The sequence below is a fragment of the Vigna unguiculata genome, chromosome 7 (assembly GCF_037176805.1).
Source record: "Vigna unguiculata cultivar grain cowpea cultivar isolate G323 ecotype 2 chromosome 7, ASM3717680v1, whole genome shotgun sequence".
In the NCBI taxonomy this organism is placed as follows: domain Eukaryota; kingdom Viridiplantae; phylum Streptophyta; class Magnoliopsida; order Fabales; family Fabaceae; genus Vigna; species Vigna unguiculata.
This window is the reverse complement of record NC_140798.1, coordinates 5,480,249-5,741,429: the sequence shown is the minus strand read 5'-3', so window position 1 is coordinate 5,741,429 and position 261,181 is coordinate 5,480,249. Positions and strand designations below refer to the sequence as shown.

The 261,181-nt window shown below is 30.7% G+C and overlaps 18 protein-coding genes, 1 long non-coding RNA gene and 1 pseudogene across 28 annotated transcripts; 11 read left to right on the top strand and 9 right to left on the bottom strand.

Annotated features, from left to right (window-relative positions):
• Positions 1-17,901: 17,901 nt before the first annotated feature.
• On the bottom strand, positions 17,902-19,092 carry LOC114192746 (F-box/kelch-repeat protein At3g23880-like). Its single transcript, XM_028082543.2, has one exon. It carries the CDS (start codon positions 19,090-19,092, stop codon positions 17,902-17,904), a length of 1,191 nt encoding a protein of 396 aa, XP_027938344.2.
• Positions 19,093-34,737: 15,645 nt separating this feature from the next.
• On the bottom strand, positions 34,738-36,222 carry LOC146884565 (F-box/kelch-repeat protein At3g23880-like). The gene has a single exon (XM_085675455.1). The coding sequence runs from the start codon at positions 36,191-36,193 to the stop codon at positions 35,003-35,005; it is 1,191 nt and encodes a 396-aa protein (XP_085531581.1). The 5' UTR covers positions 36,194-36,222; the 3' UTR covers positions 34,738-35,002.
• A 10,439-nt stretch (positions 36,223-46,661) lies between these two features.
• On the bottom strand, positions 46,662-48,027 carry LOC146884564 (F-box/kelch-repeat protein At3g23880-like). Its single transcript, XM_085675425.1, has one exon. It carries the CDS (start codon positions 47,846-47,848, stop codon positions 46,676-46,678), a length of 1,173 nt encoding a protein of 390 aa, XP_085531551.1. The 5' UTR covers positions 47,849-48,027; the 3' UTR covers positions 46,662-46,675.
• Positions 48,028-56,070: 8,043 nt separating this feature from the next.
• LOC146884563 (F-box/kelch-repeat protein At3g23880-like) lies at positions 56,071-57,228 on the top strand. Its single transcript, XM_085675587.1, has one exon. The coding sequence runs from the start codon at positions 56,071-56,073 to the stop codon at positions 57,226-57,228; it is 1,158 nt and encodes a 385-aa protein (XP_085531713.1).
• Positions 57,229-61,141: 3,913 nt separating this feature from the next.
• On the bottom strand, positions 61,142-62,320 carry LOC114192771 (expansin-B15-like). The gene is made up of 4 exons (XM_028082584.2): positions 62,107-62,320; positions 61,872-61,984; positions 61,584-61,768; positions 61,142-61,518 (listed from the first exon to the last, which is right to left on the bottom strand). The coding sequence occupies exons 1-4, from the start codon at positions 62,282-62,284 to the stop codon at positions 61,197-61,199; spliced, it is 798 nt and encodes a 265-aa protein (XP_027938385.2). The 5' UTR covers positions 62,285-62,320; the 3' UTR covers positions 61,142-61,196.
• Positions 62,321-64,261: 1,941 nt separating this feature from the next.
• Positions 64,262-69,479, bottom strand: LOC114192810 (putative expansin-B2). Its single transcript, XM_028082631.2, has 4 exons — positions 69,267-69,479; positions 68,597-68,709; positions 68,112-68,302; positions 64,262-64,815 (listed from the first exon to the last, which is right to left on the bottom strand). Exons 1-4 carry the CDS (start codon positions 69,454-69,456, stop codon positions 64,491-64,493), a joined length of 819 nt encoding a protein of 272 aa, XP_027938432.2. The 5' UTR covers positions 69,457-69,479; the 3' UTR covers positions 64,262-64,490.
• An 8,639-nt stretch (positions 69,480-78,118) lies between these two features.
• Positions 78,119-85,260, bottom strand: LOC114189658 (guanine nucleotide-binding protein-like NSN1). Its single transcript, XM_085675602.1, has 9 exons — positions 84,972-85,260; positions 82,510-82,754; positions 82,073-82,178; positions 81,795-81,968; positions 81,549-81,703; positions 80,003-80,264; positions 78,948-79,133; positions 78,617-78,828; positions 78,119-78,499 (listed from the first exon to the last, which is right to left on the bottom strand). The coding sequence occupies exons 1-9, from the start codon at positions 85,258-85,260 to the stop codon at positions 78,119-78,121; spliced, it is 2,010 nt and encodes a 669-aa protein (XP_085531728.1).
• Positions 85,261-88,596: 3,336 nt separating this feature from the next.
• On the top strand, positions 88,597-89,749 carry LOC146884562 (uncharacterized). Its single transcript, XM_085675599.1, has 2 exons — positions 88,597-88,920; positions 89,000-89,749. Exons 1-2 carry the CDS (start codon positions 88,597-88,599, stop codon positions 89,747-89,749), a joined length of 1,074 nt encoding a protein of 357 aa, XP_085531725.1.
• A 14,209-nt stretch (positions 89,750-103,958) lies between these two features.
• LOC114192477 (AMMECR1 family) lies at positions 103,959-107,243 on the top strand. Its single transcript, XM_028082212.2, has 5 exons — positions 103,959-104,255; positions 104,933-105,052; positions 105,183-105,297; positions 106,524-106,617; positions 106,796-107,243. Exons 1-5 carry the CDS (start codon positions 104,152-104,154, stop codon positions 106,996-106,998), a joined length of 636 nt encoding a protein of 211 aa, XP_027938013.1. The 5' UTR covers positions 103,959-104,151; the 3' UTR covers positions 106,999-107,243.
• A 31,327-nt stretch (positions 107,244-138,570) lies between these two features.
• On the top strand, positions 138,571-142,250 carry LOC114192653 (putative disease resistance RPP13-like protein 1). The gene has a single exon (XM_028082427.2). The coding sequence runs from the start codon at positions 138,793-138,795 to the stop codon at positions 142,027-142,029; it is 3,237 nt and encodes a 1,078-aa protein (XP_027938228.2). The 5' UTR covers positions 138,571-138,792; the 3' UTR covers positions 142,030-142,250.
• Positions 142,251-144,983: 2,733 nt separating this feature from the next.
• CTF18 (P-loop containing nucleoside triphosphate hydrolases superfamily protein) lies at positions 144,984-173,143 on the bottom strand. 2 transcript variants are annotated; one of them, XM_028082513.2, is made up of 23 exons: positions 172,489-173,143; positions 171,801-171,862; positions 171,489-171,626; positions 171,087-171,362; positions 167,567-167,653; positions 164,906-165,007; positions 164,752-164,817; positions 163,881-163,988; positions 163,729-163,790; positions 162,773-162,817; positions 152,692-152,765; positions 151,926-151,993; positions 149,490-149,558; positions 149,294-149,388; positions 149,127-149,208; positions 148,957-149,035; positions 148,789-148,876; positions 148,547-148,700; positions 147,782-147,970; positions 147,629-147,688; positions 146,684-146,946; positions 145,564-145,669; positions 144,984-145,288 (listed from the first exon to the last, which is right to left on the bottom strand). In XM_028082513.2, the coding sequence occupies exons 1-23, from the start codon at positions 173,006-173,008 to the stop codon at positions 145,235-145,237; spliced, it is 2,847 nt and encodes a 948-aa protein (XP_027938314.2). In that variant the 5' UTR covers positions 173,009-173,143; the 3' UTR covers positions 144,984-145,234. The 2 variants fall into 2 exon arrangements, with proteins under 2 accessions (XP_027938314.2, XP_027938315.2); XM_028082514.2 differs by having other exon boundaries at positions 171,788-171,862; positions 172,489-172,646.
• Positions 173,144-177,565: 4,422 nt separating this feature from the next.
• LOC114192721 (putative vesicle-associated membrane protein 726) lies at positions 177,566-180,340 on the top strand (annotated as a pseudogene). The gene is made up of 5 exons (XR_014996603.1): positions 177,566-177,934; positions 178,603-178,744; positions 178,926-179,046; positions 179,199-179,261; positions 180,031-180,340. The product of XR_014996603.1 is annotated as a putative vesicle-associated membrane protein 726 (transcript).
• Positions 180,341-181,899: 1,559 nt separating this feature from the next.
• On the top strand, positions 181,900-191,534 carry LOC114191687 (Protein kinase superfamily protein). The gene is made up of 13 exons (XM_028081032.2): positions 181,900-182,212; positions 182,359-182,508; positions 183,486-183,656; positions 184,001-184,144; positions 184,590-184,695; positions 184,817-184,965; positions 185,123-185,248; positions 186,098-186,241; positions 186,596-186,683; positions 187,676-188,049; positions 188,722-189,048; positions 190,729-190,959; positions 191,302-191,534. The coding sequence occupies exons 1-13, from the start codon at positions 182,012-182,014 to the stop codon at positions 191,434-191,436; spliced, it is 2,346 nt and encodes a 781-aa protein (XP_027936833.2). The 5' UTR covers positions 181,900-182,011; the 3' UTR covers positions 191,437-191,534.
• Positions 191,535-192,847: 1,313 nt separating this feature from the next.
• On the top strand, positions 192,848-196,393 carry LOC114190770 (uncharacterized). Its single transcript, XM_028079796.2, has 3 exons — positions 192,848-193,223; positions 195,448-195,548; positions 195,694-196,393. Exons 1-3 carry the CDS (start codon positions 193,188-193,190, stop codon positions 196,331-196,333), a joined length of 777 nt encoding a protein of 258 aa, XP_027935597.2. The 5' UTR covers positions 192,848-193,187; the 3' UTR covers positions 196,334-196,393.
• Positions 195,263-196,915, bottom strand: LOC146884561 (uncharacterized). Its single transcript, XR_014996646.1, has 2 exons — positions 196,691-196,915; positions 195,263-196,088 (listed from the first exon to the last, which is right to left on the bottom strand). It is a non-coding gene; the product is annotated as an uncharacterized LOC146884561 (long non-coding RNA).
• Positions 196,916-205,081: 8,166 nt separating this feature from the next.
• Positions 205,082-209,786, top strand: LOC114191002 (Ankyrin repeat family protein). The gene is made up of 3 exons (XM_028080117.2): positions 205,082-205,621; positions 205,767-207,628; positions 209,068-209,786. Exons 2-3 carry the CDS (start codon positions 206,015-206,017, stop codon positions 209,404-209,406), a joined length of 1,953 nt encoding a protein of 650 aa, XP_027935918.2. The 5' UTR covers positions 205,082-205,621; positions 205,767-206,014; the 3' UTR covers positions 209,407-209,786.
• Positions 209,787-214,499: 4,713 nt separating this feature from the next.
• Positions 214,500-221,742, top strand: LOC114190923 (uncharacterized). 3 transcript variants are annotated; one of them, XM_085676193.1, is made up of 4 exons: positions 214,502-216,441; positions 217,527-218,802; positions 218,960-219,417; positions 220,979-221,742. In XM_085676193.1, the coding sequence occupies exons 1-2, from the start codon at positions 215,068-215,070 to the stop codon at positions 217,863-217,865; spliced, it is 1,713 nt and encodes a 570-aa protein (XP_085532319.1). In that variant the 5' UTR covers positions 214,502-215,067; the 3' UTR covers positions 217,866-218,802; positions 218,960-219,417; positions 220,979-221,742. The 3 variants fall into 3 exon arrangements, with proteins under 3 accessions (XP_085532320.1, XP_085532319.1, XP_085532318.1); XM_085676194.1 differs by lacking the exon at positions 217,527-218,802 and having other exon boundaries at positions 214,500-216,441; XM_085676192.1 differs by having other exon boundaries at positions 217,527-219,417.
• A 590-nt stretch (positions 221,743-222,332) lies between these two features.
• Positions 222,333-226,262, top strand: LOC146884560 (uncharacterized). The gene is made up of 2 exons (XM_028080000.2): positions 222,333-224,296; positions 225,407-226,262. The coding sequence occupies exons 1-2, from the start codon at positions 222,893-222,895 to the stop codon at positions 225,752-225,754; spliced, it is 1,752 nt and encodes a 583-aa protein (XP_027935801.2). The 5' UTR covers positions 222,333-222,892; the 3' UTR covers positions 225,755-226,262.
• Positions 226,263-232,602: 6,340 nt separating this feature from the next.
• On the top strand, positions 232,603-241,651 carry LOC114191682 (RING/U-box superfamily protein). 6 transcript variants are annotated; one of them, XM_085676244.1, is made up of 10 exons: positions 232,628-232,803; positions 233,068-233,101; positions 234,785-235,674; positions 236,922-237,555; positions 237,668-237,751; positions 238,534-238,731; positions 240,317-240,408; positions 240,810-240,909; positions 241,079-241,177; positions 241,256-241,651. In XM_085676244.1, exons 3-10 carry the CDS (start codon positions 234,788-234,790, stop codon positions 241,316-241,318), a joined length of 2,157 nt encoding a protein of 718 aa, XP_085532370.1. In that variant the 5' UTR covers positions 232,628-232,803; positions 233,068-233,101; positions 234,785-234,787; the 3' UTR covers positions 241,319-241,651. The 6 variants fall into 6 exon arrangements, 2 of the variants coding, with proteins under 2 accessions (XP_085532369.1, XP_085532370.1); XR_014996809.1 differs by lacking the exons at positions 233,068-233,101; positions 241,079-241,177; positions 241,256-241,651 and adding exons at positions 239,522-239,641; positions 239,788-240,064 and having other exon boundaries at positions 232,603-232,803; positions 240,810-240,840; XR_014996807.1 differs by lacking the exons at positions 233,068-233,101; positions 241,079-241,177; positions 241,256-241,651 and adding exons at positions 239,522-239,677; positions 239,788-240,064 and having other exon boundaries at positions 232,603-232,803; positions 240,810-240,840.
• A 5,051-nt stretch (positions 241,652-246,702) lies between these two features.
• Positions 246,703-251,462, bottom strand: PKT4 (peroxisomal 3-ketoacyl-CoA thiolase 4). The gene is made up of 14 exons (XM_028082482.2): positions 251,235-251,462; positions 250,323-250,399; positions 250,093-250,177; positions 249,777-249,903; positions 249,593-249,691; positions 249,436-249,503; positions 249,203-249,310; positions 249,025-249,102; positions 248,811-248,943; positions 248,628-248,724; positions 247,798-247,921; positions 247,602-247,710; positions 247,059-247,142; positions 246,703-246,975 (listed from the first exon to the last, which is right to left on the bottom strand). The coding sequence occupies exons 1-14, from the start codon at positions 251,322-251,324 to the stop codon at positions 246,869-246,871; spliced, it is 1,386 nt and encodes a 461-aa protein (XP_027938283.1). The 5' UTR covers positions 251,325-251,462; the 3' UTR covers positions 246,703-246,868.
• Between the last annotated feature and the right edge of the window lie 9,719 nt (positions 251,463-261,181).

Here is a 261,181-nt window from a genome sequence, read left to right as displayed (position 1 = left end):
TAAAATGTGGACACAAAAGAGAGAATCCCCTTTATATATAGTTATAGATGATATAATAAGGTTTTGCCTTTTCATTGGGTCTTCACATATTTATTAACCTTCAAATTTCTATAATAATCTTCTTCAAAAATTTAATAACGATACATCTCTTAAAATCCACTAAATTGAAAGGTGATATTAGTTTTTCAATGTTTATAAACTACGTTCAAAAATAGATAGGAAATTCATATTCCATCAAACATTTGAGTCATGGATTTTAACTATAATGTGAAATGAAAATCCAAGACCATTAAGGTAAAAAGAAAGAAAATAGACGAAGAGAAAAGATATAGAAAATTACGTTATTTGAAACAACTTAAAAGATAAGCGAAACGTAAAATATTATTTAAAATTTTAGAAATTAAGATAAGATTTCATGAAAGAGAGAGTATTACGGTATTTTAAAATTTCACGTACTTCTAAAAATATAAAATTGATGGAAAGGGATAATATCTCCTCGTAATAGTTAAACATTCAAAGTGAATCAGAACTAAAATGTCAAAAGGTTCTACTTTAAATTACTCCTATTTTCAAATTTGAAATGAACTTTTAGAATTTTGTCACGAACTGTATTTCTGCCCGTGCAACGCACGGGATATCAAATTTTAAAATTATAAATTATAGTATATTTATTAAATTAATTTGAAATTATAAAAGTATAACTAAATTTAATATAAATTTTATTTTATAAAATTCAATAATAATATTTTAATTGATTTTATAATAAAAATGTATTTAAGTTATTTATATATATTTTTAATAAAATGTATTATATATAACTATTTTAAATAATATATTAAGATTTAGTTAATTAAAATTAAGAAATCAAATTTAATTTTGAATGAAATATTGAGTAAAAAATGCAGAAAAATATAATAGTTGTTTTTCTAATAATAAAAATGATGGACGATATAGAAATTGTTGAGTAGACTTAATAAAGATACAAACATTAGACGATACAAAAAATGTGAAGATTAAATGATATAAAGTTACAAATGATAGATTGTGCATATAAATGTAATATTTAATTAGTCAGATAGTACTCACTCTCTTCAGATGTGTCAGTTTGATACTCACTTAAAGGAATGTGTCAATCGAATCCCAACTTTTGAAAAAATGTATCGATACCATTAATGACATTAATACTTTTTTTCTCAAATGGACCTGATTGAGACATCTTTTCCAAACTTAGGACCCAATTGACACATTTTTAAAAGTGAGTATGAAACTGACATATCCAAATAAAAGTGAGTATTATCCAACTAATTACACCTAAATATAAATAGTAGATTCTTTAAAGATACAAATGTTAGACTGCAAACAAAATATAAATAGTAAACAATCAAAACTTACAAAATATAGACTATGTAGACAAATATAAATAGTACACTATGCAAAAATACAAAAGTTAGACGTTTGATAGACTCTTCTATTATAGTCCTTTTTTCACAATTTTTTTGGATTTTGAATTTCAAATTTTAACTTTGCTCCCATATTTTATAGCTTTTAAAATTTAGAATTTAAATTCAAACTTTATTACTATATATTTTGAATTTCAAATTTGACAATATATATCCTAATTTAGAAAAAAAAAATTGAAATCGAGATCATTAATGATTTTTATATCTTTAAAAATTTTAAGAATGTATAATTTTAACTTGTAATGATATACCAATGTCTATATTATAAAAATTATTTTTTAAATTATTGTTTAAGTTTGTATAAAATGTAAAAAATATGTGAAAATTATTTAAAAATTCATATTTAAATTTTACAATTATTTATTATTTTACACCATATTTTAATTATTTTTACTATTATTATTATATTAGGACTAATATGTTAATATATTATTTTATTATTAAGAACCATGGAGCTTTTGTTCCTAAATATTATATTACTTGTTTATTTTATATATCATATTTTTAACTTTTATTGTTTTTAATTGTAAATATTAACGTATTTCCATTAAATTTTTTAATTTATCATTTTTCAGATTTTGATAATATATAAAATACGAACCTTTCTTATAAGTTAAAAATATTTGAAAGTTGTTTAGAGACATTATAAGAATTTATTGAAAAATCTACACTATTTTACAATTTTTTTTTGAATGTTAAAATTTAAATTTTATTGGTATATTTTTGGTTTAATTAGTCAAATAGTACCCATTTCATTCTAAAGTTTCAGTTTGGTAATTGCTTTTAGAGAAAATGTTACTGTATATATTTCGAATTCCATTTTTCACAATATATGAATCTTAATCTTGCAATAATATTGAAATTGAAATAGTTAATTATTTCCATATCTTTAAAAGTTTAAAAAATTTATAATTTTTATTTTTTACCTTATTTTTTACCTTATATTTTAATTATATTGATATTATTATATTTTATATTTACATTGTTACATATTATTATATTTTATAATATATTATTATATCATTATGGGTCATAATATTTTTTGAATATTTGAATTTATATATTTTTATCAGAAATATTAAAGTATTAACTACAAAAATTAACTTTTTGTATATATTTTTCATTTTAAATGTTAAATTTAATTTTTATTATCACATTCTTTTTCTTTTATTGTCTGTTACGATTTCAAATTTGAATCCAAAATTTATTAATATTATTATATATATTATGATTAATTTTTCACAACTTAAAAACAATATTATTTTCAATGAATTAATTTTGAAATTTATTCTAAAAACACACGGAAGGAATATATTATCTAATATTATCTACTTCTTGATGTTTAAAAAAATCAACTATAAGAAAAGTTCAGTTTCGAAGGACATTAAATGAAAAAAAATAGTTTTCAATGTAAATTCAATGTAATGTAATATTATATAAAAATATAAAATGATAATATTACATTAATCCTACATAAATGTAAATTTATTCTGAAATTAATATTTAAATTTAATCATAAATTGATATAAAGTTAAGAATACAACCATAATCACTACTATTAGATCAGTCAGTTTTCAAACACATTAATAGAAGAAGATTTTGGTTTCCAATGCAATATTTTAAAACCATAATTGATATAAAGTTAAGAATACAACCATAATAAGTAATATTAGATCAATCGGTTTTCAAGCACATTAATAGAAAAATATTTTGCATTTTGTATTAATCATTAGCGATAAATAAAGAAGCATATAACATCTCAAAAAACAACATGATGATATAAAAATTTTATATACTTAAAATTGATAAATAATATTTTTCGTTAATGTCTTAAACTCTAATTATGTGTTTGATTGATATTTCATGATTCATTGAGTCCCACAAATCATGATTGTTGTTGTTCATAATAAATAGTCATAATTCAAAATGCAAAATTCTTGGAAGACAAAAAGTTTTCCATTTATTCTTTATATTTTTGACATTTAGATTGAAAGACGTAAGTGTTGATTTATAAAGTTTATTTAATAAGTTAAGAAGATTTTTGAAAATTGTATAAAGCTCTCTTAAAAAGGTAGGTAGATTTTTAAAATATTTTCCATTTAAAATTTTAATACAATAAATTCATATATAACATTGCAATGAGAAACACAAAAAGTTGTTGGTTTCTAATATTTAATGTTATTTAATGACAAAGACATTCATCTTTGAGAAGCCGTAAAAATATATCTTGGAAGTAGCTTGGAAGAAACTGAAAAGTTCTTTGAGAGGTTGAAAAAATATACCTTGGAAGTAGTGTTGGAAAAAACTGGAAAATTGTTTTAATTCTTCTTAACATCTTTATATTTTTGGAAGATGAAAAGTAGATTTTGAAAAATATAAATATATTTTTCAGTAAGTTAGATAAAAAAAAACAAAGTCTTAATTTTTAATTTGGTAATTAAATATATTTAAGGTAAGTAATTTTATTTGCATTTATTAATATTGTTATTAATTATTAAGAAACTATTAATTGATCAGATTTTAAGAAAAGTGTAATATGTAATGACTATTTTTAAAATAAATTAATAAAATATATAATTTTTCTGTAGAAGAGGAGAAAATATTAATACTTATATAAAAAATATTTGTTAGTTATAAATTTCTCTTCTACTTTGAACTTTTTAAAAGTCTATGTTATCATTAATGAGACAAATTCATGGAGTCAGAACTTTATTTTAATTTTGTTTGTTCAAAAATTTAAAAACTTGGATTATGCCTTTATAAAATGTAGTTTATGATTTGCATTTACTTCACTATAAAAATTCTTAAATAGTAAATATTATCTCATCAAATAAGATTTAATATTATATTTTAAAGTATTCACTCTCGATGCTACAAAATATTTCAGTCGTGTAATATCCGTAAATTTCACACAAAATCCTAATTAATTTATTATATTACAATTTTTAATTAGATTTATTTTATAAAAATTAGCTACCTTCTCCAAGAAACTTTGTAAAAGTTTCTAAAGTTGTTATTTTGTCATATTTACTTCAAAATATTAATTATGAAAACCACCAATTATGTATATTGTGGGACAATGCACATTAGAACTCAAAACAGTATTGTTAGCTTTGCAATTGTATATAATTATATATTAGATTAGATACAATTAGAGATTTTGGTCATTCAAAATGACTTTTACTCTATGAGAATGTGAGAAGATTTTTGGACCCTGTATAAAACATTTTCAAGAAGGTATGTAGATTTTTTAAAATATTTTTCATTTAAAATTATAATACAATAAATTCAAATATAACATTGTATTGAGATACTAAAAAAGTTGTTGGTTTCTTCATAATTAATGCTAATTAATTATAAAGATGTGTTGGAAGAGACAAATTTTTATCTTAAAAGTAGTGTTGAAAGAAACTGAAAAGTTGTTTTTATTCTCCTCAACATCTTTTAATTTTTGGAAGATGAAAATTATTTTTTGAAAAGTATAAAAAGCATATCTAACAAGCCAAGTAAAAAAAATTTTTAATTTTTAATTTGGTAAATAAATGTATTTAAAGTAAATAATTTTATTTGCATTTTTTATTAATAATAAATTATTAATTAATCAGATTCAAAAAAAGTGTAATATGTAATATTATTTTTTAAAAAAAATTTAAAAATAACTAATTTTGTCTATAAAAAGGAGAAACTATTAATATTTATATAGAAATATTTGTTAGTTATCATTATGTATTCTTTTAATTTTAAATTATAAATCTTTTTTGTACTCTGAAATTGTTAAGACGTGGGACAAAGTCCTGGGATGAGGAAGCAAACGAATATATTTCATTCATGGATTTAACTAATTAAACTTTAATAAATATTTATTGAAGCATGAACTTTATTTCAATTTTGTTTGTTGAAAAATTTAGAAAATTTAGATTTTACCTCGATTTGCATTTATTTTAAAAATAAATTGTAATTTATAATTTCCATTTACTTCACTATTATAATTCTTAAACAGTAAATATTATTGTATCAAATAACATGAAAATTATATTTGAATGTATTCACTCTTAAGACTACGAAACATTTTGTAAATTCCACACCAAATCCTAATTAATTTATTGTATTACCATTTTTAGTTTAATTTATTTTAAAAACAATAGTTACATTCTCTAAAGAACTTTGTAAAAGTTCCTAAAATGTCATCTTATGATACTTACTAAACCCTAATGGCTCCAAAAATTTTCAAAATGCTCGTTATTTTGATTTTTTTTAATTTGAACGCAGAGGTTTATGCTTCGGTTTTGAAGGAACCGAAGCATAAAATCTATTCTATTTAAGTATTCAAGTTTAGTTGAGTTTGTCTGTGACCTAAGAGTTATGGGTTTGTCATGTCTTGCAGGCTTAAGTATTCAAGTTTAGTTGAGTTTGTCTGTGAAACCAAAAGTATTAAGAATAGAAAACGTCTTGATAAAATAATGAGGGTGCACACTCATGACTAGATCAGAGGTTGTTTTCCTTTCTTAATTCTAACTTTTAGAAAAGAAGAGTGATAGATAAAAGGTTATGTTATCAATAGATGATGGAGATTTGCTTTATATATCCTTGTGTATCTTGTTTGTACCTCTGTGGTTTTTGTTTAGTATCTATAGTGGTAGAGAAATCCAGATTCAAGGTCAACTTGGCCTGCTTACCTTTGCAAGGTTGGATGAGGCTTGTAAGACCACTTATTGCCTCAAAGATGTGGAATTGTTGTATGATGTATACCGATGAGTGAGGAAAGCTAAGTTTTGGGATAGTAAACTAGGATAAGATGCTAGAGTTCATAAACAACGTTCAGATAGAGGGAGCTTTAAGGATAGGTTCTTGGAATCAGATATTACAAGTTTTCCAAAAAGGAGTTAGATATTAGAACAATAGAAGATATAAGTGCATGCAAGTGTAACAACATTTGAGAAAACCAACTTGGTTATACATCCCAACAATTTCGAGGTTTAGAAATATGTACATACATGCAGTGTTAGGAGAAGTGTCATTGGATATATTTATATTGTCATATCTAGTGCTTTCTAGGATTTGTGAAAGAGAAGCAATTGGCATATCCTGGGTTATAAAAAACAGTGAGATTGCTTGGCATCTTGAAAGCTAAGAAAGATAAAGACCATAAAGACCATGGAGTAGAGCTTAAGGATCAATCAGGTAAGATGATGTTTCCTATGTAGAGGGAAAAAAAATATATGGATGAGAAGGAAGTGGCATAAAGGTTTCATACTAGGTTCAATAGTCAGAAGGAGATGATTGAATCTTTTCAATTGATAGCAAGATGTTTTAAGGAAAAGTAATTTACATGAGCAGAACAATTGACCTTGGGCTGAGGTAGAGGAATTTAAGTGTTGGAAGAAAAAGCATACCGTTAAGTTTTATCTTGTGAGAATGACAAAAGCTAGTGAAGGCAAAGAACAATAAAGAATGAAATGAGAAGAAAAGTCTGAAGTAACTAAAATGGAGTATGCGATAGTTGGTGCTGGAGTAGTTAGCGCAAATGATCAGATTCAAGGATACAAGGTATAAAGGTGGTGCTTGAACTAAATGTTTTGGTTTTTTTTGGGATCGTATACCTTTTGGTGTCGCCAATATGGTAAATGAGTCAGGGTTAACTACAAGGAGGAGTTGGTGTTGAGCTGGTAGTTTTGCTACAATTGCAGCCAAGTGGAGTTTTTTTCTTGGATGTGTGGTATGTCTCGTGGTGATTAAAGGATTCAAATTCAAAGTCAATTTGAATTGTCTCCTTTGCAAGGTTTGGAGCATAACCTCAAGGGCAACTTGGTTTTTTGTTTCAAGCTCATTCTTGTGGATTGTGGTAGTATAGGAATTGATGTTCCTTGTTTTAAAAGGGCAAGTAATTGGTTGTGCATCAAGTGGAACAAGTTGAAAAGAGAAGACAAAATGCTACATGTATGAGTGTTTATATATAAACGGTCAACGAAGAACAGAAACAAAGGATCTCGATGGTGGAGAAGTTTTTTGGTTTTGTTCTGGAGCAGATACTAGAACTATCACCTAGAAGCGGTGAGGTTTACTATTGCATTTGTGTCTGAAGCATAACTAGTGTCAATATTTCCTTATTGGATGGTTCTACTGAAAGTTTGGAGTCAAGACAACAAGTGGAGGAGTTGTTAGAAAAGCAATGGCTTAATAACAATGTGTCATCGTGAGTAATATAGTCTAACGAATTTGGAAAGAGAAGTAGTTGTATGTTAAGATATACGGGAGTAAGTGAGTTTAAAGAAGGGGAATCTTCTAAGATGGATGGTTAAGATGAGTGGAAGCATGATGAGGGAAAGGAAGTTCTAAGAGTGACTTTAAGTCAGGTTGTTTTTTTCAAGCAAGTTGTTATCAATGCGAAATACTGGGAAAATTTCGTGAAATTTTAGATATGTTTATTAAAATTAATATGGTTCAATAAACTAAAGAAAATGAATCTTCTTGAATGGGATAGGGTCACACCTTGAATACAAAAGTGAGGTGATAATTCATTTAAAGATTATTGAAATTGTTCACACAATTTTAGTATATATACGTATACGTCGAGATTGGATTAAGTAATTCACCACGCATCAGTGTTGAGTATGAGAAAGGAATTGAAGAATTTATACAATTTGTGCAATGTAATGAGGATAGAAGTGATGATGAAGTGAAGTTTAGATGTCCTTGTGTCAACTGTTTGAATAAGAGAAAGTTGAATGCAACTACTAGTAGGGAATACCTTAGCTGTGATGGTTTCCTTCGAAGTTGTACAACATGGATATGACACGACAAATTAATAGACTTTCCAACTGTCCCCAGAATTGAAAATGTTGTGAATTCCACTGTGGAAGATCTACTTGAAGAAGACAAATTAAATGACATGATCCGCGATGTTGGCACTAAAGCTTTTGTCCAGGTGCATGTGCATGAGACAATGTCTACTGATGTGGAGACTTCATTGTATGTCGGTTCAATTAAGTTCACAAGGTTGTTAATGGTGTTAAGACTCATGAATTTGAAGGCGACTAATTGGTGGACCGATAAGAGTTTCATAAAATTGTTGGTTTTGTTGAATGAAATGCTTCCAAATGAAAATACACTACCCACTTGCAACTATGATGCTAAAAGTATTCTTTCTCTTATGGATATGGAGTATAAAATGATATATGCATGTTTTAATGATTGCATATTATTACTACAACAAAATTGCTCGTTTGCGAGAAAAATTAACGTGAAAATATATTTTTCACTAATTTCTCGCTTTCTAACTAGGGGCGACAAAAACATTCCGTTTATTAGTGTATATAAATAAAATATATCAACCACCAAGTAAAGAACATAAAAATAAAAGAAATTCCAAAGTATAGGAAATAATTCACCGAATAAAAAATAGAAGAAGACTCTTTGACAAGAAGAAGGAGAACTCAAGCTGAATTACATTTCTTCTAATTGCAATAATATATGATTGCGAGACAAAAATACAAGATCGGGGAATTGTTAAAAGAACAAGAGTTATGAAATCGGTAACCCATGTCCTACGTTTAAAGAGAGAAATCGTTATAAGAGAAGAAAAATCGTGAACAACTTTAAAATTATTTTATTATTTAATTATATTTTAATTTTTTTTATCAAATAAATTATTAATTACAACTGTATAATTTATTTATGAACTTATTGAAGTAAAAACTTATTTAATATCATGAATAACAAATTTTTGTAAAATTAAATGTTTATTAATTATTTTAAACCAATAAAAGTTAAAAATTATTTTCTCTATTCTCTTACAAATAACTCTACCTTAAATTATCTTCTCATCTTTAAATAATTTAGACATATTTTTTATTTATTTTGTGTACGTGAAGAGAAAAAAAAGTTAAAAATTTGTAATTAATTATTTTTTTTATAAATTAATCTTAAAAGTACAAACAATAAGTATTTCAATATAAAATAATTATTCACATGTCAAATAATTGCATATTCTAATGAAATCTTTTTTCTTTTTACATTAATAAAAATTATAATACATCACTTAATCAAAATCACAAGAAAACAAAGATTAAACTAATAATAACTAAAATTTAACAAAGATCTTTCATCTTTTGAATTTCTATATGTTGGATGGTGATAAAAAATATTCATGACAATTACGTAAAATTATTATATTACAGTAAATAAAATTTACCTATACAATTATAGTGATAAAATTACACGTATGAAAATAAATTAGAAAACAAAAATAATTATATAAAAAATATTAATACATGATAAAAATGAAAAAAAAAACAAAAAAAAATATTAAAAAGTGATCAAATGAAACAATTTTACAAACCGTTGAATGAAATCGCATAAAAGAAAGAAGTATATACTTAAGGGTATGATAAGATGAAAAATATTTTAGGGATAATAAAAATTGATTTAGTAAAACAAAATAGTTCTTAAAGTGAAACAAAAATCAATAATAATATAATAAAGAATATAAGTTTTTTATATTAACTAGTAAATGAAAGATTTATGATATTGAATTTCATGACAAGCTGAAGAATTCGAAAAAGTAAAAATAGAAAGTGTGTCTGTGTATATATATATATATATATATATATATATATATATATATATATATATATATATATATATATATATATATATATATATATATATATATATATATATATATATATATATATATATATATAAATTGAATTGCCATAAAATTCATTTGCATCTCCAATATATTTTCATCTTATCATAACTTTTGTGCAATTATGTTCAAATGATGTATGTCAATTAAATATTTTTTATATCTCACATTTGAATATTTTTATTTATTGTATATTTTCTCTTCACATGAGAACATTTAACACTCCCAATTTAAGTGTTCAATAACATAAACTTATAAAAAAATTATCTTTTTTACTCTATTATTATTAATGTTTTCTTTATTTGAAAAATTATTTTTTTTTTCGCTAAAACAATTTTCGTTATTTCTCAACCATTGAGTCTGATCATATTTGAAAAATTTTCTTAGATCTCAAAGTATTTTTCATTTTATCATATACCCTTCATTATATATTTGTTTTCCTTTATGCGATTTCATTCAATGGTTTCTCAAATTGTTTCTAAGACACACATTTGATAATTTTTTAATATTTTTATTTGTTTTTTATTTTTATAATGTAAAATACTATTTTGATTCATTTTATATAATTATTTTTTATTTTTTAACTCATTATCATACTTTGATTTTGTCACTATAATTGTATAAATAAATTTTATTTACTATAACATAAAATTTTAATGTAATTGTCATGAATTTCTTTTTATCACCATGCAACATATATTGAAGTTCAAAAGATATAATATCTATGTGAAAATTTTATTATTATTAGTTTAATATTTGTTCTTTACATTATTTGGATCAAGTTATTTATTATAACTTTTATTAGTGTATAAAAATGATATCCATTAGAATTTAAAAAATTGAAGTAAACATACATTTAACATATATTTTAATTTGAATATTTGTTTTCCTTTTATATTGTTTTTTTTTAAAATAAATTTGATCAACTACAATTCATTAATGTTTGTAAAGTTAATAGATGTTTCGATTATCGTAAAATTTGATTTTGTATTTTAATTTGAAATGTATACAATTATCATATAATTTCTTTATAAATATTTGATATTGAAGAAATAACCATCCTCTCAGTGTTGAATATTTGATAATATTATGTTTCATTTGTCGTAATTTTTTATTATTTTATAAAAAATAATTAAAGAATATTGAAACAGTAAGAAAAAGGGTATGGGGTATAGGTATGAGTATATATTTGTTACCCGGTGGGGATGAGACAAAAGTTTGATATATGTTGGGTTTGGGGATGAGGATGAAGATCCATTTTTTTCGATGGGAATGCGTATGGAATAGCGAAACCCGTCTCCACCTGACCCCGTTGCCATCCCTAATTATGACGGGTATGAGGACATGGACGGGGCAAATATGCACATCCCCATATCCAATTAAAAATTTCGGGTAGTCCTCATAACCATGCCACACCTAGTCAAAACGAAGAATCCCGTCAAAATGGGGATGGGTTTGGGCAATACCCAAGGGGGGCAAGTTTATTTGTCGTTCCTAATTTTGCAAAAGGAAAAAACCCACATAGGAATGACAAAAATTCTCGTGTCCGCGAGTATCCGCAGATAAAATTTATGACGGATAGTTGGTAATCATAAGTATTTATTATTCACATGTAACGAGTATTTTGGTACCTGTTCATAAATGGTCGAGCATGGGGTTCATACTATCTGTACTTGTGGTAATCCCTTACCCATAAAAAATTGTAAATTTAATTTATATTCTATTAAGTTAAATTTAATTAAAATTAAAATTTAATATATATTTTATTACATTAAAGTTAATTAAAATTAAAATTTAATTTATATTTAATTTTATACGTTTTGTAATTTTTTTTTAATTTATAAAATATTTTTTTAAATATTTGCGATTATTCATGAGTACCTATGAGTTTATTCCGTAGGTATTTTTTTAACGGGTACTTGACGAATAACAAGTAGATTTTTTCTGTTGCAGGTCAAGTTGTGGGTAGGCACTATCCGTGCCTGACCTAACTCATTGTCATCCCTAGACCCACATTACACAAACGTGCAATTGTTTAATGATTGAGAAAAAAGTTGTAAGACCCGAGAAATTGTAATAAAGTATAATAAATAAATTACAAACAAATGTGGGTTGAAAGTACTCTAAGAAAATTTATTGACAAATCCTAGGTAAGGAATAATGCTAGCTTAAGTGGTTAAGAGTACTTGGTTATGTGGAGAGGACTTAGGTTCAAGTCTAGTGTGTGCCATTAGTGTGATTTTAATTGTGTTTTATATTACCAAAATATTATGAATGCGGAAACATGGTTTAACCTTGTATGAATGTGTGAATTGATAAGAATAATGTGATGGTTTGTTGGTGTGCATGTGTTTGATGAGTTGGAAGGTTGTGGGTTTGAATCTTGGCTAGAGTAATTATGCCTTTTATATTTTTATATTTTTGCTAAGTGGTGGAAAAAAAAAATCTAGAAACTGTAGAAATTCCCTGAGAAACAAGAGAGGTAGCAGTTTGGGGTGCAGTAATCAAAAGTAATGATCATAAAACCTTGAATTTAAATTAATTTCATTTTTATTATTTGTATTATTTATTTTAGGCTGAATTTGAGGGGGAGAGAGAAGGGTGAGTGGGGAAACAAAGAGTGGAGGCAAGGAGGGGAGCTTTGGGAACAAGGAAGAATTCATTGAAAATTGTTTGAAGCTAAGAAACCGTGTAAGGGAGCTGTATTTTCGTGCTTATCTTTGTTGTTTGTCTTCTCTTTGGTGTGTATTTTGTGTTCCTTGTGGTTGGTGATTTGTTGAACCTATGACCAAGTTGGGTGGCAAAATTGTGATGTGGACACATGATTTTTGTGGCATGAACCTTGTTTATGAACTTTTATTTTCTTTCCTCTCTGTGAGTATTACGATGAATTGGTTTGATGTGTGATTCAAACGTTGTGATGGGAGGATTATAAAAGAATATTACTTTTCGTTTCTATGTTAGATGGTAAAAATAAATATTTGATTTTTATCGTGATTGTTGCCTTGACTAAAAATATACCATGCACTGGTTTTTTCTTATAGTGGTTACTATTATACATACGACATGCCATCTTTCTTCTTTTTTTTTATATTTTATTTTATGTGGTGGTAATAGTAGGGTGTTGGATGTAAGGGGTTTAGAGTTGAGTTTTTCATTGACAATCTTTTAGGTGAACCATTATAATAATAGTGTTATATATATTATATATAAACTAGACTTCGCGTGTGGGTTGTCATTCAAGTATGAAAAGCAGTCTTTTTATAGAGAAAGTTTGGATGCAGTGGGGTTATGATGATTATAAAAAGTAAAAGAGGCTTCCTTTTTGGTTTTGCACTTACGTATTTAGTATGAATTATAGGAAGTTTGCAATTGATATCATGATAATATATTACATATAGAAATATGTCTACATGGAAGAAATTAAAGTAAGGAGTATTGATATAATGAAATATTAGTATATTAAATTAGTTATTGTTGGGTATTATTATATTGTAACATACATAGATTATTACCTAGCTTTATATGGATATTATTTATATCTTGATTGATGATATTCTGTTTTGGTTTTTAGGTAATATTTATGATATAAAGTTTTGACGTTCGAAGATTGTCAGTTATATTTTATAGAAATGAGTTGGATATAAAAGTTACTTAGGTTGAAAATTGGCAGAGTATCTTTTATTTTATTTTAATTGAAATGTTTAACGTTTTTAGGTAATTGTTCAGTTTGTGTTTTTTTTTTTCTTTTTCTTGTTAATAAGGGTTCCTTTTTTGTAAGAATTGTGAATTTGAGATAAAGAGGAAGGGTTCTGTGATTGGAGTGAGAGGCTTGGTGTCGTGTTAAATACCTTATTACGGTTTGGCATTTAATAAATTTCTATTTATACTTTATAAGTTTGGCAACTTTAAGGAAAACATGGAAAACTTTAAGTAGCGGAAATGTTTTCTTTACATTGTATGTTAAACTTTCAAGTTGGAATAGATACAGGGAATTAACTTTTATTATCATTATATTTATAGAATTTTTTTTACATCACATTCGATTGTATAATCGTTTGATATATATATATATATATATATATATATATATATATATATATATATATATATATATATATATATATATATATATATATATATATATATATATATATATATATATATATATTCTCGATAATTAAAATACTTAACGTATTTTAATGTGGCTTAGTTTCTTAATCTATCCTTCTCTTTATTTACTCGGCGGTAGAATAATCATAAATTTTGAATTCTGGAACTTGTAGCCCCCAAAAACATGTTAAGACCGTTAGGCAGTGCATAGTACAATTTCGCCTGGTGGCGCTTAGGCAGCGCCAGGTAATAATGAAGGGGACAGGGGTCCATTGCAGATGAATTTGCATGGATGGGTTTGATGGTTTGGTCAGGGATATGCTGGATTAGTTACGAGTGGGGAGGTTCGTAACGGAGATTTGAGATGCATGATTGATACGGGCGGGAAGGTCCGTATCTGTTGTACTCTTGTGTGGGGATACAAGCGGGGAGGTTCGTATGTTCCGTGCTCACACTTGAGGTTGCTATGAGCGGGGAGGTTCATAGTAGGTGTTCACGCATGTTGGACTACGAGCGGGCAGGTTCGTAGAGTTGGACTACGGGCGGGGAGGTCCGTAGAGTTGGACCACGAGCGGGTAGGTTCGTGGAAGTATGATAATCCCTAAGGACCAAGGTTGTGAATGGATCTTTCTCATATAGGTTATGAGATTGGGGTGTAATGTTATAAAAAGTCAATAAACTAAAAATTGGCTAAGATAGATTGGGTGAGGCTTAATGTTTATTATTTTATTGTTTGTATTATTTTTCTTTCTCAGCTCACCCTGTTTGTGTGTTTGTGTTTGGCGATGATCACGTGACTTGTCACGTGGGAGCAGATGTGAATCTAGGTGAGAACGCCAATGCATAGTGACAGAGCGAGGCAGACGATGGGGGATTTTTCTCTATGTTTTATTTCATGCATTTTGTAATAAATTATATGATGTTTTTTCTCTATTATGAACATGTAATAAAGATGGAGTAGTGTGATTGAACTACAGCGAGATAAGTTTTAATTTTTTCCGCGCTCGGGAACTTTATATAATATCTTAATTTCAAAAGAAATTTTATGATGTATGCTTTATCTAGTAATATCCATCTAGGGTGTTACAAAAGTGCTTATTGGAGAATGAAGTAACAAAGAAGAGGGAAAGAGAAATGGTAACAAAGATGAAAAAATGTTTTATGTTGCAAGTGATGACAATGGGTCAAGTCGGACACAAATAGTGCCTACCCGCAACTCGACTTATAACAAAAAAATCCATTCATTACCCACCTCGTTACTTGTTGGGTACCCGTTTAAAAAATACTTGTAGGTTTAATAAAACTTGCGGCTACCCGTGGATTCCCATGGATATTTAAAAAAATATATTTTATAAGTTTTTAAAATAAAATTTAAATATAAAATATAAAATAAAATATTAATTAAATTTTTATTTTAATTAAATTTAACTTAATAAAATATAAATTAAATTTGAATTTGAATTTTTTGCGCGTAACGAATACTCGTGGTATAGTTAGAATGATACTTGCACCTGACTCGTTTATAAACGGGTATTAAAAATACATGTTACCTACGAGTACATATTTTCTATCACAAATATTATCTTGCAAACAATTTTATAGAGAGAATAGATGCACACACTTTGAGATGTTTAAATTTGTAGGTCTCACACGTTTTCATTAAATTTTAAATAAAATGACCATTTAACATTAACTACAAATAAATACAAAAATTTTAATTTATGTCACTCTTTAATATACATTAGGATCACACATCTTTTATTTATTTATCAAATAAACAATGATATTATAATTTAATGATCTATCTATAATTTGACTGTGCATGACTCTCTTGGGTAGAATTCTTCGACCTTGTGTTAATGTTGTGTTAATGTACTAGTGAGTCAAGGAAGAAGATACATAGGCCTGCACATCCACATTAGTTAAGGAGGACACCTTGACTTGCATGTCCACATGAGTCAAGGAGGAGGATGCCCTATTTACACTAGTGTAGTGGTTGGATGAGGACACCTAGGCCAACACCGAGGATATGTCAACTAATGCACATTGAACACCAATGGATCAGGATACCTCAGCCAATGCACATTGAAGACCTAAGGATGAGTACACCTCGGCCTGTACACAAAGTTAAGGACATGTAAGTCACTACTAACGGGTCTACATAAGCAAAAGGATTAAGGATAAGAAAATACATTAGGAAATCCTAAAAGCAGGTAATATGAGGAATCCTAGGTCTAATAAATAGGACCCATCCTGGTACTATATATAGTCATTATTCATAAGGTATGTGAGAAGAATCAATTTTGTTATGTATGCACATTTGTATCACGTTTCTAACTTGAACGTTGGAGTGTCTTTGTAGGCACTCCCTCCATATGGGATACCCCAATCATTCCAGAAGATGGCACGATGACACATCAAATTAGAGGATATATCAACACCAGGAGTGCCCCCTACAAGGCTCCCTCGTCGAGGTCACATTATCCTCGTAGGAAGAGAACATCCAAGCATTTGTACTTGATAATCAAATTTTGTTGATATTTTTCTTAATTTTTTTAATATTTTTACTTATATACAAAATAATAAATATATAAATCAAATACTTATTTTTTCCAATTTTATTGAAAAAATCAAAAATATCTAACAAAATAATAAAAAAATAAAAAAATAAAATATGATAATGTCAATTATCAACTTTAACTTTATTATCCGAATAATAGAAGCAATAGTGAAAACCGAGACTATATGTCTCAGCCTGGACTTATGTACCTCTATACATACTTAGGCGAACAAGAAAACAATACAATATTCTACAAATCACTTCAAAAGATACAAAAATCTCTTTCCCACTTTTAGTTTTATTTTTTCAAATTAATTCATTTCAAATATCTTTTTCTCGAAAGCACGCGGATAAAAACAATAATATATTCTGTTAAAACTTGAAATTAAAAGTGGTTTAAAAGGAAAATGAATATCATTATAAGGAACTACTTTGAGATGTTTAAGAACAATGAATACAAACTTTCTAATTTATGTCATGTCTCTTTAATATGAATAGAGTGTATTAATTGCAATAATTAATGCTTTTAAAGAAATACTAAATGAAAACAAAGATTTAAAGTTATAAGAAAGAATATTTTCTTCTTTACCAAATTTTGGTTTCCTTTTTATTTTTTGTTTTAAAAAGTTAAATATCATGTTCATTATTCTCTTCCAAGTAACTCTACGTCGAGTTATCTTCTCATCTTTAAATTATATATATATATATATATATATATATATATATATATATATATATATATATATATATATATATATATATAATTAATTAATTATATTTTTACAAATTAATTTTAAAAGGATGAATATAAATAATTTAATATTAAATTAATGGTTAAATATGTTTTTAATTTTTAAATTGAGTACATAAAATTAAAATATATCACTAAACTCTAGAAGAGATCCTTAATTTGTTCATGGTGGATTTAATCATGTATTGCATAATTTAAAAATTATTAAAAATTATGCAATGGAAAATTAAAAATACAGCATGAATTACATAATTCAGAAAGACAACTTACATTCTAGAATTCATAATACATTTCCAGAAAGACTATGGAACTTCATATCATCCTTAACCTCATATGATGTGATAGCCTTATCAACATCAATTAAGACAACTTAATTCATACACGGAGAAACCAAGCTGTGAGCATACTCATGAGAGAAAAGATACCATTTGTCATCCTCGTAGCGTTCATCCCCATCTACTCTATTATATCTGGTGTTATACCACAAAAATCTCGGTTTAAATATATAAGTGTTTGCAAGCAGCAGAACCTCATCATCCTCCCAAATTATCGACAACTCTAATGGAAATTCATCATTGACATATTCCTCATAACTAAAAGTCAGTAACTTGGACCAAGATTTTTCATCGTTAAACTCCCTCTTCAGCCAAATAATTAAGTTATACTCATAATGATGAAAAAGACACAAACAACCCTTCAAAACCTCAATCTCAGGACCATAAACATAGACTTCTAAAATGCCATCAGGCATAGGAAAATATCTGCATGTCTCATCCTTTAGATGGTAAGAAAATATTTCAAGCTGATTCATTTTAACTCCATCAGAATTATCAAGGTAATTTTTGGGAAATGCTAACCAGTTTAAAGTAGCACTCACAAAAATTCCGAAAGTTCGAAGACCTCCATACGCATACCCAGTAGAAACAGGGTCACAAGTTAACGTATTCCTCCAACAAGTATCTCCTAAAGACCAAACTCTTACCTCCAGTGTCTGCGATTCATTCTTATTATTATCCAAGAACACAACTTGGTAAGTGTCACTCCATTCATCATATCCAAACCCAAACCTAAACCGGGAAACATCTTTATAATCGCTGTTTCTAAAACGAATATGTGGAGAGTCTTTAGACATGGCCCTTATGGCCGGATTCCAAATCCGAAACCAGTATTCTGAAAATACCTCTTCAGTAGAAGAATCCTGTAAGCATACTAAGCCATTGCAGACACCCAAGACAGTGTAACTGCGATTGAATGGGCGATTGTTGCGATGTAAAGTTTCAAGGGTGGATGATGGGTTGTCTAGTAAATCTTGTATAGGGCAAATTACGGCATAATCCCTGTCCTGTGCTCCGTTGTCAGCGGTATCTACAAAGGTCAATAGGATGTGAGTGTTTTTTGGAGACCTTTGAAAATGCAGTTTCACGAATGCAGGATCAGAGACAAGATGGTTCCACGCTTTTGAAACGCATCTCAATTGCACGACCTCCTTCGGCGGAAGCCATGAGAAAATTTCCATGAGCATATTCTCGGGAAGAACACAACTATTCTGAGTAGAAGACATGTTGAGAAAAAGGTGCAGATTGGAAAATGAAATAACAGATAAGAAGGAAAGAGAAATGGTCACATTGATGATGAAAAGATGTTATGCTTAAGAAGCTTTTATAGTGAAGATGCGGAACACACGCTTCAATTTTCTAAAAAATGTGAGGGCAAGAGTATATAAATAGGATTCTCAATTCCTTCTACACATTTTAACCAATTCTCCTATATTAAAAAAACTTATACAGCCACTAATTTTAACACTACAACATTTTTCTAATCACTCTTATTATCCTCATTTCTTTTTGTATTTTCTAAAACAAAAATAAACATCATTTCTTTTTCTATTATCTAAACAAAATAAATAGATACAAAAAGCCTCTTTCCCACTTTTAATTTTATTCTGTTTAATTAATTCATTTCTATTTTTTTTTTCCATAGGCACATAAATGAAAATAATAATATATTCTGTTAAAACTTGGAATTAAAAATGGTTTAAGAAGGAAGAAGAATACCATTTTAAGGAGTTGATCTAACTAAGACGTTTAAATTTTAGTCCCACGCGCTTTCACTAAATATCAAATATAAATGACCATTTAATATTAACTGCATAGAAATATAAAATTTCTCGTTTATGTTATTATTAGACTATTTAAGAAAAATAGAGTGCATTATTTACAATAATTAATGCTTTTAATGAAATACTCAATTAAAACAAATATTTAAAGTTTTAAGAAAGATTGTTTTCTTCTTTCCACAAAATTTTAGTTTTCTTTTATTCATTATTTTTAAAAGTTAGAAATTACGTTCATTCTCTTATAAGTAACTATATATTCTCCTTTCATCTTTAAATAATTTACATATATTTATTTTTTTATACGTAAAGTGGAAAAAGAAAATAAAATTACAACTATTTAATTAAATATTTTTCTTTTTATAAATTAATTTTAAAAGAGTAAATAAAAATAGTTTAATATTAAATTAATAGTTAAATATATTTATAATTCTTAAATTCGAATACAAAATTAGAATTTATCAACGTGGATCCATACACATTCGATTTTTTTTTTTTGTAATAGTTTCTGCATCATTTTTTTATTCTCTTTATATCCTTCTATTTATGGACCCTATTTCTAATATTTAAAAAACTATATTATATAATTATAAAAATTAATAATTGTTAAAATGTTTATACTTGTTTTATTGTGAGAATTTTACTACTAATAGCCTTTTTCCCACTTTTAATTTTAGTTTTTAATTAATTAATTTCAAATATATTTTTTCCTTAAGCACACCGACAAAAATAATAATATATTTTGTTGAAAGTTAGAAATAAATGTGGTTTTAAAAGGAAGAAGAAATTTGCTTTGATATGTTTAAATCTATAGGTCCCACGTGCTATCACTAAATAAAAATAAAAGGCTAAAATATTTTTTTTATCCCAATTTTTTTGTCAAATAAGTCCTAATTTTGGTTTTGTGTTCAAATAGATTTTAATTGTTGTCAATTTTGTTCAATGGGGTCATTTTTTGCTAACACCATTTAAATCATTAAGGACCATGAACAATGACTGTTACGTGTCACTTTGTGATTTTTTTGAATTTTTTATTTTTTTTATTTTTTTTTAAATGCCCACATTTCAATCAGCAACTATCACGTGTCAAAGTCAATGTTCTATATTCAATTTGGTCCCTATATTTATTGTTTTTGTTCAATTTAGTCCTAATTTTTGTTAACATGAACCAATTTGGTCCCTCTCCAAATTGAAATCAAATTTAATTTTTATATTAAAATTCACATTTTTTATTAAATATTTTTATATAATATATTAAAATTCACATCATTATAACTTTGATATAAAAAATAAATTTGGTCACATCTTCGATAGGAACAAAATTGGGACTAAATTGAACAAAAATAATAAATATAGGAATCAAATTAAATATAGAACATTGATTTTGACACGAAACACGCCATTGGATTGACATGTGGACATTTACAAAAATAAAAAATAAAAATATAAAAGATCTAAACGGTGTTAGCAAAAAAGATCTAATTGAAAAAAAATTGACAAAAATTGTACCTATTTAAACACAAAACCAAAATTAGAACTTATTTAACCAAATTTAACAAAAATTGAGACAAAAAGATATTTTAACCATAATAAAACCGTGTTAAAATGTGTCAAAATTTTGTGTTAAAACATGAAGGAACGAAGAATATCAATTCAAGAAGTTGCTCAGAGATGTTTAATTATGTGGTCCACGCGCTTTCACTAAATACTAACTGCATATCAAACAACCATTTAATACTAACTGCATATCAGTACATAGTTTCTAATTTATGTTATTATTAGATTCTTTAATATAAGTAGAGTGCATTAATTGCAATAATTAATGTTTTTAAACTTATACTCATCCGTTTAAATTATTAATTTAACTTATATTTATCCCGTTTAAATTATTAAAATATTCATAATTTTTTAACTATCCTAAAGAATATATATTCAAATACCCTTATTTTTCTTTATCTTTGTGCAATTATATTCAAATTGTATATTATTAATTATGGTCAATTAAATAGATCTATTTTTCATATTTGAATACTTTTACTCCTTTCTGATATTTTATTTGTTGTGTTTTTTTTTTCAAAAATGAAAATATTTAACTCACAATTTCAAATGTTCAATTATATAAACCTTTTATTTAGTAGGTAATATAAAAAACTTATTTTTTTATTATCTTCAATCCTTAATTTTCATTTCTCATTAAGAACTTTTTTTTTCTTAAACATTTTTCATTATCTCTTACCGGTTTGACTACTATGATATCTTAAAGTTGCTTTGTTTTAGATTTTCAAGGTGTCTTTCATCTTATAAGACCTTTAATTATATATACACTTGTTTTCGTTTGAACATTATCATTTAATGGTGTATCAAATTGCTTTTAAGACACACATTTTATCATTTTTACTTATTTTTAATATTTTTATTTGTTGTTTATTTCTATCATATAGACTAATTGTTTGATGATTTTTTATATAATTTCTTTTATTTTCTATCTCATGTAATAAGTTTAATTTTATCACCACAATTATATAAAATTATTTTATTTACTATAATATAATAACTTAATGTTAATAACTTAATCTTGTTTCTCACTATCCAACATAAGTTGAAGTTAAAAAGATGAAAGATCTATGTTAAATTTCAATTATTATTAGTTTAATATTTGTTCTTTGTGGAATTTCATTCAAATGATGTATTATAATTTTTATTAGTGTATAAAAAAGATTTAATTAGAATTTAGAGAAAGTAAGGAGAGAGACATTTAAAATATTGTTAAACTTAGATACTTATTTGTTTTTTATATAATTTTGTAAAAGTATTTGTTACTTTTATCAACTTTGTTTCATTTATCGCAAACTTAATAAATATTTCGGTAAATATTTTGGTTCTGAGAAAATTTTATTTGGTATTCTAAATGGAAATGTATACAATTATAATTTATTGATAAATATTTGATATTAAAAAAACAAGAATACATCCTTTTTTATATTGAATATTAGATAATATAATGTATCCTTTACTATGATTTTTTTATTTTTGTTTATAAAAAATAATTAATTGATATGCAATTAGTAAGGAATCGGTACGGACATAGATATAAATGTATACTTGTTACCTGGTGATGATGAGGATGAGATAAAAATGTTATATCCATTGAATATGGGTATGAGGATGAATGAAGATGAATTCTTTCTTTGAACATGGGTATGAGATACTGAAACTCATTCCCGCTCTCCCATTGTTATCCTTAGTTTAACTGTTAAAGTAATTATCCTTTGAATGACATGTCAAATAATTACACACAATATATATCAATCACAAAAGTTAGTTTTATCATTAATTACTCTTTTGTTATTATGCCATTTTCAATCAATTGACATATACATATTTATTTTTATGAGAACCTAGAAAATGGCTTGAGAGGACTGATGATTTTTTTATAAAAAGAGAAAACTATAATATTTTAATAATAAAAGGTTAAGTTATATAAAGATTTCTAAGGGTTGAATTTCATTTTGTATAAAATCACTATCTCTCTAAATCATATATCTATAAACCACTTTTTTGTAGGATGAAGATGAAGATTGCTTGGACATGAGGACTCACAAAATGCAGAAATAAATTTAATATTTTTCTTAAATATGAGTTGTAATTTCTTTTGAATTTCAAAGTATATTAGGTGACATTGCATTAGCTTTTAATGTTTTCAGTTGTACAATCATGATTTCACATATACATTATCGTATTTGCATATTTACTTTTATTACCAAATGTTATGACTTTTACTTATGGTTTCTCCAATTACAAAACTTATGAATATGAATTTAATTGTCTATTATCTTATTTATTTCATAATTTAAAATAAATAAGTTTTTTAATAATTTATATGACTGGTTATATTTTTATCTTGCTCAAAATAAATTGGAAGAATAAAAAACTAATTATTTTTTATAAATGCTATAACTTTAGTCCAAAATAATAAGTCACATTCAAAAAAAAAAAGTGTTCCCTAAATATACAACTTATAAGAATAAATCACATTTTTAAAAATGTTGCTTAAAAACTATCAAAAGAAAAGGTAGCATATAAAATGTGTTGCTTAAAGAATAGCCAACATTTAAAATGTATTACCAAAAGAATTGGCAATGTCTAAAATGTGTTGCCTAAAAAATATGCAATGTTTGAAATATGCTGCCTAAAACTATGAATAAATCGTTGCCTATACACTCATAAAAAAGTGTTGTCTATTGTACTTGTCTAAGACAACGATTTTCAAAACATTGGTGGCCTTAGAAAAAAAAATTGTTGCCTTTGAGCAATGGCCACGACTGGAAACTCCACGGTTGAAAAATCGTTGCCAAATCGTTGCGTAAACTTAAGGCCACAAATATATTGCTTTTGGGCTGTTGTCTAAACTAAAAAATGGTGTAGTGAGTAAGTCATTTTTCTACCCTTTTCTTAGGTCAAATTTGTTTTCTTCCTTGCATGCAATCTTCTTCTATTGCATGTGTCATCTAAATCATTAATGTGAGTCTCTACTAATCAATGATCATAATGATATGGTGTGATCATGTTTGTGAAGTTTCTGTGTGTAAATAGAGCATCTTGTGGGGTTGAAGGCATTTTGGTTTTTAGAGCACCTTTGAGAACAAAGGTAGTTTAATCAAGGTAAGGGAAACTAATCTTAATCTTTGCACGCTTGAATTCCATTGTTTGATTTGGTTGTTTAGTTCTCTATGTGTTGATGGTCAAATTAGTATATTAGTTCGGATTGATCTTGGCTGAATTAGGTGAGAAATTGTATGATAATGTGAAATTGTGTTGATTGATATAAGGATATATGATATGAATTTGGGGTTTATCTGTAGCGGTGTATCCTTAGTTCAAATGGGTCATTTTTATCAAATTGGTGTTGTTTATGACTTGTTCGTTGAAGGAAAACTCCCATTTGAGCTAAAGATACCACTAATTATGTAGATTTATGTGTCTGCGTTATTAAGACTCGTTAGACGAGTGAACCGCTCGCTAAGCGAGTGCAAAAATTGATTTATGGTAGAGAGGGTAGGGAGGCTTTCTCGTTGAGCAAGTAATCCTCTCGCCAGGCAAGTTGGGTTTTCTTGCTTTGAATCATCCAAAAAAAATTAGGATTTCGCTTCATTAACCGTTGAATTGAGCTGAAATTTTGACAGCTAGTTCTTGACACATGAATCTTCACTTTGACGTTGGGATCTTTGGCTTGAAGTTTGTTGTTAGAAAAGGCAGTCACTTAAGATTGTTCTATTTTAAGTTTCTCTTTTTGTGAAGAGTATTTTTACTTGATGCGTTGGTGGGTTGTTATGCAATTATTTTGTTATTTTGGTTTGATTTTGGAATAAAAAAAAAGTATATTATGAATGATAGATGTGTGTGTCTTGAAATGTAAAGTGTAAAGCATGATAATGTGATAATATATATATATATATATATATATATATATATATATATATATATATATATATATATATATATATTGTGGATATGTGACATGAATGTGAAGGAATTGTTGAGAAGATTATATTCTACGGAACTGTAATGCTATCATGAGTATGAAAGTGGAGGCATGGAATGGAACAACGGAAATTATTGAATTTTTTGGTTGTTTGAGGGTTGTGCTTCTAAGGAAGAAGTGCAAACCCTTGCTAGTGTTATGAATTGACTACAAATATGTGTTGGTTATAAGTTATCCTATACTCTACGAAACTTATAAACTCACATAGAGTGTTGTAGTCTAGGTGCAGAGAGTTGAAGGAGGTTTTTATGGAGAGATTAGGGGTGAGACCCCTTGTCTGGGGATGCCATAAGTTAACTTAAGCTGTTAAGGGAAATTTGATTGGTTTGTTAGGCTAAGTGGAGTCAGAGTTGTTTGTGCAATTCAATAAGAGGTTTTATGACAGGTGCAAGGCTTCTTGTGTCAAAGTCAATACATAAATCTGGATATTGAGTCTCGAATACATGTGTCTATGCTTCTTTTATTAAATCTTATTTGTTGAACTGAATGCACGACTAGTTTAAATGTTTGCAGGTTATTTGCTCAGGGTGTGATATTGATTCTAAAATGTTCAAAATTATAATTAACGTACCTTTTCTTTTGATTTTGAATTAGATAGAATAACTTCTTTAGATAAATTTTATTACCTTTTCTTTTGATTTTGAATTAGATAGAATAACTTCTTTAGATAAACTTTGAATAAAAGGACTCTTTTTACATCTTGGATATATTTAATAATGTCTCATGTTTGTTTGGTCACTTTTGCTTAATATCTATGATGTATGCAACCTATGAAAGAATTTCTCTCTATTTTTAGGGTGTTACAATTTCGATAAAAAATAAAAAAGAGAAACTTTTATAAATATTTATAAAGAAGTTATAAAAAATTATGAATACAAAATATTATTTTAAAAAAGAATGGTTTTGTAGATGTATATGTTATAATTACATATAATTTACTTTTTGTTATTATTATAAGCATACAATGAAAATACTTTTAATATGATTTTATATATATATATATATATATATATATATATATATATATATATATATATATAATATAAAAATGATAAAATTAATATGTATTAATTATTCTTTAGCCACGCATTTTTTCAATTTTTTATTGTTTTGGTTTTTTAATGGGGATGTGTGATGTATTTATTGTTGAACTATTTCTTTAAAAGCGTTACTTATCGCAATTAATTCACTCTATTTATATTAAAGGGTTTAATAATAACAAAAACTAACAACTTTGTATTCATATGCAGCTGATATTAAATGGTTTAAATGGAAATTTGTATTCAATATTTGAAAGCGTGTGGGACCTACAGTTTTAAGATTATACTATAATTACTTGTACAGTACCCAGTTTGGGATTTTGGTATAATTACTCGTATAGTATCCAATTTAGGGCTAGTGTGTCAAATAGGTACCCGATTTAAAAAAGTGTCAATTGCGTCTCTAAATTAGTTTATGTGCATCAATTGAGTCCATTTATGTTGACGTTGTTATAAAGGTTAACGTTGACTAATATTGGTTGGTTTGTGAATTAAATTTCGTACACGTGAAGAATTTATACTAATGACGTGGATATAGGATATGTTGGCTGGTAATGAAAAATTAAAATACAAATGCACGAGAAGAAGAAAAATAAAATTGGGGAAAGTTGTCGAAGTGGAGACGAAGTGGAGGAAGAACTGACGTGATCAGTGGTTTTGCTGGGACTGGGATCTGAAATCAAAGTTCGAAGGCGACATTGAGAGCGACTTGCGGGCCATCGTTCACGAAAGGTTGGTATTCGCTTTGTTTGTGATTTACTGATTAGGGTTTTATGGTAGAGGTTAAATTTTGAACTGGTGTTGATTTATGTGTTTAGGCGCGCTGTATTTTATGTTTTTGTAGTTTCAATGTTTTGTATTTTGTAATGTTTGAGTCAGTATTACTTTATTAGTTTGTCCCCCATTATATGTGACGATGACGATGTGGTGTGGTCCCTCTTTCTTAATTGTTATCGGTGTCTTGGTGTCTTGGTGGTATGGAATGTAAATTGTGGGTTACTGTTTGGGTTTTTTTATATTTGGCAGGGATATAGAGTTAGGCATATAATAGTTAACATGGACGACGAAAATTTTGAAGTGGTGTATCACCATGGGGGAAGAATTGTCAATGATGGGTCACTGAAATACGTGGGAGATAGTAGTACTTTATTTTGTGACCTTGGCAGATGGAGTTTCTTTGAGATAATGTCTATTTTGAGGGAGATGGGGGTATGTGAATGTGAAGGAATTATGGTATTCAGTAGGTGGGGGTTTTGTGTTGGAAGGAAGGTTGGAGTTGCTCAATGATGATAGAGGTGTATGTCATATGGTGAACATAGCCACTCTGAATGGTCAAGTGCACCTTTATGTGGTACACTTTGTCTGTGAACCTCAAGTAGTTCATATGATAGAGGACCAACCTGCTGTGGAGGGGGATGGTCAGCAAGAAGCAGTTGTGGGGGCTGAGAATGGGGGAAATGATAATGTGGATGGGGATGCTTTGGAAGAAGTGGCTGTTGAGATTGACAATGAATCACCCAATAATGTGGATGGGGTTACTGGGGAAGAGGTTGTTGTTGAGGTTGGTATAGAGGCACATGATAATGTGAATGGTGTGGTTAATGAACAAGTTTCTGTTCAGGGTGAGGAGGACTTAGTTGATAATTGTGAGGCTTACAAAGACTCTGGTGTTGAGTGTGAGATTGAGGCTGAACATGTTGTTGGGGATGGTGAGGAGGAAGTTGGTGGAGAAGACCCTATTATTGAATGCGAAATTTAGGTTGAAGACATTGTTGGGGCCAAGTGGGAGTACTCAAACAAAGTCACAAGATACAAATGTGTATGTCAGAGGATTTCTGATAATGAGTGGGAGTTTGAAACATTAGATAATGATGACTATAGTGATACAACAGATGACGATAGAGACAACTATGGTCACTTTGGGATTTTTTTTCAATGCCTAAAAATATGGAGGACTACAAGTGGGAAGTTGGAACCTATTTTGCTGAAAAGGAAGAATTTACGGAGGCACTGAGAACTTATGGTGTGCATGGTAGTAGGAAACTTAAAATATTTAGAAATGATAAAAGAAGAATTTGTGTGAAGTGTTTGGGTGGCAAAGTTAAAATGCATTATTGTTTTAAGAAATGAAATTAATATAAAACTTATATAAAAAGATAATGAGTAATTTGTAGTATATTAATTAGTTAAAAATATAAATTATTAAAACTGTGTTGTCTTGTTAAAATGCGTGTATAGTTACTTTTAAGGTTGAATAAATTCTTTTAATTTGAAATATAATTAGGAGTAAAATATAAATGTAATATATATATATATATATATATATATATATATATATATATATATATATAATAAATAAATTTATTTATATATTTTAATAAATATTATTTTAATTATTCTTATTGGAAAGGTACACAGTATAGAAAATAGTAAATAGATTTTAATATATTGTGTTGTTAAAATAAATTAGCTAGTAATTTGTAATGCATTATACATATACAATTACTTTAAATACATGATAAATTTATGTAATTTGTTTAATTTTAATTTTATATATATATATATATATATATATATATATATATATATATATATATATATATATATATATAACAAAAAGAAGAAGAAAAATATATGATGAATAGAGATGATTTATGATACGTTACAATTATATTGTTGAAATAAATTCGTGGTTTGGTTATGTGTTCTTCTTATGTTTGTTTTTAATATGAGTATTGATTAATCTATTACATATTAAGAAAAGATGATACTACCAAAATTATTACATTATCCATTTTCTTTTATTGACACGTGTCATAAAAATTAGTTTTTTCGTCGTTTTAAAATTCTAGTACAAAAAGACCCGGGTTCAAATCCTACAAAAGTCAATTTGCTTTTATTTTTTCATTATTTATGATTTCAACTATAATATTAATTATAAATAATATTATTATTTGTAATATTTTTATAAGTATTAGTATTTCTAATTATTAATAATATTATTATTATAAATATTATTTTTAGTGATATTAGTAAAATTATAACAAATATTAGTATAATAATAATAATAATAATAATTGTTATTACTATATGTTACTATTATATATTATTACTATTAGTATTATTAACATTATTAGTAGTAAAGTTATTACTCTTCTTTGTAATATATAATATTATTACTATTATATATTTTTGTTAGTAATTAGTGATAAATTATTTTTTGTCTTAAACTTAAAAAAAAAGGTATATTGATAAATATATGATTAGTTTAAAATTTCACTCCAACATTTCATTGTTGATGTTCATACCCATTAAAATTTGAAGGATTTGTCGACAATTATTAAATTATGTCAATCTTTGACAAAAACAAACAAATTAAAGATATTTTACTTGATTGGTAGTCTAATTCATTTTATTTAACTCTTAATGTTTCATTTTCTAGAACGAATATTATCAAAACAAAATTCAGAATAAGATGAAAAATAAATTTATTGAACACAATATGGTTATTTACATTCAAAAAGGAATAACTATAGATTTTTCTTCCGAATAAATTATTGATGAGTTCAAAATTTTTTATTATAAATTATTTTGGCTCCTCTAAAATTATTGGTTAAGATCCGTCACGGATTATTATTATCAACTATAATTAATAATCATTATTACTATCAACTATAAGTATTATTATCATTATTATTAATTATAATTATTTCTATTATTATATTACTAATATTATTGTATTACTATTATTATTATTATTATTATTATTATTATTATTATTATTGTTAGATACATATTTTACTTTTACTTACTGTGTAGGAATCATGTTTCAATTACTTGTCATTTTTATTTGTTTTGTTATTCATTTATCTTTACATTTGAACAATTATTTCAATTTAAAATAATAGTTACTAATAAAATAATAAAACTGAAAAATATTTTTTTATTATAAATAATTATTTAAAGTTAAAATATAATAATTAAGAGGATAAAGTTGATAAAATAAAAAGGATACCAAAGATGTTTATCTCTTTATATATGTAGTTGTATTAATATTATTAGTATTAGTAGTAGTATTGGTATTATTTTTTTTATCACTACGCGATATTATTATAGTGATATTATTATCATTATTATTATTATTATTATTATTGTTGTTGTTGTTGTTGTTGTTGTTGTTGTTGTTGGACACATATTTTACTTTTATTTACTACGGGATCATATTTTAAGTACTTGCTCTTTGTATTTGTTTTGTTATTCATTTTATCTCTATATCTTGGTATTTTTTTGAATGAAAAAAAAAATAGTTACTAAAATTAGTAGAATAATAAAACTGACAATTTTTTTTTTATTATGAATAATTATTTAAATTTAATAAATAATAATTAAGAGGATAAAATTGTAAAAACAAAAAAAGGACATAAAAAATGTGTATCTCTTTATATATTTAGTTAGTGTATTATTATTATTATTATTATTATTATTATTATTATTAGCACTATGAGATATTATTATAATGGTATTATTATTATTATTATCACTACAAGATATTATTATAATGGTATTATTATTTGTTTTGTTATTCATTTGTCTTTATATTTGAACAATTATTTTAATTTAAAAAATTAGTTACTAAAATTAGTAAAATAATAAAACTGAAAAATATTTTTTTATTATAAATAATTATTTAAATTTAAAATATAATAATTAAGAGGATAAAATTGATAAAATTAAAAGGACACCAAAGATGTTTATCTCTTTATATATATGTAGTTGTATTAATATTAATAATATTATTATTAGTAATAGTATTAGTATTAAATATATTTAATTTTTAGCAACATTAAAATATACTTATTTTATTATTTAATTACTATTTTATTTTTTATTGGTGAGTTTTAAATAAAATATTATACACACAAGTACAATATTTATGAGTATTTTTATCCTTTAAATAAAATAAAATTGCATTAATGGTTATTAGGTTAGATTTTATTTAATATCACACTTAATTATATACTTTTGTAGGATTTAATACATATTAATTATCCTTAACAAGTGTCAGGTACTCTGGTTAACAAGAACCTAACAAATATGAGGTTATTTTATTTTTTATTGGTGAGTTTTAAATAAAATATTATACACACAAGTACAATATTTATGAGTATTTTTATCCTTTAAATAAAATAAAATTGCATTAATGGTTATTAGGTTAGATTTTATTTAATATCACACTTAACTATATATTTTTTAGGATTCAATACATATTAATTATCCTTAACCAGTGTCAGGTACTGGTTAGCAAGAACCTTATGTTTGTCACTCTTTTACAAATACTTCGATACATTTATCTCTTTTCTCATCCTTAAATAACCTGTCCAAAAAATATTGATATTTGTGAAAGTTAAAATTATAAATTCTAACGATTATAAATCTATCACACATGAAATTTTCAACAGTTAAAATAATTGTCATAATTATACATATAAAAAATGGTTTATGACAAATATTTTAATTGTTAGAATTATTGTCAGAAAAGAAAAAATAATAGCAGTTAAAAATTGTTACACAATGTAAATTAATTTGATAATATTTTATTATATTTTAACAATAAAAAGTCGCTAAAAATATATCAAAGGTAAACTACCACCACAAAATATATATATTTTTTGACGGTGTACAAATTACACAGAAGGATACTATTCCATCTTTGTTCTTGTCCCAAAATATTCAAATAAATCTTTATTATGATTTTTTTTATGTTTTGCTCTCGTATTATATCCAACTCTTTCTCACAATAAAGGTGGTTGCAAATTTTAATCTGATTGCAAATTCTAATCAGTAATACATGCCAAGCTAATAAAAGAAACATAAGACATATTAAACTTTTGATTTTAAAACTACCAAATATAAAATTTTGAAGTGGAATTGATAATAAATGATAAAAAAATATATAATGGACAAAATATCTTTTATTATAAAAACCAAAAATGTGATTATTGAGCGGAAGCTACCTTGAGCATAAGCTTCTTAATTCCCAGAACAAAACCAACATCACTATTTCCAATCCCAGCAGCAAATTCACCAAATGCTCCCGCAATACATGTTTGAGAATCAGTACATAAGAGAATCAATACACTAGATCATAAGGTAATGTTTTTCTAATTATACAGAATGTTAGAGGAAGAGGTGATAATTAAAAAAGAGAACTCAAACTTTTTTACTTCAAAATGTCAAGTACAATAGGGCATTTATAGGAGATAATAGAAAAATCTAGACTCATTTCTAAGAACTTCTCTAATTAAAACTCCACTATAAAATTTTCTACGACCTTTACTGGTTAAGACATTCTAGAATTTCTAGACTTTATTAGGAAAACTCAAAAAACTTCTAAATATTTCTATTATTTCAAATTACAATAACACTAAACAAAGTCTTGGAAGCAAAAAATTTTTGCACTTCAAACTTTCTTCTTGTGATGTTTTGCTCAATCATTGTGTATTTGATTGGTTTTAGTTATCATGATTTTGACCAGATTTTCCTTTTGGATGAGTCTTAATTCTCTATTCATTTTCCAGGAAAAAAAATTCTCTAAATTAAATCTTCTGAAATTTGTTAGTCTCGATTAATTATGGCTTTTATGTAATCTTTCAGTTTATTGTTCTATTATCCAAGTGGCTACTTATAGTTGGTACAAAGTAATTTGTGTAGGTATCTTATAACGATAATGCAATGTAGAGGACTTAAATACCAATCGGAGTATAAGAAAGATGATGTTTTATATTTGTTCTTATCCAAGACCATATCCTCATATGAACCATATATATATATATATATATATATATATATATATATATATATATATATATATATATATGATTTTTTCTTCATCTACCTTTTTTTTTTCGAGAAAGAATGATATTTCTTTGCTTCCATCATATACTCTATATGATAGCTATCCACATTCCTTAAATGTTATTTCCTTTTTTATTTAATTCCATTAAGTGAAAGTGATTAAAATTTGATTCCATTTGAGTGTTGTATTTTACTTTTGTTCTTTCCTTTTTTTCTAATGTGAAATGTATGATTTATTTTTCTTAAAATTTTCTACAAGAGTATGAAAGTTTGACAAATACCTTACTCCCACCTCTTTTCTTTATCTGAATATCAATATCTCTCTAATATTTTGCACTGTTTTATCTCTGAAGTTTCATATATATATATATATATATATATATATATATATATATATATATATATATATATATATATATATATATATATATATATATATATATATATATATATATATATATATATATATATAAAGATACTATTGACTTCATTTAGATAAAGTTTTTTACGAAATGATTTAAAAAGAAGTTTAGTTTTCTTTTTATCTTATGGTAATGTTTAAAAAGACCGCATAACTTCTTCTTTTGTTCAGAGTTTAATTATATTTTTAATTATGATATTTATATTGCATATTTCTGATTAAAAAAGTGTGTTAACTAATACAATAAATTTTAGACATTAGAAGGATCATGTGATAGTTGAAAAATATAATATAATATGAAAGTTAATTGAAATTTTTTGCTAGTTTTCTTAACTAATATTATACTTAAATTTGAATTTTAATGTCTATATTTGTTATACGCTGATATAAATTTAGTTATTTATATATAACTTATTAATTTGATGAATATTATATCTATTTTTGTATAACCCAGATATAAATAAACAAATACAATAAATATAAATAATTATAGCTAAAAAATATATACAACTGTATTGTATAAATGATAAATGAGTAAAATAAAATAATATTCATAATTTAAAAATTTATAGTTAGAAGTTTTGAGACTCATAACATTTTACATTTTACGGAAATTTCAAAATTTTAGGTAGTTAACCAGAATTTTTAACACACAGAAGTTTTACGACCGACCTCCGTTAAACAAAGAGGATAAATTTGTATAATGCCATTTTCGATTAATTGATATAAGAAATTAAAAAATAGAAAATTTATAAATGACTACATAGAAGTTATAAAAAATTACGAATACAAAATATTATTTCAAAAAATAATTGTTCTGTAAATGTATAATGTTATTAGTACATAATTTACTTTGTTATTATTATTATAAATATACAATAGAAACACTTTTATTTAATATGAAAATTTTCTGTTTGATATATACATTTTATAATTTTATTTCACCATTAACTGTATTTTAGAAAAAAAATCTATATAAAATACTCTCTTACATTAAAAAGTAAGTGCACATATTACAAATCATTAATTTGTTTTAACACAACACATTATGAACCATCCATTAAATTTTATGCTTTTTATAGACTGTTTTTCATTATTTTCTAAGAAATAGAGGCATGAATATATAATGCGATTCTGGTTCCTCTGCACATTTTATACCATACATTTTAAGAAGAACACATCACAGAAGCACTAATTTATTTCAACAATATAATTCCAACATCATAAATCATTTCTATACATCATGTCTTATGTCGTTCCTCTTGGCTTCTGCACTGCATTGTCTTGGGAAACACTATTTGATAGAAGTTGGAAATTGATTACCATTATGTATTGCATAATTTAAAAACTTATTATCAAATATTAAAAATGCATTACGAATTACATAATTCAGTAAGACATCCTACATTCTACAATTCCAAATACGTTTCCAGAATGACTATGAAACTTCATAGGAATGTTTTGCATTGAAGAAACAAATGGTTGGTGCCTTCCTCAACATCAAAGAAAATAACCTAAGGGTTGTTCTACATGCGGAAAAACCAAACTTGGAGCATAATCATAAGAGAAAATATTTGAACTTTCATGTTTGTAAAGTTCACGACGATCAATTCTATTATCTCTGGTGTTGTACCGAATCAAGTCCGGTTTATCTATATATCTGTTTGCAAGCAGCACAAAGTCATCATCATCTTCACACATCCAGATAATCCACAACTCTAATAAAAAGTCACGACTGAGATATTTATAATGATCCTCATACCTTAAAGTCAGTAACTTGGACCAAGATTTTTCATGGTTAAACTCTCTCTTCAGCCAAACAGTAAAATTACCTTCATGATGATGAGAAAGACACAAACAACCTTTCAAAACCTCAAGCTCAGGCTCACAAACATTGATTTCTAAAATGCCATCAGGCATAGGAAAATATCTGCATGTCTCTTCCTTTAGATGGTAAGAAAATATTTCAAGCTGATTCATCTTAACATTATCAGAGTAAGAGTAGGATTTGGGAAATGCTAACCAGTTTAAAGTACCACTCACAAAAATTCCACGACTTACACTTCCACGACTTACACGACTTACAGGACAAATGATGGTGGAAAAAGCGTCACAAGTTGAAGTATTTCTCCAACAAGTATCCCCTACAGACCAAACTCGTACCTTCAGTTCCTGCGATTCATTTTTATTATTATCCAAAAACAGAACTTGGTAAGTGTCGCTCCATTCATCATACCCAAATCCAAACATAAACCAGAAAACATCTTTATAATCGCTGTGATCAAAAGAAATATGTGGGGAGTCTATAGACATGGCCCTTCTGGCTGGATTCCACATATGAAACCAGTGGTGTTCAAATTCATCATCAACCCAAGAAAATTGTAAACATACTAAGCCGTTGCAGACACCCAAGACAGTGTAACTGCGATTGAATGGGTTGTATGGGAAATCGTTGCGAAGTAAAGTTTCAACTGTGGATGATGGGTTGTCAAGTAAATCTTGTACGGGAGCTATGGCATAACCACCTCCTCTTGTGTCAAATGTCAATAAGATATGAGTGTTTTTTGGAGACCTAAGAAGGTGTAGTTTCACAAATGCAGAATCAGATACAAGGTGGTTCCATCCTTTTGAAATGCACTTGAGTCGCACGACATCCTTCACAGGAAGCCATGACAAAATTTCCATGATCATATCTTCGGGAAGAAGACAACTACTCTGAAAATAAGACATTGTGTAGATGGATGGAGGGTCTTTATCATTGAGTGTGGGTAAAATGTTAAAAAAAGTGCTTAACTAACCTTAGAAGATACAAATAAATAGACCTAAAGCACAAACGATGCAATTGAGAAAAAGGTGCAGATTGAAGAATGAAATGACTGAGAAGAAGGAAAGAGAAATGGTCACATGGAAGATGAAGAGATGTTGCATGCGTATAGAGAGAATGTGGACCACACGCTGCAATTTTCTAAAAATAAACAGAGAAATGGTTTTCATTTTAGTTCAAAATTCTGTTTCCGAGAAAAACTGAATTTTGAGATAGTATTTAAAAAAAATGTATATGTGTAAAATGAAAAAAAATATTATATATAAAATGTATATGTAATTCATTAATTAATATTTAAAAATGTGTAATTATATTGGGAAAATAAATTAATTTTAATATTATTTTGTTTTGTAGTTCCAAAGTAGGCATTGATGATTTTTACGGCATTGAAGGCATTAATTCTTAGGTAAAAATTGATCTTCAAATTAAGGTATGGGAATGAATAATTACATTGAATAATTAATTTTTTTGTAAATGAATATTTATAGTTTGATTTATTATAGAATATGATGTGAGAATAAAAATTAACAACTGAACGTGAATAGTTTAAAGTAATTTATCGAAAAAAATATAGTTTGTAGTATTTGTTTGTGTGTAGTTTTTTTTTTCAATATAATTTTTTATTAGCTTATTTGTGGTAATGAATTTTAAAATGCTTATTTAAGCCAATAAAATTGATGTAGTATTTTTTATTATTAATTTCAATTATATTATTGTTACAAATATTTAAATTCTACTATTTATATAACAAATAAATGATTTCATTGTAAAATAAATTATTGTTCAATATAGATTTTTAAAATTTATATTTTCAAAATAAAAAAATAAATAATTGATTGAAAATTTGTTGTTGAAGGAAAAAAAGATTTCATTATAAAATTATATTGTAAAATAAATTATTTTATTGTAGTTTTGTTATTGAAAGTTTATAAATTAGGCATTCATGATTTGTGATTAAATAATTCTTTTCTTCTCTTTTCTTTTATGGTATCATAATTACTATGGACAGTTAAATCCGACTTCTGTTTTTTTTATAGATGAAGAAATTAAAAATAATAAATTGTTTTTATATAAATTAAAATTAATTAATACATATATTAAAAATATATTCAATAAATTAAATAAGACACTTATTTCATTTCTCTTTTTTATTTTTGTTTATTTAGTGTTTATATAAAATTGTATTTACTCTAAACAAACTCTGATAAAAAACATTTATCCATAAATAAAAATCAAAGCTATTCCCCTAATTAAATGTTTCAAATTTGATGTGAGAAGTTTTAAATAATCAAATTTTTTTAATATAATTATTTTTAGTTTGATTTATGTTCAATTAAATATTTTTTCCTTCAACAAATAATTTTCAATCAATTATTGATTCTTTTATTTTATTTTAAAATAAAATTATACATTTTAAAATGTTTAATTTTTTAAAAAAAACTGCATCAATTACTACATCTATAAAAGTTTTATTTTTTCCTTCTAATTTAAATAAAACGAAAAAACATCTATAAATAGGATTCTGAATTCCTTCTACACATTTTAATTGATACTCATGTATTAAAAAACAACTTAATTAATCATTTGTCCACCAATTGATCGGAACATTTTAATTTAGTCTCACTTTTAAATAAGTTTTAATGGCACACTAACTTTTGAAAAATAGTTTCAATTAAATTATTTAAAAAAAAAAAAAGCAGACCACTTGTCAATATATGTTTTCTTTTAATTTTTTAAATTTACTTTTGCAAAAAAAAAAAATCGCTCAGGTCTATGGCGTGAAATATGGGCACATCACTGCCCTCTATTATCTTAATTTTAATTTAGTTTATATATATATATATATATATATATATATATATATATATATATATATATAATATTATATTAATAGGTAATTATATTTATATTTATTAATATACAAAATAAATTTATATTTATTAAAAATAAAATGAAATAAATAATAAAAAAAAATATAGGTTAATGAATCAAAATAATATATGTTAGAATAGTTTTATAGAAAACATGTAAAAATAAAAGTTAGTTTTTAAAAAATAAATAAATAATTATCTTGTAAAGGGTAAAGTAGAAATAATTAATTGTGGACACAATAATCCTCTTTATATATAATAATTATAGATACATGTGTCTCTTTGATTCCATTTTGTTCCCATTATTCTTTTCAAAATGAAACTATATTGTCCCTTTCCAAATTGAGAATAAATGTACTATTTTTACAAATGTTATACTTATATGTTCATCAAAAATAACTTTTCAACATATTACATTATTATATATTATTAATTCCTATTTTTTATAAGATTGAAACTAATTAAGTATAAACATTTTTACAAAGAAAGTAAGTATTTAAAACTAATATATAATTAATCCATGTTCTTTTATACAAATAAATCAATTAATATTTATATTTATATTAAAATTTGGTGGTAAAAATTAGGGATGACAAATAAACCTGACTTCGTGGATATTGTCTAAACCCGTCCTCATTTTTATGAGGATTCCCCACATTAAATAAGCATGGGTATGGGAAATACTCGATTTTTGAATTTCGGATGGGGATGTACATATCTGTCTCATCTTTGTCCTCGTACCTATCATCTATGATACACATATACGATACATGTATTATATACGATACGTATATCAGATACGACATGTATGTGATACGTTGATATACGTTGATTTTTCAAAATAATAGGATACGATACGTGATATATGAATATTGAGACATGTACAATAATTCTTTAAAACATGATAAATTTAAGATTGTTATTGTGTGAATCCAAATTAAAACTATATGTAATAAACAATGACCAATTTTAGTAACCACAACGATAAAGATGTTACATACCAATTTACTAATTAAAGACCAATTTAGAGACCAATTATTCTCGTAGGCAAAACCCGATAGCTAATGTCAGTGACCGATTTATAAACCAATTATTTTGGTAGTCAAAACTTTAGTAGTTAATAGCAGTGACCAATTTAAAAACCAAATCATAATTGAAACTATTTTAATTATCAATTTAGAGACCAATTATAATTTTTTGAAACTATTTTAGTTGTCAATTTGGTCATTATATAATGACTAATTATTTGTTGTCACTAAAATTGATCATTATTCAAATATTTTATTGTGGTGTACTACGACTTTATAAATTAGATACTTCATTTATAAGTATCGAACACAGATACGTGTTGGACACAGATACGTGATTCAAGTTGATTTATCAGTACATCATAGCTTGTCATAATATTCATCCTCGCCTTATCTTATCCCCTTTAAATTATTAAAATACTCATATAAACCTTTCTTATATTAGGAAATATAAAAAAACTTATATTCTTTATTCTATTATTATTATTATTATTATTATTATTATTATTTTTAATTTCTGTTTGACATAAAGAACTCTATTGCCTTGCTAAAACAATTTTTTATTATCTCTCAATCATTCGATTAGGTTGATATTTGAAAAGTTTCTTAAATCTCTAAGGTCTTTTTCATCTTCTTATATCTTTAACTATACAAATTTTTCTTTGTGATTTCATGCAACGGCCTATCAAATTGTTTCCATTTGATTATATATTTTAATATTTTTATTTGTTTTTTTATTTTTATCATGTAGAACACTATTTTTATTTTTTTATATAATTATTTTTATTTTATAACTTATTATCTATGTGTAATTTTATCACTATAATTATATAAATAAGTTTTATTTACTATAATATAATAATTTAATGTAATTGTGATGTATATCTTTTATCACCCTTCAATATATATTGAGGTTCAAAAGATATGAAAGATCTATGTTAAATTTCAATTATTATTAGTTTAATCTTTGATGTTTGTGTGATTTGATAAAGTGATGTATTATAATTTTTATTAATGACAAAATAAGATATTTTATTAGAATTTAAAAAATCGAAGTAAACATTTAAAATATGTTTTAATTTAAATATATTTTTTCTTTTATATTTTATAAAAATAATTATAAATTTTATCAAATAGTTAACATTAACGTTTACAAATTTAATAAATATTTTTTGTTCTTATTTTGTATTTTGATTCGAAATGCATACACACTACAAAAATAATTGAAATTACCGACGGAATTTTACCGACAGATATACTTCTGTCGGTAAATATGAATTACCGACGGATTTTACCGACGGATTCTCAAATTTTAATTACCGACGGAAAAATCCGTCGGTAAAAAAAATTTCATTTACCGACAGAAAAATCTATCGGTAAAATCCGTCGATAATTCAAATTTTTTTTACCGACAAATTTACCGACGGATTTTTCCGTCAGTAAAAGAAGCGGGAAATTTCCCGCCCAAATTTGAATTACCGACAGATTTACCGACGAAAAAATCCGTCGGTAAAAGAAGCGGGAAATTTTTTGTCCTAATTTGAATTACCGACGGATTTATCCGTCGGTAAAAGAAGCGGGAATTTTCCCGCCCAAATCTCACCTTATAAGAAGACGAGGAAAAGAAGAAAAGAAGAAAAAGAAGGAGAAGAAGAAGAAGAAGAAGAGAAGAAGAAGAAGAGAAGAAGAAGAAGAGAAGAAGGAGAAGAAGAAGAAAAAGAAGGAGAAAGAGAAGAAGAAGGAGAAGAAAAGAAGGAGAAGAAGAAGAAGAAGAGAGGAAGAAGGAGAAGAAGAAGAGGAAGAAGGAGAAGATGAAGGAGAAGAAGGAGAAGAAGAAGAAGAAAGAGGAAGAAGATGACAACGGCGGCGGCGGCGACGGCGGCGACGGTGGCGGCGACGATGGTGGTAGTGGCGACGGCGACGACGGCGGCGACATTGACGGCGACCACGAAAAAAAAACGAAAAAAAAATTGAAAGAGGGAGGAGGAAGAAGATGAATAGTGTAACTAATTTACCGACGGATTTTTGGTAATTACCGACGGATATTTAGGTCGGTAATTACCGACGGATATTTTCCGTCGGTAATTACCGACGAATTTTACCGACAGATTTTTTCGTCGGTAATTACCGACAGATTTACCGACGGATTTTTCCGTCGGTAATTACCGACGGAACATGATTTCCGTCGGTAAAATTTTACAGACAAGCATTTTACTGACGAATTTTTGACCGTCGATGATCCGTCGGTAATGTTGATTTAGCGACGGATTTTGGCCATTACCGACGGATTTTGACCGTCGGTAATAATGGTTTTTCTTGTAGTGACAGTTATAATTTCTTTATAAATATTTTATATTGAAGAAACAAGAAAACCCTCCTTTTAATATTTAATATTTGATAATATTAATTTTCCATTACCATCATTTTTCAATATTTTATAAAAATTAATTAATTAATATTAAAACTGTAAGAAAACGAGTACATGTACGGACACGAGTTTATACCTGTTACTTGATCATGAGGATGAGGATAAGACAAATTTAATACTCATTTACGTTTGAGTGTGGGGATGAAGATGAAGTTTTTTTGTTTTTTTTCTGGGAATGGGCATAGAATAGCGAAACTCATTCCCCCGACGCATTTATCATACCCTATGGACAATGTCTTCTTCTTCTCAAAATAGTTGTGTTCTTCTACAATGGTAAAGGCGTGTGGTACTTAAAGATATAAACATATCAAAGTAACATATATGATATTCTTCTTTATAAGTTTTAACAGAATATATTATTATTTTTATCTACGTTCTTATGGAAAAAATATATTTGAAATGAATTAATTAAAAATAAATAAAATTAAACGTGGAAAGAAACTATTTATCTCTTTATTTTTTTTTAGGAAATAGAAAAAGAAAATAGATAAGAGTGATTATTAGAATGTCTTATTGTTAAAATTTAATTCCTATATAGTTTTTAAGGCTTAATTACTCGTATAGTCTCATTTGTGTTGAAACATTTTAATTTAGTCTCATTTTTTAAAAAGTTTCAATTCTATCCTAACTTTTTAAAAAAATTGTCTCGATTAGGTTCTTTTAAAAAAAAGTCAATAACAATGTTGTCGACATGTCATGTGTCAATATGTGATTTTTTATATTTGTTTAATATATTTTTTTCAATTTTTTTTTTGTAATTAGTTTTTTGTTGCCACATGTTACGTGTCTGAGGTGACACGACTATAATTGCCAATAAGGGTGACAACTGGGGCAGGACAAAGACGAGGTTTTCTATCCCATATCCATTTTCATAGAAAAAATTCATCTCATCTCCATATCCATTTTCATAGAAAAAATTTATCTCATCTCCATATCCAAACTTAACAAGTATCAAATTTTTATCTCATCCCATCCTCACCAGATAATGGATATATACTTGTATCCATACCTGTTTTCTTACTATTTCAATATTAATTAATTAATTTTTATAAAATAATAAAATATTACGATAATGAAAACATAATATTATAAAATATTAAATATTAAAAGGATGGTTGTTTCTTCGATACCAAATATTTAAAAAAAAATTAAAATTGTATATATTTGAAATTAGAATGCCAAATAAAATTTTATGAGAGCCAAAAAATTTATTAAATTTGCAAACATTAATGAAACTTAGTAGATAAAATTAAAAAATATTTTTTAAAAAAAATATAAAAGGAAAACAATTATTAAAATTAAAATAAATTTTAAATGTGTGTTTACTTCAATTTTTTAAATTCTAATGAATTTATTTTTTATATACATTAATAAAAGTTATAATATATCACTTGATCAGAATAATAAAATTTTAACATAGATATTGTGTATTTTGGACTTCAATATATGTCCGATGATGATAAAAAAAAATTATGACAATTACATTAATTTTTCATATTATAGTAAATAAAATTTTTTTATACAATTATAATGACAAAATTACAGTATGATAATGAGTTATAAAATAAAAATATTTATATAAAATATATCAAAACATTATTCTACATAATAAAAACAAACAACAAATAAGAAAGATTAAAACATTAACAAATGTATGTCTTATAAACAATTTAATAGACAATGAAATTGCACTAAGGAAAAACAAATATATAATTAAAGGCATGATAAGATGAAAAATTTTCTTAGATCTCTAAGAAAAGTTATTTAAATGAAACAAAAATTAATAATAATAGAGTAAAGAAGATAATTAGTAATGAAAGGTTTATGCTATTGAATTATTTAATATAAATAGAGTGCATTAATTACCATAATTAATGCTTTTAAAGAAATACTCAATTAAAACAAATAGATATGTGAACTGGTGTCTTAAAAATAATTAATATGTGTTACAAATGTTTATAGTTAATTATGATATTAAATGAATTTTGATATAATAATTATTAATGTAATTTTACTCTATTTAAAAGACAAAAAAATACTCATAGGTATTGTTCAACTTTATTTAATATTTTATTTGATGCACACCAATAAAAAGTTAAAAAATAATAAAATAATTATATTTTAATGTTACTAAAAATTAAAATATAACTAAACATAAAAAGTTTAAATTAACAAAATTAAAAAATAGTGTTAAACATATAAAAATTTTATAAAAAATAAAATTAAATATGAATTAAATAATAAATAACTATATTTTAATGTTTCTAGAAATTTAAAAGAGATTTGTTTTTTCAAAAAATTAAAGACCGTACCTTTTATACGTTTCAAGTCTTCACATTTCAAGCTTTTACTGAAAGACTCTTCAATTGTCAGAGAGATATTTCTTCGTGGTTTTTAGCATAGACCTTAGAAATTTGGAAATGCTTATTTTGTGTAAGAAGGATATGAAATTTCAAATTGTATTTTTGTCTTTGAGATATGTTATATGAATTTATTATATAATTAAGTAGTAGAGTTACTTATTCCTGGTTTGGATGTAAAATAATAAAATTAAGGATCATTAATTATACCTTAATCAGTGTCATAAGGCATTGGTAAACATTCTGCAAACACATATTTAAAGTTTTAAGAAAGATTATCTTCTACCCATAAAATTTTGGTTCCTTTTATTTATTATTTTTAAAAGTTAAAAGTTATGTTCTTTATTATAAGCAAGGGATGGCAACAGGCTAATGAGAAAGGGTTTTGCTATCCCATACTTATCCCTACAAAACAAATTTATTCTCATCCTAATATCCAAACTCAATATCAAAATTTTTGTCTCATCCCTATCCCACCGAATAACGAGTATATTCTCGTACCAATACTCGTATTCATTTTCTTACCACTTTGGTATTAATTAATTTTTATAAAATAATAAAAAATTATGGTAAATGAAACGTAATATTATCAAATATTCAATATTAAGAGGTGTTTCTTCGGTATCCAATATTTAGAAAGAAATTATAATTGTATACATTTTAACTTAGAATACCAAATAAAATTTCATGAGAACCAAAACATTTATTAAATTTGCATACATTAATGGAACCTAATTAATAAAATTTAAAAATATTTTTAAAAAAGTTTAAAAGGAAAAGGAAAACAAATATTCAAATTAAAATATACTTTAAATGTTTTTTTTTATTTCAATCTTTTAAATTCTAATGAATATTTTTTTATACACTAATAAAAGTTATAATACTTCACTTGATCAAAATCACACAAAGAACAAGTTTTAAACTAATAATATTAAAATTTTAAAATTTTAACGTAGATCTTGTATCTTTTGAACTTCAATATGTGTTGGATGGTGATATAGAAATTTCATGGCAATTACATTAAATTTGTATAGTATAGTAAGTAAAATTTATTTATACAATCATAGTGACAAAATTACATTATGATTGATAATGAGTAGGAAACAAAAAATAATTATATAAAATATATCAAAATAGTATTCTACATGATAAAAATAACAACAAAAAATATTGAAAAAAATTATCAAATGTGTGTCTTAGAAGCAATGTGAGAGACTATGGAATGAAATCGCTCAAAGAGAAATAAATGCATAATTAAGGTTATGATAAGATGAAAAATACATTCGAGATTTAATAAAACTTTTCAAATATGAACATGGTCAATGGTTGAGAAATAATAAAAATTGATTTAGCGAAATAAGGGAGTTTTTCAAATGAAACAAAAATTAATAATAATAAAGTAAAGATAATTTTTTTATATTACCTAATAAATGAAAAGTTTATGCTATTAAAAACTTAAACTGAGAGAGTTTAAACATTTTCATGCGAAACGAGAATACACAATAAATAAAAATATTCAAATGTGAGACAAAAAATATTTAATTGACATGCATCATTTGAACATAATTACATTAAAGTTATGATAAGATAAAAAAATATATTGGAAATACAAATTAATTTTATGACAAACAAAGAAATTATAAGAAATAAAAAATAGAAACTGTGTAGTATATATATATATATATATATATATATATATATATATATATATATATATATATATATATATGGCTTAAATACCTTTGTCGCCCTCATTTTTATAGTATTTGTTGCGGATGATCCTCATTTTGACAGAATGTTTAAAATGGTCTTCATTTTCGCAATTCATGTTTTATTTGGTTCTTTTCTGTGACGCCGTTATCAGTAACATAACACTCTACAAGTGGCATTGTTTGTATTACGTTGCATTAGGGTGTGTTACGTGTACTGTACAAATGGCTAATTAACGTTAACTTTACAATTTGGGAGAAAGTTTGCAATTAGGGCTTGAGTTGGATTGCAGTCGCACTCTTCATCGTTGGAGGCGATTTCTTCATCTTCGTCTTTCTTGAATTGTTTGTGCTTGAATTGTTGTGATGTTCTGCATGATTTCTAAATTATCACATATGTACAGTAATAAAACACACCCAATGCAGTGTAATAAAGATAGTGCCACCTGTACAGTGCTCCGTTACTGATTTAAATGACGTCACAGAAAATGACCAAATAAAACACAAATTGTGAAAATGATGACCATTTTAAATATTTGGTCAAAATGAGGACCATTTTAAACATTCTGTCAAAATGATGACCATCCGCAACAAACTCTACGAAATTGAGGACGAAAAAGGTATTTAAACCTATATATATATATATATATATATATATATATATATATATATATATATATATATATATATATATGATTTTAGAGAAACTTTTCAAAAATTCAATTTGATCTCTTGATGTTTTGAAAAATCTATTTTATTGTTATTCAACAATGTTAGAAACCGTTATTCTACCAGAAGCTATGAGAAAAAGTCTGAATTGTTCAAGGGTTGAAATCATTAAAAAATTATTATAAATAATGTTATCCAAATTTAAAAATACAATATGAATTGCATAACTCAGAAATACATCTTACATTACAATTCTAAATACGTCTCAAGATAGACTAGGTAACTTACTTCCTACACGGAACAACCAAACTCTGAACATAATCATAAGAGAAAAGACTCCATATGTCCTGGCCGTAATATTCACGACCCTCTCTTCTATCATCTCTACTGTTGTACCAAATAAAGTTTGCATCAAAAACTGTGTTTGCAACAAGCACAGCACCATCCTTTTCATGCATACAAATTACGTTCATGTAGGATGGACACTGGTCAATATCATCCTGGTAATTTATATTCAACAACTTTGACCAGGATTTTTCATCAATGAATTCCCTCTTTAGCCACACAACAAAATTATCCTCATGATGATGAGAAAGACACAAACAACCATTCAAAACCTTAAGCACTGGCTCAAACGCACGGACTTCTAAAATGCCATCAGGCATAGAGAAAAAACTGCGAGTCTCCTTTCTTAGATCGTAACAAAATATTTCTAACTCGTTCATTTTAGGTCCTCGTTTATCATCACAGTGGGATCTGGGATACACTAACCAGTTTAAAGTACCACTCACAAAAGCGCCACAAGTTCCACGACTTTGAAGCCCAATCATAAGGGTAACAGCATCACAAGTTAAAGTATTTCTCCAACAAGTATCTCCTAAACAACAAACGCTTACCTCCAGTTTCTGTGATTGATTCCTATTATTATCCAATAGCACAACTTGGTAAGAGTCACTCCATTCATCATAACCAAACCCAAACATCAACCAGTAATCCCTGCGATTAAGACGAATATGTGGGGAGTCTTTAGTCATGACTCTTGTTGTTGGATTCCCAATCCGAAACCAGTATTCTTCAAATTCATCGTCAATACAAGAATCTTGTAAGCATACCAATCCGTTGCAGGCACCCAGAACATTGTACTTACGGTTGAATGGGAGATGTTTGTGATGTAAAGTTTTAAGGGTGGATGATGGGTGGTCAAGTAACTCTTGTACAGGACAAACTACGGCATAATTCCTTGTTCTGTTAATATGGTAATCTTCAAAGGTCAATAGCATGTGAGTGTTTTTTGAGGACCTTTGAAGGTGAAGTTTCACAAATGTAGAATCAGAGACAAGACGGTTCAACCCTTTTGAAACGCACTTTAATCGCCCGATATCCTTTATCAGAAGCCGTGACAAGATTTCCATCAGGATATCTTGGGAGAGAACACAATTATTCTGAGAAGAGGACATTGATGGAGAAGAGGAAAACCTACTTTGCACAAAGGTGGAAATATTTAACTATGAGAAAACAAAATTACAGGTCGAAAAACAAAGAAAGAGAGAATGAAAAAGAAGTGATGACAGTGATGATGAAAAGTTGTTGCATGCCGGAAGATTTTATAGACAGGAATTGGACCCACACGCATTCAATTTTCTCACAAAGATGGAGAAATAGATTGAAAATGAAATTTTAACACCAAAAAATGTTAACAAATCACTAGTAATATATTCTATTAAAATTTGGAAATGAAAGTGGTTTAAAAAGAACCAAGAATACCATTGTAAGAAGTTGCTTTGAGATGTTTAAATCTGTGGTCCCACGCGCTTTTACTAAATGTTGAATACAAACGACCATTTAATACTTATTGTATATGAATACAAACTTTTTTAATTTATGTCATTATTAGACTCTTTAATATAAATAGGTGCATTAATTGCAATAATCAATGTTTTTGAAGTAATACTCAAATAAAACAATTATTGAAAGTTTTAAGAAAGATATTTTCTTCATTCCACACAAAATTTTAGTTTCCCTTTATTCATTATTTATTTATAAAAGTTAAATATTATTCTTTATTTACAGAGTAACTCTACTCTTATCATCTTTAACTAATTAATGCATACGTTTATTTGTTTTGTATACGTGAAGAGAAAAAAAGAAAAAAAATTATTACAATCGAATTAATTATTTTATGTTTATAAATTAATCTTAAAAGGATAAATAAAATTGTTTAATATTAAATTAAAGATTAAATATGTTTGTATTCTTTAATTCAGATACGAAATTAGAATTTACTATTGTTTTAAACTTTGATATTTTTTTATTCTCAAATTAAAAAAAAAAAGTGGATATAAAAACCCTCTGTTTTATTATTTCATGTTGCACCAAATAAAATCTGCTACATTTGTGTTTGCAAGCAGCACGACACCATCGGAGAAGGAAGAACCATTAAAAAGAACGCGCCACACACCTTAATTCCTCACATTGGTCACTTTGTGATTCACTTTTCTCTTCATCTCATTTCCCTATTTCCTTTTTATTTGTCTATATTACAGTTATAGACTTAACTTAACACGTCAAAATTTTACTTATTTGTTTTCTTCTAAAAATAATTATTTTTCCACGTAGTGGTGTCGTATAGGTATTTTTTCACATATCCGTGTTCATTCATCGGTGTAAAGAATGAAAGTATAAGATTATATTCATTTAGTAGCGGATCTTCAACAAATATATTGGGATGACAAAATTTTAGTTGAATTATTCTTTTAATCTTTTTTTTTTCATAAATGTTAAGTTAGTCTTTTAATTATTTTAGTCTCAATTTAGTAATGATTTTTTAAAAAATTGATGCAATTTAGTTTTTTTTCGTTAAATTTATTGAAATAGAGTTCAGATTTTTTATCAAAGTTGACACTAGGATTACGTACATTAACAAAGCATATCATCCTTATTCAAAACTTCAATTTTGATGAAAAATCATTGATCCGATTCAAGAAATTTAATAAGAAATGACCAAATTGTATCCTTTCTTAAAAAATTGAGACCAAAATGAGACTTAAAAGAACTGGAAGACTAATGTAACATCCCGTTTTAATAGTTTTTATGCTATCAAACAAAACATTATATCATGATAATTCAAGCAAATGATAGGAATAGGCCGGTATAAAGTATCAATGCAGTCATCCTTAGTTAACCATACATGTACTGCCTATACATACAACCTTAACTAAGAAAGGGGTTACAAAACACCCAATCATCTAAGCAAAACAAAGGGTGTAAGTCCCCTTCACGTCTATGACAGATCGGGTCCATAGACTAAGACCTCCTGCTACTCCTCCCGACATAATCCATTATACTCTATATGAGTCTTAATGGTTATAGGAGCGTCAGGATACCACCAAATTGAGTCCTCATGTCCTTACATTCACTAAAACCATCATCTTTAGAATTTCCCTTGAAATCCTATTTCCATCACATTCTCATACAGACCAAATTCACACAATTCCATCACATTGACTATTATTCATAAAACTCACGTACAGGATAGACAATTATCACATCAATCCACTTAGCACAGTTTCATTTAATCTAAAACAGAGAAGGAAATCAAATTCTGCAGTGAATCTCTCTCAAGTTAGAGGATCTCGCCTGAGCTAGAGAGTTGTCTTGCTTAGGCGAGCTGCTCTCGCCTGGGCGAGACCTCTTACAGTGGCAACTCAACAATTCTGAGCGAATTCTCTCTCAGGCTGAGTTGGTTCGCTTAGACGAGAGGATCTCTCGCTCAAGCGACCCCAGCTCGCTTAGGCGAGTCCTCGCGGAGTGACAGATGCGACCCTCTGATATTTTCACTCAGGCGAGAGCTGCTCGCCTGGGCGAAATTACCAGGATTCCCATCTGTTCTTCACATGCAGAGCCACGCAAATTCACCCAAAACTCAATTTCACCCAACAAGCAGTTCCAAACATTAATTAAACACATGATCATGCAATCCAATCACTATATGTTACTGTTTTACATAGGACTGTCTAATGGGTGTTTACTTTACTTACATGTGAACGACATGTTTCTTCCATCATGCAGATTTATGCGGTCTCTATTACAATTCGTATTGTGGCGAATGATTTTGCAACTTCAGTGTTTATTTTCTATCTGTCATGCCATTTTAGATGATGACTATTCGACGGCTCTAATAACATTTTTTAAGTGTTATAAACATATTAATTTTGTTATAAGTATAAGTAACACTTTTAAAGTGTTACAAAAAATATTAAATTCGCAATATTTCTGTGATGATAATAAATATGCTAATACGTAACATTTTTAAGAATGTTGTTAAAATCTTCTAGTTTGCAATGACAATATTTTTCTAGGCTTTATCAAATTTTTTAAATGTTATTAAAGTTAATATATGTAATAGTGTTTGTCATTTGAGATTCAATAGAAAATTATGCTCTCTTTCCAAGTATTTTGAAGAAAAAAAATGTATATAAATTCATATAAGTTTGTTCTGCGCTAAAAGAAAAACTTAAGAATAATTTATTTAAAATTAAATTTTTGTACGATTACATTTTTGTATGTTTAATCTAATTTAGAAATATCAAATCAGATTTTTATATATAAATTATTTTTTCTAATAAAAAAAACTCTTCATTTTCTCTACTTAAACCCTTTTCATGATGTGATTCACTTTTTTTTCAATTTTTAATATGTCTAATTCATTGAATTCACGAACATGACACGATTATTATAATTTATATTCCAATTCAAGGATATTAAATTAATTCATCATTGCAGCAGAATTCGTAATGTAGTCTACAATACATCCATAAAATTTTATAAATTTTATCATATGTAACGGAAAATACAAAATTCCTAAATTTTATAATTTAGAAGTATACTAAGTCGTGAAAAATATAATTATGGTTCAAGCTAATTTCACAAAAGAATTTTAAAAATCATAATTACAAAAGAATTTCGAAAATCATAATTTGAAAAAAACTTAATTTGACATAAACATGGTAATAGGATAATAATAAATCTAATATACATAAATCTTAATAGAATAGTAAATTCTTTTATGAGAAATGATGTGAGAATATGCGTTATTCAATCTTCCTTTCCTAATCAATTTATTTCTTTGTTGGTTTTTTGTTCTCTCACACGGTCTTTATTATATACTAGCGTAAAAACAGAAATAAAGTAAAATATATATAAAAAAGAATGAGAGAATAATAGTTGATAAATAAAGAAAAAGAAAAGGAGTAAAGATAAATAATTTTATAAAAAACTTATAAAAATAATGGTCAATTTTAAAAAATTTAATAATAATTATATTTTAAAGGATAAAATTGATATTTTAAACTGTGGACACAATAAAAAATCTTTTTTATATATACTAGCGTAAACACAAGCGCTATCGCGCCTGTGTGTACGTATTTTTTGAATTAACGGATCCCTTTATATATATATATATATATATATATATTTATTTTTTTTATTTTTTTGGAAAAACATCTCCAGATCTCTTTGTTTCTTATTGGGCTTACAATGTTTCTTTCGGACAATTAAAGTTGGCACGTTTGTGTAAAAGTATATATATATATATATATATATATATATATATATATATATATATATATATATATATATATATATCGAAATATATAAAAGCAAAGATATTTAAAATTTAAAAAATATTTAATAAAAGTATATGAATATATTATACTTAATGAATACTTTATATTTAAAATTTTAATATAAAGTACATCCACTAAAGTATATCAGTTATTGTATTTTTAAAAATATAATATATTTATAGGAAACGAAATTGATTAATATAAGTATAGATTATTAATAAAGTTTATTAATTTAGCTTAAAAAATGTGATTTTTATATTCTTTTATACGTTAAAGATATTTAAAATTTAAGTGTCCGTGTCTGATAACTAAAATAATTAGTCATTATAGTAATCATTATATGTACCGATTTATAAACTAAACATTATTTGCAACTAAAGTATTCAAAAAATTATAATTGGTCTATAAATTGATAATTAAAATAGTTTCTAATATAAATTAGTTTCTAAATTAGTCACTAACACTAGCTACTAATTCACGTTAATAAGAGAATTAGCTAATCTTTGACATATTGAACACAAGACTACAACACTAATGTTAAAAATTGGATGTCTTCATAATGCCCTGCGTAGAGATATCAATTTCTTTACTCCAAGTGTATGTTTTAGATGTAATAAATATAATAATAATAATTAATAAGAAGCAATAAATACATTTAATAAATATAACATTAACTAATACCAATCAATAAATAATTCATTAAATAAATACATTGAGTCTCAATGTACCTGACATTTGAACCTTTCTTTACATTAATAAAAGAATGTTCTATATTAAATGAGTATACATCTTAAGATGCTATAAAAGTTAGAATTGGGCTTCTGATTTTCTCATCTAGAAATCCAAAATGGCCACTGCCTTAATTCCATTTCTTCTACTCATTGTTGTTTCAAATATAGTGATAGCAAATGCTACATTTGAATCGAATGAGGCTAATAATGTGGTCATAGATTCTGCACAACAACGTCTTATTAGTAACATTAAAAACAAAAGATTTCATGTTCTTCCGAAAGGACCTGTTCCACCTTCTGGACCTTCACATGGTTGCACTCCACCTTGTCTACCTTCAAATGTTGTTAACAACATTAAAAGCAAAGGATTTCATGTTCTTCCTAAAGGACCTCCTCATCATTCTGAACCTTCATCTCCATGCGCCCATCCACCTTGTGGAGGTACAGTTGCTCACAAAAATGGTGTTAGCGACATTAAAAGTCAACAATTTCATGTTCTTCCCAAAGGACCCGTTCCACCTTCTGGACCTTCACCTCCATGCACCCATCCACCTTGTGGAAATAAAGTCAACTAATTCACTATAAATTGCACCAACTCAACATCCTCTTTAGATACAAATGTGTGACTTTGTTTTCATTCTCCAAAATCAATAAGGGAGGATCAAGATACCTATTTGTAATAAAACCATTTAATAATGTTAATATTAAATAATTTAATATTATCGACAGAGAATCGTATCCAACATATATTTCCAAGCGTCTTTGAGGATCCATCATGGTCCTTTTTGGTGGGGAAATTGGAACATATATTACACACCTAAAAATTCTTAAATGAGAAATATGAGGTTGCTGACCAAAAACCAACTGTAGATGAGATTATTTGTGATAACTAGTTGGTCTTATGCGAATCAATACTGCAACATGCAGAATTGCATATCCCCAAGTAGTCATTGGAAGATTAGTTTTCATAAGTAATGGTCTTGCAATCAATTTTAGACATTTTATCAATGATTCTACAAGTCCATTTTGAGTATGAACATGTGCTACTTGATGTTAAACTTCAATTCGAATTGACATATAATACTCATTAAAAGCATGAGATGTAAATTCACCAACATTATCAAAACAAATTTTCTTAATTGGATAATTTGGGAAGTGGGCTCTTAACTTGATCAATTGTGCTAATAACTTAGCAAAAGCCTGATTTCGAGTTGATAGTGAACAAATATGTGACCATCTAGTGGATGCATCAATAACGGACCCAAGTTATTAGCAAGAGAAATTCAATTTCTTTTGTCTTCGTTCTAAGAATTTTAATTGATAAATCAATCCTTCGTAAATAATTATTTCTTACAAAATTATAAAATTTGTTAGTATTTTATATAATTTTTTTTTCAAAATTTTTTATATACAAATATTTTGAAAATAAATTTTTAAAAATTTCTTATAATTTTTTTACAACAAAATTTATAAATATTTAGAAAAGGAAAATATATTTTGAAAATGCGAAATTTAGTTCAAAAAACGCAAATTTTTTTTGAATTTCTTCCCTCCCTTTAATTTTAGACTAAAAACGCCAAGAGCTCACAATGTTGAAAATGTGAAATTTGAGAAGACACATACATCAAAACCGTTCACTTTTATGAGAATTTTAAGCAACAATTGTTGCTTTACTGAAAATCGTAGCCTATTACCTACAGTTACACTTACCTAGACTACACCTAAAAAATTATTGTCTAAACTTTAGCCCATTGTTTTTATAGTTTAACTCACAATTATGTTATTGCCTAAAGTGACTTTTGTTGTAGTGATAATGTAAATAAGGTTAAAATACTCTATTGGTCCACGTTTTTGTTCAAAAATCATAATTAGGTCCTAAGATTTTTTTTAGTCTCAATTAGGTCCATGTTTGAAAATGCGTAACAATTAGATCCATTTCGTTAGTACGGTGATAACTGTGTTAAGGATGTGTCACATGTCAGCTCCTATTTTTTTGATTTTTTTTTTGATTTTTTTTAAATTATTCATGTCACATGTCATGTCAATATTGTGCCACATGTCAAGTCAGTAAAGGTGACACGTGTCAAGTCATTGTCTGAATCTCAATTTGGTCCATATATTTGTTATTTTGATTACATTTCAGTCCATTTATTTTAAAATTTTAAATATATTTATTTTAACTTTTTACAAAATATTTTTAAAATTTTATATTTAAATTTATAAAATTGTTATTTTTAAACCAACTATAACATTTGTATATAAATTATTTAAAACAATTTTGTAACAAGTTAAAATAAATATTTTAAAATTTTAAAACAAAATATAAGTAAAGTTTAATGTAAAATAAAAATTTAAATAAACTTAATATTATTAAAATGTTTAATACAAATATCATTATAAAATTTATATAAAGTTAAATTTGGTCTCAATTTAGAGAGAATGAAATTGAAAATTAAAAAAAAAATGTATTGAAATATAATCAAAATAACAAATATATGGACCAAATTGATGATTCAAACATTGACTTGACACGTGACACAATATTGACATGACACGTGACATGAATAATTAAAAAAATAAAAAAAATCAAAATAATGAGGAGCTAACACGTAACACATCTTTAATACAATTACCACCATTCTAACGGAATGGACCTAATTATTACGCATTTTCAAAAATATGGATTTAATTGAGTCTAAAAAAAAATATTAGGACCTAATTGAGATTTTTGAACAAAAATGTGAACCAATGGAGTATTTTAACTTATAAATAATATAATCATAATAAAATTAATAGCCATAATGATAGTAATTAGTATATTAATAACAATAATTATAGTATTAATAGTTAAAATTACAATTAATGTTATTATAATGAACATTAACACTAATTTAATTAATAATATAAAATAAATTATTCTAGAGAATGATTTGAAATTTGTTTCAATAAATTTGAAAGCATTGTGAGGGATGATTTACTTGCTGAAATTAAATTACGTTCTCGCAATAAATGCACATATTTGAAAAAATTTAATGTTAGTGTAAGAAAATGTTTTATTAACAACCAATTTCAATGATCAGTTACTATTATAAGGTTATATATTTACAATTTAAGTGACCCAAGTTATTCATCAATAACGGATCCCTTTATATATATATATATATATATATATATATATATATATATATATATATATATATATATATATATATATATATGATCTCTATTGGTCTTGCAATGTTTCTTTCGGACAATTAAAGTTGGCACGTTTGTGTAAAAGTAGGGTTTCTCACGTTCTTCTTTTGTGTGCATCTCATCACATCAATGTCTTCATCTCAATGTTCTCCCGTTGTTCCTCAAGAACTCATGGTAGAAATTTTATCAAGGGTTCCAGTGAAGGATCTCATGCGACTCAGGTGCATATCAAAATGGTTGAACACCCTCATCTTCGATCCGACATTCGTTAAACTACACCTTCAAAAGTCTTCCAAAAACACATACATCTTGTTAACCTTCAGAGACTACGAGAACGATGAAAGCAGGTACTGTGCAGCACCATGTTCCTTGCAAAATTTACTTCACAATCCATCCTCCACTGTTGACGTTTGTCACCGATTCAACCACGATTACACAATCTTGGGTGTCTGCAACGGCTTGGTTTGCTTGCAAGATTCTTACCGTGGAGATGAATTTGAAGAATATTGGGTCCGGTTTTGGAATCCATCCACAAGGCTCATGGGCGAAGATTCTCCACACATACGTATTCGTTCCGGTGATCACAACTACCCTTATTTGTTTATGTTTGGGTTTGGCTACGATGATTGGAGTGACAGATACCAAGTTATTTTTTTGGATAATAAATTACAGAAAATGGAGGTTAGGGTTTATTATTTAGGTGACAGTTGTTGGAGAAACACTTTAACTTGTGATGCTTTCCCTGCGTTGAGTGTTCATGGAGCTTATGTGTGTGGCCATTTAAACTGGTTAGCACTTCCCAAATGCGGTCCTGGGTATCGCTGGGGAACTGTTACAATCAACGAGTTAGAAATTTTTTCTTACGATTTGAAGAATGAGAAATGCAGTTATTTATCTATGCCTGATGGTCTTTCTGAAGTGCCTCCGGATGTGCCTGTGCTTGAGGTCTTGAAGGGTTGTTTGTGTCTTTCCCATCATCAAGGGACTTGTTTTGTTGTTTGGATAATGAGAGAGTTTGGAGTTGCAAAATCATGGACACTGTTGCTGAATGTAAGTTATGAAGATCTTCATATTCGTGTTCTTCATGGCTTGCCAGCTCTTCCAGTGATTTTGTGTTTGTCTCAGAATGATGATGTTATGTTGCTTGCAAGCTACGATACAGCGGAATTTATTTTATACAATAAGAAAGACAATAGTATAGATGGTCGTGAACTTTTCAATGACGACAAGTTTTTCTTTTTCTCGTATGACTTCGTTCAGAGCTTGGTTTTGCCATATCGGAATTAAGTTGTCTTATGTTTTCTCAGATGAGTATGTTAAGTTTTGTCAGAGGTTTCAAAACCTCATCATTTTCATGTGAATAGAGAGTGGTACTAGTTTGGGTGGTTCATTCGATCTATCATTGGTTATGAATAACATGTTGCATTAGATTTCTAAATCCTCTACTTTTGTGAAACTAGTCTCTAGTGTTAAGAGTGCTTAAAGATTTTATATCCTTTCTAAGAGGTTCCTTGTAACAGTAGTCCTTTATGCACTTGGAATAACCAAGAATGACTTTTTGTACTTGGGTTATTTTAGGAAAAATAAGGGGATATAACTACTTCTAGCTAAGTAAACAAATTATAAAGGTAAAATGATATGAAAGATCACATATATGTGCACTAAAAGGGGAGTCTTTTGGCTCAATGATCGCATAAAGATTTCAAGAATAACCTTTCTTCTTCAGCAATATCTTCTATTTATAAGATTAGAAGAAATAGTCATCGAGAATCTTCATATCCATTTTGTGCTTCAGAGAATATATTCTTCTTTAAGTTGCTTATGTCCATGTCCAAGTGTAGAGATGCATGTCTCTTCTTCAAGAAACATTATAATATATGGCATGACTTCTCAGACCAAGGTAAGATAGTTTTTATGCTCTTCACATAGTTGACATTCAATTTTCTAAGGTTATTGGTGGGAAGCAAGTTTAATGTGTATTTTAAAAGATCTTTGAAAGAGTCAAGTCTTCGCGAGATTCTCTTGTAAGACAAACATAAGAAGCATTCTCTGCAAACATTTTTCTATACCTAGGCATAAAGGTAGGGGCAAATCATAGAAAGAAAGTTTTTTGGAATGATATGATAATAAATATAAGAAAGAGATTGTCTAAATGGAAAGTAAGACATCTATCTTTGCAGGAAAGGTAATGTTAATAAAATCTATAATTTCTACCATTTCTTTGTATACTTATCTATCTTCAAAATGTTTGTTAGTGTGGGGAAAATTAGTAGAAAATTACAGAGAGTTCCTATGTGGATGGGACCACGAAGGTAGGAAGATTGCATGAGTTAGGTGGGAGTTTATTTGTAGAACTAAGGAAGATGGTGGGTTGGGAGAAAAGGACTTGGACAAGTTCAACATAGCCTTGCTAGGAAAATAGAAATGGAAACTAGTTAAGGAAGAATCTAGACTTTGGAAAGATATTGTGCTCTCCAAATATGAGTTTTGGAGAACATTAGACGATAAAAAAGTTTGTAGTCATGACTCATGATAGTGGGAACTTATTACGAAAACATGTGAAGGAGGGTATAAGGAAAATTGGTTTGATAGAAATATAAGATGGAATATAAGGATAGGTAATAAAATCAATTTTTGGGATAATCTATGGCCAGATGAAATCCCCTTAAAAGAAAAGTATACGAGGTTATATACAAATTCAATCTCAAAGAAAGCAAAGTTAGTGGAGGCCGAATATTGGAATGGAGAAAATTGGGTGTGGAACTTACAATGGAGAAGAGAATGGTTTGAATGGGAGAAAGATATAGTGGCAAACCTCATGAGAAAGGTGGAGGGTACAATAATACTTAGAGATAGAAAGGATGAGGAAATATGGAATGGTGACAAAATAAAGGTGTAAACCGTGAAATCTGCATATAAGAAATTATATAAGAGTAATGGAATATAACAAGAGAATTTGTTTGAACTCTTTTGAAAAATGAAAGGATTACCATCATCCATATACTTTGCATGGAAGGTTAAAATTTAGAAGCAATAGTGTCTGACCCAAACTATTTAAGTAATTATACCATTCTAGATCAAACGAACTTCCTTACTTATTAGAGCTCTCAACAAAAACCTCAATCCTTATGTTCAATGTTCATATAAGCCACCAGATAATAGAAATCCAGAGTAAGCCTCATTGTTCAAATATTAGAAAATAGTAAAAAACTTATATCATATAGTTTTAGAATAAACATGAACCAAAAATTACAAGAATACAAAATTAACAAGTCAAATGTTTTTAATTGAACAACTACTTAGGACTTGAAAGTGGGACAGCTTGAAACCAACGAGTTGAGGTAGAAGCCAACTACTAAGGGTCAAAATGCCGTATAAGAAATTGGATTTATGCAAATAAAATATACAATGTGATATTTTATAACCCTAATTTATTAGTCTCGTATATACGTTAATACATTTAATTATCTTTATTAAATTCATTTATATCAGCATTATTAGCATTGTATATATACATGTGAAAGTGAGTCGGTGGGTTAAAAATAAGTGAGTCTAACCTGTCTCACTTTATGATGAATCATAAATTTTGCAACCCGACTCAATCCATCACGGGTTGGTGGATTAAGTAGGTTGGCTCAACAATCCACATAAAAAAAAATTTATTTATTTTTAAGTATTCAATTTTTTAAGCAATTCATGAGATGACAAAATCACAGTAAAATCAAGAACCAATGTCTTCATCATGCTCACCACCAATATATGATGAATTGTTTTTAAGAAAGTCTCCATATAGTCCAAAAAAACATGACTAATATTACACATTTTCTGTCATGCTATTCAACAAAATATAAATGAAAAAATTACACATCTTTGTCATGCTAATTTAGAATTTTTTTTATAAGACGGTTGCTTAAGTAATTTATTATAAAAATTATAGTTAAAGATTAAAGTATCAACATTTATAACTTGACAATCAAATTAATTAAACATTCACACTATTCAAATATTATTGAGCAACATTCTATTATTTAAAAATATGAAATTGTGAACCTATATATTTAGAAGTAGTAAATAATTATAAAAAAGTTTAAAAAAATGTAAAAAAATGTTTGTGGGTTAAGTGGGTCAACCTACCTTCAACGCAGCTCGAACCGTTTAACCCATGGATTAAGTGAACCGGGTTGAGTTCAACCCACCTTTAAAAAAACTGAATTTTTCTCAATCCAATTTGAGCTGACTCACGGGTTGGAATCCATTTTGACATCTTTAATTGTATATATGTTTCTAACATTTAATTCTCTTAATTAAATTCATTATTGAAATTAATGAATTTTAAAATACATTAAATGCATTGTAGAAATTAATTACTTGGTAAAAGTTAAAACATTTGTTTATATATTACTTATTATACTAACCCAATTCAGAGACTACGTGAGAATGAATTACAAGACAAATTACGTACAAGGAGTTACTTTTGGAATATAGGGGTGAAAAAAAAAGTATACCTTAATCCAAAATTTATTTTTTTGATAATGACATTCTAATAATTGAACAATCAACTTTTATAATAAATAAAAAAGTAAATGATGATTTTGTTCATTGAAAGTGTAATAGGTGTTAACTTAGTCTTAAAATGAATAAAAATTCTTATTTAGTTCTTGGATTTATAAAAGGTGTAACAATTGTTTCTTCCGTTTCTTTCTCGGTTTTATGTTCAAATTTTATTTTTATGTTGATTATAAAGTTTAAGATTATATATTAATTATCATTTTACTAATTATACTTTTATTTGTAAAAAAGTTCAGTAAAAATGTAAATTAGTGTCACATTCATCCATAAATATTATAATAAAAAGAGTTCCCAGGAAACTTAAGGGCAAGAAGATATATAGCATAGCTAGTAACATTTACACATTTAAACAGTAATTAAAACTTTCTTTCTTCAATATAAATTGAGTTATTACCAATAAATATTTAAAGAAAAAACGGTAATTTGTCTAAATCATAATAATAAGATAAATTGGTCTCTAATTATAAAAATTTGTCCAGGCCCTTGTAATTATCAAAATATAGGCATTCATTTAGGGTTTTCTCTCAACTCTCTCAATGATCCAATTCAAACTAATGAACACTTTTTTCTTTATCAACAATAACAAATAATAAAATAAAATAAAAGTATCTGAAGATAAATTAATGGACAATTTGTTTGATTATATCATAGATTAAGTAATAGAGGTACAGGGAATGAAGAAAGATTCAAAAATTAACATTTGATATATAAGTTTGACCAGGTGTCCACCCAGCAGGGATGACATTGGTAGCCACAACAGTCTTAGACTTAAAGTTGGTTAGCCTTATAGAGAATGGTGCTTTGAGTTGTGACCCTTTGTTATATTTCCAAATTGCACCCCAAGATTGTTGCATGGCTTCCCATGAATTTGAAGAATCTTCCTTCAGTTCAACTCTCTCAAGTTCACCATCTCCATCTTCATATTCAACCATCACTGCAAAATAGTCTTGGTTTGATCCCGAGTCCACATGAAAAACTATAGACGTACGAGGATACTCGCATGCAACCCTGCAAAAAGTTAGACGTTAATTTTTGTTAACATAAAATCAAAGTATAGAAATTAAGATACGTACCTGTTATACTGAACGGCTATTCTGCCAGCGTTGCGTAACTGATCGGCTTCACCTGGACCTGCCATTGCACCAAAAGCAGCACCACTCAAATCAAAATGTGCGTCGGAACCACAACCAGGACACTCATCAGTGATCACTACCCTCACAGGGTTGCCGGAGCATGCTTTATTCCCCGTGCACTTCACCTTAATATTGTAACAAAATTCGAATGCTAACTATTAATAACATGTTTAGTATATAAATGATTATTTATATTAAGTATCTAAATACACATGTTTTAATTGGCACCTCGAAACAAGAACCACATCCTTTGCCTGATTCAAACAAAGGAGGGCTTCCTGCAGCTATCATCGATGAGAATGGAGGTTCCCCAACAGTTCTGCCATAACCACAAGCACCACCTGCATATATAATACAAAATATTATTTGGTATCAAAGTACTATTGTCCAAATATAATTAACAAATTTTATTATTTAACCCTTTCAAAATAATTGTTAAAGACTAATCTATTTTTTGTAATACCTTCACTTCCATCCCCATTGGAAGGTCCATACCAAGTAGCCACAGCAGATGACCAATATGAATCAATGGAGGCATTGAAAATATTTTTGGGGTTGAAACAAGACGAAGGGACCACTAGGAATATTGAAAATGAAGCTAGAACAGCGAGTGGATGAGACAATGCATGTTTATAAGACATGTTACAGTATCACTGTTACTTCCCTGGGTGGTGATAATTTTTGGTATATGTAAGAAATATGGCATCGTAGTATGGTATTTATACGAGCAAACTAGGTAAGCTGAACTACAATACAACTAAGAATATAACATACCATATAAGAAAATCCTCGATTAAAAACAAATTTTAGAAATAAAAAATAATTAGTTATTAGAGTGACTAATTTAGATATCAATTTATAAAATTTAAAAAAATTTATTACTAAAATAGTCACTATTATAAATAAAAATGTATAATTGGTCACTAATTAATTAAAAATTAGTTTAGAAACTAATTTATTTTGGTAATCAAAATTTAAGTAGCTAATGTTTATTGATCAATTTATTTTGATAGCTAAAATCATGGTAGCTAATTTTAAAACTAATTTAGTGACTAATTATAATTTTTTATTCATAATAGTGACTATTATAGTAACCAGTAATTTTTAGTTTTGTAAATTGATATATAAATTGGTCATTGTAGTTACTAATAATTATTGGTCAATTGGTCACTATTCAACAATTTTCTTCTAATGATATATTTAAGGAGAATTCTAATCAGTACCTTAAGGGCATTGGTTAATAATAATTAAATACATTAATTAAGATAGTATAAATGCATATAACAAATTTTATAAAGACAAAAAACATCCTTTTAAAGTTTTATAATAAGATACTGATACAAAATAATCATTTTAAAATTTTTAAGGTCTCTACTAAGACATTTTATATAGTTATTTTTTTATAAATTTATTAGATGTTTAACACTATTTTTGTTTTGTTGCTTGTTCTATTAATTTAAACTTCCTTATGTCTAATTATATTTAATCTTTAATAATATTAAAACATAGTAATTTTATTATTTAATTATTTTTTTTATGAACATTAAATAAAATATGAAATACACATGTACAATAATTATGGACATTTTTGTCTTTTAAATAAAATAAAATTGCATTAATTATGATTAAGTCATATTTAATTTAATATTACACTTACTTATATATTTCTTATAGGATTCAATACATATTAATTACCTTAACCAATGCTCTTAGAACAATGGTTAGCAAAATACTATACTTAATTCATAAATAATATATTTAATTCATAAGTGAGAACTTTAATATCTCTTTAATGTATCATTCCAATAATAATTATGATTTATTTGTAAATTATCGTTACATATAATAATTATCATTTATTTATAAATTATCGTTACATATTCATCATAAATACTCATAAGTAGCATTTCAAAATATAAGTAAGGAAATAACAGCAGTTACAACCCAAAACTTGAAGGTAATAAATTTATAGAAAATTATTGTTTGAAAAAATTCTTTCTAATAAATTTAACAAAGTTTTTAAAAGTGAAATTAAAGTAAATTAATTTTTTATTTTTTAATTAAAATAAAGTAACATAATAATTTTTTTTTACCTAAATAAAAAAGTTTGTCAAAATTTTGTTAAAAAACTTTGTTAACATATAATAACTCTAGATACTATACTTAATTCATAAATGATATATTTAATTCATAAGTGAGAACTTTAAGTATCTCTTAAATGTATCATTTCAATAATAATTATGATTTATTTATAAATTATCATTACATATAATAGTTATCATTTATTTATAAATTATCGTTACATATTCCTCATAAATACTCATAAGTAGCATTTCAAAAATATATGTAAGAAAAAACAGCAGTTACAACTCAAAACTTGAAGGTAATAAATTTATAAAAAATTATTGTTTGACAATTTTTTTTTAATAAATTTAACAAAGTTTCTAAAAGTGCAATTAAAGTAAATTAAATTTTTATTTTTTAATTAAAGTGCAATTAAAGTAAACAAAATAAGTTTTTTTACCTAAATAGGAAAGTTTGTCAAAAATTTGTTAAAAAACTTTGTTAACATATAATAACTCTAGATTTATACATAAATTCGTCCTTATATGAATTTACATAATGCTTTCTATATGGCCACCGCTTAAATCAAAACCTCATACATATATAGTGGCATGTACAAGTTGATAATTTTACATTCCAAAATATTAAAGATTTAAAAGAGAGAACAAAAGAAAGGATAATTAAAAGAAAGAAAAAAACAGTGAAATAGCATAAACTGATTTAAGTTTTATTTAGCAGAGTAGAGGTAGAAGGAGATGATCCAAGCAATAGAAAAGTTTGGATTCAGAAGTTGACGATTGATCTATATGTGTGAGCCAGGGTCCAACCCTTAGGGATGACATTGTTAGCGACAATGGTGCTGTGAGATTTAAGAGTGGTTAGTCTGATAGAGAATGGTGCATTGAGTGGAGACCCTTTGTCAAGTTTCCAAACTGCACCCCATGATCTCTCCATGGAATACCATGCACCTGAATCTTCCTCCTTCAGTTCAACTTTCCCAAGATCACCATCACCACCTTCATATTCAATCAGTATTGCAAAGTATTCATCGTTCGATCCACTGTCCACACGAAAAGCTATTGACACACCTGGGTAACTGCATTCAACTCTGCAAAAGTAAATTCATTCTAGTGTTAGTATTTTATAATTTGTTCCGTGAAATATATTTTTATCTCTTAATTTTCAGTGAAAATGGAAAATAGTCTATTCTTGAAACTTTTGATTAATTTAGTCCCCCAACTCTAGAAATGTGTGTATTTAATCTTTTTAATCAAATATTTTTTTTAAGTTGATTTGACGTTTCAAACGCATCTTATTATAATATTTGAGTTGTTTATATAATTTATCTCACTTTTACTTCAATATTACTAAAAAAACGCGTATAAAATGTCAAATAAACTTAACAAAATTTTGTTAAAATAACTAAATTTATCCAATTTTTAATTTTTAATTTTTTATATGGGTTGAAAAACATTCTAATTATTCCGTTTCATAAAAATCAAGGAGAATAGTGTTTTATAAATAATCTTATGAGTGAATAAACAATTTCCTCAACGTAAAAGCTGACGAAGAGGAGGTTTTTATTGTAGCTCAAGTTAAAACATGTTAATAAATATTCAAAGAGTAACATTTTTATATTTTGATTGGTGTTTGTGTCCGATCATAATCATTTATTTAAAAACTTTTATTTTTTAATAGAAAAGAAACATATGTTAAAAGATCTTTTTAATTTGTATAATTCAATTGCTTAAAGGGTACTTTATATTAAAAAAAATTACTTTGACACCATTATTCCTAAACAAAACTGTGTGGGTTTTGACAATAAATTTTGTAGATATAAAAATCTACAATAACAATGGAGGACCAGACTATTTTAAAGCACTTTCCTTTAATAAAAGTAAAGAATTTTGATAATGACTATTACTTGTATGGATGGTGGTGTTTTGTTTAAAAACTTTGAAGATGTCACCATTTTTCAGGAAGAATAAAAAATTCTAAATACTTAATTTTCAAAGCATAGAGCTTTTAAGGTAGGGAAAAGAAATACAAGAGTCAGGGAACTTTTTGCATTTGTTGCAAATTTTTTCTTTCTCTTTATTGTATATGATTTTTTTATATAGATCGAGACAGCTCAATTATACTTTTAATATATATATATATATATATATATATATATATATATATATATATATATATATATATATATATATATATATATATATATTACTAATAAAAAAAGCAATATCTTCACCTTAGACATTGCGAATTTATTTTTAAGAAAATAAAATAAAATATATAATTTGGATAAGGTTAAGGTGAAATCTGAGTTAAAAGTTGCATATTTAATAAAAATCACAAAAGTGGTAATATGTAAGAAGAACAACACGTCAACCCATATTTTTATATTTTTAGAATTAGATCGAAAGTATTGCAATGATGTTTTTTAAGATTTTTTTTTTTGTTTATTATTATTTGAATTTATCGTATGTCTTGTTATGAAAACTCAATTTAATAATAAAATAATTTTTTGTTTACTGTCTGATTAATCTTTGACACGATATTATAATGGTAGTTTTCAAAACTTTTAAGGAAAACATAATTATATAATTTTCTTACCTATTTAAAAAAACTAGAATAAATATATCGTTTTTGCTTAATAAACTGGTAATGCCTCAATTAATATATTTAAAGATTCAAATATAGTTTTTGCCATAAAATTTGTTAAATGTAGGTCAAAATAAGAAAAATTATAAATGGAAAGTCAAGAAGGTTGAAATATGTACTGAAAATATAATAAAATTATGGGAATGTTGTCACATTAAAAATATATAGTTAATTCTCTTTATCACGTGGTTTAGTTAGTTAGATAGTTAATTAATGGTTTAATTATGCCTTTGGTCCCCATTTTGGAGTCAAAATCTCAAAATGGTACCCATATTTTTAAAAGTCTCAAAATGATCTTTTTTTTTTGAAACGTCTCACGTTTGTCCTTGCCGTTAAGTCAACGTTGACGCCGTTAGAGGGAGTGCCACATGTCAGTTCCTCGATTTTTTAAATTTTTTTATTAATTTTCTTTTTATTTTTAATTTTTTTTTTGAATTTTTTAGAAAAAATTAAAAAAATTGCCACATGTCAAGCTGTCATCATGCCACATGGCAGTGACAGTGACACGTGTCAGTATTATGCCACGTGTCATTTTGTTAGTCTCAATTTGGTCCTTTATTTTAATTTGTCTCAATTTAGTCCCAATTTTTGTAAAAATTAGCAATTTTGTCCCCCTTCAAATTTAATAAAATTTAATTTTATATAAATGTTATACAAATATTTTTATTAAATTTGATATTTGTATTCAAATTGATATTTTTATTATATATTTTTAACATAGCTAAATTTAGTTAAAATTATGTTTCACATTCAACTTTACTTAAAATTGTTTTAAAATTTTAAATTTATATGTGTTTTATTGTAACATGAACTAGGTAATTTTTGAATTTTTTTCTATTAACATTATTTTCTATTAACAACTTTTAAACCATTTTAAATAAAGTTCAATGTAAAATATTAATTAAATGAACCTAATTTGGTTAAAAATATTTACTTGAAATATCAATTTTGATGGAAATATTTATGTACATTTATACATAAATTAAATTTGATTTCAATTTGGAGAGGGACAAAATTGCTAATTTTTACAAAAATTGGGACTAAATTGAGACAAATTAAAATAAAGGGACCAAATTGAGACTAACAAAATGACACGTGGCATAATACTGACACGTGTCACTGTCACTGCCACGTGGCACGATGGCAGCTTGACACGTGGCAATTTTTTTAATTTTTTCTAAAAAATTCAAAAAATAAAAATAAAAAATAAAAAAATTCAAAAAAAAATAATAAAAAAATTCAAAAAGTCGAGGAACTGACACATGGCACTCCCTCTAACGGCGTCAACGTTGACTTAAAGGTAAGGACAAACGTGAGATGTTTCAACAAAAAAGGGGACCATTTTGAGACTTTTAAAAATATGGGTACCATTTTGAAATTTTGACTCGAAAATGGAGACTAAAGGCATAATTAAACCTTAATTAATTAACAAGAAGCTAAACATCACCGACACTATATAAGAATGGAATGATAGATAAATAGAAATAAAAAGAATAAAAAAATTTAATCAATATCACGTCTTAAGAAATAAACTTTGAAACTAACTTATTGTCACAAAATCGAATTATAAAATAATATTTGTACTTCATTTATATTATAAAATTATCTTATATAAAATCCAATTATAAAATAATATTTGTACTTCATTTATATTATAAAATTATCTTATATATTGTACCTTCGATAAAATACTAATGCACATAGATGAAAAATATTGTGGGTAATCTTAAAAAGCCACACCTTCTATATTGAATGTTTATTTTGCCAGCATTACGTAGTTTCTCATCTTGGCCTGAAACTGCCATGGCACCAAAAGCAGAGCCACTCAAATCAAAGTGGTATTCAGCATCTGAGTCACACCCTGGGCATGCATCACTGATCACTACTCTCACAGGGTTCCCTGAGCATCCATTATTTCCTGTGCATTTCACCTGAAATTATAACAAATTTCCATGCAAATCTCAATTAGCTAATATATTAAATTTTGACTTTCTGAGTATTAATACAAAATTAATTATTTTTTAAAAAAATGTAATGCATAAATTATTATCTATCTATAAATTTAAGATGACTTTAGATTTGACCCTTTTTTTTATCAACAGACTAATTTAATAATTTTACTTGTGAAATGGACTGAATGACAGACACGAATTATTTAACAGTTTCGAGCATTGAAAAAGTGTTTTATCATTTTTCTTTTCTAATTTTATATATGTTGTGCTTACCTCATAACATGAACCACAACCTTTGCCTGAATCATACAAAAGAGGGCTTCCGGCAGATATCATTGACGAGAATGGAGGTTCCCCAACAGAGCTTCCATAACCACAAGCACCACCTACATATATAATTAACAACCAACCATAATAACCGAAGCCTTTTCGACCATATTTCAACCATTGCTTTCACAGTTTATAAAATTAGGAGACACATAAGATATGACTTAACCCACCTAGAGGATCAATGTCGCCTTCAATTCAAAACTTTAACAATGAGGTATGAATCTTTCTTTCGGTAGGATATTCAATATTTTCATCGCTAATGTTATATGACTTTGTTACGAAGTGAACTTTAAACGTAACTCAGTCCCACAAAACTGGTTTGTAAGATGAGGTTTGCACTCCACTTATACACTATGAAATTATTTTATCTTTAATCGATGTTGGACTTCCAACAGACTAAGATTTACACTTGAATTATTAGTAATATATAGTTTACGCCGAAAGTTAAGAAGTATACTTTAAGTCTAACTTAAACTTACAAAATTTTGTAAAATAAGATTTATATTCACTTATATATTATGAATTGACGTTATTTTTAGTCGATATGAGACTTTTGATAACATGAGATATCACCAAATGGATTGTCTAAACATACTCTAAAATTTGTTCTTACCTTCACTGCCGTCTCCTTGGGCAGGTCCATACCAAGTGGCTAGAGCAGGTGACCAATCCGAATACAAGGTGTATGAAGCAAATGAAATGTTTCTAGGGTTGAAAGAAGAGGAGGGGAGAACATGGAGCGTTGAAAGTGAAGCTACAATGGTGAAAAAATGAGAGAATGTACGTACAAGTGTAAGAGCCATATTATCACAGAGTGTTGCTAATAGTTGCTTATATGGTGTGAGAAATATGGCATGGATGATGCAGTATATTTATAGAGGAAAAGAACGAGAGTGTGCATAGTTTCCTAACTGCCAAATATTTGAAAAATATTGCACATGGCAATTTAGAAAACGTATGATATTTAAAAAGAGTATATTGCACATGACAATTGAGTCCGACATTTTGTTTCTTTAAAGAACAAGACAAGTGGGATGTTTGAATTTGATGTACAAGACGTACATTCCCTCACGCATTCTAAAGATATGCTTTTATTTCTTTGTTATATATATATATATATATATATATATATATATATATATATATATATATATATATATATATATGTTTATATTCGGAGAACACTCACACAAAACATTCATGTAGGGTTATATTACATATTAACTTGTTAGCCTATATATGGGTCAAACTATTGCTTGTGTCATTTTTTATCAACAAATTTAAAAAGCCTAATTATTGATTTAGTCTTCCAAATTATTATTTTGATTCATTTTAATTCCTTTATTATTATTATTTTTTTGTTTAATTTAGTCTTTTAAAAATGTTCAGTTCAGTCTCCTTGTTATTTTTAATTCAATTTAATCCTCTTTTAAAAAAAATCAATTTTATCCTCTTTAATCTCAGACCTAATAAGTAATTAAGTTTAATTACAAATTATATGTAATGTTAAAATAATTTTGTAAACTTTATATACCAAATCACTCCACCTAAATGTAATAAAGTAAAGTATTTAGGTGTGGTGTAAATAAATAAATAATTTCAATCTTTAGGTAGAGTGACTTGATATATACATTATAAAAAAATTATTTTAACATGTATATATAAATTGTAATTAAGCTTAATTATTAATTTAATCTCAAATCGAAAAGAAAAACAAATTAGATCATTTAAAATAAAAGGACTAAATTAAATAAAAAATAATAAAAAGACCAAATTAAAAATTAAAAATAAAATAAAAAAACTAAATTAAATAAAAATAATAATTAAAGAACTAAAATGAACTAAAGTATCAAATGTAATAAATGAGAGGACTAAATACTAAATCATTGATTAAGCCAATTTAAAAAAAAAAATGCATTTATACAATTTGTTCAGTTGATTAGCCTACTTTAGATTTCAGATTTAGGATACCGAGACATTATGACACAAAGTTCCATATAGAACATAATAACACAAAATTCCCCAACTCTTAGAGATTAATTCTCATCGTCTTTCATCTTTCACTATACAAAATTTCAAGTTTTATTTATTGAGAAACTACTTACAAAAAGAAAATTCTAGTTTATGTTGGTAAGCAGTTTTTCTATCGTTAACATTAAAAAAAAAATCTTAACAAACTTGGTGTCATCGATAAAGAAAAATCAATGGAAAAATTAAAAAAATTACTACATAAATGTCCATTTAAAAAAAAAATCTAATTCGCATGTGTCAAAAAATAGCCTGGTGTTATTTGACGAGAAAATCCTGACTAATATCAAATAAGAAATAACATAATTTAAAAAGAAAATATTTTACAACGTGAATAAAAAATAATTCTTATTAGCATCGATAAAAAAAATCATAGCCAAATCAACCTAAAAAAATATTTTTGTGTTGGTCAGGAAAATTCCAATTAACATTAATAGAAAAATAATTTTAACCTACAATGTTTAAAACCTAATTTTAATTGATATTGGTTGAAAACCATCTCAAATGACATCAAATTAAAATAATCTTAATTTACACAAATTCAAAAAAATGTGAATGATATAAAAAAAATTATTATAATGTTATCAAGAAAATTTGAACTAGAGTTAGTTGATAAATAATGTTGACCTAATTAATATTAACAATAAAAAATAACTTTTATAATGTTGTCCAAAAAATAAATAATATCTACTTTAATTTGAATTAATAAGTTTTCATGATTGATAAAAATATATTAAAATTACAACATCAAAACATGGATCAAGTTAATAATGTCTCAATTTTTTTAAAGTCAACGATATTCTAAGCAAAATTAAACTTTAAAAAATATATAAAAGAGAAGATACATTAATGTAACAATATAAAAGTTTTAAATTCTTATATCTTAGATAAATTTTGAAACTATATAATTTTAAATAATTTAATTATTTTAATAAAATTTTAAATTCTCTATTCTACTGACATGTTTTGTTCCAAATTGTTTTAAATAATTTGCAAAAATAAATTAATCTTCTAAAATTGTCTATCTAAACATCATTAATTCTGTTTAAGGGGGAATCTAGAGAAAAATTAAATTGATTGGTACTTCTTATTATTTTGCAAAAGAAAGAAAAAACTTTCATCTATCTCAATTTTTTTTTTCACAGTGACGTAGATATGACAACTAGATTCGATTTTTCTGTCTTTGTTTAATTTCCCTATCGATTGTATTCGGTTGATACATGTAATTAGGGATCACAACTAATTTCGTTTGTTTAGGTATTGTCTGATGTTGTTTATATTTTAACGGAGAATCTCCAACTGATATAGAAAATATCTTACTTTTTCTATTGGAGATAAAGATGTATATATTCATCCCAAATATTAATTTTCGTTATTTTTTTTTTATTTAAATTATTAAATACTCATTATCTATTATCTATATATATATATATATATATATATATATTATTTATTTCTTTTAATCATTTGACTTGTCATAAAATTTATTTTCATCTTCGATTCAAGATATTTTTCGTCTTATATCACAATATTTATACAATTATATTCAAATGATATATGTTAATTAATTTTTTTTTGTCTTAATTTGAATATTTTTACTATTGTTTAATATTTTTATTTATTGTATATCTTCTTTTCACATAAAATTGTTTAACATCAATTTAAGTGTTCAATAACATAAATTCTTCATCTACTAGGTAATATAAAAACTTTATCTTCTTTATTTATTATTAGATTTTGTTTTATTTGAATAACTATTTTGTTTCGCTCAAACAATTCCTATTATCTTTCGTATAAAAATGGTTAAATTTTAAAAAATAATCACTAAAAATATAAAATTGAAAAATTAATTATTTTAATTTAAAAAATACTTATTAAGAGTAAATCTTTTATATAATACCATAAATGACATTGTAAACATTCAAAAATGATTTTTATTTTCCAATTTTATACTACATCGCATTCTCTCAATCACCTTAACATAAATCTAACAAATATTAACTCATTTCATATAAAATTAAAAATAAAAATTAAGAATGACGGAAAAAATTTCACAAATATTTAGATAAAAAGTCAATTAAACCTAAATCTAAAATAAAAGGTAACAATTGACCCAAAGAGTAACAAACAAAAATTAACGTTCCATATATATTTTTTTATATATACTTTGTTGTTTTGTGTCTAATTGCAACTAACATAGGTAACATGGGAGATTCCGGAAGTCTGGAACGGTTGTTAAATGATCGTAATATGGCCATAGAAAAACAATTTTAGATTGAACAACGATGTAACAGGTTAACTCTGTGTGTATCATTATTTTTAATTTATATTTATTATGCTCACATTATATGTGAAGACTTATCATGATTTTTTTTTATGCCTTAATTAATTTTTTTCAACGCCATCGTAATTAAATATAGTTTCTATACGAACACAAATTTTGGGTCTTCACTACTGGAGTCTAATTCTGTCGGTTATATTATATTGCCTATAATAATCTTTTGTCAAATTTCTTTAATGGATTTCGCCTATATTATAAATTGAAGTCCATAGTTTAATTAATTATTTTATCACTAAAAAAAATGTGTGTCATGACTTAATTTCTCGATGACTTATACTTCTGAAGGACACTTCTTCAGGAACTCTTACGAAAAATACAATGCCAATCTTTTAGAAAAGAGCAATTTCCGAGTCTTTTTTCAAACTAAACTTTCACCAAATGTGATATGCCCTCCTATTAAAGTTTTTTATACTTAAGTTTATCAAATATAAAAATGTCAAAATAGGTAACTCAACTCGGTTTATCAGATGTTTGAATAGTCTTTAACTATTATTTTTATAATAATATTTCAAAAGTTAGATGAACACTTTCATTTCATTATTATAAAATATAACTTAAATCAATTCATTTTCATTGTAATGTAATAATACATTGCAAAAAAATATAAATTTATAAGTGAGTCAACCCACCAATCCGTGATGGACCAAACTGAGTTGCAAAATTTTTGACTCACCAAAGAGTGAATCGGATTGAACTGACCCTTTTTTTAGTGCAACTCATTGTGAATAACTTGTGTGAGCTGGATTGACTCATTTTGACATCCCTACTCAAGTGTTAATATGGTTGAAATTATAAAATAAAAACATGTGATATAACATTAAATGAATTTTAAATTTTTTTTATTTGATATTCTTTTATAAATAATTTGTGTAAATTATATAGAGTGAATTTTTTATTTATTTATTATATAAGTTGAAGTACTATCTTCGATTTGAATTTTTCCTTTATTTGTTTTATATGAGAATATAAAAACAAGAGGATGTTATTAGTTACTAATTCTTTTATAGTTCAACAATTTGAAAAAAATAATTAGTTTTTAGTATTTCATTACACAACTGTGGGGACTTTCATGACAATACTGATTAATTTTCTATGCCAATTAAATAATAATCGACATAGTATAATTTAGTTATTATGTCGATTACAATTTTAACTATTGGGGTTGTTAGTTGATCTTGAGGTTATATAGCACTTTGTTCTTCTATATAAGATGTCTAATCTTTGTTTGTTTTATAGCTAAGAAATAAATTGATTCACACTTTGACAAACTTATTATTCAAACAAAACTTGATATTTATTATTTGTTATCATAACAACTTTGGGTAACTTGTTGGCAAACCTTTATGTTGATTTATGTCTTACTCATTTATGTGTTAACATTAACATCCACATGCATTCATCATTTACACAATTTTTAAATTAAAATAGAATTCTCAAATTGCTATGAAAATAGAAAACAAAATTATTCCTATTGTTTAAAAATAGAATTTACAAAAACTAGCCAAAAATTTGTGGCAGAATCAATAAAGTTTTATTTATAATTTCCTCTACCAAATCTCAATAGAGTTCAACTCGAATCGATCTGGTTTGAAATTCAACACAACTTTTGACTCAATTCGACCTTCGACTTGAACCGCTCGTCTTAACCTTTTTGCTTGGCTCAACTTGAATTTTTAGACTTGTGGACATTTTATGTCATAAGCAATTAACAATTCCATAACTTAGGAAATTTTAATTTCTTTTTTTGAATGAATTTTAAATTCTACTATTTTAGCTATTTGAAATACCTTCTTAAAATTTATCAATTTCAATTTTCTTTTAATTTTCTCATCCAAATATATCATTTTTCATGAAAGTATTTCAAATTCTTCAAAATAAATGAATTACTCTCTTAAAAAAAATTCCTCGGAAGGGATCAAACAAAAATAGCTCAACAAAAATCTTAAGGAATAAAATACTAAAATAGGTTAAGAAGACTATTTATAGAGGTAGGACGTAACATGAAATAAAATTTAATACCCAATTAAAAAAAAACTATTTTCACTAAAATAACTACTTTCTTGAAATTTGGAGAGAGAGATTGGAAGAATATAAAAATAGAACTAATCTTTAATTAAAGTTTGTCCCAATAATAAATAGTGAACATTGTAAATTGGGTGATCAGTTAATCCAAATATTAAAGTATAAACTAAATCATTAACACATGAATAATAAAAATTAAATATATAAAATTGTAGTAGTACAAACAATTAGAGTAAATTACATTCAACCTCAATACAAAACAATTATGTGGACCATTCTCGCTACAAGCATATAGAGTTGATATATCTCTCTCATAACTCTCTTAAAATGTTATATAAAATAAAGATTGATGTTCAACTCAAGTCTTGAATGTCCAACAATAGGGATTTCCTCCTATTCATGATTTTCTTCTTATTCAAGTTTCAGATTTGGTATTTAACCTTGAGGTTTTCTCTCTAAAAAGATTCATGATTAAGTTTAAAAGAATATATTAAATTAAGTAAATTGAACATTTATCGATGCAATGTAATTCTCTGTATAGTGTGTGAGTTTAATTAACTAGTATATTAATTTGACAAACGTATAATTATCATATTCTTCACTGTTTCTTATTTGACTGCATGCTTATGATACACCATATTCATTCTTTCTTCTTTGATTCTTATCTCCTTCCATCAACAATGTAATGGAGAATTTTTCTTTATTATACTTTACCTTTCTTTAGACGTTATTTTACGAGTATTTGATTATCTTTGCTAAGGTTTTTGTGTTTATAATCATGATAGAGCAATACTAATTAACACTTGTACACAAGTTAAATAGATAAAATTATATTAGAGAATCTTTTCAAATTAGTAAATAATTAACTAATTTTAACTTATAAATAAACTAATTTTAATTTATAAACAAATTTATTTATTTATTTTTCTAACGTGAAAATTTTTATATAGAAGTTTGTCTAAATATACCCTAAAAATACATTTTATTTTTTAGTTTTGATTTTGATTTTCAATCATAAAATGTGATCACAATCTTAAGGCACCAACGTGAGCATTATTAGTATTGAAATTTTCTTTCACTAATTTCATTTTCACCAGGTTTCGCGGTGCAACAGCGTGATTTGGATTTCTTCCAAAACGACGACGTCCTTCTCATACCGTCACTTTATCACCTAATATATCGCAGTGGGTCCCAAATACCCCATGTGCCTTTCCTCGTTTTCCGTAGGTTTCTGTTTCTCCCATGAAACACGACCATGATTTTACTTTGTAAAAATAAATTTAAGTACTATAAGAGAGAAATACGAGAATAAAAATTTAATTTAAATAGTCTAAGATTGTAAAGATTTTCTATGATGTCAATGATTGACTTTTACCGCAAATATATTTATATTTTGACTGCTTTATAGGTAAAGTAAATATAAAGAAATGTAATATTATATGAACAAGAATGGACTTCTCAATATATTTCCTTTTTCCAATGCAAAGAAAATGTAGTTTATTTCGTTTCAGGTTGACAAATTCTCACCCAGTTTTTTATTTTATTTGTCATAATTTATTTTTTAAAATGATGCTTCTATACTTCAGAATTCCAGACATTCTTAATTATATCAAATTATATTTTTACATTGACTACAATTTTAATTATTTAATTTATTTATTAAAAACTTTCCATTTAAATTTATATTGAACCATACATTTTTTTTAATTCCAAAATAAATATTTTATGAGGTAAAATGATCATATGTATTTAAGTTTTTTCCATTGAAATTTGACTTTGTACTTGAGTAGCGAATTTAAGTCTTCACAATACTAATATCATCACGGTTTTCTTTACCTTTCTCTTCTATCCTCTTCCATTTATCATATATTTAGACAATCAAATACTTCTATAAAAATACAATAAAAAATTACACTTGCATAGTAAGAAACATATAATCTTTCCCTACCTTTTAAATATACACAATTTTACATTTTTAATAAAACTATTTTCACTTATTTTACATTTTCTTTTGAGGATCAAATTCAGTACATATATTAACTTTTAAATATACATATACACAATTGAGAAATGAAAGACTAAATTTGCATTTTCTTTTGAGGATCAAATTCATCTATATAAACATATATGAACCTTGATATGTGTAACTAGAAGATGGGGGATTATTTTCAAATATTATATTATGTTTTCAGTAGAAATAAATTTCCTTATCTGTAATAAAATTATAATTTCCTTTTCTTATAGTTTTTAAAATTTTTGTTGTTACAAATTTATATTTGATTGTAATGTTAGTATAGGAAAATTTGATTTAAACTTTAAGAAACTTTTATATTGTAATTTTTGAATGAATTTATTTGGTAGTAGTATAAGAACAGGAAATGAAAAAGAGTGTAGACAATATACAGAATTATGCAGAATCTTTTCAAATGTTGCAATTTGAACAGTAAAATAAAACATTAGCCATTGCTTCCTGCATTCCATCGATTTCTCTCTGTGTTCATCAATATAAGGAAAATATTTAAATATCCTTCACCATCATACCCACACTTCCATTTTCACCACCACTCCCATAGCTGCAACAGTCACCTAAAGGCTACTGCAGAAGAAGAGAGAAAATGCTAAAAGAATTAATTTCAAAATGTTTTTTTCAAAAAAATATTTCATGTTTTTCAAATCCCATTTCATATCGGAAGTTTTATTCTGGGAAACTTTGCTCCGAAAATATTATTTCAAAATTTTCGGAAAGCCTAGTCCAGAATTTATAATTCCAAAGTGACTTTTATACAAATAAAATGGTCATATTAAAAAATTGAAGAGATGCTGGAAGCAATTACCTAAAACCTTTTGCAAACTTAAGATAAGATCAAACACACAATAAAAATAAAGACAAGGGCGATGCAGCTCAATCGAGACGAAAATTTCTAATTAGTGACAAAATTCTTAAAGTTGATTTCAGATTTGAAAAAGGAGTAATTTGAAGTAGAAGCTTTAATGTGTGAAGACTGGTATTGTAACAATAAACAAGAAAGTGCAAAAGTATGTTGTCTTAAAGTTGAATATAATTTAATAATGGTTTAAATAATGAATGTGCTGGCTTGTTTATAATCATCAATTTGGATAGCAGACATAGGCACTTCAGAGTTGACTGGTTCATCATCAGAATCCTCACTCTGGCTGTTTTCAGAACCCATTGATGCTCCTCCCTTTTGGAAGTAATCAGTTTTGAAATCATAATCACCATCCATTGAAGCTTTCTTAGCCTTTTTTCTTTTCTTCTTCTCTGCGCGCCACATTTTTGTATTATGCATACCGTCCGCAGTGTATAATTTTTCATTTTGCCTACTTGATGCACTGTTATCTTTGTTCTTCCCACCATCATCTTCCATGGATTCATCCACCTCACCCACATTTCCGGGACCTTCGCCTTGGTCACCTGACTTCGCTTCTGTCTCATCCTACAACAGAATGCTTTAATTAGTAAGTCTGAAAACACTCAAATTCCCAGCATACGATTCATATCAACAATAGTCAATTCCTTAGGAATTTTCTCTAAACGGTTTCAAGAAACAAACCTCCAACATCATTTCAGTAAGATTGAGAGGGTGACTTGAAGGAATTTCAACAGCACTGAAGTCATCAACAGATTTAAGGCTCCCAATATATGAAGATTCATTGTTATAGACTTCATCAACGTTAAACTCTTTTGCAAATTCAGAAACTATCTTCGCCTCTGAAGGTTCACCTTGATCCCTATTTGGGGGCATGGTATAATACTGGATTTTACCTGAAACATACAAACAGAAAGAGAAATTTTCCGTTTAGTTCTTTCTCAATTTTAACTTCAACACACAGAAAAGTAATCGATTCTCTGATCATAATTTAAGAAATTCCATGTATGCGTACCCTCGTTCCAATCACGAAGAACAATTCTTGCAGCAGTAGCAACGTCAAATATTCCACGCTTCGTGCGCTTGCCCTTAGCTTCAGCTACCTTCAGCAGAAAGTCGTCAACATCACCTACATTGAAACTGGGAATTTTGTACAGAGTTACCAGCTGCTCAGGCAGACAGAGCTTTAGAATTTCCTTCACTGCGTTGTCCAAGTTAAAAGAAAAGAAATAAGTCTTTCAATTTACTTAACAAGAGTCAGTACAGCTTAAATCAGGATTTTCCATAAATAAAATAATTGTATCATGCAAACTTCTAAGTGTTTTGGAAATTAGAATTCTCATTACTGAATCAAACATTAATTTATATCTAAAACAAGATAACAGGAAACATAATCCAACAACCCGCACATAGAAAAATCCAACGTTCTACTACATCACCTATCAGTTGCACTTTTAAAACCTAACAGAACTCCATTTTATAACTAGGATAAGTGACAAGATCTAATGAAAGGGTGTTATTATCACCGACATCCTGAGAATGGTTAGATCAAACCACACACAACCATATAGTAAAATACAATGTACACACCCAGCGACCCACGGACTTACCTCATTCACACCATCATTGTTAACACAAAAGTAAAGGGAAGTTGTAAAGAGGGAACGATTCTGAAAATTATTGAATTTATAATTGAAAGTCATTCTATTTGAGAAAATGGAGGAAAAGGGGACAAGAAATTTACACAAAAAAACCAGATGTTAAATTAAAATGTACAATGGACCAATAGCACTTATGCTTAAAAACAGACATAACATAACACGTTTAAAGACAAAAAACACCCTTATATATATAGCTACTAGTCAAACCAAATGCACCAAAAAATAGCAAATACTTCAAACTTTTGTAGAATTGAATAGAATTTCTTCAATTTCACAAGTTCATTTTCTTTTACTATTTTTTCATGTAAAATACCTATAAATCTTCTACCATTCATTTCGAACTGAATTAATGCAAATAAACAACCTGAATAACCAGATAATAAGAGGAGGGAGGAATGACTTGGTATACCTGGGCTAATAGGATCTAACTTCTCAATCCTCTTGCAATTTTTTAAGGCAATGGAAGCATCATTTTCTTGAGACTTCAGCATAACAACACCAGGACAATCTAGCAACTTAACATTTTTGTCCAATTGAACCTCTTGCATTGACCTTGTTAACCCCGGAGTAGATCCAACATTGACAACATGAGACCTTTTTAAACTATTAATAAGACTACTCTTACCCACATTGGGCAAGCCAATCAAACCCACAGTTATTGACTTCTTGATCTGTCAAGACATGGAAGGAAAACAACAAAAAAATCAATAATTTACAATTAAAGGACAAAAGCAGAAAAAACAAAACAATTAATAGATAAGCAATAGACATTATAAAGACTAGAAAAAAAAAATTACACCAAGGAAAATAAAAATTAAGTCATATGCAAAATCCCCAAAAGGTAGCAATGATAACCCACGAAGATCCACACTAAAGCATATTCTTCCAACTTAAAAACTGTATATTTAATTTTTCCTGTGATTGACCAAAAGTTGGCACATTCATGCACAAGCAAACAAATGTCAGAGATCAGTGTCACCTAGATGACTAAATATGTGTGTTTGTTGTGTGTGTGCAAGCTTTTAACTAGGCGCAAACTTCACTTTTTTTTTAGAGTTAAATTAGACCTAAACAGACATTTCTATTCTGATTCTAAAAATAAAATATATTTGGATAATAAAATCATTTTCAACGGATAAAATAGAACCAACACTACAACAGTAAGAAAAAATCCTATCTAACAGAATTGATACTTATCTTACAGTAGAAACTATGATTCAGAAAAAGGCATCAACAACATAGAGAACACCAATGCCAACAATTCTCAAGTCCCAACAAGAAGTGATATTATTTTAGGAGCAAGTACCATAGACATAGGGTTTAGTAATAATTTAATTTCTACTGACATGTGAAAAAAATAGCGTGATCTACCACTTTATTTTTCTTTTTGATCCGGTGCACACGACACATCCACCTGCAAAAGTTGCTTCAAATTGACTCTAAATGTAAGAACAAAAAATGAAAACCAACTCACTTAGGTTCTTCACTTCTCCCTAAGTATATATACTATGAATTATTTGCAAAACCTTCTGATTTTATATTTGGTTCAACATTTAGGTTTGCCAATTTGACAACATTTAAGTTGGTTTTTCAAGTGAAGGCGTCCCTTATTGTATAATTTTCATGTCAAGACAGTGTATCCAATGCACATTAGATCATCACATCACATCACTAAAAAAAATAAAAAAAGATGATCTAATGGTGATTAAAGCAATGGGTTAAAAGTGGGTCAAAAAAAGTGGGTTAAAGTATCATTGTCCATTTAAAATATCCCAGGCTAGAATGCAGGGAAACACATATACAACCACATCCTTACGTACCAAAAGAGGATCAGCAGTGAATACATAAAGGTTTCTCAATCATATATCAGATAAAATTCCATGAAGGGAAGCACAATACCCGAACCAAAATTAAGTTGCAATTTTACAAACAACTATCATCATTAAATCTGTTACCTCATGACTTCTTGAGTAATTCTTCAACAATTTGAGTAGAGTATCAGCTCCAACGTTTGATCTTTGTTGTTGTGTGCTACACTTGAAGGCCACAGTAGGTAATTCTTCTCTAAGGTATTTGAGCCACTTCTCTAAAACTTCTTCAGGCACAAGATCTATTATATAGGTCAAATGATTAGACAGCACAAAAATAAATATACCAAAATGGAGAAGGGAGACAAAAATGAAATGTGATCAGTAAACTACCAATTTTATTTAAAACCAAAACAAGACGTTTATCAGGACCCAATTTCATCACCATGTTTTCCATCTCAGGACAGCGAGTCCCCAAAGGGTTCCGGGCATCAAGGACCTCCAGTAAGACATCAGAGGCTTCAATGACCTTAACAAGATCCTTGTAAAAGGCTCTATCTGAGCTATCTATGGAATAAGAAAACCAAAAATAACAATGGTCAGAACACAGGCAAGTAAGCACTTAAAGTCAAACTAACCAAACTGTCAGGAAAGTACAAATAAATGCACACCTCTGGTCTTTGCAGCATTACCAAAATCATTAGTATTTTTTTTAGAATCCTCTAGCAACTTAGAGTTATCTTCCTCCTCTAGCAAGCCCAATTTCCTTTTACGAGCCTGAAACAAGGAATGAATAGTAAGTTTCTAACTGCAAGGAAAACAGAGATCACAAAGGGCTCTTTTCTTAGTAGCACTCCTCTCTTTCCCACCCCATTTTGAAGTGGACATCAATCTTCAGTGATACAATAATACAAAAACATTTTAATATACCAACAGTCAAGCACCCTCATTATCTTCTATCATATATCTTTCTTCCTGTCCATGAACAACTTTCTACATGAACAAGGTTTACATAAAACTTCTACCTGACATTTTTTATTTATTCATTCATTTAGCTTATCTCGTAACATAACATGAAATGGGAGTTCAATAATGATAAAACAATTACCCTCTCCTTGCGTTCAGCTTTCTTTTGCTCCAATTCCTCAATGGCCCTCGCTCTTCGAGCTTCAAGGGCTTTGAGTTCATGTTCCTTAAAGGGCCAATCATTGGGAATACCAGGATCCTTCTCAACCTTCTTTTTCCCACTCAGCCGAAGCTTCTTCGCTTCCTTCGCTTTTTGTCTGTTGTGCTCTTTCACCTTCCGTATCACCTTGTACTTCTTCTTCAATGAAACTCTCTTACTCTTACTCTCTGCAACGCACAAAATTCACAACAATAATAAAAAATTAAACAAACAAAATCAATGCGTACTACTGATATCAAAGAACTCTGGTAAAAAATAGATCAATATGTAAATTCCTGAGGCATGTAAAAAACACTGCCCTTAAGGATTTATTCACAATATATGCACAAATCCCCAGATATGATAGGAACATCTCGGATATATTCCGAGGATAACAGAAACTAGCAAGAAAAAGTACTCTTTAAACAGTAAATAACCCAGGATATAAGAGAAGAGAGAAAAAGAAGAAAATAAGAAAAGGAGAGACCAAAACATGGTTGTGTGTTGAATGGATTTAAAAATCCATGCTCTGTAATATCCCATAAAAAGTGGATGTGGGATCAACATGTGGAGGAGATCTCGATGCTATCATCCTAAAAAGGAAGGAGCCTTGCTCACGTTGTAACAACTGCATCGCTATTATTTTTGCAATATTATTATAAATATATAACAATCCCCCACATATTACAAAAGATAAGATATAGAAAGAAAGAAAGAAAATTTTGGGTTTCACATAGAAAGTAATGCATCTGAGCTGGTATAGCAAGCTATATGAACCAATCTTAGATTGGGAAACTTAACACACAGTGTAGTTGGTATAGCAAGCTATATGAACTAAGGACACTTTATCATTAAAATAAGGGATATGAAAATCATTAAAATTTTGTTTAAGTTAAAATTCTTACACCTCAAAGAATTTTAATTACAAAGTTTAACCTCTCAACAATGCAATCTCTAGCACTTTCACATACACTATAGGAATGGACATAATTGATTAAAATCAATCAATTAATTTAGTGCTATCAGAACTAACAAGCGACTTGTTCTTACCCATATGAACCTTATTCATGGGATCTCCAATCACAAAGGTTGGGTTACCATCACTTGTTTGTTGCAAGTGGCTCAACTCTCATTCCCCTCGATGTTTCTATAATCATATTTCATCCTAGGATTTTGTCAGAGGATCTACTAGATTCCATCTTGACTTCATATACTCAATGGAAATTGTTTCACTAGCTACTGTCGATTGGCAATCACAATGTATTTTCATTCCTAGTGGAATGTTAGCTAAGAAGTTCGTCAACTACTCAGCTTCACTATCAGCCCTTTTCAAGAATAACATACTCATATATATTGTTGATCTAGCAATATCATTTGCCTGGCTGATCTCCAAGGAATCACACTAACCCAAGTGTGAATCTATTAGCACTAATAGATTTGTATCGTCTGAATCAGATATTCAATTAGCATCACTGTACCCTTCTAGTACAATGAGAAAATCCACTATATTCAATGACATATTCCATTGAATCTCGTAAGCATCTCATAAGTCTCAATAGTCTTATTTAGAATATTAAGTATCTTCTTAGTCTACTTACTGCATAAACAACACCTGGTCTAGAAAAGACCATCACAAGTAGTAAGCTCCTAATTATTTGGCATACTGAGATTGAGAAAATAATTCTCCTCTATTTTTCTTTAGTTAGTATCATAAGGGATATTCACTTATTTATAATTTCTAAACTTCCTAAGAAGTTTCTAAATAACACTTTTGGGATAGTAATTAATACTATCACCCTTCCTTATGATCATATTTTAAAAAAAAAATAAAAATAAAAATCACATGGCTTCATATAGAACAACTTATATTTTAGAATAAAATTTTAAAAAACTTAATTCTAGAAACTATCAAATTGCATATATCAATCATCAGATGAAAAGCCATATCCCAAATAGTTATTTTATTTTACTTTGAAAATGGGATTAGATTCACTCAATTTTTTTTTTCAAATCCTTCGAGTAATCGAGTAAAATTACCTACACCCCCACAGTCTTAAATATTCATGATAGGCAAACAAAAAATACCTGATGATATCATCCGCCGTGTATAACTTCATCATTGAATATAAGCTCTCACGAAAGTTCATTTTGATCTCAAAACATTATGGACCAACTTCACACCTTAATATTATCCGTAGAATGCACATCCATGGCGCACCACCATTTTTTCAAACAATTAAATTTATTCAATAAAGGGACCACCAGTTCAACCATGATTTCAAATCCTATCTTGATGCATTAAAACCTCTCTTCTTTTTTTCGTAGCTTCTCCTTTTTCTTAGAGACGTGAGGAGGGGCAGTTTATTTTTCATCTCTGGCGAACTCATGTTGTAACCGTTCATCACGTTTCCCTTCTCTCTCCTGGGCACAAAAACACAGCAACCACCGCAATGCGCCTCCGCCGACCACCGTCCTCATTCGCACGACCACCACGCCCGCAACACCAACACTGTCGGTGGCGTCATCCTCTCTAGTGCCTTCTTCATAACCGGCGCCTCTCCTCGTCTTCCCTCTGGAACTCCTAATTGGAAGCCATGGAAAACCCATACCAGCTTGCTGTCGCATACGAAAAGTTGTGCAACCGAGCACGCCGCCACGACGACACCGAAACCACCAATCACGCCACCGTGACATTGCTGCAAAAAACTGCCGCAGCCCTCGCCTGAGCCGCACGTGATTCGCATATGTTGGACGCTGTCAAAGATCTGGCGGGCTTCTTCCAGCAGATGAAACTGAGAGGGTTTGAAGGAAACACAATAAGGGTTTGAGGCAAGACATCGCTGTTTATGCCTGTGCCCTCAGCGAGAGGTTTTGTTGTATTGGATTTGTGAATTGAGGAGGATAGGTTTGGTTGGGAATTGTCTTGGGTTTGGGGTTTATTCCCCTTTCGCCACCACAGTAAACCCATGCTTTGATTTTGGCTTCTCTCTATGCTTGTGCTGTGTTATGTGTAATGTAATGGCTAGAATAGTGCTTATTTTTACAAGATAGCTCTTTAAGATCGTAGGAAAAAATATATCAGAAAATAAATATGTAAATTCCTTGCTTGCGTAAAAAACACTTCTATGTAATTGAAACTTGACGTGAAAAATAATATTCCATAAAAATTGATCCCATTGTAACAAGTTACATTATCCCAAAAAGAAGAGAGATTTTTTTGTAACCGCTGCAAAACTTTGCAATACTATTATAGATATATAACAATAACAGGGATTAGAATTTCCTTACTCTTGCTCTTCTTCACCATAGTGTGTTCTCTACCGTCAGGAGAAAAGAGAGATGACAAGTCAGAAGACAAAACAGAGAGGGAGAGAAGAAGCCAACAGATTTTGGAAGAGGCGTGGAGAGAATAGAGAAGAGGGTGAAGGAGTCTGTTGTATATTTTGTTATTTAAATTTTAAAAGGTAAAACTAACCATATTAAATTTGATATTCAAAAAAATCTGTTATTTTGATTTTATTATTTGTTATTAAATAGTGATATAAGATAATTTTTATTAACATTAGTATTATTTTTAACATTATTATTAAAAATTATTTATTATTATTATTATTATTTTTCTGAAATAAATATTATTTATTACTAAGAATACTTGTGATTAGATATTTAATTGTTTTTATACTATTACTCTTTTTTACATGATCCATAATAATATTATTATTATTTGAATTATTATTATTGGTATCAGTGGTATTAGTGTAAATATTAGTACTAATAAATATTAGTATTATTATTACTTTTATTATTAATATTAATGTTATTATTAATAGTATTATTATTTTGTACTAGTATTACAACAATTATCATTATTATTATTATTGTGATTGTTATTCTTATTATTATTTTGTTTGAATCCCTAAAATATCTTATGTCTATATTTTACATAGAAAAGTGTAAACTCCACCTCAACCTTTCATATGTTTAATTACACATTACTAATCAATTTTATAATTTAAAGCAAATAAATCTACATATAAATATTATCAAATTATTTATTTAGATATTATATATAATTATACATAATTATAACACTTAATATAATTTTTCTATTAAATATAACAATAATTATACAAATATTGAATTAATGGTCGTTTTCCAATCCAATGCATTTTCATATTATATATAAACAAACTTATTTTTTCAGGATGAAATCATGGTAACGAATTTTGGAAATAAACTTATGAAATCACGGTAATGAATTTTGAAATTTTTTAGTGCACAATCTTCTTGATACGGTCTTCTTTGAATGCAAATAAATCCACCAAACAGTTTTTTTCCCTCTTAAAACATCATTTTTTCATATATAACTTTTTGTAATTTTGTATCCCAAAATATTAAAAAAAAAAAACAATTCCTCACTTTTACAACTATATTTAAACTTTTAATTAATATATCCTTCCAAAGATTATAGTAACCAATAACCATGTGACATTTTAATACATAAATATTACAATGATAATAACCATAATATTATTTGTAACCAATTTATTTATAGTAAGCAATTAAAAAACATAATATTTTGTTTTTCCATCTAACAAAATATCTATGATTATTTGTAAGCAATTTTAAAATAATATATTAAAAATATAATATTTTTTTTATTTCAAGTAACAAAATATAAAAAGATATTTGTAACCAATTTTAAATTACTCCATTAAAAACTATAACTAAAAATATTAAAGTTACATTAATCCATCCTAATCCTAATAATATCTGACTCTAATATTTATTATTCATATAAACAATAATATTTTTATTTCAAGTAATAAAATATATAAATTTATTTATAACCAAATTTGAATTAGTTCATTAAAAAATATAACACAAAAATTAAAGTAACATTGATCTATACTAATTCTAATAATATTTAATTACAATATTTATTATTATTATTTGTATAAACAATAATATTGTATAATGATATGTATGAAATAATCATTCATTATTTTATAAATATAAAATTAAAAAAAAAAAAAAAACACAGCACCCGTGCGTATGCACAGGTATAGCACTAGTTTAAATTTTAAAAGGTAAAACTAACCATATTAAATCTGATATTAAAAAAATCTGTTATTTTGATTTTATTATTTGTTATGAAATAGTGATATAAGATAATTTTTTATAACCTCATCGATTAATTTGATATACCAAAAAGTGAATTTTAATATGCCTAGATTTTTTTTTATAAGAGAATGTACTTAAATATATTATAAAAGGAATCTTAATGTACCAAAAATTTTAAAAGGGATTTTCTTAGGCTACTTTAAGCCGAATTTTTTAATATTTTGTGCTTAAATAATTTCTCACGTGCTTTTGATAAATACTAAGTTAGTAGCAAGCTTACAATTTATAAATTTTTTTATTATAATTTAGTGTATAATTATCTTCTACAATTTAATATTAAAATATATCTATCTCTCTCTATATATATATATATGAATATTATTATATTTTAAAATTATGTTACAAAAATTATTATATGAATATTATTATATTTTAAAATTACAAAAATATATATGAAACCTTCTATATATTGCCACCTTCGTTTTGCATGTCATGCAACACAGAAAAAATTTTCTCTTTTCTCTTCCGTTTTTTGCTCTTCTTTACTCAGGTTCGTTGTTCACCGTTTTCTTAACTCTACGTACTTTTTTTTTTCACTTTCTTTTCATGATATCAGCATTTGTTTCTCAACGAATTTTTTACTTTTTTCAGATTCACTCTCTTAACTTTTCTCTCATTTCTTGGCTTACTTGGAATTCAAGAAACAGGGGAGATATCTCGACTTTTCTCTCATTTCTTGCTAGGAGTTCAAGAAACTGGTATACTCTATTCTCTCGATGCATGTTTTCTCTTACATTTCTAACCTTTAATTCATGTTTTCTTTTACATTTCTCACCGTTTAGTTGTGTTGTGGAGTTTCATTGGTTCTGAGTTCGTTTCCATATACATATTATAGTTAGGTTATCAATGTCTTCTTGTCGCCTTCAAAAAGATGAGTTTATGAAAATTTTATCGTGGCTTCCTGTGAAAGATGTCACCCGGTGCAAGGCAGTTTCGAAAGACTGGAATCGGCTTATCACTAATTCTGCATCTGTGCAACTACACCTTCAAAGGTCCTCAAGAAATACTCACATTTTATTGACCTTTGATGCTGAAATACCAGATAGTTATGCCGTAATTTGTCCTGTCCAAAATATATTTGACAACTCGTCTTCAACTCTTGATCGTTTGTATCAAGAATATAACCCAATGGAGCGCGATTATTGGGTCTTAGGTGTTTGCAACGGCTTGGTATGCATACAACAAGTACTAGGTTGTTTTGGGAAAACAAGAGAATTTGTAGAATACGGCTTTCATATTCACAATCCAGCCATTCAAGTCATCTCTGAAGAAAATCCCCCACCTGTTCGTCTTCATTGGGGGGCGAATCATGGTTGTCCATATATGTTTGGTTTTGACTACGAGGAAAAGGAGTGTACCTATCAAATTGTGTCTTTGGAAACTCACAAATGACTATAAGAAACAGGATATAAGAGTTTGTAGTTTAGGGGGCGCTTGGACAACTATGTTAACATGTGAGGCTATTTCCGTTGTCTTTCCTGATGGTAGATGTGTGAGTAGTACTTTATGTTGGCTGATATGTCCCAGATTCTTTCGTGGTGATCCAAGAACAATCTTTAAAGTAAAGGAGTTAAGGATATTCTCTTATGATCTCAAGAACAAGACATGTAGGTATTTGTCTATGCCTGATGGCGCCTCAGAAGTGGAACATACTTATTGTCGCTTTGAGGAGTTGAAAGGTTGTTTGTGTTTTTCTTATCATCATGAGGGTAACTTTGTGATGTGGCTAAAGAGGAAGTTCAATGAAAGTTCTTGGTCAAAATTATTTAATCTTGATTATCAAAATGGTCCTCATGGTTTCGGTTACAACTTTTCACATTTTTTTGCGATCATTGGTATGAGTGAAGATGATGATGTGCTGCTTGGAGACATGGATGAATCAAAGTTTATTCGATATAACATCAGAAACAATACTATAAAGGATCGTGAATCTTATCGAGATGACATATCACATTTTTTATCTTATGATTACGTTGAAAGTTTGGAATTAGGTAGTTAAGATGTTGAAAATAAGGCTACTATGTTCTGTGTAAGCAATGGTTTCATATCCCATCTTGTTTCTTCAATGTAACATGTACGTGCTCTCAAGGAAGACGTTTGTCCACATAGATTTTAAATTGATTCAAACTGTGAATGGAATGGTTGAATTGTGATCGAAAAGGTTTCAGTTTTATGGTTGGTGAAGTCTTATCTTATTTTAATTTCTAAAAGTTTGAATAACATTTTTCAATTCCCTTATTTATAGGTCATTTGACGATAATAAATGTGTGAAGACCAGTATTGTAAGAAAGTGCAAAAGTATGTTTTCTTAAAATTGCATATAATTTAATAATGGTTTAAATAATGAATATGCTGCCTTGTTTATCACTCAACCCGTGAGCCAACCTAGCTCACCACAGTTCGAACCATGTTGGATTGAGAAAAATTCAATTTTTTTAAAAGTGGGTTGAACTCAACCCGGCTCACTCAATCCATGGGTTAAACGAGTTTGAGCCGGGTTAAAGGTGGGTTGACCCACTTAACCCACTAACATTTTTTTAGAATTTTTTTTTATAAATTTTCTTTTATTTTTTTTATTTTTTTAATAATTATTTATTACTCCGATTATATTTGTTCACAATTTCATATTTTTAAAAGCTATAATGTTGCTTAATTATATTGAAATAGTTTGAATGTTTAATTAATTTGGTTGTCAAGTTATATATGTTGATATTTTAATCTTTAACTATAATTTTTATAGTAAATTACTCAATTAACCGTCTTATAAACATTTTTTTCTAAATTATAAATTAGCATGAAAAAAATGTATAACTTTTTTATTTATATTTTGTTGAATAGCATGACAGAAAATTTGTAATATTAGCTATGCTTTTTTAGACTATATGGATACTTTCTTGAAAATAATTCTTCATATATTGCTATATTGCTGGTGATCATCATCAAAACATTGGTTCTTGATTTTATTATTTATTATGAAATAGTGATATAAGATAATTTTTTATAACCTCATCGTTTAATTTGATATACCAAAAAGTGAATTTTAATATGCCTAAATTTTTTTTATTAGAGAATGTACTTAAATATATTATAAAAGGAATCTTAATGTACCATAAATTTTAAAAGGGATTTTCTTAGACTAACTGAAGCCAAATTTTTTAATATTTTGTCCTTAAATAATTTAGCACTTGTTTTTGATAAATACTAGTCGGTAGTAAGGTTACAATTTATAAATTTTTATTATTATAATTTAGTACAATTTAATTTTCTAAAAATATAAATTAATATATATATATATATATATATATATATATATGTATATATATATATATATGTATTATTATATTTTAAAATTATGTTAATGAATAATTATATATATTTATTATATATGTGAATTCTTTATACTAATAAAAACACAATTTTAACCCTTCTACTTTTTTATATGGCATGTTATAGAACCGGTGGTCTTTATCGTTTCTAAAATAAATTAAAACAAATCACTTTTAACCTATATTTAATAGTCATAATCTTAAATAAAATAAAATAAAATGAACAAAAGTTTATAAGATATGGTGTAACTATAATTCTACTTTCTTAAAACTAATACTTTAATTCAGATTTATTTTGAGTGTAAAAAATATTTATTTACGCTATCATTATCATAGAGGAACTTTTTTATTCATAAAAAAACCGGTTAGGAAAGAAAAATAGAACAATAATAATTAGAACTGCGAGATCTCATCAATTATAATAATTATAAAAATATATAAACAGAGATAAATATTTTAAGAAAAAAATAAAATAGTTTGTTAATTATAATTTATATATAATATAATACAGATAATATATATATATATATATATATATATATATATATAATATAATATAATATAATACATAATATACATATAAATGCCTAAGTTGTAATGACATATAAATGTATATGTAAACTTTATATAATATATATATATATATATATATATATATATATATATATATATATATATTATGTAAATTAGAATGCATAATATACATTTCACGAAAATTTAATTTTAAAAGCTAAATTATTAATTACTAAAATAATAAAAATAGTCACTATTTCAATTAGTGATAATTTAAAATTCAATAGTATTACATAATTAATATTATTTATCAATTTAATTTCTAATTTAATAATTAATTATGTTAAAACCAATTTAGCAATATCAACTTAATTATCAATTATATTAACTTAACTATCAATTATATTGAAACTAATTTAGTAATCAAATATATAAAAATTAATTTAAAAATAAAATATATGAAAATGAATTTGATAACTATTTTATATAAAAACTAATTTAGTGTTATTTTATATATAGATCAATTTGGTGACATATTATACAGAAATCAATTTAATAATTACAGTACATTCTAAAGATCAAAAGATCATTATAGTGGTCTCTAAATAATGGTAATTTGTTTGTAAATATTTTTTGATTTCTTATTTGTCTACCAAATCTTTCATATTTTATATTTATTTTTAAATTTGATTTCATAAGTTTTAAAATAAATTATCAATAATTAAAATTTATTTTTACTATAATTTAAATTATTTATTACAAATTTAAAATATAAATATTCCTTTCTACTATTCCTAGTCCATCATTAATTTCAATAATTACCAACAAATCACGGATCATAATAGGAAAAAAAAAAATCTATGTATACCTTAGATTTAACTCGTTCATTTAGCCAATTTCAATGTCATTTATAATAAATCTTCCAATTATCTTTTAAGAACGAAGATCGCAAAACTTAAAACAAAAGTTATGGTAGCTAAAAACTGCATTGTTCAACATGCTGCATATCCTAGGATACCATCATCTATCCAAATTTAATACAAAATTGAGAAATGTAATTGTTACAAAAAATTATGATAATCGTGTCCCGGAACGATTATGAAAAAAATATATAATACATAAACTTTTATTTTATATTCAAAAAAAAATACATAAAAAATTCGTGAGATAAAAAAATATTATTTATTAAACAATATTCCCCATCAATATAGACAAAAAAGAGTTACCTTTATTATTAGAACATATGAAAAATTAGAATACAAAGATGAGTTTGTGTCTGTCTAACTTTTTTTTTTTCATAAACAAAAGGAAATATATGAGAGTAAGAGATAAATATGTGTAATCAAAACATAATAAGAGAGATCATAAAAAATATTTTAATAAAATTGTTTATTCCTTATTCCGTAATTTTATATTTTATTATTTATTAACATTAATATTATAATTTATAAAAGAAATAAAAATATATAATTTAATTTTCATAAATAAAATATATATTGTATATAATTTTAAAAAAATTTAAATTTTTTGGAGGGCCATGGCCCCATACGAATCAACTAAGATCCACCAATGACAATATAGAGCTAATCATTCATGAAGGAAGTAACTGCAAGTAAGTAACTAATTGTAATTAGAAGATAATTAGGACTATTGGATCAAGGCCCAACCATATAAGGCCCATAAAACTCATTATAAAAGGCATGTTTTACGAAACATATTATTACATTAGTATTTTGTCTCGAGAACCTATAAGCTCTGACTAATTTAAGCATCAAAGTGTCTTTTGCAAGCACCCTCCTCCATGTCCAAGAGTTGTAGATAGACTACCCTCGTAGAGAAGACTGTAGAGACCTGAAAGATAGTACGAAGAGCTTCATATGGTATATATTGTCCCTGTAAGAACAATTGTCGTCATTGTGGGGCCGATAAATATCCTGTGAAGAGAAAACTGTGATAGAAGACCTGAGAAGATTTGAAGATGGTGTCCAAAAGAAGTACCTGTGGTATAGAAGCTAGGGGAGCCAGCCATTCCGTCAACCTGACAGTCATATTGGAGGCTCAGGCCAAAATGCAACAAGAGTTTGTCGATTACAAGAAGAGGAATGCGGAGGAAATGGAAGTGCTACGGGAGGAAAACACAAGGTTGAAGAAAAGAGTTGAGATCACTAAAGGAAAACGAGTGAACAAATCTAGGCATGCAGGCCCAAGAGCCATGATCAACGATACCGAAGAGGAAAGTGAATATAATCACACCCAATCCACCAAAAGGGTAACCAACAACTCCATTGCTACCCACAACAAACGTCGCCACCCTTTCTTCAATGGGATCACGAAAACCCCCCTCCCAAAGCAATGGAAGGCACCCACAATAAGCTATGATGGCACGGCCAACCTTGACAAATATTTGTTCATGTACACAAACCATATCAACCTATATTCCACCTACGACGTCATTTTATTCAAGGCTTTCTCGTTAACCTTGCAGGGACTAACCTTAGACTAGTTTGCCAACCTGCCCCTTCTCTATAGATTACTTCGATACATTAATGGCTTCCTTCACCATGTATCTTAAGACAATTCGTTGGCACGATGTCATTTCCATCTCCCTACTCAACATAAAATAGGAAGAGGGAGAATCTTTAAAGGCTTACATCGATCGCTTTAGGACCGCGACACTTAAGGTGAAAGACCTAGACTCTATGAGAATCCTGCATGACATGGTTAACAGTTTGCAGATAGGCCCATTCGTAGATGAGATGTGCATAACCCCCCCCCCCCCCAACATGAATGAATTAAGGCAACGCGTCGCCAAGTTTATGAGGGTGGAGGACATAAGGAAGTATAAGGCGTAAGCCAAAATTATAGTCACCGTAGTGGAGAAGGTGGAGATCAATAGGTTGCCACAACAAGCCTCTAAGGGTATGTGACAAGTCCAAGCACGACCAAGGGAAACAAAGCAAATTAGATACACTAGATATGCTCCTATCAATGCGCCCAGATCACAAATTTTAGAGGAAGCATTGCAAGCAGATCACATCCCACCCCTAAGGAAGTTTCAGGGCCTGCTAGATGCAAATATGAATAAATATTTTTGATACCATCGTAATAACAAGCACACCATAGACAAATACACAACCTTTAAGGACAAAGTAGAGGAACTTATCAGGGTTGGCCATCTCAGGCGTTTAATAAAAAGAGAGAATGAAGGATCAACAAGAAATGAAAGGATAAAATTTTGTAAGGATGATGATAGGAGCGACGAGAGACGACCAATTTGGCAAGCTAATAAAAGATAAGAGCAGCGGGTCAGGGTACACCAATGTTAGAACGAGGGAAGGCGAGACTGGCACGACGAACGGCCTTCGCTAAAGGGAGTCATTAACACCATTTCAGAGGGATTTGCTAAGGGCGACTCATCATCCATAGAAAAGAGAAAGCACCTCTACGCGGTACAATCAGTGCACGACGTGTCCAGGGATTACAGGAAAATGATGCCCCCTATAACCTTTACGAATTCGGATTTCCAGGGAGTGGACCTTGAGCAAGACGACCATATGGTCATCACGATAGAAATGGAAAACTTTACAGTAAAGAAGATTCCGGTTGACCGATGAAGCTTCATAGACATACATTATCGAAAGACGTACAAGAAGCTCCAACTCTTGGAGGATGCCATGATCCCTTACAATGAACCTGTGTCGCAACCAGAATCGCGACGGGACGGCGAACCAAAAAAAGAAAACAAATTTTAAAAAGAGATTTGGAGTCGCCACCATAATTATTCTGGAAAACTATGAAAAACCATAAAGATAAGACAAGTCTGAGAAAAACTAGATTTTGGATCCGGAAGTCGGTTACGCATAGGGAAGGTGTTAGCACCCTACAACGCCCGCCCGAGGACGGTACCTTTAATTAATTATGCAAAGTTGATGTGATTTTCAAAATGTTATTTTTTCCCCAAAAATAATAAGACAAAAATACTAAAAGAAACAAAATATTTTTTAAAATTTTTTGGGCCTGACAAAGATTGACCTTGGTCCTACGTATTCTCATTCAAAATGAGAAATCAGGGTTACGTAGTTCTTTAAAAGATATTTGGAACACTATTTAAGAAAATGATTTGTTTTTTTGGAGGTGAACCTGACAAAGACTGACCTTGCTCCTACCTATCTCACAGTGGAGAATCACATATCACGTAGTTCTTAAATGATATTTGTTGGAAAATGTTGATATTTTGTATTTTGAAATTTTTTGTATTTTTTTGTTTTTAGATTATTTGAGAAATGGTGTCACACGACGTGAACGGCCGGACAAACACCAAAAGAAAATAAAATATTTTTAGTATTTTTAGAAAATAAGTGTCACACAATGCGAGCGATCAGACAAACATAATAAAGAGAAGGAAAACTTTTTTTTTGAATTTTTTTCTATATTTGTAATTTTTATAATTTTCAAATATATTTATTTATTTTTAAATAATAATAAAATAAACAAATAAATAAAAGGATGAAATTATATTAAGGAGAATAAAAGTGGAATACAAAAATATGATGGTGCGTGAATATCGTGGGAGGTGCATGAAGTAAAATATAAAACAAGCCCAAAAGTGACAATAAAACATGCAGGGGGAGTGGAGTCAGTAAACATGATGGTGTGAGAAGTAGCCAGGGAAGAGCAGTGGTGTTTGTAAGCAATAAAGTCCAAAACAAGACTTGTGGTGTATGTATCAACTTGAGGGGTGCGACAAAAAATATAAAACAAGCTCAACAACATGTGCATAGCCACTTTTTCAATCAATCCATTCATCTCTGGTCAGTCACCATGCACAGTTTCCTTTTTTGCATTAGTTCAGCCAATGTACGAGGTAGGGCACCAAATGAGGAAATGGCTAATCTACCATGTGCAGAAAATTGAATGCTCCACACCTTTTTTTTTTCTTTACTTTTTTTTCCAAATAAATAAATATGAAAAAAATTGAAAACAAAGAAAAAAAGAAATAATAAAAAAAAGAAAGATAAATAGACATAATAAAATCAAAGTAAAATAAGATAATAATAATGATAATAATAATAAAAATAAGGTAATAAAAAAAACAATTCGGACGAAATTGGGTGTTGACAACCTGTTTATGGCTTCTCATGAGAAAGAGTAGCCAATAGAGAATACATTAATTTGCATACAACATTTGGAGAAAGAGACCTGACCAAGACCATCCTCGTCCGTTATTTAGTTATCGATGCTCATACATCGTACAACGTATTGCTTGGGAGACCCTTGTTGAACTTGTTAGGAATAGTGGTATCTACCCTGCACCTCGCCATGAAATTTCCCTCTGCGTCAAAAGATATAATAACGATGCACAAAGATAAGAAAACGACCAGGGAATGCTACATTACAAGCTTGAAACTACCTATTCCTCGCTGACAATGAATAACGTCAAAAGAACCCAAGTAAATGATGTTATGATAGAAGGAGAGGACTTTGATCCCAAGGTGAACAACAACGCACATCTAAACTAGTGGGGGAAACAAGGGCTTTAACCTTCCCCCAATATGGGATAAGCTTGAAAATAGGGTCCACCCTCGACGAAGCAACAAAGAAGGTGATTGACCAAACTTTAGTTAAAGAATCTATAAAACAACTTTCAAGTGGTGAAGGTTGTTAGTCCATGTTGAAGGCGAATTATATTTGTCCATATATGTTTGGTTTTGGCTACGAGGAAAAGGAGTGTACCTACCAAATTGTGTCTTTGGAAACTCACACAAATGACTATAAGAAACAACATATAAAAGTTTGCTGTTTAGGGGGCGCTTGGACAACTGTGTTAACATATGAGGCTATTTTCGCTATTTTTTCCTTATGGTATACGTGTGAGTAGTACTTTATGTTTGTTGGCATGTCCCATATTCTTTCGTGGTGATCCAAGAACAATCTTTAAAGTGAAGGAGTTAAGGATATTGTCTTATGATCTCAAGAAAAAGACATGTAGGTATTTGTTTATGCCTGATGGTGCCTCAGAAGTGGAACATACTTATTGTCGCTTTGAAGGGTTGAAATGTTGTTTGTGTTTTTCTTATCATCATGAGGGTAACTTAGTGGTGTGGCTAAAGAAAACGTTCAATGATGAAAGTTCTTGATCAAGATTGTTGAATCTTGATTATCATAATGGTTCTGATGGTTTCGGTTACAACTCTTCACATTTCTTTGCGATCATTGGTATGAGTGAAGACGATGATGTGCTGCTTAGAGACATGGATGAATAAGAGTTTATTCGATATAACATTAGAAACAACACTATAAAGGATTGTGAATCTTATCGAGATGACATATCACATCTTTTATCTTATGATTACGTTGAGAGTTTGGAATTAGGTAGTTAAAATTTTAGTTCCTCGGAATGGCCAAGAACCTCGGCCTGAAGTTCCTTAAGATGGGTGTTTTCAGCCATGTCGTCAATGAAAGCACCAATGTAACAATATGCACAAAAATGATTCTAAAAACAAAATAATAAAAATGGTTAACAAATATATAGGTATCAGAAAGGATAATAATGTGGAAGCTAGATGAGGAAAGAAGACAAGTTATTTAGACTGAAGCGAAAATCGATACCAAAAAGTTGATCAATATTTCAAAAATGCCACTATGGTAATATTTGGTCTCGAGTGAAATTGAATGGGTTCCAAAAAGGGTTTTTTGTCTCGGTTAAAAATTGAATTGAGGCCAAAAAGTTGACCAGTATTCTACTCCGACGAACGTGGCCACTACTTTGACGAGCCTCTGTGATGCCTTCTACCCCACTTACAAACACCGTCCTGCCGCCATTTCTGTCAATGGGTGAGTTGAAAATGCGTTCTTTTTTTTTTCATTTTGAAAACACATTCCACTTCTTTATTTCTTCCACCATCAATAGCCAGCTCCTGCACATCTCCGTGATTTTCAAGCCCATTGGCTTGGTTTTGGACAATAATAAAGGACTGGCTTGGCCTTCGGTGCCGCCTATATTGAAGTATTTCTTACGGTGGTGGTGACTGTTATGGTGGCATAACGGTAGCAAAAAAAAGCAATATATGATCTCGATTCTCTGCAGAATCGAAGCAGAAAGATATAGTATATGTCCTTGATTCTCTGCAGAATCGAGGCAGAAAGGAGTTTCTTGCCTCGAGTAACACCCGAGGTCAAAAGCTTATCATTTTTTGCCTCGATTTTATATGTCTCGGTTCTGAAACCGGAGAAAAATAGTAAAAATAACCACGATCAAATACCCTTTTTGCACTTGTGTGAAAAAAACTTATAATATACCGTTTTCAAATTCACAATTTAGACATTAATGTCATTTCTAAAGACAATTCCCACATGTTCGCCTTTGTTACAGGGAGAATTATAACTGTCAGTATATGTTTTGTTTTGGGTACAAGGAAAAGAATTGCACTTACCAAGTTGTGTCTTTGGAAACTCACACGAATGGTTCTCAAAAACAACATATAAGAGTTTATTGTTTATGGAACACTTAGAGAACTATTTTAACATGTGATGTTGTTCCCACCATTTTTCCTAATGGTATATGTGTGAGTAGTACGTTAAGTTGGTTAACATATCCCAAATTCTATCATGATGATTCAATGAGTTAGAGATATTTTCGTATGATCTACAGAACAAGACCTGTAGATATTTCTCTATGCTTGATGACATTTTAGAAGTGAAGCCTATTTTGTATGTCATTGAGGGTTTGAAAGGTTGTTTGTGTCTTTTTCACAATCACAATAGTAATTTTTTGGTGTGGGTAAAGATCAGAATGGGTTTGAAAGGTTGTTTCTGTCTTAATTAAAATTATTGAATCTTGATTATCAGAATGATCCTCATGGTCTCTGTTACAACTCTCCATATATCTTGGAGATTATTAGTATTAGTGAAGATGATGATGTTTTGTTGCTTGCAAACATAGATACATCAGAGGTTATTCGATACAACATTACAAACCATACTATAGAAGATCGTGAATCTTACCAAGATGACAAATCGCTTCTTTCCTCCTATGATTATGTTGAGAGCTTGGAATTAGGTAGTTTTAACTGATGTTGAAAATAAGGCTATGATGACTGGTCGAAGAAAACATTATATTTCTTCAATGTAACACTGTATATCATCTTAAGAAATGCGTTTGTTCAAACACACATGTTTTTACCAGATTCAAACTGTGGAAGCAACGGTTGAAGAAAAATATTTTTGGGCGAGGACACGCTTCATCTACTATCTTATCTCTTTCTTGACATTAGTACCTACCCTAGTGACCTAGGAGGGTCCTGAGCCTAGGGGAACTTCTTGCATAAGCTCATTGAAAGATGGTCGATTGTCGTCCTAAAGTTCGACATTGGGGTCGAGCTCTATACTAAGTTGTTATGTCCCCATGTCAGGGGTTTCCACTTGGTGGATGTGTTCACGCACCTAGCCTTCAAGCAATGTTTGTGGGGGATCTGTGAAAGTCGTCGTTAGCAGTGTTGTCGAGTTGGGTGGTGCATACAGGCCTCATTCATGTCTATCTTAACGATTATGATCGAGGAATGGTCTTCAAATGGGAACTTCATGGCCTTGTACGGGATAAATACCATTACTTCGAGCTGGTTGAAATTTTTCTTCCGATCAAGATGTTGTAAGAGGTATCTACCTTAACTACGAGATACATGACCGTTATGATACAATACACTTTTGTGGCATTAAATGTTGTTGGAAGGTCGATGTAGCCCCTAGTGTGAACTCTAACTCCGACAAACCAGAGGAGGAGGGGCTTCAAGTGAGGTTGGACGAGCTTGACATCAACTTGGAGTTTTTGAAAGCGTACCAAAACATATTGTTAGCAGAGTTCCCCTGGTCTATCAGTATCTTATGAACTCGCCAGTTGACAATTGTTGGTGTGATGACAACTAAGTCGTCCTGATTGGAATCACTAGTACTGAAATCGTCATAAAAAAATGTGACAGGTGGCACGCCTCGAGATGAGAACCTCTAGGCAGCCTTGGAGCTTTCAACTCCGGTGAAACCTCCCGCTATTGTGTGGATGATTTTTTCTGGTTTCAATAGCGGGGTTCAATTGTATGATTTGGCTACGTACCACCTACTATGCACTTTGTTGAGGTTGGACATCATGTAACTCACTTACTAGTGTTTGTACGACCATGTTAGGCTGTTCCACTAGTCCTCAACCTCGACCTTGGTATCCTTGGCATCCCTTACCTCGACCCTGGACTCCTCTGCCTTGTCCCCGACTTTAGCTATTCCGTTGTTGTGCAAAGCGAGTTAAGGCCCTGAAACAGACTAGATCTTCTATAAGGTCTTTCAAATATCTGCATTAGTTAGTGGTGTGGCCTATAGCTTGATGATACACACATACCTTGTCAAGGTTGGCGTGACGAGGGGGTGGGCGAGGCTCGGGAAGTTGGATGAGCTCCAGGTTGCATGTCTCTCTCAAGACGGTATCCTGGTTGGCGTTGAGGAAGGTGCACCTTGGATAATGTGATGTGGCTATTTGCCTTGGGGGTGTAGAACCTTTCATGTCTTTAACGTTTGCGGCTGAGGTTGAAACCCTTCTAGCTCGTTCGATTTTCCTCAATGGCCATGTATCAAGTTACACGCTCTCGAACCTCATCCATGCTCGTTAGCCTGTCCGTGAAGAGGGAATTTGAGAAAAAACCCGCAAAGTAAAGCGTGCATGACCACAAAAGTGGTGAGGTCATGTATAGATGTAGTGGCTGTCGTGAATTGCTCCATGAAATGGCAGAGAGTCTCTACATCCCCTTGCTTTACATATTTCAAGGCGGTAGAGGTACTAGGCACAACTTTACGATCAATGAACCTTGCTTTAAACCTGTTGCTTAGAGTGCTAAAATAATTGGCTAAGCTTGGAGGCAGCGAGTAGTACAAATCTAGGGAAGAGCCATGCAAGGTAGTGGGAAATAACCTACAAAAAACTCGGTCATGTTGAGTATGGATACTAACCTATATATGATACACCCAGAGATGTGTCGTTGGGTCAAAGGTTCCTTCATATTTGTGAATATTGAAGGTGATTCCTTTAGGGATTTTGGCTCGAGCTACCCTAGTTGTGAATGGATGGAAACCATTGGTAATTGGAGAGTAGGCTTGCTTAAATGAAGCTCGTCGTCGATCTCGTCGTTGTCCCTGCCATGAATGCGCTTTGTAGTGACGGGATTCAACCGAATTTCAACATCTTTAGCGTCGCTCCTCTAGGCTTCTCCGAGAGTGGCGAGCGCGACGCGAGCTTCTCCTGTCCCCCGAATGAGGGGACCAGGTTCAGTCCCCTCTACCTCTCCTTGTTGGAGAGTGACCCAATGCATGTTGATGGTTACTTCGTGGTGGGGGGCTACGCTCATCCCCCTCATTGTCCCTATTTCTATGGGGACTAGGGGCTGGATACGGGGTGGGACATTATGTTGGGACTGGCAAGTGGACTTGGTGCTGTTTGACGACTGCCAAAACTCCACCATGGGTGATGGGGCCCTTAGAAGAGGTCGGGACCCTCAGTTTTAAAAGTTGGCGAGCTTTTGGTTGATGGTTTGCAGCTCAGCCTGATGTTGCTCCTGCAAGGAGTGGAATGCCTCCTCGTGACACTGTCCCTATTACGCACTCGAGGCTATAGAGCTTGGATATGGCTATAGAGGGTGGCTTGTAGGTTAGACTTCATCTCGTGGGAGGGTTGTGCCTGGCTATGGATGGTTACCTTGAAGGGCCTAGGTCGAGGAAAACCTTCACTGAGGCCCCATGGTGGGCGCTAAATGTTCTTACACAGATCCTGAGGTGGACGATCTTAGGATCTTCGAGTGTCACACATGATGATTCCAATGAGGAAGAATCCACTTGCAGAAAACTCTGTTGACACTCAAGTCTTGTGGATCATTCTATGCAAGTAAAGCTATGCATTTTTTCAAGATGCCTTATATATTAAAATAATGCCTATATAAATAAGGATTACTTGTTAATCTTGTAATTAAGTTCTAATGATTACAATAATAATCGCTTCCTTTGTGATTAAGACATGTCTAAACTTTCGTATTGCTTATTAATTCAAGATCTTAACTAATAAGAAAAAGTCTTAATAACTACTTAATTATAACCATTTTCTAATTAATCTGAACATGTAAATAAATAAATAAATAAAAATGTTTCTGTCGTCATGTCATATGTAACACTAAAATTAAATCAATAATATTTTAAACTTTTCTCTCTCTTTCTCTTTTTCTTTTTCTCTTTCCTTTTTTTTTCTCTTTTCTTACTACCTCTCTCTATTCAACTTTTTACACCTATTTATACTATTTTCTATTTCTTATTTATTTTAACAGTAGGTAATTATTACTTTATGATTTTTTTTTTATTTTTGTTTATGTCTTCGTATGCTATCCATTATCTCATTTTGTTTTCTTAATTTTTTGTCATCTTAAGAAAATAAAAAAATATTCAAATATTTTAGATGATAAAAAAATGTTATCTTAATTTAATGCATTATGTTTAGAAAATATTGCATTATAACTTTAGAGATTTACACCAAAGTTATGATATTATCTGTCGAATCAAACACATGCCACTATCTTATTACTTTTAATGTGCTTTAAAGTAATGTTGTTAGAGTTTGCGTGAGTTTTTACTAGCATTCTCTACTAGAAATATGATGAAGTGGTTAAAACACACGTTTCTAACTATAATTTTTTTTTTATCACTAGCGATGCCAAACGGAGCTTTTAGACATTTATGTTTAGTACTGTGTCAAGATCAACATAGTTAATAATATGTCACAAAGATATGTATACATGGGTTGCATCTCTTCTACTTGACTTAGGTTGTCTAATCTACAATTGAACAAGATTCATTTTCGTGGATATCAAATTTTAATAAGTTGTGCTTACTTATTCATACATTTTTGTTTATAAGTTTTCTTTTGAAAATAAGATGTTGTTTTTCATGGATAGGATGTGAGAAATAGTTCTTTGTCTATTCTTTGTAAAAGTCTTATCTTTTTTACCATATCTTGTTTCTAAACAAGTTTCTTCATATTGTCTTTGATGAGACTTTTATGTGAATTTTTATGAAACATTTTGTCATTAAGACTTCAAATTATTTTTCACACTAATCAAACATAATATCATTTATTATTAAATATTTCAAAAACTCTGCGTTTAAATATACAATGTAATATATGCTTAACATAGTATATATAAGAAACCGACATTATTAAGCTTAAAAGTGTTGAAAATTGGCCAAACTTGTCAACCTTATCGTTTACACCTCTTGATAAAATGGAATAAAAAAAGAAAGAAAAATAAATTGAATAATTTAACCACAAAAGTTAGAGAGGTTGAATATTTTTTTCATTAATTTATTTAAAGTGCTGGTTGCTTGCAAGCAAGAAGCTGGGAGAGAGAAAAAGGAAAACCTTCTTTCCTTCTCTCTGTTAAGTTTATTTCATCCAAACCTAAAATCCCCGACAACCACCGATTATTGATTTCAATTACACAATAACGAATCAAGAAGACCCTTTTCGGAGAAATACACAAAAATGGTGTCGGCGAACCAGGAAATGGTTGTTTACTGCTTCGACACCCTCGTCGCTCACTACAACAACCAGGAAGCTCCTCCTCCGGCCTTCGATCAGGCTCAGCAGTAATTCCTCTCTCGTTTTTTTATTTTTATTTTTTATAAATAGTTTTTAATTTTTTTTTCTTTATTGGCATAATATGTATTTTTCTTTGTGAATGGGAAGAAAATCGTTGTGGTTTTTTGACGAGTTACTGTTTAAATTTTGTGATGTTTAAAAGTTTCTTAATTTTTGCTCGTTCTACCATGGGAATATGCTCAAATAACGTCATAAGTTTCTTAGTCACTTCCCAGAGAAGAAAAAGGTGAAATAAATTGAGCTTTGTTCTAAGTTAAAAATCAATCCACGCACCTCTTGGAGGAGTTAGATAAGATAACTGCTGTAAAGTTTAAGTGCATGGGTTGATTTTAACTTGTGGGAGGTTTTTTTCTCTCTTGTTTATAGAGGAGTTGATCCAAACAGAACTTAATTACAAATGGAGGAACAAATATTTCGTCTTTGGTTTAGAGAAAGAAAATATTTGTTTTCTGTTTAGTTAAGTCAGAATTTATAGCTGAGCTGTGGTATGGAGAAGAATATTTTACAAGACGTATTCGTTAAGAAATTTATTTGCCTTGTAAGGGATTAATCTATGATTTCTGATTGGGGATATCCTTTTTTGCCAAACAAAATTCTACTTGTGAGTTAACAACATGACATGATATGGTGTCCTTGTTTGAAGCAACTGTGTTTTTGTTTTTAGCCCATTGTTTGTTACATGGAAGAAAGTGGTGAATGGAGGAGATCCTCGACTTCGAGGATGCATTGGAACTCTGGAAGCACGCAGCTTGATCAATGGAATCAAAGATTATGCACTGACCAGGTTTGTTGATGTTATAGGTATCTCATGTTGTGTTGACATTTATTTGAACTAACTACGTTGCTCCTCGTACTTGCATCATTAATATAGTACTTATGTGTTTGTGTTCTGTGCTTGCATAATCATCTTGCAGTGCCCTCAGGGACAGAAGGTTTCCACCCATACAGGCTAACGAGCTGCCGTTTTTGGAGTGTACAGTGTCTATTCTTACTGACTATGAAACTGCTAACAATTATCTAGATTGGGAGGTATGTGCTGATTTGCTTGTTTCGGTTTCTGGTCTATTTTACCCTTTGTCTTTATTTTGCCCCAATTTCTTTGAGCTTTTAAAAAACTTGCCCCCTATGTGATTTCTGCTATTTGCATATAATCCTATGTTATTCTTGTTCATCTTTGTTCTTCCTCTTTCTCTATTTTCTCATGTGATTCTTGGATAATCGGACGTCTAACATAACTCTTTCTTTGTGTTTATGAACTATGTATTTGGATTACAAATCTGGATCTGTAAAATTTGTAAATAAGTTTTGCCTTCTGTTAGAAGTTTGTGTAAATATTTGTAGGGTGTAGTTATTCCCTGGTCAGGTTGCCTTTGTTATTGTAACCAAATAACTATTTTCCCTTGGCTTTGATGTTTCTTTTGGAAGTTTTTGGCATTTTCAGTAGTTGACATAATCTGATTAAATGCTAGCATCATCCTTGTCCACAATAAATTTGGAAGAGAAAATTGGTCTTGAATCATATGTATTAATGTTCTAATTTATCTTCAGTGATTCGTTTTGTAAGGAGAAGAACATTTGAGACTTTAAGAGAAAAGTGAATTAAGTAGAAAATAGTTTTATTAAGAAAGGATAGAGGAAGACTGAAGTTTACTTTGGAAGAAAGAAACTAAAAATGACCTTGATTGAAAAATGGATTCTGGAACATTTGATGAGGCCTAGTTTTATTCTTTTTTTTTATTAGCAATAAAAAAATATGAATAAATTGGGACAATAGGGTTGTCCCAACAAAAAGGTTGAAAGTGAGAACAATAAAATGGACTTCTGGAACATTTGATGGGGCCTAGTAATGTTGTGTTAGAAACAAGTGATCCAGAGGTTACAGATTCAAATTTTGGAATCAGCCAGCCTCCCTAAGACTCAAGCATTAGGTCTGATCCTTCCCTTTGAACAGAAGGAGCTCTATGGAACCTAGCTGCCCTAATAGTGTCATGCAATGTTTTTTTGCAAGCAATAGACTTCTGATTTTGATGATTTGATAGGAGTTGCTGTTGGAATGTTCAAGAAGGTTTTATCACTTGCTGAGAAGGTTTCCTCTGCCGACCTGTCGTTTCTTATAAATTTGTTGTTTGCAAATGTTTTGGTACAATCTATGAAAGGAAACAGTATGTGTGTTTGTTAGATAATGCACAATTTTTAGTGATATAAAATATTTATTCTATGACACTTTTAGACTGTGTGTGTTTGTTTATTTGCAGATAGAAAAGCATGGTATAATTATTGAATTTTCTGATCCTGTGTATAGCACAAGGCGTAGTGCCACATACCTACCTGAAGTGGCTGCCAATGAAGGTAACTTATGTTCTCTATTGAATATTCTTTTTACATTTTGGAAATGATATCTGAGATATACCAAATTGAGATGCCACAAATAAATTTACATCATCTTTTGAAAATTCCGTGAATTTGTTTCATCCATGGTGGAAATGAAGATGCATTATTCCTTGTTTTTCTTTGCTTGGGGTTTCAGGATGGACAAAAACAGAGGCCATTGATTCTTTGATACGTAAATCAGGGTACAATGGTCCTATAACCGATGAACTTAGGATGCAATTACAGCTAACAAGATACCAAAGCACCTTGTTTACCATGCATTATAGTGAATACGTCTCCTATGTGAAGGAGAGAAGAGGTGAAGCTCCTATTCTTGCAGCTAAATCACCTCACTACTAAATTCTGCAGCCAAACTTTCTAAAGGCTGCATAATATATTTGCTGAAAAAGATTTCTATTTACAATAGAATTAAAAAATAAACAAGACAAAAAAACCCACTTGCCTAGGGTTGGAACCAATGTTTGTCTAACCCTAACTACTGAAGTGATTGGTGTAACTTTTCTATACTCTTCAAATTTGTGTGATTTTGAACTTATTTCATGTGACTTATTTCAGCAGTTTATGAAACTTCTGTATGCTTGAAATGTTGTCCATCAATCTTATTCATTACAGGAATTTCATTTTCTCCTATGTTCACAAATATATCAATATATTTACAATGTTGAAAAATAAAAAAGTACTTTATTTTACGTCAATATATAAACAAAGTTAATGTATTATTATCTCAGCACCTCTCAGGATTAGTAAAGTTTCTCGAGTTTTTCGTAGATCTCTGTTACTTTGGAAAGTAATGTACTATATCTTTGCCTTTCAAAAACAACTGAAACTAATTTTATAAAAAGATAAAATGTGAGTAATTATTTTCACATCAAATATCAAAATTAGTTATGGCTAATATATTTTTCTATAAATTCTAAAATCCGCATCACATATATTAAATCATAACTATATAATAAGTGAATTTCACAATATTACGCATATAGAGCAGTTCTATATATTCTATTTAATCATTATGTGTAATTACTATAAACTTTTTATGTAATCACAAAAAAATTTAACAAAGTTGTAGATTATATATATATATATATATATATATATATATATATATATATATATATATATATATATATATATATATATCATTATCTTAAGATGTCCCAACGTTTGGACAAGTGGGGAGTAAACATATAAAGCAATCCAAATGAAAGATAAATGTAGAAGAAAAATCCAACATACGTCAACCTTATTAATCCTTTGTCCCACACCTTTAAATACCTTCAATGATTGAGAATGAAGACTTGTCCTTCACCCTTATCCCAATTAGGGTTGAAGGGGTTCACATGCAAATAAACTTAATTTAGCTTATAATGAGGTAAAATTTTGCAATTTGACTAAACTCATCATCATAGTTTAGTGAGTTAGGTGAGTTAATTTATTTAAATATGTTTTGTTTTTCAATTTATTATATATATAATAATATATTCAAAATAAGTTGACTTAATTCAATTATTTATTATTTTGATTCACTTTTAATTTATTATTTTAATACGTTTTAATTATGATTCATTATTATTCAATTTAAAAGTTCAAGAAAGCTATTGATTTAAGCGGAGAAATTCAAAATTTATATAGAAAATGGTTATGACTTAATTCACTTTTAACATGGTTCAAATCTATTAAATCAAGGAGTGAAGTGAATCCGATTCATCTTGTTTCATACTAAAAGAAGCTTACTTTTTAATCAAATATAGCTCAAATCAATGTAAAGGTACCATTCAATTCCCACACAAGTAGTTGCAAACATTAGCCAATCATACCTTATTTAGCGAAAATTAGGAAATAAAGAGAAGGAAAAACCATATAAATTGTGAAGCTCTCAATACTTGTGCAAAACCTTTTGTATTCTAAGTCCAAATCCAAAAAGAAAAACTAGAAAATGCCCCACTAACAGGATGAAAAGGAATAAGATTTCTGTGTCATTGAGACTCTTTTGAAGAGGTTAGTTACATTAGGGTTGGACTACGTGTAAAATACATACTTCAAAAAACTATTTCAATTTATCTTAGAGACATTTAAAGATAGAAACCTAATTTGCTAAACTGATAAAAAGAATAGATTGAGACCTGTTTCAATTGATTTAAACATTGTAAAATGAGTTGCTAAAAAAATTTCAATTTAATTTATTCAAATCACTTAAAATGACATTTTAATGATTTTAATGAATTGATGATTCACATTTTAATGGGTTGAAATAGTGAGAATTTTGTTATGAATAAAAGTTCTACTATTCATTCTATAGATAGACAAAAATCATATATTCATTTTAATGGGTTGAAATCACTTAAAACTTCATATTTGTATAAAAAATCTCCACAAGGTCTAGATAGACAAAAAAAACTATTCATTCTATTTCTAGATGAATTAAGGAAGAAGCCATGATAGAATCACAAGACCAATGTAGAATTATAGAAATATAGACTAATAACATTCACATTTTAAATACAAAGAAACAAAAACAAGCAAAATCAAGATGAGGAAGCAAAGTATATTTTTATTCATGTAACCAAGCATAATACTATATGTTTTTTAAATAAGGAGAGATAAAAATTCACAAATGAAAACCTAACCAATTTCCAAGTTATGTTCTTTTTCTCATAAACGGTGTATTTTCATAGATTTTAATCAATTAAAATTATAGTTAAAAAAATCGTGTAAATTGTGACGATTATTTTATATATTGTGTCGGTTTTGACCGTCATCATTTACATTTGTGATAGTTTAAAAAATTGTCATAATTCGCATTTTTTTTGGATGAATTATATTTTTCGGTGGGTTTAATCAATTGATTCATATTTTAATCAATTAGAACATAATAAAATGGTTTTCTGAACAAAAACTTTAGTATTTTAATTGATTTAAATCTTGTTTTCATCAATTCAAACATTTCAACAAGTTAAAAACCATTTCAACTGGTTCAAACTTTTATGGTTTTCAAGAAAATATTTGAAAATATCAAATGAGAGCTTTAACTGTAGTTTTTCTACAATGTTGCATATGATCAAACTTAATTTCTAACCTCCCCATAAATATATTGATTTAACTATTCTTTATTTCCTTTCCCTGTTTTATCTCTCTTGTATATGATATGAGATTAACTTATTCTCTATATACCAGATATTTTCCAAAAAACTCCACTGTTAAAACACTATACCAAAATCTTTATTACACTACTTTATTCAAAGGAGTAACTACCATGTAAACCTGAAAGAAGGACTCTTGAAAAAACCATTAATTTATTTGCTATAAGTATTGACTTTTACATATTTTAAAAAAGTGAGTAGTTACTTGAATATGTTTTATCACATCTTTCAAGTTCAATACGTAACAATGGTTTAATACTTTGATAACATTTGTTAGTTATTTGGTTATTAGTTATACATTTTTTTTTTTGTTTAAATTTGCTTTACTTTTGAAATATTTATGCAATTTATGATATTTTAGATGAAAAATACGTAAAATTTGATTCTTTTGAATAATCACTACAATTAATTAAAGATAATAATAAAATTATGAAATTTATATAAATTTTGGGGAATCTCAGTGTAATATGGCCTTCATATATGACCTTCTATCAATTTGCTTGTATCATATTATAGTGAACTTGTTTTTCAATGAATAAAATAATTTTCTTTATCTATTTTCTTAATTTTGTACATGCCCCAAAGGAGGAGAAAGTGTATTTTATGCTATTATATATGTGCCACATATCTTATCACATGGAATTTGTTGCGTCATCATAAAAAAGTGACACATTGTTTATCGAGACTCTTGCGAAGTTTAAATTTTTTTAAAATATAATTTGTGTTTTTATTATGTATCTTAGAACAATTAATTGTGTAATATTTTTATCTCTGGATGTGTGTGAATCATGTATTAGTACTTTTTTTTTTTAGTTTATGCATATTAATATTAATTGTTTTTTCCTTTGAGAGAACCTTAAATATTTTTGAAATAGTTTTTAAATGTTTTATAAACATCATAAATCAATTAAAACATAAGCTATTTGTTTAAGCGAAAGATTTATAAATAATTGATTAAATCATATTATAACTAATTATTAATTATAAGTGAGACAATCAATTATATTAAGCCATAATTGATTATTTGGAGTTTAGTTTAAATAAAGATTTTGTTAATTCGTTAGATAAACTATTATAAAAGCTTTTCATAAAGAATTTTGGAGTTAATTAGTTTAAATCATTTAGAATCGAATTTCTACCTTTTAATTCTTCAAGATGAGTTGAAACTTTAATCCATAAAAGTTTCTTAGAACTTTGTACTCGAATGAAATAGGTGAAATAATTCGATATCTCATGGTCTTAATTTAATATTTTGAAAAATCACAAGAGGTCTTATAATAGAGTTTTGCATGATTGTATAATTTTTTCATAAATTTTAAAGAAATTTATTTATTTTGATTGAGTGTATTATTTCGTACGTGACATATGATTATAATCTCTTTTAAGATAGTGACTCGTTAAAGTTGTGATGATTGACATTTTTTACTCTTTACATTTTAAATTCTTTCATATTTTCATGCTAACATGTGATATTATTTTTTTATATTTTAATTTCTTAATTCACTGTTGTAAGAAGGCTATTTGAAAATTTATTAATAAGAAAAGGTTTTTAAAATACTAATCCATTCCCTTCTACAACCTATGTTTAAATGTACAGTGATATTAATGCCAAATTCTAATATATACAAAAGAGCAAATCTTTGTTAACAATATCATATATGTCATTTAATTAATACAAACGCATACCCTTTATATTAATAACTTAATCATTTGTTGGATATATAAGGTTACAAGCTATACATACATACATATAATAATAATTATAAATATATATTAAGATGCACTCACTTTTAAATAAAATATTTTGAAACTAATTTTATAAAAAGATAAAATGATAATTTGTTAATATTTTTTGTACTGTATGGCGTATCGCCATCCCTAGCCAAACCATCGGTCAGACGGCTCAAGGATAAGCGGCCGTAAGTCGTCTGCTACAGGTAGACCATCCCTTGGATTGTTGATATGACAATCTCTCTGGAGTGTTTTAAGGGAGCTCGCGACCAAACAGCCTCCGCATTCATTCCAGATGAACTTTGTCTCCACATTTGTGGAGATAACCGTCAGGACACACGGTCCTCAGATCAGGCAACCGCACCAAAACTAAATCAGTAAGGTAAAAGTAAATTAAAGTAATACAAGTTGGTGATGACTTTTTACTCGCATTTATTACAACATTAATTGCAATACTCCGATCGAACTTGAATTGATTTAAGCATTGAAACCTTCTAGATAGGTACCCCGATCGTCTGACCAATCGAGCAGGAAGGAACAGAGAAATCGAACGGAAGAGAACATTGAACAAAAGGACTTGGAGGTAATTTAAATGTTGGAAATAGATGGTTGGTTCCTATACCCGAAACATTTTTCTTTAAAAAATGTATTCATAAATCTGTTTATATTTATAATAAGATAAATTCTAAATATTTCCTTCTAAATAAGATGAATTTACCTGCAGAAAATTCAAAGCACCAACCACTCTGATACTCACGGGTATATATAATAGCAATATTCTTGAATGAAATGATATTCCCATGCACAGTGATGACACGTTGTTTGTCCACAATAACAATTTAGGAAATTTGCTGCAATATCCCCAGCCACTATTTATAAGTATGATTCAGAAAAATGTGTTACGTGATAATCATTTTAGTGATTAGTGGTGACAAATGGTGATAAGTAAGTACCCATTGTTGATGATTTGATCGTGATCGGTGATGATGTGATACACACCAGATATTTACGCACAATAACTTCTTATTCTATAAATAATAATAACCATTTCAATGGCAAAACCAAACATAAACAAAACTTAATACAAAAACAAGTATAAAATAACATGTATTTTAATATCTTGCACATGTTTTCATTCTATGTATATATTGTTGACTCTTTTTTTTTTTAATTCAAAATTTTTGGAATTAATTTCCGGTGTAACTTACAACATTACTTAGTAGTATAATTATATGAATTTAATTAAATTAAGTCATCAATCAAGATGTTGCAAAATTTAATTTAGAAGGTTCGAAGAATTTAAGGATTAAAATTAACCAACTGAGTTTACAAGATTAAAAGTAAACTTAATATTATAAATCAACAATCAAAAGTATATTTGTAAAAAACCATGTAAATTTGATTATATATCTTATAGTCTATGTTTATTTCCAACAATCTAACTAGTATTATATTTAGTAAAATTGAAATAATAAGTACATCTCAATTACATGAAATGCCAAGTATAATTAAGATTATAAGGTTAGACATAATTAAATTAATCAAGAGATATTTGGTTATTAGGACCTATATATATAGACCAAGTTAATATAGTCTGAACTAAAAAAATTCGTTAAAAATTTTATATATAGATTAACATCTTCCAAGACAAACTCAACAAGATTTATTATTAAAAAATTTCATATTGACTTCAACATTAACCTTTTTTATTTTGTTGATATAAACAAGACAACCTTGTCCTTAAAAAGTGATAAAACGTTGTAATGATACTGTATAATTACAGAAGAAAAATGATTTGAGGTAATAATATTATGATGGTGATGATGGTATGGAATACCTACCTGTACAAGATAAGACAGGAGCACAAAATGTAGGTTACAGTGTAACAAAAAAATAATTCAGATTCAGTCGTACGTTGTGCTTATAAATCACATATTCTTCCACTCTCTTTCTTCTCATTCATTCTCCCTTCAATATCATCATCATCACCAATCATTCTGCAAAAACATCACTCACAAATGAAGAACACAGTCATCAACTTCTGCATTTCCCATCTCTTTCACCCTTTCATGTCCTTCGCTCACAGATGCAGTAAACTCGCCAAAGAACATAGGGCAAGATTCTACATCTTCAGAAAATGTGTTGCAATGCTTCTTTGCTGGCAAGATTCAGGAGGTGACCTCTGAAAAATCAAATATATATATGTATATGTATCTGTATATGTATATGGAGAGAGAGGGGCATAATTTTCTCATCATCGTATAGTTCTGCATGAGTATATTATGTATGGATTATGATTCTGATGTAACTGAGATAATAACTGAGTTGGAATGAATCTAGTATTATGTTGAATAAAGATTTTTTTTTTTTGGGTGCTCCTAATTCGTTTTCTTCTGATGTCCTTAGTGTTTTGGATTTTCCTTTCTTCCAATTAGATTCTTTGTCAAGGTTCAAGATCAATTTAGGTTATTATCTTTGTTAAAATATCATTCCCCTTTAGGTTATTATTATAATAGCAAGATTTTCCTTTGGCTCCAAATGTTTTTACAGAAAAAAAAAAAAGCTTTGCCATTTTTGCATGTTAATTATAACAGTTCTTCCTTTTGATAAATTATTCATTTATATCGTACACTTCTCTTCTCTTTTCTTCTTCTTTTCTCTCACCCTTATAAAATTTTATGGACAAAATATAAAAGAATATATGTTTTATATGAACAAATGATTGCTTCTGATTACTAGGGTTTCGTTTTTTTGTTTCTTGTTATCTCCGAAATTTAATGGATTTGGTGGTGTTCTTTCTTCATACTGGTTTTGCTAAGATCCTCTAATTTCAAATTTAGTTTACAAGGAATGAGAATGGATTCGAAGTACTTTGCACACAAGCAATCAATAGTACGTTTTCCAGGTTAAGGAATTGAAATAAAATTTGAAAGAGAAATAATAAATTTTGGCATTTAATGAAAACAATGTTTATTTATTTACCCAAATGATGTGTATTCAAAATCAGCTTTGGACATTTCATTTTTAGAAAAAATACAAGAAAGATAATTCTAAAGAATTTTGTAAAATGAGTATATCAAAAGATTAAACCATATCATTGGTATGAAATAATCTTTTTTTATATATATAAAATTAGAAACTTTTCAGACATCTACAATCACAAAAAGAATTAGGATTTATTTAACAGTACAATTAACTTTTCTCTAAAAAGATAAATACTAATATTATAAAGTATACTATAGCAGTACGACGTACACTAATAATTGATGTCTTGACATTAATGCCAGGAAAAAAAAATGCCAATTTCTCTTATGGATAAAATTTTGCTAATCATAATTATCATTTAATTAATATAAACTCAAAGTATTTATGTCGTCAGTGATTTAATTTTTATTAGATAAAAGTTAGAAGCAAGAAAAATTAACTCGTTTCCTGATTAAGAGATATTTTTACGTCACATTAGTGTAAAACTCGATATCATCACTTTATGGTCAGAAAAGGTGCTTTTGCACTTTTTGTCCCCACAGGGCTTTTCAAGTATTCATATCCACATCAAGTAATAGAAAGAACTGTACAAATATTTTAGCGGGGAAAAAAAATAAGAACCACCACTCAAAATATCATATAGAAATGTTTAGTTACTTTATATACTTGCATTTCATTTAACTTTATATATTTTGCAATTCATTTCATTTCAAAATTAGTTTATAATATATGAGTGTAATTTTTTTTATAAATTAATTTTATTATATTAACTTAAACTTAAAATTTATTTTTAAAATATTATCATAATTATTTAAAATTTATTGTTTGTTAAGTTTATTATGTTTTAAGTTATAAAAAATTTGTTATTTGTTATATCTATCGTATAACACTTACTATTAGATCACTTATTAATGTGTAATTTCATATTTCATATTCAACATGTACATTTTTAACGTGAAAAGAGTATGTTAAAAATTTAACATCGACTAAGATAAGCCAAACTTATAATATATATAAATTAATACAAACCTCATTTTATAAATTGATTTTGTATAGTTGAATTAAACTGAAAATTTACTTTTTAAGAATTTATTTTTTCTATTTCTTTTCAAATAAATTACATTTATATATTATTTTCTTCTTGAAAAATGAGTAATAAAAAAATTAATAACATTATATATAGTCCAATAACAATTCCAACAACTTTTAATAGACTGGGGGAGAATATTAGGCTTTTGAAAACAAGTATTGAATCACATTCAAGCCATATATCGGACCAACCAAGCAATGATAAGTAAGAATTATCCTGATTAATTGAGCTTTGATAACAAAAACTATACGAATATAAAAAGTAAAATTGCTCAAATATTTGTCCATATTTCAACGAAAAATACCTTCACATGTTACCAAACCAAATGTTTTCCTTGTTGGCTCATCCACCTTACATTAATCACACCCACCTCAAACATTCTCCAAATAACTGTCCGTACACTTTTAGCATAAATATATAAATATTAAAGTTTGCGAGAATGTGTAATTTTGATAGAGATATTAGAAAAGAAACAACACTTGAAACAAAATTTGGACTTATTAATTAATATAATAAATATATTTTTAGTTTCTAAATTTGAACGCAAAATTAATTTTTTTTTAAATTGATATATTTTATTTTCTAAATTTTAAAAATGGATAAATATAATCTTTTTAAACAAATATGTTTATGTGTTAAATAACGGTATTTAATGTTAAGATTGAGCATTTACCATTAGGCCAAAAATTATAGTTATTAGTCAGAGCATAACTCTTTTTACTTAGGACAATGATACTATGACTCCTATATTTTGACTTTCATTCTTTACTTCCTTACGTGAATTAGTGTGAATCATTGATTAATATATCACTATCTTTTTCTTTGAAAGAATCAATGGTCTACACTAAGTCACATCAAGGAGTAAAGGTTGGGAGTCAAGAAATGGGAGTTAAAAAATGAGAGTCAAAGTATAATTTTCTTTATTCGATTGTGACCCAGCCCACTTGTTCTCTGCCATGGAGAGACAATTGATGACACCTACAATAATTTCTCCCTCAGTAATTATTCTACTAAGAATCCCACTCTTAAATTTTGACTTGACCACTTAACTTCCATAATATTTAAGATTAGTATTCTAACTATAATGTATCAAATGGTATAAATAACTCAAATATAATAACTTTATACATTAAAAATATTTATTTAACATAATTAAATTAAAATGATTATAGAATTAATTTAAAAAATATGTTTATTAAGAGTTATAAGGTAGAGCGTGCATGTTGTAATGGTTTGTTGGGAGTGTGAGGAAGAAAGGTTACAGTTGGAGAGAACAGGAATGCAATGATGAAACTCTCCTCCAAAGACTTAAAATTGCACACGTTGTATGTGAATCTATTATTAGCTAACTGCCAAGCAAGAGGTATAGGTTTGCTCAAAATGAATGATCATAAATCCTGCTACTTTTTTCCAACCTTTATCAAACATGTGGGTCTGTCTCCCTTGTCCCCATACTTATTTTGTCCCATCATCCTTCCATGTCGCATACCTCAAACTTTTTGTTCGCCCCATTGCCACCTCAACCTTCCATGTGTTTTCCATCTCTTCCTTAATCTTTAGGATCTTCTTCATTCTCAAACACGCACACCACATAATCTAAAATATCATCTTCCAAATTCTTTTACGAATATCTTACTTCATTAATTCCACTTCTTCTCACTTTTATAAATATGATTACTGTATGTGTGATGTGCTATATATCTAATGTAATGTTCCCAGAGTTTTACTCTTTTTTTTCTATTAATAGGTTGATTTAAGTTTAATTTATTTTCAAGTCGATTTACTTTCTCCTCTAACACATCTAACAAGTAACATTAACTATAAAAAGAATGTATTCACTCGTCCTATTGAATTTAAAAATTAATTTTTTATGATCATATTATTCATGCAAGAGATGGATTATTATTGATGAGTGTTAAAAGCATGATTATTATTTAATGAGTGTTAGAAAAAAGAAATGAATGATGATTGTAGTAGTGGAAAATTGTGATGAAAAGGTAAGGAAGAAAAAATCTGGAATGAGAGAAGATAGAATCCTGAATTTGTATCACAAGAATTGGAAGGCTTAGAATGCTTGACTTCATGAAGTATTACTAGAATTGTCAACAGTGATTTAATTGTGATGTGTAACGAATATGTTTCCCTTGAGACAATGCTAATACACCCAAATTAAAGGACAATAATGGAGACGTCAAACACCAACATTTAAGGTGACACTTATTGCTCCAATGCATCTCTCTCTGTAAATTCTTTTACTTCAATGTAATCTCGACACGTTGAACATAAATCATAGACCGCAATGAACATGTTTTATGGCAGTTAATATCACCCAGTCATGTATATGTGGACGGTGAATGGGTTACAGTAACAATTATGGAGCCATCTGCATGCAAGATGTAACTCAACTTTATAAAATATGCCATAATTAATATAATAATATTAGTTATAGGGAATATATATATATATATATATATATATATATATATATGACTTAATTATTTATTTAGTTTCTACTATCGTTGGAATATTTCAAGTTGCCTCCTATTTTTTAAAAAGTTTTAATTACGTTTTTTAGACCAAATTTATTATTTATGTAAATATTATAGTAATTTTTTTATTAAAAACATTTTTTAATATATTATATTATTATAAATTATTAACTTGTATTTTGTTAATCACGACTTTTACTACTAAATTTTAATATAAATATTAGTATAACATTTATATAAATAATAATTTAGTCTTAATTAAAACGGGATCAAATCTATTATTTGTATAAATGATATTAATTAATTCATTCTTATTAAACAAAAATGAATTAATAATATATTAATTTTAAATACTTATTTTTTTTGTAAAAATATTTATATTTAATTAGTTTTAATCTTATAAAAAGACATGAATCAACAAAACATGGATTAATAATATATAATGATGTAATATGTTAAAAAGTCATTTTTGATAAAAATATCATTATAACATTTATATAAATAATAAATTTCGTCTCAATTTGGAGATGGACAATATTGTTCTATTTTGAGAAAAATTAAGATCAAATTAAATAAAAAAAAACATATATAAAGATTAAATTGAATCAAAAAGGCATGACAGATCTTAGAAGATCCCGACCATGCCCCCCCTCCCCCCACCCAACATTTTTTAAATTTTTTAAATTTTTTTAAATTTTTTAGATTGATTTTTATTTTTTTATAACATAATATTTAATATTAATAAATAATAAAATAAAAAATTAAACATGATAAAAAATAATAAAATTTATTGAGATTTTTTTTTGTTCTCTCTTATTTCAAGTTTTTCATGTATTGTATTCATTTATTATTCTTGCATCTCTTCTTTTGTTTTTTGTTTTAAAAAAGAAATAGAAAGTTAGACATAAATTCATTCTCATCGCGCTCTCAATTCTCATCCATCCTCTTTTAAGATAAAAAAGGTACCACTCTTCTTACTCGTGTTTGAAAAATATTAGTTTGATATTTAGTTTTTTTTTTATCTTATGATTGTTTTGTATATTTATTTTCTTATGAATATAAAAAGAAAAGTTATGTACTATATATGTTTTTTCATAACCATTTCTTAAATGTGACTTGATTATCATATTTTTTTTAGTAATTACGTCTCTCAATTTTTTATTAGATTTTGATAAATTATTTTTTAGTCTTATTTTTTTTTTTCTAAATAGTTATATTGATGAAAAATAAAATAATAGATTCATCTTTTTAAAGTGATAAAAGGGAAGATATCCTAGAAGATGAAAACAATACAAATTTACTTCTTCACCTATTTTCAAGCATGATACTAAGAATTCAATTGTTAAATTAGGAAATCATTTCTTAAGATTCAAAGAATTATAAGTGGAACGTTTCATATTAATTCTTTTGAATTATAGGCATAATGTTTCATATTAATTCTTTGAAACTTATTATAAGAAAACATTCTCAAATATGGGAATATCCAGGGAAAGAGATGAAATTAGAAAAACCTTTTTAAAATGAGTTTCATATCAAATACAATTTCAAAACTATAATTTTTTAAGAAAAAAATACAAGGATTTCAATACTAAATTATATATACTTTTGTTATATTAGTAATAATAATTAAATATATAAAATTTGAATATACTATTTTGATCCTTTAAACTTTTTATCAAGATCAACCATTGCATATATAAAAACTAAATTGAAATCAATACAATGACACGTGACGGTGTCTTGTCACATATAAGTGACAGTACCATATGTCATCCCAAGGATTTAACACATGACGACAAAATTTAAAAACAAAATAAAATAAAATAAAAAATAGATTGATACGTGATATGTTGTTAATGTCACTAGTATTTTTTTTAAATGACCTAATTGAAACACTTTTTCAAAAGTTTAAACGTAATTGAAACTTTTTTTAAAAGCGGAGACCAACTTAAAACATTCTAACCAAAATGAAGAGCAAACAAGTAATTAAGCCTAAAATGATTTATTAGTGTCGATCAAAAGTTGATGTAAAAGGAAGAAAAATAATTTTAACTTAAAAATAGTATTGATTTTAATCCATGGAAGCTTTAAAAATATGGTCATTATATATTAGTGTAAGTCATTCTAGATACACATGCTTAGTGGATGTTACATTTTTTAAATTAAGTGTTTACTTCCTATTGTGTATCAATTAATCTGAAATTATCTTAAATATTAAAAAAAAATCTTAGAGTTTATTTGGCTAAAGTTAATAACATGTATCTATGCTAATAATATCTCCAATAAGATACAAAACCAAAATGAATTACAAGGAGTAATAACTAAAGAAAATCTAAGGAAAAAAAAAAGGTAAAACACACAAGCCAATGATTACAACCTCTCCAACTTTACCTCATAATACAACATAAATTGAAACTACCAAGCATTTCAAATATCATATCCAGTTTTGAAATATTATGTATAATACTATTTTTAACTTGTTTTTAGATGTCGATACAATCCTTGATTTCATAAAATAGAAGAGGTATATTGTTAAATATAATCTATTTTACATGGAAATCATTAACTAAATTATGCAAAAAAATGAAACAGTGCAATGTAGTGGTAACATATACTACTTTTGAAATAAAACCAACCTATACTACAAACTTCCTTTGTACTTCCAAAAATTTAGATTAAGGAAAGTTCACCTTGTCTAGGAAATGTTTTTGCACCAAGAAAAAAGAGCTACCATAGGACAAAGCAAAAATTATAGTAATATAATAGCTAAGTCTCATATGGAACACCCAAGAGAGGATTTGGTCATAATAACATATATGAATGATAAATTTTACAAAAATTTGAATATTTATGTAACATAATGTTTATACATTAATGTCCTCAAATCAACTATACAAACTAAACTAAAGATAATACATATTACAATTTGATAATTTTAAATACTACAATGTTGCTAAATAATATTTAAATAGTTTGAATGTTTAATTTATTTGTTTGTAAATTTATATATACATTGATATTTTAATTTTTAACTACTATTTTTATAATAATATCTCAAAAATTAGGTAAACGCTTTGATTCCATTATCATAAAAAATAAATTGAGTCGATTCACTATAATGTAATAAATAAATTATAAAAATAAAAAAATTGATAAATGAACCAATACACTAACTCATCAATCTGTGATGGATTAGTTGAGTTACAAATTTTTAACTCACTAAAAAATGAATTGGATTAAACTAATCTTTTTTTAATTCAATTCATGATAAATCGGTCTATATAAATAAGATCGACTCAGTTTGATATTTCTAATTAAAAATGGTGCATGGCATGTTGACGTCCAACCATGTGTACTCTTAGGTCGGAATCGTTACCCTATTTGTGTGTTGGTACAATAGCTTTTGCATTTCTTTTTCCGTAAATTAAGATATAATTAATAGTTAGTATATGAAGTTGTGGTAAGCTTTTAAATACTTTTTTAAATGTGTTCAAAGTACGTCCACGTATGACGTGACCAAAACGAATGCGTGTTTTTCTATCATCTTCCACTTGTCTTATACAACTTTTAATTACCATTTTGGCCACATCATAAGATATATCATCTCATCGTGTCACTAATATTAACCACATTTTATTTACTATATCATAGATCACTACTATTCATAATGCTAACACAATGGTAATAAATGTTAAGAATTCAAGTCTGTGTCTAAGTTTTATATTGACTAAAAATAAGAAAATGCATCTCTAAGTCCCACATTGACTAGTAATGAGAAAGTAGAACACTGTATAAGAATAAAGACCCATAAACCCAGATTTCTTAGGTTGAGAGTGATGTCAATATCTTAATTATGTGGTTGAGCTCAGGGTTCAGGTCTTATTGATGTTTCTTCTCTCCAGTAAAATTTCCTCTATATACTTAATAATAAACATATTAAGAATCTAACTTATTAAGAAAACTTCTTCACAAACATTCTTAAGTTAAAATATCGAGAAGGAAAGAAATATTATCACATATTAACTGTCAAAATGTAATAAGATGTATTGAAGACATTGATGGTGATAATATAAATTAAATCGGAAAAAAGTTATCATAAGGTATATAAAAGCAAGCGAAAGAGAATGAAAGAGACGAAAGAGAGGAGATAAAAGAAAAATGAAAAAGACAAAATGTTCACCGTAAATTTTGTGCAATATAAGGATTATATGACAAAGATAGATAAAATTGATTATTGTATAATACCAGTGAAAACATATATGCTACGTACTTTATGATTTATGATGATAAAAAATAATAAAATTATATAGGTAGTGTTATAATTATAGAAATGGTTTAAGATAAAAAAAAACGGTCAAATCGAAAAAAATAGACGGTTAAATTAAAAAAAAAAATGATTACATACAAAATAAAATAATTATTTTAATTTTTTAAAAATTATTTAAAAAATAAAATTAAAAAAATCAAATGTGTACACCAAAAAGGAAAAATATATAATGATGATTAAGAAAACATTGTTATAATATATATTTTAATTTAAATATGTCAGTATTAATTTACATGATGATAAATAAAATATATAATATATTAAATGTAGGGAATAGTTTCAATTCAAGATGAATAATTGAGATAACAAAAGGAAAGTTAACTATTGAATGATATAATAATAAATAAAAAACCTTACTATCTAATGAGTACATTTTCTCTGAGGAAAGAAGTCCCACATCGATTGGAATTTACATAGGGACTTACTTTTAATGTTATAAAAAGAGTCCAGTGTTTCCTTAGGAAATCATTCCAAATTCTCTCCCTTTCTATTCCTTCTTACTTTATTTGCTAAAGAGAAGAATTAAGAGAGAATATTAGTTTCTCCTCTAATAGAGAAGGTTAGTTTCTCCTTTAAGGTTCTCCTTGTATTAGTTTTCCTATTTCCAAGAGAGGGGTTGTCATTGTTTTCTCCTTGGGATTAGAGAGAATGATATGTAATTTTTCCTTTTCTTGAATAAATTATATTCGTTGCCTATTATCTATTTTTGTTCCTTTATTTTCATCTTGTATTTTAGTTGTGAGTACTTGTGCTGGTACTCTGATATCCAACAGTGGTATAAGAGTTGTTGATGCTATTGTCATTAGAATAGTGCTGTGATAGTGGATAAAGTGTGGTAGTGTGAAAGTGCATGTCTAGGAAAGTTCTGGCTAGGAAAGACTTGGTACTTAAGCGTGTCCATTAGTGACCCACCTCTCTTTCCTGGGAATTACATGGTGCACTGGTTCACGTTCTGCCTCCATTGTTCCAGTAGACAGTACTATTCATAGTGAGAAGTGCATAAGTCAGTTTTAAAGCCATGACAACAAGATACGAGATAGAGAAGTTCAATGGGAAAAATTTCTCATTGTGGAAACTGAAGATGAAGGCAATTTTGAGAAAGGACAATTGTCTAGAATCAATTGAAGAAAAACCTGAGGGCATTACAGATAAATAGTGGAAGGAAATAGATAACAATGCTATAGCAAATTTACACTTAGCATTGGTAGATGCGGTTTTATCCAGCAGTGCGGAGAAGACTACAGCGAAGGAGATTTGGGATACTCTCACAAGCCTGTATGAGGTTAAGTCACTTCACACAAGAATATTCTTGAAGAGAAAACTCTATACTCTTCGAATGAGTGAGTCCACATCGGTGACAGACCACATCAACAATCTAAATACATTGTTTGCCCAACTTTCAGCGGCAGATTTCAACATAATTAAAAATGAACGTGCGGAGCTTCTACTACAGAGTTTACCTGATTCGTATGATCAGCTTATCATCAACATTACAAATTACAAATTTGTTGACCTCCTACACTTTGAGGATGTTGCCGGAGCTCTTCTTGAAGAAGAATCCAGGCGAAAGAACAAAAAGGATATGGTGGAAAGTACAAGGCAAATAGAAGCTTTGGTGATGACAAGATATAGATCAACAAAACGTGGGTCTAGTGGGAGTCAGTCTCATGATAGATATCAAAGTAAGAAACATCTCAAATGCTACCATTGTGGCAAAAGAGGGCATGTGAAGAAAGATTGTTGGCATTTGAAGAATGGAGGAAAGAACTCTGAGGCATCAACCTCACAAGGTTGTATGGCAAATACCTCGGAGGACGAAGATATTCTGTGAAGAAGAGGAGAGATCTGGTAGGTCATGAAAGCGCAGAAGATCATGGCAGATGTGTATGTGCTTTTGAGAGATACGTTGCAGGAAGCTAATGCAATGGTTGCATCGACAAGTCAAGAAGAAGCGATGTTGATGTGACATCGTAAACTTGGGTATAAGGCAGAGCGAAGTTTGCAAATCCATGCAGAACGTAATATCTTACTCGGGCTCAAGAAGGTTGGTTTATCTCTACACGAGCACTGTGTGGTAAGCCAACAAACATAGTCATAGATCACAGATTGCTAGTTTGACTACTAGGAAAAAAGAAAACACAAGAAGACTTGATTATTCTGATGTAAGGGAATCACCAGAGTTATCACTAGGAGAATCAAAGTTTACTCCAGGAGATTGTGGGTGTACTACATCAAGAGAAAGTCAAATGTGTTGTTACCAGTTCAAGGAATCCAAAGCACGAGTAGAGCTTGAAACTGGAGAAAATTAAGTGCTTGGACTATGCTAACAATGTGAAGGGGTACCACCTGTGGGTCCCACTACCCACAAGGTTATGGTTAAGCAGAAATGAAATGATGCTCCAACCAGAAGGCGTTAAAGAACAAGAAAACTTGGTTTAAAGAGGGCGCTCATGTGTTCGTACCAGAGATTTGATTATTTCATAAGCCTCAGTTACAACAGACTAGGTGTTTAGACCATTGATGTTGTATGTGGATGACATGTTGGAGGTAGGCCCCAACAAAGTTCAAATCCAAGAATTGAAGGCATAATTGGCTAGGAAGTATGAGAAGAAAGACTTGGAACCAACAAACAAGGATTTCAGGGATGCAAATTCACCGAGACAAAAAAAGATAGAAAGGTTTGGCTTTCTCAAAAGAAATACTTACTGATAATCTTGCGGCGTTTCAACATGCAAGATTGCAAGCCAATTTCGACCCCACTTTCTATCAATTGTTCCTCACGTATGAGTCCTAGCAATGAAGCGGAGAGGATGGAGAAGTCTCGAGTACCGAGTGCATCGGTGGTGGACAGCCTTATGAATGCTATGATGTGTACAAGACCAGACATTGCACAAGCAGTGAGAGTGGTTAGTAGGTTCATAGCGGGTTTGGTGGAGAGCAGTGAAGTATTAACAAGAGGTCCTTAGGAGGAACCTCAGGTGTTGCATTGTGTTTCGGAGGATCAGAATTATGTGTCAATAAAGTCTACGTGGATTCGATCCTACTGAAGTCTATTAGAAGAACAAGCAACATGAAGACAGAGAATAAAGCATGGTGTGAAGATTTGATTAATTTCATCAAAATCCTCAAGTGGGAGATTGTGAGAAAAGAAGTCCCACATCGATTGGAACTTACTTAGGGACTTACTTTTAATGTTATAAAAGGAGTCAAGTGTTTCCTTAGGAAATCATCCCAAAGTCTCTCCCTTTCTATTCCTTCTTGCTTTATTTGCTAGAGAGAAGAATTAAGAGAGAATATTAGTTTCTCCTCTAAGAGAGAAGGTTAGTTTCTCCTTTAAGGTTCTCCTTGTATTAGTTTTTCCTATTTCCAAGAGAGGGGTTGTCATTGTTTTCTCCTTGGGATTAGAGAGAATGATATGTAATTTTTCCTTTTCTTGAATAAATTATATTCGTTGCCTATTATCTATTTTTGTTCCTTTATTTTCATCTTGTACTTTAGTTGTGAGTACTTGTACTGGTACTATACCCAACATTTTCAATCATAGAATACATAATCTTTGTTTTTCTTAAATTATGATTTAATTGAAATAAACTCTTTTAACTAGAATTTATCTTATTGGCATTAATTGAACTTTAACTAAAATCTTTTATTAAAATAATCTTTTAACTTTGGGTAGACATTATGCGCTCTAGATAAATGAGATTAATCGAAGAGTTTAGTATGTTGAACTTCATTAGAGGATTTGATAGGTCATCTATGGGTAGAGTTGTCAAAGTGGACCAGAATCCGTGGATCAATCCGGCTTACCATGACTTTGAGTCGGGTTGGGTTGAAACTTTTTTACAAATTTTAGTATGAGTGAATTTTTGACCCAACTCACCCGGGTTGAACCCGTGGTTAGCCACCAACCCACCCACAGGTAAAGGGCTACACAATTTTTTTGTATTTGGGTTGGGTTAGGCTGTTTTTTTAGCCAACATATTGGGTTGACAAATTCAAACCTAATATTTTTATGATTTTGGTTTGTATTTGTGGTTGAACATTATTTTGGATTGTATTGAAGTTTATTTAAATTTTAATCACAACTATAATTTAGTTTTTTTTTTGGACTGAAGAAAAAAAATTGTATTTTTTTAATTCAGTCAGTGAGCCAACCCGTTTAACCCACCAACCAGTGGTGGACCATACCGAGTTTGAATTTTTTTTGACTCGTTAATAAGTGAGTCAGGTTGGGTTGGCTCACTAAGTGGTCAACCCATGGTGGGTCGAGCCGAATTGGGTCGGGTAATCCGTTTTGACAGCTCTATCTATGAGCTAAGTTTTTATATGATGTATTGCACATTTTTTTGAACATTCTAACTTGTGCTTGGTGTAACTGAAGTATATGGAAGCTTAATAGTCGTCTCTAAATGATACAATTATATATTATCTCATGAATGTATGGACAATGCTAGCAAGTTGATTTTAAGATCTTTTTAGTGACTGTGAGACACTAAGATTATAAGCTTAATGAATAAATAAAGTTTTTTTTAAGAGAAGTTGATTCATGAATTGTTTAGTTAGTGTATTTCCATAATTGTCTAACCAATGTATAGATAGACTCGTCTACTTTATGGACCATTAAACTCATTTAATGTTTTGAAGACCTATTGAATTGTCTAACATGTTAGACCTTCTACAAACATAATATGTTACCTTGGAGTATCTTCTATGCTGGATTCTCTCCACCAAAATATGACATTTTAGATCATCTAAACTCACAGAATCCTTTACAACAGAGTTTGTTCAAATTTCCTTAATATTGAACATCTAAAAGGAAAAATATTAATATGGATCATTCATAGTTCTAAAATCTTTGCAACCAAATTGGTTACTTTGAATAAAATGAGTTAAAACCTATAGTTTTCATTTTTGAGAAGCAAATTCAGTCCACCAATTCTTATCCACCAACGCTCATTTGCTCATCGTTGCATTAAGTTTTTGTAGCTTAATCCTCCATGTAGTACTAATTGTTGCATTAAGTTTGTGTAGCTCATAACTCTCGGTTAGTATCAGTTGCAACTAGTACATTTCAAAGGGGGAGAAAATGATCCAAGTTCTGTAGATCTATTGAAGAAGAAAACTTTAGCAAGAAACTTCATCAAAAGCATGAAGACACATGAAGAAGAAGACTTAAAGCATGAAAGTCATACATCATTTAGGAGAAGCCAAAAATAGGCCATTTTGGGGTCACCACTTCCTTCCTCTTATATGTCGCCACTTTGGCCCTTTTTGGTCTCACATCTTTTTGGATCATGAGGTGACAAAGGGCTAAGCATCTATAGATAAGACCCTTTGGTCCATGTAACATTCACCTTCGAATGACTAAGAATTGCTTTAGGTAAATGTTTCTTGTTCTTGAGTTCATATATGAGAGTAATTTTTTCCTAATTCTTCTCTAAGTAACCCCCTTTAGGAGAGGATCAATCTAAGTTTCTCTTAAAACTTATAAAGTTTAAATAATGTTGAGCTCAACGTTATGCTAGTAGGATGAGAAAGAAAAATTAAAGAGATTTTTAGAGACAAAAATATCTTATTATTTCTCAGAGTTAGATTTAGTTATTTAGATATCCTTGATATATAATTTTTTTTGGTTTATTTTGAAATACTAACTTATGAAATGTTTAATAATAAGCTCATTTATTTTGTGTTATTTTACCGGTCACCGAAAATCTCACATAGTTTTACATGTTTTAAATTAACATGTTTAGAAGTGAACCATATATATTGTGAAGTAAAAAAAACCAAATTTTAAGTTTTTATGCAACTTTTGAGTGTTTAGTTATCTTTTTGAAAACATCTTTGTATATTTCATTTTCTATATGTAACCTATATAATTAGAAATAACAAATAATTATAATTAAAAAAATTAAAAGTTATAAAAAAATTAATGATGTTGTTGATGGTGGAATGCAGATCAACTCACCTTCTAACTTAAATCTGCTTAATTCTTCACTTAAGTGAGTTTGATTCAATTTAACTCACTTATTATAAAAATGAATTTTTTTTCAATCCAAACCAATTTAAATCCATGGTGAGTCGGATTAAAACACATTTTGATTTAATGACAAAACATGAGGGATGATTACCTATTAATTAATTAATTAGAAGTTAATGTATTTTTGGATTTGAAGCTAGATTTAAATTATTTTTTTAATTAAATTATATGCGTGAATAATTTTCTTTAACAAATTACAAGTTATATTATATTTTACTGTAGAATTTTATTTATTATCTAAAAATAATTTGAAGATAGAAAACATGTTTAACTCATTATTAATTATTAGGTTAATCTTGTTTCTTTGTAAAGAATATCATTTGTTTGAATGGTGTACCTTTTATAAACCAGATTAAGTTGGTTGGATGTCGACATGCCATGCCGTGTTGTCAACATTGATAAAAAAGAAATTGTTGTTTTGTTTCTTTGTTAACAAATTATTAGAGTTCATCTTGTTTCTTCATAAAGTATTATTGTTTTTCAGATTTATGCACATTTATAATCAGCTTTTTTAAGTTATGCAAAATACTGTTATACTTTTATATATTTATGCAAATCATTATTTACAGGAAAAAAACATAATTGTTGTACCTAAAATATTACATAAAATAGAAAATAATCTCTGTCAAAACTTATATTTTGTTTGATATTTATATTTTTAACAGTATTAGTTTTTGTCTTTATTTTTCACTAACATTAAAGTTTAACCTATGTGACAAACAACATGTCACTGTTATTTACATTTTTTATAAAATAAAATCCATGTCTCGGCCTAATCCACACTTTTCATAATTAGTTAAAAAATATAAAAGAAAAATTGAAAGACCTAATATACGGAGGTGCTAACAGCGAATATGAAGGTGTAGAATGAGAAATAGATTCGGTCCAACCACGACCTCTTTTTTATTATTATTATTATTATCTTTATTATATATTATTATTATTATTATTGTTATATATATATATATATTATTACTTTTATTATTATTATAATTATTATTATTATTATTATTTGGGTTAAATATGTTTTTTGTCCCTTAACTTTTAGTAAATTTTAGAATTAGTTCATTTCGAAACTTTAGTCCAATTTAATCTTTCATCTTTCGAAATACGTGGATTTAGTCATTTTAATCAAATTTTATTAATTTTATTTGACATTTCAATCGTGTTTCATAATAATATTTGACTTAATATTAAAGCAAAAATGTGTCAAACAGTATAAACAACTCAAATACAATCCTGAAATGCATACGAAAAATCAAATAAACCTAACAAAATTTGATTGAAATGATTAAATCCACGTATTTTAAAAAATGAAGGACTAAGTTGGTCCAAAGTTTCAAACATTTCATGATAGTATTTAAGTTAACATTGAAACAAAAATGTGTCAAACAGTGTAAATAATTTAAATACTATAATGAAATGCACTTGAAACGTCAGATAAACTTAACAAAATTTGGTTAAAAGGACTAAATTCATGCATTTTGAGAGATGAAGGACTAAATTGGTCAAAATTTTGATGAGAGACTAATTCCAAATTTCGCTGAAACTTGAGGGACCAAAAACATATTTAACCCTATTATTATTGTTGTTATTATTATATAATATTATTGTTCTATTAATAATAATAATAATATTATTACACCTTTTGCCGCTCAAACTGCAGCAGGAAATGCTATTCGAACAGTATCGGATCAAGGCATGCAACGAGCAGAAATCATGATAAAAGGGCCTGGCCTCGGAAGAGATGCAGCATTAAGAGCTATTCGTAGAAGTGGTATACTATTAAATTTTATACGAGATGTAACTCCTATGCCACATAATGGATGTAGGTCTCCTAAAAAAAGACGTGTATAAAACTAAAAATAAACATTAAAAATAGTTCAAGAGAAAAAAACAAGTCAAGAGTTTTATCAAAATAATTACTATGGTTCAAGAGAAATTAAGAGTCTCTACTCGGACACTACAATGGAAATGTGTTGAATCACGAATTAAATAATAACAATAATCATAGTTATTAATATTATTATTTTAATAATATTATTATTATAACATATTAATAATAATAATAATAATAATAATAGTAATTAATATATATATATATATATATATATATATATATATATATATATAATTATATAATTAAAATAATATAAATTTTAACAATAACAATAATATAAAGAGGTGAGCCAATTTTTTTACCTGTTTCTTCGCTGATTACATATGTTAGTTCTTTTAACTGTTATTTATTTATTTATTTAATTAATCGTGGTTTGGACTCATTCAAAAAAAAAATTTTATAATAAAATTAAATAACACGTGATAATGATATATCATTTATCACGTAAAATAAACTTTAATATTGTTGAAAAAATATGATCAAAATCAATTTTTAAAAACAATACATGAATTAAAAATATATATTTTGACGAGAAATTATTTTTAATTTTATTTAATACTTTTGATAAAGAAAACATGTTTTTCCCTTATTTATATATGACTTGTAATCATATTGAAAAACACTATTCAACGTCGAAGGCAGGAGAGCCATATATAACGGATTTATAAGTTTGGGAATAACAAATTTTACAATTAAAAGGATTATATGTGTCAAGTATTAATCTAATTCTTTATAATAAAAACTTATTTTTTACTAAAATTTCTATCCCAAAGTCGTTACATATAAGTTTATAATATACTAGTGACAAAAATTTAAAGTAAACTAGTCTTGAGTACGCATGATAGTTGTTTCTTTTGATTAAAAAATAAATAATATAATTACTGTTATGATATATATATATATATATATATATATATATATATATATATTATAATTATTTATAATTTGCAAACGTGATATTGAAATAAAATAATAATAATAATAATATGAAAAAAATAATTAAATAATTAATGTAAATTATTGAATATATATGTAAAATATCTAGTTATAAATAGATTTGTGTATAATAGAACATGTAATAGTAATTAAATTGATGTATTATTATGTCGAAGAGGTGTATATACACATACAAGACAAGTTGTTTATTATGTTATTATAAGTTAAATTTTTAAAATATGGAATTATGAATAAAATTAAGGATCGTAAATTAATAATTAAGATGATGCATGTTTATGAAAGGATAAAATTATTTGTCTAAATCAATTTATGTACAAACTTATTTAATATGTATATAGATATACTAGTTTAATGTGTATTATTAAATTTGTTTAAAACATTTTTGTTAGAACTAAGCAAAGTAACAAAAATTTCAATTAAAGAACATGGTTGAATTAATTATTTATCCTTTCATTTCTTTAAAAGAAATTAGAAATTACTTTTTATAAATTAGATATAATTATTTATTTGGTTTCCCAATTTTTTGACTTGGTTCAATTTGGTCTCCGAATTTTTGGAAGGTTCAATTTGATACTCTTATTTCTTAAATTTGTTCAGTTTCTCCATTACTATATATTAAGGTCCCATTGTTTACTATGTAATTACCGTGATGGACTATAACTTCAAAAGAATCATCACACATGACAACCTATATAGTAAAAAGACTTACTATGTCAAATACCAATGCCTAAAAAAACGCCACAAATCGCATCTCATACCCCAAAATAAACAATAAAAAGTATTAGTTTAACCCTGGTTACTTTCTATTAAGTCTAGTTAGGTTTAGTTTGTTTGTTTAGTTAGGCTTTCTCAATAGCCTTTATATTCTCTGTTTGTAAACTCTCTATGTTATCAATCTCAATACACATTTTTCTTGTTTCTGTAATATGGTATCAGTAGAGAATTAACTCTCTTTTTCCCTTCGGGTTTCCTCTTTCCGTTCTTTGTCTTTCTTTCTTTTTCTTGCCAGTTTTCATGGCTTCCACTGTCACATCTAACCATTCTTCCACCGTCACCATCAAAGAACCCCATCAAGATCCCACCCATCCTCTTTTCTTACATCATTCTGATGGCCCCGGCCTTCTTCTCACTTCCCAACCTTTAGATCACACCAACTACGTAACGTGGAGCCGTGCAATGCGGGTCGCTTTATCCGTCAAAAATAAATTACCGCTCATCGACGGAACCCTAGCCGCACCTTCAAACGACGATCCCTCTTTCGCTGCTTGGTCAAGGGTGAACAACGTTGTTATCTCCTGGTTATACAACTCAGTTTCGAAAGAGATTATGACAAGCATCCTCTTCGCCTCCACCGCTCATGAGATCTGGGAGGATCTCCGAACTAGGTTCTCCCGCAAACTATCAACTCCGGCGTCAACTTCTGTCCCTACAACATGGTTCTGATAGTGTGAGTACCTATTATACAAAACTCAAATCAATTTGGGAAGAGCTTTCTGGATACAAACCCACCTTTAACTGTTCTTGCGATGGGATGCATCAACTTCAACAACACGCCGCCTCAAAATATGTCATGACCTTCTTGATAGGTTTGCATGATTCCTTCTCCCAAATTTGTGGTCAAATCCTGCTCTCTGATCCTCTGCCATCCATCGGTAACGTTTTCTCCTTAATTTTGCAAGAAGAATCTCAGCGAGAAATTATTGATACCCAATCATCGAATAATTCTGAAAGTCTAGCTTTCTCTGTTAATTCTTCTCAAAAAACCCCAATTGATAAACAAAAATTTACCAAGAAACCTCGCCCTAAGTGCACACATTGTGATATCTTGAGTCATACTAAAGAAACTTGTTATAAAATTGTTGGGTACCCTCCCAATTATTTCAAGAATCGATCAAATTCGTCTGTTAATAATGTTGATGGTCCTTCTGAACAAAACCCCACAAATAATCGTACATTGACCACTGCTCAATGTCAACAATTAATTCAATACCTCACCACGCAATTAACTGCTACTCCTTCCACTCCTTCCAATGATGACATTGCTACCAACGTTATCGGTAATACCCTAAACTCTATTTTACCTATTAATTCATATCAATGGATTATCGATTCTGGTGCCACATCTTATATTTGTTGTTACAAATCTTTGTATGATTCTTATGTGACTATGAATAATTCACATGTTTTACTTCCTAATTCCTTCAAAGTTAAAGTCGAAGGCATTGGCAGTATTAAACTTACTCAAGACATATTTCTTCATAATGTCCTTTACATTCCTTCATCTAGATTCAATCTATTATCTCTCCTTACATTAATTCAGCAGAATCAATTCTGCTTTATTATGCAACCTAATTTTTTTCATTTTGCAGGATCTCAAATTGCAGAAGACGATTGGCACTGCTAAGTCGCGTCACGACCTTCTGGTTTTTGATTTCTATAAACATTCTTTACCTTCTGTTAATTTTAATTCTTGCAATTCTGTGACATATGACGTTTGGCATAGGCGCTTAGGCTATTTGTCTATTCCTGTTTACAACTTACTTACTGCCAAGACTTCCTTAACTGTTGTTGATAAAAACCATCATTGTAGCATATTCCCTCTATCTAAATAACAACGTTTACCTTTCATTTCTAAAAATACTTTTAGTCCACATTGCTTTGATATTATTCATGCGGATGTTTGAGGTCCTTTTCGTTATCCTACTTATGATGGTTTTCGTTATTTCTTAACTTTGGTTGATGATAAAAGCCGTTTTACATGGGTGTATCTACTTAAAAACAAATCTGATTGCATTGAGCTTATTCCAAAAAAATTTCAATATATTGAAAATCATTTTCATGTTAACATCAAAGTTTTTCGTTATGATAATGCTAAAGAGTTGTCTCTTCATGATTTTTTTACTAATAAGGGTGTCCTTCATCAATTCTCTTGTGTTGAAAGACTTAAGCAAAATAGTGTGGTTGAACGTAAGCATTTGCATATTCTTAACATTGCTCGATCTTTGCTTTTTCAATCTAATGTTCCTATAAATGTTTGGGGTGATTGCATTCGTACAACTGTGTTTCTCATGAATAGAACCCCTAGCCCTGTTTTAGGAAATAAGTCCCCATATGAAATTCTTTTTGATAAAATCCCTCTATATTCTGACTTTAAAGTTTTTGGTTCCCTTTGTTATGCTTCTACCCTTTTGTCCTTTAGACATAAGTTCAGTCCTAGAGCCACTGTTGTTGTCTTTATAGGGTATCCCATAGGTTACAAGGGTTACAAACTGTTGGATATCAAAACTAGGAAAACCTTTATCTCTAGAGATGTTAAATTTCATGAGCATATTTTTCCTTTTCAAGAAAATACTGTTTCTACTGCTCCTGACATTTTTCATCATGTTACTCCTGTTTTTCATCCACCTAATCTTGATGATGATACCTATTCTCTGGATCACAACCTGCCTACACCCACCTCTGCCTCTCTTAGTGATAATAACCCTCCTTCTCCCACTCCTACTCCAGCCTCTTCTTTAGATTCTGTTGTTCCTATTCGTAGGTCATTTAGGTCTTCTATTCCTCCTACCTACCTTTCAGACTATCATTGTTACAATGTGACTCATAATTCAAAAATCCCCTATCCTATTCAGAATTTTGTTAACTATTCCATGTTGTCCACTCCCTACACACACTACCTTTGTCAAATCTCTGAAAATTATGAGCCTCAAACTTATAAGCAAGCTATTCATTTTCCACATTGGCAAAAAGCCATTGACGATGAACTTGCTGCAATGGATGTGAATAACACTTGGTCTATCACACACCTTCCTCCTGGTAAGAAATCTATAAGTTGCAAATGGTTGTTTAAACTCAAGCTCAATTCTGATGGCACTGTAGCTAAACACAAAGCTAGGTTGGTTGCTCGTGGGTTTACACAGCAGTATGGTACTGATTTTTATGAAACTTTTTCTCCAGTTGCGAAAATTACTACTTTGCGCATTATTTTATCCCTTGTTGCTTCTCATAATTGGCATTTAACTCAACTTGATATTAATAATGCTTTTCTAAATGGTAATCTTAATGAAGATATTTTCATGCATATTCCTCCCGGTTATACTCATAATTTTACACCCACATCTAATGCTCCTTTGGTTTGTCATCTTCATAAATCCATCTACGGTTTAAAACAAGCTTCACGCAGCTGGTTTCATAAATTTCGTGATACTATTCTTTCCTTTGGTTTTTGTCAATCTAAACATGACTATTCTCTTTTTACAAAAGGCAATGATAATACTTTTATTGCTCTCCTTATTTATGTAGATGATATTATTCTTGCTGGCCCTAACATGGATTGTATTGATGTTGTTAATATTCAACTGAAAAACAAATTCAAATTAAAAGATCTTGGTGATTTAAAATTCTTTCTTGGCATTGAACTTTCCAAATCAAAAACTGGTATATTTATGTGCCAATGCCATTATGTTCTATCTCAGCTTGAAGATTGTGGAATGCTTGCTTGTAAACCTTATGTTATTCCTATGCTTCCTAACTTACATTGACATAATAATTCTGGCACTCCTATTACTGATCCTGCTATTTATAGACGTCTTATTGGCAGGCTGTTATATCTTACTATTTCTCCTCCAGATATTTATTATACTGTCCATAAATTAAGCCAGTTTGTTTCTAAACCTTGTACTGAACATATGGCCGCTGCTAATATTTTATTAAGATATCTTAAGCATACACCTGGGCAGGGCATTTTGTTTAAATCTGCTTCTGATTGTAATGTTCATGCTTATGTTGATGCTGATTGGGGCTCCTGTATGGACACCCGTCGCTCCACCACTGGATTCTGCATTTTCTTAGGCAATTCTTTAGTCTCATGGAAAGCTAAGAGACAAAGGACTGTCAGTAAATCTTCTACAGAAGCTGAGTACCGTGCATTAGCTTCTGTATCTACTGAAATTGTTTGGTTAAGAACCTTTTGACTGACTTTCATATTTCCACTCCTCATGCAGTGATCTATTGTGACAATCAAGCCACCATTCAAATTGCTTCTAATCCTTCCCACCATGAGCGCACCAAGCATCTGGATATTGACCTACACTTTGTTCGTGAACATGTGGAGAAAGGAACTATCAAGCTTAACCATATACGAAAACATCACCAACTTGTTGATTGTTTAACCAAATCTCTACCCAGAACCAATTTTCTCAGCATTCTCTCCAAGATGGGCATAGAAAACATTTTCCTCCCATCTTGAGGGGGGCCTATTAGTTTAACCCTGGTTACTTTCTATTAAGTCTAGTTAGGTTTAGTTTGTTTGTTTAGTTAGACTTTCTCTGTAACCTTTATATCCTCTGTTTGTAAACTCTCTGTGTTATCAATCTCAATACACATTTTTCTTGTTTCTGTAATAAAAAGTCATCATGTTAAAGGAGACCACAATCCACCCACCTACCACGTACACAACAAACAAATAAACTTACCCGAACCCCACAACATTTATCAAATAAAATACACATCTTCATATGATATATAGAAATGCACAGCTTCAAAACCCACAACATTTATCCAATAAAATACAAGCTCCAAAACGAATCACACAAACATACAACTTCCAAACACAACCAAATGAGCATGGATTCATCAAATAAAATACAAACCCCAAAACAATATATAAAAACCTACACCTTCCAAAAGCACATCTGAATCAACACTGAAAACTCATGTAAAAGCTTCTTCTACTATAACGAAAGAACCCCACAACTTCTTCTCTCCATTGATCGAATGCAAATGTAACAGCTTCTTCTCCGATGACGGAATGCAAGTCGTTCTTCTCTTCTCCACCAATGCAAAACTCCATGAACCTTAATTCTCAAATTCAACTTTTACAATTTCAACCTTTTTTACCCTCAACTTTTATCTTTTTTCATTTTTTTTAACATAAATATTAATTTTACAAATTATTTAACATGACGAATCCATATCACCAACTTATATCATTCTATTGCACAATGACAACTCATCACTATATAAATGATATTAACTGGAATACGACAGAAAATACTAAAGTAAATCACTTCAAAAAATAAAGATATCATAGTGAACCTTTCAAAAACTCGAAGACCAAATTGAACTAACTCAAAGAATTAGAATACCATATCAATAATTATACCTATAAATTAAATATATCATTGAGAAGAAAGAAAGAAAAGAGTGGGAAAAATGTATTGTTGAGAATGTGCAACGATGAAGAAGGGTTGGGGTCTTTTTCATAATAGAGTTTCATGGGTTTCTTGTGCAATAACAACGTCAACGATGGTAGAAAGACTATTTTCTAAGTTTATAAACTAACTAGGGGATATAATTTTACCTTAAAAATGGTACTATCATTAGCAGGTAAATAAAATGTTAAGTATAACATTTATTTACATATTTTAGTTTTAGTGTACAATAAAAAAATAAAATATTAATATAACAGTTTTCATTTTATTAATTATTTTTGAACTCTATTACTTTTATTAATTACTAAAGACTATATACGTGTTTCATTGCTTTAATCATTATTAGAGTTTAAACAAAATTAATAAAGTTAATTTTTTATATTAAAATTGTAATTTTTTTATTATATTAAAAATAAAAATATGTTAATATTTATTGTAGGAAGTATTTATCTCAAAATTAACTTATTAAACTATAAGTATTTAACAAATTAGGTTTTAAAGGTAAAATAAGGTAAAAATATATATAATTACATAAATTTATTTATATGATTTTAGATTTTTTAATATTTTTGTTTATTTTTTAAAAAATATATTTTTATTTAAAGAAGCTATTTTATTATAAGAAATTATCTAATAAGTATCAATCACATTTGATTTTTATTTATTTCTAAAATTTGAAATTATTTTTATTTCTCAATTTAAGTTAGGCTTACATCAAATACATTTTTTTTTTTACAATTTTCATTATACGTAATTTTAGGTAATTAGTTAATTCAATTTTTAAATGTCAGATTTTTAACATTAATTAAAAAGTAACGCAATACCTAAACAAACATAGTGTTATAATTATTTATTTCTCTATAAAATTAAAATAAACAACAATGAGTAGTAATAATAATAATAATAATATATACATATTAAAATATAAAAAATAATAATACATTTTTTCAAAATAAAATTAATTACTTTAAAATATATTATTAAATACATATATGTTTTTTTGTAACTTAGAAGCTATTTAAATAAGCTACTAGCTATTTAGCTTTATCCAACATTTCTGCTTTATAGAAACGGGATTCCATGTAATTAAGAGATTCCTGAAACTTTTTGAAGTGGTCGCCAGCTGCAGAACACAATCATTGACTTCACATAATCATTCAACTTTACAATCTCTCAACACTGCAAACCCAAGCAAGCAACATAATTACAGCAGTTACTCCACTTTACCATACACCAAAACTCTATAATCTTGGAACACACACAGCATGGCTATGGAACTTGTTGCTGGACCTTTAATGGGAGCTGTTTTCAATGTGTTGCTTGAAAGGATAGCTTCCACTGAGGTTGTCAACTTCTTCAAGAACAAAAACTGTGAGAAGTTGCTCAAAAGGTTGAAGATCATCTTGCTGTCAGTGAATGTTGTTCTCAATGATGCTGAGGAAAAGCAAATGAAAAATGGGGCAGTGAAGGAGTGGCTTGAGGAACTCAAAGATGTGGCCTTTGCTGCTGAGGACCTACTTGATGAGATCTACACTGATGCAAAGATGAAGGCAAAACAGGTAAACACACTCCACACTGGTCCTGTCAGTTTTTATTGTAAAGGGGTTGAAGAGAAAATTGAAGATGTTCATGAGAGATTAGAGTTTATCATGAGACAGAAAGAAGTGCTTGATCTGAAGGTGGGTAAGGAAGTCAAAATGTCACAGAAGACTCCAACCTCATCTGTAATGGAAGCATGTGATGTGTACGGAAGGGATAATGATAAAGAATCCTTGGTTGACTTGGTGTTGACTCATGATGAGAAAATAGGTGTTATTCCCATTGTTGGAATGGGAGGAATTGGAAAAACCACCTTAGCTCAACTGATATACAATGATCAAAGAGTGCAGAAGGAGTTTGATCTCAAAGCCTGGATTTATGTCTCTGAGGAATTTGACATTTGTAAGATTACAAAAACTCTTTTGGAGGCTGTCACGTCTTGTAGTTGTGACACTGAGGATTTAAATTTTCTTCAGAGGGATCTCAAAATGCATGTAATGAAGAAAAAGTTTTTGTTTGTGTTGGATGACGTGTGGAACGAAAATTATGACAATTGGGACAAGTTCAGGAGTCCATTTAAGCATGCAGGGGAACATGGAAGTAAGATTATTGTAACTACTCGAAGTGGGTGTGTTGCATCCATCATGCAGACTGTTTCACCCTATAATCTCAGAGAGTTGTCGAATGAAGATTCCTGGAATTTATTTTCAAAACACGCATTTGATTATGGTGATTCAAGTTTGCAATTGCATCAAAGTTTAGACAAAGTTGGGAGAGAAATAGTGAGGAAGTGCAAAGGGTTGCCTTTGGCTGTGAAGACACTTGCAGGACTTTTGAGGTGTAAAAGTGATAGACAAGAATGGTGTAAAGTACTGAACAGTGAGATATGGGATTTGCATGATTCTGAGAGTAACATTCTTCCGGCTTTGAGATTAAGCTACCATTACCTCCCATCACATTTGAAGAGATGTTTTGCTTATTGTGCAATTTTCCCAAAAGATTATGAATTTGAGAAGGAGAACCTGGTTTTGTTGTGGATGGCAGAGGGTTTTCTCCAACAATCCAAAAGACATAGAAGAATAGAAGAAGTTGGCAATGAGTACTTCTGTGAACTAGTATCTAGATCATTTTTCCAGCAATCAAGGCGTGGCAAGTCATGTTTTCTAATGCATCACCTTGTAAATGATTTGGCTCAGTTTGTGTCAGGAACATTTTCTATCAGAATGGAATGTAGCAATACTAATGAAATCAAAGAAAGAACTCGCCATTTGTCCCACATTATTGCAGATAGTTCCTCATACGTAAACCTGAAAGATGTTAGCAAAGCAAATTGCTTACGCACTTTTCTGCAAATAAGACCAGTAGGTACATCCATTGATTTGTTCAACAACATGCCAAATGATCTGTTAACAAAGTTAAGGTGCTTAAGGGTGCTATCTTTGGTAGGTACACATATCTATAGCTTACCTAATTCAGTAGGTGAACTAAAGCATCTCCGCTATCTGGAAGTGGCTGATACTGAGATTGTGAGGTTACCCAAATCCATCTGCAGCTTGTTCAATTTACAAACTCTCAAGTTAGTTGGATGTCACAATCTTATTGAACTGCCAGCAAGTATTCATAAGCTTGTTAACCTGCGCCACTTGGATATCAGAGGAACAAGTTTAAGGTGGATGCCATTGCAAATCAATGAGTTAAACAACCTCCAAAATTTGAGTGACTTTTTTGTGGGAAAGGGGTGTGGATCTTCCATCGGTGAATTGGGTGAGCTATCATGCTTACATGGAGAATTGTTCATTCATTGCCTAGAACATATTGTTAGTGAGAAGGATTGCGAGAAGGCAAAGTTAAAGGAAAAGCAAGGTCTTGAAAAGTTGTCTTTGGAATGGTGTGGGAATGGTGAAACTGATAACTCACAGAAAGAAAAAACCATACTGAACAGCCTGCAACCACATACAAATTTGAAGAACCTAGATATCTATGACTATCCAGGAACAGAATTTCCAGAGTGGTTGGGGGATCACTCCTTCTACAATTTGGTGTCCGTACTGCTTAATGGCAGTAAATATTGCTACAAGCTGCCTCCCCTTGGACAACTTCCAATGTTGAAAGAGCTTCAGATCAGTAAATTTGAGGGACTAGTGAGTGTGGGATCTGAGTTTCTTGGAAACAGAACCTCTTACGTAACCGATTGCTTTCCTGCACTAGAAATTCTAAGGATTGAGTATATGCCATCATGGGAGAAATGGTATCCTAATGCTGAAAATGCAGGAACCAAAGCTTTCTTTCATCTGAGAGAGTTTCATATTGGTAACTGTCCCAAACTGAGAGGGGATTTACCAGATAAACTTCCATCTTTGACATTACTTGTAATCAGAGATTGTAAACGTTTACTTTGTTCACTTCCTAATTCTCCGTCTCTGCGCGTGTTGAATGTTCAGAATTGTGAGAGTCTAGAATTCCAAGTACACTCACCTTGTTGCCACCAATCACTGACATCATTGTTCTTGCACGGTAGCTGCGACTCACTCGTGTTCTTGCCTTTAGATCTCTTCCCCAACATCAAGTCTTTAGATATATGGGGGTGTAAAAATCTTGAAGCACTTACTGTTTCAGAATCAGATTCAACCCCTCCAACTTTCAAGTCCCTCCATTCCTTGCGCATAAGACACTGTCCGAATTTCACATCATTTCCCAAGGGTGGATTTGCAGCATCAAAGCTCACTTTGTTAACCATCAACTACTGTCAGAAGTTGAATTCTCTGCCTGAACAAATGCATGACCTTATGCCAAGTTTGAAGGAAGTTCAACTGAGGGGATGTCCCAAAATTGAGTCATCAAGTATGAGGCCACTCAGGATCAGGATTTGCAGCAAACACATGGAAGGCAAACAAAACCTCTCTGATCCTCTCTTTGCAAGGTTGAAAGGTTTGGCCACTGATCAAAGCCCCTCATCAAGTTAGACAAGATAAATGCAATGATTTTCAAGCAATCACAAGGAACTATAATACAAATTTACAGTGTAGTCATGTAACATAACTAAGATGATTAAAATGGGTTTGATCAATCATAGCTTCTACTTATTACGTATATAATGTAGAACTATTCACTAATGTTCACTTTGTAAGTTTAGCTTTTGGAAAAGATGAGCTATGATATGTTACCAAAATATTTTTAACAAAGTTTTGACAAACTTTTCTATTTAGGTAAAAAAAAAATTCCAAAGATAATTATAAGTAGAAAAGGTATAGTATATGGAAGCATCACTCGTACAAAGCTAAAGTTTAGATCTATATTTAAAAAACCAGAGTAATTAATTCCTAAAACCTAACTATATTTTATTCCTTTACACTTCTGAAAAAGTGTGATTCCTTTAATTAATAGAAGAAATAAAATATTTGTAAATATAAAAAGAATACAATATCACGAGTTTAATTTTATAATTTTCAAGAAATTTGAATACACTAAATTTAAATTGTTTTTCTTTCAAATTGTTTAATTTTTTAAATAATTTTTTTGATGAGACAATTTTAATTTTTTATAGAATATTTCAATTATAACAAAAAATATTAACATTAAATAGAAATTAATAATTTAAAAAATACAGGTTAATAAATTTTCAGTACACATTAGCTTATAGGTTGTTTTTTATAAAGTGCACCAAAAACGTTTCAATAAACAAAGTGTTTATTTTCTATAAATTATTTAAATTTAAAAATAATAATTAAAAGGGTAAAATTTTAAAAACATGTGTAGTTAGTTATAAATACATAATTATAAATATAGTCATAGATAAAATAAATATTAGTTATTAAAATAAAAAATATTATAAGTAACATTGGGTAAATATTTTTTTATTATGAGTAATTATTTAAATTTGAAAAAGTAGTTACTAAAATGATAAAATTGAAAAATAATTTTTTTTATTATGAATAATTATTTAAAAATAAAAAATAGTAATTAAGATAAAATTAAAAAGCAAAAGATGATGGTGTATGTTTTTTTTATATATAGTTATAGATTAATATGCTATTTTTAATTTATGTTAACCATAATTATTTTAGTGACAAAAATTAGTTTTTTTTTTTGTTTTTTTGCCTAGATTTACTTTGCAACTTCTATATCTTTATTAGTTGAAAGTTTTTGCCCGGCAAACATTGGCCAATCCTAGCAATGGTTGGTTAAAATATTTCTCTATCGACATTCGAAAGAAAAAAAATCCTAATAACAATGAAAAACAATTTCTCAAATATAAAACAATTCTTACAGACTTCAAGTGAAAAGATGAGTTTGAATTTTCTACTAGTTTTTCTCTATTGTTTTTCTATTGTATTTTTAAAATATATCAATGATCATTAATTTTAAAATTTTAAAATATATTAAAATTATCTTTAAAAAAATAAAACAATGTGTTTTAAATATTTAGCAGAGAATAACACAACAACACTCAACAATGAAATTAGATTCGTGAAAATATATGATAGACATTTAAAAAAAAAATAGCATCAATAATACTGGTCAAAGTAAATCATGACTAATGTTGATCCTGAAATAATCCTGACCTACATCACCAGATAAACAATCTCAGCACTATCAACCAAACAATAACATTTTTCACATTGAAAAAAAATATTGACATGCACAAGTGGAAAAATAGTTTAACATTAACTGAAAATGATCTCGTTCAACAAAAAATGTGTTTAACACTAGGAAAACCCATTATCATTGATGTTAGCCAAAAAAATCTTAACTAATATTAATCGAAAAATAACATTGACCCATATCAAGGTATAGCTTGCAGAAAGACTCCTGAATACTAACTACCAAAAATAATCACCTACAACTTTAATATGAAAGAAACCATCAACAATATTAGTCAAAAAAAAACATAAATGAAAGTGACCTAATGATATCTTAACCAAAATAAAGCTGACAAGAAGATATAAAAAGGATTAAGTATGTTTTTAATTTTTTAAATTTAACTTAAAATTAAAATTTGTCTAAAACTTTGATATATTTTGATATTAAAATTTTAAAAATAAATGAATATAGCCATTTTAATTCAATTATGTTAACTTTTGTTGAGATATTGAACACATTTGTCAACAGATATTAAACCGAAAATGTGTCAAACATTGTAAACAACTTCAATACTAACATGAAACATATTCGACACATAAAAAAATTAACGTAATTGAATTAAAAATATTATGTTCATTCATTTTTAAAATTTAGGAACAAAATGTATCAATGTTTCAGAGAAGGATGAATTCTAATTTTTGATCAAAATTCAGAAACTAAAAACATACTTAACCCTATAAAAAAGAAACAAAGAATTTTAAAAAGAAAAGAATATGAAAAATATTAAATTCTTATTCATAAGTGAAATTTGAAATTATACAATTTTAAGTAATCAACATACTTTTTGTCGGAAATAGTCCCACAACCACCTCAACCCATATCAAACAATTTTGACCAACAATATTCAAAAAGTGCAACAATAAACCATTAACTAAATCCTTAAAAGTGCATATATTTAGCCATACGATCTAAAAGAAAAGAATTCATAAACGAGTTTTTAAAAGCATAAATCTGTCAATTATATTAAAATTTATAAAGAGATGTATGATTTAAGTAATTAATGTTAACTTATATTTAGGAAACAAAATAGTAAGTGTTTAATTTTAAAGGTAAGGATAAAACGAGAAATTTTGAAAAACATATATGATATTTCTGTAGTTTTATAATTTAATGGAATACATTTTGAGGGACAAAATAGTAGTTTACTCCCAAATTTGAATTCCAATTCACATTTTGACAAGATTCAACAAGCATTGCATTGTCTATATAAAAATCTGCATTGAAATTTAGCTCTGTGGAGTAGGGGCTGGTTGGGTGTTATCTGGCAATGTCATGATAAACTGTAAACATAGAAAATTAGTTTTTGCTGAACAAATTAACTTTTAGATGAGTAAACTGTAATCATAAACAATTAGTTTGGTTGACCCTGCCACTCCATTCCCCTTCATTTTGTAAGTGAAAATGATAAACAGAAAACAAGACCACAACTAAAATTGGCAAGAACTTTGATTTTGAAACATACAACAAAGCTAATCGAAAGGGAACAAGGGGAGCCCATGAAGATGAACATATTATTTGCTAAACCCATTAAGATAGAAATTCCCGAATACGGACAGGCCTTTTGACTGCATTAGTAAAGCCCTGCAAAGAAATCAACAAGACACAATGACCGTATTAACGAAACAAATATTGCTATTAACTTAAATCATAGCTCCATTTTCTTAAAAGTAGTGAAACTCAATGCAATGATTTTGCAAATATCTTTCTCTTATCGTCTCCAATGCTATCGAATGAATGGCTTTGAAATCACAACAATGCATCTTTATTAATTAAATGCAATTACATTTTTTTTCTATCATGTGCAAGATAAAATAAGAAACTTCCATTTCATTCATTACTAAAGAAATGTAGTGTACCTCATTGTATTTAAAAAGTAAAGGGTATCGATCTTTCTCCAAGATAGCTTCTTCTGGTAGAGATCTGTCATTACTTTCTACGCCCTTAATATTTACCTTTTTAAACCTGCCATGAAGCAAAGAAAGATAAGCAGTAATAATGACTATATAAAGACAATCATTTAGTAAGGAATAATTGCCATCCATTAACCCAACAGTACAATATTAACATCCAAGTGGAACCATTACAAAAATCAATGGACATAAAATCTTTTTTAATTAGTAGTAATCAGTTGAAGAGGAGATTTTCATTTTTTCTGTGAAGCATTGTGTCTTTGCCCGATTTTACCAAAGTCAAAAATAAAAATAAAAGAAAAAAACAATAATTAAAATAACCTTGATCCAGGCTTGATGCATCTGCCAACAAAATCAATATTTTTACCAGATATAAACATAGTGATATACTATGAACAACTGTAAGACAAAATAATGTGCTCTCGTACTAAATTTGACAAGATATAGGTAAGAAATGGTATAACTGTTTCAAAAATCATGAATCTGGGTAACTTCTACGGGAGATTAGACCAAAGAGATTTATTGCACTGAACCTACTTGGAACAAGGATTTTGGAGTGCGTGATTTCTCCTAATCAACCATTTACAACTCCAAGGTGCTTTTCCCTCCTAAATTTTTCTATTTGATAACAGTGATAACAACTTTAACCAAGTAACTTCTCCAAAGAAGCTTCACCCAGTTAAAGAACCACTTCACGTTGAGCCCTTTTTTGTTCTCCTAGTATAAAAAATCATTAAAGGAGGTCTAAGACGTGATTTCATTATACACATCAAATTTGAATTAAGATATTCTAGAAATACTCTTTAGGTACTGAAATCAATACCATGCCAGCCCAGGAAATATCTCAACCTGGCCATACAAATTTATTAAGGAATATGTGACTTCAGCTAGGTTTCAATTTAAAAAGACAATAAGTTTCCAATTTCAGACCCTTAATTAAGTTTCCCAAATTAGAAGCTGTTATTACAGTATATAGATTAGTTTAGCAAACATGATTCTCATATATCATTATTTGCTTTAAGAAGTAATAATTGACTCGACATACAAATAACTCAGGAAGAATCACCTATCAAAGAAACTGGAGGAACTTCTGGTTGCTTTTTTAATATTTCCCACGTTTTGTGGTTTTCCAATATCTTTTGCACTTGAACTTTTATCTGTATTCAAGTTGGATGAAACTATTGTGGGATTTGCATTGGATTTCCTTGCCACAACATTGGTATTGGCTAATGGGATGTTGGGAGTTCCAATCTCAATGATTTCATGCCCTTCATTTGCTAAAGCCCTAGTTTTGTCAACACCAACTTGTAAAATCTTATGCTTTTCAACCTGTAACCATAAAATAATGGAGCATAAATACAAATAAAAATGGATATAGACATCCCTAACATAACTACCATAATTTGAATAAGTTTTGGATAGTCAGATTATGAGTCAGTTTGTTTAAACTTAAAAAATAAGTATGTCTGAAATAAGCAAATTTAAGAAAAAAAATCACTTATTTTACAAGTAGATGGAACTTTCTTATTAAAAAAAATCATAAAAATATTTATTTTTAAAATAAGCAAGTTAGACAAACAAAAAAAAAAACATAAATTTTCTTATTTTATTAAAAAAAAATTCTCAAAAAAATAAGCACAAACAAACGCACCTTATATTTGACATTCAAATTTCATTTTCATTCTTTCAAACTTGAAGCTTTAGGCAAAACTAATTGTTAACCTTTCAGTCACAAAGCATTAATTATACAAATGGGTATAACTATAGGTGTTGATACAAGTTGTAGAGCTAACCCGGTTGGGTTTGCAACTTATATTGTTATACCATAACCTTATTTCTTTACTTCGATATAAAAAAAAAAAGGACTATCATTGGTCAACATACATATTTTACATATATAAATAAGTTATACAAGAGAAAACAGAGGCCAAGATTTGAATATCCTCCTTAAATAGAGAAGGATGAGAAAAATATGTAACTAAACTAAAACGTCAAGTTAATGAAATCTAACCTCATGTACCAAAAGCTGCTTCATAGCTACAGAAAGCACATAATGATTTGAAGTATAATCCTGCACAAATGTAGAGAATAGAAGATATTAAAATCTGGCTGAGATTGACATACTTCAAAGACAGAAGTATGACCGACAATCCATAGTCCAAACCTTGAAGTTTATAAAGTCACTTATAGGAGGAACAAAAGACAGTGCCAAACCATCTGCTAATTCGGACTTCAGGGTTTGATGCAGCATATCTGATTTCACAGTTTTATATGTTATAGCATATGATACCATTTTGCTAACTAATTGAGCAAGATCATTCTTCTCCGTGTCAGATAGTAATTGTAATGCCACCTAAAGACAAAAGAAATTCACATCAAAAAAGAGAAAAAAAAAATGCAGTGCAACTGGGGCTGAACCAAGCAAATAAGTCAACTTGTCTATCAGAATCAGACACCAAGTCCGTTACTACAAACACTGGATTAAAAATCAAAGATCTGGTCCTGATACAGTTAGAACAGCTAAAGATAAAAAACAGAATTAAAGAAAGAAAACATAACAATGAAGGATCTTCATAAACAGAACTGCAAAAACGGACTTACAGTAATGTTGCAAGGCTGTGAATATAGAGATTGGGGATTAATAAGTTCTAGTGATTAAATCAAACTGGAGTAAGGTTTTGTTCGAACTGAATTCAATAATAAATAATAAGACGAAAGCTTTCTTCATCTTCACAATTTCTTTGTCATAAATATTTCCACAAATAATTTATCAACAAAGAATAGTCTGTCTCTACAAACACACATGAACATCAAATAACAAGGAATCTGCAATTAAATCTACTCAAGCAATTATAGAGGATGAAGACAAGGAGACAAAACTGATTGGATAACAAAACCATATTCAGAACAAATAGAATTAGTACATCACCGGTCTTATAGTTGGTGGGGACAGAATATGTAACAACGGAGAAATTAAGTCTTCCGCAAAGGAACTAGCTGATAAGTGCCTCGCAATATGCGGTGGGATTTTGTGGTGCCAATTATTTAAAATGTCCATTTTTTCTGTCATCATTGTACGATATCTGAAGATGTTTGAGATACATTATTGTTTTCTACGAAAAGTACACAATAAAATCTTTCTAAACAAAACACAAGAAGAACAAGATATACCTCTGATAGGACTTTGGCCACTCAATGTTTGGTTTCTGAACTTGAGATACTATATGATGTACAGTAATTGCAACTAGGGGCAAATATACTGATGAAAGGAAACATAGAGAAATAAGAGCGATATTTAACTTGTAAACAAAAATTAAAGTAGGAAATTTATCTTCTTACCATAAAGGGACATCTGATGTGTATGCACTATATATTGATGCAATAGATCATAAACTCCAAGATTGTTGAAGCACTTGACCTTCAGAAAGATATCAAAACAAAATTCTAAATGATTCAAAAGAATAAGTGAATGAATCCAAGGAAATAAGTTGTGTTTGATAAATGTTTACAGTTTTCTGCATCAGTGGGTCATGATAATTGAGCCGCAAAACATTTTCATGAATTCCATCCAGAATCAAGTCACTATCACCTCTGCACATTGATATTCCTATTTTACCATGAAGATATATTTGAACAAGAGAGGAAGAAACAAGTAAGACAGTAAAACATGGCCAACCGTTTTGACACAAGGGAGTACAGTGAGTCAAAGTCAAAGGAATTCCCTCTATGAGATTTTCTTTCCGACTTTTTTGTTCTTCGCTTATGGAAAATCTATACAAAGAACACCAATCAATAATGAACATGGTCAATTAAAGTTGTAATATTAGATACCTACTGGATTAATATAAAAATTTAATAGAGGTGAGTCTTACCTCTTTCCAGATGTCAAAAACATTCTTTGATGTGTCCTTCTGGCCAACTACTTGAGAACCAATATCAAACTGTGCACCAAGTAAAACAAGTAAAAAATAATGCAGCATCTAATGAGAGAAAATGGTTAACTATGTTTTTGGTCCCTAAACTATTAAGTGATTTTGGTTTTAGTCCCTCTTTCAAATTTTGCTCTAGTTATCCCTATCTTTTCAAAATTCATTGAATTAGTCCTTAATAAGCAACATAAGCAACCACGTTAGTTTTTTTTGATGTGGCAAACGGAATGTCACGTCGTCACCCCATTTCAATGACCATGTTGAAAATAAAAAATAAAATATAATTTTTTAATGCAACACTTATCATCTTCCCCAATCCCGCACCGAGAGAGAACACACTCATCCTCAAGCTCCATCATCATCAGCACCACGTTGACATACATCACATCTAAATGACACAACAAACTTTTTGGAAAATAAGAAAGGAAACATGAACTTTAGGACCGGAAAAGAGGAATGTCCTAGACGACAATGGAGAAGCCAAATTTGAGAGGACTCAAAAGTTGTGTAAGATTGGAGACAAAAGGTACGCGTGTTTACTAATATTATCTTTAAAACCCAAGTTGTTAAAACAATACAACCCTCCTTGTTCCTTAATGGTACCAAATGTCCTCCCCGTAGCAAGATCCTAGAAAACACAATGAGTAGAAAGAACGTTACATAACACTTTAGGTCATGGATAAGTTTTTTAATGAAAATAAGATTATTAGAAAGGTTTGGAACATAAAGAACAACTTTAAGGTAGAGGGATGACAAAAAGGAAACATTATCACGTCCAATTATTGGGATATGAGTCCCATTGGCAGTAGCATGTGTGGTTACCGAAAAGGGAAACATACGATGTTAAAAGAGATGAATGAGGGGTCATGTGGTCTGTGGCACTAGAGTTGAGAACCTAAGAGTCCTTACATAAAGTTTTAAAAACATTAAAAGATGAATTGAAGTTCTTACTAGTTATAGCTAGAGAGCAAGTACTAGAACGTGACTTACTAGTAGACTCCAAATGAGATTTCAAACATTCAATTTCAACACATTGCATGTATCTTTGAAGTTAGAAGCTCAACATTGCTTAATGGAGCTGCCATGCTCAAGTAAATAATAGAATTCCCTCTTAATTAAAAGAGAACAATAAGACAAAAATACTCTAGATGTGGTAGCGGCAATGACATGACAATGTTGATGATGGCAATGGCAGAAGCTCTAACAAGAAAGCTCGACAACAACTTCGACAACAACTCTGGCAAGGGTCAGCGACAGCTCTAACGAAAGCATGATGAAGGTTCGACAAGGTTTGGCGAAAGTCCTGCGAAAGTTCGACGAAGGTCCAACAAGGTCTGACGAAGGTCCGACAACAGCTCCGGTGAACAATAGGGTGCAAGAATGGACAAAACCACAAGTTGGATGCACTTCGGGCAATCCCAATATTTAAAGGAAATGGATGCACTTCAGACAACCCTAAAAGGAACCATAACTAAGACAGTAAAGAAGAAATGCATTGGTAAGGCTCCCAAGATTGGGAGTTCTGATACCAACCAAAAAGAATTAGTATAAAAGAAAGAAGATTGTTATTCGATTGATTCATTTGAAACAATACATTAGTTAGTCTCTATACATAGAGAACTCTAACCCTAAAGTATTAATTACAAGGAGATCACTAGAATCTTCTAAGAACTTCTATTAGCTTTTAGTAATAAATTTAATATTCTACCAACCTCTAGTAATGCATTTAATATCCTACTTACAACAATAGGTTTTTCCCAACCATGGTGTTTCACCTACACCCATACTGGTCTTGTTGCCACACTGTTGTCATGCCATTTAGTCCGACAACACAACAATTGTGATCATCCCAATAAAGCGACAACCACACCGAAAAAACACGACAATCAGTCACCACCCCATCCCTTGCCGCCACTACTGCACGTGGCGACACATCTAGCCTCCTCTCTAACAACGACCACCAACATTAGACTGGTCTCTCCATCCTCTTTCCATGTTGTAACTTTCATCTTGATCGGAATATGTTGTTTGTAACCACCCATAACTACTCAACTTTTTTCTTTCTCTCAATAAGTTTTGTCTGGCAAAATTGCAAAATGTATTGTAGGTATTCACATCTCTGAAATATTGTTCTCTCTTATCCATTTTTGAACCACAAAAATGAGAACACATTTAAAATGTTATTCTTTTAAAATGTACGGTTATCTTTCTATTTGATTTCATTTTTTCACTCAAACCACAACTCTAGTATTGAAAAACGGTTGTTGCACCCACTTTCAAAACATTCTAGCACAATATCCATAAAACAAATTTAATACTTCTATGAATTCACTAGCCTTAAAAAATTTATCAAAACTTCGTGATCACACGAAATCTTACCACATTGAGATCTTCTTTCTTCTTTGAGAGAAATTGGAGAGTGTTCAAGCATGATCTAATATCACATTCTGTAATTAAAAAACAGGACAGAAAGAGAAGGATTAAATGATTGCAAAGATGAACTGAAGAATGTAACATTGAGCAAAAAAATAATCTTTAACTAGTCAAGGTGTCAACATGGACACATCACATAATCATTACATTTATCATGAATCAACCATTCAAAATGTGACAACACTATCCATACTACATAAAGATTAACACAATATTTTTGAACATGAGAGGATATGGTAGATCACAAAATGGAAGTTCTTGTTGCTGAAATGGGAGAGGTTGTGAATGTGGTCAAAATGGTGATCCATTATTATGTCAAGACAAGGCAAATCTAGAAAAGGAATTCTTGTATGCTGCACATAAGCCTAGACAGTCTGTTGTATGCCAGTGAGTGAATGTCATTTCCCTTTATTTTGCACTGTATATTTCTTTAATTGCTGTAATCTATTATAGTGTCTTTTAAGTTTAGCAGCAGCTTCTGACTATATATAATGCTGTACCTTTTGTTTCATTTTCTATAACACAGCAGCTAATTGATTCTTTCTGCTATATTCGATAGTATAAAGAGTGAAAAAACTCCTTACATACACTTCTTTCCACTTTTTCCCCCAATACTTAACGCCAGACACTAAAGCATGCAAAAATGTATGGCCGCACCAAATAATATTAACTTGCACAAAGGCACAAAATTATAAAATATAAGAAAATTTACCTGTATATTCTGCAAGAGCAGTGAGTGCAATTGCACTGGCTTTCATCCCCTCCTTCTTGCATATGTATGTCAGCCTACAAAGATCATTTGTTTTAGGATGAATTTATCAAACTAAATTAACAGAAAAGACACTGCAAAAGATTAATGAGGTGATCAAATATGTAGTCTAGAAACATCGAGCACTAATCCGTAGATTTTACAATTCAATCAAAGTTATAAGTACAACCTCAACCCATATCTTATTAATATGTGGCTTAAAAACAGTGAGTAGCTAGTTTGGTAAGTTTCAAAAATTTGTGACTTGGTTCTAAGCTTGGTGTCAGAATTTCTCTTCTTTAAATAATACAGATCCATTAATAGTAGCTAATAATTCTATTTCCTAATTTATTATATCCAAATTAGGAAAGCTTATATTCTACAATGCCTTGGTAAAGATGATCGCAAGCTGAACTTGAGATGTAACATGGGGAAAGAAATAACATGTGCAATGTCTCTTGAATAGAATGGAAATTCACCTCAATATGCTCCGTACCCTCATGAAAAATTGAATTATCAAGAATCGTAGCCAAATCAAGAGTCCATGGAGCCAAATGATTTCAGAAGAAACCATAGACATAGCTTAATACTTGAGGACTTAGATACACAAGATTGCTTTTTACACTTCCAAGAGAGCAGTGTGGGGTCGAGATACATGCACCAACTAGTGATAGATCTTATCAAGGCAACTAGCTAAATCTATAACACTGTAGGCAACCACACTAGCAGGCTTCTCCATAAGAAGGAACAGGTTGCAAGTAGAAGTGTCTTCTAAGAAACAAATAATTCATCGAACAATGGCCATATGAAGATGCAAGGGGAATGCATAAATTGGCTCACTTGTTGGCTGCAAATGAAATGGCAGGGCATGTAATGGTCATATAATTGACTTCCAACCAAGTAGTAGTATAATAAAGGATCTATTAAAAGACCTCCCTCATCGCAATGAAAGTTGACACTAACCTCACGAAGAGTGTCCATTGGAGTGGCCGAACTAAGAGAGGCAAAAAGAAAAAAGCCAGTTGTATACTTGGGTGATGAAGAAAAACACTTAGGGAGTCAATACAAACTTCAAGGTCTAAAAACTAGTGAAGACAACTCGATCTTTCAAATGAAAGGAAGCTTGGAGTTGTTGCTCAAGACATTGAACGGTTGCACGATCAAAACCAATAACCAATATTATCGTGTTGTCTTCAACATATATAAGAACAACAATTCCAATGTTTCTATGATGAATGAAGACATAAACTAAGTGAAAGAAAACCAACGAGAGTAGAACAAAACATTTCAAGGAGCTTGTCACGAGCCACACAAAGAACCTTTAAGCTTGCACACGCCATTAGATAAGGAAAACAGGCCTGGAAGAAGAGTCACATAAATATCTTTTACCAAATCATTATGAAGACCTTCTTCAGAACAATCTGAGCCAATGACAAGCCTAGAGAGGTAATGTTGTAAATAGCATATTATTAATTTAAAAAATTCTCAATATCCCATAGTGATTAGGAAAAGTATACCTAGAATCTTCCTGATTATTTTAGCATATTTTCATTTCCTTATTTTAAGGAACTAATTATTACAAATAGAGACGATAAGAATGTAACTAGTGTGATTGTTGGCGATAAAATAACCTAATCATGGGAGCTATGTTTCCACTACCACCATAAGCCATCACCGTTGTTATTCACCATCACTGCCATTGAGGTTAGTGGTGACCCAGAAAGGTGTACCCCACTTCAGCGATCAAAATGCCAATAGTTGCATCGACAATAGAGTTGCCAAATCCCATCACATGCTAGCATCGATATCAACACATGAAGAACACTATCCGGTGCCACAAAGAGTGTTGACTGGACCTCTTCAACCCATTCCAAGGAGTGATGACATCTCTTTTGGCTCCAATTTCAGTAAATATAAACTTTTTGGGTCTTTTGCCAAATAGGTTCTTTGTTATGTCTTTGTTTTAGTTTTCTTCAAGGTCTGATATGAAACGGTTATAAAGAAGGACTTGATCGTTTGAGAACAATGAGTCAATCAATGACTAAGTCCTCTACATCATATACCCTATACATTTAATGCTATTGACCCTTTGTCTTAGGGTGTTTGGATTCTTCATTGAAGAGCATTTACACATTCCACTGAGAAAAGGAAAATGTGTTAAATATCCTATTTCTTAGTAAGTCTACACTAACAATTTTTCTCATCAACATCGAAACTTTATTGTTGTCATTTATGCTGCAAAAATTCCTACCTCGATCCAAGAAGCCATAAAAAGTGAACCTTGGACTTAAAATGGAAGATTGTTGACAAACCAAGATACAAAAAAGATGAATGGTGCAAATGGATATTTACAATGAAATATAAGGAAGATAAGACAAGAGACAAATATATAAAGCCAACTCGGTTGAAAAAGAAGACACTCAAACTTATGAAGTTACCTACAAGGAGACATTTTCTCGTATAGTAAAAATGAACACAGCTCAAGTTGTTCTTGCTTTAGCAATTAGTTTTCGTTGGGACTTACATTAGTATGTGAAGATATCATTAAAGTGTATAATGAAAATATTCGTGAATCATACGAATCTAATTATATCTAGAATAATAGGGATTTGATTATATCCCTATACAATAGGAATTTGATTATATCCATATATAATAGTAATTTGATTCTATCCCTAAATTATAGGGATATGATTACATTAAGAGTTATTATATTTCCAAAACTAGTTTTCCAATCTTGCATGTCTACCTAATGTACTTTTAGCGATAAAATTATTCTATTCTACCCTAGTATTTACAAAATGTCTTTCTTCATGGAACTATAAAACAAGCGTACATGGAGATTCCTTCATCAGGATTTTAAACTCCTAGAGAAGGAATAAGGTATGCCTCCTAAAGAAGGTTTTTTATAGTCTAAAGTAATTTCCAAGAGCATGGTTTGGGACATTATGAAAGCAATGGTTTCCTTATTATACAAGCAAAGCCAAAGAGATCATACTTTATTTATTAAGCACTCTATTATTGGATGATATGATTATTGCAAGAGATAATGAAACAAAAAAATTGGCAGCCCAAATTGAAATGAAGCACCACAAAACTCATATTTGTTTGGAATAGAGGTTGCTTATTCAAAAAAAAAAAAGGATTTTCATCCCTACGTATTTGATCTCTGTTAGAAGTCTCACATCAACTAGAGATGAGGTCAATTTGCAATATATAAGTGGGTCTAAACATCACCTTACAAGTTGGTTTTGTAAAGTTGAGTTAGGCTTAAAGCCTACTTCTTAACATGGTATTAGAGTCATGGGTTAGAGCCTAGCATAGCGAAGTTTGTAACTTGTTGGATCTATTATTCCATGCCATTATCGAACCACTCATTAATGTCTAGTTCCACGCTCGAATGCTCGAGTTGTATATGCCTCGGCCTCAAAGGATGTGTTGGAAGTCCCATATCTACTAGAGATAAGGCTAATTTATAATATATAAGTGGGTGCAAACCTCACCTTACAAGCCGGTTTTGTGAGATTAAGTTAAACTTAAAATTCTTTTCTTAACAATGTCCTCAAAGAAACGTATAAGTTAGGATGTAGAACTTCAAAAGCTCCTACTGAACTACATCACAAAAATTGGGACTGAAGAGGGTTCTCGTGTAGAAAAGACTTAATATAAGATATTGGTAAGAAAATTTACTTATTCATTGCACATGAGGCCAGACATTACTTATGCACTTAGTGTGGTAAGTCATTTTGTACATGTTCGAAGAAAAATGACAAAATTCTTCAATACTTGAAAATCATGTTCGAGGGGTTGTTGTTCAAGAAAAAAAAAACACTTTGTTTGACCCTTAGAATATATACTACTACAAACCATGCAAGTTATATTATGAACAAAAATCTACCTTTGGGTATTATATGTTTATTGGAGAATTGGTAACCTAGAATAGCAAAAAACAAGATAGAGTATCTCTTTCTAGTTGTAGGAGTAATTAATATATCTAGGCATCATGATGTGTAGGCTAGGAGGTTGAGTGTTGGATAACCTCTAACCTAGCACCTAGCTGCAGCCTTTAGTTTTTCACCTTTTTTGTATCTCCTTCATCATATATATAAATATCAGGAATAGTAGAGGGGATTCTTATCAAGCCCTCAAACATATTTTGTCTGTTTTTAATCTCAACTTGGTATCAGAGCGGGTCGATCCCGCTCTGGTTTCCGTCTGGTCTGTCCATTGGCACTTGTTGCCATCGTCCGCGGCTGTCCGCCGCTATTCGTCACTGTTAATCACCGTCTTCAGCTGTTCACTGCCATAAAACACTATCCAAAGCTACCCACTGCCACTGTTCACAAAACCGTCGCTGTCTGCCACTGTTCCGCCGCAGTCCGCCACCGTTCGCCGCCGGCCGCCGTCTCCGGCCACCTCAGTTTTCGCCGGCGACCACTGGATCTGGAGCGCCTCTCCGAGCGACAGCCAACCCCACCGGTGCCGGAACCAGACTCCCGTCGACGCGCCGCCACGCGCCGCTTCTCTCTCCGCTGCGAACAGGCGCGTGCAGCCCACGCGCCGCCTTCTGCTGCTCGGAACCTCACGGCGCCACCTCCGTAGCTCTCGCCGGAGTCTTCTGCTGCTGTTCCAACCCTCAAAACTCCGATTCAGTGAGGTCCAGACGTCACCCTTGCGGACATCTCCCTCGGTCGTTTAAAAATCTCCACTGTTTTTTTGCGTTTCTGCGTTTCTGCTCTCTGTTTTTTGTTCCCTTGATCAGAAATGGCCTCTGGAAGTGTTATTTCATTCTCTGGAAGTCCTTCCATTACTTCCGAGAAGCTAGATGGACAAAATTACCTCTCTTGGTCCGCTGCTGTCGAGATGTGGTTCCTTGGTCAAGGACATCATGACCACCTTGAGAAAGACGGAAGCCATGTGCCTCAAGAAAAAGCCGAACAGTGGAAGCAAGCAGATTTTCAATTGTGTGCCTTGTTGTGGCAATCCGTGGAGCCGAGACTGTTAATGTCTCTTAGGGCATTCAAAACATGTCACTCGTTTTGGAAGAGGACTCAGAATATCTATGCCAACGATATCCAACGCCTATATGATTCGGCGGACAAGTTGGCATCTCTGAAAATGACCAATCATGACATGATCTCCTTCATGAATGAAGCACAATCAGCCGTGGAAGACCTGCGGATGTTTCTCGAAGTCGACGCTTCAGATGAAATGAAGAAGAAGCTGGACAAATACTATATGGTGATGATTCTTCGCGCCATTCATCCAGACTTCAATCACATTAAAGATCAACTGTTGACCTCTCATGAGGTCCCTTCCATGGACACCCTGATCCAGCGTATGATTCGTGTCCCGAAAGTCCCAACACTTGAAATTCAAGAATCTCATGCTCGAGTAGATTCATCTGTTATGGCTGCTACTCGAGGAAGAGGAGGACGTGGACCTAGAGGAGGTGGACGTGGAGGCCGTGGACGTCCTCAATGCACGTATTGCAAGAGGATGGGTCACACTCAAGAAAACTGTTACTCCTTACATGGTTTTCCTTCTAAGACTGCTAATGTCTCTCAGGCTGACACTACTGAGTCCAAATTCACTGAGGACGAGTATCAAGAGTACCTACGTCTCAAGTCCAGCAGCCTGACACAATCATCTCAAGCCCCGAGTACTTCAACAGCTTGCATTTCTCAATCCATTGACAGTCACCATTCATGGGTAATTGATTCCGGTGCTTCTGACCACATCTCTGGTAATACCTCTTTGTTCTCAACCATTTCATTTCAAGACAAACCTCATTTTATAACCCTTGCCAATGGCTCTAAAACTTCCTCAAAGGTTGTCGATCGAGTCATCCTGTCTCCCTCCCTAACTCTAAAATCTGTCCTTTTTGTCCCTAATTGTCCCTTTAATTTAATTTCCTTAAGCCAGTTAACCAAATTGTTCAACTGTTCAGTAACCTTTGATCACAAATCTTTTGTTATACAGGAGCGTGGTTCGGGGAGACAGATTGGAGAAGGATATGAAGCCGGCGGTTTATATCATTTTGGATCTCGTCCACGAGTGTCATGTGTTGCAGCTCCTAGTCCTAAAGTGTTACATGATCGACTTAGTCACCCTCATTTGTCTAAATTAAAAAAAATGTGTCCTGAACTTAGTGGTCTCCACACCTTAGAATGTGAATCATGTCAACTAGGCAAACATGTTAGATCTGCTTTTCCTAAAAAGTCTCTCTCACAATGTAATTCTAGTTTCTCCATCATTCATTCCGATATTTGGGGACCTAGTCGTATTTCGTCTTTTGGTTTTAGGTATTTTGTTACTTTCATTGATGTATTTTCACGATGTACTTGGGTTTATCTTATGAAAGATCGTTCTGAATTGTTATCCATCTTCACATCTTTTTTACACGAAATCAAGAACCAATTTGGTCGAGTAATCAAAATCTTAAGAAGTGACAATGCTAAAGAGTACTTCTCATCTGCTTTGTCTGCAGTTTTAAGTTCACATGGTATCTTGCATCAGTCCACTTGTCCACACACACCACAGCAAAACGGTATAGCAGAAAGAAAAAATCGACACTTGGTTGAAACTGCTCGTACACTTTTGCTTGGTGCTCATATCCCTGTCCATCATTGGGGAGATGCCCTCTTAACTGCATGTTTTCTTATTAATCGGATGCCTTCCTCCTCTCTCAATCATAAAGTCCCTGTCTCCATCTTGTTTCCAGATAACCCTCTTTTTCACATTCCTCCTCGGGTTTTTGGTTGTGTATGTTTTGTTCACGACCTGTCTCCAGGTCTAGATAAGCTTTCTGCTCGTGCTCTCAAATGTGTCTTCTTGGGCTATTCTCGTCTTCAAAAAGGGTATCGGTGTTACTCTCCTGAAACCAAGAAATACTACATGTCTGCCAATGTCACATTCTTTGAACAAACCCCTTATTTCTCTTCCTCTGTTCAAGACACTCATGTCATACAACAAGTCCTCCCTCTTCCTGTGGTTGAGTCCCCTATCTCAGATGTCTCTGCCAACCCAAGTCCTACACCACCTACTCCCGAGCCCCTATCCCCACCTACTGATACTTTCCCGAGTCCCGACCTCCCACACAGGACTCTGACGGATAGTCCAATTATCCAAGAATTTGGTGACTCCTCGACTTCAGATCCTTCTCCTTCGTCTCTTGCTCCCACGCCTCCTGATGAAGGTAATTCTGGTTGGCCCATTGCTCTCAGAAAAGGTATTCGTTCCACTCGGAACCCCCATCCTATTTATAATTTTCTTAGTTATCACAGATTGTCGCCTTTCTATTGTTCTTTTTTATCTTTAGTGTCTTCTGTTCCTATTCCCAAAAATGTGAAGGAAGCTCTTGATCATCCTGGATGGCGACAAGCCATGATTGCAGAAATGCAAGCTCTTGAACACAACAACACTTGGGAGCTCATGCCCCTCCCACCGGGCAAGAAGGCAGTTGGTTGCCGATGGGTATATGCAGTTAAGGTTGGCTCTGACGGTCAGGTTGATAGGCTCAAAGCCCGATTAGTTGCCAAAGGGTACACTCAGATTTATGGCCTTGACTATTGTGACACTTTCTCTCCTGTGGCGAAAATGACTGTTGTTCGACTCTTCTTTGCAATGGCCGCCATTCGTCATTGGCCACTTCATCAATTGGATATCAAGAATGCTTTCCTTCATGGTGATCTTGAGGAGGAAGTCTACATGGAGCAACCCCCTGGATTTGTTGCTCAGGGGGAGTCTGGTATGGTGTGCAAATTGCATCGCTCTTTATACGGCCTCAAACAATCACCACGTGCCTGGTTTGGAAAATTCAGCTCCATTATTCAAAGTTTTGGGTTGAGACGCAGTGAGGCAGATCACTCCGTCTTTTACTCGCATACTTCTCCTGGGAAATGTATCTACCTAATAGTATATGTTGATGATATAGTCATTACAGGAAATGATATTGTTGGCATATCTCAATTAAAGGAGCACTTGTGTAGGCATTTTCAAACCAAGGATTTGGGAAGCCTCAAATACTTCTTGGGCATTGAAGTGGCACAGTCTAAACATGGCATTGTAATCTCTCAAAGGAAGTATGCTCTTGATATCCTACAAGAAACTGGTATGATTGATTGTAAACCAGTAGAGAGTCCTATGGACCCAAATCAAAAGTTAACAACTGAAGAAGGTGAATTATTCTCTGACCCTGAAAGATACAGGAGGCTGGTTGGAAAACTAATTTACCTCACCATTACAAGGCCAGATCTATCCTTTGCAGTTGGAGTGGTTAGTCAGTTTATGCAGTCTCCATGTGTTGGCCATTGGAATTCTATCATCCGCATTCTAAGGTACCTAAAAAAGGCTCCCGGGCAAGGGTTGTTATATGAAGATCGAGGAAGCTTTCATGTCTCTGGATATTGTGATGCGGATTGGGCAGGATCTCCTATGGACAGACGATCTACTACTGGATACTGTGTATTCCTTGGAGGTAATATTATTTCATGGAAAAGTAAGAAGCAGAGTGTAGTAGCTAGATCGACAGCTGAAGCTGAATATAGAGCCATGGCATCACTAACATGTGAACTTATATGGGTGAAGCAATTTCTTCAAGAACTTAAGTTTTGTGACATCAAGACTATGAAGATGTATTGCGATAATCAAGCTGCTCTCCACATTGCTTCAAATCCAGTGTTTCACGAGAGAACAAAACATATAGAAATAGACTGTCATTTTGTTCGTGAAAAGTTATTGGCAAAGGAAATATGTACTGAGTTTGTGGGATCGAATGACCAACTCGCAGACATGTTGACCAAGTCATTAAGAGGACCTCGAATTGAGTTTATTTGTTCCAAGCTGGGTACATACAATTTGTATGCTCCAGCTTGAGGGGGAGTGTAGGAGTAATTAATATATCTAGGCATCATGATGTGTAGGCTAGGAGGTTGAGTGTTGGATAACCTCTAACCTAGCACCTAGCTGCAGCCTTTAGTTTTTCACCTTTTTTGTATCTCCTTCATCATATATATAAATATCAAGAATAGTAGAGGGGATTCTTATCAAGCCCTCAAACATATTTTGTCTGTTTTTAATCTCAACTGTTGAAACCGAATTTTGAGCCTTTGGTCAAGGTGTGTAAGAAGTACTCTGTATGATACGACATAGTGTTGTGAAGAGCCACAGCAGGCTAGTGTCAACACATAAACATGACATGGTTTGAAAAAATCCCGAGAATGAGAAACATAAAAATACTTAAGAGAGGGAAACAAAATCATTAAAAGAGTTAATATATATATATATATATATATATATATATATATATATATATATATATTAATGGTAAAAGAACCACACTCCTAGAGATACTAAAGTGACAAGAGGTTGCATCATAACACAAAAAATCCTTTGAACCATACAATAGCCTATGACGTTCAGGAGGTGAAAGTTGGAGAAAATAAACACAACCATAGGAGTGTAGATCAATATAATCAAGATAAACTTGAACGCGGTGAAAGAAAGGAGAATCAACCATAAGAACATGAGAAGGAAAAAGATTTAACTAAGAGAGAATTATTGTCAGAACCTCATCCCAAATATTGGAGAATAATAACACCGTGTTACTTTTCCCTTATTCTAGAATATTCTCTTGTTTGTTGTACTATCGGTTTGCTATGAAAACTATCCTTTTTTGTTAGTTTGATATTTGTATTGGTACTCTTGTACCCTAAAGATAGCTTCTATAAAATACTCCCTTTGCTCACTATTTTTGATGGGTTGAAAATATGAAAACCCCCCTTTACATTTTCTTGTTCTCTAAGATGGTACACAAAGCTCCTTAATTTCTTTTCCATGGACCCAAACCCCATCTCTTTCGCATCTCATTCTTGTTCCACCATTGTCGTCCAAACACTTGATAACTTCAATCATCTCCTTCGCTAATTTAATTTAAATTAAATCTTAATATAATCTATAAAAAGGTTTTTTATCAACAGTCTTACTAACGTCAATTTTCTGATATATATGTATGAGGTATGAACTATTTCAAGCTAATCATCACCTGCTCACTGCACGATTGACTGTTGGTTGAACAAATATATGAACCCTGTCATGGAACAGAAGTTTGTTGTCAAAAATCAGACCATATACACATTTGGACATACAAATTAAAAAAAAAATGCAAATAGGAAAGACAGGAATACTAGCTTATAGACAAGATAAGTATTTAGGGATAAAGAATCAAAGGTGTAGCAAAAGAAAAGCCATCCGAAATTCAATATATTAAAAGGTGTAAGAATATAAGATGATTATCCATATGGACGAATCCTTGTTTGTTTGAGCACAGCCAAGGAACGTATTATATATAGATTGTTGGAGCTCAGAGGAACAGTTTAACTTCAGTAATAATGGGAAGAAAAAGTTTGTAAAAAGTGAGGAGGGGTTTGGCTGAGGATAGCTGCTGACTGTAAGCATCCGTTGAGCAAAGGCCAAAAAAACATAAGCGATGTTGTTGGTAGAGTAGTTGACAATTGACCACCGGCAAGGACACTAGTTTTTCTAGGTGCATGGCTTAAACATTACTCGAAGTCAGTTTAAAGAGAACAAAAAATATTAGCATGAAGAAAATAATTTCATCGATTATTTCATATAAGCAGAGATAAATTATATAGAAAGAAGGAAGAAAATGAAAAGAAATAAAACAAAAAATATTTCCAAAATTAACTAGTATTATACAACACTAGTAACTAGGAATGACACACAAATAGAGTAACCGACAGTAATCCTTCCTACTACTGAGATACCATGATTCTCTAACAACTAAGAAATTGATTTCCAATGAAAGTTTTCTCAAATAGCAGGATAAGACTTCAGTCGCAGCTGTTACGGTTGAATTTTGTTTTTAAAATTGTGGGAAATAACAACAACAAATATATGCAAAGAAAATAATTTAAGATAGAATGAAATATTTAACACCTAAAAAAATTAGGAGATTAGTTATCTGAATCAGAAACTTACTTGGCTACCTGACGCAATGGTCTTAAGGCAGGTGCATATAGGTCATTACAAATGCATATCACCTACATTGACAATTAATATCATCATCACTGCAAATGATTTGTCTGGTAAACAATACTAACAATATGAACATCAGAACATCCAAAACTCACAGGTCTTGAAAGTGAAGCAGTTTTTGAACCCTTTTTTGATGACTTTCTCTCCAGTTGTCCTTTGCCCACAGTTTGTTTCCCCGCATCAGGCTTCCTTTCGGAAGAAATCTGCATGATTTGGTTTATATAGAGATTTATGATTTCATATGACAAACTTTCATTAAAAAATTTCCATGTTACTGTTATTTATACTTTTCCTTAAAAAAGAGGGCTCCGTCTCAATCCCAACTTCCCCTACCCTATTCATTGTAGGTATACCAATCTTAAACTATATGAACTAGAAAGACATTTAACTGAAATAGCTGATGCGGGATCTCTAACATCCGATATAATTTTATTTGGTTAGAAGAAGCTACATAATAGTGATAAATATTTGTATTTTAATTAAAGGTAGTTAGTCAATTACAAGTGAAACAATTGGCAAGGAGCTTCAATCCTCTCAACCTAGGGAAATTTGTTAAAAAAGGTACAATTCTAAAACAAAATGCATACAAACAATACTTCAGATAATCATTTTGTTCAGATCCCCAACTCTACCCTCTCAAAAGTGTATATCTACTTTTAAAAACCAGCAAAACAAAAAAATTGCATTCAGTTACATACAAATGTCAGCAAGCCTATCACATGTCTAGTAAGAAAATTTATGTTCTTGTATTGTACTCATTGATGAATGCGTGAATAGTGAACACAACCAACAAATGAAATTATATTGGAACCACAAAAACATCAAGCTATAAAACTTGTTTGATCATTGAGATGAAATTGAGACCTTGGACAATATTAAAGGAATCTTCAATATGACTACAATTAAGTAGGTTTGCTTAGACAACACACTTTAGGAGACAGATCAACATTTGCATCTAACACTAACCATCTTTAGAAGAACCTCCACAGCACCCTTACCGTCACCAAGAGCTCCATCAATTTCATCCACCACCTAGGAAAATGGAAACAGATAAGCATTTTCACCTTTATGCATTGATACTAATATACAAAATGAAAATATTGAAAGAAAGAAAAGATACCAGACACTTCGGCCTTGAATCAGACAAGACAGAGTTCATTTGAACCACATCAAGAATCTTGGCTTCAATTGTTGATGTAGAACGATCATCACTAGCATTAATCTACAAAATTTAAAACTCCTGTTTGGTATAGGTTGAAATTATAGGAATCTATGTAGAATGGGAGGAAAGAGAGAGCAAGCCAATGAATAATTAGGATCTGGTATTGATGTGAGTTGATAAGAAATACAACTATTACCACTAACCCCTATTTATGATAATACTAGACATCTAGACCCAATTAAATAAGGAAGCATATCTTGATATACAATGACCAAAGCCACTCCCTAGAGATCATTATAATACTTTAAATATTCTAACATATGAAAAGAACATAAGAATATTATGCAGATATTATAACATTCTCCTTCAATGTAAATCTCATAAAGCTTTCAGGGTGTTATAATTAAACACCTAAAAGAGAAAAAAAGGTAAATATAGCATAATGACATTCAACTTTTACCTTAAGACAAGACCAAGGAATATTGGACTAAAAGACAAGGCCAAACTGAAACTGGAACAGAGACAACAAATGTGAGTTTAATAGAACTGGTATTTTAAGAACACCCTGAACAATAGTTCTTGATTGAATCAATACTAATTTCTTATCAATGTGACAAGGAACTAGCCTGGGTTACACATGAAAGCTTACAACTCAGAACTCTGAGAGACCTTTCTCTCAACCCTTTCCAAACCCAACTAACAGCACAACTAACTCCCCCCAAAGCTCTCAGATAGACTTATATACATGTTTGTTACCATTACAACCCCTAACTGTTCTAATTGTCTGTTTTCCTCCTCCATTTATACACAATACCAAATCTATCAATACCCCTTCCATGAAGTTTCACCTTCTGGAAATTCCTTAGAGATACATGAGATTCTGCCACTGAATTAAAACCTCTAGATCGCCTTGAGTCGTAGTCCTAACATCCAATATTTCTTTTGGAGTAGCAACTAACACCAGGTCCTCATTCAATGTCGAAGGCAAGGGTTGAGGTACTGTAGATGGTTGAATGGCCTTTTTCAGCAGTGATACATGGAAAACCGGTGTATTCTGCTGTGTGGAGGTAACTCCAATCTGTAAGCGACTTGGCCAATGCGATCCATCACCTGGTAGGGCCCATAAAATCGCGAACACAATTTCTCATTGGGTCTTCTCGCTAGGGATTTATGCCTAGAGGGTTGCAACTTAAGATATACCCAATCTCCCACCTTGTACTCCACTTCTCTGCAATGCTTGTTTCTTTGTAGTTTGTTCTAGTCTTGAGCTTTACACATATTAACTTTCAATTTGTTCAAGATATCATCCCTCTTGTTGTAACCAGTTCACACTATCCACCTTAGAAGGAATAGTAATGCCCTTAATAAGGGGAGGAAGGTCTCGTCCATAGAGGGGTTTGAAAGGAGTCATCTTTGATGAGCATTACAATTGGTGTTGAACCAAAATCCTGCCCAAGGTAGCCAATAGGGCCATCGTTTAGGTTGTGTTCCCGTTATGCAACATAGGTAGGTTCCAAGGCAGCGGTTGACTACCTTTGTTTGGCCATCCGTTTGAGGATGGTAAGTTGTACTAAACTTCAACTTTGTCCCTGCCTGTCGAAACAATTCCCTCCAAAAATTGCTCAAGAATAGTTGATCGCGGTCTGAGACAATGGTCAAAGGAAACCCATGGAATGTGACCACCTCCTTAAGAAATAATTGTGCCACTTTTGTTATTGCGTACAGATGGGCTAATAGAAAGAAATAAGCATACTTTGTTAATCTATCAACAATCACAAAGATAGTATCTTTCCCTTCAGCCTTGGGTAACCCCAATATGAAATCCATGGATATATCCGACCAAACTTGAGTGGGAATTGGTAAGGACTGCAATAACCCTGTGGGAGCCAAGGCTTCGGCTTTATTCCTTTGACAAACCTCACAATGCATGACAAAGTTTTTAATGTCCTTTCTCATGCCTTCCAAGTACACCACTCCCGCCACTCACTTGAATGTTCTAAAGTAACCACTATGGCCACCAATGAAAGATTCATGCAAATCCTTGATATCTTATTTTTATCTTCTATCTTTAGTTTCTTTGTTATTATTCTTTATTTTGTATATTGGGCTTATCCCATGTCTCCTTTACTATAAATACAATAACCTATGTGTATTTTCTATACTAGGGAGATTAATCCCACACTTATATTCCCTATATTCAATATGGTATCAGAGACATGGGTTAAAGTCGATCCTAGCGAGATTTGATATTTATTCAGCCTGTTCGGGAAGTTTGTTGTTTGTTCAGCATGTTGTTCCACCCACTATCAAACCGTTATTGGACCACCCATTGATGTTTAGTCCCATGCTTGAGATGTATGTACCTTGGTGGGAGGGGGTGTATTGGCAGTCCCACATTATCTAGGGATAAGGTGATTTCATAGAATATAAGTGAATGCAAACCTCACCTTACAAGCCAATTTTGTAAGGTTGAATTAGGCTTAAAGTCCACTTCTTAATACATATAGTTACGTCACAAAAACAATTATTACTTAGAAAATAATTTAAATTATTCTAAAAAAGTAAAAGTGTTCACAACTTGAAGACTTGTGAATCCACATGTAAAATAATTCAAAATACCTCTACCACATGATATCCACAATGCTTGGCAGCTACATGTGCTAGTGTTGTTTTTCCAAGACCTGGTGGTCCACATAGCAGAAGGATCTGTAACCATTTTAAAAATCTAGTTACCAATGGGATTCAACACCCGACATCTAATATGATTGATATCATAAAACATTAATATAAATCAAATGGTTTCATCTTATGTCATGTACAAACAACCAAAGAGTATAATGCAAATGCAAGACTACAAGGATAACAATACCACCTCCGATCCTTTATATAGAACAAAAGAGAGCACTTTTTAATATTTATTATAGGATACTTACATTTCAAATGTATTAATTGCTAAATTCCATATACCCTAAATTATTGTAAAGTTAGTTAATGAGATATCCACCCACTTTCCATGAAAGTAGACATGTATTTATTGGCCTATTAACAACATAAGGCACAATAATTATTATAGGAACAATGATAATAATATATGTATGACAACAGAAAACCATTATTCTTGTGCTTATATATGTAGAAAAATTATTATTGGAACAATGGCAAACATAAAACTTTGTGTACTTTTGAAATAAAACTCAAATTTATGACATTGCTAATCAAAACTAACCAATTTTTATTGGGCTTGATGAATTAGGTATTAGTCTCTTTCGCATAGATCTTAACATAGTTTTATCGAGAATCAACTTTGTCAAAATTATCAATAAACAACTTGACTACTTTCTAAGAACATAGTTCTTTATTTCTCTTAGGCCTTACAAAAAACACAAAAATGTTCCTTTAGGTCCCAAGAGTGTGCCTTTCTATGATATTTATCTCTCACAAAGAAGACAAGTGTTGTCTTCCAGCGGTTACAATTTTGTTTCCAAAGAGTATATGTTTTCAATGAGCACAAGTTTCTTAATCCCACTTTACTTCTTTAATTGCAACCTCATCATCCTTTAGTAAATAGGTTTATACCCAATTCAATCTCACAAAACTGGTTTGTCAAGTAATATTTGCACTTCACTCATACACTATAATTTGATTTTATTTGTGGTCGATGTGGGATCTTCAACACTCATCATCTCATTCTATTCTTCTTCCTTGTATACCTCAAATTTGCCTAGTTTCTCACCCTCTCAATTTGTCCCTTCTACACTAACTTCATAAGCCTCTCCTTGTGACCCCAATCATCCTCACTCATCATTACAAACCATAACCGAATCTACATCCTCTACTTCTCAAGTTGTTTATGTTGATTCCTCTATGCTTATTCCATCCTCAAATTCTGATATACACATCTTTCACAAAACATCTATCATATTCAAATATCCACCATGTTAAGCATAGTTTAAAGACATCTACATCCTTCTCAATTACTTACTCATGTTGAATCAAAATCAATGAAACATGCCCTTGTTGATCCCACTTTGTTTGTTGCATGCAAACAATATTATACTCATATTCCTCAAAATACATGAAAGTGAGTTTAAACCAAACTCATCCTCACAAAACCAAATTAAAAGACAAGGATTGCCCCCACTTATATTATGAATTAGCTTTATCTTTAGTTGACGTGGAATCTCTAACACAACTCCCTCATGCCAAGATATAGACATCTAGTGTGTGGGACTAAATATTTGTGGATGGTTCGATAGTAGCCTAATAACAAGTGATACCATATTAGGAAGTGAGTTTAAGCCTAACTCATTCTCAGAAGAATGGCTTATAAGGTAAGAATTTTTCCCGCTTATACATTGTAAATTGTCCTTTGTCTAATTGATGTGAGATTTCCAACACTCGTGTTAAACAAAATCAACCAAACATGCCCTTATTGATGATCCCACTTCATTGTTGCATGCAAACAGAATATTCTACTTTTATTCCTCAAATACATGGCTTTAACAACAATTCCTACTAGACATGTGCCTACTAGTTGTAAATGGGTTTTCCACATTAAGGAAAACTTAGATGGCACAATTAAAGAGGAAAAAGCTATTTTGTGGCCAAAGGCTTCCATCAGCAATTCAGTCTAAATTACAATGATACTTTTGCAGCAGTGATCAATCTTTAATTTGGCTCTTTCTCATCAATGGCCCTTAAAGCAATTACATGTGAACGATGCCTTTTCAAATGGGCTCCATACAAAGGAGGTATATGTCAGCCACCTGGATTTGAAATGGTTGATATGTCCTTGGTTTTCAAACTAAATAAGGCCATTAATGGTCCTAGCAGGCAACCCAAACTTGGTTAGAAAGATTACAAGCAGCCTTATCACAACTTCAATATGTTGCCAATAAATGTAATCACACATTGCTCGTATACTCAATAGTTTATGTGGACGACATTAACACCACCAAAAATAATACTCATCTTACTCAAACTCTTATTTGGCAACTCAATTCAGGATTTTCTCTCAAGGAACTAGGTGATTTGGGTTATTTTCTTGGGATTAAAGTTTGTTATTAGTTTAATGGTTCTTTTTATCTTACTCAGTCCTAGTATGTTTCGGGATATGCTTTCAAAGACCAACATGTTAGAGGCCAATCCAATTTTCTCACCAATGGTAGGAGATTGCAAGCTTACGAACGATAGTTATGTTCCTTTACCTGATGCATCTTACTACAGGTATATTGTTGGCTCCCTTCAATATGCCACCTTTATATGATGAAAAATAATTTTTGCTGTCAATGAAGTGTGCCAGCACATGCCTTCAACAAAATCTTATATAAAGGGATGGAGGTATGTTTTGTTTTCTTAAAACACCTTAAATAATAAAAGTCCATCAGAGCTTCAAAATTAAAATTATAGGTAGAATTCGTTAAAACATGCATGTTGGGAATTTGGTTAACTTGGATTTGGAGCAACGGTCCATTAATGGCAATTCATTAGTCTAGAGAGAACTGCAGCATATGGCAATTCATTAGTCTAGAGAGAACTGCAGCATATGGCAATTCATGGTCAATACATCAGAATATTAGAATATGATTTGGAGAGAAGATAAGTATTGGTCTCCTAAAACAGTCAAATAATCAGAAGATACGAGATAAAAAAAATGCTCAGATGGAAATTGAAAGGATAGACTATTTTCCAATATATCAAAACTCATCAAGTGTAAAAAAATGCTCAAAATTTGAGGAAAAAGTTAACTGTTTTCCAAAATTATCCATCAAAACAAAGAGTCAATACGTTCATTGTTACCCCAACCATTATGTTTGCACAAGTGAAGAAGGAATGGGTAAGTACGTGTATAAGGAAACTGTCGTGCCTATAAACAATCAAAATACTAAGCATAACCCAAATACATAATCCCAAATACCAATGCATATTCTACCCCTCCCTGACCTGGTGGTGTAAATTGTTAACTTTGCCCATCATGTTACAAATCTGACAAAATGGTCTCGAGTCTATTCTCCAAATCAACACAAATAATAATAGCATAATTCTACCAATTTGACTCCATTGCATATTTGCTTCTCAAAAATGATAGATACATTAATGGGTGTGGAAGAGTATACAATCATGCGATTCTTATAAATACCTTTTGTTCTGGGGGACCAATATTCCTTGACTTCGTACTCCATGCATCTTGAATACTCTTTGAACTCCCACTCTCATCCATACTTACAGAATTTACATACCTTCCCCCGTTACTCCATTTGGATCCTCCATTCTTCCTAGGAAACTTTGAATTCAAAGGTTTCTGATTGTGGACAATAGAAGAATGGCGTTTCAAAGCAGACAAAACATCATCTGATGTGCTTCGAATTTCAGATCCAAACACAACAGAATCCCATTGCTTCAACCATAACAGTACCTGTCCTAGTCAACCAATCAAATTAGTCATGGCAACATAAGCCAAGCCTAGAAAACCAAAGAATGAAGTCCTTAACTGCAGCAATTCTAATAAATTATTTTCATAACTAAATGGTACTTTAGATACCTCACGATTTGTCTGTTCATCACTGAGAAGCTCGGTGAAGGATTTCGGAGCATATTTATCAACCCAAAGTTGCTCATTAACCATTTGTGCTTCGGGAACATCTGGAACACTTTGACCTTCAGAACTAGCTTCCAAGGCCTTCAGCATCACAAGAACAGGAATAAGCAATCACTAACATCAAAAAGCTACATTTGATTACCAAATTCAGATGCATTCCAAGTAACAAACAACACAACATAAAAAGAATTAAATTTTCATTCAAGTTTCGCCCTTAGAAGCTCAAAAAGCACATTCTTAACCTTGAGTCCAAACCTTAGCAAAAGCCTCTTGCTCCAGCCTCTCAAGTATAACATTAATTGGTTCTGAACTAAGCTCTGCAACCAAATACAATTCATGAAAATAATCTCAGTATTCAACAAGGCTCGTAATCAAAATTTAAGACAAAACCTCACACCAAAATAATAGGCTTCCTAATCCTTAAGTCATGTTTGGGTGACGGATTTTGGCATTGGAAAAAAAAGGGAATATATTTATTTATATTGAAAATCAAATTCGAATATTTATTTATTTATTTAATAGTTTTTTATAAGCAATTAGTATCTTATCTAGAGGAACAAAATCTCCCCTGATTATATGCATCTATTTACTTTACAAAAATTAAATTAACTCCCTTAGTTAAAAAGTTACCTAAGGACTTGAAATTGTGATAAACACAAATAATATTAGAGAATTTTCAGTTCAGGTTTTTTTTTTTCTTTCAGAAAAAACATTAGTCTTTTTTTTACCAGTTTCATCCCAACCACCAAACTATTAGAGCCTCTCCCCTAAGCAGCTCTTCATGAAAATAAATTACTCATGTTCATGTAGACTTAGAAATATTAAAAACAATGTACCTCAAACATTGAAAGAAAACAAACACACCAAACTAATCTCAAATCTTAAAACTAAAAGTGATAAAAAAAAAGTAGAAAGAGTGACAGTTCGAAAGAGAAAAAAGTACCGGCAGAATATCCATTGCAATCGAGCGTCTTCACGCGCTCTTCTCCTTGAAACCGAGTCAGCTTCGCATAAACCCTGTCGCCGTTGGGCGCGGTGATCGGCATGCACTCGCCGTCAATCTCCGAGGCGAATCTCGACAATGTCTTCTCCTTCGCAAACGTTGTTTCCTGCACCGCCGGCTCCTGCGGCGGAGGAGAGTAGCGTAGCCAATCCTCGTCGGCGGCCTCCTCGGTGGAGGAATCCTCCTGGACGGTAACCCTAACTTTCGCTCTCTTTTCCTCTTCGGGAAGTGAACTCGAACGCGACCGCTTGTGACCGCTGGATTCGATATCCACCGAAGGAGCCTCGAGATCTGGCGGCGGTTGTGGAGAGTACGGTTCAGCCGGGGGTTCAAGGTCTGCGAAGTGATAATGATGATCTTCTTCTTCTTCTTGATTTTGCTCGGGTTCGTGAAAATTTGATTCCAGAAACTCGAGTTCATCAGGGAGCGGAATATCCATTTCCATATCCTCTACGTCCATTGTTGGAGTTTGATTGGTGGTACAAAGAAGCGAGAGAGAGAATCGGGTTTCAGTTTGTGTGCTCAGAAAGGGTTTGTGTATAGGTTAACTGAAGAAGGTTTTGGCGGGAATGAGGCAGAAAGGTACCAGCTCTGTGTTGTGTTGTGGCTTATGTTATGATGTAAGTGTACTACAAAAACAAAGCATGTCAAGGCTGATCAACCGTTGATTAAGTAGAAAAAGGTATCGTATTGACTGTAATTGTTTCATGTGGAAAAGAAATATAATTAGCAACGTTTGATTTGAAAAATTACACTAATACATAATGATGGGTTGAAAAGGTTTTTTTTTATTTATAAACATATGGAACTTTGAGTGTGAAAGGATTTTCTGAATGTTATTTTATTAGATAATAATATTTTTATAATTAAATTTTGATGATTTTCTTTTTATTCTGAGATGACATTTTTTAATGATTTAAAAATATAAAAAAATAAAAAATCATTCAAAAAATATTATTTTATAAAATATTATCTCTGATTATAAGAGAAATTTGTTAAAAAATTATTTTTGTAATTTCTCATTTTTAGTTTATTTTGGAGAAAAATGAAGTTCACTTATTTTTTCTATCAGTGATGTACCATTATCCACTCCCAAAAGTATTCTTATATTTCCTTTTATTGTTTTCTTACTTATTCCACCGTTTGATTGTTATTATTGTCCTACTTTATTCTCTATTCCTCTATTTTAATCATAAAAGTTTCGGACTTAATTCTGTGAATTAAACGTGCTTAGTGGTGAGCATAATTGAGTTTCTTTTTTCTTTCTTGAATCCTTTTAAAACATACAAATATATTAAATTTTTAAAGATATAATTACTGATTTGGTATCTATATTTTTAGTTTGTTTAATTTAGTATCCCAATTATTTAAAGAGATTCAATTTGGTTATCTTGTTAAGTTGGAGTTAATACTATTTTTTAATTTTTTTTTTTAATTATTTTTTTTTCAAAAAATTTAAAAATTGATACGTGGCAGTTTACAATCATGACATATCCAGTGGTAATAGTTGTTTTTAATTTAGTATCCTAATTTAAATTTTTGGTACAATTTAGTACTGAATCTTTTAAAATGATTCAATCTCATCCTCTCCAATTTGAGACCAAATTAGTAAATAAACTTAATTAGAACTTATATATACATGTTACAATAACTTTTTCTAATATATACATCAAATCTTTCACCTAAGTACATAAATTATTTTATTTTTTACATTTTAACCTCTATAATTTTTTACACATGAAAATTTTTACACTTGTAAAAAATAAAATTATTTGAATATTTAGGTATAGTGATTTGATGTATAAATTCAAAACAATTATTTTAACATGTATATATAAGTTATAATTAAACTTAGTTACTAATTTTGTATCAATTTGGAACGAACGAAATTGGATCATTTTAAAAAATTGGGTACTAAATTGAGCCAAAAAATTAAATTGGGTACTAAATTGAAAATAACTATTACTACTGCCACGTGTCATAATTGTAAGTTGCTACGTGGCACTATAATAAACTGACATGTGGCAATTTTTAAATTTTTTGAAAAAAAATAATTCCTTTTTAAAAAAAATAATTTAAAAAAATAAAAATAAAAAAAAAATATTTATGGTTTGACACGTGTCATGTACGAACAGGATGTTAACTCCAACTTAACGAAGAGGACCAAATTGAATCTTTTTAGATAATTTTGGTACTAAATTGAACAAACCAAAAACATGGGTACCAAATTGAACTTTACCAAAAAGTTGGGGTACCAAATCAGTAATTATACCATTTTTAAACTATTTCAACCTATTTCATACGTTTAAACTAATTTGTGGTGTACTCACATGTTTTGGAGTGACTTTACGCACTTGACGCTGACGCTCTAATTTGATACTCTAGATCAGAAATGTCAACAGAGTGGATAGGTACAGGTATTAGCTTCCATGTACTCTACCCGATAAATATATATTTTGTATCAGTATCCATATATGTCGGGTATCCGTTATGCAAGTACCTACATTATTTTTTAATATTCACGGATATTCATGGGTACCCGCGGGTATTTACAAAAAAGTAAAAATAAATATTTAACAACATATTTTGATTGTGAATTAAAAGAAAATACAATACATATCATTCATAAATTTTAAACAAAATTCAAATAATCTATTTAAATAGTGTTGAATGACAATTTACAAAGAAATGATTTTTGTTTAAACTAGTTGATAAAAAAATAACTCATTCAAAATTAATATGTTAATATTTTAATCATGTTTTTTTATTTTGTTTAATTTAAATTAGAGTATAGCGGGTAGTAAAAATACTCATACCCATTATCCGTAGATATCCATTTACAGTATTCATTTCTTACCCGTTGCGGAAATTTATCCATGGATATCTGCGGGTATGAATTTTTTTGACATCCCTACTCTAGATATTCAACTCATACTTGTAATCTTCGTTGTTTAAGAGAAACCTTGATGATGTATTTGGATTAAGCAATTTAAGATAGATATCCATTCATTTAAAAAAAACAAATTGATTTTTAAAGTAAAATTACTTGTTTGGATGAAAAAATAAAATAAAATTGAAATAGATGAATTTTAAGAAGACATTTCAAATAACTAAAACAATAGAATTTGAAATTCAAAAAAAAAATAATAATAAAATTGAAATTCCACATTGGTTAAGATGAAGAAAGTCCACAAGTTTAAAAAGTCGACTCAAATCAACCTTCAACTTGGGCCAAATCATCTCAACATCTAGCTCAAGTTGACGCTATGAGCCCGAACATACTTGATTCGACCTTCGGTCAAAGCCAAATATCAATTGGACTAGGTTTGGGCCAATGGTTGAGCTGAATGGACTAGAGCCAAAATTAAACTTGATTCACCAAGTTTAAAGGTTGAGCCATATCGATTTGGGTCAATTAGGCATAAACTAAAGGTCGACCTTAGTCGGCCTGGGCTTAAAGTTGAGCAAAGTTAGTAAGCGAAGGTCGAGCGGATTCAGTCAGGGTTGAGTTAGACCAGGCCAAAGGTCGAGCCGAGTTAATATAGAGTAGGTTGATCTAAACTAGTTGAAGTCAAAGGTCAAGTGGAGTCGACTCAGGCTAAAGGACTAGCAGAGTCAATCTAGGTTGAAGGTTAAGTGGAGTCAATTTAGGCATAAGGTTGATTGGAGTTGGTCTAGACCGAAGGTCAAGTTGACCCAAACCAATCATGAGTTGAGACAATCAAGGTCAAAGTTTGAGCCGAGTCGGTCCGGGCCAAATGTCTAGTCAAACCGGTTGAGATCGAAGGTCGAGCAAAGTCGGTTAGGGATGGAGGAGGAGCAAAGTGGCCTAGGCTAAATATCGAGCAAAGTTGCCCCAAGTCAAAGGTCAAGTGGGATCGGTACGAGTTGTAGGTTAAGTCAAATCAAATTGGTCCAAGAGTCGAGCCGAGTCGGTCCGGATCGAAGGTCGAGCCAGTTGACATGGGTATGGTCGAGCTGAGCCAACTAAGGTCGAAGGTTAAGTGGAGTTGGTTCGGGCCTGAGGAGGAGCCAAATGTCTCATGCTAAATGTCGAAGGGAGTTGGTCTGGGCTGAAGGTCAAGCCTATATAGCCTGGTTAAAAATTGAGCCGAGTTGCCCAGGCCAAAAGTCGAGCCAAGTCGGTCAAACTGAAAGTCGAGCTAAGTCAGTCAAACCGAAAGTCGAACCGAGTCAATCAGACTGAGAGTCAAGCCGAATCAGCTAAACTGAAACTCGACTCGAGTCGAGTGAAGTTAGGATGATGGTGGAGTCGAGTTTGTCTCGAGCCGAAGGTATAGTTGAGTTAGAATGGACCGAATGATGAGCTTAGTCGGTCCAAGAAGTCGAGCCTAATCGGCCTCGTGCGAAGTGCAAATAGAATTCGATGGAGTGCAGGATGTAATTATCCTAAATCTTTTCTAATCCGTAACTTATTAAACCCATTTTACATCTCTTAAACATTTGATTAATCAAATTTAGTTAATAAATAAATTTTGATTAACATGTATAAAGTGTATGCTATAAATAAATGTTTTAACTTTGGCATATAAACTATTTAATTATCCATTAACGTTAAACCTGACAAATCAAATCACTAACTTTTATTAAATTTAAATTTCAAACATTTCGGAAACTTGACCACTCTTTATTTTAATTTTACATTGTATAACAACAAGTAACATTAATTTGGCGACTATTCAATTTTTCATTAATATTAAATATGACAAAAAGTTATTATTAGTAAAATTTCGACGAGGTTGTAAAATGTTAAAAGTCCTATACGATTAACATAATCGTAGGTAAATATAAACATTTAAATCGACTGACATATATAACCTTAAGTTTAATTTTGACTGAGCATGTTTGAACAACTCTTATTTATACATATATATAAATCGAGCATTGAATTAAAATAGCTCGGTAGAACTTTTAATCCGTAGATGAGAAAAATGAGGAGATGTGGCAGAATGTGATTAGAAATTGTTTGCAAAACACTATTTTTAATATCTTGAATAGCTGCATTTTCGGGGTATCATTACAAACATTGCAGATTTTCCAAATCAAAACTCCTTCAACCCAAATAAACTCTTGTGTCTCTACTCCCACCATTTTTTTGTCTCTTCTTCATTCTGCCTCTCTCTTCATTCTCTTTGCATTTTGAGATATTGAAAACGTGTTGTGTGGTTTTTGAAGATGGGGCAACAATCTCTGATCTACAGCTTCGTGGCTCGAGGCACCATGATTCTCGCTGAGTACACTGAATTTTCTGGAAACTTCACCACCATTGCCTCTCAATGCCTGCAGAAGCTTCCTTCTACCAACAACAGATTCACCTACAATTGTGATGGCCACACTTTCAATTATCTTGTTGAAAGTGGATTCAGTACGTTATATATATATATATGCATTTTTCGATGATTTCATGCATCATATATATTCCTTTCATCATGCATACCTTTATCATGATTTCATCTAGATCTTGATGATTCTACCTTTTGTTTTGAATTACTGCACATGTTTGATAACCATGATAACAGGTGAATTCTCTCTTTCTGATCCCCTTCTCAGGATCTAACTGATACATTTTCTAACCATTTTTTGATCTCATGCAGATTAGAAAAGTTCTGATTTATATTTTCATAAATAGATTATAGTTTTGAAGACAAATTGTAGAATTAACCTGAGACTGAACAAGATGATGTGAAACTGTTTTGAGAAAACAGTTTCTGAAAACAAAAATGAAAATATATTCCCTAATTTTCCCTAATCTATTTTTCCTTTCTTTTTTGTTTTTATCAGAAAAAACAAAATAACTGGTTTATGCATGCTTTTGCTGTGTGCAGCCTAAACCATGAACGTGTTATATAATTTTGAAGTGTTTGAACAGAAATAGTAATCATATTTACAAAAGAAACAAGGATTGTTGGATCAGAATTTGATTGTATATGTTTGAGTTAAGAAAATAGAAAGAGTTAAAAGGGGATGAATAATATAAAATTTGAGAAGTAGTTTGTTGTAAAATATTTTTGGTTGAAATTTTGGATTTTGTAGCCTACTGTGTGGTGGCTGTTGAATCTGCTGGTAGACAGCTTCCTATTGCATTTCTGGAACGTGTGAAGGAAGAATTCAGCAAAAAATATGGTGCAGGCAAAGCTGCAACTGCTTCTGCTAAGAGCCTAAACAGAGAATTTGGGTACCCCATTTTCTTGCACTTGCAGAAAAAACAAATCATTTTTTTATATGCTGTCATTCGATTATTTATGAGTGATACTTTCTTTATCATTAGATAAAGTTTTTCTTCGTTATTATATAGTTTAATTATAAGAGAATGGAAAATTTAAACATAATGAATGCATGGTTTTGGAAATGTACAGGCCAAAACTGAAACAGCAAATGCAATACTGTGTTGATCATCCTGAAGAGATCAACAAACTTGCCAAAGTGAAGGCTCAAGTTTCTGAAGTGAAGGGTGTTATGATGGAAAACATTGAGAAGGCAAGATTTATATACAAATGCCTAATTTAGAGATATATATTTAAAACAGTTTCTCCCACATTCAGTAAATATTAATATTAATAATATTATTATTATTTTTATTGATGATTTGATTTGATTGAAATATATATATGAATATGGTTTTTTCATAGGTGCTTGATCGAGGAGAAAAGATTGAGATGTTGGTGGATAAGACTGACAATCTTCGCTCACAGGTTCCATTCATTTTTCTTTGTTTTTTTCTTATATAATGTTTAATGTTTATCATTTGATAATTTTTACTTAGTTTTTTTTAATATATTTTTTCGTAATATTTAATTGCTTTACATTATTAGTTCTTGCTTATGCCTTACTTATATATATATATATATATATATATATATATATATATATATATTATATAATTGTTAATTTAGTTCTTACAAATGGATTTTTTTTTTCAGTCACCAAAAATTAATGATGAGTAATTGATTGTTAAAAGGAAATACAAAAACTAAATGCTATGAAAATTGTTTTACAAACACAAGAACCAAAAAAACTTTATATGATTTTTAATTTAGTCTCTCTCTATATTTGTATTTTTTTATCTTTAATGATGCCTATGAAATAGTAAAAATTACTATAACGATGAAGTATTGTTTAAATATAATTTTGAAAGGACTAGAGCAAAAAGACAAAATATAAAAACCTTACAAGATTAAAAATAGTTTTATATAATTTTTAATTTAGTCTCCATAAACATATTGTAGAACCTTATTTTTTATTCTATAATGATCCAAAAATTGAACGAGAAACAAAAAATAGTAAAATAGCATATTAATCATTTTAATTTAGTCCTGCATTTATAGTCTCTTTTTTATTTTAATCTCTGCCTTAAATAATGGTAGAAATTAACATAAATATTTAACATTATAGAAATAATTTTAAAAGCACTAAGAAAAGAAGCAGAAATTTAAAGCTTTTGTCCATGACTTGTTGTTGCAGGCACAAGACTTTAGAACACAGGGCACAAAGGTTAAAAGGAAGATGTGGGTTCAAAATATGAAGATCAAATTGATTGTTTTTGGTATCGTCGTAGCATTAATTTTGGTCATGTTTATGTCAATATGTCGTGGCATAAGCTGCTTACAATAGGGTTTTTGTTTTTCCTTTCCTTTGATCAATTTTGCAACATTTTATGTGTTACATTTGAGCCTATATTTTCTTAATCTCATTGCTCATTATTCTTTAGTTAATTTTATTTTCTTATCAATGGGCTTATGTCTAATATTTCTTAAATATGTACAAATATCAACACAAGGTAAATAATCATTATGATAAATATTCATATATTTTTGTTCATAATACAAATATATATAATTTTAGAGCAAAACTTTATTTTTTAATAATTGTTATGTGATTTTATTATAAAAAAAATTATTTTTATCATTTGCTCGTCTTATTTTATAAATTTAAAATTATAATTGTATATTAATATTCATACTCATTTTAATACGACTAAATATAAATACTTTTAATTTTAAAGAATAAAATTAAATATTCTTTTTAAGAAATCAAAACTAAACCTTTTCAGTTAAATTGACCGGTCTAACTATTTTTTTAATATTTTTAAGTTTTATTTTACATCGGCTGACGTGTAAACATCCCAATCAAGTGTTCTTTTTGACGCATGAAATATTGACACGTCATTGTACTGTTGACACGACACTTACTAGAAAGAATAAAAGCATGCGAACCTATTATCCAATGAGATTCACACACAACATGTGAGGTCCCAACAAAAACAAGTATCATGCCTTAATGCCCTTCATAAAATACTTTCTTCCCTTTTTTCAATTTTTTATTAAGCAAATTCTTAGTAAGCAATTTTTTTTATTAAAAAAAGCTTAATTAATTTTTTAATTTGATTTATAAATTTAATATTTTTAATTATATTTTTATTATTTATTATTTTTTTAGTATTTTTGGATTTTATTATTTAATTTTTTCTTAATATATAAAATGATTTTTATTTTATATAGTTATCTTGTTTCACGCGTTTAAATAGTATAAGATTTTACGATTAATACAAAATAATATTATAATTACTTATGGGAAACCTATACTTAAATATTAAATGTAAATATAAAAACGATATTATCTTTATGTTTTTTTTTTTTAAATTCAGATGAATTTTTCAATTTAGAAGTACTTGTACCAAAATTTCAGAAAATATTAAAAGTAAAAAGATTTTTTTTTATCAAAAAGAATATTATTGAAGACATATATTCACCTTATATTTCTGAAGTTGTGATATTTAAGTCAAACTATTAGTTTGTATAAAAGGTATAATTATATTCAATTAAATTTTCTGAGAGATTGTAAAATAATAAGATATTCAATAAAGATTGTAAAATTTTTGTGAATTTTGTTTGATTTTAACATTGCTATAAATAAATGTTTTGCAAAGGCATGTGTTAAGATTTTGAATTCTTACTTTCATTTTTTTTTCTCTTAGCATGATAATAACAATTTAATCATTATTGTTAAGATCCTATAATTACTTGCCTCCTTTATTACTGTGTTCTTATATCATATTTCCTATTGTGAGTCTTCTGAACATCACTCTCATTATTACAAAAACATCACTCTCCTTATTACAAAAGAAAAATAAAAGACATCACTGTTTTTATTTACCTAATTTTTCAAAGCCAACCAAAAATAAATAACAATAATTCTTTTTTTAATAACTAGCAAACCAAAAGAGTTGTCATACGTGTGAACTTCAGTTAAGTGGCTCACATTAAATATAATTAAATTAAATATTAAATATTCAGTTCTCTCTCTTGGCTCCTTATGCAAACACCACCACCGTTTTGTTTGCATCATTCATTCACAGTTAGCATATTTCCACCAAAACCACAACCGACCCTTCACTTTCTCTCTCTAGAACCAAATTCAAGAAGAAAGAGTCACGAGTTCGGACATGGATGCAGCTTCGCAGCTTGTCTACTGCGGAATCGATCCATTTCCTCGAAGCTCTCCATCGCCGCGCCGTCGCAACAGCCTCCTCCATCTCCGTCGCCGCTCCGGACGCGTCTTTGCTGTCTCTGCCGAGCCAAAACCGGCGCGGCAAAAAACTGTAAATGGCGCGAATTCGAGCAGAACAGGCAACGGAGTCTCCACGGTAACTTCTCTCGGATCCTGAATCAGTCGAATCGGGTTTCATAACACGGAATTAGTTAAAAATTCAAACGAGTTATTGCTTAATTAACTGAAGATAATTAATTAGTCTCCCTTGTTTTCTTGCGTTGTTGCTTGCGATGGTGATAGAGAATTGGAGATGTTTCGAAGGAGATTAAGAGAGTGAGGGCTCAAATGGAAGAGGACGAACAGTTAGCGACACTCATGAGAGGTCTTCGAGGCCAGAATTTGAGGGACTCTCTCTTCGCTGAGGATGATGTTGAGCTTCGTCTTGTTGAGGTAGTGAACTGAAATTATTTCTGAAGAAATAGTCTGAATTTTTTTTTTCTTATCATAATATCTGTTAATTTCATGAGATGTTCTTGTTCCATATGTCTTTTGCTTATAAGGTTAATTTGTGTATGATATCAATTATAAAAAAATTGGATAAAATTATAAGCTTCATATAATGTTATACTTAAATCGATAAAAAAATTTCAAAAAAATATATGTTTAATGTATTTAAAGTTTTACACTGCATAAACCACATTTTACCCTAAAAGAAATTATATGAAAGACTTTCACATTTAAAATTTTCTAACTTATTATTAAACTCAACAAAGTTAACATGCATGCTGAATTATGATCGGACAAATGTAAGAACTTAGTCTCTCTTATTTTGTCATGCAATGCATGTATAATATTCACCAAAGTTTAAAAATAGTTTCAATCTAAAGAAATATGTTCAATTATATATATATATATATATATATATATATATATATATATATATATATATATAAAATTTTATATGTGTAATGAACGTGGTATATTTTTAGTTGGTTACCTTAAGACTAAAATCACCAAATTTTTACAATATTTAGAAATGGACATATACTTTTTTTTGGATAAGAATTTAAATAAAAGGAAAATTTCTTAATAATTTTAACCTTTATTTTTTTTGCATGAAAAGTGACAAGCTATAAATAATTGATGTTTTAAGATTTCTATCAACTCCCTCCTTTTATTATTAAATTTTCCTATAACTAGTAGAGTTGAATTAGCTATTGCTTTGTATTTTTTTTCTTACAGAAGTAAATCTGTCTGTACTTCATTTTGGAAAACGATTTTGGTAACATATAACATTTCCCCTGGAGAAAAGACATATTTTTAGGTGAAAATTATTACTAGTATAATTTCCTGTGGTTGTTAATTTTCAATGGGAAAGTAGCTAGATGAAGAATATAACAGACATTGGTACTTTGTAAATGCTGTAGGTGGATGAGAGTAGTGAGTTTTTGCCTTTGGTGTATGATCCTGCCAGCATTTCTGCGTATTGGGGAAAACGACCACGGGCCGTTGCAACTCGCATTGTGCAATTGTTATCTGTTGCTGGAGGTTTTCTTTCACGTATTGCCTTGGATGTGATTAACAAGAAGGTTAAGGAGGTAATTCTCCAATGTTCCTATGGTCTAAAATAGTTTAGCTGCATTCTTAAGCTGATGGTTCCTGTGGATGATAAATCTGCAATTTCCCTATGAACTAAAATAGTTTACCTGCATTCTTAAGCTGATGGTTGATGTGGATGATAAATCTGCAATGTCCCTAGTTATATCCAAATAATGAATAAATAGGCAGTAGTATTGAAGAGCTTATGGCTTAAGCTTTGTGTTATGTATGGGTTGATATTTAAGCTTTTAATGGTTTCCTTATATTTTGTAGTCATTGTTCAAAATGCAATTTTGAAGATTACATTTTGGTTACTCTTTTTTGGTCTTTTTTGCATAACCAGAATGAAGTTGCTCGAGCCATTGAGCTACGTGAAATTGTGACATCTTTGGGTCCAGCGTACATTAAACTTGGGCAAGCATTGAGCATTCGACCTGATATTCTTTCACCTGTAGCAATGACTGAGCTGCAGAAGCTTTGTGATAAAGTAAGCTCGTTGTTGTTTTTCTCTTTAACACGTGTTATTGTTTCTATTTTAAAATACATATCTAGGTCTCATACTTTGTTATTGGGACAATACCTATTAAGAGAATTTTTTTTCTTTGAACAACTTGATTTGTTAGACAACTTTGGTTTATTTCTGCAGTCAATTCGAGAACTATAAAAACAAAATTCGTATTCTTCATTTCAGTAAAAATGTAACAAGTTGGACTGGTATCATTTTGAAAATTTTAGTTGTAATTTTTGAAATAACTTACAATATTTCTTCTGTTAGCTTATTTAATTATTTAGAACCAAGATCTCTTTAAACAAGAATCGCATATAAGCATTCACACAGGTTCATATTGATTTCTGATATTGCAAGTATTATTCTTCTTGCTGAGATTGCCTTTTTTTGATGGGGGTGTGGGGGGATACCATAAATTATGAAGGTTCCTTCATTTGCTGATGATGTGGCTATGGCTCTAATTGAGGAGGAACTTGGTCAGCCATGGCAAAACATCTATTCTGAGCTATCATCTTCTCCCATTGCTGCTGGTAGCTCTCCAGACAACCAGTTAGATATATTACTTTCTTAGTAGAAAAGTACAGTCTCTCAGAGCTGGTTCTCTATGTTAATTAATCAACAGGTATTTATCTTTCTTTGAAATCTGTGCAGCATCTCTTGGACAAGTATATAAGGGTCGCCTAAAGGAAAATGGGGATTTGGTTGCTGTTAAAGTGCAAAGGCCTTTTGTTCTCGAGACAGTTACAATTGATTTATTCATTATCAGGAACCTTGGTTTGGCTCTTCGAAAGTTTCCTCAGGCAAGTAAAATTCTTGAGAGCAGAGACTTAAATTCGGATCCATATTTATTTCCTAAAGATGAGATGACACTTGATAGTAACTTAGAGATACTAAATTAATTAATCATTATAAATGTCGTTTGCTCAACCAAACCTCTTTTTACCTAATATTTTGCAGGTCTCTATTGATGTGGTTGGGTTGGTTGATGAGTGGGCTGCTCGATTTTTTGAGGAATTGGACTATGTGAATGAAGGTGAAAATGGGAACCGTTTTGCTGAAATGATGAGGAAAGACCTACCGCAGGCAAGTCTGTTAATTTTTAATTTTTTCTTTTTTTACCACTTTTAAATTTTAATCATGTATAAATCATACATATTTTTTATTGAACTTAAATATATATGGTGAATGAGACGATAGTTAGTAGTCCTAGGTGAGCCAACCATTCTCTTTTCTAGGCCTGTGCATCACAGCAAACATCTTAATTCACTAACTAGATCATCTTCCTTACAATAACCAGCTGCTGTACAAAGGAAATTTCATTTAATTATGACATCCCCAAGAAGGATATGCTATTTAGATGGATGACCTTTAATTTGATTAAATAGGAAAAGGCTTTCTAACCTTCTAAAACTTTTAGTAAGTTTCTTACACCAGAGAAAACTAGAAGTCAGCTGTCTCTCACTATGGGACCTAAGAGCACATAAACTTCCAAATTTGTTAAAACTAGACTGTCTGAGCATAATACATATATCTTGTTCTAAAATCTTTTGCTTTTGCTTTTCATTGTTCAAGACAAATGATAACGATGTTAGGTGTCTATGAATGAGAGATAGGGACACTAGTTATTTCTTTTTCATTTTTTTCCTCAAAATTTTTGGCTGTTTATAGATGTATATGTAGCTACTCGAATGTATAGTGGAGCACTGATTTGTGGGTTTGTACTTTACAGAAAGTAGAAACACCAATATAACTTCATTCACATTGTATGAGTACTCTAAATGAACTAATGCTTTATTTCATGGAAGAAAAATTAAAAAGAAGCAAGGCTGAGTTTTTATCAGGATTACTTTAAGCCATCGCTCATCAGTATCAGCAAATAGTATACGTGGTCATGGAGAATTTTCTTGTATCTTCTGACAGTTTTAGTTTCAGGTTGTCATACCAAGAACCTACCATAAATATACATCAAGAAGGGTTCTTACCACAGAATGGATTGATGGAGAGAAGCTTTCGCAGAGCACAGAAAGTGATGTTGGAGAGCTAGTTAATGTTGGAGTCATCTGCTATCTGAAACAGGTAATTTTGGTACTTTCACCGGTATTATGCATTAGAATCACTCAGCTTTCAGCTAACATTTCTCTAATGCAGTCATTGTGTATCATTCATCTTATATATTTAATTATTTATCCTCACAATACGTAGGTTGTTACTCAGATTTCTACATATTCAGTAGACCGTTGTTTAGTTTAATGTAACACACGATGACATTCCCAAACTTGGGTCCATGTGCATGTTGCATTGACTATGGCTATTGTAATTTGCAATTGTGCAGACAGTCTTGTATTCCAAGAAAATATTGTTATATAGTAATAAATAAATTCTGGCTTATCTATTTTATTTTTGTATTAATATATTTTCATTTTATTCCAGCTTCTTGATACTGGATTTTTTCATGCTGATCCACATCCGGGAAATTTGATCCGCACTCCTGATGGAAAACTTGCCATACTTGACTTTGGTAATTTTATTTTGTTGTTGTAGTTAGTACTGAAATATTTTATATTTGTAGATTAATTTTTTATTTGTGATTAGGGAGAGGTAGATGCGACTTCTTCGTTTAATGCTAGATCTGCTGTCAAGTCGGGTAATAATTGTTATTTAAAGGAAGTATTATAAGAAAGAAACTATATATTTAATATCGTCATGGTTTTTTCAATTTGGCATTTTTAATTCGGAAATGAAAACATCGACTCTCTTTTTAGCTGAAAAAGGAATATCCATTCCTGATCATACAACGAATTTGAAAAGTATATAGTTACTGGTTAAAGATTAATTAGATAAGATTTAGAAAATTATTTTAAAAAACTATTTTAGAAAATTGTTTCTTTCAGTAATTTATGAAATATTTTCAATATAAATTGAATGAGTGACGTTGTAACTTGTATCTTCTTACGAATCTTGTATTTCTATATAAAGAAAATATTTAAGAAAGAATAAATAAATTTAACTTATTATTTTTGGTGAACTATATATTTAATGTATGAGATACGTAAAAAAACCTTCAATACTTTCTATATTTAGCAGCTAAGGATTATTGGGAAGGTATTGTTGGAGATTTTAGGATTGTTCAATTTAAAGATGGGAATAGTGAGATTTTTTTTTTCTCCACACTCTCTAAATATAAAACAGAAGTGCTTCCATTACCTAATGATGCAATTTAACTCTTGTTGTGGTTCACCAAGAACAATTTGTTTATGGAAAATTAAATGTGAATTTACAAGAATATAGAAGCAAACTGGAATTGGAAACATGCCAAATTTTTCTGGACGTTGTTTATTGCCAATCTTTAAAACAAATAGAAAAATGTGGTGCTTTATTTGTAACTGTGCCTGGATATTGTTCTTCATAGTGGTTCTGATGACATGAATGAAATACTATATTGCTTAGTTTACTTTTGTTCCAAGATCCTAATCATCATGACAAATGATGGAAGTTTTATGTTGCACCCAGGGCTTGTGACAAAACTGACAGATGATCAAAAGTATGGCATGATTGAAGCAATTGCTCATCTCATCCATCGGGATTATCCAGCCATAGTAAAAGACTTTGTTAAACTTGGTTTCATTCCAGATGGTGTCAATTTGGAGCCTATCTTGCCTGTCCTTGCCAAGGTTTTTGATCAGGCATTAGAAGGTGGTGGGGCTAAAAACATCAATTTTCAGGAGCTGGCTTCAGATTTAGCTCAAATTACCTTTGATTATCCGTTCAGGATACCCCCATACTTTGCCCTTATTATTAGAGCTATTGGTGTTCTGGAAGGGATAGCTTTAGTAGGAAATTCTGATTTTGCTATCGTTGATGAGGCCTATCCATATATTGCTCAGGTATAATAGCCTGAGGAATTTTTAGTTATCTGTCTCATTCTTTAGATGTTGGCTTATATTCTTAACCCAATGGGTACATGTTCATGTTAATTTTCTGCATAATCGATCACTGTGTACTTACTTGAGACTTTGAGTCTTACTTGACGCATAAGATTCTCCATTGGTTTTTATTTCCAAGAACGGAATCATGAACTGTGCTAAAGGGAAAATCAGCGAGATTTTATTGGGCTATATTGGTTAGATCGTATCATTCAATGGAAAAAGGAATGAAGCCAACAGCATGTGGATTGAATGAAAAAATTTCTGTCCTGCGCCTGGAAATAATGGGCTAACATTGTTTCAATTTGAGGTGTTCCTAGTTTAGAGGAGGCACATGAAGTAGGAATATTAATTTTTAACAGAATACAAAGGAAGAAAAACAACCTGCATTCAGTGTTATTAATTAGGATAAACACTTCAATCAAAATTTTCGCCAATCATAATTCTTGACTAGTTGTTAATTGTTTTCACTTGACACAAAAGAATGAATCTACTTGTCCAGTTTATTGCTTTGAACACGGAACCATTATGATTTTGCATCCCCACACACTGCAAACTGACTGGTGTTATTTTATTCCATTCTTCTGATTATTCTGAGTAATCTGAATTGATATTAATCATTTTCTCTTATAGAGGCTCCTCACAGATGAATCTCCTCGGCTAAGGAATGCTCTACGTTACACTATATATGGAAAATCTGGAGTTTTTGATGCTGAAAGATTTATTGATGTCATGCAAGCCTTTGAGAATTTTATTACAGCTGCCAAAAGTGGTGGTGGAGAGGATATGAATGGGAATATGGCTGAGCTTGGGATTCTTACGACTAGGCAGTCAGAATATTTGTTGCCAGGATTCCAATCTGTTATGCTTCAACCACAGCAGCCAGTGCAAACAAGGGCAGCTTTAGCGTTTCTGTTGTCTGACAGGGGGAATTTTTTCCGAGAATTTCTTTTGGATGAGGTACTCTCTTGAGGCACTGAAGAAACTATAGTTTGTTATCGTTAGAATATATGAAAATAGAACAAATATTTTATCATATCTTTGATTGTCCTCTCCAAATAGTTACCATATCTAATTATCTTATCATGATTTCTTTCTTTAAAATAGGGTCATGATTAGTATAAACAACGGTTAGTGCAGTTTTATGAATGTATAAGTACGTTGTCACATTTTAATAACAAATTTGTGATACTCATTGTATTTCATTTCTTTTCCTCGTTCTATATCTAAAATCACCTTTTTCAACTGATAGTTATCAATGTATATCTTGTTTACTTTGGATCTTTCTAAGTGCAAAGGAATTTTGTTATTTACTCTTTCCAGAAGAAATATTTATTTTCACCTTCTTGTCCTTGACTCTTTGATTTGCTGTTTGTTTGTGTTATCCTACAAGTAGTATAAAAATAAGAATCTATAGAAGTTTTTAAATTCAGACTTTCAATATTTAAATACTTACTATATGTGAGAAATAGATGAACTATTTGTTGAAATAATTCGTGACATTCAATTCGCTCACTGTTCTTTGCTATTTTGTTATGCATATGTTCTTTTGAATTAAAACCCGGAACATTAGTGAAGTCTTTTGTTTTCCCCTTTATTTTTGGTTGTCTTTAAGGATTTTTTTATTTGGATCTCTCCTTTGTTAATAATTTCTTTATCATAATACAAAAAGAAATCTTTTATGCATAATATGATTTGTGTTTCAGCAGTAACTAGGTCAATAGTGACATTTCATAAATTGATGGAGAATATTTCAATTACAATTCATAGCAGGTGCTCCATATTATGTTTCAAATCATGTCTTGTATCTGGTTACTGAAGGAATTTGATACTTCAATTCATAAGATGTATTATTGAAAGCTTAATTTTAAAAACAATGAAGGTATTGGTATAAATGCATACGTAGTAGTAGTATAACCATATCAATTTAAAATTTCTTGACTAGTCTGGTGATAATTGTAGCCCTAATATCTGCTCAAGTTCCAATTAGAAAAAGCTAACCACTACAAAAAGGAAAAAACAATTGAAAATAAATGAAACAACAGAACTTGGGGGATTATTTTTGTTCTTGATTAGTGATATGTGCTTCAACTCTCTTGGCAGCATAAGGACACGAGCAAATGAGCTAGACCTTTACATATCCAATTATTGTTGAGTTTAGCCAAACTTCTTATGGTCTTCTAGTATGGAACACATTTTATCACAAGTATTGACATAACCGTTCAGATTTGATGTCAGCACAAAGAATTGACTGCATTCATTATGATTTTCAATTGGGGAACCTCTATGATATTGTATAGGGATGAGGGTATGAATAGATAGTTGCATGCACCTTCATGGATATAGTTATTATTCTAAAAATGAAAAACACTAGAATACATGAAATATGTAAATATTTCAAGACATTTAATTGCATTATGTGAATTTTATGCTTGCTTAGTTAAGTCTATTGCATTTGTGGCAGTTGTAAATATAGTTTTGTAGTACGTACTAGATATAGTATTGCTGTCATAAATCATAATAAAGTTATGATGTGTCGTGTGAGAGAAACTAGTTTGTTAAAGTTACTGAGATTTGAATGACTTCTAATGCTTCCCTTCTGTGCATTTATGGACTGATTTTATTGGTGGTGGAACGCAGATTGTTAAGGGCATTGATGCAGTAACAAGGGAACAACTGGTGAGAACAATGTCCTTACTAGGAATTCAGAATGCAACCCCTGTTTTCAGTATGGTACCTACTGTGGGACCCTTTAAGCCTGCGGCTCTAATACCCAGCATAACTGAAGAGGATGAAGTTATACTGAACAATGTGCAGATGGTGGTGGAATTCTTGACTGCAGGAAGTTCCCTATCAAGAACATCTGATCAGGTAATGAAGACTTCACCGCTCAAAATCATAATGCAAGCACACCCTTTTGAACAAACTTGAAATTTATTAAAAATTACAAAACTTTAACCAATAAATCTCTTCAATCGTTATAATTCGCTATCAATTTTAACCAATAAAAAAACTCAAAATGTGTTGGAAAGAGTGTTCTAAAGAGGTTTCCTTTCACTTACATTTATTTCTGTACTCTTGGCAGCAGTTCTTTGTATAAATATAAGTATAGTATAGTATATGCATGCCTATCAATTTTTGACCAATAAAAAAACTCAAATTGCAGTTGAAGATAGTTATTTATTTTTTTGCGTTTTGTTTGTGGTGTCTTAGGGACTGAATATTCCTCGGATTATTCAAGAGCTTCTCCCAGTGCTGCCAGGCATCTCTGTTAAAGTGCTTCCTGATGTTCTTAGCAGATTATCGTCTCGGGTTTTAGCACGATTAGTACGTGATGCATTTTTGTAAGAGAATTATGTATACCTTAGTGCCTTAGGCCACACAATTGTGTATAATTTTAAAGAATGAAACCTCAGTTCAAATATATATAACCAATATTTTACCTATTTTTATGCTACTAACTAAAAAAATTCTTAACTGTGCCCTAAAACACTCTACTCAATGTCAAGCGAAGTATGCTGGCTATCAAAACAAGACACTTCTTTAATTATTAATAATAACTGTATGATGTGGAGGAAGGTAATTGTTGAGAAGAAATGTGTGTTCCCAAGATTTTTTTTTTCACAATAATGATTTTTTCTTTATTATATTTATAATAGTTGTTTTTTGTGTGAATAAAAAAGGATAGTAGTAATTCGGATAAATAAATATATGTTTGATGATATTCATTGAATAAATTTTAATAAATTTATTTATTAATTCACATGTATAGATAATGAATATATGACTGTAATCATTGAAATGGCTTAAATAAGATTTTATAATAATTGATATTGACTTGTATATAATTTCTATGGAAAATTCTTAAGAAGAAAATGAGTATTTCTTTACCTCACTTAAATATGTCAATTGGTTTATTTGTTATATTTTCATTTTGGACACTTATGTTCTAGAGCATATAAATGGGATAATTAGATGTTTGTGAGAGTAATGATTATTCATTCATATGTAATAGTAATGAATTTAAGTTTTACAATAAAATTAAACATTGGTAATGGCAAATTGAATGAATGAGGAATGAGTTTTTTTTAAGGCATTGGTGGTAACTTAACTTGTTGGAGTATCACATTTGTACCATATTCTAAAATTAACTAAGAATTGTAAGGAATGAAAAAAATATCGTATTATTTATTTTATGGTCCTTCTAAGTCAAATAATATTCTATCATGTTATTCAAATATTAAGAAAAATTGTTAAAAGCCTATTTTGATTAATATGTTAATAGTTTTCATAAAGTTTAATATATTAATTTGATTAATACATTTTTAACTTAGTTTTGAATTTATAAAGAGTAGCAAACAAACGAATAAAAGTATTTAAAACTGAACCAATCCAAAAAATCAATAATCATTTAAAAAAATGTTTTAGTTGTTTTAGGTTTATTTTCCAAAATCCTATGATTCGGTCTGATTTGTGGTTTGATGCAAATCTTTAGAAAATTATTAATAAACAAAAACAAACAATTTTTACATTTAATGTATCTGAAATAAAATATCTTAAAAAGAAAAAAATAGAAAATAAAAAATTTATTTTAATAGAGACAATTCCTAAAATAGATTAGATTTTATCTTACAAAAATAATAATAATAATAATAATAATAATAATGTTAGTTGTTTAAAAGTTATTTTCTGTTAGTAATAAAATAAAAATCACACTCTCACGTTGACTCCTTCTAAATCCCTATTTTCTCTCCCACTTTTCCTCTATCCACTCTCCAGTCTCTCCTAATATATCTCAACATTCACAAATAACTTCCTTTTCCGTATTTCTCATTTTCTCCTCTCAATTCATATAAATTAGGGTATAAGAAAAAAAAAATCGAAACAATACCAAGAGAAAATTTTGGAGAGATTTGTATAGTAGCGAAACAAGATTTAGAGAAAGAAGAGATAGAAGAGAGCGACGAAGAGCTTCCATTGGAGCAGCCAGAAACACAGACATAAAGAAGAAGAATAGTTTTGAGAGGGTTGCTCTGCATTTTTGTGTCTCTAAGAAATCAGAGAGGCCGGTAACGTTGTTCGAAGGTGTAGTACAGAGTATGACTCCATTGTCCATTGCATTTCGGAATCTTCAGGTATTTGCGTAATGCTTAACCCTTTGCCTCTACACTTTCTCCTTTGTTTTGCTTAATATAATAATATTCTACTCCTTTCTAATTTTAACCTATTTTTCTTTTCTTTCCTTTCTTTTATCTTTTTAAAGAAAATGCACTCAAATCTCGCCTTTATTTTATGGATATATATATTTTAATTCATTTCTTTTTATTCATTTTAATTTATTATTTTTATATCATTTATTTTATTTTTTTTATAATAATGTGATATGATGTGATAATCTAAGATGAAAAGAGTAATGAGTTAAAAATAAATATAAAAAAATAAATTAAATTTTCATTATCTTTATTTTATAATTAGATAGTACAACTTTCATTTATAACTACATGAATTAGCATCTTATATTTTACTATATTTTATATATTAAATTAATCATTACAAATTATTTATTAAATATTTTAGAGAAAATAACATCAATTTTGCATAACCGTCTTAGGACAGAAGACTAGTTTTTCTTAATGTTTTTTCATAGTTTAAATTTTTATTATCATCCCGTGATCTTGTTGTGACACATTTATTTTAATTTTTTTCCTAAATATGGTAAACATTAGTTTTCTTTAAAACAATACAAAATTAAGATTACATTTTGAATACAAATATAACATTATGCTCTCCCCTTTGCATAGAAGATGAATACCCAAATATTTTAAAAGATTGTTCATATTTTTTTTTACATACATCAAAATAATTGATAATAAAGTTTAATCTTCATATGCATGAACATATTGTCTTTACACTATTGAATATCTTTTATGCTTTAAAAAAAGTATGAATAAACACATATCCTTAAGTGTTATTCGTCATTTATTTATTTTATGTAATTTAAATATAAAATAACAAAGATTGTGTTATTTTCTTTATTTTTCTTTAACACAAATAACAATGAGTTAAGCTCAACAAAATTTGTCATTAAATATTAATTTAATTCGAGAGAACTATGTATGTGTGAAGATTTATTTTCATGAAGATAAAAATAAATTAAACACACAATAGAAGAAATTAAAATAGACACATACTTAGCATAGAAGATAAAAACAAAACAATTACACAAAAATATAAGGAACAAGATAAAGTAAAAAAAAAAAAAAATTATGGAAATACTTATTAGAGTGGAAGAAGAGCATCACTTTAAAAGGGACAAACCTTCATCTTCATTATAAATTTAATAAAGAATCTCCCCTTGGCTCTTAATAAATGAAAATAACTTTCCTCTCAATTCTCGAATTTCATAAATTACAAAAAACAAGGGATGAATATTTATAGCCAAACAATAAAAAAAAATCCACATTAAGATGTTTTAAAACTTAATTAAACCTATTAAAACTAAAATATAATATAATACTCATCTCTTTTTTTTTTTATTTTTAAATTTGCTTATTTCTAAATAAATTTACTTATTAAACCTATTAATTAAATCTGTCATGACGTTTCCACACTGGCATTAAGTTGATTAAATTAGTGTAATAAATTTTGTTGAAGATCTGTAACTTACTCTTGCAACTATTGGTCTTATTAGTGTTTTGGTGCTTTTTTAGAAAACAAATCGACAAACAAATTGATAAACTTACTTAGAATTAAAGATCTAAAGGTGAAGTGGAATTACGAGGTTTTAATTATAAATACTTAAATTTTTTAGTTTTAAAAACTTAGCCTAAGTAAGTTTTATAGAAAAAAAAAATTACATTCTAAAAAATCTACATATGATATCAATGGTTGGCTTGGCTATAGTTTAAATTTTTTATGTTAAAGATTAAAAAAATAAAATAGTTAATGCTCAGTAAAAAACATGTACATTTTTTAATTTAGGCCACCCTGAAGATACATTTGAAAAATGTCAAATTGTGAATAAATTTGTAAAAAATATATTATGCCCAAAAAATATAATTAAATCGGTATAAATGGTCTTGTTATAAATAAGGAAAGAATGAGTTGCAACAAAACTTTCTCTTTAATTATCATTGATGGGTTTGAGAAAAAAAAAAAATAGATGAAGCCGTGGTTTAATCGAAAATAATTGGTGACATTCAACTATAACAGTTTCAGTATGACAGTTGAAAAAATCGCAAGGAGCTAAAGCTATTGTGTTCAATGGCATTGCATGTGTACGAATGTTACATGTACATTATACAGTAGCCATGCAAGCCAAACCATTCAATCACGTTCATTGAGTTTATGATTCATTAGAGTGAAGCGAGAAATATAGAAAGAGAAACAAGAACAATGTTCGGTACAAAGGAAGAAACTGATGAGACTATGGGAAATGAGAACGATTCGAGACGCGAAAGGTACTTTTTTTTTTCATCCTTGGTTATTCTCTTGTTATTCTTTCATATCTCTCTTTACATTAATCACTTCTTCTTCCTTTGATGTTTGGAATGTGCATTTTCTTTCCAAAAATAAAAAGGTTATTCAATTTGGTGTAATTGGTAGGGAACGGGAACAACAGAATCTTCTGGTTGGACGACAAAGTGTTCTTATGGAGCAACAGAACATTCTGATGGCGCAGCAGAATATTCTGACGGAGCAGCAGAATGTTCTGATGGCGCAGCAGAGTATTCTGATGGGGCAGCAGAAGATTCTGACGGAGCAGCAGAATGCTCTGGTGGCGCAGCAGAAGATTCACACGGAACAACAGAATGTTGCAGATGAGCAGCAGAAGGTTGAGGAACACACGGAGCAGCAAAATTCTTCTTCTGCAGATCATCATGCAATGGAGCAATCTTCAAGTGAAGAAGACCCTTGGAAAATCAAGAAAGTGCTGCAAGATTTTGATCTCACTCTACGACTTCTGGTAGCACCATCATTGGCAAGAAATTTCATGCTACCTGTGTTGAATGCTACTGATTATGAGATTGAAAAAGGTTTTGATGTTGAGATTTGGGATGTGGACACTCACACCAAACACTCTCTCTTTTTCACCAAAAAATCTCATGCTTATATTTTAGTCGATAACTGGATCAATGATTTTGTGCATAGAAGGGCTCTGCACAGAGGGGATGAGATTGGTCTTTGTTGGGATCCAACCAGAAAGTGCTTTAATTTTTCTGTTCTACGTAGGCCCCAGACATGATGGAAATACAAATCATACAATAATACTGATAATACTGAAACAAGTTCTCCATTTTCTTTACTTTACTTTTCTTCATTTTCTAGTTTAGTTGCTATTAGTTATGGGAGTATGCTAGACTGTGAATAGATATCAAAGGAAAAGTGTTTCTTGCAGATTTTGTTAACCACAGGAAAATCATATTTTGCAACCTCTGTGAAGGGAACTCAGCAATAAAGCTTATGATTTTGTCTACTGGCAAAACTATTTGGATTACATATGATGCAAATTGTTCTTCATTTTTTTTTTTTACTTCTAATGACAATTTTAGTAAAATGGTTAAATGTAAGAAGAAAGGAATGAAAGAGAGAAAAATCTTACCACTGGTTTGGATTCCATGGAAGGGTTCTTCTTTTACATCACTAGTTTAACATAGAAGAACAGGTGTTAGAACTCATCGTTGATCCTTTTTTTCTACTGGGGTTTTCCTTTCTTTTAAAACTTCAAAAGTGATCTCTTCGACTTGTACCTTTGTTTAACCTTTTTCAAGATCAAGTTGTCGCAATTATTATTTCAAAGGGTGGGTCTCCCCAAAATATGGGCATCTCTATGTCTTCTTTTAATGTATGAACCTTTGCTATATGTTTATCACCACCCATTTGAGAATTTTAACTATTTTATCCACTAGTTAATGGGTCATTCGGGTAGACTTGATTAACTTCTACGTCCCTATCTTCGAAAGTTAGGATAAGGACTTCAAAATAACACAAGTCCCTAGATCAAGTAACACTTTTCCCATTGAAAATTCTCTATGATGACGGGTATAGTGAAGCTCTTGTGATCCTTCGTCCGAGAAGATAATGTCTAGAGATAATCATTGAAAAATATATTTTGACTACTAAATTTTGATAACTTTTTCTTATAACATGATGTGTCATCTTCTAATTGGTTTTAGAATATTGAAAATGAGAAAATGGAAAATAGAGAACCATTTAGGAGATGCCACATAAGATTGTAAGAGAAAGTTATTAAAATTTAGTAGTCAAAAAATCATTTTCCATAATCATTAAAGGTCGTAACACGGGTTAGTGTGGCCTATTTAGGCGTGTCTCCCATTTGGCCTATAAAATTCGAGTTAGTTCATCTCGCATTAAAAATATAGCCTGAAAAGTCTGACTCGCGGACTTGGAATCGATTCACTTCTTTTTAAATGGTATAGTTACTGATTTAGTCTCTTAATTTTTTTGGTTTAGTTCAATTTGATTCCTTATTATTTATTTGTTCAATTTAGTTCTCCAATTATTTGAAAATGTTCAATTTAGTAATTTTTGTTAAGTTGAAGTTAACACGGTCACGTATCAAGCCCGTGAAATTTTTAATTTTTTTTAATTTTTAATTTTTTTTTAATTTTTAATTTTTTTCTAAAAATATATAAACTATCATGTGTCACGTCATCGTCGTTAGAACTATCAAAATGGGTCGAAACCCGCGAGCCAACCCGGCTCACCACGGGTTCGGGCTGGGTTGGGTTGAAATTTTTTTACAAATTTCAATATGGATTAATTTTTGACCCGGCTCATCCAGGTTGAACCCGTGGTGAGCCGGGTTGGCTCACCAACCCGCAGATAAAAGGGTCACACAAGAGTTTTTATTCTTTTTATTAAGTTGGGCTTTACATTTGGATTATGTTAAGTTGTTTTTTTATCCAACACATAAATAATTTGTATTTTTTTATTTTGGTTTGTATTTGGATTGTATTAAAGTTTCTTTAGATTTTAATTAGAATTACAATTTAGTTTTGATTGAAAAAAAAATAAAAAAATATTTTTTTTAATTAAGTGAACTCGTGAGCCAACCCGTTTAATCTGTCAACCCGTGGTGGGTCGGGCCGGGTTTGAATTTTTTTGGCTCGCTAAAAAGTAGGGGTGATCATGGATTGGATTTTTAATGATCCAATCCACATCCATTTTGGATACAAATAATTGAATTAGATTTTCGATCCAAATCCATTTTTTCAAAAAAAGTAGATTGAATTTTTTAAAAATCCAGATTCAAATATTTAGATCAAGTTTAAATTCAGATCTAAATATTTGGATGAAGTTCAAAATCCAAAATCCATTTTTCATAAAATAAATTCAAATTATTTTTTTTAAAACTAGTGTCCATAGGGCTGACACCATAGAATTTGGGGGACTAACGAGGCCAAATTTCAGCATGGGATGAACTTGGATGACTTTCGAATGAATTTCGGTCGGGGACGACGTGACCAAATTTGGGCCAAGGTCGACTTGACAAAATTTCAGTCGAGATCGACTTGATTGGATTCGACTGAATTTCGGCCAAGGTTGATTTTGCCTAATACGACCAAATTTTGGCCAGAGCCGACTTGGCCAAATATGGCAACATTTGGGTCAGGGCCTGATCAGTCAAGTTTCGGTCAGGATTGACTCCACTAAATTCGTCAGCCGGGACTGATTTGACTGAACATGGCCATTTTTCGATCACAGCCGACTAAGTTGAATATAGTCAAATTTCGTCCGGGACTTACTCAACCGAATACGGCTAAATTTGGGCTAGTGCCGACTCGACCAAATTTTGGTCATGACCAACTCGACTGAATTTGGCCAAATTTAGGTCAGGACCGACTCGCCTAAATAGGACTAAATTTCAGTCGCGATCGACTCTGCCGAATACGACCAAATTCAGGCCAAGACTAACTCAGTCAAATTTTGGTTGAGGCCAACACGATCGAATTTTGACTAGAGTCGACTCGACTGAATTCAGCCAAATTTCGGTCGTGACCGACTCAGATGAATACGGCCAAATTTCGATCGTGACTGACTCATTTGAATACGGCCAAATTTCATCCTAGGCCGTCTCAGCCGAATATGACCAAATTTGGGCCAGGACCAACTCGGCCAAATCTCAATCGGGGCCAACTCGATTGAATTCGACCGAATTTTGATTGGAGCCAACTATGCTAAATACAACCGAATTTTGGTCGTGGTTGTCTCGGCCAAATAAGGTCAAATTTTGTCTAGGTCGACTCAGCCCAATGCAGTCAAATTTGGGTCGGGGTGAACTCAACCGAATACTTCCAAATTTTGTCCAGGACCAGCTGGGCCAAATTTTGATCGGGACCGACTTGACAGAATTTGGCCTAATTCGGCCAAATTTTGTATAGGGTCACACCAACTCAATCAAATACGACTAAATTTGAACTAGTCCGTCCCAACCTTTAGCCTAACCTAACCAAAAATATAAACTGAAAATTTGGATTGAATATTTTGAATTATCCATTTTGAAAATCTAGATTTAGAGTATCGATATACAATCCATAAAATATATAAAATGTAGATCGGATTGATATCCAAATCCAATAAAATAGATTGGATTTTTAATAAAATGAATATTAAATGGATTTGAGCATCGCAAAAATGGATTGGATCATGAAAATTAAATTTTTTTGCCCATCCTTAGTTTAACTTTTCAGATCATCCTCTGCTTCCTTCCGCTCATTTAAGAGTTCAATAAATATAAATTATTGTTGTTACCCTCATAATTTTTTATTTTTATGTGTTAAATAAACATTAATTATTACTTTTACCTTCATATTTTTATTCTTTCACTTTTATATGTATTTAATCTCTTTTTATTAATACATTTTTTTACAATAGTATAATTTAAATTTGTTAGTACAAATTTATGGATACATTAACAATTTTTTTATTAAACTTCTAAAATTTCCAATTAAAGGTTTAGTGTTTACGGATGTCTCACATCTCACGTCTTACGTCGCACGTCTCACGTCGCACGTCTCTCACGTCGCACGTCGCACGTCGCACGTCTCTCACGTCTCACGTCCTACGTCCCACGTCCCACGTCTCACGTCCCACGTCACACGTCCCACGTTCCACGTCTCTCACGTCTCACGTCTCTCGAAGTCGCACGTCTCTCACGTCTCACGTCCTACGTCCCACGTCTCACATCCCACGTCCCACGTCTCACGTCCCACGTCACACGTCCCACGTCTCTCACGTCTCACGTCTCTCGACGTCGCACGTCTCTCACGTTCCACGTCTCACGTTTCATGTCTCTCACGTCTCATGTCTCTCACGTCTCACGTCCCACGTTTCATGTCTCTCACGTCTTACGTCCCACATCCCACGTCTCGCATCTCACGTCTAATGTCTCACGTCCCACGTTCCACGTCTCTCATTTCTCACGTCTCTCGACGTCTCACGTCGCACGTTTCTTATATCTCACGTCTCTCACGTAGCACGTCTCTCACGTCTCACGTCTCTCACGTAGCACGTCTTCCACGTCTCACGTCTCCCACGTCTCACGTCTCTCACGTTCCACGTCCCACGTTTCATGTCTCTCACGTCTCACGTCCCACGTTTCATGTCTCTCACGTCTCAGGTCTCACATTTCACGTCCCACGTCCCACGTTTCATGTCTCGCATCTCACGTCTAACGTCTCACGTCTTACGTCTCATGTCTCACGTCTCACATCTCACGTCTCTCGTCTCTCGCCTTATCTCTCATGTCTCTCTTCTCACGTCGCACCTCTCATGTCGCACCTCTCATGTCGCACGTCTCACGTCTCACGTCCCACGTCTCACGTCCTACGTTCCACATCTCACGTCCCACGTCCCACGTCCCACATGCCATGTCCCACGTCTCACGTCTCACGTCTTCGCCCGTCTGACATCCCATGTCTCACGTCTCACGTCCTATGTCTCACGTTTCACGTCTCACTTCTTACGTCTCACGTTGCACGTCCCACATTCCACGTATCACGTCCACGTCTCACCTTCCACGTCCCACGTAGCATGTCTCACGTCCCACGTCTCACATTATTGCACTGAAATACTTGATTCTTTCATAAAATAATGGTGCTTTGGTTTACAGGTTGCAGTATAGCTAAGGTTCTTCTTTACTGTTTATCCTTCTTCAGATAATAGTTTCTTATTGATCGAAATAAGGAAGAGAAATGACATTATTTTACCGAAAATATGATAGCTAACCTTATGCAACAACAGTAATTTGAAGCTTTTGCAGATATCTGCTATCATTACATGGATGATTTAAGAAAAGTGTTTAGATGTTGGCAAGCAATATTTTTTTATTGCTTTTCTATTCTGACATTCAATATGCGAAGAGATGTGTCACAAAATTTTAATCAAGGGTGGGCAAAAAATCCATTTTTTATATTCCAATCTATTTTTTCTATGATCTAATCCATTTAATATTTATTTTATTAAAAATTCAATCCATTTAAAATCTATTTTATTGGATATGGATATCAATCTGATATATATTTTATATATTTTATAAATTGGATATCCATTCTCTAAATCTAGATTTTCAAAATGGATAATTCAAAATATTCAATCCAAATTTTCAGTTTATATTTTTGGTTAGGTTAGGGTAAAAGTTGAGACTGACTAGTCCAAATTTAGTCGTATTTGATTGAGTTGGTGTGACCCTATACAAAATTTGGTTGAATTCTGTCAAGTCGGTCTCAATCGAAATTTGGCCCAGCTGGTCCTGGACAAAATTTGAAAGTATTCAGTTTAGTTCACCCCAACCCAAATTTGACTGCATTGGGCTGAGTTGACCTAGACAAAATTTGACCGTATTCGGTCGAGACAACCGTGACCAAAATTTGGCTATATTCAGCCTAGTTGGCTCCAATCAAAATTTGGTCGAATTCAATCAAGTTGGCCCCGATTGAGATTTGGCTGAGTCGGCCCTGACCCAAATTTGGTCGTATTTGGCTAAGACGGCCTAGGGTGAAATTTGGCTGTATTCAAATGAGTCAGTCACGATCGAAATTTGGCCATATTCAACTAAGTCAGCCACGACTGAAATTCGGCCGAATTTAGTCAAGTCGGCTCCGGTCAAAATTCGGTTGTGTTGGCCTCGACCAAAATTTGACCGAGTTGGTCCTGGCCTGAATTTGGTCGTATTCGGAAGAGTCGATCACGACCAAAATTTGGTCATATTTAGGCGAGTCGGTCCTAACCTAAATTTGGCCAAATTCAGTCGATTTGGTCGTGACCAAAATTTGGTCAAGTCGGCACTTGTCCAAATTTAACCGTATTCGGTCGACTAAGTTCCGAACGAAATTTGACTATATTCAACTTAGTCGGTTGTGATCGAAGATTGGTCATATTTAGTCAAGTCGGTCCCGACCGACGAATTTAGTGGAGTCAACCCTGACCGAAATTTGACTGATCAGCCCTGACCCAAATGTGGTCATATTTGGCCAAGTCGGCTCTCGCCAAAATTTGGTCGTATTAGGCAAAATCGGCCCTAGCCGAAATTCAGTCGAATCTAGTCAAGTCGATCTCGACTGAAATTTTGTCGAGTCGACCTTAGCCCAAATTTGGTCACGTCGTCCCCGACCAAAATTCGTTCGAATGTCATCTAAGTTCATCCCATGCTGAAATTTGGCCTCGTTGGCCTCGACAAAAATCCTGCCAAATTCTATGGTGTTAGTTCTATCGAAAATCTAATCCACATCCATTTTGGATCCAAATAATGGATGTGGATTCAAATTTGTGTCCATAAGGCTGACACCAAAGAATTTGACAGATTTGGCCGAATACTTCCAAATTTTGTCTTGGACCAACTGGGTCAAATCTCGATCGGGACCGACTTGACAGAATTTGGCCTAATTCGGCCAAATTTTGTATAGGATCACGCCAACTCAATCAAATACGACTAAATTTGGGCTAGTCTGTCTCAACATTTAGCCTAACCTAACAAAAAATATAAAGTGAAAATTTGGATTGGATATTTTGGATTATCCATTTTGAAAATCTAGATTTCAAGAATGGATATCCAATCCATAAAATATATAAAATGTAGATTAGATTGATATCTAGATCTAATAAAATGGATTTTAAATGGATTGGATTTTTAATAGAATGGATATTAAATGGATTGGATCATAGAAAAAATGGATTGGATCATAAAAATTGGATTTTTTGCCCACCCTTGCTAAAAAATGAGCCGGGTTGGGTTGTCTCACTTAATCATCAACCCGTGGTGGGTCGAGCTGGATCGGGCCGGATTACCCGTTTTGACAGCTCTAATCGTTGTGTCACGTATAGTAGTTATTTTTAATTTAGTCCTCTATTTAAATTTTTTGTTCAATTTAGTACCTATATTTTAAAACGATTTGATTTTGTCCTCTCCAATTTGAGACCAAATTAATAAATAAGCTTAATCACAACTTATTTATACTTATTTTTTTTAATTCATACATCAAATCATTATACCTAAATATTTAAATTTATTACATGATAATACACTATAATAACAAATTTTACATGATGTATCGAATCGCATTTACATATTTATCCTCAAATAAAAAAAAACTATTATAAATTAACAAAACTAAGAAAAAGAAAAACTAGCATGGAGCATAATTGTAAAGAAAGAAAAAGTTGCAAACTGTGGCTTAGAATAGATGTCATAGCATTATCTATAAAGTATTCGAATTTATATATTTTTTTAATTTTTGATATTATGTCTTTAAATATATATATTTTACCAGTAACAAAATTTTATAAATATAGAAATATTTATATAATTACAAAGATAATTAATAAATAAAATAAAAAAACAAAAGTGTTTTTTTTTTCTCTCATCCTTTATCTTTTTACTTAAATAATTAGAAAATAATACATTATTTGAAAGATCTGTCCTAATCCTAGAATTTGTATTTGAAGAATATTCTAAAGTGATACTATCTGGAAAAAAAAATATTAATATACACTAAACTTTATGGGTTAAAATATATTAAAAACTTTTGAATATAAAAACAAAACATGTAAATAATACTAAGAGAATATTTGAAATAAAAAGGGAGACATGTTTAATGAACGATGAAATAATGAAGGTAAATTAAAATGTGATATCGGAATTAACAGTGAAAAAGAAAGGAAATAGAGAAGCAGGTTCCTTCTTTTGTGGGTCACATGCATGCCACCTTTTCCCATCAATTCCATTAATCCACCCTTTCCTTCTCTAACCAATCATCCTTTCTTCTTTTTCTTTCTTCCCTTTTTCCAAACTTAGTTTTAGGAAACTTCTTCAACAAAACTCACTAACCTCTTTTCCTTTTCTTTTCATCATTTCCCTTCTCAATTTTAAAATTTATGCATTTTTATCGTTATATAATATTTAAATTTATAGTTATTTATAAGTCAGTTTTTTTTTTTTACTTTACAAGATGTAAAGTTTCATGTTTTATTTTAAGAGTGTAATACTTTATTGTTATTAAATTCTGTAGATAGTTTATGCATACTATTAAAAAATCCTCTTGAACATGTTTTAAACAATAATTTAATTTTAAATACATTATTATAAAGAAAGTATATCACCTTAACAATTATCTGATATAACTTTTAAAATATTTATTATAAAATAAATAAACTCACTGTAGAATTCAATCTTGGATTAGATGAATATCAAAAGGGCTTTTACAAACACACTATAACTAAATTCTTAAAATAATTATTACAAAATCATTATTTTTTTTTTTAAAATCATAATTCATGATTAATTACCAAAAAAAAAAAGAAAAAAAAAATCTTTGCAGCATCAATTTATTTTTCAATTGAATTCTTACAGAAATATGAGAAAGACTTTTCTTAAAACAAAATAAGACACCTATTTATTTTTATTTTTTTACTAATTTAGTGGTGAGAAATTTCTTCGTACTTGGTCTGAAGAAAACATGACACACCCTTCTTTGAAACCTTGATTGTTCAATATTCTTTTCTTATTTTCGTTTGCAAGTAAATTTCTTTTCCAAGTGTTCCTCACTTTTGGTCTTCTCTATCCGTTTTTAGCTAAACCTTTGCAACATAAACTAGTTCCTCTTTCTTTGCTTGTGTGGTGGGGTTTATTCTCTTTCTTGATCCATGGCGTTGTTATTCCAACTTTCACCTTTTCTCTCACCAATTTCCCCTCCTCGCACACCTTCGTTTCCTCTTTTTTCTTGTGTTTTGTGATTTTTCAATATTTTAAAAAGGGAAAATCGAATTTAATATTCAAAGGTGAGTTTTTTATTCTAGAATTTCTGTTTCACGCAACCACATGCATGTTCTCTTCATGCTTGTCTGATCTGGATTGGATCACTAGGATCTTTGCCATCTGCACTTTTTGTTTGGTACTTGAGGGGTATAGTGAGTGGAGTGGTGGGGTTTCTTTGAGTAACACATGATATGAATCCCTGGACTCTTGGGCAATCATATTCATAGGACAAAGCAAAACATAGAAGAAAGGAACAAGGTTAGTGTGTTAGCATCTTTCACCTTCTTTTCAGATATCCTTGATCTGGGACCCCACAAGATGCTTTTCTTTGATTCTTGATTTTCTGTTATGCTTTCATGTTTCTGATGCAAAAGGGGTGTCTTTTAATTTCTGATCTTGATAGGGACCGAGCTTTTTCTGCGGCGTTCTGGAGGGGAATTGCGCATGAGGGTCTGTTTCATTTGTTACATCCTACGTTGTGGTGTGTGAGTGCTGGTTGGTGGTTGGTTGGATTGGGGAAGTGTGAGTGGGGTACCCTATTGGGTAAAGTTTAGATTTTTTTTTTTTTTTTTTTTCATGGTGGCGTGTGTTTATGCTTGTGATTGGTAGTGGGGGTTGGTGGTGGTGTGTTATCCCTTGTGCTGTTGAGCTATGGCGGGGATTGATGCTACAAAGTATGGTCACAGTCCTGTGCACAAGGCCATAGTTTCAAAGGATTATGCTGAGCTTAGGAAGATTCTCGCCGGCCTCCCACGGCTGCGTAACACGGCGGAGATTCACACTGAAGCGGTGTCAATTGCGGAGGAAGAAAAGGCTGATGCGATTTCCGCTTTGATTGACCGGCGAGATGTGCCAAACCGGGATACTCCTCTTCATTTGGCTGTGAAATTTGGGGATGAAGTTGCCACGGAGATGCTTATGGTTGCCGGAGCAGATTGGAGTCTGCAGAATGAGCAGGGTTGGAGTGCTCTTCAGGAAGCAATCTGCAACAGAGAAGAGGGTATTGCAAAGATAATAATCAAGCATTACCAGCCTCTGGCTTGGGCAAAATGGTGCAGAAGATTGCCTCGTTTGGTAGGGACCATGAGGAGAATGAGAGACTTCTACATGGAGATTACATTCCATTTTGAGAGTTCTGTGATTCCTTTCATCTCAAGGATTGCTCCTTCAGACACCTACAAGATTTGGAAGAGGGGTGCGAATCTGAGGGCAGACATGACTTTGGCTGGTTTTGATGGTTTTAGAATCCAGAGATCAGATCAGAGCATTCTTTTCCTTGGTGATGGTTCAGAGGATGGGAAAGTTCCACCAGGATCACTCTGCATGATCTCACACAAAGAAAAAGAGGTGCTCAATGCCCTGGATGATGCTGGATTTGCAGCAAATGAGGAGGAGGTTCAGCAAGAAGTGGCTGCAATGTCTAAAACAAATATTTTTCGGCCGGGGATCGATGTAACACAGGCGGTTCTTTTGCCTCAGTTGACATGGAGGAGGCAGGAGAAGACAGAAATGGTAGGGGCTTGGAAAGCTAAGGTGTATGATATGCACAATGTGGTTGTGAGCATAAAGTCTAGAGGAGTCCCTGGAGCTATGACAGATGATGAACTCTTTTCATCTTGCAATGAAAATGAAACTGAGAGTGAAGAGTTCAATGATATATTGACTGAGGAGGAAAGAAGGCAATTGGAAGACGTGCTTCGGCTGGATTCGGCCGACATGGCCAACGAGAGTGACGAGGTTGTCATTGGACATCGTCACAGCTGCTATGAGCATAGAGACATTCCCATTGAGGATGGAAATTGTAACAAGAGTGGAGAAAACAAGCAGGAAAAGAAAGGATGGTTTGGTGGATGGAGGAAAAAGGAGTCAAAACCTGAAACGCCAAAGAAGATTGCTGCACCAAGAAGTTCTCTTTGTGTAGAAGAAAAGGTGAGTGATTTGTTAGGGGATTCTCCTTCAAGAAACCAGACTAAGCCAGGAAGACATTCTGTCGAGATAGCTGTGAAGGGTGATGAGTCACGGAGGAAAAAAGATGCCAAGGCTTCTTCTGCAAATTCTGACGGCAGAAGTCGTCACAAAGATGGAAATCGTGAAAATGAATACAAGAAAGGGTTGCGTCCTATTCTTTGGCTTTCCCCTAACTTTCCACTGAAAACTGAAGAACTCCTCCCATTGCTGGACATTGTTGCGAACAAAGTTAAAGCGATTCGACGATTAAGAGAACTCCTTACAACTAAACTTCCAATGGGAACCTTCCCTGTTAAGGTCTGTGCTTTGTCATCTTTTTAAGGCCTGTTATTAGAAGTATGAATATTCTAGGCATAATGTATGTTGAACTCTTTAATTGCTTTGCTTCCATTTTATTTTCTTTTGTATCACTTTCTATGATGAATTCGACTTGCTTCTTTATTCTGCTTATGCTGTAGTGTGCTGCACATCATTTGTTGGTCTATAAATGGGAGGTATCAAGTGAAAGTAGTTGCAGAATAGGAGTCAGGAATAGACCTGAGCTAGAAACGGATACTGTTGCTCAATTCAATAACCAATGTGAAGATAAAGTATATAAATCATTGTATTGTCTACATATAGTTCAAGGGGACACAAGATAATAACCAAGCAATCTTAAGTGACTCAAAAGTAAAGTAGCACTTTGCTGAAAAACAAAAAACCCTACAATATGTAGTATGTGATAGTGATTCTTTATGAATTGATAGGTGATAATGATAATAATGTCTGCATCAATGACAGCTTAAGTGTCATTGTGTGTGTCACTATCATTATTATTGCAAAGTAAAAATGTTTATGCTAGCTGGTCAATGTTAGTTACCAATTGTTTTTCTGACAATTAGTAGTAATGTTAACAGTGTTAAAATTCATGCCAATGAGCTTGCATTGTGGTTTGTTTTTCTTGGGATTAGGTTGAATACAAAAATAAAAAAATTGTGGTTTGCTGTTTTCAGTCAATAGTAAAGTGTATTCCAAAGTGTATTCGTGTTTTGCTATTATCTCTTTATTTATACACACGTGTATACACACACACATACCTTGCTGAGTTATTCTTTTGTCTTAGTTTCTTTATGTTTTCTTTGATGCCTTATCTTTCCTTTCGTTTAAAGATAACTTTTTATTCTTATTTGTTTTTAGAAAAAAAAAATAACATAGTTGTAATTTTTGTCTAAAATCATGATGACATTTGTATTATTCTTTTTGTAACTCTAATTTTTCACAGATACATACTTTATCTCTATCAGTGATTAAGATTTCTTTCTTGTAATGAAAGACATTCCCATTTTAAGAGACTGTTTCAGAAAACCCGAAATAAGTTTCAATGGGTGGAAAAGCTCAGAGCTTATTCTCTCAGTAATTGAAGAATTTAGTTTTCATGAACCAACTACTTAAAAGCATAAGGTTTTAAGTGAAGATTCATGAATGGTTTTGTATTGAGTATTTCTAGTCTAGATGTCTACTTCAGCTTAGGCAAGAACATCAAATTACTGATTCTAGTTAGTGCACTCTACAAAGATTGCTCAATACTCACAACAAAAACTGAACCATGTCATTGTGCTTCTTCAGGAAAGGGAAATTTAACTTCATTGTATCATATAAATCACATGATTACTGTCTTTGTTGGCTTTTGTTTGTCTATTCACATGTTTTCTTTGCAAATGATGTTAATCCATTTCCTCTTGCATGATGATACACAGGTTGCCATCCCTGTGGTTCCTACTATCAGAGTATTGGTTACCTTCACAAAGTTTGAAGAACTACAGCCGGTAGACGAATTCGCGACGCCGCCGTCGAGTCCGTCTGCGACCGGCCAAGAGAGCCCTGCGGTGCAACATTTCTCAGCATCATCTTGGTTTCAATGGATAAAGGCTCCTTATCGCTCTAGCACATCGGCTCCAGGATCCAGCAGTAGGATAGAAAATATTCAAGACCCATTTGCAATTCCATCTGATTATACTTGGATCAGTGCTGAAGCAAAGAAAAAGAAGATGCAAGAGAAGAACAAATCAAAGAAAGGAAAAAGTCATAATAGCTAATTATGCCAGTGAGTGTGACTCTTCATGAGCAAGCTCCAAACTTGGAAGTGCTTTGGTTGTTTACAAGACTTTGGCCATTTTCTGGCAATTGAATTTGAAGTTATCTTTCATGTGGGGTGGGATTATCCAAGGAGTTATGCATTAACTATTTGAAGCATGTGGCATAAGGAAAAGAAACATTGTGATTCTTGCAATGATAGCTGCAAAGAATTTGTTGATTGTGTTTCAGGACATGTGGAAAACCATTATTAATTCAGGATAGTTGCAATCAGTGTTCCAACTTTTCATATTCATGATTGCAGTTTAAATTTACCTTTGTTTGGTTATAATAATTCTTTTCCCTGATTTCATTCATGTAAATAAACTCAACAATTTGCTTATTCGCTTTGAGCTTTATCATTTATTCTATTTCAGCTTTGTTGTTATTAATGAAATTTGGTATCAGTTATCATTAACTTGTTATGAAGGGGAATTTCTTCTTCTATCCTATACATAGTTTTAGTGAAATGATTTAGTTATCCTTTATTAAAAAGTTTGCATCCTATCATGTTTTTCAAATTTACATTATGCATTTTATAATTCGGAATATAAATTTGTATTACAGATTGTAAAATCTGAATTATAGTTTAGATTTTGAATTTTCTTGTAAATTTGTATTATAAATTATATAGTTTAAAATGTAAATTTGCATGATGGATTATACAATCTTGAATATATTTTGCATTTTGAATTATCTTTCAAATTTTTATTTGAATGATGAATGTAGATTTTGCATGTTCAGATTGTATCATCTAAAATGTAATTTACATTTTGGATTATTTTTAAAAATTGTATTACAAATTATACAATTTAAAATTTATATTTGTATTATAAATTGTATAATTCTGAATGTATTGTATTTTGGATTCTTTTAAATTTATATCTACAATGCAAATTTAAATTTCAGATTATCCAATTTGAAATATTTAGGAATTGTACAATCCAAAACTATAAATAAAACACAAAAAATTCATATGCTACCCTTTTCTATTAATTTTTGAGAGGGGTATAATTAGAATTTTAAAATATATGGGGTGCAAGAAGAAATTTCCTTGTGTAGTGCAATCGGGCTTGTGAAAAAAATGACAATATACATATCCCCAAACGTAGCCTTTAAAATTACGAAGCGAAAAAATTGTTCTTGAATGTTGTAAAAACTTTGTTCACCCCAAAAAGGAATTTCCATATGAATGTAAATATAAATATAGTTGTTGCATACCTTTTGCCCCTCCATACACAGTAGTTTATATACCTCCATACAAAGCTCTTGCATTCCATTATCAAAGGTTAAGACGAGTTGCATCTCCTCCATTACAATATTGTCCATCTCAAAGTGTTGTTCTACACCTTCACAGCTTCACACCTCCATAGTTTCAAGGCACCTTATCATTGCTCAAAGCTTGTGGAGGAAAAGTGGTTCATCATTGCTCTGCATCATTGAGCAACATTAGTTATGAAGTCGTGGATAAAGGCGTGATTTCAGCATTTGTGGAGAGGTGACAGTGAGGTATAAACACATGCCACATTTTAGTTGGCGAGATGACCATCGTTTCGCACGATGTGTCGGCGTTGTTGCATATTCTCATTGTAGGGCAGTTTTGTTCTTATGGTGTGTTGGATTTTTTTAGTGCCTCAAGCTTATTGTGGAGTTGCTTGGGGGTAGATGTTACTGATAAGAATCAATGTTATTAAATTTCGGTCATGGTGGCGCCATGGTGAAAATTGATAACGATTTCCCAACTTTTCGCCACAACAAGACGGAGGTGAATCAGTTTTTTTATAAAGGCCCATGGCGGCGCTTTTGGCATGGCGGGTGGCGGTTCCCTAGCGGTTGTGGCGAAAAATTCGGACCCAAAAGCAAAAACCATGATCGTGAACAGAAGGGAAGAATGGTGAAGAATGGCAACAGAAGAATGGGGTTGTCAGCAATGTGAGAGGAGGAAGAAGATAAATTGAAACCCTAAATTATCCTTCTTCTAGTGTTTAATAAATTGGGCATGGCCCATTAAAATACAAACCTTTGCAGATTTCTTACCATTCACTCTCATTTTTACCCTATTTTATTATTTCACTTACATTACTGCAGCCACACAATAGTAAAATTTATTTACCTTAAAATTTCTTTACTTTTCATTAACCCAAAAGTCCAAAGCACATTATTCCTTCACCCCTGCAGTTATTGTCGCCAGCCACCAACCCCAGCTGTTGTCACCATCGGTCGTCGTCAGTTCCCACTGCTGGTCGCCACTGCCAAATTTTTTTCATTTTTTTTTCTATTTCTATACTTTAATTATTTTACAAATAATATACCTATTTTCCAGCAATGATCATGATACTTCAAGAACATTTCATAGAAGTGACACTTGTTGGAAATATTGTCATATTTCCGCCATAACCTGTTACAGATTCCGATATAACTTTATAAAGGTTTTTTGGATTGCTGATATTTTCCGTTATTCGATATCCATAACATTGATATGAATGCAGAGATTATACATTGTTGTGTTTGAAGTGTGAGATTGAGTTGGCTTTGAGAAGTTTATGAAGAGAGTTATGTCCATTAGAGATGAGATTGTCTAGCAATGGCTTGCCTATTGCATGTAGTGCGATGCATAATATTTGCGGATAAAAATGCCTTATCAATTGGCGTGTCCTACATGTAACTGTTCCACAATCTATGGATGTGTGGTGGCCACTTAGGAGAGTTACAAGACTTACCCATATGTATGACCAATTAAGGGATGACTGCTTTGTCAAGACAAAGTTGTTGAGTGGTTATGCGACGTTGTTACAGGTAAATAGTATACATTATTTGGATAGTTGTTGTTATTGGATTATGCATTTATAAATAGTAATTGAGTATTTAATGTGTAATAGGCGTGGATATATAAGGATTATCAACACATGGGAAGAAAATATGTGAATCTAACATATGATGAAGTTTAGCCATGAGCAGTAAGATGTCATTGGACGACATATATCAACTCTTAGTGTTGTACGCATGCAATTAGACGCTCTCAGGTCTGCTGGGCTGATATGGACTTTTTATGATCGTTATCGCCAGACTAGACCAGATGAGGCAATTTCTATGTTCTCGGGTTTCATCCAACGGGGAACCTACATCTAGCGTTATTTGCCAGAGCATGTATTGCAACAATATGAGTTTGAGCATAGCATTCCCCAACCTCATATGCCATACAAATGGGGTGTTTATGATGTTATAAACAATATGTGGCTGAACTTTGCTGATCATCTCTTCACTAGTGTGTCAAATTACATGTCTATTTGCATGTGTAGCTAGATACTATGAGTAGTTTGAATCTGTCTCGCATCCATATGTACTCCCAACCTCCTCCATTGTGATTCAGTTTACCACATAATTTAAAGGGACAATTATACTTTCTTGTCCCAGTTATAATCACCTTCAATCCCAGTTTGTGTTTTGTATACTTACTTCCTCTTTCATAGCCTAACAACACACAAGTCTTCCTTCCTTGACATTCATTTGTCGTTGACAAACCTTAAAATTACTATTACAAAACCAAAACCAAACACAACCCTATGCACCCATTCAAGTAAATCATCCCAGGTCCCAAGTACCTCCTACACAAATAAATTACAACATAAGTACATTTCATGTCACTATTTTTTCAAACACACAAATTCATTTCAACTAACCTCTTGAGTTGTAAACGGCACAAGATAATCACCTCCAACCAATTCATCTTTATTTTCCTAATACCCCATTATATTGGATTCTTCCATCTCAAACATTTGATCTACCTCATCTGATATATTACTCCAATAATCCATTTCTATAAAGTTAGTTCAAATAACACAATAAGTTTCAGTCAAATACACAAATAACATAATACACGTACCGTATTGTATAATTTGACAATCAAATATACATTACGGATTATACAACCCAACATGTAAATGTGTATCACAGATTATGTTATCCGGTATGTAAATTTGTATACCGAATTACACAACCTTTGTTGCAACGTGTTAGATTGTATTCTCGATCAACTTTACGAATTACAAAACATGGTAAGTGAAAATACATTACAAATTTTATAATTCGTAATATCAATTCACCGTTAGGTTCTGTAATTTGATATGTGTAAAATTATGATTTATCACTTGTGGATTATATAATTTGTATCATTCACGAATTACACAATCCAAAATTATAATGGAAACGAAATATATCTTACAAAAATATATGACAACAATGAAGTTCTGCGGAACCGTCACCATCACACAACCACCACGACACACCCAATTGCCTAGCAAATACCACCAAAAATCAGTAACCACATGGAATCACCACCACAAATGAACTCACAACAATAAATAGCACCTATTCAAAACCCTAATTATTCATCACATTGTCTTATTGTGTGACGCAGGGATATTTTTGAAATTTTAACAAATATAGGGGTGCAAAAAGAAATAGCCTTTAAAATATCATTTTTGAATTACTTAACACTCTTTCATACCGTAGGAAAAAAAATTAACAACTTTTAGGAGAAGCCATTATATAGCACTCTTAAATGGGATTTATTATAACAGAATATTTTTTTAGAATACTTGGAATTCATTCCTAACATCACATGAACTCTTAAATTTATAATTTTATTTTCGAAAGAACTAAACGTTTGTTTTAATAAAAAGAAAAATAACATAAGTAAAAAAAGCTGTCTAATAACTTATAGTTAGGATTTTAAACTTAAAATCTACTTTTTATAAGAAATTTTTATTGGAACATGTTAATTTAAGTTTAACACCAGTGGCTTAAGATTCTTTGTTTCAAGAATTAAAAAAAAATAATTTTATTATGTATTAAATGAACTTCTTAAGTTATAAAAGTTTAAAACATAAATAAAAATGATAAAAATGTAAGTATTATAAGAGATTATTTACTTGGTTGTTGTAAAATAAAATATTGTATTAAAGATTATATAATTTGTGATTTGATGAGCAAATGAGCGGTGGTGGTTAAGTGAGAATTGACTTTGACTCATTGTCAAGATTCAAGAATTGTGGGTCATTGCTTCACCCTATTTCAATGGGACATTCCTATATATCAGCATCTTCACAATCGAAACCTTTTTCTGAAAATCAGCAATTTCTATGGCTTAACTTGGAGAGTTCAATTTTCTGCGTGATGCATGCTGCTCTAAACTAATATTTTCTATTCTAAGACTTTTGCTTCAAATGAATTTACCCTCACTTTCAGTTTCATTATAAGTATTCTTTTTTCCTCTTTTCTTTTTTGCTATTTTCTCAATGATTTTCTCTCGTTTCTTTCTTTAGTTTTCCATTATTGCAAAATTATGCCTCAGCAAGAGCTTGGTTTCAGACTTGTGTTTTTCTGCTTCTAATTGTTGTTGTCGTCATCTCAGCTACATTGGTTCTGTTTCTTGTTTTTGATCAAAATCGGAGTTGATTTCATTCACGAGTTTCATAAACCTATCCATGCATTGTTGTGAATGGATCTGTTTCAATTTTTGAGTTCGTCTTGATTCAGATCACAGAAATTGTTGATTTCATGGAATCATGTGCTGTGGTTCCACGATTTTTGTATATATTATAGTGTGAAAAGAAAGATCTGCAATGGAAGGCATTGATGTCTCAGCATATGAGCATAGTCCTGTGCACAAGGCAATAGTGTTGAGGGATCATATTGCACTTGATGAGTTACTTGGGCGTCTCCCAAAACTAAGTAACCCCTTTGAGATTAAAACTGAGGCTGCTTCAAAAGCGGAGGATGAGAAGGCTTCAGTGATCTCTGCTATTGTGGATAGAAGGGATGTACCAAACGGTGACACCCCTATTCACCTGGCTGTGAAACATGGTGATTTTATTGGAACTGAGATGCTCATGGATGCTGGGGCAAATGGTAGGTTGAAGAATAAGGAAGGGTGGACTGCTCTCAGAGAAGCTATCATTCACAAACAAGATAAAATAGCAATGGTTATGATCAGGTACTATTGGAATGACTATGAGAGAAAGTATTTTAGAAGGTTGCCTAGGTATATAGGGACTATGAGAAGGATGAAGGACTTCTACATGGAGATTACATTCCATTTTGAGAGTTCTGTGATACCTTTCATCTCAAGGATTGCACCTTCAGACACTTACAAGATTTGGAAAAAAGGTGGCAATTTGAGGGCAGACATGACTTTGGCTGGCTTTGATGGTTTGAAAATCAAGAGGTCAAATCAGAGCATTCTTTTTCTTGGTGATGGTGCTAAAGATGATGATAGGAAATTCCCTGGATCCTTGTTCAAAGTCTCACACAAAGAGAAGGAAGTACTTGTGATTTCACCCACCATAGCTTCTCCTACTGAGAGAGAGGTTAAGAAGACATTGAATCAGAAGTACAGGACTGACTCAGTAAGGGTTGGGATTGATGTGAGTGAGGCAGTTCTTGTTCCCCAGGTAACATGGAGGAAAAAGGAGAGGAAAGAAATGGTGGGGCCATGGAAAGCCAAGGTTTATGACATGCAAAATGTTGTTCTCAGTGTGAAATCCAAAAGGATCCCTGGAGCTCCACCACCTGAGGCCAGACAAAGGAAGAAGAAGGAGGGTGAAAAAATTGATGACATTTTGACAGATGATGAAAAGAAGCAATTGGAAGCTGCAATTAATTCAACAGATGAAAATGGTCCATGTGAAAAAAGTAACCGTGTGAAGAAAGAAAAGAAGGAAAAGAAAGAAAAGAAAGAAAAGAAAGGGAAGTCTGGTGGACAAAAAGACCACGAGGACAAAACCACAAAGGCAAACTCTGAGAACTTTACTTCCAAAAATGGTGAAAACCAGTACACAAGAGGGATGATACCTGCTCTTTGGCTTTCCCAAAACTTTCCACTAACAATTGATGAATTGCTACCTATGCTTGACATTCTTGCTGAGAGAATTAAAGCAGTTCGTCGGTTAAGAGAACTCCTTACAACAAAACTTCCAAAGGAGACCTTTCCAGTCAGGGTATGTCCTTTTTGTTATTTGATTTAAGCCTTCCACATGAACACATTCATTATATCTTTACATTAGTTATTTCCCTCTTGTTTTCCTTGATGCAGTACTCATTAAGGGGAAAATTGTCATTACCATTATCTTATGACATTTAACAATGAACATCATGTTCTCATTATAGTACAATTATGTTTTTCAATGATTGAAAACTGCATTATTTGATGTTTGACCTTCAATGCTTCTGATGGCAATTGATCTGAACTAATCTATGATATTCGGCAAGTTGTTTCTCCAATACAGTAGTATATCATGAAAATTATTAGAAAGCATTACTGTTTAAACATGAAGAGTGAAGATTGTTTTAGTCAACATGTGGCAACACTTTTTCCTGTTTGAATTGTGTTAAACATATATAACCATGTCACCTGGACATTAGACAGAAGTTGGTTAGATATAGTACATTTCTTTTGTAGCTACCCGTGTTCGTGTACAAAGTAATTGTTATGTCAGAGACTAATGGTATGCAATGTATTACTGTAAGATGAAAATGAAAATATTGAAGAAGGAAGGAGTGAACTTTGAGAATATATCTAACCATACATCATCATTTGGAACAAGCATTCACATTTATCAAGCAAGACTCAATTTGAGGACCTTCTCGAGAAAAATAAACAAATAAAAGCTTATAGTTCTAAATGGAAAACCAGAATTCTGCTTTCTTGGTTCTTGCTATAAAAAAAAATAAAAGGATAATAAACTTATCAACACATGACCTGAAATATGGGAGAGAAGAATTCAATTAAACCAAGAGTTCTCTCAGGACTCAAGAACATAGATTTCATCATGAATTTGGCTTGAGAAATCTGGACTCATGGACATAGATTTTAGACATGGTAATTGGTTACCCATTGGTGTGTTCCTTTCTAATTTTTACTGTCTAGCAGGAATTATTAGCTGCCAAGTGGATTCTACTTGTTAGGATTAAAAAGGAAAGTTTTGACATTGTTTATGATTTCTTTTCCTTCTTTGTCATGCTTATCTATAATATTTCCTTCTTTTTTTCAAAATTTACCATCTCACTAACTTTGGAGATATAGGTAGCCATCCCTGTGGTGTCCACTGTTAGAGTGTTGGTGACTTTCACAAAATTTGAAGAACTACAACAAGATAATGGAGATGAATTTGAATCAGCCCCATCAAGTCCTACTGGTGACCAAATGAACCTAGAAGAGGAAGAAAATTCCTCAGCAGCAGCACCGTCATCATCATCATCATCATCATCATGGTTTCAGTGGATAAAGACCCCTTCAAGATCTAGTTCATCTAATTTGGAATCTAGTAGTAGGGTATTTGATGAGCAGGATCTGTTTGCTATTCCCTCAGATTATACATGGCTTACTCAAAAAGAAAAGGCAAAACAGAAAAAAGTAGGATAGGGTAAAATGGATGGAAGTAACAAAAGTTATAAACATTTCAAATAGGATCTTCACATGGTTGAACAAAAAGTATAGGAAAACTTTTTGATAAGGTGATTTCAAAAGAACAAGCAATAGCTAGATTCATTACACATGTGATTGACAAAGACCATCATTTGTTAGAACTCGTCTTATTTTTATGACATCCTTTGTAGTTTTTGTATGTTATTTACTTATGATTATCAAATAGAAATAGTGTCAAAGATCTAAGCACAATTGTGATAGTAGTTTAAAACTTTGATTTTGTAGAATCCACACTTAAACAACACAACAAAATAAAAGTAACACACGATTTTAAAGGTTAATTTATTGTAATCTAGGATGTGTTTGGAACTTGGGAGGCTTGAATTGGGCATTGAAGTAGCTTAGTCAAAAGATGGAGTTATAATTTCGCATAAGAAGTTGATATCTTACAAGAAACAGGTATGATTGACTGTAGACCAGTAGACAATCATATGAACTCAAATAAGAAATTAATGACCGAAGAAGTTGAATTATTTTCCGACCCAAAAAGATATAGGAGACTGGTTAGAAAACTGATTTATCTTACTATTACAAGATTTGATCTATCTTTTGCAGCTAGTGTGGTTAGTCACTTTATGCAGACTCCTCAAAATAGCTCGGGTTAGCTTTGTTATATGAAGATAGAGAAAGCATTTAGGTCTCTGGGTATTGTGATGCAGATTGAGCAAGTTCTCCTATTGATAGACAATCTACTACTAGATATTGTGTTTTTCTTGGACGAAACATTATTTCCTGGAAGAGTAAGAAACAGAATGTAGTGGCCCAATCGACGGCTGAAGCTGAATATAGGGCAATAGCATCACTAACATGTGAACTTATATGGGTGAAGAAATTCCTTCAAGAGATTAACTTTTGTGACATCCAAATTATGAAGGTGTATTGCAATAATCAAGCTGCTTTCCACATTGTATCAAATCTAGTGTTTCACGAGAGCACTAAACATATAAAAATTGATTGCCATTTTTTTTGGGAAAAGTTGTTGACAAAAGAAATATGTACTGAGTTTGTTAGATCAAATGACTAACTTGCAGATGTGTTGACTAAGCAAATGAGGAGGAGGTTCAACAAGAAGTTGCTGCAATGTCTAAAACAGATATTTTTCGGCCGATGTCACTCAAGCAGTTCTTTAGCCTAGGCAAGAGAAAACAGAGATGGTAGTCCCTTGGAAAGCTAAGATAAGGTGTATGATGTGCACAATGTAGTTGTGAGCATAAAGTCTAGAGGAGTCCCGGGAGCTATGACAGATGGTGAGCTCTTCTCATCTTGCAATGAAAATGAAACTGAGAGTGAAGAGTTCAATGATATATTGACTGAGGAGGAAAGAAGGCAATTGGAAGATGCGCTTGGCTGGATTCGGCGGACTTGACCAATGAGAGTGACTGAAGAACTCCTGCCATTGCTGGACGTTGTTGCAAACAAAGTCAAAGCAATTGGCCAATTAAGAGAACTCCTTACAACTAAACTTCCAATGGGAACCTTCCCTGTTAAGGTCAGTGTTTTGTCATCTTTTTAGGGCCTGTTACTAGAAGTATGAATATTCTAGGCATATGTATGTTGAACTCTTTAATCGCTTTGCTTCCATTTTATTTTCTTCTGTGTCACTTTCTAGGATGAATTACACTTGTTTATTCTGCTTATCCTGTAGTGTGCTGCACATCATTTGTTGCTCTATAAATGGGAGGATATCAAGTGAAAGTAGTTGCAGAATAGAAGTCAGGAATAGATCTGAGCTAGAAACGGATACTGTTGCTCAATTCAATAACCGATATCAAGATAAAGTATATAATTCATTGTATTATCTACATATAGTTCAAGGGGAACCCAACATAATAACCAAGCAATCTTAAGTGACTCAAAAATAGCCCTTTGCTTAAAAACAAAAAACCCTACAATATGAATGAAGCATGCGATAGTGATTCTTTATGAACTGATAGGTGATAATGACAAGAATGTCTGCATCAATGACAGCTTAAGTGTCATTTTGAGTCAGTATTATTATTATTGCAAAAGTAAAAGTGTCTGTGCTATCTAGTCACTCTCAGTTACCAATTGGTTTTCTGACAATCAGTAGTAATGTTTTACAGTGTAATATCCATGCCAATGAGCTTGCATTGTGATTTGTTTTTCTTGGGATTAAGGTTGAATACAAAAAAGAAATTGTACTTTGCTATCTTTGGTGGTTTGCTTACAACTATGATCACACCATTTCTTTTTAGGTTGGGGATGGAAGGGAAACTGAAGTGAGATTGACAAAATTTTAATACCTAATAAATTTCAGTCAATAGAAAAGTGTGTTCCAAAGAGTGTATTAATGTTTTTTCTATTATCTCTTGATTTATACATACTTGTACAGACACACACATATACCTTGCTGAGTTATTCTTTTGTATTAGTTTCTTTATTTTTGCTTTGATGCCTTATCTTTCCTTTCGTTTTATGATAACTTTTTATTTTTATTTGTTTTTGGAAAAAAATAAGATTATTGTAATTTTTGTCTAAAACCACGATGACATTTGTATTATGCTTTTTGTAACTATAATTTTTCACAGATAGCTTGAGAGTTATACACTTTATCTCTAGCAGTGATTAAGAATTCTTTCTTGTAATGAAAGACATTCCCATTTTAAGAGACTGTTTCAGAAAAACCAAAAGAAGTTTCAATGGGTGGAAAAGCTCAGAGCTTATTCTTAGTAATGAAGAATGTAGTTTTCATGAACCAACTACTCAAAAGCTTAAGGTTAAGTGAGGATTCATGAGTGGTTTTGTATCAGAGGAGGTTATTTCAGTTCTTTAGTGTTTTTGTGATTAGAATAAGTTAAAACCATGTGGACACAAATTACTGATTCTAGTAAGTGCACTCAACAAAGATTGCTCAATGCTCACAACAAAAACTGAACCATGTCTGTTGAGCTTCTTCAGGAAAGGGAAATTTAACTTGATTGTACATCACATGATTACTGTCTTTGTTGGCTTTTCTTTTTCTTTTCACATGTTTTCTTTCCTTTTCTTTGCAAATGATGCTAATCCATTTCCTCTTGCATGATACACAGGTTGTCATACCTGTGGTTCCTACTATCAGAGTATTGGTTACCTTCACAAAATTTGAAGAACTACAGCCGGTACAAGAATTCGCCGCCGCCGGCGAGTCCATCTGCAACCGGCCAAGAGAACCCTGCTGCGCCACATTTCTCGGCATCATCTTGGTTCCAATGGATAAAGGCTTCTTATCGCTCTAGCACATCTGCTCCAGGATCCTGCAGTAGGATAGAAAATATTCAAGACCCATTTGCAATTCCATCTGATAATACTTGGATCAGTGCTGAAACAAAGAAAAAGAAGATGCAAGAGAAGAACAAATCAAACAAAGGAAAAAAGTCATAGCTAATTATGCCAGTGTGAGTGACACTTCATGAGCAAGCTCCAAACTTGGAAGTGCATTGGGGTTTTAGAGAACTTTGGCCATTTTCTGGAGATTGAATTTGAAGTTATGGATTATCTATTTCAAGAATATGGCATAAGGAAAAGAAACATTGTGATTCATGCAATGATAGCTGCAAAGAATTTGTTGATTGTGTTTAAGGACATGTGGAAAACCATTATTATTTCAGGATAGTTGCAATCAAAGTGATCCAACTTTTCATATTCATGATTGCAGTTTAAATGCACCTTTGTTTGGTTATAATAATTCTTTTCCCTGATTTCATTCATGTAAATAAACTCAACAATTTGTTTATTCACTTTGAGCTGTATCATTTACGTTTTATTCTATATCAGCATTGTTATTATTAATGAAATTTGGTATCAGTTATCATCATTGAACTTGTCTTATGTAGATGAGTGCAATCGGGCTTGTGCGAAAAAAGACAACGTAGAAATTTCCAAACGCAGCCTCTACAATGATGAAACGACAAAATTGCTCTTGAATGTTGTAAAAACTTTGTTGCACCCTTAAAAAAATTTATTTGTTTTGAAAATATATCATTTTTGAATGATTTAACACTTTCATAAAAGCCCTTTCAATAGGAGACACCATCATATAGCACTCTTAAATGAGATTCATTATTACATAATATTTTTTTAGAATACTTGGAATTCATTTCTAAGATCACATGAACTTAAATTTATAATTTTATTTTCAAAAGAACTAAACGTTTTTTTTAAATTAAAAAAACATATGTAAAAAAAGTTGTCTAATAACATATATTTTGGGTTTTAAATTTAAAATCTAGGAACAGGTTAATTTATGTTTAACACCGGCGTCTTAAGATTCTTTGTTTCAAGAATTAAAAAAAAGTATTTAATTATGTAATTAAATGAACTTCTTAAGTTATAAAAGTTTAAAATAAATACAAATCATAAAAAGTAATTATGATAAGATATTATTTGACTCAATGTCAAGATTGAAGAACTGTGGGTCATTGCTTCACCCTATTTCAATGGGTTCAACTTCAACAACTTCCGATTCCTATACATCAGCATCTTCACAATCGAAACCCTTTTCTGAAAATCAGCAAAATTATGACTAAAAATTTAACCCTCAATTTCTATGTCTTAATTTGGAGAGTTCTATTTTCTGTCTGATGCACTTAGACCCACACACATGCTCTGCTCTAAATTAATATTTTCTATTCTAAGACTTTTGCTTCAAATAAATTTACCCTCACTTACAGTTTTTCTTCATGATTTTTTCTCATTTCTTTTTTAAGTTTTCCATTATTACAAAATTATGCCTCAGCAAAAGCTTGGTTTGAAACTGGTGTTTTTCTGCTTCTAATTGTTGGTATTGTTGTCGTCGTCTCAGCAATGTATTGATTCCGTTTCTTGTTTTTTATCAAAAATCGGAGTTGATTTCATTCACGAATTTCATAAACCTATCCATGTATTGTTGTGAATGGATCAGTTTCAATTTTTGAGTTGCTCTTGATTGAGATCACAGAAATATAGTGTGAAAAGAAAGATCTGCAATGGAAGACATTGATGTCTCAGCATATGAGCATAGCCCTGTGCACAAGGCCATAGTGTTGGCGGATCACATTGCTCTTGATGAGTTACTAGGGCGTCTCCCAAAACTAGGTAACCCCTTTGAGATTAAAACTGAGGCTGATTCAATAGCGGAGGATGAAAAGGCTGCAGTGATCTCTGCTATGGTGGATAGAAGGGATGTACCAAATGGTGACACCCCTCTTCACCTGGCTGTGAAATATGGTGATTATTTTGCAATGAAGAAACTGATGGATGCTGGGGCAAATTGTAGGTTGAAGAACAGGGAAAGGTGGACTGCTATAAGACAAGCTATCATTCACAAACAAGATGAAATAGCAAAGGCTATGATCAGGTACTATTGGAATGACTATGAGAAAAAGTACATTAGAAGGTTGCCTAGGTATATAGGGATTATGAGAAGGATGAAGGACTTCTACATGGAGATTACATTCCATTTTGAGAGTTCTGTGATACCTTTCATCTCAAGGATTGCACCTTCAGACACTTACAAGATTTGGAAAAAGGGTGGCAATATGAGGGCAGATATGACTTTGGCTGGATTTGATGGTATGAAAATCAAGAGGTCAAATCAGAGCATTCTTTTTCTTGGTGATGGTGTTAAAGATGATGATAGGAAATTGCCAGGATCCTTTTTCAAAGTCTCACACAAAGAGAAGGAAGTTCTTGTGATTTCAGCCGCCCTAACTCCTCCTACTGACAAAGAAGTTAAGAGGAAATATAATCAGAAGTATAGGGCTGACAGAGTAATAAGCATTGGGATTGATGTGAGTGAAGCAGTTCTTGTTCCCCAGGTAACATGGAGGAAAAAGGAGAGAAAAGAAGTGGTGGGGCCATGGAAAGCCAAGGTGTATGACATGCACAATGTGGTTTTCATAGCGAAGGCAAGGGAAGTCCCTGGAGCTCCACCACCTGAGGCCAGACAAAGGAAGAAGAAGGATGAAGAAAAATATGATGACATTTTGACAGAAGAAGAAAAGAAGCAGTTGGAAGCTGCGATGAATTCAACAGATGAAAATGGTCCTTGTGATAAAAGTAACCGTGTGAAGAAAGAAAAGAAAGAAAAGAAAGAAAAGAAGGAAAAGAAAGAAAAGAAGGAAAAGAAAGAGAAGAAAGAAAAGTCTGGTGGACATAGAGACCACAAGGACAAAACCACAAATGCAAACTCTGAGAACTTTACTTCCGAAAATGGTGAAAGCCGGTACACAAGAGGGGTGATGCCTGCTCTTTGGCTTTCTCAAAACTTTCCATTAACAATTGATGAATTGCTACCTATTTTTGACATTCTTGCTGAGAGAATTAAAGCAGTTCGACGGTTAAGAGAACTCCTTACAACAAAACTTCCAAAGGATTCCTTTCCAGTCAGGGTATGTCCTTTTTTGTTCTTTGATTTAAGCCTTCCACATCAACACATTCATTATATGTTTACATTAGTTCTTTCCCTCTTGTTTTCCTTGATGCAGTACTCATAAGGGGAAATTTATTATTGCTATTATCTTATGACATCTAACAATGAACGTCGTGTTCTGATTATAGTACAATTATGTTTTTCTATGATTGAAAGTTGCATTATTTGGTGTTTGACCTTAAATGATTCTGATGGCAACTGATCTGAACTCATCTATGATTGTTGGCAAGTTTTTCTCCAAAACATTATTTCATGAAAATTATCAGAAAGCATTACAGTTCAATCATGAAGAGTGAAGATTGTTTTAGCAAACATGTGGCAGCACTTTTTCCTGTTTGAATTGTGTTAAACATATATAACCATGTCACCTAGACATTAGACAGAAGTTGGTTAGATATAGTGCATTTCTTTTGTAGCTACGGGTGTTCTTGTACAAAGTAATTGTTTTGTCAGAGACTAATGGTATGCAATGCATTACTGTAAGATGAAAATGAAAATATTGAAGGAGGAAGGAGGGAACTTTGAGAATGTATCCAACCATACATTATCATTTGGAACATTCATTCACATTTATCAAGCTAGACTTCAAACTTTTCTGTAAGAGTAGCACATAACTCAATTTGAGGAACTTCTCAAGAAAAAATAAAAAATAAAAGGTTATAGTTCTAAATGGGAAACCAGAATTCTGCTTTCTTGGTTCTCTCTATGAATAGAATAAAAGGATAATAAACTTATCAACACATGACCTGAAATATGGGAGAGAAGAATTCAACTAAACCAAGAGTTCTCTCAGGACTCAAGAACATAGATTTCATCATGAATTTGGCTTGAGAAATCTGGACTCAAGAACATAGAATTTAGACATGGTAATTGGTTACCCATTGGTGTGTTCCTTTCTTATTTGTATTGTTTAACAGGAATTATTAGCTGCCAAGTGGGTTCTACTTGTTAGGATTAAAAGGGAAAGTTTTGACATTGTTTATGATTTCTTTTCCTTATTTGTCATGCTTATCTATAATCTTTCTCTTTTTTTTCAAACTCTACCATCTCATTAACTTTGGAAATATAGGTAGCCATCCCTGTAGTGTCCACTGTTAGAGTAATTGTGACTTTCACAAAGTTTGAAGAACTACAACAAGAAAATGAAGATGAGTTTGAATCAGCCCCATCAAGTCCTACTGGTGACGAAAAGAACCTAGAAGAGGAAGAAAATCCCTCATCATCATCATCATCATCATGGTTTCAGTGGATAAAGACCCCTTCAAGATCTAGTTCATCTAATTTGGAATCTAGTAGTATGGTATTTGATGAGCAGGATCTGTTTGCTATTCCCTCAGATTATAAATGGTTTACTGAAGAAGAAAAGTTAAAACAGAAAAGAACTAGGAAAGGTAAAATGGATGGAAACAATAAATAACAAAAGTTACAAAGATTTCAAGTAGGAACTTCACATGGTTTAACAAAAATATAGGAAAACTTTTTAACCTAAAGATGAGGTGATTTCAAAAAAACAAGCAATAGCTAGACTCACTTCACATGTGACTGACAAAGAACTTCATTTGGTAGAACTAGCCTTATTTTTATGACATCTGATATGGATCATGTGGCAACTGCAAGTGGAGATAAACACAACATAAATTGAACCAAGGTGCAGTAAGCGTGAGAGATTCAAAACATAGAAGTTATTGATCCAAAAAGAGGGAAACAACTGCAATATGTGTTAGTTAAATATATATATATATATATATATATATATATATATATATATATATATATTAATTTGTAACCGTAGGAAGGTGTGTCTGGTATTCTTGAATTCTCCCCTTCGTCTTATTAATTCTCATTAGTTTATGTTATAGTATGAACCTTGTAACGTTCTGGTGTTCTATTAATAAATATATAGAATTCTCTCAGTTGAACAATCAGTCTGCATCTCAGTTCTTCAGTAGTATAACAACATCCTTTGTAGTTTTTATGCGTTATTTACTCATGTTTATCAAATATAAGTAGTGTCAAAGATCAAAGCACAATTGTGATAGTAATCAAAAACTTTGATTTTGTAGAATCCACACTTTAAACAACAAAACAACATAAAATTTACACATTTTTTAAAGTTAATTTATTGTAATTTAGGATGTGTTTGGAAACTATGAAGTTCAGACATGCCTTATAGATGGTGTGTTTTCGTGTTTGATGTGACATGTATCGGACACCGACACACGTATGATACTCATATAACATGAAAGACACTTTTTTAATCTTTGACATAATTTTGACATAGTTCCAACATAATGTTAATAAAGATACATACAAGGATTTTCTAAAAAACACATAAACATATAAATTTGTTATATAAGTTTCTATTATGACTATAGAAATAAGAAACAAATCTTATATAAATTTTACATGATCTCTATTTTTCACTTTTTGGATATTAGATAAATAAATTAGATTCATTTTTTGTATTAAGTAGATTATTATATTTCACTAATTTTGTTTATATATGATTTTGAGCATGCACATATTGGTTGTTAAATTAAATAATTCATAACAATTTAAGGGTATTTGCTAAATTTGTTATTTTTTTAATTTTTAAAGAACTTGGTGAAAGATATTGATGAAGTTTATTCAAAAGTTAAAATAAGCTTTTTACATAAACTACAAATCTAAAATCGAAAAAGTTATAGAAAATATTTTTTTACAACTTAATTCATGCAATTTAGGTGACAACAACTTCTATATCCAAATGATTTAGTTTCAATATTATTAATATCACTTCTCCAACTGATATAATGTCAGAAAGAGAGCATTATATATCTAAGTAGATGAGTTTTAATTAACTCAATCTCATAAAATCAATATGACAGAAGAAAAAAAAACATGCAAGTGAGATTTCAATCTCATTTACGAACAACAATTTGTTGGATGATACAGTAATTTCAATAAGTCCTAATCGAATAAACTTTTTTGTATGACTCTAATATAAACTTAGTAAGTAAATTTTAAATCTAACTTTACAAAAATTATTTGTTAAATAATGTTTGCATCTTATTTTATTTATATAGTATAATTTGAATTTATCTTTCATTGATATAAAATCTTCAAACATATCAATATATGAAATGAAAAAGATCATTAATATCCATTTTTCAATGTTTACTTTATTCATTTTTCCTCTTCTATTAATAAAACTGTGATGTCAATAGCATCTTGAAGACACTCATATCGTAAAACACAAGAAAGTGTCTACATGTTAAACCTTGTTAATGACATAAAAAAATTAGAAAACATGTCTTATTCTGATACAAGAACATCTACTCAAAGTTAAATAGGTGCAAACTTAGGTATTGGTGCAAGCCATTTCTAAAAGTTTTTTTTTTATAAAAAACAATTGAAAAATAAACCCTTATTTTGAGCTATGATTGTTATTATCTAAATATTTTCATTATGTGTCAAATATACAACTTACAGCTAAATGAATATCGGAATCTTGATTTTCTACCAAGTTATGATCATTATTTGTCTTGAAAAAAAAATGTTATGTCAATTATAGATCTTATAATTAAATGATTAAATTATACCTATCTAATTGATTTTAACTTGATTGGTAATTATTATTAAATAAGGTCTAATTTAAATTTTACATCATTTTTTTTGTTAAATTACTGTTTTAGTCTTCTAATTTGTTAACAATTTTCAAAATGGTCATTCAATTATTCAGTGTCTCAATTTAGTTCTCAAGTTCTCAAAAGTGACTCAATTTAGTCTTCTCCATTTAATTTAAACAAACGTCGTTCAAACAGTTATGAGGTGGCAAAATTCTACTTATACGTGTCAACGTTTTTAATAGGTAGAAGTAATTGACGTGGCATAAGTAGAAAAGGGGTAATTAAAAAAAAATTGAATCATGAAACCCTAAATGTTGGCAAGGATCCTTCCTAAATTCATTCTTCCCCTCTGCTTTGTTGTTGCACAAAATTCCTTTAAGCATTTTGTCCCCAGATTTTGGTGTTGAGAGACATGTCCGAAGCCAACTCATGTAAGTCTTGCACATGTTTGGGCAATCAAAATCGTGGTGTGTCCTCTCTTGGTGGTGGTGGTGGTGGAAGGGATTGGGTGTGTCTCCCATTTGTCAATGTGGAAAGGTTGTTGTCATGAGAACTGCCAGAACAAGTAGAAATGTTGGGAAGAAATTTTGGGATTGTCCGAATTTCAAGGTTAGGTTGTTGGGTGTTTTTTTTGTAATTCGTGATTGTGAATAATGTATATTTTGTTGTTCTTGATTTGATGAACAAAGAGGAAATGAAGATTCTGTTGGCTGTAATTATTTCAAGTGGTGTGGAGAAGATGATGTTGACAACAGAGATGATGTTATCATGAGACAAAGGAGGAAGATTGTTAGTTTAGAGAAAAGTAATAAGTTGTATGAGAAATGGGTAAAGAGATTAATAAGAATTGTTTATAAAGAGACTAATAGGAATTGTTTGTGTTCTTGTTCTAGTGAATGTATTCTTAGTTTCAGTAGTGATCAAAAGCCCCTAATTTGTTGTGAATGGGTTGTTTGTATTATGTTTTGTTGTGGTATGGTGTGATATGATATACTGCACCAAAGTTGTATTTGGTTTTCATATCATATATAAAGTTCCAAAATTAGTGAAATATGTGTATTTTCTTTTTATATATAAACCTGTTCATTTATATGTTTTTGGCTATTACATAGTGCACATAAATCACACAGAAAAGGATTGTAACTAAACAAGGAAACTTGTGATATATCAGAATATCAAAGTTTATATATAAACTTGTTCATTTATATGCTTCCAAAGTACTACAAATTAGAACATCAGAGTTTCTCCAAAATACCACAATCAATTTTGCTCCAAAATACTACATCAAGAGTGTTTCTCCAAAATACAACCACAATAAGTTCTACATAAACCAAATACATCAGATTCAGATTATGTCTTGTCCACTAACAAAATATAAAATACAAATGGTTTTCATGGTTAACATCAGATTCAGATTCAGATTAACACAATATTTTCATGGTTTTCAAACACGACCCCGCCTGTGCTGAAGTTTTGGCCTTATATTAGGTATGCCACGTGATGGGGGACGTAGTGGTGGAATTGGTGTTGCAGTGGGATGTGCTGGAACTGATGGAATTGACTCTTGGGTAGTGCTTGGTTCAGTTGAAGTTGAAGCTTGTGTACAAATCACGGCTGGTGGCATATTTGCACTTACATCAGGATTGGATGGTTGGGTTGCAGGAACAGATTGATCAGAAGTTGATGGTTGGGTTGGAGGCACAAATTGTTGACTTGACAAATTTTGCCCTTCATCAGAAGTTGGTGTATGGGTTGGAGGCACATATTGTCCACATCAAATAAACCATCACTTTCTTCATGTATGGAATCAATGGAGGGACCATCTTCAATCTGAACCTCTTCCACATTTTGTGTTTCAGGCTGGACCTGTGAGACACCACTCTTAGGTTGTACCTGTGATTCACCCAGATTTTGAACCTCAACCTCAACCTCAACACTTTCAGGTTGGACCTGTTCTGCACCATTAAACTGCACCTCTTCTAAAACTTCTGCCTCACACTGCACATGAGCCTCATTTACTAACTATTATGCCTCACACTACACCTCAACCTCACCACTTTCGGGTTGGACCTGTTCTGCACCATTACACTGCACTTGTTCTAACTCTTCTGCCCTACTGCACCTCAACCTCACCACTTTTGGGCTGTACTTGTTCTGCACCATTACACTGCACCTCAACCTCATTTCTTAACACATTTGCCTCCCTCTCCACCTCAACCTCATTTCGTAAATCCTCTACAACTCCAGCCTCAGTGTCATTCTCCACACCAATGTCATTCTCCACACCAGTATTTTCTTCACCAATATCCTCAGCTGGATAATATTCCAACATATGCACCTCTTCTGCTACACAAACTGGGTGAATGACATACATACGGACTTCACCACGTTGCTTTGCGATTTCGACCATATACAGTGCACCAACATCATCAACGAAATGCCACAACGTTTCCTCCAACACTGGACAACCTCCTACTGAATAGCATAGGTCCTTCACATTAATATAACCCATTTCTCTCAATATAGAAAGCACCTCGAAGTAAGACCATTTGTCTTGGTCACATGACAATTAGCTTCTTTGGTCATCAACATACTTAATTCCCCACTCATTCACGAAATGTCCTCCATGGTGAATAACCACTTGAAACTTGTCATCTTCCATCACAAAAAGTGAGTATTGCTTGTGAACCTGTGAAATGTCCACATACCCACAACAATATACTTTTATTGCAACAAATACCACCGACAAACCGACAGGATACACTAACCCCGCTAAAAGGGGACCATAAACTACACACTAATGTGAAAATGGTGGGACAACACAGAAACATCGAAAAAATTAAACAAATTTTCAATTGAAAACGATAATCAAGCGTCCAAATCAAAAACCCGATACCTAAAACCCCCCAATTTCAGTAATTAAAAACAAAATCCACAAAACCCTAAATCGCAAAGATATAAAATTCGAAGCAGAACTCACCTGGAATGCTCGATGATTTCGATTACAGACGACAACCACACGAACGAAATGGGTGTTGCTCCCAATTCCTCACACCAACGTAATGCCTCAAGACGTCGTTTTCCACCTGATCCCAATTCCATTATCAATAACCCTAATTAGATTCAAACGAATTCATCTTCCACATAAGCGTAGTGTTATGGGCCACGTAATTCCAAGTGAGACAAAGTAAAACAGTCATGTCACTGTTTCGTTACTGATTTTAACGTTGTTAACTTTGAAGGCTAAATTGAGTCACTTTTGAAAACTTTAGGACTAAATTGAGACACTGAATAATTAAAGGACCGTTTTAAAAATTGCTAACAAATTAGAAGACTAAAACAATAATTTAACCTTTTTTTTAGTCTTCAAAGGTCTCAAACAGAACTTATACTGTTGTGATATGTTCAAAGTTAGTTTTGGATTTTTCTTGTTGAGGTTTTTTTTTTCGTTAATAACTTCTAAACTTTATTTTACTTTATAGATTTTATAATAAAATTAAATGAATTAACCATTGGAGTCTTATAGATAATTAATGAATTAGTGATTGAAGTCTTATAAATAATTAATGAGTTAGTCATTGTAATCTTAAGAATAGTTAATATATTAGTAATTGGAGTCTGGATAATTAATAATTAACAAGTTAACCATTTATAATTATACGTATTATTTTTATTATACTTGTTATTATTTCTTATTACAGTTATACGTATTATTTTTATTAATATTTGATTTATATATTACTAACGAACACACAGACGTTGCATTTTTTAATTTTTTAAAAATTTAAGTTAAGATCAATAACAAATATGTAATTAATTTTTAAAATAGTTGTTAAATGTAAAATTAAAAAAAAAAACAAACGGTTTAGTCCACGCATTAAGACAAAAGAAAGTTTTTAAAATAATGATTTAAGACAAATTTTTTTTTAGAATAATGATTAAAAATAAATTATTTATAAAATAATTAATTTTAAAATAAAATATATGATTAAAATATATATTTGATCTTTATTTTCGTTTAGTTTTATCAATTTAGTCTTAATATTAATTTTTTAATCACATGTACCAATCAAAGTTTATTTGATTATAGTTTAATATATTTTTTCCATATTATATTATATAATAAAATAAAATAATCCTTTATTATTTTAATATAAGCATAGTTTACGTGCATGTATCTCATTCTTGTCCAAATCAGTTCATTTCACTACAAATTAACTGATGATATAAAGGGTTTCTATATGCAAGAATCACTCTGAAAACAAATCAAACATATATATTAGTTTACTATGAGTTAGTGATTGTTATTAAATTAATAACATTTTAAAAAATGACTCTCAAATTTTCAGAATCATATTTCTTTACAAACATATCTCTCATTTTAGTATTAAGATGCAACTTGGTTCTTAAATGTTTAACTAAATTGTATTTTAACAAGAGACTAAAATGCATTTTAATTATAATATGTAATTATCTACATGAACTAAATGAAATATTAATGTAAAAGCTGAGCTATTTTTAAATACTTTATTTTCATTTATTTACATTCTATAACTAAATTATTTAAACTTTCCATACACATATACCAATCAAAGTTCACTATTTTAAATTAATTATTTTTGAATAATTAGTCAAATTTTAAAAATTTCTCTTGCAACGGAAATAACATATGAAAGTTTTCTCTGTTCACGTCTCTTTTGTTCTGTGATTTGGTTTGGGCTCTTCTATCCACCTTGAATTCGGGTCGGATCGTACCGACCCGGCATCTTTCCCGCACTGATAAATCCATGTCCCTTCTCTTCTCTGTCGTGTTCATCTTCATCGTTCAAATTTACTAAAAATACTTTCTACTAATCTGGTATTCTTTTTCACCTTTTTTCCTTTTAATTTTCTTTGCTTCGTTTATGCTTTTGAAATGCGCTTCAATGCTTTCTTTTCATTTCTCAATTAGATTCTTGTTGGTTCTTTTAATTTTTTGTTTTTTTTTTGTTTGTGAACTGTTCGATTTTATCATCTATCTGATTCATTTTGCGTTGGTGGTTAGGTTTTCATTCTTTTTATTTTTCACAGCTTGTCGAATTTTTATCTAGGTTGATGGTGCTTGTTTATCCATTTGTTTCAGGTTTCGCTTTTTTATTCTTCGCTTGATTTTGTGGGTACAGTGAAGTAACTTTCTTTTCACATTTTTTTTTTTAGAATTTGAACTGTTTTGCTCCAATTTTGATCTCTTTTGTGATTTTTATGAAAATCATTCAGTGACGTTAGATGATAATTTGTAATTTATGTGATTTCAAATTTGAGTTCAATTTGTTTTTTATTTTATTTGATTGAAGCAGCAATTCTGGTTTCAGGTCAGTTTGATTGGGTTCTGTTTCTTTTACTGTTGGTACCAGTCATTTATGTATGCCTCTTACATTTCAGTTTTTATTGGGAGATTGCATTAGTTTTTTTTGTAGGTTTTGCTTCAATTTGTGGCCTCTGGGTGCTAGGTTCGAGCATTCAAACTATCATGTCCAAACAATTGGGTTTTACGTATCTTGTTTGTGTTAATTATTAGGTTTCTATAGTTATTTTTTTTTGTAATATTTCTCAAGGTTTTTTATATTACTATGCTAAAAGCCTTTGACTACCTATTAGGTTTCTATACTATAACCCTTTGTATATCATGGTTTATTAAAATCGGGGTCTTTGTTATGTATCCTAACATTGTTGTTAAGAGTAAAATACATTGGAACTTTTTTCTTCGTTATTATTATGTTAGGTTTTTGTTTGGATGTTTCAGTTTATTCATCTGCCTTTCAGTGTTATTGTTGTAAAGAAAACTATTCATATAGGGAAAAGAGTTTGAACTTTTAGATTTTCAAAAAATTTAAAATCAGGATATGTTGATGCTATGCTATATCAGAAGCTAACATTTTTTAACTCTACAATGTTTTTCTTTGTTTCTTTTAAAAAAATTTTTATTCTTTTTTGCTGGAATAAGGTAATTTTAAATTGTGCTAAGCTTTAAATTTTTCTTCTTATATTTTAGATTTGTGCTATTCACTAAATTCTATTTGATTAACTAGTATTTACAAATTGTAATGAAATAATTTATTTTGGAATATGAAAAATGTGGATAATGTACCCCTGATATTTTTTATTGTGTATTGCAAGCTCAGAATTGTTTACAGAATATTTGGTGTGACATCTATACTTGGAACCTTTTTTTACCAGCTTTACTAATTTTTGGTATATGGAAAGAAGACAATTTTTGTTCACAATGTCCAATATTTTCTTGCTGTGGTTGTAAATTCTTGCATTCTTAAGGAAAACCATTTCTACTTTGGTGTTTGACTTCTATATAGTGTAAAACACATGTTCCTTTAAAGGGCTTCCTTGCATTTATGTTGAGGGTTTGGGTTGTCCTGGTTTTCTACGCCGATATCTTTTGTTCTGTGCTTTTGATTTTGATTTTCTTTTAAGGGGAGGTTCTTGTCCTCCTATTCCTTTTGCATTCTTCTCCCCTCTGTCCTTTTGAATTTCTTCCCATTAAACTTTTTTAGTTAAAATATATTGTATTTGAGGGCGACCCATGGTGCAGCAGCAAAGTTGCGCCTTGGTGTTCAGCTGCTAATGGGTTCAAATTTGGAATTATATATGTTATCTGGTTTGCAACCATTTTAGGGTTAAATAGATTGGGCTGTAGAGTGTTTTTTGTGCATTAATAGCATCTGAATATGGAGAGTTCTTATATGGTCCATGGAACTTTTTCATGTGCATAAGTTACTGTCATTTGTATTTATTACTTTACTGTTTTTGTGCAATGTTTCATTATCGCTCTTATGATTTGAAAACAGGACATGGCAGAAGATATGGAAATTGATCAAATTGTGGAAGTTCCTGATACCCCAGATAGAATAACTGTGAGGGGTGATGATCAAAAACGTTTATGTAATCCTGAGAAGAGGGGCAGAGCTTTTAATGCTGCAGTTGAAATGAATAATAATTTCTGTACTACATCGTCCCCGTCAGAGAAATCTTATCCTTCTCAAAATGCTCCCATGTTTAGGAGAGGCCAAACAATGCATTCTAGTGGAGCTGAAAAGATGGAGAGAGGGAAAAGTATAAACTCCAAGGTTTCTTCTAAATCATCTCACCGAGATATTCCTGTTTTAGATTTGACTGAAGAGAATGGACCGAGCCAACAACTGAAACCAGCTTTCTCACTTGGTGCATCAAGAGATCATGCAACTGAAGACAAGAAAGCACCCAAAGCAGCTATTGGGAACTCTTTGTCGCCAGCCATTTTAGATTCGTCTGTTACATCTAGAAATCCCTTCACTGGAAAGTGTAAACTTCCAGGTTCTAATACATCTGTGGATCGTGGCAAGGGTATTTCTCTGTCTCAGGATTCTCGATCCCAAAATGATAAGCAAGTGTCTTTGCCTTCATTTGTTTCCCCCTCTCCACGAGGTAGAGAGAACAAGAGATTGGTGCGAAATGGGTGTATTTTACCTGTTAATATTGCAACAAGGGCTAAACAATTAGCTGAACAGAGAAACCTTCAAACTGAAGATGTTGAACAGAGCCATGCTGATCATGCGCTTTCTAGCAATGCAGTGTCGCCAAATAGTGTTGATGACATAGTTGCTAGAGAGAGAGGCAATGGTAGAGTTAAAGGAAAGGAAGTTCGTATTTATTCTCCATTGAATGGATGCAGTGCTGGAACTTTTTGCGCTGCTAGCAGGTAACGTGACCATGCTTCACTTTCAAGTTCTTTCTAATTTTTAGTTGATGACTTGAAGGTAATATCATCATTTGCTGGTAATCTTGCCTCAAGAGTTCTACAAGATTTATCTGCATGGAATTTTTATTACATTATATGAATAAACTGCTAGCAGCTTGATAATTGACTAGGTGCTGTAAAGCCTTTAACAAGCTAGTGAATCATATAACTTATAAATGTATTGAATCTAATTACTTGCTAAGGCTATCCAATATGTCCACATTTTACTAGAAATTGGTTCTCTTTGTTATAATTATAGAAATGAGGAACTGATACAATATAAATATCTAGATTATATATGTATTATTAGGAATGTTTTTTATTTATTCCTGTATCATGTCTTTGTTATTAGAGAATATAAAATCTCCTTCAATTGTTGTATTGATTCCTTTCTCTCAATATAAAAAAAAAGTACCTCTGCTGTCTCAGAAATATATGGTTTCAGCCCAACGTTTCTCTCTTTCTTAGAGTTTACCACTCTTAAATGGATTTGATTTTTGGGGTTACAACGGAAAATGAAATGAGATTATTTCTTCTTTCTTGGTCAAAAGGCATGCATGCAGTTCATTTATTGCAGTAAAAATTTTTACCATAAAAATGCATATTTATTGAGTATTGATCGTCATAATCATTGATTTTTGACTGGGTTGTTGGAACTTCTTGAAGTTTTTGACACAAGTACGTTTAATTAGAACTAAGGGTCATTCAGAAAAATAACAAGTTAAAAAAGTCTTCCTCTAGCATTAGGGTAGTTCTGATTGTGTTAAGAATTTGGGCTTAATGTCCACCTTACAAAACTGGATCTTATGGTGAGGATTAGCAAAAAGCCTTATAGGGCCTACATTTACCATATTTCTAGTTGATGTGAAATCTAAATCCACCAAGAGTGGACCTCTTGAGACTTCACTCAGCTTTTCAGATCGAGTCTCCATAGATTGCCCTTATAGCCTGCAATCCATGTTTCATAATTTTGTCAAATATTTTCCTAACCAGGGAGTCATTGCAAAGTCTGTTGGAGGTATGAATACTTTCATTGTGCTATGCAAGTTTTTTTTTTGGTTGGTAAAATTCAAACTAAATATTGGTCCCTAATGTTTATAGAATCGTTTTGGAAAGTGAAAAGGACGTAACATTGTCTACATGTTTAAATTGGTTACATCTTTTGTTTCTGTTGGCTAATACTGAAGAGGAATTTGATATTTCTTCAGTAGCCCTGCCATCAATCACGAAGAGGTCACTGGTACCAGTAATGATACAAGAAATTCACTTCAATACTCTGGAGTACAAGATGGTTGGAGAACTACTCGTAATTACATGAATGCTAATCAGCACATGTATGATGTACATGGGCATCGCATGACGAGAAATAATGGTGTTGGAAGATTTACTAATAGGCGGAATACACACACAGTGGATGGAAGAAACCTCGGGAGTAATCAAAGCAGCACACATGTACATGGTTCTCAATCAGATCATACCGCACAACCAAGTTCTGTGATCATGCTAGATGCGGACCAATCAGCTGTTAACCGTCCTACTGCTGACATTCTGGCTAAAAGGCAAAGAAGACGTGAACCACCTGGGGAATCATCAAGTTCACATCCGGAAGTGGTAGAGTTGTTATCCACACCAAGGAACTCAGCAAGCTCATCTCGGAGCCGTGGCTTGGATCCTGAAGTGGTTGAGTTGGTATCCACGCCAAGGTACAGATCATCTGAAGATTTAGATGATAATGACAACAATAGCTTGGAAGCTCGAGCAAGACAAGTGGAAGCAGATGAGATTTTGGCACGTGAACTCCAAGAACAATTGTATCATGATGATTTCATTGAAAACAGAGGGGTTGGTTTTTTCTTTTCTTTTCTTTTCTTATTTTTCTCGCCTCTTATGAGGTGTGGTTTAAGCATATATTTCTTTTTTTACAACAACTTCATCATATGTTGACTTGTTGCAGATTGATGAACATTTAGCGTGGGAGTTGCACCATGCAGAGGATCTTCTGCCTACATCCATTGATAGTCCCAGCATAAATCATCCTGTAACTAAGCCTTTTCTTCCTTTTTCTTAAATGAATATGTTACAGAAAACTCCTTTATGTATAAACTAAGTTTCTTGTATGTTTCCCTTAATATTATGTTGTTAAGAGGCTTCCTTTTATGCAGCAATGCTAAAATGTCCTGTATGTACTTATTTAACCCTTTCAAATATTTTTATAAAACTTAGATGATTTATGGATGGTGTTGAATTAAGGGTCGAAATGTCTGGAAGGAACTTGAAAGCTACATATAACATAACCTAAGATCCTAAGTCAATAGGGGCAATTAGGAATAATAAATTATTCTTTTAATTGAATTTTATACTGAAGAATTAGGAGTTTCAATTTCAGATTTTAATTAGAAATTAGTTGAGTATCAATGAAGCAATCTTTTAAAGAAACAAGGGGAGCAAAATTAGGGGATTATGGGGGCAAAATATTTTTTTCCAGATATTTGATAATAATTTTAAAACATGAGAGGGGGTGCTTGCCTAGGCTCAACTATACTTAGGTCCGTCCGCCACTGAACATAACCATTATCTTTGTTATTTGGCATAACTGTACAATTCTCTAGAATTTATCTGTGATGAGCGTATTTCAATGCTATTCTGTGTCCTAGTTAACAGGATGCTAGAGAAATATTATTAGAACTTGTACCCTCAAGCAAGAGGATATCTTGTTGCCTTGCCAGTTTTTTGTTAGTTGAAAAGTTGGTCAATTTAGAGATATAGTAATTGATAGCTGAGTAGAGGGGGTTTTGACAAATCTACTTTTTCAATATACAGGCAAGGCTTCCTAGGGCAAACAGACAGCCTCGTATATGGCCTAATCAGAATTCTTCTAGAAGGAGAGCTATGCCTGTAGTTTCTTTCTCTAATAGAATGTCACAGTTGAGGAGTCGTGCTACAAGTAGGACTCGGAATCCTAACATGCCATCTAGAGGAAGAGGCCCCCGGTTTCCTCTGGATATGGACTTAGACATGGTATCCTCATACATTTTCCCTATAATATTTTCTTCTTTCTTTTCTTATCTATCTTTCTTCTCTTTGCATTCCTTCATGACTTCCTAACGTAAATTTTCTTGCAATGTCATATCTTGGTAGCATGCAGTCATTTTTTTGTAATTAATTCCTTATCTTAATAAAATAATTCTAGAGTATTTTATTGTGTACTTGTTTAAAGGCATTCCTCCATTAACTGGGTTTTTAATGGGAGTTTCCACTGTTCATATGGTGGAGAAAGAGGAGTGGGAGTTGGTGCACGGAACTCGGGTGCCTTGTATTTTTAATTCTTTTTCCCCAGGTTCTTGTTTTATTTTATTTTGTACTTAAGAAAACCAAATAAAGTATGCATTTACTTTTTTCATTTATATGCAAGGACTGGTCTGGTATGGCCCAACTTCACTTAGGCCTAGCCTAACCCTACCTTGCATGACTTGGGCCCAACTTGGCTCAACTCAACCCGGTTCTACCTTACTTGGGCCTGACTCAACCTAATCTTGCATACCTTGAACTGATCCAAAGCTCACCTTAATTTTTGATTTTCAAAATCCAAAAAATTATCCAATCTATTTTATATTTAAATCCAAATCCAATTAAATGGACTGGACATAGAATCCAAAAATATGATTTGAGATAAATCCATTAAAATAGACAAAGTAATATGAATTTGGATGATATGGATTGAATTTAAATTAAAGATTTGAAGTTTTAGCTTACCCCTACAACTAAAGATGGATGTTAATAAAATAAGTAATGAAAAAAAAAAAAACAGAATGCAGGTGTTGGCGGAGGCGAAACTAGTTGCCGGCTGTGGTGGAACTAGTTGTAGGCAGCGGCGTCTTTGTCACTGAGGTGGCAGAACGGGTCTGCAACTATGTTCATTTAAGGCTAGGTTAGCCTTTTAATTTTGGACATGGATTGACTTCCGGTTTATGACCTAATCCACTCCATTTTCCTTTTTTTTTTAATTTATTGGGCTTGAGTTGGGTTATAAAGGACCAAAAACTGCCTTTTAGAAGTCAGGATTTGTTTCCTCAGGTCTGGGTCAGGATGGATTGACCTGAGACTTCTTCCACCTCTCGAAAGGGGTCACAAATCTGACAATATTCGCTGGACATTCTTGCATTCTGAAATGTGATTTCCACGATGTCTGTTCTGGGACGTCCAAAGTGGCCATGATGTCAAACCAGCATTGCCACCTCTGTGGTGGCAGGTACAACTGTCACCAATTTCTGACATGGTGCTACCATAGCCGATTTTGATAACACTGCTCTAGCTTTGGAATTATGTACAAGGAAAACTTGTTTACAATAAGGTGAGGGGATATTTTGAACAGACCGAACTCGAGACAAAAGTAAAATCTTATTAAAAATTTTCACCATAACTTCTTGCTTCCCCACCAAATTGTTATATAGTAAGAACTTGTACTTTTGCTTAATCTCATCCTCAAAGTGAGTCTCTTAGCATACAAGCATACATCTTTGAATTTGTAAATTTTGGATTGGGATTATGTGGTATTGAACATGTATAATTTTAATTTTCCATGGCATCCATCTCTCCTGTACAGAGACTTGATATATTGGAAGCTTTAGAAAATTCAATGGGGGATTTCAGTGATATTGCTGATGGCATCTTTAACGGGCGACGTGATTTCAATGAGTAAGTTTGTATTGGATAATTTATTTATACTTTGTGCGCATAACCTATGCTTCATTCTCATTTATTTTAATCTCTAAAATTAAGCTTAATTTTTGGTTCTTAAAATTTAGAATAGTAACAACTTAGAAAGTGAGAGGACAGAATGAGATAAAAGTACCAATGTGGGGAGGCCGCGTACAAGTTCTTCATTCTGTATGTTAAGTAGTACTGCACGTCACCAAAACACGAGTTTTTTTGTTGTGCAAGGGCCCCATAATGTTACTCAGTTTTGGCATAAGTTTGTATCCTTGATATCTGAATTTTTGAATTAGGTTCTTGGGTATGGTGGCTTCGCAATTGTTTACCGAAAGTTTTATTTCTTTTATCTCTGTTATGAATTTATGGTCCATGTTTTCTTGCAGAAGTGATTATGAAATGTTATTGGCCCTTGACGAGAGAAATCACCAACATACTGGTGCGTCTACTAATCTGATCAATAGCCTTCCACAGTCCACCATCCAGGTCAGTTATTATTTTCTGGTGAAATTCTTTATCCACTTTTGGGATGACCCTTAACACTGTCTCCTTTTTCCCTCAACCCTTCATGATCTGCTGGTCCAGTTTCAATTCTGGGGGAAAATGGAATTGATTTTTGATTCAATGCTGATATGTTTTATGTTCATTGTCACAGAATGACAACATGACAGAGCCATGTGCTATATGTCTTGAGACCCCAGTCAAGGGAGAAACTATTCGCCACCTTCCCTGTTTGCACAAATTTCACAAAGATGTGAGACCATTAAGCATATTTGTTTGTTTCTATTTTGAAATTATAAAATGCTAATTTGCTCTAATCTATTCTTGGCAGTGTATTGATCCTTGGCTCCAGAGGAAAACATCATGCCCCGTCTGCAAGTCATCAATCACCTAATCCATTTTAGGACTTAGGTTGTTAATTTATCTTTTGATGCATTAGATATTCATCAATCAGCCACCTCATTTTTTCTTTCAGGGGAAAAGGTAATAATCACAGTGCCTTTAATTTATCTTTTGATACAGTAGATATTCAAAAGCGAATAGTTACAGAAAGATCTGCAAGTCGTAACGATGCTGATATACTGTTACTGTCTTTTTTAAATTGTGATTAGTTGTGGGGCAAGAATGAATGCATTTTGAGAAATCTGTTATGACTGATGTTGTAATTTAACTTCTACTGCTGCTGCTGCTAAATACTGCAGAGTTGGCACGAGCCCAATCTTCAAAATTTTTTTTCTCTTAAAGATGAGAATAATGGTCCTTGTTTAATCTCTAACCAAAGTTTTGGACTCTTTAGGAGGAAGAGTGTGAGACTCACTATTTAGAGAGAATTTTTATATTGACGTTTCAAAGTTCACTAGTTATTTATTATTATATGAAAATTTATTAGAATAAATAAAAAGTACAGTATGAAAAAATTACATTAAAATCATATAAAAGATTACAAACTCGTCTTCCTTTCATACACAACTTTGTTTTATTTTCATTCAAAGATATAAAGGTAATTTTCTATTATGTCAATGAAAAATAACAAATTCTTGATATCTTTCCGTGACAATGGTCCATAAAAATAAATCTGTTTCTTTAAAATTTATAAATTATGTAATAGATATATATTTTTTATTAAGGTACATACATTTATAATTATTTTCTCAAATTATCACTTTATATTTTTTAATATCATAGTTTTTTTTTTAAAGTGTGCCATGTTCTTAAAATTTAAGAAAACACCCTTGTAATTTAAAAAAGAGAATAATTTAATATTTTTTAAAACTAGTAAAACATTTACTTATTGTAATTTTAAAAAAATGATGTCAATATAATTTGAAATTTACACAGACAATATTAGTGTAATTTATTTTCTTATAAATAAAAATATTATACACATGTCTACCAATATTAAAATCATTGTATTACTATCTATTTAATAACATACACAACAATTATTAATGATAACACTTTTCTTCTATATTATTCTAAAACCATATTTTCCTCTTCTTATTTTCTCTCTGCATTTTCTTCTCTTGTATATCTTCTCCACTCTTCCCTGTCTTTTTTATCTTTCCTAATCTCTCTTTGTTGCCTTTCCTTCACCTCTATTCTTTCTTTCTTTATCTCATTTTTCTTTCTCCTCTATTATTATCTAAAAGACAACATGTTTATGTTTAAAATGGTTAGATATTATATTGTATTAATTTTTAACTATAAAAAATTTTAGAGCTTAGTAATATTTATTTTCATTACGTTTGATATTACATTTTTCTTTTAAATATATATTTCTAAAAGCATATACAGTACAAATTAAATTTTCTTATCTAAAATAAGTTTTGAAATTGATTTGTTTATACAAAATATTTTAAAATGAAATAAATTAAAATTAAAATAATTCAAGTTTTAACCATTTATAAATTTCTAAAATTTTAAAATTTGTGGTTCTAAGAGGATTTAGTTCAAAAACTTGTTATTGAAAACTAGGAATAATCATTGATTTGATTTTTAATGATCCAATCTATATTTATTTTAGATTCAAATAATTTGATCAGATTTTTTATCCAAATCTATTTTTTCAGTAAAACTAGTTTTGATTTTTCTTTTAAATCCAGATCCAAATATTTGGATCAAGATTTAAATCTGGTCCAAATATTTGGATCAAGTTCAAAATCCAGAATTCATTTGTTATAAAAGAAATTTAAATTGAATTTTATAAAACTTGTGTCCTTAAGGCCGACACGATACAATTTGGCTAGAGTTGTCAATTTGTTCAAATCCACAGGACTAGGCCTTAGCCCACGTGGCTTAGGGCCAAAAAAGTCCACCATGCAAAAAGTTCCCCATTAAAAAAGCCCACAAGGCCAAAAACCACATAAAAGTTATATGGTTCAAGACCTACCCATGGGCTTTCTTCTTAAACATGAAGATATATTATTTATTAAAATATATTATTATACTTTTCGTCGTTGGCTTATGGTCGAAAGGTCTAGGACCCGTCTAGGTCTTCAGGCTAGGCCAAGCCGACCCGCTTAGGTCGTTGGGACAACATAGTCTATCTGACTCGTCGTGTCGACCCAACACGGTCAAGTTGTCGTGTCAGCCCAATCTCAGATGGTCGATCGTCAGGCCCACTTGACCATTTAGGGTTGTCGGGCCTGCCCGGTCCGTACAAGTCGTCTGGTATGGCCCATCCAGTCGTCGGGCCGACTCAGCTTGTCCGAGTTATCGGGCCCGCCCGACCCCATCAAGGTCGGCCCAACCTGTCCGGGTCTTCGGGCCCAATTGACTCATTCGGGTCATCGGACACAATCGAATTGTTCGGGTCATCGGACCCATCAACTCGTTTGGGTCATCGGGCCCGATTGACTTGTTCGGGTCATCGGGCCTGTCGAGCTCGTTCGTGTCTTTATGCCCGCCCGACCCATTCAGGTTGTCTAGTCTATCAACTCATCCGAGTCGTCGTGCCCGTCTAACCTATTTTGTTTGTCGGGTCCGCTCGACCCTTTAGGATAGTCGGGCCTGCCCGTCGAGCACGACCCGTTTGAGTCTGATTTAGCCTTGTCCATCTCAAACTTTAGCCTAATCCAGCTAAAAAATTAAATTGAAAATTTGGATTGAATTTTTTGGATTATCCATATTTGAAAATCTTGATTTAGAGAATGAATATTCAATCCATGAAATATATAAAATGTGGATTAGAGTGAAATCCAAATCCATTAAAATGGATTTTAAATGAATTGAATTTTTAATAAAATGGATTTTAAATGGATTGAATGAGAGCAAAAATGGATCGGACAAGAAAATTAAATTTTTTACCCACCCCTACTGAAAACCTTCTCCATCTATCCCATGAAATCATGAACAAACACAAGTGAAGGCACATGCTTCAAAGTTATTATGATTATAACACTAACAAACTTTCACTTTCTTTGTAAGAATTCATTTTTGCTTTTTAGTTTGCAGCATATTTTTGGAAATGATTTCTAAGATGTAACCAAATATATTATTATTAGTATTATAATCTGTAGGAGCCATTTTTTTGTCTTAAGCTTAATGGGCCTAACTCTAGTGAGTAAGGGAGGGCCCAAGGTTAGCCCACCAGCCTTTTTCCAAAGGCAAGAAAAACCCCTCAGTTCTGATTCCACTCGGTCATTCCCTCTTCTTCCCTCTCTCACTAAAACGTTCTCACTCTTGTTCTCTTGTGAAGCAGAAGTTGTGCTAGGGCAACTGCGAAACTTTCCTCGAAGCTAGTCGAAAGCTCCTTCAACGTAAGTTAAACACCTGAACCTTGTGTTTTCCCTCCCTTTTCTGTTTGGTAGTGTTGGTTCAGTTTTGGGTCGTCCTAATAGCCTTCTTTTCTTGTACACTTGTCTTTGTTTCAGCTTCTTAAGTTGTCGTTCACTGTGGTGAGCTCCTATTAGAACTCTCTTCCACTATGGTTTCCTTTTCCAGGTAAGAGAAGCTAGAGTTTACACGTTTTTATACAATATTCTACTTATCTTGGTTTGGTTTCATGTTTATTTGGCTTGTTTGTTGTTGTGGTTGCCTGGAAAATGTTAAAATGTTGTTTAGCTTTGAATGTTTGTTTGTTGCATGCGTGAACAGTGGAGAGAACTGGTATTTTCGCCCAAGCGAGCATATCTCACCTATGCGAGAATAGTAGAAGCTCACCTGGTTTCTGCTTGAACTCTTGCCCATGCGACGAGCCTCCATTTTGAGCGACGAATTATCTCGCTCAGGCGAGAAGGTCTCGCTTAAGCAAGAACCCGCAGAAACCTATAGTGTTCACTGTTCGAGCTCTCGCCTAGGCGAAATGGGTTCTCTTGAACGAGAGAGTCTCTCTAGCATGAGCGAGAACCTCTAGCTTGGGCGAGATTCGTGCAGGAAACATTGTATTGGCTGAAATTGCTTTATGATTGTTTTATTTACCTTTCATGCTCGAAGTATATGACCATGCCAATTTTGTATGCTTTAATGAGACTGAAATGGATGTGTTGGTATGAAATGAGACATGACTTGGTTGGTTGGCTATGTATTGACATGAGACTATAATGCTTGAGATGACATGTGAAATGTTGTTGGTAAAAGAGTTTCATGGAAAACTCTTGGTGATGGTATGGATTATGTATACCTTGATATAGGAGATGTCTAAATAAAGGAAGGTAACTTGAACTCTAATAATCATTCACACTCATATAAAGTAGAATGATTTATGTGGTGAAAGTGACAAAAAGTCCTAGTCTTTGGCAAGATAATGACTTTTAGATGATCATGAAATTAACCCGAGGTGTGGTTGATTAATAACCCCTTATGTCTAGACTCACATGATTTGAGTACCTAATGCTTTGTATGTTTATAACCGGATTTACATTATATATTTAAATGTAGATTAAAATACTCTGTTGGTCCTCGTATTTTTATTAATCTCAATTAGGTCCTCATTTTTATAAACTAGTATCAATTAGGTCATTTCCGTTAGCAAAGAACTAACACCGTTAAGTAGGTGCCACGTGTCAGCTTCTCGTTTTTTTGAATTTTTTTTTTTGAATTTTTTTTTTGAATTTTTTTTAATCTTTTTAAAATTTATTTTTTTAAAAAAAATTATTATTTTTTAAATATTTATGCCACGTGTCAGGTTTGCAGTGTGTCACGTGTCAATCTTATATGGTGACACGTGTCAAATTATTGTATAAATATCAAATTATTGTCAAATTATTGTCAATCTAATTGATACTAATTTACAAAAATGAGGACCTAATTGAGACTAATAAAAATACGATTACCAAATTAAAATTCTGCGACAAAAACGAAGACCAACGAAATATTTTAACCTTAAATGTAATTATGTTATAATCAATATTATACGTACTTATTACTCATAATATATAATTAACATCTAATCACCTATAATACATTCAATTATCACGTAACAGCAAAGTAACGCTGAAGAATATTTTCACGTGAATTTGCATTGGAGAAACCGAAGAGTATAATTATAAAAAAATTTCTTGTTATATTTGAAGATGGGGAACGGGTCTTCACTTGCAGATCCAAACATATCACAGGATCATATTTTATGAAAATGAAACAATGGCGTTTGACACATTAACCATTTCGAGCTTATGTAAGATCTCAAATAGTTTCATTTGTAGTGTGACATGTTTCGGTCTTCTGCATTGCATCTTTTCTAAACAGGGAAAACACGGAATCCACTTGTTTATTATTGTTCATTCTAATTGGGGAGAGAAGAGAGAGTAAAAGATGTAATAACTTGTGTGAGGAGAGAAAAAAAAAATATATAAGTGTGTATAATTAAACAAAACACATAACAAAACAATTCTGGTTTATGAATAGAAAAGTTTAAAATTGTTGAACAGTGGTTGATATTTCCACTAGCATAGGAGAAAGCCTTATTGTAATTTTTATTTGATTAGTAAGTAGGAGGAAGGTATTTCTAGCGAGCATCCTTGGATAGAAGAAGATTATCCACTTTCCGGGCATTGCATAGTTCATCAGCACAATCACCACTCTCAAAAACAGCAGCTGCTCCCATTCCAGTACCTGCTCACACCAGACAACCCATCATTTTCTGCAACATGTTTATTAAGCACAAGCCAAAACATACAGTGAGAAAGTGAGTGTACCTATGCACATAGATATAACCCCAAATCGACAGTCCCTGCCACGTTTCTTCATTTCATGCAACAGTGTAGCAACACATCGAGCACCTACAAAAAAAATTGAAAAACAAAATGTCATGTATTATTCGAATTTAGCAAGTGAACGTGACAAAAATCCTACAGAAATTTTACAAGTAACATCAGTTGTCCAGAACAGAAGAAAATAAGACAAAGAGATAGATTTGAAACGGAGATTGGATAACCGAGGAATTGAAAAACATACTCTCATTGGATCTCTCATGAATCAAAGTTAGTATATTTTTTGTGATTTATGTATGTTAATATGTAAGAATCTTAAATCTTAAGTAGTTTTCTGAAATTAAATTAGGAATGTATGAAAATTACAAAGAACTTACATGAACTGCTATACTCTTGAATAAAAAGAATTAGGCTGTATCACTATAAGTTATAACTTTTGACTTATCCAACAAGGGATTGGAGTATGGTGTATAGATAACAGTGGTGTTGTTGCATTTGGAATGTAAGATAAAAAGTTGTGATATACACCTGTTGCACCTAGAGGATGCCCAATTGCCATTGCACCTCCATTAACATTGATCTTTTCTGGATCAAGTCCTAGCTTGTTTCGGCAATACACGAACTGGGAAGCAAATGCCTTAACACAAACAAATTATTGAAGTTAGTATATGTAAATTCAGACAGAGAAAACGGAAAATGTAACACAAACACATTGGTCAAGTACCTCATTTATTTCAAAAAGATCAATATCATCAAGCTCTAGACCTGCAGCCTTAACAGCAACAGGAATTGCAGCAGCAGGGCCCACACCCATGATTGCAGGATCAACACCAACTGCTGAGAAAGTCCTGGATGACAGCCAATAAATAATGTTCACATTTCTATCTTATCAATTATTCAATTTCAAATTTTAAGCACATTGATAATATAGTTTATGATTTTAGAATGGAACAATTCATTACAAGAAAGATAAATATATATAAATATGAAGTTCCAGTTTCTAAAAGAAATGCTTGACAGGTTTGTTCAAAAATTGTTCTCTTCCTAGATAATATTGTATGAATCTTGTATTTAGGGATTATAGTGAATGAAAGTTCCTTTCTATTTTACTAAGGGGTGCACTTGTATAAGAAACATGACAAAACAGGAATTTGTCAGTACTTATTTTTTGAATGTATTTTGAGTTCTGTGCAATTATGCTTTTGGTGAATAAAGCACTCTACGTGAAAACGTGTGCCAAAATGTTGCTGGTATAGTTGGCAAGAAAATTGGTACTAATCTAGTAGGATTTGATAGTCAAATATACACCTAGCATAAGGAACTAGATATACCATTTACTAAACCAGATAAGTATAAATGTGTGTTGTTTGGCCAAAACAGAGAAAAAGTGCATCATTCTGCAGCTGAGCACTAATTTAATAATTCCAAAATATATTTTTTCTCAATTTTTTAAAAACTTAATTCAAACTTTAATCTAGAGCATTGACATTTCAATATGCACTGGATATATAAATATTTCCATTGACTAAAGCTAATATGGCACAGACTATGTACCTGAATACACCAAGAATGGGTAGGCCCTTTTGCTGTGCAATACTTCTTTTCATAAGCAGAACAGCTCCAGCTCCATCACTCACCTGGCTAGAATTACCTAAAGCACAGGTATCACATGATTAAACTTAGAACATCAATTAGAAGGGATTTGGGGAAATGAATCAGGTTTTTTTGATCTTATACCAGCAGTAGTGGTTCCATCTTTCTTGAAGACAGGTTTGAGCCTCCCTAGATCAGATACTGTTGTCCCAGGTCGAATTCCATCATCAACAGAAATGGTGACAGGTTTCTCCTCACCAGATTTAGGGTCCACAATCTGTTAGAAAAAAAAAAAAAAGGTTATATTCAGCACCCAAGACGCCAAAGAAAGATTCAATATACCCTGTAACGGCAATACCTTGGTGGAAACTGGGATAATTTCATCTTTAAATCTACCAGAAGCAGTAGCTGCAGCAGCTCGTCTATGAGACTCAACCTAACAACATAAACAACATAATTGTTAAGAAGCTTCAGTTCAAAGTCATTAAATTATAAAATACGAAATCTTAAATTAAGAAAACATATATCCAACTTACTGCAGCCAGATCTTGTTCCTTCCTTGAAACACCAAAGCGATTTGCAACATTTTCAGAGGTAATACCCATTGGAAGAAGACAGTTTTGAGCTTGCTCAAACATTTTTACCTGTCACAACACCAAAGAAAATATCATAACCTTGCAGCCATGTTAGAAGTTTTATTTCCTAAAATAAAAATTAAGATTATATAATAAAGCCGAGGAGATGGAGAGATGAAAAGAGGGAAAAATACTTTAGGATTAACTGATCCTTCCCATGCCATTGGATTCGCTGTCATAGATTCCAAACCAGCACCAATGCCTAAACAAAATAAGTAAAGATAACATAAGACGCTAAAAATCATTAACAATCACAAGAAGAACAACAAAGAAAAATGGTGCATCCTTTACCAATGTCATAGAATCCAGCCCTTATAGCAGCAGCTACATCAGCAACAGCCTGGAGTCCAGACGAACATTGCCTATTAACAGTCCTAACAGGTACAGTTTCTGGATGGAAATAAAATCACATGTACTATCAATAACAAATCAGAGTCACATATCAGGTTCACAAGCACGGAATATGTACACATACCAGGAAAACCAGCATAAAATGCAGCCATTCGGCATTCACTAGCTCTTTGAGATCCAGGAGCCAATACAGAACCCACAACAATATCCCCAACTTCACTTGGGTTGACATTGGTTCTCTCAATTACAGCCTATGATGAAAACCCATGTTCATGTAGAGTTATAGAATAGAAAGTTACATTTAATACAGTAAACTATAAACTAGAGTTACAAATACCTTTGCACAAATCAACACAGCTTAAGAAAAGCAGTTATTTATTAGAACTCATCCAAAATTGAAAATGCACAAAAACTAAAAATCAAAAGCAAAGAACTGAAACCTTTAAAACAGGAGCCAGTAGATCATCAGCATGAGTGTCTTTGAAACCACCACGCTTAGATTTGCAAAGAGCAGTTCGATAAGCACTGCAGAATTGGAAATACATAATTTTGGGTAAAAGATAAAGATCCATCAAAAACAAATCCTCATAATTCACAGCTGTAAACTGTCATTAGATAAATAAAACTTGTTTAACATGACATATTTCAATTGAGTAAGAGCACAACTTACGCCACGATCACAACATCGTCCCCAAATGTAGATGTCCTGTGATAAGCAGCACTATCCCCCGCCGCACATGCTGAAGCCTGGTGATCAAGAGTTCAACAAAGAAACAATCAACTGACAGCAAATAAAAGCATCAATATACAAATTGTTTTGTGATAAAAATATACAACAAACGCCTAACAATCCATCAAGGAAACCATGTGTAGCATAAGAATCATATGTGCACAATTTCTCAAACGCCCTGTCGGGCATATAAAATCATAAATATATACAAGATCAAAACTTAGAAAGAATTCTTAGCAAACAATTAATCAAGAAAAAAAAAATCGGATTTAAATGTCAAAAGGGAAACATGAACACGTTCCATTTCAAAACAAGTGAAACAACCTATTGAACAAATATAAGCACGTTCAGTACATGAACACGTCCATATACATATTACTCTTTTATAAATAACAAAATCCTAACAATCAATCAAGGAAACTATATGTAGAAAAAAGAGTCATGTTTTTCCTTCTTCCAAGACCCGCACTCTAGCAGCCTACAAAATCACAAAATACATCCACGAAAAAATATTTCTTCACAATTCTGAGGGTAATAATCAATCAAGAGAAAACAAGATACAAGATCAAAACTTTTATAAAATTCTGAGCTAACAATCAAAGAAGAGAACAAATTGTCACAGAATTAACAAAAGGGTAATCAACACACATGTCAAACAACCTATGAAATGAATATGCAAATATTTTGAGCTAATAACCAATCAAGGGAGCTGATCATGGCAAAGTTAGCGAAAGGGACGGTTTTTCCAAAAGCCAAACAAGCATCAAAAGATTAAACGAAAAGGGTAACGACGAAAACGCCATGTTAGTGGTAAGAAAGTGAAGACAGAAAAAGGGAATGAAAGAAACTAACAGAGAGAGAGGATGATTCATTGGCGTGGGTGGATGATGAAGGGTTGAGATGATGAAGCAAAATCTTCTGTCTGTTGATCGCTTTCTCCATTTTTGAGTTTCGTGATTTGGAAAGTAAATCGAATTCGCAGAGAAAGGAAGAATGGTGAGATTCAAAGAAGAGATTTGATTTGATCACTTCATACTTCCGTTTATTTATCCAGTTTGGAAGCAACAAAAAAAGTCATAATTATTTTCACATATTATTATAAATTTATTATACCAAATTGTAATTTGGCTTTTATCTAATATTCAATGTATGTTTTTGTCTTTTTTTGTGATTTTTCCTTACAGATTTAGAAATTTCATAATTTTTATTACATATTCATTTTTTTAAAGTTTATTTTCTTTTTTTTATATTCATTTCATTAAATTTGTTCACCATATTTTGATAAGAAAGTGTTATGTCGAGGTTTATTATAAGTAAATAAATAAAACATACCTTGAATTCAATATTTTAAAAAATATAACAATTTACTAACAAAATCCAAGACTAAAATCATGAAACAAATATTATTGTTAAAAAAAATACATTTTTCACTTCTTATTTAATATGTTATTCTGATAATTTTCTAATAGAGATGTTTGAAGAAGTCATAACGATATGTTAAGAGGAATATTTATCTTATTAAAAATAGTTTTGCTTGAATTATTAATTTCATTAATATAAATATATAATTTCAATATTGTTTTGATATAAATTTTATCTTATATTATAATAGTTCTATTTTTTTATTTTTATGAGTGTTTTTTTTTTTCACTTGACTATGGTAATGATAAAAAGGATGACAATATGGATTTAGTTCGTTGGATCAACTTGCAGGTTTGCAAAAAAAAAAATGCAGGCACGCTGAGATATTGAGCTTGCTAGCCTGCAAAAATCCAACCCGCATAATCCGTAGCTTGCTCAGGCTGCGACCTGCATAAAAAAGACTTGCACTTGTGTATATTGGTTACTTTTCTTCTAAACTTCTACATAAATGTACCAAATTCTTGTATGAGTGGTAAACACAAGTGTATGTATTCTGGGATGTGCTAAAATTTGAAGAATACATGGTATATGTTAAAGTATGAATATGAATATGATGGAAATGTTGAATTATCAATTTATCATCCACTCCCTAAAGTCTTTGCTTAATCTTGTGAAAGTTTTTCAATTTGGTGAACATTTAAAGCTTTATCATATGATTTAAAAACAAAAAAAAAAAAACAAAAACAAAAGCAAGTTGGAACATAACTTATGCGGGACGGACCAAACTTTTCAACCCGCATTATGGGGGTTGCCCTGTCATGGCTTGGTTTGGGGACATTGGTCCTAAGTGTTGGGACATCAATGGAAGATTTGGTAGCAAGCATAATAGGTGCAAAGTCTCACGAGTCTATTCAATATACTAGTCTTGTGGAAGTAGATTTTAGATTTATCTAGTTATTTGAAATGTTTTGGATTTATGGTTGTTTAAGCCATTAGACTGAGATATGTGGACTGATACCTGGTATTTGATTCAATGTATGTGAAGTATACGCATTCTTGGATTGGTTCATATAATGAAATGATATTGTTGAATGAGTTGTTAGGTTGAAGCAATTGATTTATTTAAATGGAAAAATGAGAAAGACTAAGTTAAGAAGTGATTTGTAAGGCCCAGTTATTCTCCGTTTGGTTTATTTTATGGATTGTCCACTCCTTGGGCTTAAGGAGAGCTAGCCCAATTCATTTTTCTAACCTAAAGCGCCCAAAACCCTAATCTGAGCTCACTTTCGTAAAAACATATTCCCTTCTCTTAGAGCTGCTGCCGTCTCTGCTAGGGTTCCAGAGCGCACCTTCCGTTCACATTTCGCTTAACTCCGTTCTTGACCCACGTAAGTGTTTCCAATCCATGCTCCTATAATTCTCTGGTCCTATTTGTCGTGTGTAGTGTTAGAGCTTCAGTAGTAAACACTCCCTGTTCGTTTTTCCAGCTCTGTGATCTCCTCCTAAAGCTGTGGTACTCCGCTGTTCGGTGTCGGGACACTTTAAACTAGCTTGTTCCAGGTAGGGAAGCTAGAACCCACTCGTGTATTTCATTTTTTTTACTGCTGTTTCACTGTTGTACTGAGGGTCTTTGACTGATTTGAGGCTCTGTGTGCTTAAAATGCGTTTGGTATGTTGTTTTGGTGTGGTGAGAACGACTGTTGCAGAAGAACAGTGGCGAAGCCTGTTACTCTCGCCCAAGCGAGCCAGTCTCGCCTAGGCGAGATGAACAGGGACTCGCCTGGATCATTTTTGCGTGAAAGGTCGCCCAGGCGACCAGCTCGACTTTTGAGCGAGTGAGTACCTCGCCCAGGCGAGAGGGGTCTCGCCTAAGTGAGATCCCGCGTGTGCTCCTGCCCCTTTCTTGAGCCCTCGCCTAGGCGAAGAGGGACTCGCCTGAGCGAGCACGTCTCGCCTGAGCGAGACCCTTCAGCCCTGAGCGAGGGGCTGGGCGAGACAGTGTGCTATTTGGATGTTCGGTTGTTCCTGGATGGTTAGTATTGGTTTGGAAATGAATGGTATGATGAGAAACATGTATATAATGGAATGTTATGTATGCTTGGCATGATTAATGAATTGCGTTTGGGTATGATCTTGGCATGTGAAATGAATGAGTGGTTTGGAACTAAAGGAACATGGTATTGATATGAGAGGAGGCCCTAGACTCATGGGGTGATGATGATCCGATGTATGGATTCAGAATGTGATGCGTATGAGGAATTAATCTCAGGGGTTGGTATGGAATTTTAAATATGATTTAGTGTTCCCTTTTGATGATTTATGAATGTTGGTATGCGTCAACGTGTAAATTCCTTGGGGTCTTAGGTGAGACCTCCGGGGTCGCGCTTCAGTGGTCGGGACGTAATCCCATGGCCCCTGTTAGTGGGTGTCCATGGTGGTGCCCCATCTGTATAACTAGGTAAGGATTCAAGTTAAGGTTGCATCCTGACACTTTAAGGAGTCAGTCAGTCTCACTTAGAGTGGACTAACTCCTGTGGTGAGAGTAGCAGGAGGCCCGAAATTCATTTAGGGCTAACCTTATGATGAGGAAAATTTGATTCATCGTAACACTTGTAACACATAGCTCAGGGGTGAGCAAATGTATCCATCACAAGTGCAAGCATCCGCTGAATCCGACCAGGTTATACGTATCTGGATGAGTCGAGTCGAGTCGTAGTGTATTGAATGAAGAGTCATGATATGCTTGGTTGTTGTATGAGTATGGGATGGTGAAAATATAATTGACTGTATGATGAATATGTTATTGGCTCTAGCTTACCCTTTCTGTTGTTTGTTGTATGTTCTGTGGTGTGGCTTTTTCTTTTGCGATGATCATCAATTTGATTGATGGGAGCAGATGGACGAGATTCTCGTGGCCAGCAAGGAAATGGAGATTCCGTTGCCTAGTCCGCGTGGATTGGACTATAGCTTCCTTTGGACTTTTCTTTAGGGCTATGGCCCCTGTATTTCGCTGTTCTTAGATTTGTAAACTTTTAGTCAAATCGTTATCCTGTTTTGGTTGGCATCGTGGTGTGCCTAATTTTGTAGAGGTGGTGTTAAGAACCCCAGAACTGCGTTGTTGTACTATCTTATGTGTGGCGTTTCCTTTAATTGCTATTTTAAATTAAATGGGACGTTACATGATTTTTATCAAAGATTTGTTTTGATAATTTTTTATTATAATTTTTTTTTTACAAATTTTATTCTATTTCAAAGTTTTAAATGAATAACTTTTGTAATAAAATATAATTTCTTTCTATTTGAGTTTATGAAATTAATTTACCCTTACAATTTTGTGTCTCTTTTATTTTATTTTTTTTCTTCTTATACGATGATGATGTATATTTTATATATGCAGAGTAAAAATAAAAGTTGATGAAGATAATAATTCAAGAGTTAGAATAATGAGCAAACTGGAACAAGAAGCTGGAGAAACAAAATAAGTGCATTTTAAATTAGAAGTTTATCCTGTTGAAAAGTTATATTTAATTTTATAGTTAGAAATCAAAATATTTATGACTTTATTTTGAATGCATTTCGAAAGAAAATCCTATTCGGCTATGAACCCTAGTATATTTTCAATTACCAACGCTATCGATATTTTTTTATAACAAGTATTTGTTAATTGATATTTGTTTATAAAAAGCTGGAATGTTACATATATTATATACTTTCAACTTATATTTTAGAAACTTAGATGGTTTTTACAAATTCTCTCTTTAAGTCTATTCTAAGTCTATAGTAAAATATATACTTATATAAAAGTGTTATACGATGACATTAACTTGTAAAATTTATAATTAACAGTGATTTTTTAATATATATATATATATATATATATATATATATATATATATATATATATATATATATAAACTACCATGCACTTAAATTAAATGTCACTATTATTACGAAAATCTAAAACAATATCTTTAAATGTTACATAAATGTAAACCTAAAAAATGTGAAAATTGCCAGACGAAAGTAACACTCTTTTTTCTTTTTTTTTTCTAAAGAGATATATTTAATATTTTAGGCATTTCAGGGACGCAACCTAATTTATCTCTTTAAAATTTATTGCGACTAAAAGTAATATTAAAAAAATACACTACGATTTACTTGATAATAAGTAGAGAATCATAATTAGAAGAAAATAACAAAAATAAGTGTCAAAACTCAAAAATGTATATAGAAGAATTGAAAATGTGGGAGTGTGGTGATGTAGCATAGAATCAAATCCAGAATTGTTGGGAAGCGTGTGATTTGATGAAGCAAGATTGATACGTAAGGGACACGTACTTGTGGAGTAGATATACATCAATTCCATCGTTTACATTTGCTTATTTATTTATTTAAACTTAAAACAGGAGTACATGTGATATTTTATTAAAAAAAAAGGAAAAGAATATAATGTTAATTTATTTTAATTGAAAGAAAAGAAGAAGGTAAAACTGACTAAAAAAATGCATTTTAATTAGCGTAATAAAATAATTTATTTACATATATTAATATATTAATAATATGTTTAGAAAATAATTTTTAAAATGTATATTGATTTAAAAATAATTTTAAAATATAAATTAAAGTTAACATAAATTTTAAATCAAAATAAAAAAATTATATAATTTTAATGAACAAAAGATCTTCAAGATAAAAATATTTTAAAAATTTAATTTAAAAAATATCATGATTTAAATAACTGAAAATGTTAAAATATAAATTATACTTTATTATGATTTAGATTATATTTAGATGAGTTAGATTTATTTTATTATTAAAAAAATGTATATTTTTTAATTTATTTATTTGAATATTGTTTTATAAAATAAATCTAACTCATCTAAATATAATTTTAGATTAATTTCAACATCAAGGCCAATTTGTTAATTTTGATTTTGTTTTTCAATTAAACTTATCACATCAATCAAATCATTCAGGAACATTCACAAACTTTATTTTTTAGATTCATTCACTTTCACCTACAAATCCCTTAAAAAGAACAATACAAACTTCATCTAATCTAGTCAAATCCATCATTTTCCTCTCTTCAAAATCAATCTTCATAAGTGAACATACCTTAATATTTTACACATGTCATACTCAAGGGTGAAACAGATAAAACACTTGTTTTAAGCCTAAATAACGACCTCAAGTTTTTTAGTACTAATATTCTTTCTATTAAATTAATTATAAAATTATATTTAAGAAAAAAAGACTCAAAAAAATATTTTATAATACTAATATATCTCTATTAAATTAATTATAAAATTATATTTAAGAAAAATTCTAAAAAAGTCTTAATATCCGTGTTTTTTTATTAGTATTAAAAAATATTATTTAATAAGTTAAAATCCTTTTTCAATAAATTATAATTTTGTTTAGTAAAAAAAATAGTTATTTTCATTCTGTTATAATCAATTTTGATTTTTATCTTCGTGACTTCTCGTGTACTCGTTTCACTCTTTGTCTCTATTGTTTTCTTATATTCTACAATTATTCTTTTAAGGATTGACATATTTTATTCCTTGAATCTCATGGTGTTTTTATGTACCATTCTTTTTATCCTTTTTTAGTAACGATCTTTCTTTCTATTTGTGTTGATGTTATTTCTATGTTATTTTTAAATTTTGTATTAGAGTTAGAAAAACTTATCTTTTGCCCAATTTTATTTTTCGGTATTTTTTTTATTTATGGGTTTCAAGAGTTTTTCTGTATAGATTTTGATGAAAAACTAAAATTTTGCTTGGATTAAATTGTATAACTATTAACTAGGTTATGGCTTTTCGTGGATAATAAAGATGAAATCTCTAATGAAATAAGCGATGAACACGAATTAGAATCAGAGAACAATATGATAGTTAAATAAAAATAATTACGACAATTTAATAGATAAATTTGCATAAGAAAAGATTCAAAATAAATTTTAAATAAAAAGCTTCATTTTTAAGTTTCTTTTAGGTCTCCCAAACCTTTGAAATGACCTTGCATGTGAACACTTACTAGATTTTTAACCATATTACGCAGACTCTACTCAACCAACAATATATCAAGATTTGTGTCTTCATCACCATGCAAGGTTAATTCACTGTAGCTCATAAGAATGATACTCTTTTACACTAAATATCACTGTATGAACCTTTATTGACTCCCATAACTAGACATATTATTCTATGTGAGTAGGATACTAGTAGAGTTAAAATAATTTTTTTTTACATAATCATCATTCAATACATTTTAAACTAAAAATCAATGCAGTACTTCCTCTTGGAAACCACTACACTCCCGTCATCCACACACCAAACAATCATACATATCATATTAAATCCTTAATAATCAACACATGCATAATTATAAATTCTAAAGCATGATAATTAAACAAATACAACTATTAACACCCAACATTAACCTATCTCACCCATCGAAAGTCATCCAGAAACTTTATAGGACTCAAGTTCTAATTTGTGCCCAGTGAAAACAAATCAGCGTTCAACGCCCTCATATAGCTCCCAACGAAATAGACCTGGTGCTTAATGCCTGAGCCCTAGAGCTCCCCAAAATTTAATTTCATATGGAGCCTAACGTCATGCATTTGACGCCCACCACTAATTGTGGAGTTCCCAACGATGTCTTGTTGAAGGATTATGTTGTTTTCTTTTAAGATTGTTGAATATGATGTGAGTTGATTAAGAAAGCTAAGTGAAATCCCCATTGGACATTAAGATAGCAAGCTATCTAGATGTGAAGGTTTCTTTCACAAAGCTCAAGAGAAGAAGATGATAAATTGATTCAAAACAAAAACGAAATGGAAAGCACATAAACCATAGAAAACCAAGAACAATTAAAGGAAGAAGAAAACATAAAATGAAAAGGAAAGAAATGGTAAAAATGTGAGAAGCACGCCACTACAAGGCTAAGCTAGAAACCATGGCAACCTTGAAGATGAGTGGATATGTGTCGCCACTTGCTATGCAAGATAAGGCTTAAAAGTATTCACTCCCTAGGGAGGAAACTCTCACAAATGGTTGAGACACAAGAGTGTTTTTTACTTCAAAATGTTCTACCCTTTTACATGTCTAGTAGCACCCTTTATATAGAAGAGTTTAGGGGCCTCTATGCAAATAAAAGATACCTAAGAATGTCTCTACAAAAACCTAACCCTAGCTTCTAGAAACTAGGTCAAATAAGGTTACAAAATGAGAGACAAAAGAGTTAACTATGGTGTGTGCAAGGCTAATTTCGTTCTAGCACTAAAGGAGACTAAGAAGGTGTCTCATATGTCTCCAAAAGTGGTCAAAGAGTGCTAAAAACAAAAGAGACCAAAGGTACATAAGTACACTTGCTTTATACTTTTTACTTTATGTTTTTTGCCTTTTCTCTTTCTTCCACCTATGCTCCATCTCATCTCCACTTCTCCACTAAGGTTGTGCCACATCACCCACCATAACTAATCTTACTTAAACCTACAAAACACATAAATAAAGATTAGCATGATGGCTTAAATCAAGTCAACTCTAGTCAACAAGTCAAATCTAGTCAAAGGTCAACAAATCAACTAATGTTAGTTCAACTAAGTCAACTTAGAAAACTTCAAACATAATAAAAACAATAAACATGGATGAAGGATTAGTGAACTTCTTTTCTAAACATGCTTAATCTTCTTAAACATGTGTATCCGTCGTTGGTTGGAATCAATCCTTCATCATGTCTATGGGAACCCAGCGCCATAAACCCTTTAAGATCCATGATTTTAGTTCACAATGGTCCCTAGTTGGCATCTGATGCCATAGACCACTGATCTAACTCCACTTTTTAAAGACGCTTAACAATTTTGAAATACCGCTCAACACCATACTGATGCTCAGATCTTAATAACCATAACCTGTTATCTAATTTGCTTATCTAGACAATTCAATATCTTCCTATAGTTCAAAAATATTATGATTTAATTCAAAATAAACCTTAAATAAAACGAATTGGGCAATCCTGTTATAATCCGTGAGTCCCACTAATATTAATTTTCATTTATTAAGGAGAATAAAAAACATCAATTAAACTCACCGTAACAATATACACATCAAAAATTACAAACAATATACACAAATTCACCTTCAGCTCTTAAACCTTGCATGTAAGACTCGTAACCCTTACATGCAACAGATCTTTCTAAAAAGATAATAAAAGATGAATTCATTCTATTTAAGATTCTAATCAGAGTTATAACACTTTTTGTTAAAACTTTAATAACATACTTCAATTTTTGAACAAAAGAAACATATAGTCATAGATCCAGAGAGAATAACGAGAAAGAATTAAGAAAATATTTTAGAGAGATTTAGTTTATTTAATATTTTATTTAAAATTTCTATAACAATAATTTTTTTAAGCATGGTGACATGAAAGAATTAAGAAAATATTTTCGAAAACTTTAATTTATTTAATATTTTATTTAAAATTTCCATAATTATAATTTTTTTAAGCATTGAAGAAAAGAAAATATTATGTTTCTGATATTAAATTTTTTATAATATCATTTTTCATTTTCTATATTAAAATGTTAATAAATATTAGATAAATATGGGACACAAAATTTAATATCCTATTAAAGAATAAGAATGGTAGACAGATATTTTAATATGGAGATAATATCGAATATAATGAACCTTCTCTATTGTTATTTGTCTTCAACTAAAACATCACAAAAATTTCTCTTTTATAAAAACCCTTTTGAAATGTCGTCATTATTGTGAGAACCTCCTCTGCCACCACTTCACCAGAAACAAAACTCACTCTCTCTCTAATACCCTCTCATTCCCCTACTCTTTCTATGCCTTCTCTCTACCAAATTCACCCAAAGAATTTCTGCAGTAGGTCTAATCCTCTTCCCTATTGCAGAATTTAGGGCTGAAGCAAGATCAGAACCACTTCCCCAAGCTGAGTCTTCCTTTCCTACGCGTAAGTCAACTTGTATTCCCCCCTCATATTCTGATTTTCAAATTCTAAGTAATTCCAGCATTCTGGGTTGTGGTAGAATCTGTTCTCACCATTTGCAATAGTAATTCAGTGCCTTAGGTTGGGAGTTTAAGGTATTCTCTTTGGTTGAAGAGTCAATTCTAGTGGAAATTCCAAAGGTAAGGGGAGTTAGCTAACTTTTACTCAAACCATTTAGAATCTATCTTGATAAGTCTGAATTGTATGCTTAAGTATTGAATTGATGATTGAATTGCGTAATTACTGTGTGTTGATGAGTTTGTGATGAATCTAAACTCTTGCATGTAAGAACAGGCTTGAAAACTGGTATTTTCGCCTGGACAAGTGATTCTTGGGACTCGGTATAGCCTTAGACGCAAAGGGAACTTACCCTGTGAGAGGTTGGGTGATAGCCCCTTGTGTCCAAACTC

Coding starts and splice junctions, on each gene's coding strand:
- LOC114192746 (XM_028082543.2), bottom strand. CDS start 19,092: ATGTCTTCTACTCAGAATAGTTGTGTTCTTCCCGAGAATATGCTCATG.
- LOC146884565 (XM_085675455.1), bottom strand. CDS start 36,193: ATGATCATGGAAATTTTGTCATGGCTTCCTGTGAAGGATGTCGTGCGA.
- LOC146884564 (XM_085675425.1), bottom strand. CDS start 47,848: ATGTCCTCTTCTCAGAATAATTGTGTTCTCTCCCAAGATATCCTGATG.
- LOC146884563 (XM_085675587.1), top strand. CDS start 56,071: ATGTCTTCATCTCAATGTTCTCCCGTTGTTCCTCAAGAACTCATGGTA.
- LOC114192771 (XM_028082584.2), bottom strand. CDS start 62,284: ATGTCTTATAAACATGCATTGTCTCATCCACTCGCTGTTCTAGCTTCA. Junction 61,985..62,106: donor CAATGGGGATGGAAGTGAAG/GTATTACAAAAA, acceptor TTATATATGCAG/GTGGTGCTTGTGGTTATGGC. Junction 61,769..61,871: donor GATGTGGTTCTTGTTTCGAG/GTGCCAATTAAA, acceptor TACAATATTAAG/GTGAAGTGCACGGGGAATAA.
- LOC114192810 (XM_028082631.2), bottom strand. CDS start 69,456: ATGGCTCTTACACTTGTACGTACATTCTCTCATTTTTTCACCATTGTA. Junction 68,303..68,596: donor GTTGTGGTTCATGTTATGAG/GTAAGCACAACA, acceptor TTATAATTTCAG/GTGAAATGCACAGGAAATAA. Junction 64,816..68,111: donor ATAAACATTCAATATAGAAG/GTGTGGCTTTTT, acceptor TTACTTTTGCAG/AGTTGAATGCAGTTACCCAG.
- LOC114189658 (XM_085675602.1), bottom strand. CDS start 85,260: ATGTCACGGTGGCGTGATTGGTGGTTTCGGTGTCGTCGTGGCGGCGTG. Junction 81,704..81,794: donor TTTGGTTTTAAATAAAATTG/GTAGTTTACTGA, acceptor CCTATATAATAG/ATCTTGTGCCTGAAGAAGTT. Junction 78,829..78,947: donor TCTTCGTGATTGGAACGAGG/GTACGCATACAT, acceptor TGTATGTTTCAG/GTAAAATCCAGTATTATACC.
- LOC146884562 (XM_085675599.1), top strand. CDS start 88,597: ATGTCTTCTTGTCGCCTTCAAAAAGATGAGTTTATGAAAATTTTATCG. Junction 88,921..88,999: donor TAGGTGTTTGCAACGGCTTG/GTATGCATACAA, acceptor TTCACAATCCAG/CCATTCAAGTCATCTCTGAA.
- LOC114192477 (XM_028082212.2), top strand. CDS start 104,152: ATGGTGTCGGCGAACCAGGAAATGGTTGTTTACTGCTTCGACACCCTC. Junction 104,256..104,932: donor GCCTTCGATCAGGCTCAGCA/GTAATTCCTCTC, acceptor TTTTGTTTTTAG/CCCATTGTTTGTTACATGGA. Junction 105,053..105,182: donor AAAGATTATGCACTGACCAG/GTTTGTTGATGT, acceptor ATCATCTTGCAG/TGCCCTCAGGGACAGAAGGT.
- LOC114192653 (XM_028082427.2), top strand. CDS start 138,793: ATGGCTATGGAACTTGTTGCTGGACCTTTAATGGGAGCTGTTTTCAAT.
- CTF18 (XM_028082513.2), bottom strand. CDS start 173,008: ATGGACGTAGAGGATATGGAAATGGATATTCCGCTCCCTGATGAACTC. Junction 163,989..164,751: donor TGGAGGTTCTTCTAAAGATG/GTTAGTGTTAGA, acceptor CAAATCATGCAG/ATTTCTTCCGAAAGGAAGCC. Junction 146,947..147,628: donor AGCAGCTTTTGGTACATGAG/GTTAGATTTCAT, acceptor TTATGGTTACAG/GTTGAAAAGCATAAGATTTT.
- LOC114191687 (XM_028081032.2), top strand. CDS start 182,012: ATGGATGCAGCTTCGCAGCTTGTCTACTGCGGAATCGATCCATTTCCT. Junction 182,213..182,358: donor CAGGCAACGGAGTCTCCACG/GTAACTTCTCTC, acceptor CGATGGTGATAG/AGAATTGGAGATGTTTCGAA. Junction 184,966..185,122: donor CTCTTCGAAAGTTTCCTCAG/GCAAGTAAAATT, acceptor AATATTTTGCAG/GTCTCTATTGATGTGGTTGG.
- LOC114190770 (XM_028079796.2), top strand. CDS start 193,188: ATGACTCCATTGTCCATTGCATTTCGGAATCTTCAG. Junction 193,224..195,447: donor TTGCATTTCGGAATCTTCAG/GTATTTGCGTAA, acceptor ATGATTCATTAG/AGTGAAGCGAGAAATATAGA. Junction 195,549..195,693: donor AACGATTCGAGACGCGAAAG/GTACTTTTTTTT, acceptor TGTAATTGGTAG/GGAACGGGAACAACAGAATC.
- LOC114191002 (XM_028080117.2), top strand. CDS start 206,015: ATGGCGGGGATTGATGCTACAAAGTATGGTCACAGTCCTGTGCACAAG. Junction 207,629..209,067: donor TGGGAACCTTCCCTGTTAAG/GTCTGTGCTTTG, acceptor GATGATACACAG/GTTGCCATCCCTGTGGTTCC.
- LOC114190923 (XM_085676193.1), top strand. CDS start 215,068: ATGGAAGGCATTGATGTCTCAGCATATGAGCATAGTCCTGTGCACAAG. Junction 216,442..217,526: donor AGGAGACCTTTCCAGTCAGG/GTATGTCCTTTT, acceptor TTGGAGATATAG/GTAGCCATCCCTGTGGTGTC.
- LOC146884560 (XM_028080000.2), top strand. CDS start 222,893: ATGGAAGACATTGATGTCTCAGCATATGAGCATAGCCCTGTGCACAAG. Junction 224,297..225,406: donor AGGATTCCTTTCCAGTCAGG/GTATGTCCTTTT, acceptor TTGGAAATATAG/GTAGCCATCCCTGTAGTGTC.
- LOC114191682 (XM_085676243.1), top strand. CDS start 234,788: ATGGCAGAAGATATGGAAATTGATCAAATTGTGGAAGTTCCTGATACC. Junction 235,675..236,921: donor ACTTTTTGCGCTGCTAGCAG/GTAACGTGACCA, acceptor ATATTTCTTCAG/TAGCCCTGCCATCAATCACG. Junction 238,732..240,316: donor TGGATATGGACTTAGACATG/GTATCCTCATAC, acceptor TCTCCTGTACAG/AGACTTGATATATTGGAAGC.
- PKT4 (XM_028082482.2), bottom strand. CDS start 251,324: ATGGAGAAAGCGATCAACAGACAGAAGATTTTGCTTCATCATCTCAAC. Junction 249,904..250,092: donor TACTGGCTCCTGTTTTAAAG/GTTTCAGTTCTT, acceptor TTTTCATCATAG/GCTGTAATTGAGAGAACCAA. Junction 249,311..249,435: donor AAGGATCAGTTAATCCTAAA/GTATTTTTCCCT, acceptor GTGTTGTGACAG/GTAAAAATGTTTGAGCAAGC.